The 281516-nt window shown below is 32.6% G+C and overlaps 8 protein-coding genes across 16 annotated transcripts; 4 read left to right on the forward strand and 4 right to left on the reverse strand.

Annotated features, from left to right (window-relative positions):
- Positions 1–4921: 4921 nt before the first annotated feature.
- LOC139527476 (thioredoxin-related transmembrane protein 2-B-like) lies at positions 4922–29327 on the reverse strand. The gene is made up of 8 exons (XM_071322955.1): positions 29056–29327; positions 23563–23623; positions 15477–15590; positions 11959–12035; positions 8321–8427; positions 7444–7509; positions 6506–6635; positions 4922–5326 (listed from the first exon to the last, which is right to left on the reverse strand). Exons 1-8 carry the CDS (start codon positions 29203–29205, stop codon positions 5228–5230), a joined length of 804 nt encoding a protein of 267 aa, XP_071179056.1. The 5' UTR covers positions 29206–29327; the 3' UTR covers positions 4922–5227.
- A 3763-nt stretch (positions 29328–33090) lies between these two features.
- On the reverse strand, positions 33091–76336 carry LOC139527462 (pre-mRNA-processing-splicing factor 8). Of its 2 annotated transcripts, XM_071322932.1 has the most exons (40): positions 76275–76336; positions 73991–74205; positions 73273–73441; positions 71797–71961; positions 71180–71395; positions 70165–70377; positions 68904–69029; positions 68572–68677; positions 67760–67950; positions 67137–67173; positions 66904–66986; positions 66216–66405; positions 65103–65222; positions 62200–62334; positions 59947–60156; positions 59336–59452; positions 57674–57790; positions 56812–57065; positions 55966–56285; positions 55222–55409; positions 54395–54559; positions 53039–53112; positions 52207–52353; positions 50861–51188; positions 49892–50226; positions 49337–49429; positions 48821–48956; positions 47202–47501; positions 46280–46426; positions 43539–43699; positions 42852–43281; positions 40604–40732; positions 40036–40224; positions 39262–39360; positions 38778–38971; positions 37976–38357; positions 36765–36905; positions 36241–36380; positions 35387–35589; positions 33091–34713 (listed from the first exon to the last, which is right to left on the reverse strand). In XM_071322932.1, exons 2-40 carry the CDS (start codon positions 74178–74180, stop codon positions 34559–34561), a joined length of 7095 nt encoding a protein of 2364 aa, XP_071179033.1. In that variant the 5' UTR covers positions 74181–74205; positions 76275–76336; the 3' UTR covers positions 33091–34558. The 2 variants fall into 2 exon arrangements, with proteins under 2 accessions (XP_071179033.1, XP_071179032.1); XM_071322931.1 differs by lacking the exon at positions 67137–67173 and having other exon boundaries at positions 66904–67023.
- A 223-nt stretch (positions 76337–76559) lies between these two features.
- Positions 76560–114523, forward strand: LOC139527477 (protein-tyrosine sulfotransferase 1-like). 4 transcript variants are annotated; one of them, XM_071322957.1, is made up of 5 exons: positions 76560–76724; positions 87292–87545; positions 104885–104952; positions 111401–112255; positions 113846–114523. In XM_071322957.1, exons 3-5 carry the CDS (start codon positions 104891–104893, stop codon positions 114135–114137), a joined length of 1209 nt encoding a protein of 402 aa, XP_071179058.1. In that variant the 5' UTR covers positions 76560–76724; positions 87292–87545; positions 104885–104890; the 3' UTR covers positions 114138–114523. The 4 variants fall into 4 exon arrangements, with proteins under 4 accessions (XP_071179058.1, XP_071179057.1, XP_071179059.1 ...); XM_071322956.1 differs by having other exon boundaries at positions 76562–76724; positions 111328–112255; XM_071322958.1 differs by lacking the exon at positions 87292–87545 and having other exon boundaries at positions 76562–76724.
- Positions 114524–125805: 11282 nt separating this feature from the next.
- Positions 125806–141273, forward strand: LOC139526052 (uncharacterized). The gene is made up of 5 exons (XM_071321215.1): positions 125806–125943; positions 126401–126479; positions 137177–137288; positions 140333–140457; positions 141101–141273. The coding sequence occupies exons 2-5, from the start codon at positions 126416–126418 to the stop codon at positions 141172–141174; spliced, it is 375 nt and encodes a 124-aa protein (XP_071177316.1). The 5' UTR covers positions 125806–125943; positions 126401–126415; the 3' UTR covers positions 141175–141273.
- Positions 141274–146689: 5416 nt separating this feature from the next.
- LOC139527480 (squamous cell carcinoma antigen recognized by T-cells 3-like) lies at positions 146690–179680 on the reverse strand. Of its 2 annotated transcripts, none has more exons than XM_071322961.1 (23): positions 179478–179680; positions 177560–177686; positions 171307–171414; positions 170172–170356; positions 169304–169409; positions 168414–168538; positions 167399–167551; positions 166268–166406; positions 165620–165727; positions 164818–164877; positions 158792–158850; positions 158121–158230; positions 156562–156674; positions 154492–154568; positions 153546–153830; positions 152819–153035; positions 151823–151947; positions 150862–150945; positions 150502–150606; positions 149965–150054; positions 149529–149612; positions 147434–147582; positions 146690–146926 (listed from the first exon to the last, which is right to left on the reverse strand). In XM_071322961.1, the coding sequence occupies exons 1-23, from the start codon at positions 179637–179639 to the stop codon at positions 146740–146742; spliced, it is 2958 nt and encodes a 985-aa protein (XP_071179062.1). In that variant the 5' UTR covers positions 179640–179680; the 3' UTR covers positions 146690–146739. The 2 variants fall into 2 exon arrangements, with proteins under 2 accessions (XP_071179062.1, XP_071179063.1); XM_071322962.1 differs by having other exon boundaries at positions 153570–153830; positions 179478–179668.
- Positions 179681–220644: 40964 nt separating this feature from the next.
- Positions 220645–242001, forward strand: LOC139527463 (peroxisomal acyl-coenzyme A oxidase 3-like). Its single transcript, XM_071322933.1, has 13 exons — positions 220645–220970; positions 225249–225554; positions 226153–226242; positions 227376–227608; positions 227940–228036; positions 228762–228944; positions 234544–234787; positions 235769–235891; positions 237388–237498; positions 238076–238230; positions 238483–238630; positions 240876–241030; positions 241730–242001. The coding sequence occupies exons 1-13, from the start codon at positions 220734–220736 to the stop codon at positions 241841–241843; spliced, it is 2196 nt and encodes a 731-aa protein (XP_071179034.1). The 5' UTR covers positions 220645–220733; the 3' UTR covers positions 241844–242001.
- Positions 242002–254383: 12382 nt separating this feature from the next.
- LOC139527464 (CUE domain-containing protein 1-like) lies at positions 254384–268686 on the reverse strand. Of its 4 annotated transcripts, none has more exons than XM_071322935.1 (9): positions 268510–268686; positions 265257–265709; positions 260732–261364; positions 259707–259911; positions 259141–259383; positions 257948–258070; positions 256974–257052; positions 256438–256552; positions 254384–254894 (listed from the first exon to the last, which is right to left on the reverse strand). In XM_071322935.1, the coding sequence occupies exons 2-9, from the start codon at positions 265653–265655 to the stop codon at positions 254787–254789; spliced, it is 1905 nt and encodes a 634-aa protein (XP_071179036.1). In that variant the 5' UTR covers positions 265656–265709; positions 268510–268686; the 3' UTR covers positions 254384–254786. The 4 variants fall into 4 exon arrangements, with proteins under 4 accessions (XP_071179036.1, XP_071179037.1, XP_071179039.1 ...); XM_071322936.1 differs by having other exon boundaries at positions 268522–268653; XM_071322938.1 differs by lacking the exon at positions 268510–268686 and adding an exon at positions 268275–268444.
- Positions 268654–277516, forward strand: LOC139527465 (small ribosomal subunit protein mS23-like). Its single transcript, XM_071322939.1, has 5 exons — positions 268654–268792; positions 272010–272174; positions 272750–272833; positions 275015–275153; positions 277345–277516. The coding sequence occupies exons 1-5, from the start codon at positions 268749–268751 to the stop codon at positions 277375–277377; spliced, it is 465 nt and encodes a 154-aa protein (XP_071179040.1). The 5' UTR covers positions 268654–268748; the 3' UTR covers positions 277378–277516.
- The last annotated feature ends 4000 nt before the right edge of the window (positions 277517–281516 follow it).

Genomic DNA, 281516 nt, shown 5'->3' on the forward strand with positions numbered 1-281516 from the left:
TATATGTGGTTGTTTGATTCTTGTCTAAAAGCAGTCAGATTAGTTTAGGAAACTTTTAGCATAAAAGTCTAAAGTTTTTGTTATTTCGTTTGATCTTCTTGTCCAGATATGTATGATTTCTAAATACTTTTCCAATATTTAATACCTTCGGAAAGCTTATAGTAAATTTACCAAACATTATGAAGTTGGATACCAAATTTCCCCGACACTAGATCACATCCAATATATTAGTAGTTACTATTCGCATTTCAAGAAATATTAAAAAGAACTAATCAAAGATACAAACTGTACGCATGTTTTTAAAATAAGACCATCAGTGGTGCTGAGGAAACATAGTTGGAAAGCCAAATAAATTTGAGGAGCATTGGAAAAAAATATCCGAAAATTCTGTACCAAATATGACTCTTCACATTTACACCACAAGATGGAATCATTAAATGATAGTATATATGTAGGACTCTAAAGTGCGATGGGGACGCTAAAGTACGATGGTCACGCTAAAGTGCGATGGTCTACGCTAAAGTCCGATGCCTCCATACGCTAAAGTGCGATGGTCCGCGAAAGTATAGACGTACAAACCAAAAATGAACATGCAGGAAGATGAAATGAATAATGGCAGCGAACAGATGCATACTAGTATTAATGTTTACGTTAAAGTATTGTCGATTTTATTGAAGAGTATACACGTTGGTTAAATAAAGGTACACGTTTTCAAGCGAAAATCATAAATTGTCCATTTAAACATCAGTGTGTACATTGTTGTAAAATATAACATGTATAAATACTTGCTACGAAAAAGGGGAAAGCTCGAACAACAACCCCTTTCTCTCGCATTTAAATTAAAGCTTGTACAATAAATTTTATTTATTCTGACAATTACCGAATTTAGTATTTGCAACTGACAACTTTTATGGGATGTTTTTTACATTAATAGGCTGTTATATCAATTATCCAATACGACCCTCGTCCTGAACATTCATGAAATATTTGCCACTGGATGTTAAGCAACCAACAATCAATCCAATACCCCCGAATTGTTAAAAATTCATTTAAAGGAAATGTAGTATTTTGTGACACCCTAATATCCTTTTTAGCAATTATTACTAGGTCAGTCACCTAAATTTAGAAACAGTCACATAAGACTACCGGTAAAGTAAAATCCTATCGCATAATTATATGGTATATCATAGCAAACTAGATTTTGCAAAAAGACTTGTTTTTTAACATTAGTGATCTTGAAACTTTCGCTTTTGCTCCATCGCACTTTAGCAAACAAACAACCATCGTACTTTAGCGTGAGACACCATCGTACTTTAGCGTAGACCATCGCACTTTAGCGTGACTATCGCACTTTAGAGTACCATTGTACTTTAGAGTCCTACATATATGCCTGAACGAAGTCAGGAATATAACAGTTGTTGTCCATTTGTTTGATGTGTTTTATTTATTTTGCCATTTGATGAGGGACTTTCCGTTTTGAAATTTACTTGTAGTTCAGTATTTTTATGATTTAACATTTCATCAAAACGTGTCGACTATTGGACTTCTTTAACCAGAGTTTGCTATGATCAAAGATACCAAACTGGTAATTGTATGTCAGACGCTCGTTTTGTCTATATAAGGTTTGTCAGATGTGGTGACTACAGTTTGTTTAGCCAGCGATGGCTACGATCAAATATAAAAAAACTTATAATTGTGTACGTCAGAGCCTCACTTTGACTATATAGGGCTTGGCAGATGAGTTTGAATCAAAATAGATGGAATGCAAAATCAGAAGCTAAGTTGAAGGGTATAGAAATGCATTTTGGCAATTCCGATTGAGGTCATATTTGCTGTTTGGGAGAAAGTAATTTAGTGTTCAAATAATTCAACATCTTGTAAGATGAATCAATCAAGCGTATTTTATGTCACCACAGAAGTGCAGAATCCTGTGATTGTGAAATCATCGGGTATGAAATGTATGTCTATAGCGACATACACCAGGGTTGGCAAAGTATTACCCGCCCGGGAAAACCCAGGCGGGAATTCCCGGGTTTTCCCGGGCTGGGCAATACTCCCAGAAATGGGTAATACTGGGTAATACTGGGCAATAAGACTTTTTAAGCTTATTTTAACACAAAATAGTAAAGTCTTGTTGTAGTTTCATAGTATTATAGCTAAATATATACATTTTATACAGATAACCATTGAGAGTCATGTTTCTAGAAGATTGAAAATTCAATTTCATTCTTTTCTCCACTACTTCTATGTAGGCAGAATACAAAATTTGAATATTTTAGGATTATTAATACCTTGTTAATTTCCATGTATTGTTTCAACTATCCAAACTTTTAAAAAAAATGCATTTTATAGCAGTGTTTATGTGAATTATAAATTTAAATGTCTATGCAATCATATTGCTAAATAAACACCCTACAGGGTCAAGTCATTAACCCTTATACATGTTATAGAAATGAAAAGGCTGAATATTGTTATATAAACATATCAATGTCCTAATCTGAATAATTACTTATTAATTAGTGATGTACATATAAATTATGCAAAAGTAATTTTTCTTACATTTTCTTGTTAATTCTTAATGTAAGATATATACATTTGAAAAATGAATTCTTTGAATTTATGTTAACAGTTTGACCAATCTAGACGAGAGGGCGATTTAATAGACTTTCAGAAGAGAATTATTGATAAAGGCCTTTTCCATTAATGTTTGTGTAATGTGTGCCTACATGTTTACTTGTCTCATAGTTGCAAGAATAGTACTTTTTCAAATGTATATAACTAAATAATTTATAAATCAAAATGTGTTTATAAATATCTTAAATGTATTGCAATTGAGTTTGATCACTGAATCCTTTTTAAAATTCAGGCCAGTATTTTATATTACCCAGTATTGCCCAGTATTACCCATTAAAACCCAGTAAAACCCGGGTTTTCCCAGTATTTTCCACTGGGCTGGGCAATACTCATAAAATCCGTGTTTTTGCCAACCCTGACATACACCCAGTGGTTGTAAACACTCATCAAATGTACTAGGTGTATGAGAGGTGCGTAATATAACATAGGCGGATTTTCAACTCATGTAAAAGTATGTACATGCCAATTATCAGAAATACTGTTTTGTAACCACAAATCAGGCAGATTTCTCAACATAATTTGATCGGTTTTTGTTTTTTTGTCATGGCATATTCAGTTATTTCTCGACTTTTCAGTTTACAGATCTTTTTGTATCTTCCATCCATCTTTTGTAGTCAATAACACAATTTCTGTCTAGCTTATCATGATTATTTCATATCCCAAACTTTTAATCGTCCTTAATGTGACGTAGTTAGGCTTTGTGTATTCTTAAGTTAGCAAACTCAAAATATATGAGGAGCCAGTGTTGTTTCACTGGCATTTATGGATATGTGAGATTTATTCATACTGCTGACATTACGAACATGTTCCAATTGTCGTAACCACAATCTTGTCATTTTTTTTTTCAGTGTTTTTCAAAATACTGAATTTGTTCTAACTAGGAGTAACACGACCGCACCACTTGTAATGCAGAACCCAGAAGACTTAAGATAATCCCTAGGTATTGTCGGGATTCGTGTGGCTCAGTCTTTATAGTACTGTATTGTGAATTTGTTTGTCTTGTTTTGTAATGTTTCGTCGATGTCAGTTTCTCTTCAATTAGTTTTTTATGTTTCCTTTGTATCATCGCCTCTTGTTGAGTTGTTTATCATCTTAAAAACCTTACTAGAAAATAATACAAACTATAAAACTAGAACTGGAAGAAAAATCGCTTAACAAATGAGCTGATAGTTGTATATAATGGACTAATTCACTATAAATAAATATGTTTAAATTATAATGGACAATAGTTGTTAACCGATGTTCGAATATTTTAAAGGCACTGGCTACGGTTACACTGAAATGTAACAATAATGAAAATATTATTTTTACATTGTAGAATAATTGCCGAAATGCAGGGTTGGGTAAAGAACTGATTTATCAAGAAGGTTGAGTGGTCCTGCGAGAGATCAAAACCTGTTAAATCCTGCACTTAAAAAACAAAGGAGAAGGTTCATGAAAGGGTTAAAATTGGCCCTAAATTTTGATGTTTTTTTAAATCAGGCAAAAAATTACAAATTTCACATAGAAATACTTGTGATAATACTATTATGACAAAAACATATTTTTCTATCACTTTCCTTTCCAATTTATGAAGCTTTGACCCCTTAAACATTATTTGTATTTTAAGGTCAATTTTGGTACTTTTGCCATAATTTTAATTGTTTTTTGCATCATTAACCTTGGCCGCCATCCACGATCCATACAGATTTTATATTGATAAATTCTATATAAAGATTGGAATGTTTTAGTTACAACACTTTTTGGATCTTAGGTGGCGGCCAAGGTGTTTCTAAAGCTTTAAGCTCTGAAAATTGCACAAAATCGTCATATTTTGACAAAAAGTTCAAAATGGGCTTACTTCGGAGAATATTATGTACTTTTATGAAAACAACTGATGTAATTAGCATTTAGGCCTAAAATAAAATATTGGTTGTTTCCCCAATCCCAATCAACCTTGCAAAAATGTTCCGACTCACAAAAATTTATTGTCAAAATTAAGTCAAATATTATTTTATTCATTTCTGATTTTCAGGCTTGAAGAATCGACTGATATTGATTCAGCTTTTTGGAAAAAATAAAATTATTTCCCTACCTACCTACCCACACCGGGCTTGGCTGGGTCAGGATTGGGAACAAACACTATATTAATTTAGGCCTTAGACTTTTGAAATAGACCCATTTACAAACCAAATTGTGACCTTTTTGGTGTTTTATGATAGAGTTGATATTTAAGGCCATTTTATACCATTAAGTGAACCTTGTCAAAATGTTGTCTCATAAATAAAGCAAACCAAACAAAATTCAATGATGTGCTTCAAAACTGTATATTCAGATTGACTGGTTTTAATGCATCAATTAAAAAAGTTCATATCTTATATCTAGGGCAAAAATATAAAAAATAATGTTAAATGTGTTTAAAGCCACATAGAAGGATATATCTGTAATGTATGGTTGTTCTCAAATTCTCCTGTGATGTTCAATGTTATGTATTCCTTATTTAAGCAAGTATCAACAGATATTTCAAATTCAGACAAATGGTATGTATATTGCAATCATCTCTTTTCTGAGATTCAATGTCATAAACAATTGTAATAATCAGATCTTCTTAAAATCAATTCTCTTTCTTCTCCTTAAGTTTTCTGGACCTCAGTGGATTATCTTTACATTTCTTGTAAACTGTGGGCAATTCAAAATCTCTGATGATGCTTTCCTGAAAAGATGAACATAAACATGAAGAATTTCTAGTATCTTATGGTATAAATTATTATAAAAATGTTGCCAATTTTGTCAATGATCTCTTGTTTTTTTTCTTCTTATAATCTTATAAAGCATTATTAATAATAAAAGCAAAGTACAACTTCTTTCAAATCTAGCAACAACAAACGAGCATAAATAAATTAAAAAATTTTATAAAAGTGATGAATGTATAGCAAGAGAGGCTTACGAATTGTTTACATATAAATGCATGCATTTCCCTCAATTTTCATTTCGTTTGTATTTTCAAACATACACAAAATTAATATGGCTTTCTGTTGGTATTTTTAAGACATTTGTGTATATTTATTTTCCTTGTTTAGCCACAGCACAGATAAATTAACAACAGATAACTGAAACAAATTAAAACAGCATTATTCATTAGTCTTAAGTTTTCTCTTGTTTGTATTTGTGTTTGATTTTTGATTTTTTAGCTATGGTGTTGTCTATTTTTGATTGATGAGTTTAAATCTGCCTTGATATCTTTTTTTCCTCTTTCATAAAAGCTCATTTTAAATTTTGACAGACAAAAAAGATTCAAGGTTCTCATCAGAATATAAAGCCCTAACAAATGTAAATAACTGTTGCTTGTCTTGTGAGGTTTCTCTTTCCTTTTGGTTGTCTGTTGTTCAAATAAGTCAGCAGATAAATGATTTGCTGTCTACTTAATAGGCACAAAATGCTTTTTCTTGATTATTTTTTTTTTCGAGAAGCAATACAATCTTGACATTAAAGATCAGTGATCCAATTTCAGTTGCAGGCAGGGTAGTTAGGGTTAGGTTTTTTGTTTGCCTCATAGGAAAAAATCTGCTTATATATGGGTATTTTATGTTTCTGAAAGATGTTTAAAAACTCTGATTATAAACTGCTTATTAAGGTAATTATACCATTCAAATCACTGACTCAATTGTTATCCTTGTCATGTATTATCTACCTTATGTGAATAATAAAAAAACATGACTCAACTGTACCTAACAACAGTTCCCTTCGGTGTGAATTAACAAAGATGGCTAACCTTAACAAAACTGTACCTAACAACAGTTCCCTTTGGTGTGAATTAACAAAGATGGCTTACCTTAACAAAACTGTACCTAACAACAGTTCCCTTTGGTGTGAATTAACAAAGATGGCTTACCTTAACAAAACTGTACCTTACAACAGTTCCCTTCGGTGAAATAAATGGCTTCCTCATTTCTTCTTTACCATCTCTGAACAATATGAGCGTTGGTAATTGTTTAGAGAATGATCCACTATCAATATTAAACCTAAAATATGCAAAACCATTGAAATACATAAAAAAAAAAAAGAAACATGCCCAACTCCAAAGAAAAGTCTTTACTCAAAATCTCAAACACATCAAATGAGTGGATAACAAATGTCAAATTCTTGACTTGGTACAAGCATTTTCTTATGTAGAAAACAGTCAGTCATTATTAGGGAAATAATCCGTTATTAATATTACAGATTGAATACACTATTGGTCAGAGATCCATTATCAGTTCTATGTTTGAAATACATGTAACTGTATAAACAGTCAGTAATTCTTTTGGAAACAATCCACTATCAATATCACACATTGAATAACTATTTAAGTATGTTCATACTGTCGGCAATATTTTTAAAGTTAGAATTCAATAATTCTTTGGTAAATTGCAAAAGATTTGAATGATTAATTTAATAATAACTGTGGTTTATAACATTAAAACACATATTTTTAATAAAAAGGGGCAAAGTTGATCTTAGATGAAATTGGTTATTTTTACACGTCCCTTTTGGTAGCAAACTTTTATCTATTTTATACATCCTGGCTTTTTTGATTGATAGGTTTGTGTGATCCTGACAAAGTTAAATCCAGAAAAACACTTCAGACACACATTTTTTATGAAGTGTTATTTTCTTTGACTAGCAGTAGGTATATACAACTCATGGTGGACTGTCGGTACCTGACGGTACTGTAATCTCAGGTACCAGTGCTTCCTACTGATTTGAATTACAAAAATCCTTTTTTTTAACCCTGAAAACCTCCATACAATCATTGAATGAAACCTTTAGTAGAAACCTATATAAACTTACCTTTGTCCAACATCTGGAAACTTTGCCACATCTATTTTACCAAATTTCAAATTTTCTAAACTGTAGCTGAAAAACAAATAATGCTTTTGTAACATACTTGGGAAACTAATTCTGAAAGCAATGGTGCACCTGTCCTAAGTCAGGAATCTTATGTAGTTTCCCTTTTTTTATATAGATTAGACTGTTGGTTTTCCCGTTTGAATGGTTTTACATTACTAATTTTTGGGGCCCTTTATAGCTTGCTGTTCGTTGTGTGCCAAGGCTCCCTGTTGAAGGCCGTACCTTGACCTATAATGGTTTACTTTTATAAATTGTTATTTGGATGGAGAGTTGTCTCATTCGCACTCATACCACATCTTCCTATATCTATTATCTGTTAAATTTCTTCCAATATTGCCACCAAACCCAATAGTACATGTGTACCTGTAAAATGTCTCAAAGTGCTGCCACTGAACAAAATATAGTAAATCATTCACAGTCCAGTGGATTCAGTTGGAAAATTATCACACAAAAAGATCAATGCAAAATTTAAGAAAAAAAACAATAAACTTTTATCTCCTATCAGTGTGATCACAATTATGGAAATAGGGAAAGTTTGTGTTGACACCATTTTTTACACAGAAACTGTTCATTAGTGTCTGTCTTTATGCTCTACAGTTGATCTTAATCATTTTTATATAATAAACAACAAAAGTAAGCATCAGGTGCAGATCTGGAATTTTTCATAAATGGGGGTCCACTGACTGCCTAAAAGGGCTAGCTCCAGTCATGTTTCAGTGATTTCCTATATAATCAAACATTTGTTTACAACAAAAGGCCCCCCTCTTAATCCGCACCATAGCATAATAACAGCCAAATTAGTCAGTTTTATACTTACTCATTTGATAATTCAGCAAAAACAGAAGAAAAAGATACACATGGAGGAGACCAGGCGGCAAAAAATGTTATAACCCAAGTAACTCTCTTGTCTCTCTCTAATTCTTCCTGAAACATTTTTATTTATCATATAATAACTATAGCATTTTTATTTTGTCAGATATAATTAAAGGTAATGGTGGTAAACCACTGTTCAATAGTCAAAATTCGTATAATCAGGTCTTATGGATGTCTTTCTGAAATTGTTTAACATCTCACCCCTTATTTTATTTATTTTGTAAGTGCATTGTGTCATAAATCAAATTTATCCGTTCAGTGCATGTTCACTTGTGTTATTATGTCTTTTGATTGAGTCTAGCCATTTCCATGCATATTTCATGTGTCAACCTATGTTGTGATGTTACACTATTAATTCAGATAAGGATGAAGGTTGGTACTTAAGTGTTTTTCGTTTCTTATATAGATTAGACCGTTGGTTTTCCCATTTAAATGGCTCAATGGACAAAATAAGCCAATAATGGCTAAAACTAACACGGCCCAATGTGGAAAGTAAGCCAATGATGGAAAAAACTAACACGGCCCTATGTGTAAAGTAAGCCAATGATGGCTAAAACTAACATGGTTCAATGTGTAAAGTAAGCCAATGATGGCTAAAACTAACATGGCCCTATGTGTAAAGTAAGCCAATGATGGCTAAAACTAACATGGTTCAATGTGTAAAGTAAGCCAATGATGGCTAAAACTAACATGGTTCAATGTGCAAAGTAAGCCAATGATGGCAAAAACTAACATGGTTCAATGTGCAAAGTAAGCCAATGATGGCAAAAACTAACATGGTTCAATGTGCAAAGTAAGCTAATGATGGCTAAAACTAACATGTCCAAAGTGCAAAGTTAGCCAATGATGGCTAAAACTAACATGGTTCAAAGTGCAAAGTAAGCTAATGATGGCTAAAACTAACATGTCCAAATGTGCAAAGTAAGCTAATGATGGCTAAAACTAACATGACCCAAAGTGCAAAGTAAGCTAATGATGGCTAAAACTAACATGTCCAAATGTGCAAAGTAAGCCAATGATGGCAAAAACTAACATGACCCAAAGTGCAAAGTAAGCCAATGATGGCAAAAACTAACATGACCCAAAGTGCAAAGTAAGCTAATGATGGCTAAAACTAACATGTCCAAATGTGCAAAGTAAGCCAATGATGGCAAAAACTAACATGACCCAATGTGCAAAATTAGCCAATTATGGTCATATCAGGCATATGTCATGGATAGATTAGGTAACCAGATGCTCCGCAGGGCACAGCTTTATACGACCACAGAGGTTGAACCCTGAACTGTTGGGGCAAGTATGGACACAACATTCAAGCTGGATTCAGCTTTAAATTTGGATTGTGATTAAACAGTTGACACAGCATAGGTTTCTGACACAGAATGAATGTGGTCTAATGACCTTAAAATTTTTGTTTTGCCTTTGAGCAATTCACTATGCTGTTGAATATTAATCCTCTCAAAAATATGTTTGAAGAAATTATCTTTTCATTAATGAAATCTGAAATGAGAAAAATTGACCCCCCCCCTCCCCACCCAATTTTTTTTTTCACATCCCCCTTTCCCTTATTCCAAAACTGATCTCAATTCGAATTCTAATGGAGTTTGCAACAATAACTACTAATTTAAATACATCATAAAATATTAAAATGTAAAAAAAGTGCTTGTTATCACTGAATGGTAAAGATTGTTTTAATTTATCAGTTGGTAGTAAAAGTGAATATACATTGTATATTGTATAAAACAATGATTTAAGTTGATTCAACTACTATTCTGGATAAAGAAAGTTAACTCAAAAAAAAATTGAAAATTTCTTGCTATTACACAATATTGTGCAATTATATACTGTAAATTCAGAAATTATTGCGAGGTTTTTATTATTGCGAATAATGCGACTGAGTTGTAAACGCAATAATTAAAACTCGCATTTTGTAATATTTGAACTGACTTAGGCATGACTTTTCTCAAAATCGTAAAAATTAAAATCGCATTCAAGTGTAAAATGACAAAATCGCAATAATAAATGCACGCAATAATTTCTGAATTTACAGTATTTCTTGCTATTGCGCAATACTGTGCAATTGAAAATACTTGCTATTGCACAATACTGTGCAATGGAAAATTTCTTGCTATTGCACAATACTGTGCACTTGAAGATTTCTTGCTATTGCTGAATACTGTGCAATTGAAAATTTCTAGCTATTGCACAATACTTAATATAATAATTTTGGATCCTGATTTGGACCAACTTGAAAACTGGGCCCATAATCAAAAATTTAAGTACATGTTTAGATTCAGCATATCAAAGAAGCCCAAGAATTCAATTTTTGTTAAAATCAAACTTAGTTTAATTTTGGACCCTTTGGACTTTAATGTAGACCAATTTGAAAACGGGACCAAAAATTAAGAATCTACATACACAGTTAGGTTTGGCATATCAAAGAACCCCAATTATTCAATTTTTGATGAAATCAAATAAAGTTTTATTTTGGACCCCGATTTGGACCAACTTGAAAACTTGGCCAATAATCAAAAATCTAAGTACATTTTTAGATTCAGCATATATCAAAGAACCCCAAGGATTCAATTTTTGTTAAAATCAAACTAAGTGTAATTTTGGACCCTTTGGACCTTAATGTAGACCAATTTGAAAACAGGACCAAAAATTAAGAATCTACATACACAGTTAGATTCGGCATATCAAAGAACCCCAATTATTCAATTTTTGATGAAATCAAACAAAGTTTTTGGACCCTTTGGGCACCTTATTCCTAAACTGTTAGGACCAAAACTTTCAAAATCAATACCAACCTTCCTTTTATGGTCATAAACCTTGTGTTTAAATTTCATAGATTTCTATTTACTTATACTAAAGTTATGGTGCGAAAACCAAGAAAAATGCTTATTTGGGCCCCTTTTTGGCCCCTAATTCCTAAACTGTTGGGACCTCAACTCCCAAAATCAATCCCAACTTCCTTTTGTGGTTATAAACCTTCTGTTTAAATTTCATTGATTTCTATTTACTTATACTAAAGTTATTGTGCGTAAAACCAAGAATAATGCTTATTTGGGCCCTTTTTTGGCCCCTAATTCCTAAACTGTTGAAACCAAAACTCCCAAAATCAATCCCGACCTTCCTTTTGTGGTCATTAACCTTGTGTCAAAATTTCATAGATTTCTATTTACTTAAACTAAAGTTATAGTGCAAAAACCAAGAAAATGATTATTTGGGCCCTTTTTGGCCCCTAATTCCTAAAATCTTGGGACCAAAACTCCCAAAATCAATCCCATTCCTTTAGTGGTCATAAACCTTGCTTTAAAATTTCATAGATTTCTATTCTCTTTTACTAAAGTTAGAGTGCAAAAACTAAAAGGAGGACGACGACGACAACGACGACGACGCCAACGTGATACCAATATACGACCAAAAAATTTTCAATTTTTGCGGTCGTATAAAAATTGCTTTCCATAATTTCAAACATTTTTTTTTTTTAAATAGAACCTGTTTTAATCTTCTTTAATAAATTTGCTTCTGTTTTTAAATTTACTTTTCATAAATCTAATGACTATGGTATCAAAACTTTACCTCTAGATGAGGTCCTCTAAAGTATGTAATCTGTTCAGGCCCTCTGTATACAGGTTCTGGGAAGAAAATCATCTGCACTGAAATGTCAAGAGAAATAATCATTGCACTTTAAGTGCTGTCAGTCAGCTAATCTGACTTGATCATAAAAAGTTGATTATCGATTCATGTATTCATTACTGAATGTACTATGCGTATTGCTGCGTGTTTCTTAATTCTACATTCTACATTGGCTAGACATAAAGGGGGAGGGTTTAGATCTCACAAAATAAGTTTAACCTAGACTCATTTTTGGGCCTGCCCCAAGTCAGGAGCCTCTGGCCTTTGTTAGTCTTGTATGTCTTCTAATTTTAGTTCATTTATATGTTTAAGAGTTTAGTATGACGTCCATTTTCACTGAACTAGTACACTATTTATTCAGGAGCCAGCTGAGGCCCATTTCCGGGTAAGTGATTTTATTACATCAATCATCATTTTACAAATGCACTACTGTAGATTCATTATTATTCGTTGGATACCAATTTTCATGGATTTTGTGTGTACATGTGAACCATGAAATTAAACGTTCAAGGAATGCCAAATTTTCTATAGGCTTGTATGCAGACATCGGCAAAACCACGAAATTAAATATCCAGGAACATACAATTTTTCCCTTATCCATGAAAATTGGAACCCACAAAAATAATAGAATCTACAGTATTCAAAGTGTAAAACGGATATATGCAACATGGTCAGACAGTCTCTTACTTTTGTTCATTCTTTTCTATAACAAATATGAAAATGTTTATTATTCTAAATGAAGCAAAATAGAAACAAGAGTGCACACGCTGAAATGTCTCGCCTTCTTTACTAATCATTGATATTATGTTGATAGACCTAAATATAAAGCTTTATTACAACTGTCATATAAACTCAACTTTAACCAAAGAAAACGAAACATTGATCAATGAACCATGAAATGAGGTCAAGGTCAGATGAACCATGCCAGGCAGACATGTACAGCTAACAATTCTTCAATACAACAAATATAGTTGACTTATTGCTTATAAATTAAGAAAAACAGACCAAAACACAAACACTTAACACTTAGCAATGGACCGTGAAAATGAGGTCAAGGTCAAATAAAACCTGCGTAACAGACATATAAATCATAAAATATTTCCATACACCAAATATAGTTGACTAATGCATAACGTATTAGAAAAATAGACCAAAACTTAAAAACTTAACTTTGACAACTGAACCATGAAAATGAGGTCAAGGTCAGATGACACCTGTCAGCTAGACATGAACACCTTACAATCATTCCTTACACCAAATATAGTAGACCTATTGCATATAGTATAAGAAAAACAGACCAAAACAAAAAAACTTAACTATAACCACTGAACCATGAAAATGAGGTCAAGATCAGATGACACCTGCCAGTTGGACATGTACACCTTACAGTCCTTCCATACACCCAATATACTAAACCTATTGCTTATAGTATCTGAGATATGGACTTGACCACCAAAACTTAACCTTGTTCACTGATCCATGAAATGAGGTCGAGGTCAAGTGAAAACTGTCTGACGGGCATGAGGACCTTGCAAGGTACGCACATACAAATATAGTTATCCAATTACTTATAATAAGAGAGAATTTAACATTACAAAAAATCTTAACTTTTTTTTCAAGTAGTCACTGAACCATGAAAATGAGGTCAAGGACATTGGACATGTGACTGACGGAAACTTCGTAACATGAGGCATCTATATACAAAGTATGAAGCATCCAGGTCTTCTACCTTCTAAAATATAAAGCTTTTAAGAAGTAAGCTAACGCCGCCGCCGCCAGATCACTATCCCTATGTCGAGCTTTCTGCAACAAAAGTTGCAGGCTCGACAAAAAAGTAAGGATATCAAGGGGATATCCATTGTTCATAAGTTGAAGAGGAACTAGTATGATGGCAAACAAACTTGTAAGTGACTTCTTGACATATTTGTACAAAAATAATTACTGAAATTAGTTTCTCTTTGTATTCTGTTTGAACTTAATTTTATTTATCAGTGTTGTTCGCTTGTTAGTAAAACTCAGCTGGTATAAAGAATCATGCCAATCTGGTAAAATAGTAGTTTATGGATTGTTTCAATACATTTAAATATATCCTATTTTGACTCCGGCTAAATGTTTAGCTCAGTTATTTATGTCGAAAATGAATAACCATCAATAAAATTACAACAGAAACTACTCAAGTGTTTTATGTACAGGGTGTCATAATATTGTTTATATAATAAAAGTTCCTAGACAATAATGTGAGAAATCAATGACTTTGCCTTATTTAATTAATAAAATTCAATGAAAACTGAAAATTTTTGTTATTCATGTCAGGCATGTGAATTGAGCAAAATTTTCATTAATTGTAACACAATGTGAAATGTCACAATTACGATGATGATTGTAACATAGGCTGATCCAGCCCCCCCCCTTTTTGTGGGAAAAATTTGGTTGATTATATAGGGAATCACTGAAGCATGACTGGTCAGTCAGCAGGCCCACCCTTAAGAAAAGTTCTGGATCCACCACTGTGTAATATAAGAAAATTGACAAAATATTTCATGACTAGATATTAGTATTTTGAGGCTAAAACTAAGATTTTGATCATAAAATCTGGGAAAACAGGAAACTAGAATATTTGTCAAATGTAATCTATTCAAAATATCACAAATAGGATTGTACAAGGAAATTGACAAAATCTCATGACTAGACATAAGTGTTTTGAGTTATTTATCATAAAGTCTCTGAAAAACAGGAAACCAGGATATATGTCAATTGTTATACAAATTAACTTTTAATATTTGTTTCTCAATATTATTAAAAATATATACTGAATAAGTCGAAATATTTTAAAATCATTATTACAAAATATTTTTAAAATTGAATTCAAAATTCCTTTTAAAATTATCCCAAACTTTGAACATAAAAAATTTATCTATTTGAAAATAATATTATGCATGATCTCTCTATCTATCATGTCTATGATTTATTTCTATTCAGCATAAATATAAGGCCAAAAAGATATACATGTATATGTTTATTCACGGTTAGGCCAAAAAAAATGAAACATGTGTTTCTGCTACCTACCCTAACACTTTTAATGCCATTTTGGATCAAGTACTGTTGAAGTCAGGCTAATTCCTTTTTACATTTGTAGTAGTGACCAGCTAAAAAATGTTTGTCAAATAAAAAGATATTGCTTACCTACCTACCCTATTTTTTTCAGCATGTTAGCAGAGAAAAACATGTATTATTTTTTCTGGCCTTATATTATCAAAAAAAAGGTTAGGCATGACCTTCAACAATGAGCAAAAAACAAATATATATTATTGCATTTAAAATTGTGTTAAAATCATATTTCCTCCAATCGCTTCTTGGAGATCATAACATCACCATACTGTTACACCTTGGGTTAATTAACTGCTCACTCCCCCCCCCCCCCCCCCCCCCTTTTCCCAAATAAATTTTTGAAGTTGTCTTACCTAAACAAAAAACTGCAAATATGATACCATAGGCCGAGTTGGTCTTGAAGAACATATAACCAGCTAATACTTTAGCAAATAAACACACAGTGCTGATGTACTGTCTTGCTGCCGCTGAAATAAATAATACAGTCAAATAGTTATTGTTCTCATGATTTTTAGCTACAAAGCCTTAAGGGACTTTGTGATTCACCAAATTTTGTAGCTAGTCTGACATTTTTTCTGACCATACTTTCAATAAATATTGTGTTGTCTTCATTTCCTTAATATTTCTATAAATTTCTATTCTATTGATAAAAGACGGAGAATTTTGCAATATTGATGCAAACTACATATATTTTGGTATATATCAATTGATGCAGTATGATTGCCAAAGAGACAACTATGTACAAGAGACCAAATGAAGTACATGTAAGAAAATATAGTTCATTGCATGGCCTTCAACAATGAGCAGAACCTAAACAGCATAGCCACCTATAAAAGGCCTTGACATGAAAAATGTTAGAAAATTCAAGGGAGAAAAATTACTACTTTATTGACGTACAAAACAAAGATGATATACATTCAAGCAAATCATGCCACATAATAACATAGAATAATCATTTAAGGGGGTAGACCTTGGTTCAGGGAGATAACTCTTTAAAATCAGTTAAGTGTTTGTAAAAGTCAAGTTCATCAATGTATTTTAAGCATTTACCTGAAACAGATTGAAAATAATCTATGTAACCTAGAAGCTTAGAATATATTCTTAAAAAATGGTTGACACAAACGTACTGATGATTTTAAGAGTTACTTCCCTTAACCTAGGTCTACCTCCTTAAAATGACGAGGTTTGCATGTACAAGGTATCATAGTATCAACAAATCAACCAATAAGCATAGTATTTCATTCAATTTTATTATCTAAGCTTCTTTAATTTGGCTTAAATTGTTTTTACCCCTACCTAACGTACATGTACATTGTAACTTTCTAAACACAAATTTTGAATCAAGAATGTGTCTCTTAAATTTACTCCCAAATTGACTGGAACTATTCATTGACACATCGAAAAGACCCTAGTTTACTGGTGTTGGGTCACTGACCATGTATTTACCTTGTTTTCTGTTCTTCATTACAATTATACAACCAAAGACAATTGTCTACTGATGTTGTTGGGTCACTTACTCCATGTATTTACCTTGTTTTCTGTTCTTCATTACAATTATACAACCAAGGACAATTGTCAACTGGTGTTGTTGGGTCACTTACTCCATGTATTTACCTTGTTTTCTGTTCTTCATTACAATTATACAACCAAAGACAATTGTCTACTGGTGTCGGGTCACTTACTCCATGTATTTACCTTGTTTTCTGTTCTTCATTACAATTATACAACCAAAGACAATTGTCTACTGGTGTCGGGTCACTTACTCCATGTATTTACCTTGTTTTCTGTTCTTCATTACAATTATACAACCAAAGACAATTGTCTACTGGTGTCGGGTCACTTACTCCATGTATTTACCTTGTTTTCTGTTCTTCATTACAATTATACAACCAAAGACAATTGTCTACTGATGTTGTTGGGTCACTTACTCCATGTATTTACCTTGTTTTCTGTTCTTCATTACAATTATACAACCAAAGACAATTGTCTACTGATGTTGTTGGGTCACTGACTCCATGTATTTACCTTGTTTTCTGTTCTTCATTACAATTATACAACCAAAGACAATTGTCTACTGATGTTGTTGGGTCACTGACTCCATGTATTTACCTTGTTTTCTGTTCTTCATTACAATTATACAACAAAAGACAATTGTCTACTGATGTTGTCGGGTCACTGACTCCATGTATTTACCTTGTTTTCTGTTCTTCATTACAATTATACAACCAAAGACAATTGTCTACTGGTGTTGTCGGGTCACTGACTCCATGTATTTACCTTGTTTTCTGTTCTTCATTACAATTATACAACCAAAGACAATTGTCTACTGATGTTGTTGGGTCACTTACTCCATGTATTTACCTTGTTTTCTGTTCTTCATTACGATTATACAACCAAAGACAATTGTCTACTGATGTTGTTGGGTCACTTACTCCATGTATTTACCTTGTTTTCTGTTCTTCATTACAATTATACAACCAAGGACAATTGTCTACTGATGTTGTTGGGTCACTTACTCCATGTATTTACCTTGTTTTCTGTTCTTCATTACAATTATACAACCAAAGACAATTGTCTACTGGTGTCGGGTCACTTACTCCATGTATTTACCTTGTTTTCTGTTCTTCATTACAATTATACAACCAAGGACAATTGTCTACTGATGTTGTTGGGTCACTTACTCCATGTATTTACCTTGTTTTCTGTTCTTCATTACAATTATACAACCAAAGACAATTGTCTACTGATGTTGTTGGGTCACTTACTCCATGTATTTACCTTGTTTTCTGTTCTTCATTACAATTATACAACCAAAGACAATTGTCTACTGATGTTGTTGGGTCACTTACTCCATGTAATTACCTTGTTTTCTGTTCTTCATTACAATTATACAACCAAGGACAATTGTCTACTGATGTTGTTGGGTCACTTACTCCATGTATTTACCTTGTTTTCTGTTCTTCATTACAATTATACAACCAAAGACAATTGTCTACTGATGTTGTTGGGTCACTTACTCCATGTATTTACCTTGTTTTCTGTTCTTCATTACAATTATACAACCAAAGACAATTGTCTACTGATGTTGTTGGGTCACTAACTCCATGTATTTACCTTGTTTTCTGTTCTTCATTACAATTATACAACCAAAGACAATTGTCTACTGATGATGTTGGGTCACTTACTCCATGTATTTACCTTGTTTTCTGTTCTTCATTACAATTATACAACCAAAGACAATTGTCTACTGATGTTGTTGGGTCACTTACTCCATGTATTTACCTTGTTTTCTGTTCTTCATTACAATTATACAACCTAAGACAATTGTCTACTGATGTTGTTGGGTCACTTACTCCATGTATTTACCTTGTTTTCTGTTCTTCATTACAATTATACAACCTAAGACAATTGTCTACTGGTGTTGTTGGGTCACTGACTCCATGTATTTACCTTGTTTTCTGTTCTTCATAACAATTATACAACCAAAGACAATTGTCTACTGATGTTGTTGGTTCACTGACTCCATGTATTTACCTTGTTTTCTGTTCTTCATTACAATTATACAACCAAAGACAATTGTCTACTGGTGTTGTCAGGTCACTGACTCCATGTATTTACCTTGTTTTCTGTTCTTCATTACAATTATACAACCAAAGACAATTGTCTACTGGTGTTGTCAGGTCACTGACTCCATGTATTTACCTTGTTTTCTGTTCTTCATTACAATTATACAACCAAAGACAATTGTCTACTGGTGTTGTCGGGTCACTGACTCCATGTATTTACCTTGTTTTCTGTTCTTCATTACAATTATACAACCAAAGACAATTGTCTACTGGTGTTGTCGGGTCACTGACTCCATGTATTTACCTTGTTTTCTGTTCTTCATTACAATTATACAACCAAAGACAATTGTCTACTGGTGTTGTCAGGTCACTGACTCCATGTATTTACCTTGTTTTCTGTTCTTCATTACAATTATACAACCAAAGACAATTGTCTACTGATGTTGTTGGGTCACTGACTCCATGTATTTACCTTGCTTTCTGTTCTTCATTACAATTATACAACCAAAGACAATTGTCTACTGATGTTGTTGGGTCACTTACTCCATGTATTTACCTTGTTTTCTGTTCTTCATTACAATTATACAACCAAAGACAATTGTCTACCATGTCTACTGATGTTGTTGGGTCACTTACTCCATGTATTTACCTTGTTTTCTGTTCTTCATTACAATTATACAACCAAAGACAATTGTCTACTGATGTTGTTGGGTCACTTACTCCATGTATTTACCTTGTTTTCTGTTCTTCATTACAATTATACAACCAAAGACAATTGTCTACTGGTGTTGTTGGGTCACTGACTCCATGTATTTACCTTGTTTTCTGTTCTTCATTACAATTATACAACCAAAGACAATTGTCTACCATGTCTTCTGATGTTGTTGGGTCACTTACTCCATGTATTTACCTTGTTTTCTGTTCTTCATTACAATTATACAACCAAAGACAATTGTCTACCATGTCTTCTGATGTTGTTGGGTCACTTACTCCATGTATTTACCTTGTTTTCTGTTCTTCATAACAATTATACAACCAAAGACAATTGTCTACTGATGTTGTTGGGTCACTGACTCCATGTATTTACCTTGTTTTCTGTTCTTCATTACAATTATACAACCAAAGACAATTGTCTACTGGTGTTGTCGGGTCACTGACTCCATGTATTTACCTTGTTTTCTGTTCTTCATTACAATTATACAACCAAAGACAATTGTCTACCATGTCTTCTGATGTTGTCAGGTCACTGACTCGATGTATTTACCTTGTTTTCTGTTCTTCATTACAATTATACAACCAAAGACAATTGTCTACTGATGTTGTTGGGTCACTTACTCCATGTATTTACCTTGTTTTCTGTTCTTCATAACAATTATACAACCAAAGACAATTGTCTACTGGTGTTGTCGGGTCACTGACTCCATGTATTTACCTTGTTTTTTGTTCTTCATTACAATTATACAACCAAAGACAATTGTCTACTGATGTTGTTGGGTCACTGACTCCATGTATTTACCTTGTTTTCTGTTCTTCATTACAATTATACAACCAAAGACAATTGTCTACTGATGTTGTTGGGTCACTGACTCCATGTATTTACCTTGTTTTCTGTTCTTCATAACAATTATACAACCAAAGACAATTGTCTACTGGTGTTGTCGGGTCACTGACTCCATGTATTTACCTTGTTTTCTGTTCTTCATTACAATTATACAACCAAAGACAATTGTCTACTGATGTTGTTGGGTCACTGACTCCATGTATTTACCTTGCTTTCTGTTCTTCATTACAATTATACAACCAAAGACAATTGTCTACCATGTCTTCTGATGTTGTTGGGTCACTTACTCCATGTATTTACCTTGTTTTCTGTTCTTCATTACAATTATACAACCAAAGACAATTGTCTACTGATGTTGTTGGGTCACTTATTCCATGTATTTACCTTGTTTTCTGTTCTTCATTACAATTATACAACCAAAGACAGTTGTCTACTGATGTTGTTGGGTCACTGACTCCATGTATTTACCTTGTTTTCTGTTCTTCATTACAATTATACAACCAAAGACAATTGTCTACTGATGTTGTTGGGTCACTTACTCCATGCATTTACCTTGTTTTCTGTTCTTCATTACAATTATACAACCAAGGACAATTGTCTACTGATGTTGTTGGGTCACTTACTCCATGTATTTACCTTGTTTTCTGTTCTTCATTACAATTATACAACCAAAGACAATTGTCTACTGATGTTGTTGGGTCACTTACTCCATGTATTTACCTTGTTTTCTGTTCTTCATTACAATTATACAACCAAAGACAATTGTCTACTGGTGTTGTTGGGTCACTGACTCCATGTATTTACCTTGTTTTCTGTTCTTCATTACAATTATACAACCAAAGACAATTGTCTACTGGTGTCGGGTCACTTACTCCATGTATTTACCTTGTTTTCTGTTCTTCATTACAATTATACAACCAAAGACAATTGTCTACTGGTGTCGGGTCACTTACTCCATGTATTTACCTTATTTTCTGTTCTTCATTACAATTATACAACCAAAGACAATTGTCTACTGATGTTGTTGGGTCACTTACTCCATGTATTTACCTTGTTTTCTGTTCTTCATTACAATTATACAACCAAAGACAATTGTCTTCTGATGTTGTTGGGTCACTTACTCCATGTATTTACCTTGTTTTCTGTTCTTCATTACGATTATACAACCAAAGACAATTGTCTACTGATGTTGTTGGGTCACTTACTCCATGTATTTACCTTGTTTTCTGTTCTTCATTACAATTATACAACCAAGGACAATTGTCTACTGATGTTGTTGGGTCACTTACTCCATGTATTTACCTTGTTTTCTGTTCTTCATTACAATTATACAACCAAAGACAATTGTCTACTGGTGTCGGGTCACTTACTCCATGTATTTACCTTGTTTTCTGTTCTTCATTACAATTATACAACCAAAGACAATTGTCTACTGATGTTGTTGGGTCACTTACTCCATGTATTTACCTTGTTTTCTGTTCTTCATTACAATTATACAACCTAAGACAATTGTCTACTGGTGTTGTTGGGTCACTTACTCCATGTATTTACCTTGTTTTCTGTTCTTCATTACAATTATACAACCAAAGACAATTGTCTACTGATGTTGTTGGGTCACTTACTCCATGTATTTACCTTGTTTTCTGTTCTTCATTACAATTATACAACCAAAGACAATTGTCTACTGGTGTCGGGTCACTTACTCCATGTATTTACCTTGTTTTCTGTTCTTCATTACAATTATACAACCTAAGACAATTGTCTACTGATGTTGTTGGGTCACTTACTCCATGTATTTACCTTGTTTTCTGTTCTTCATTACAATTATACAACCAAAGACAATTGTCTACTGGTGTCGGGTCACTTACTCCATGTATTTACCTTGTTTTCTGTTCTTCATTACAATTATACAACCTAAGACAATTGTCTACTGATGTTGTTGGGTCACTTACTCCATGTATTTACCTTGTTTTCTGTTCTTCATTACAATTATACAACCAAAGACAATTGTCTTCTGATGTTGTTGGGTCACTTACTCCATGTATTTACCTTGTTTTCTGTTCTTCATTACGATTATACAACCAAAGACAATTGTCTACTGATGTTGTTGGGTCACTTACTCCATGTATTTACCTTGTTTTCTGTTCTTCATTACAATTATACACCCAAAGACAATTGTCTACTGATGTTGTTGGGTCACTAACTCCATGTATTTACCTTGTTTTCTGTTCTTCATTACGATTATACAACCAAAGACAATTGTCTACTGATGTTGTTGGGTCACTTACTCCATGTATTTACCTTGTTTTCTGTTCTTCATTACAATTATACAACCAAGGACAAGTGTCTACTGATGTTGTTGGGTCACTTACTCCATGTATTTACCTTGTTTTCTGTTCTTCATTACAATTATACAACCAAAGACAATTGTCTACTGATGTTGTTGGGTCACTAACTCCATGTATTTACCTTGTTTTCTGTTCTTCATTACAATTATACAACCAAAGACAATTGTCTACTGATGTTGTTTGGTCACTAACTCCATGTATTTACCTTGTTTTCTGTTCTTCATTACAATTATACAACCAAAGACAATTGTCTACTGATGATGTTGGGTCACTTACTCCATGTATTTACCTTGTTTTCTGTTCTTCATTACAATTATACAACCAAAGACAATTGTCTACTGATGTTGTTGGGTCACTTACTCCATGTATTTACCTTGTTTTCTGTTCTTCATTACAATTATACAACCAAAGACAATTGTCTACTGATGTTGTTGGGTCACTTACTCCATGTATTTACCTTGTTTTCTGTTCTTCATTACAATTATACAACCAAAGACAATTGTCTACTGGTGTCGGGTCACTTACTCCATGTATTTACCTTGTTTTCTGTTCTTCATTACAATTATACAACCAAAGACAATTGTCTACTGATGTTGTTGGGTCACTTACTCCATGTATTTACCTTGTTTTCTGTTCTTCATTACAATTATACAACCAAAGACAATTGTCTACTGGTGTCGGGTCACTTACTCCATGTATTTACCTTGTTTTCTGTTCTTCATTACAATTATACAACCTAAGACAATTGTCTACTGATGTTGTTGGGTCACTTACTCCATGTATTTACCTTGTTTTCTGTTCTTCATTACAATTATACAACCAAAGACAATTGTCTACCATGTCTACTGATGTTGTTGGGTCACTTACTCCATGTATTTACCTTGTTTTCTGTTCTTCATTACAATTATACAACCAAAGACAATTGTCTACTGATGTTGTTGGGTCACTTACTCTATGTATTTACCTTGTTTTCTGTTCTTCATTACAATTATACACCCAAGGAATGTTAACATTTCCCATTCTTTCTGAAAAACACAAACTTGTTTCAATAGAAATACAGTAAGAAAATACATGAGTTATGAGTGTCAATGAGACAACTCTCCTTCCAAGTCGTAGAAAGTAAATAATTATAAGTCAAAGTGCTGCCTTTAAAATGGAGCCTTTGAACAAGAGAAGTTTATTATATACTGTAAACTCAGATATTATTGTGAGGCTTTTATTATTGTGAAAAATGCAACAGGGTTATAATCGCAATAATTTAAACTTGCATTTAAAAAAAAAAATCATGCATTAAACAGGATTTTTCTTGATATCGCAAAGGTAAAATTTGCATTTTTGTCTAAAATGAAAAAATTGCAATAATAAAATGCACGTATTAATTTCTGAATTTACAGTCATGACAGTATATAAAAATGACTGACCATAAAAGAGGCAGAAGATATCAACTGACGGGCTGAGTTGGTTTCTTTTCTTGAGATCACCCCAAGGTTTTAGTTGGGTTTGTGTTGCTTAGTTTTTGTTTTCCTACGTTGTGTTTTGTGTACAATGGTTTGTCTGTTGTGCCTTTTCTTTTTTAGCCATGGCGTGGTCAGTTTATTTTAGGACTATGAGTATGTCTGGTATCTTTCGCATTAGTGGATGGCGATACATTACTGTAGGTGGATGGCGATACATTACTGTAGGTGGAATAGACCAATCTCAAGTTGTTTTTTATGAATGAGTTACACAGGTTTACCCCAGGTCGATCGGCATAAGTGACGTCATTGAACAATCAGTTCTTACATTGACGTAATAACATAAGCAATATGACATAGGAAATGTACGAAGATGCACAAATTAGAAAATTGTCCATGCAATCTCCCAAGCTTTTTTCAAATTCTCTAGTTAATTTAGGCTGCCTTGTAGATTATTGAGATACCTGGGGGATCCAATGGAGAAGAGACATCAGCCATAAGTTTTAATGCAGACTACATTGTATTTTGAGTCTTTTTTGACTGAGGCTTATGGGGATATATATGTAGGCCTCGGTGGTGAAATAAGAACTTTTAAGTGTGATAGTCCTTTCCCTGATGTGCAATGGTCTGTACAACTCATGATGGGTAGTTTAACAAATGTTTAAAATCTTTAGATGTGAAATTATTATGAGAATAATTTTCTAATAGTGTATAAATTTGAAACCATTATTATTCTTAAAATATTTATGGCGTTTAGAAAGCGATAATTAATAAATGTATATGGTTGAAATTTATATAAGAACTAGAACACACCCGTATATCGCGGGTCCAAGACTGAATTAAAGTATATAACTTTGCGCAAGCCTTATTTTAGTATTAGTATTGTCATCTGATAAAGTCATGCTGATTATAAGATACACAGTTTTCTCTGCTTTCAAATTTTTCTGTTTGAACCTGTCGAACTGGAACTTATCAATTATTGATAATATTAATTATTTGGAAAACAAAAGGTCCTGGAATGGAGTATATTTTAATCAACAGCATTGTCCTATATTAGTTATAAATATTGAATTCTTTGATTCGCTGTTTTACGTCATGCCCGCTAACAAATTAAAAACTGTACCTATACGCCTTATTTTAGTCCAGATTTTTAGTATTCGTATTGTTATCTTAGAAAGTTTAACTGATTAAAATACTACAATAGGTAACAATTTGACAATTAAGTAGTGTCAACCCTGTGATTATGACCCGTGTAATACTATATAGCATATTAATCCTGAATACACCGTTTGGTGGTGCGCCTGTCAGATGCGGAACGTACAGATAAGGTAATCGGTAACAGGTGAATATACTATTGGTATCGGTATCGGACTCGACCCGGAACTTCTTAATTATTGGCAATATTAATTACGTGGAAAACAACAGGGCCTGGAGTGGTGTAATTTTTAATCTACACCTTTGTATTATATTAGTTATATATAAAGTTGAATTCTTTGATTCGTCGTTTTTACGTGATGACGGCTGACAAATTGGACCTCGTAATTTTAGTATTATAGATTGTTATAGGAATATCATCCTGCAATAAGCCTGTTTACAATGATTACATGTATGTGATGATATTATATTGCTTAAAGTAAGTACCGGCTCATATTACAGTTACATCTATTATAATTTATACAATTTAAGTATGATGTCGATACAGGGATATACATGTACTTCTTAAATTAATCCTGTACTGACATGACTGACCTCAAACATAGACTATAATTATAAGTTATATTAATAATTTAATATTTGTATCAGAATTGTCGTGAGATATATAGTCTCCTTTTTAGATCATTTTATTTTGTTTAAATTTTACCATATTGTCTCCTTGACAGAATCCGGGTCCGTTCGCACCCATTCACGTTCGCACCCACTCATGTTCGCCCCCTTTCACTTTCGCACCCTACATGTTCGCACCCAAAGTCTGTTCGCACCCTACATGTTCGCGCCCAATTTTAATTGGTTTTGTGTTTGATAACTTTGTAATCAAATTTTTGGCAAGTGTATTCTAATAAGTATAATTGTTGTCATCGTCTCAAAATAAAGTGAGACAGCATTTTTTTTGTGTTAAACAAGTCTTAATCATGTTTTGGATAGTGTATTGTTAAAAAAATTATTAATCCTTTCTAAATAAAGTGGGATTCTGTCAACGTTTAATTTTGTGCTGAATAACTCTTAATCATGTTTTGGTTAGTGTATTGCTATAACTTTTGTTTCATTGACTTGTTTTAAAATGAAAGGAGATTCTGACTACGTTTTTTTCTTCTGTGTTGAATAAATGTTATCATGTTTTGGTTATAATAGTGTATTGCTATATATTTAATTGTGTTATTGTTTCAGATCAAAGGGACCAAGCTGTTAAAAACAATTATCTTTTGTGTTTTTCATTTAAAATCTTCAAAGTTTTACTCATATTAAGCTATAAATATACACATGGAAAAAAGTATTGCAACACCTTGATTTTTTAAAATTTGAAAAATCAGCCTCTTTTTTTGGATGAAATATAATAAAATATGTGTATAATATTATTGAAATATAGTTTATGATAACATTGGCATTGAAACGAACAAAAAATGTTTGAAAAAAAATAATTTATATAACCACAATTTTAATACCAAAATGGAGTGTTTTTTGTACAAAAAAATGCATTTTACAACTTTTACTGTAGTCGAACTTTACAATGTCAGACATTTCAAAATTAATCCTTAGATGACTGTTCATATCATGGTTGATCGTTATACGCCAAAGAATTAGTACTTTGTGCGCAGCCTCCATTCAAACGGATAACCGCATCTAAACGTCTTCTGATTCCTGCCATAAATTGACTAATTTGTTGCTAAGGTAGCAGCAACCATTTCTGATGAAGAGCATTGTTTATTTCATGATGTGTTTGAACTGGGGTGTCCTTTCGCGCACTTTCCGCCCAATAGTGTCCCAAATATGCTCGATATGGTTGAAATCCGGGGTACGATCGTGCCAAAGAAGATGAACCGAATTCCATTTGAACATTGAATCTTCCTCCACGATGCTAATTTCCAACTTTGGCGAGCTCTGCACTACATTGGATACGGAAAACTGTGTGTCTGTTCGTTAGCAAAGGTCTTTGAAATGGTCTTATCGCACGATCACCAGTAGCGATGAGTCGATCTCGAACAGTTATTGTTAAAAAGCTCCTGTATGGCCACCACTCTCTTTTTAGGATTGTCTTGTATGCAATGGGTTTCCTTCTGACCAACCTTCATTATGCTTGATTTTCCTTAGCAAATGGTATAGGGGGTCTTCATTATCTCGGAATGTCATTAACAGCGTTTATTGCCTGATTTATTCTCAAAACGACTTATAGTGAAATGGTGATGACCAACAATACGTGCAGTTTTTACATCGACATCCCTGCTTCCCTTATGCTGATAATCTGCCATCCGGCTGCAGTTTAGAGTTGTCAAGGACCCATTATAAGGTGTCAATCACATAACTTTAAAAATTTTGTTATTTAAAGGGTTGAAAACAAAGAGGATAAAAACAACTGTTTTGCTGTTACGGGTACAGTAGCTGCATGTGCAGATAAAAAATTATCAAGTCGATATTTATTGATTAAACTCAGGTGATACTTAAATAATGTTTAACTAGTTCTATTTTACCAAATTATATCCCAAAAAAATTAAAAGTGTTTTTTTAATTTCAATTTCAATTTGGTGTTGCAATACTTTTTTCCATGTGTATACATTCAGTATTTACAACAAAGCAACTTTAAACAACAATCATAATTTTCCAATTATTCAACTGGAATGAGAATTAAAATTGGGCGCGAATGTGTAGAGTGCGAACAGACCTTGGGTGCGAACGTGCGAGGTGCGAACGTGTAGGATGCGAAAGTGTTTTGGGCGCGAACGGACCTGATACCTCCTTGACAATAACAACCTTTTAGTTATTATTAATTATTTCATTAATCTTTATATGTACTTTAATACTAAATGACAGATCATCTTATCATTTATTTTTTCTGCATACTCTTGATGATTAACATGATTAACTTGAATACATAAAAAACTGATTCATTTGATGAACATACATTTGTACATGTAAAAAAAACATTTAATACAGTTTATATAATATGTTGCACTTCAGACAAACAACTTTGGTATAGAAACAAGTGCTTGCAATGATCAAAAGGACTTAATTAAAAACAGGTAGTCATAAGCAAGCATACTATAGTTTAACAATGGATTTTACAGAAAAGAAAAAGGGTGTGGCCCAAGACTGCACCCTGTAGAACACAGGCACTTGCATACATGTTAGTGGATCCAGGTGGCCCAGCCCCCTCCCCCCTTTTAGCGGGGAGAATTAGGTCCATTATATAGGGACGCACCGAAGAATGACTGGAGTGCCCCCTCCCCTTAGGTCAGTCAGTGGGCCATCCCCTTATAAAAAGCTCTGGATCCGCCACTGACTTGTTTCTATCCATGGGCAGGGTGACTATCCATAAATATATATTATCAATAATCAACCTTCCCAGTCCAAAATGCAGTCATAGACAGATAGAAGTCAGTGCCTGTGACTGTGCTGTAGAACTCCTAATACAGCTGCTGACCCTGAATTCCCGGACCCGTATCCTGAAAGGATCAACCCAAAACTCCAGAGCTTAAAAACACCCAATCTCGGAGTCCCAATAAAGGTCCTTACCCCTCCCCTCCTCAAGAAGAAAATACGTCGAGGAAAACACACCAGAGAGGAAAACCGCACATTGGGACAATTCGTGCCAACAGGCCTTAAGATTGAAGACTGAAGAACTCCTGAAATTGCATCTGCTTTGTCAAATGTTTTTTTCCTTGGGCTTGACTGATCATGTTGTTTCCTAAAGCTTTTACTCATTTTAAAAACAGTAAAGAAGCAGGCATTGAAGTATTATTATTCGTTCTTTAAATTGAAACAAATCCATATTGAATCGATTATTCACTTACCAAATCTAAACTGCAATCTTCAAAAAGCAATTCGCATACAGGAGGAAGAGTCTTTAGTAATATGTAAGAAATGCTTAATATAATGTTCGTGATATAATGTGGCACTAAAATTGGTTTCGCTGATAAATATGCAGAGTGTAACGAGTCCATCTTGCACGGTTTGTGGTTAGCGTCCGCTGTGATGTGTCTTTATTTATGTTTTATTAGCCACCGGCAAGGTCAAAGATAGCATAAAGGTTGGGGAATGAAACGACTTGTCCTTGACTAAGTTTTTTAACTGTATCTATTCTGGTGGACACGTATAAATCTCCGTAAATAATAATAATAATAATAATAATAATAATAATAATAATAATAATAATAATAATAATAATAATAATAATAATAATAATAATAATAATAATAATATAATCATAATAATCATAATAAAAATAATCATAATCATAACCTTAATAATAATGATGGTCATGATGATTGATGAATGGTTAAAATATTTTGATAATGGAGAAATAGTTTGTACTGTGTTTGTTTTAAGCTCGTTTTAAGATTTCAATAAGGCTTTTGACCTTATTAACTGTTTACTATGCCATACTTTTAGAAAAGTTAAAAACTTATACTATCGGAGAACATATATGATAGATTGGATAAAATCATATTTGTCTGAAAGACATGAAGAATTTCAATACGCTAACATTAAATCTGATATATCGTTTGTAAAATATTGAGTGCCTAAAGGTTCTATTTTAGGTCCTCTGTAATTTTTAATTTATAAAAATGATTTACCACTTCAATCATGTTAAACAAAAAAAGTTACATCCTGATGATTCAACATTGCATTTTCATAATAAAATTATTGAAAAAATAACCAGCATATTGTGAAGATAACATCAAAAACATAATATTCGTAGCTTGAAAATATGCTTCTTTGAAAAAAAAATCATCTGAAAAGTTAGAAGTCAAAGGGGGACACATATTCGCCGTTTTTACACATCTATTTAAATAACTGCAGATTTTATCACATCAATTTCATTATAGATGAATAGTACACATTTCAAAGGTGTAAAGAACTGAAATTAAGGGCAATCACTCAAAGAATTACTAAGAAATACTTCTTTAAAATCGTCATTTTTTCATTCAGAAAATTGGCTGAAAATCGTTGTCTGTTTTTCAGTCCTTTGCGGTAAGTGCCGAAATTTTGTCTAAGTTTAAAAAATAATAATTTTTGTTATAATGATATAATTTACCTACCGGCATATCTCTTCCATTTCACCCATCCTTTGAAGTTTTTACACCTCAAAACACAGTCACTTGTCTCAGATTTCCCCCCTGTATACCTTAATTAAGGTATATATATCACTATATACCTTAAATTAATTAAGGTATATAGGAAAAATAAATTCTGAGACAAGTGCCTGTGCCTCAAAATCATAAAACGGCGAAATTGTGTTCCCGGCGAATATGAGCGCTCCACTCTACAAACTTGGTGTAACCATAACAGTATGAAAATTAACGCACCAAAAAAAATGTATGAAATTAGGTTCAAAACAAAACTTACAGAACTATATATCAGAATTATGTTTCACTATCAACGAATGTCCATTCTTTCAAATTACTTGGAATTGACATAGATGAAACTTTAAGCTGGAGAGATCATGTTGATCGTATATTTATGATTATCTCATCTAAAATATCACTTTTATATAAATTTAAAGTATATTTGTCAATATACACAAGACAACTTTTCTATAATGCATATATTCTACCATATAAGACTATTGTAGTTCATATAAAAAAGAAGATGTGGTATGATTGCCAATGAGACAACTATCCACAAGAGAAAGCAAATAGGGAGACGGATTTATATAAGTTTTTCCAAACTTGTTTCCAGATCCCATATTTGAACTTTATGTAACATTGTAATATTTTATCTTGTAATTTTTCATTAATAAATGCTGTTGACGACGACGACGACGACGACGACGACGACGACGATGAGACGATGACGATGACGATGATGATGACGATGATGATGATTTGGCATTATTTGTACTTGTAACTGTTTAAATACAGTACGGGTATGCATGGTCAAATAAGAAACATTTGATGCAAGCTATTCTTTATTGTAGTTTTAACATGGGTAGGCATTTTATTCCTGATTATTTTTGCCTGAGCGACTGTGAGGGCTAAAATAAAACAAATTTAATTCCTACCCATGTTAATCCCTATTTCTTGATGTTTTATAACATTATTTACTTATTGTCAGTTTTTTGTCAAGTCTGCGACTTCTGTCACAGAAATTTTAACATATTGATAGTTATCTGGCGGTGGCGGCGACGCTAACAAACTTCTTAAAAGTTTAATATTTCAGAAGGTGGAATACCTGGATGCTTCATACTTTGTATATAGATGCATTATGATATGATTTCCGTCTGTCATATGTCCATATTGTCATTGACTTCATTTTCATGGTTCAGTGACTACTTGAAAAAAAAGATTATCGGTTATGTTAATATCGCTCTCATTGTGAGTAATAGGATAACTATACTTGGTATGTGCGTACCTTGCATGGTCCTCATGCCTGTTAGACAGTTTTCACTTAACCTCAACCTCATTTTATGGATCAGTGAAGAAGATTAAGTTTTCGTGATCAAGTCCATCCATATCTCAGCTACTATAAGTAATAGGTTTACTATATAAGGTGTAATGATTGTAAGGTGTACATGTCCAACTGACTGGTGTCATCTGACCTTGACCTCATTTTCATGTTTCAGTGATAAAAGTTTTTGTCTGTTTTACTTATATTGTATGTTACCTTTATTTGGTGTATTGAAATATTTTACAATGTATATGTCTTCTGGCAGCTTTTATTTGACCTAGAACTCATTTTCATGATTCATTTCTCAATGTTAAGTTTGTGTGCTTTGGTCTGTTTTTCTAATACTATATGCAATAGGTCAACTATATTTGATACATGGAAAGATTTTAAGGTGTACATGTTTGTAAAGTAGGGTTCATCTGATCCCAATAAGGATTAATGGTGACTTTTCACTAACTTACATACAATTTATATACATTTTTGTTTATTTAGCCCAATTTACACAACATCAAGGAAGTGTTATTATGGTGAAGGAAGCGGAAGTAATAGGAGAGGACCACTGAGCTCTTCCATGAGAATAGACAAGCGGAAGAGAGATAAATGTATTAATCTCCAAGTCAAAGTTATGGGCTACTGTGACTATCCTAGGTCCCAATAGTATACACAACACACTATGATTTCCCACAAATTAGTGTCAAACAAAATAATAACAAATACCCAGAAGTTGTTGACCTCTAAATATCTGACTATTTTTGTGTTTGTTTGCCGTCTCACTGATGCATACTCCCCGTCATCTTTTATATATAATAATGCAATGTAACTCATTTGTTTACTACCTAACTAGACCATTATATAGACCATTGTAATAGATTACAGATATCTTCTGACTATTTTTGTGTTAGTTTGCTGTCTCACTGATGCATACTCCCCGTCATCTTTTATATATAATAATGCAATGTAACTCCTTTGTTTACTACCGAACTAGACCATTATATAGACCATTGTAATAGTTTACATTACGATTACTTGTAAGCAGAAAATGCACAATTACTGAGTGATTACATTGAAAATTGTAATCAATTACAGCTGATTCAGATAACCCCATGACTGGCAGCACAATAGCCCCTTTGTCTACTATATACACCCTTGGTCATTTGGTTTCTACTACCATTCTGACCATGCTGACTTCATAGCTATAAAATCCATTCACCTCAACCATGAATTCCAATCAACTTAGTTCAACTCATCAGAGGTTAAATTCATTGATAAAACATTAGTTTTGGCAGGATCAAACAATTACTTTTGGCGGGACCAAACAATTACTTTTGGCGAGACCACACAATTACTTTTGGCGGGACCAAACAATTAATTTAGACTGTCTCTTTCTCATTGATGTATATCCCTCTTTTCATTTTTATTTATATATAAAACTTAACCAATAAGTGAAACAGAATTTTATTCTATATACATTGAACATACAGAAAATATCCATTTCAAAAACATGATACGATAAGGACTTATTAATCCAAATATGACAATCTATATGAATGACAAATGTTAATGAATTATAATAAAAGATTCATGTAGACCAGTGTTCAATATCAAACATGATAGCACTGTACTGATCTCATTACTACACATTAATCCTTTCAAAAGTATAAATATATGTTCTTCATGAAATTCATAAATTTACAATCATTTTTGAAAAATGCCTTCACTTCAACAGATTGAGTGACTTATGAAAAAAATTAGTGATGTTTTAATCAAAACCACACTTATTAACATAGTTAATGATTGTTTCTGTTATATCTTTAAAAGGTTACGGGTGAAAAGACAGTAGTTTTAAATGATTTAAATCAGGAAATGTAATGTCATCACAAAGTCTAGAAAACTTTGATAGATTTATGTCAATGCCAACATTTAAATGAAATTATGCAAATAGTTATGGAGATAAAAATTCCCCCTTATATTTCATATTAAGGTAAAAAAAAAAAGAAAAAAGAAAGAAGTTTTTTTTACACAGGACATTTTGTCATATAAAACTTAATAACTTTTAAACCTTTTCCGCAGACAACAAATCAAGCTATTTTATTTACACTTCATGTATTTAATACAAAAATTGTTTAACAAAATACTTTCAAATAATCTTTATACGTTTTCATACATTTCCAATCAAAAATAGAGGCAAGGTTTTCCTGCCAATTCTTTTCATTCAAATTTCCCATAAAATCAAGCTCACATACCTATTTTTTTAACCATTATTTTGATTTATATAAAATATTTAAAAAGAATACATATTTTGACACAGTTGTTATTTTACAGTAGCAAACAGCTTTAATATAGAGATATCATATTTAGGCAACAGCGCAACATTCAAAGACTTTTTTTTTCTTTAAATAAAGTTAAAAAAAAAATCATTGAACCAGAAAATCTGACCTGGAAAACTGATAGACTATAGATGTTCAAGTTTTCATTGCAAAAATAGAATTCAGTTTTAGAAAATATTCTGTAAAAAAAAAAAAAAAAAAATATAAAAAATCACCAGAAGGTCTTCTTGTACATTTTAAAGTTTACAGTTCAACACAGTTAACACATTTAAATTAAATATTTACATTGTGTATTTCTATCAATATTCATCATCAAATATCATTAAATACATTTAAAAATAAATCATTACTATTCGTACTTGTTTCTTCTTTATCATACTTTACAACTGATATCTTATTTTTTCAAAAGCACTAAAAATTATCAAGTTATTTTTTTTCACATTACTTTCTACATTCCGCAGTCCAGATTTCCTACTAAAATAAGTCAGCAAGTCTATTTAGACTCATGTTTTTTAAGATCATGAATGTCTGCCTGCACCAATCTATTTAATATGATGGTCCTTGTTAAACAAATGAACATCTAATTAAACATGTCTTCTCTATCAGCCCCGATCAATTCTGACTCCTCCATTGAACTAAAGTTAAGGAAATGAGATGGACGATGTATTTCATGGTAGAATTCCTTGGGGTTTGCCAGCTGTAATTCATACTTCATGTTAGCATCATGACGAACACCTGAATAAAATAAAATTATATGTGTAAAATGTCAGTAATAAGTTTTTCTATTTTTCAGGATGATGACATAAAATGTGTGTAAAAATATAATTACATTTTGTATAACAAATAAATTGATATGAAAGGCAAAGTATACTCAAATAAATTACTTCAGCATATCACAACCTATTATGAACACTGATAAAAGGCAATTTCAGCACTGCATTATGTGTTTTGGTATTTCTACACTCACGTTAAATTTTATAATTTAAAGTCTAAGAATTGCTGAGCTTTGAATATTTAAAATTTAACTTTTGAAAGTGGAGAAATAATACACCAGTTACAGAAATCTGTTTGTCTTATGCTTTTAAGATGATTTGGAAACAAAATTTATCATTCCTCAACAAAGATTTACAGAAAGTTATGTTCTTTAAATGTGATGTCATCGGGCGTCGTAGCATTTTTTTATGACATCACAATAGGAAAGTCAGCAGAAATCAGGAAAATGTGTCGTCCTATTTTAATTTTGACCAATCATTTCCTGCGAACAAAATTTTTTTAAGAGATAAAAATATTTTTCTCACATTTTCTCACACAGATCGAGAAATGTGAAAATAGAATGAAAAGTAATTAATACCGATTCTCCTCATTATTATCATAACCTGTGATCAACTGTGTTATCAGTAATACATACCCATAAAGTTGTAATTCCACGACCACTGAGCAGGAGTCATGAAAAATCCAAGGAAACGATCTGACAATAACATCTGTACACGTTCATAATGTGATGGGAGATAACCCTTAGGATTGTTACCAGTGTCCGTGTTCTGTCTGCCCCACTCATATCCTGTGGGGGTCAACTTGTAGGCTGTCAGTGAACAAGATCCTGGTGTGAAGCTGGAATACAGATAAGAAAATCACATCAATATATACTTTTGTTGCAACTCTCCAGTGGTTAAAACTGTTAAAGGGACATAAGCTGCCAAATTAATGTTTATAACAATAAAAGTAGAATGTGCTTGCATATAATGTTATAAAAGGACATAACTCAAAAACAGTAAAGCGACGCTTCACATATTCCTACCTGATTTGAGTTTTGTGGTAATAAACAGTGTATGTGTATATTGTTCATAACATTTAGTTCAGGCAAACATAATAGAACAGAAAGAAAAAATTGTCGCCACCAAAATTCAAACTTGATCTGTGGTTTGTAGCAATTAGCATTGTGTATAAGATTCATAACATTTAGTTGAGGCAAACTACAGTTATAGAAAAGAAACGAAAAATTCAGCAATTTTTCCATTTGGAAAGGTGCACAACTCTAGAAAGGTAAAATTCAAAGCTGATCTGTTTTGTGGTAATAAGCATTGTGTATCAGTTTCAAAACATCCAGTTCAGGCAAACAGAGAGCAGAAAACAATTTTGAGACTTGCAGATATAAACAGAAATGGGCTTTGCTTGGTTCTGGTTGATCTCAAAAACATATAGATTGTTTGGGCATTGAAAGTCTGGAGAGACATAAACACTCTGTCAGGACGTATATCTTACCTGCATGTAATTACGACAGTCTTCTCTCCATCCCAGGACGGATTGTCAGCCATGACTTTAGCGTGAGTGGTGATGTCCTGTGGAGACAGCTGTGGTAATTCATTAGGTTGTGTATGAATCCATCCTAATGGCTCCATCTCCTACAAAAAATCCATCACAAATTACATTAATATACTATTCGAGCAGATTTAAATTTGTTTAACTTAAGGCTTGTGCTACTTTTGAAACAATTCTTTTTGCGTTCATGTTTTGAGAAGTTTTTATATTGCTCTAATTCAAAAAGGGCACACATCTAAACTAATGTAAAAGTGTGTTTTCTAAACCAAATATTCCATAAAAAAGTTTTTGTTCTCTACAAAACAAGAGGATTTACCATCTGAAAGTTTTATCAATGGAAATAACTCCATACATCATTTTAGTAGAATTTTCATGCTCCAGTTGAATTTTTTATTTTTGTTTATAGCACTGACGTCTGACTCTCCCATACATTCAATTCTTTTCTGTGGATTATTATCCATACTTACTTTAAGACATTCATGTTCAGGAAGAATGTTTGGTAGATGAACGGTCTGATGAGTTCCCCATTGTGGTGGTAACACTATACACCTGATCTCCTTCACTTGTGGATTATCAGGGGGACTAACTCCATATAAAAATCCAGCAATCTAAAAAGCAGAAGAGACATTCTTTTTAAACTCAGATATAATTCAAATTTTAATATATACAGAATTTAATATTTTAAAGATGATTTAACTCATTAAATATCAAACCAGAAGGCCAAAAAAAAAATGTAATAAAGAAATCCTCATTTAAAACTCCAGACCTTGTGGTCATTAACTTTGGAGTACAATTATCGTACTCAGTCTCAGAGTTCAACCAATCAAAATGCTGGATTTGGTGTATTGATTTCAAATTTTGTTCTCTTGAGTACTGAGTAAAGTTTCACAGATGAGAGTCCATTTTAACAATAGTGGTAAATGTGTGAATGCTGAATAGAATCCCCAAAGTATTATTTATAGCTGATTTATTTTTGCTGTTTTGGCATAAACAGCGTATTATACCAAGATATTAAAAAGATAGTACAAAACCAGAACCCATGGATTCATATGAATGCTATAATAGGTGAATGTACAAAATGTACCAATTATACATATCATATGAAGGAACATACAAGACAAAACAGGTAAAAATTCTAAAATCTGGCAAATTCCTAAAACATTCATTCAAGTAATTTATTAAGCTCAATCAATGAGTAGAAGAAATTTTACCCCTTTTGAATATACATAGATATAACAAGAATGTGTCCTCAGTCCACGAATGCCCCACTCGCACTATCATTTTCTATGTTCAGTGGACCGTGAAATTGGGGTAAAATCTCTAATTTGGCATTAAAATTAGAAAGATCATATCATAGGGAACATGTGTACCAAGTTTGAAGTCGATTGGACTTCAACTTCATCAAAAACTACCTCGACCAAAAACTTTAACCTGAAGCGGGACAGACGGACGAACGGACGAACGAACGAACGAACGGACGCACAGACCAGAAAACATAATGCCCCTCTACTATCGTAGGTGGGGCATAAAAATATGTGGTATGAGTGCAAATGAGACAACTCTGCAGCCATGTCACAATTTGTAAAAGTAAATCATTATAAGTCAAAATGCTGCCTTCAACACAGAGACTTAGCTCCCACCAATGCACTGATCATAAATTTTAAGTTTGATGTCTCACCTGTGCTCTTAGATCAGAGATAATAATAAACTTCTTTAGAACATTCTTTGGTAAAATATAAGTATATCCCGTCTCTTTGATATCGTCAGAGGAGACATAAATATGATTAGTTCTCAGATGGAGGTTGGTGGCAGAGATTGCTCTAACACGCCATTCAGTTTTAGACGAGAATGTTGATGTCTCGTAGTTACTGGTTGTAGACGTAATAATTTCATCTCCATGTTTGTTAACAGTTCGTGTTGTTGTTGCCGTAAGTTGTGATTGTTCTTTCGTCTGTTTTTCAATTTCAGCAATTTGTACACGCTGAGCTGAGGGCGCTGAAATCTCCATACCAAGGATTATGTCCCTTATTTCTGATTGGGTCAAAGAAACTACGTTCACACTGAAAAAAGAATGAATTTATGTCAATTCTCCAATTTAGAATCTAAATGACTATATGTTATATTAACAAAAAAATTAATGTTTCGAAGAATGGTAACCAATCGATTGTTTTCTTTCATAAAAAAACTCTTAAATTCTTCTGATTCTGAAATAGAATTTTTTTTTACAACCTGTTAATATTTGAATATATGCAGAAACTGTATATTGGAAAGTTTTCATGTAAACTTTTGTTTGCATTTTGCTCAATAAAAGGTAAAGATAAATTTCCACTTGGTCTAATGTTTGCTGTTTAAAAGTATTTCCATGACTGTTATTATAATAGGCATATTTTAGCAGTGAGAAACTGTATTCAGAAAAGTTTCTGCTGGACCCAATAAACTAATAAAGTGTAATTTTCATATCTTAATTGCACAGTCCTTACTTGTTTTTCTTTCCGTAATCAGCAAGAATGAGATCTTTAAGCTGCATTTCAATCTTCATCCATTCCTCGTCAGACAGAGTAGGCCAGATGTGATGTTGTTCAGTAATGGTCGTCTTGTCTGGCTTCAATACGATCTTAGTACGGTCATTGTTGACGTGTAAGGCTCGCAGAATCAAAATTAATCGGGAGAATGCCTACAAAAAGAGTAAATTTATTAGGTCAGATTAAGGAAATAGCCAATGGATTCTTAGTCTAGAGTGTGATGCTTAGTAGTTGAGAAAAAAAATAATTATATCAGAAATTACAAAATATTAAACAGCTTAGTTCTAATTTTATTATCTTTAGTAAGTATTGAAATTTTCATTCAAAGTAGATCATGGTTGATTTTGATTTAGTTTACCTATCAATTTTAAGTCAAAACTTTGGACTTGGAGCTGTGACTGTTTATTTTTACAAATCATGCTATAAATTAACTAGTACTTACTGTATAAGATGAAATAGTTTTCAACCAATCATCATACAGATTAAATAGTACCATCTGTGGTTCTTTAGCTTCAAGAATCAGATCACCAAACTTTTCTACCTGTAAAAACATAAAAATACAAACATTAAAATCTAGAAAGTTTTTTTTTCCTTTCCTGTCATTCTGGCTATATTTTGTTAGCCCATTCAAATACTCATTATCGGTTCTGGAGTGTAATGTAAAAAAAAATATGTTTTTTTGTTATTTTAATGTTAATAATATCTCTCTTTATTTATTGTTTTGTTTTTTCTTCACAATTTTAACCTCAGAGCAATTTGGAGATAGGCACAATGTAAACACTTGTCTATTCCTTCAAACAGCATGTCTTCTCCTTGATGTGCTAAGGCCTCGGTGGCAAAGTGGTCTACGTAGTTTTACTACTGTAATCACTAGCCAGTCAACACTGAGGTTGTGAGTTTTAACCCCGCTCGTGAGGGAGCACTTGACTCCAATCTTAATCTTAATGAAGAGGAGTCCCCTGAGAAAACCACTGGGCTTCAGTAGTTTTCCTACCGAAGGTCAGAGGTTTTCTCTTGGGCCTCAGATTCATCAACCAATTATCCCCCACGAAATAGCCCATAATAGGTCCTTAAAAGTGGCGTTAAAACACCTATCAATAAATCTAGAGGTGCTTTTGTAACAATAATGTATACCCTATATCTACTTTTACTCATATATTATTGACTGCATAGTTATCATTAGGTCTTAAACATTCATGCAAACAATATAACATACCTTGAGACAGGCCTGGAAAGGAAGCTGGAGTTCACTCCCTTTGATGACAATATTAGGGAAATCTAACAAATGTACTTCTAATGGATCCAACATGCCTTTCCTGGTGACAATGATCTGTTTAGGTTGTTCCTCCACAGGGAGAGATCTAATCAAGGCAGCTACTTCTTCTGCAGTCTTCCATTTGGCCAACTACAATAGGAAAATGTCAGAGATATCAATCAGTGTAGATAGTGTTGGACAGTAATATAGATCTTTTTAATGCTAGTAATTTTTGCAAGCATGGTTGAACAAAGGATATAAATGTCAGATTTATTATGGAATTTCATAAAATGTAACATACAAATAATACTATTAAAATTTCAGCTGTGAATTCTTATTTTTTGCAAAACCTACGTTGCCAAAATATTTGCTTTAAAAAAATTCGACTAAAATTTCTAAATATACAGCACATTCACATTGTCGACATATAATTCTATGTATGAGCCATTTTTCTAGACTGAGGACTACTTATAGAACTGTGAAGTTAGTATGTGGACCTCTTAATGTTATTTTTTTTTTATCCAATTACCTGTCCAAGACGTTTCTGTCCAGCCCATACAGATGTATGAATGATCTTTAAGAACAACTGTCCAGTTCGTGGATTGAATATAAAAATAGCTCCATTAATTGGCTTGGTTGTCAAATTGCCTTCAAATGTCTGAAAAGGAAACAAAAATATGAACATAAAAAGAGGATGCAATATTGCTTTAATTGCAATAAATTCTTAAAGTAAATATTTTCTATAAGCCAGATTTTTCAACAACATTACTTGAAACTTTAAAACTTTCTTTGCTGATACAGACATGTGACAGAGTTGTCAAGCCACAACTGGAGATTTTGAAATTTTCAGCTGGAGTTTGGGCCTCATAACTGGAGATTTTTTATCGACCTTTTTATTGACATACGCAAGATTTTTTGTGTGTGTTTAAACTGCATATATATCTCCCTTTTTTTTTTTGTTAATGAACAATGATTCCATTCCTTTGAACACCTGCATAGCCATTTTTTACTCAGTTAAATAGAAGATAAGGGAGGGTTCAAATATTTATTTATCATATATAGTTCCAAGATAAAGTGATCAGCCCTCATACATGGCAAAAAGTACCTCTTATTTAGCTAAATTGTCAACTTTAGTACCACTACTGAACATGTTTGTAACAGAAGGTGTTGAATTGATAGAGTTGTGGTCCTTGTGGGTCTTCTGATGGGTAGCTGTCTCCATATTTTAAGTCAAGTAATTAGGGCCACCATAGTCAGCTTTGCATGAAGTGTAGTAAGCATGGTCTTGATCCTTGGCACTTGACTTGCACCATTTTTAAATTTGGTTAGATACTTTGTCTTCTTTAATTTGATGCTGGGGTATTTGGTGATAACATTTAAGTTTGCATTTGACAATTATAAGACTAATTACACCTTATATAAGAATGCCAGCTGTGGATTGGCTGATAGCCAGTGTATTTTTTGCATATTCTAACATTTTTTCCTCATTTCAAACGAATTTGCCTGTTTTTCACCACTGCCGGTGAATATGCCTCAAATACCATGGTATTTGCCATTTTGGATATTCCTTTTTTACCCTCGCGAGCATCTTCCCACCATTTTGTCGGATACGACGTTACATTAAGACAGCGCGAACGCGTATACGTACCTGTATAGTTCCCGCGGTATATTTTATGACAGTACTAGTCCTCAAACAAATATTTCCTTTTCCTAGTACAGAGAGTTTAAATCAAAATGTATTCGGTGTAATTAAACAGATATATCATGTTATTGAGGGGTATTTGCAAAAAATACAAGTCTTGGGACAAAATTTCCCTTGCCTAGCGGCTCGGGAAATTTAAGTCCCTCGACTTGTATTTTTCGCAAATACCCCTCCATAACATGATATATCTGTTCAAAACACACTTTAATATGTAAAGGTATTCCATTGGCTTTGATAGAAAACAAGCCATACATATCATATTTGAGTTGATTTTATTGTCTTTAAGGTTCAGTATAAACTGTGAGTCTGTTCGATGTTTTCAACAGCATCAAAATCGATGTTTATACAACTGTTCCATTGTCAGTATTTCAATTTTAATCATTCAGAGTGTATATTTAACTAGCTAGTTGATTAATAGGTAAATGCCAATCATCTTTTATTGTTGTATATACAGTCTAATCCTTAACACCTTCATTGATTACTCGAGGCTATTTTCCTTTTTGACACAAATTTCATTACAGGAAACTTCCGTTTTTCTCGGACTTTTCCCATATCAATTTTGAGTTTCTCTGACTTTTTCCCTGTCCGTATCTATTTTGTAAAAAGAAATGTCTACTGAAATTTTTTCGAGATTGACATTTTCAAAAAGCGGAAGATTTTATTTTTTAACGGGAGGGACGGAAGAGGGTCTGAAAAGCGGGAGATTTTAACTCCCGCCGGAAGAATCACATGTATGCTGATACTCAAAATAACAATATTTTTTTTATAAGCCACTTTTTCAATATCAATAGAAAATGAACAATTCATCTAACTTGTAACAATACCAACTATAAATTTAAGATGTATAGCAATCTGAACTTAAGCTCATCTCAAATGACCCCAATTAGAATGTTTTTCAGAATGAGACTCAGTTAATCTTTAATAACTTAAAAAAGAAACATGTATTATATATAGAATGAGACTTGGCAGAACGCAATCTTGAAAATCTGTAAATAAATATCTCACTATTCAGTATGAGACTTAGCAAGCTGGAATAATACAAAGCCAAGGGCTTACAGTCATATACATGACATACCTTGTGTATTGTAACTCTGTATACATTAGTATCATCCACAAACCAGATGATCTGGTTGGAGAACAGTTCTCCATAATTCTGTGATGACAGGTAAGGTTCAGTCGGCTCAGAGGAGTACAATTGTAGACCTTTACGTATTCTCTCCCTCAGTACATACAGAGCTGGATTAGCCTTCATGATCTTAGCCATAGCCTGCTGGATCAGTGGTTTGGCCCCTGGGAACCAGTTACCGTAGGCACTGTGTAGATTGTAGGCTAAGTCAATGGCAACCAGAGCTCCCGTAGGTGAAGGATAAATACTCATATTGTCTGTGGTATAGTCGAGGAACTTGGCACGTGCGTAACGTTCCACATCATGAGAATCGTAATCACCCCATCTTAGCTGTATATCAATCCAGTATTTCTGGGTAGTTGTGTTATCCATTACATCTCTATAAAAGACAAAATATATCAAGTTAGTTTAAAAAGAAGTTATGTTCCTATATTTACAGCCCTCCCCTATAAAAATGATGGTGAAAACAGATACTCATATTACACTAAATTTCAAATAATATTAACACTACATCTAATTTTTCTCATCCATTCCCCTCTAGCCCGTTTGGAAACCCCATTTATGTATTTACATTTTAACTTAAACTTAAAATCTGCTAACAGTGATGGTCTTGAGCTGTTCCCCTTTTACACTTACTTAGAATCTGCCAACAGTGATGGTTTTGAGACGTTCCACTTATAAGCAGCAAACAGGAGTATATCAGCACATGAACTGTTCATTTTGTATGACTTCCTGGGATGGATTGTTTCTTTCTGAACAGTTTCTATCTCTAAAGCATCCAATTCTTGATCAAAAACCTGTAATAAAGAGAGTTCTAGTGAAACAAAAATAGTCATTCATAAAAATCTGTCATAAAGAGATCTAATGAAACAAAAATAGTCATTTATAAAAACAAAATTAAATACCTGTCATAAAGAGTTCTTATAAAACAAAAATAGTCATTCATAAAAACAACCACCTCAATAGACAACCACGTGCTCCGCAGGGCGCAGCTTTATACGACCGCAGAGGTCGAACCCTGAACAGTTGGGGCAAGTATGGACAAAACATTCAAGCGTGATACAGCTCTGAATTTGGATTGTGATCAAATTTTTGACATTACATGGTGTTTTTTTTTACACAAAACAAATGTCAAGATTTTACAAATCAATTAAAGATTTCTTCTTCAAACTTTTTAAATCTAAAATTAAATAGTTGACACAGCATAGGTTTCTGACACAGAATGAATGTAGTCTAATGAACTTAAAAGTTTTTTTTTGCCTTTGAGCAATTCACTATGCTGTTGAATATTAATCCTCTCAAAAAAATGTTTGAAGAAATTTTCTTTTTATTTATGAAATCTGAAATGAAAAAAATTTAAACCCCCCCCCCCTTTTTTTTTCACATCCCCGTTTCCCTTTTTCCAAAACTGATATCAATTCAAATTTCTAATGGAGTTTGCAACAATAACTACTCTTTTAAATACATCATAAAATATTAAAATGTAAAATAAAGTGCTTGTTATCACTGAATGGTAAAGATTGGTTGGTAGTAAAAGTGAATATACATTGTTTATTGTATAAAACAATAAAAAAAACTTCATCAGCAACATTTTATATTGGCAAATTTCCAATGAAGTTACTTACATAAAGTTATTGGCAAATAAAAATAGAAAATGACATCATAGTCATGTCTGGCAAATGTCCAACATACATTATCTAAAAACATTTTAGATAAGATAAGGAAAAAAAGCTTCATCAGCAACATTTTTAATTGGCAAATTTCCAATGAAGTTACTTACATAAAGTTATTGGCAAATAAAAAAAGAAAATGACATCATAGTCATGTCTGGCAAATTTCCAACATGTATTATCAACTACTATTCTATACAAAGAAAGATAACTCCAATTGAAAATTAATTGCTATTGCACAATATTGTGCAATTAGATATTTCTTGCTATTGTGCAATACTGTACAATTGAAAATTTCTTGCTATTGCACAATACTTGATATGGAATCCTTATTTGGACCAACTTGAAAACTGGGCCCATAATCAAAAATCAAAGTACATATTTAGATAAAGCATATCAAATAAGCCCAAGAATTTAATTTTTGTTAAAATCAAACTTAGTTTAATTTTGGACCCTTTGGACCTTAATGTAGACCAATTTGAAAACTGGACCAAAAATTAAGAATCTACATACACAGTTTAGATTTGGCATATCAAAGAACCCATTTATTCAATTTTTGATGAAATCAAACAAAGTTTAATTTTGGACCCCCATTTGGACCAACTTGAAAACTAGGCCAATAATTAAAAATCTAAGTACATTTTTAAATTCAGCATATCAAAGAACCCAAAGGATTCAATTTTTGTTAAAATCAAACTAAGTTTAATTTTGGACCCTTTGGACCTTAATGTAGACCAATTTGAAAACAGGACCAAAAATTAAGAATCTACATACATAGTTAGATTCGGCATATCAAAGAACCCCAATTATTCAAACTCCCAAAATCAATCCCAACCTTCCTTTTGTGGTCATAAACCTTGTGTCAAAATTTCATAGATTTCTATTCACTTAAACTAAAGTTATAGTGCGAAAACCAAGAAAATGCTTATTTGGGCCCTTTTTGGCCCCTACTTCCAAAAATGTTGGGACCAAAACTCCCAAAATCAATCCCAACCTTCCTTTTGTGGTCATAAACCTTGTGTTAAAATTTCATTGATTTCTATTCACTTTTACTAAAGTTAGAGTGCGAAAACTAAAAGTATTCGGACGACGACGACGACGACGCCAACGTGATAGCAATATACGACCAAAAAATTAAAATTTTTGCGGTCGTATAAAAATATAAAGCAACAAGCCAGGACTGGAATAAGTTCATGATGTTAATATTTGATTCTAAACTTAATTCAGCTAAATGTCTGAACTGTGAAGTTGTTTATTTTTGTGGAGCTCTAATATAAGAGAATTCTTGGGCCAAACTCATTCACTAGGTTGTTTATTTTGTGTAACTTGATATTAAACAAACAACAATCAATCTAATCTTACGTTTGCGGTTGTGGTTGATTTAAAATCTACCTTTAGTTCATACAGAGGGCATTACATACAAATATTTACAGCTAATTTCCTACTGCATGTCAAACAAAACTTTGGTTAGCTTGCTTGCTTTGTTTGTATATTGTACAATCATTAGGCTAACACCCAATTAAATTCAAATATGATATATACAGGTTACACTATTCCTATATAAATTGTTTAAAAGATGTCAATCTAATTTACAAAGCTTGAATAAACAGTTATACAAACAAAGCAAGCAAGCCAACCAAAGTTTTGTTCTACATGCATTAGGAAATCAGCTGTAAATAATTAAAATGTTGTAAAACAGTAACAAACCTGACACAAATCCATGACAACACTTTCATGAATTTTCTGCCACAAATGAGCTCTGAATATCTGGATCAGTGAAATCTTCAGTGTAGGGATTTTACCGTGCATAAAAATACCAGTCAAGTCCAGCTGCACCTGGAAACCTACGTATACCTGAAATCATAATGTCATACATGTTAGTGAAATCTTTAGTGTAGGGATTTTACTGTGCATAAAAATACCAGTCAAGTCCAGCTGCACCTGGAAACCTATGTATACCTGAAATTATAATGTTATACATCTGTCAATTATCTCTAATACGATGCCGACAAGAAACATGCCTTTTCGTTTAGATATATATTTCTCAGACTATACAGAGAGCAATCCTAGAGAACATCATTATTTATTGCCTCACTATTTGAAAACAGAGTTTGTCTTTAGTGCTGTGTGGAGACAGTAGAGTGCCTCCATGTGATTCAGGTTTATGTTCTTATAATATACTAGATTATAGAGTGTGTGTCTGAGCCAGAAATTATCGATGTTCATTACTTAAGTAATATTTTTTCAAAAACTCATATTTTCTGCTCTTTGGTTGGGTTGTTGTCTTTTTTACACATTCCCCATTTCCATTCTGAATTTTATTTGAATTTGACCAATATTTTGATGAATACAAATAACAAACCACCCTTGTATTAGATAATTATGGGTTGGTTGTCATATTTTTTTTTTTTTTTTAGAATCTTCCTACTCAGTAGAAGAAGTAAAAGAGTGAAGTCACCTATAGTTTGTCCATTTATATATACATATACACACATTTTGTAGTGGTTTGAAATTTAATGAGTTATGTAGCTCATTTTTGGCATCATAATTGACAATAAAAACACTTATTTTAATTCCCCCCCCCCCCAAAAAAAAACCAAGAGCAGTTGTACTTTGTGTAAAATCTTACATTAGCTCTGTTTATGGTTGGTGACCACCACAAAGTAAATCGTCTGTTAGGAATTTGATTCAGACCAGATCTCTGTGCATTTGTCAATTTTTTGTATTTCATAGACTCCTCAAATCCACTGGCTTTCTCCCAGAACAGACCTTCCCATGTAGGAAAGTATGTGCCTTTAAACAGTGTGTGTTCTAGGATTCCCTCGACACCTCCTAATGCTTGTATCATATCAGTCCTATAGTTGTTTAAGTTCCATAATTTCCCGTCGTGTCGCTGATGTGTCCACCAGAATGGATTCTGTTTCAATACCTGCATCATAAAAAAATGTCCATTTTAATATAACATACGATGAGAGCAAGCCGTATAAAACATTAAAAGGTTATTATTTGAATCAGATATTTTTTTCATAAATTTTTGAAAATGTATTTCTACTGGGCAAGGCTGGTTAATAACATCTTTTGCACTCGCTGTGTAATCATGGTTAACAAAGAACTTTAGAAATTTTGAATTGTTTCCAAATAAAAGGAAGTTCAATATTGTGTACTCAAATTCTGGAAATCACCAATCAAAAATGATCCACAAAAGCCTTATTTTGAAAAAAATTAAAATTCTGTTTATCGTTCAGAGGTCCTTGATAAAGGTGTTACCTAACACTACAGATAGATAACTCTGTAAAATCAGCTAAACGTTTTAATTACGTTGTGATGTTAAGGGAATATTAAAGTCATAAGAAACGAGTGACCGGTGAAAAATAATGGTCTTCCAATTCTTGAACCAATGCATACAAACATCATTAACTTAGTCTTCTGTGCACTTATCATTTTTTTACTGTAAATTTCCTATAATCGTCAATTTTTTATTCAATCGGTCAGTGTTGTTGTGAAAATATGGCAGGTAATTAAAGTTCGTGTTTTGAAGCCGAAGTTTAACAACTGTCACCTGTTTGTCAACAATCGACAAATAATCAACAAAAAAAACATGGAAATTGAGCAAGTGTTTAACATGTAAATTCAGATAATAGTTTATTTTAAGGACAGCCATGCGTATTGTGGTCACCGAATTTTTACGAGATGGGTCACACTGAGGTCACTTTGCATAGGAAAATATGTCGGGGGAATTGCTTCCTTCCATGGAAGCAATGAAAATAAAGTAAACTTCTTCTAAATACGAATAAATTAAAGAATTTTCTTCAGAAAAAAGTATATGTACAGAAGTTTTATAATGAAAGCTATCCATTGAGTTATAAAAAAACATATGCATTATTTTTTTTGATTTGAGGTTTCTTATGACTTTAAGCTTCTCATTGATTAAAATAAGTGTGTGTCAAAAACTGCTATCTAACCAGTGTAATTTTCCTGATAAAACTGTTGGTTCAAATTTTTTGAAATTTTTATATTTTTGTCAAAGTGTCAAAGTAAATACTTTGTCAAAACTTTATGAAAATTAAACGAGTCAAATTAATTTTAGTGAAGGTGTTGGGTACCACCTTAAAATGAAACTCTGAGGTGTTTCCCATTAATGTTTTCAAATAAATACTTTAATGCTCCTAGAAAGACCAGCTTCTGAAAATAACCATACCAAACACAGTACACTATTCTCACACAAATTTACACCTTATATTAAAGTACCTGGAATGCTTTAAATTCTGTTCGAACTCTCCATCCTTTATCATAGGCCAGTGTATGTCTGTCTTTCTGGAACAGTGTGTTGATTCTCGGAATACCTCTGTCCCAGCTGTCCTCTAAATCTTCTAAAGTCAGACGTCTACAAAATTAATTGAAAATATTGTTCACACTTTAAATATATATATATTGCCCCCCTTTTCTGGGAAAAACTTGGTTGCTTATATAGGGAATCACTGAAGTATGACCGGAGTGGGCCCCCTCTTAGGCAGTCAACAGGCCCCCACTTAAGAAAATTTCTGGATCCGCCACTGATAAACTTAAATTCTTTTGTTTTTAGTAGCTATATTCAGTGTTCTCTATTTTCTTTTCGAATGGCTTAGTGGGATTATAAATAACACTCTTTCCATTAAATTATAGCACTGATATTATATTTGTTGCACAGGGCATTTTAATACTATGTCTATTCATTTATTCCCACAAATTAATTTGAACAGTACTGGAATGTAGTAAGCCACTAACCTGTTCTGTGCATTAGCTTCCTGTCTTTTCAATGCATACTCAGCCCAAACTCTCTGCGAGTCAATAAATTCACTTTCCCATGGCATTATGTATCTACAATATATATATATAAAGATGAAACTTTAATACCTCTCAATAAATACAAGTAAGTTTGCTATATTCATTTTTTGAAACTTAAAAAAGGTTGAAATAAACTAATCAATAAATACAAACGTTAGAAAAATTCTCTTCTAATTACAGGTTAGATCTATACAGGCTGTTGTGCCTTCTAATTTTTGAGTATCTCACATTCTGATTATAAGAATTAACCTTTTCCATTTATGCTCTAAACTGCCAAAAAAATGAAAGATCAATGCAAGCACTTTGGACATTTTCTGCTAAAACTAAGGGCCAAGCCTTTAAATAAGTAGAGTTGGTTTCACAAAAATACTTCCGACTTAGATTGAACGTTAGTCATACACAATTCATTATACTTACAATCAATCTTAATTGTTTTTTTTTTTTTTTTTGTGAAACTGACTCCTGAGCTTTTGCTTGTGTTTTTCCAATCCATACCTGTATAAATTTGGAATCAGCTGATCTTCGTCATGACTCATCCCTGATCTGAAATGTGTGATCCCCACATCAGTCTGTTTAGACCATCGTAAATCTGACTGTGGTATCAATACATGGCCCATAGACAACATTCCTAACCCTCCCAACTCTTTAGGTGTGTAAAACACAACAGGAGGAAATCTGCTAGGCATTTTGGAATTTAGTCCAATTTTAATACGAGTTTGGATTTTGTTTTCACATTTGACTAGCAAGTCCAATAACTCTTGTGTATTGACAACAGCTTCACGAAAATATGTCATTAATCCTATCAATGCTGTGTTCCATTTGTTAACAATCTATAATGATAAAAGTAATAATGATTAGTAGTCATTACCAGATGCAGTCATAAAAGTTTCAACAAGATTATTGTACTCAAGATTCAGAAATCCAGAAATCAAAATACTGGCTTTAGTGTTTTGAGAACAAATTTAGTACTTCTAGTACTGAGTAAAGTTTTATGACGGAAAGCCAAGACAACTGAAAATACTAAATGACAGAAATGTAAACAAGTCATAAATGTGACAGCAAAATCATATCATATCTATAGAGGTTTATTTATCTGTGTCATGTATAAATAAAAGATGTGGCATGCAATTTCATCTCTTGTTTTTGGTGACAATTCCTTTCAGAGTCCGCTAATTGTTGGAATTTGTGTGTTTCAAATTGAATTTAATATGAAGTTTCGATGTGCATTTTATTTCAAGAATACAAATTTTTGTGGATTACTACTTCTTGATTTTGTGATCTTGACAAATTTTCCATGTAAGCCTCTTTGAAATTTCAATATCTCTAATGTTAAATATTCAATTTCATCATTCACCTATAGATAGCCTTCTCCACAAAATCTGGTTCTGGAATCATGTTTTTTACTCTTTAAGTATTTTCTACACACTCTGTAATTTGTTGCCAACTAATGAATAATTGTCTTACCTTGGTAAACGTAGTGGACCCTGACGCCATGAGAATCTGTCTGACTCGGTTATGGAATCGTGACATGGACTCGTCGTCCACTCGTAGGAAACACTGAGCTGTTCTCTCTTTCGTGACCTCATTCTGGAGATTCCAGATGCCGTCTTTTTGTTTATTTTCACCAGCTGTTGTACGACATTTAGGTAAGATACGACATTCAAACCCACTCATGTTAAATAATAAATTAGGATTGTCTTTACTGTAAACAGACACAAAGCTGCCATCCCATTGGATGGTTGTCACTGATCTTGGTAACCTATTCTTAATGTCCCAAAACACAGCACGACCCCTGAAACAAAAAACAGTTGATATGAAGACACAAACAGTTACTTTTCTAATAGCAAAGTTGACAGACTATTTTCAATCTCCAAAAAAACAGACTGTTCCTTGCAATGTGCTGATCACATTACCAGGTAATAAAATTAAAACATAAGTGTACTCAAAGTACATGTGTCGCTTGTTGTCTTGAAATAAGATGAGCAAGCGTACGTTCAAGTGTATATTAATTTGTGTAACTATGTCTTTTGATTGAGTTAAGCCATTCCAATTGATATTTTATAGTGTGTCTTTCTATGTTGTGATGTTACACTATTGTTTCAGATAAGGGTGAAGGTTTGGTACCATTAATGCATTTTTGTTTGCACCTGTCCTAAGTCAAGAATCATATGTTCAGTAACTGTCGTTTGTTGATGTGGTTCATTAGTGTTTCTCGTTTTTTTTTATATAGATTAGAACGTTGGTTTTCCCATTTGAATGGTTTTACACTAGTAATTTTTATAGGCCCTTTATAGCTTTCTGTTTGGTTGGAGGCAAGGCTCTGGGTTGAAGACCGTACCTTGACCTAAAATGGTTTTCTTTTATAAATTGTGATTTTGATGGAGAGTTGTCTTATTGGCACCCATACCACATCTTCCTATATCTATATATGAATCTGTGTTTTGTAACTGTGGATTATTTATTTTTCATTTATACCAAATCCCATACAAGTCTTTAGAATTTTGTCTCAGCAATTACCTATACTCATGGATTGAACCAAAATTGGTATTATAAGAATAATCATAAATTGAAACAGCAGATGTTATGATGCAGAATCTGCTTATCTGTTTGCAGGAGCAAGGAGGACAGATGATGCTCTTAGGCAACACAAATATCAGATGGTGAAATAGTTCAAGTGGAGCATTTAAACATTTCACTTAGTGACTTTAGAGTTATATTGTCACAATGAAAACAGGAGGAAAAATGTTTGACACAAAACATCAGAAATTAATACATTAAACAATATGCCACATCACTGAGTGTATACTTACAGATTGACATCATGTTTCATCAGCCTCATTCTGGAATCTCTAGGCCAACATTTCTTGTTGTTATAGCCCACAATGTTCTCATTGTTAGGATCAGGATGTTCTGTTAGATATCTCTGTATCAAGTCTCTAGCGTCATCAGCTGAAAATCTGAAATGAGAAGGACGTTTCAATATGAATCATTATTGAGAACCTTTTTTTTTTCATTGAGAATCTTGTAAATATAGTCAATATCAATTAAAGGTCATTTTGTTATATGTCAATAAGACAGCAACTGAACAACAAACAAGAAGGTGTCCAGAGTACACAGAAGCCCCACTATCGCTATCCTTTTCTTATTCAGTGGACCGTGAAATTCGGGTCAAGATTCTAATTTGGCATTTAAATAAGAAAGATCATGTGTTCTAATTTCAAGTTGATTGGACTTCAACTTAATCAAAAACTACCTTGACCAAAAACTTTAACCTGAAGTTGGACAGATAGATGGACAAACGAATGAAGGGATGAACTGATTGTGACAAGTATTGAAAGATTTAGATATCAAGTCAGTCCCATAAGGTTTTGATTGCATTTCATGCAATCTTTACCTAAAAAATACTGTACTACTCTCCCACTTCTTTTAACATCAAATATTCACCTGCAGAAAAGACTCTTCTTTAATAAGATCTCCCCCTTTTCTTTTTTACTTTGAATATTCACCTGTAGAAAAGGTTCTTCTTTAATAAGACCCCCCTTTTCTTTTTACATTCAATATGCACATGAAGATCAGTCACTTTTTATAAGACTAATTCACAGATCATAGATTACTGCCCCCCCTTATCATTTTAATTTATACCTGAAGAAGAGATGAATCTTATCAACATATCTTGAATATAATCTAATTGGATGGCTGCTTTCTGTACCAACGTCCTAGAATTAGAAAATTAAATATATCTACATAAATAATTTAATTTCTTAATTTTGTAATAATATTTTCCCACGCCCCTGAGTTGTTCAGTGTTCATAAAAATCTTCCAATTTCAGATCATTCTTTTGTTGAGAAAAAAATCACTGATCAGATTAGATTAGATTTCTCATTCCATGTTGCATTTGTTTAAATTACACATTATTAGTTCAATATATTTATATTTGTATTTATACTGCAATCAATCAGCTATTTTACTATACAGATAAAGCTATACGTATATATAAACGTTAGCTTTATACGTCAATGACCTTTCGGCACGAAACGGGAAAATGCTCGGTACAACCTCGCATTTCCCCTGTTTCTAAGCCTCATACAAATAAATTTCATATTTCAAGACACTATACATATATTGTCTAAGTATAGAGCAAAGAAGAGCATAAATGTATATTAATTCCTTAAGGTGTGGGATTTTCTCACTGTGTTGAGGCTTGCTGTTTTCTGCTCTTTGGTAGGATTGTAACATTCCCCATTTCCATTCTAAATTTGACTTTCTCAGAGTTGATTTTACAAAAGAGGAATGGTTGTACTATATGCCAAATATTGTGTATCGTAAGAAATCATAATGAGCATTATTGTCATCAGATTAACAACAGGAGAATGTGTTATAAATCTATAATGATCTCTGATTTCAATTGATTCAGGTTACAATATATCTAGAATATTCGTAAAATTTGTTGGAGTAATTGAAATCCTGGTTTTCTTTGTTTATCTACATCACATCAAGAAAGAACTCATTTTTTTCTACTTTTAAAATATATACTGTTTCCGTCAAGGTGTCAGGAAAGAGACCATAAACACCAGATTTTTTTCTCATTTTCTTAGATGTTGAAATACAGTCATAGAAAATCAATATGGAGATAAAATATCTGTAACTCAAATGTTATCCAGAAATTATATTTTACAGCAAAATGCATTGAGTGTGTAGGTAAAGATAGAATCTTTGGTTAGCTTGCTTGTTAGCTGAACCGTGGAGTCATCATTACGTTAGGTACCCTCCTTTCGAGTAGTCTAGTCCTACAGACAGATAGATTTTTTTTGTCGGACTAGTCTACTGTTATAGGATGGTAGTATACCTAACCTTATAATGACATCTAAGTTCAGCCAGCAAACAAACTAGAGATATTACCTTTACTTACACTTAATGCATTCTGCTGTAATCCAAAATTATCTAGGTCACAATGATTGACCACAAACTTCTTAACTTGTATAAACGTGTAATTTTACCTGAAATGTTAGAAAGTCATTGGGCATCTGAGGTGGACCAGCCATCTCACTGGCCCTGTGGAGACCAAGGACCAACAGATCTAACACCAGTCCATAATACTGGACTATGAAGGAAGCAAACTGTAGACCTCGGATGATACCATAGGAATTGGTGTGGTTCATATCCTGTAAAACAATTCATAAATGGTTCATGTTGTTTACCTAGAAACAATTGGCTTAGCAATATAACTTGTTTAGCTAGATAATTTATTAAGATAGATAATTTGTTTTATAGCCAGATAATTTATTATGATAGATAATTTTGAAGCCAGATAATTTTATTCAGAAAGACAATCTGTCAATAGATCAATAGACACAATAGTCTATTTGCCCCTTCACTATAATGGAATATTCCATATCACTAAACTTTTCCAAGGATTAAAGCTCCCCAAAATATGTATGCCCTGATTTTTAGAAGATTTTGCTGATGTATATGTCTGACATACTATTAATTCAGAAATTATTACATGGTTTTAATCAATGTGATAACGCAACTTGGTGAGTATTGCAATAATCATAACCAACATTCAGGTATGTGATGGATATATACATGCAACTTTTCCTTAAATCGCAATAATTTCACAGTAATTTAACTCTAATGAGAAATGTTGACAATATAGCACTAACAAAGAAAAGTTTCCAGTAATTAACATTCTAAGGGCCAAAAGTTCTGAAGCATAAATTACCGTGGCTTACTCTACAATATTGCTGAAGTAAGCTTTCCTTTGTGGTGATGGAAATTAAAGAAATAAAGGGATTGATCAATTTCAACCATAAACAATATTTACCTTATAATTAATGACGACGTTGTTCTTAGCTGTCATATAATCAGCGATGTTATGATCCACAATTAAACGTAACAATCTGTTGAGTAAAGTCAAATCTATCTTTTCGTACATCTTTTCAAACGATGATTCCATCATAACGTTACACTCCCCTTCACCTGTGTCCCACACATCTTGTAGATTGTTAATACCTGTTAAATATACAAACAATCTTCATTTCTCGTCATTACATACTAATACTGTAGTTTATATTTTCCTTAAATGCAATATGAAGATTATTGATACTTGTAAAACAGATGGATGGATCTACAGACAGTTAACCCAAAATTCTCCCTGCTTTGGAGAGGTTATCATTAATGTCTTAAAGGTTATTAATTTGGGATAAATGTTAATTAATTATTAATACTCAGTGATATTGTTTGCCTCAAATTACAGCCGAAATTCGCCCTTTTCCCCTAGAGAAAATTCCAAATTACTAAAAAAAATGGCTTAAAATTCCTCCCAAAAAGTTTTACATTTTCCCCAAACAGAGATGGCATTGGTAGTAATGTTTGTAAATATCGTATTCATGTTATTATTTTGATATAAGAAAGCACTTTTGAGATCCGGTTTTCTATTCAGAATCATCATGGTGTTTGTAATTTGATAACATTGTCTTGAAATATGGGGATGTCAACAACTTCTATTCTATCCTCTGCATCCCCTTGTAAGACATAAGTAAACAACTATAGCTGTTTAATCACTTACCTTGACACCATTTGTATACAAGTAATGGTGGAGGTTCTGAATCAGCTGGTTTTATCCACGGTGGGAACAAACGTCTTTTGTCAGCCTCGTACCACAGATACTGATCGAGATATGCGTCAGTGATTTTCTCCAGTGGTTCCACATCGTAAACAGGGATCAAATGACTATACAAGTCCATAAACTCTATACCCACTTCCTTGAAGGCTCTCTGTGTGAGAAGATGACGTTTGATACGTGACAGAGCTTCGTGAGGATTGTCATAGGCCTGTTCTATAAGTCCTAATTCTTCTCTCTGGGACTGATTCAGTCGACTTTTAACACTGAAATATAATATATTGGACAAAAGAATCAGTAATGTTGCTTCTTTGTAAAAGATATTTGTTCACATGTTCACAATACAGTACAAATAATGTGTATTTATAAAAATAGTTCCTCTGTTCAAAATCAATGGGATGGGATAAAAATGCAATGAATATGCACAGGGGCGATTCCAGTCATTTAAAAAAAAAAAGGGGGGGGGGTCCACAAACCCAGGACAAAGGGGGGATTCAAACTATATGTCCCCATTCAAATGCATTGACCATCCCATAAAAAGGGGGGGGTGGTTCCCCCACATTAATGCTACTGTGAATATTCTGGATGCATACTGTGGATTCAAATATTTTCATGGGTACCAATTCTGAGGATTGAGGAAAACCTGATAGTAAATTTACTGTAAGCCTCTATAAGTCTCTCCAAAGCCAGAATGAGCAGTTTAGTGTCATGTTTGTAGGACAATGGAGGTAATGGAATGGGTGAGAATCTACTGGACTCCAGCAAATGGACTACCGGGTATATAAACCTTACCTGTAAGCCTCCTTTAATCTCTCCAAAGCCAGAATGAGCAGTTTAGTGTCATGTTTGTAGGACAAAGGAGGGAATGGAATGGGTGAGAATCTTCTGGACTCCAGCCAATGGACAGTGGTAGTGTAGATAGCCACAGCTTCCTCGGCTGTAATGTAGGGTCCATCCTTTAGATAGTTATGTTGTCTCTCTTGCTCAGCCTTTAGATACAGACGTGTCAGTCGACCAAGATTCTTCTTACAAACAGTCTTATCAACCTAAAATAACAAATATTGTTGACAATAGGGGAAATGGTATTGATGTTAATCTGACAAACTGTCTTATTAACCTAAAATAACAAATATTTTGTAATTAGTGGAAATTGGATTTATGTTAATGAGACAGCTACCAGACATTACACTATTGGCAATTGTTAATTCTATCCTTTTTAACAACTTGTTATTGACTGTACTGTTTAAAATTAAGCTTGTTTTTCTTGTCTGCAATATGGCTTAAACACTTTGTTTTTCTTGTCTGCAATATAGCTTAAACACTTTGTTTTTCTTGTCTGGAATATGGTTTAAACACTTTGTTTTTCTTGTCTGCAATATGGCTTAAACACTTTGTTTTTCATGTCTAGAATATGGCTTAAACACTATGTTTTTCTTGTCTGCAATATGGCTTAAACACTATGTTTTCTTGCCTGCAATATGGCTTAAACACTATGTTTTTAAGTTGGTTTACATAATTTGTTCATAACTATGAATTCTATAGATTTCTGACCTGTTCTTAATGATTAATACACACTGATTTGATCCTTATACATTGTAAATATTATATCACTACTAAAGAAACGTTAAAGGAAGTTTGTGTTTATATAACATACGGTGGCTCCTCTTCTAATTCTCTCTCTGTTATAATGAGCTGTGTTTGTCCACCAGTCAGCTTTGGCTTTGACATATCTCAATATCATGTTCTCTATAGGAATAGGTAAACCAGGAACCTAAAATAATATGTATAATTATAAAGATTAGTCCACCAGTCAGCTTTGGCTTTGACATATCTCAATATCATGTTCTCTATAGGAATAGGTAAACCAGGAACCTAAAATAATATGTATAATTATAAAGATTAGTCCACCAGTCAGCTTTGGCTTTGACATATCTCAATATCATGTTCTCTATAGGAATAGGTAAACCAGGAACCTAAAATAATATGTATAATTATAAAGATTAGTCCACCAGTCAGCTTTGGCTTTGACATATCTCAATATCATGTTCTCTATAGGGATAGGTAAACCAGGAACCTTAAAATAATATGTATAATTATAAAGATTAGTCCACCAGTCAGCTTTGGCTTTGACATATCTCAATATCATGTTCTCTATAGGAATAGGTAAACCAGGAACCTAAAATAATATGTATAATTATAAAGATTAGTCCACAAGTCAGCCTTGGCTTTGACATATCTCAATATCATGTTCTCTATAGGAATAGGTAAACCAGGAACCTAAAATAATATGTATAATTATAAAGATTAGTCCACCAGTCAGCTTTGGCTTTGACATATCTCAATATCATGTTCTCTATAGGAATAGGTAAACCAGGAACCTAAAATAATATGTATAATTATAAAGATTAGTCCACCAGTCAGCTTTGGCTTTGACATATCTCAATATCATGTTCTCTATAGGAATAGGTAAACCAGGAACCTAAAATAATATGTATAATTATAAAGATTAGTCCACAAGTCAGCCTTGGCTTTGACATATCTCAATATCATGTTCTCTATAGGAATAGGTAAACCAGGAACCTAAAATAATATGTATAATTATAAAGATTAGTCCACCAGTCAGCTTTGGCTTTGACATATCTCAATATCATGTTCTCTATAGGAATAGGTAAACCAGGAACCTTAAAATAATACATAACCCATAAAGATAACTACAAACAAGGCATAAAGACTTCACAAAGTTTTAACATTATAATCTACGACTTTTTATAGAATAGTTATCAGATGGTTTTCTACCATTGAATGCCACTATCAACATCTATATCTAATCAGGCCACAATTAAAAATATTTTGGTTTGCCCAAACCCTACCCAAAGGTTGAGACAGTGGGTAGGTAGGTAGGCATTTTCTTTCTTTTTTTTTCAAAAAGAGAAATTGAAGTATCGGGTGTTTATTAGTCTTCATGCCTTTCTGATTAAAAAAAACTTCTTCAAATCAGGACAATAAAAGAATTTGAGTAGGCAGCTTTTTTCTGGGTAGGTAGCGTTTGGGCAAACAAACCTATTCTTTTTTATGGCCTCACCAGATAGTCTTTTTTCATTTATTCATATTTGAAATAATTATTAGCATAAAAATGGCCAGGTTGCATAGAGCGTTTCATAAACAATTGACCATAGTCTATAATTTACATTTGTGAATAGTTTGGGTAATATAAAATTAAAATTTGTTAAAATCTTTAAATCCATAATGAAAAGTACACAAGGTAATGCAACATACTTGGTCCAACTCAGCTAAAAATTGTTACATGTTAACCTACCTTCCATGGGATATTAGCTTTCCAACATCTCCAAGCCTCACTCAAATGTTGTAAGATAGTTCTTGCCTTGTTCTGTTTAATACCTTCTGGCATCATGTCTAGGATGTCATGCATTACCTAAAATATAGACATTAACTTTACAATATTCTGCAATTTAATATACAGGTAAAGGCTATACATTGCATTTACAATACAGCTACAATAAAGATAAGAAGATGTGGTATAAGAGCCAATGAGACAACTCTCCATCCAAGTCATAATTTGTAAAAGTAGGACAAAGTTATATAGGATAGCAATTCTGTTTAATTTTATGAGTTTTAAAGAAAGATAATATTAACAATTATAGGAATTAATCAGTTTAATTTTTAAGCATGGTAGGGTGAAATATTCCAGTGTCAAGATTGCATTGCAGAATAAAAAAAATGTCGTTCTCGGGTAATATACAATTTATTTGTTCTTGCTACCAAAAAGGAGAGAAGCATGGCAACCCCCTTCCTCTTTATATAAAAGCTCATACAATTTATATGTCTGTCAAGCTACATTAAACTGTTTATCGTAAATTGTATTCAATTTTATGACATCTTCTATAGATATCCTTAAATCATACTCACAGCTGCTCGTAACTCCAGATCAAAGTGACTCTCAACTCTCTGTTTTGTAACGGTCTTGGCAACACCCTTGGAGTGACGTCCCTCAAACTGTCTGGATAACAAGTTTCCTAACCATCTCTCTAGGAGAGGGGTAATCCCTCTCATAAAGAACAGCCAAACCCTCCAACCAGCGGCCCAGAACCCACAACCTGGTCCTTTACCAACAGCACCCTGAAATATAATATCAGATTACTGACTAAGCCATTATACAAGGGGAGACATTAAGTTAATCAATATTGTCTGGCCTATATTTATTCACTTAACTTTAATACAAGAAGAATGTGTCCATAGTACACGAATGCCCCATCCACACAATCATTTTCTATTTTCAGTGGACCGTGAAAATGGGTCAAAAAATCTAATATGGCATTAAAATTAGAAAGATCATATCATAAGGAACATGTGTACCAAGTTTTAAGTTGATTGGACTTCAACTTCATCAAAAACTTTAACCTGAAGCGGGACAGACTAACAGACAAACGAACGAGCAGACCAGAAAACATAATGCCCATACATGGGACATAATAAATGGGACATAATAATGATACATGTGATGATAAATCTAGGTTGGTCAGAAATGTACAGTAAAACAACCTGACAACAGCTAGCTTTAAAACATTTTTTTCTTTGTTAAATTGTTACAAATCCATATTCTGAGTATTCATTTTCACAAAATTCAATGTTGGACGAAGCACAATCTTTTTTATAGGGTTGTTTGCAGAATTTGGTCAAACCATGATTGGCATGAAGTACTATATCCTAGAAATACAATATTTTTTTATTCCACAACAAGAATGTGTCATAAGTACATTTTCTATGTTCAATGGACATGATGGACCATAAAAATGGGGAAAAATCTCTAATTTGGCATTAAAATTAGAACGATCATATCATAGGGAACAAGTTTACTAAGTTTCAAGTTGATTGGACTTCAACTTCATAAAAAACTACCTTGACCAAAAACTTTAACCTGAACTTTGCACTATCATTTTCTATGTTCAGTGGACCATGAAAATGGGATAAAATCTCTAATTTGGCATTAAAATTAGAAAGATCATATCATAGGGAACATGTTTACTAAGTTTTAAGTTGATTGGACTTCAACTTCATCAAACCAGGTGCTCCGCCAACGTGATAGCAATATACGACCAACAAGTGAAACTGTGAGCTACTGCTCACTGATGATACCCCCGCTGCAAGTGGATAATATTAATACTGTAAAAATATGGAAGTGTTTGGTAAACAGGAAGTTGTCGAATGATGAATCTGAAAACGCATCACACGGTATAGCTGACTTATAAAAATCCTGAAACCAAATTTCAGAAATCCTTGTATTGTAGTTCCTGAGAAAAATGTGACGAAAATTTTTAACTTGGTTATCATGTGTAAAATCATACAAGTGTTTGGTAAACAGGAAGTTGTCGAGTGATGAATTTGAAAACGCATCACACGGTATACCTGACTTATATAAATCCTGAAACCAAATTTCAGAAATCCTTGTATTGTAGTTCCTGAGAAAAATGTGACGAAAATTTTTAACTTGGTTATCATGTGTAAAATCATACAAGTGTTCGGTAAACAGGAAGTTGTCGAGTGATGAATTTGAAAACGCATCACACGGTATACCTGACTTATATAAATCCTGAAACCAAATTTCAGAAATCCTTGTATTGTAGTTCCTGAGAAAAATGTGACGAAAATTTTCAACTTGGCTATCATGTGTAAAATCAGACAAGTGTTCGGTAAACAGGAAGTTGTCAAGTGATGAATCTGAAAACGCATCACACGGTATGGCTGACATATATAAATGTTGATACCAAATTACAGAAAGGGTGGATGTGTAGTTCCTGAGAAAAATGTGACGAAAGTTTCATGGGACGGACTGACTGACGGACGGACGGACTGATGGACGGACTGACGGACGGACGGACTGACAGACAGAGGTAAAACAGTATACCCCCCTTTTTTAAAGCGGGGGTATAAAAAATTAAAATTTTTGCGGTCGTATAAAAACTACCTTGACCAAAAACTTTAACCTGAAACAGGACGAACGGACAGACACACAGACCAGAAAACATAATGTCCATAATTTGGGCATAATAAATGGGGCATAAAAATTGGTACCCATGAAAATAAATAAATGGCCAGTAGTTAATAATACATATTGTGTTAAATCTGTAGTAAATCAAATGTTTGATAGTTAATGATACATACTGTGTTAAATCTGTAGTAGATTAAATGTTTGATGTCTTTACACATCCTGATCTGTCTCATCAACTTATACTTATATCTGTACATTCCTGTTAACTGTCCTACGTGGGCAAAGATATACTGTATACCATCAGATAACTGTAAAACATTAAGTAAACACAAACTGTAAAGTAAAAATCAGATAAATGTAAAACAGATTAAAAACCAGATGCTCTGCAGGGCGCAGCTTCATACGACCGCAGAGTATGGACACAACATTTAAGCTTGATACAGCTCTGAATTTGGATTGTGATTAAATAGTTGACACAACATAGGTTTCTGACCCATAATGAATGTGGTCTAAGAACTTAAATTTAAAAACTTAAGATTTTTAAATTGGACATTTACCTATTATGGTCCAATATCCAAAATCTAAATACATGGTTAGATTCAGCATATCATAGAACCCCAAGAATTCAATTTTTGATGAAATCAAATAATGTTCAATTATAGACGCTTTAGACCTCAATGTCGACCAATTTGATAACCAGGCCCAAATATTAACCAGATGCTCTGCAGGGCACAGCTTTATACGACCGCAGAGGTCAAACCCTGAACGCTTGGGGCAAGAATGGACACAACATTCAAGCTGGATTCAGCTCTGAATTTGGATTGTGATTAAATAGTTGACACAGCATAGGTTTCTGACACAGAATGAATGTGGCCTAATGAACTTAAAAAATATTTTTTTTGCTTTTGAGCAATTCAAGATGCTGTTGAATATTAATCCTCTAAAAAAAAATTATTTGAAGAAATTTTCTTTTTAATTTCTGAAATCTGAAATGAGAAAAATTAACCGCCTCCACCCCGAATATTTTTTTCACCTCCCCCTTTCCCTGATTCCAAAAATGATCTCAATTCAAATTTCTAATGGAGTTTGTAATAATAAATACTCATTTAAATATATCATAAAATTTTAAAATATAAAATGCCACACAGTCATGGTTAAAATTAATATTAATAGTAACCTCTAAAAAAATAATGGGGGACACAGATGATGCCCCTGCTAACATATAGGTTGTACTTTGTAAATACAGCGGTTTTTCAAACCACGCCTTTTTTGGGGAGATCTTGAATATTCATAGAAAATTAATTTTATTTACATACTGGTTCCCAGTTATACTCTCTGTGTTCCATCTCAGAGACATAACTTGGGAATGGTACCAGTTAATATACATGAACATATTGTTTATATTGAAATCTATCATTCAATTCGGTTCATTCCAGGTAGGGGTAGTTAAGAAAATTAGTCTTAGGTTAAAATCTGAGAAGTTCGGGGCATATAAACGAAAAAAATTGTAGTGCATATGAACTTTCAATTCTAGGATATATTTTTTTGCAAAACTTCATAGTAAAAGTCGTACAGTTTTAGCCGTAAAAGGAATTCCTATGGGAAATTGCATTGTCAATATTTACAGAAATGCAACCTATAACCTTATAAAGGGACATAACTCAAAGTCTGTAAAAGTGAAGCTGACAAAAATTGAACTTAAACTGAGTTTAAAGGTAATAAGCATTATATATTTATTTCATTAAATTTAATTGAGACAAACTTCAATTTTTCCATTTGTAAAGGGGCATAACCCTAGAATGGTAATCAAAGTGCTTGTAATCACTAAATGGTAAAGACTGCTTAAATTTATCAATTAATAGTAAAGTGAATATTGCATTGTATATTGTATATAGCATTGATTTAAGTTGATTCAACTACTATTATGGACAAAGAAAGATAACTCCAATTTTCAAAGAAGATTTCATAAAGCATAGGTTTTAGGTGATTCAACAACCACTCTGGACAAAGAAAGACTCCAATTCAGTGTCTTGAAACTACAAATATCCTTGTTTTTGGCCCCTTTATGGCCCTTTATTCCTAGACTGTTTGCCCCATAACCCACAAAATATATCCCAACATTCTACTAATATTATTAAACATTGTGGTACAATTTTAGAACAATTGAAATACTTAGACACAACTTTTTGTACTGACACTAGATAAATGCTTGTTTTGGGCCCGTTTGGCCCCTAATTCCTACACCTTAGGGACCATAACCCCCAAAATCAATCCCAAGCTTCCTTTTGTGGTTATAAACATTGTGTTAATTTTTTTTTTTATTTCTATTTACTTATACTAAAGTAATTATCTGGAAACCATCCGTCTTCGGACGACGCTGACGTGATACCAATATCTGACCACAAAAAGAGTAAAAATCAGATAAATGTAAAACAAATTGAAGAGAAAATACCAGCTAAGTATAAAACAAAATGTAGAGGAAAAGTGAATTGAAAAATTAAACACTGATTGTTTATTGTTAATAATAATATATATTGTCCTAAGACCACCAGTTCAAAATGAAAACTTTCATATCCTAACAACTGTATGCTTACATTGATCTATACCTTCTTTTAACATGTTCTGAAACCTCATATTAATTAAAAAATGTTCTTTTGTATTGAATGAACGGACAGTCAATGTTGAGAAACACATAACCTATCAGTATCTTTTCATAGCACACAATTTTGTTAAGCATAGGTCTCATTTAGACCAGATTACACTACCCCCTCTTAAAATAACTTTGACCTTAATTTCTTTGACACCATGCTAAATATTTTTATACAAACCATGGAAAGTATCAAAATTTCTTACACAGAACATTTAACATAAAAAAGTTATTTTCCCTTCTTTAAATATGGTTTGTACCCAATTTCCTTGACATTTCTCTCTTGTTACATATTTGTATCAATCTTGGAAGTCATGAGCACATTCCTGTCTATAATGTACATGTCCTATTTAAATGAGGGTTACATTCTCCCATCTCCCAAATGTTTTGTCCTCAATCACTTGGTCTATCTTTAGATTTTAAACAAACCTGAAAAGCATCGACATTTCCCAGTCTATACTGTACATGACTGTCTATCACTAACTTGGATAATCTCAAGATTTCACGACACAAATGGAAAGCATTACCAAATCTGGATTTTTTTCTTTCCTGAAAAAATCAAATCAATAGAGATGAATAAATACAAAATCATGAAATTTACATGGATAATTTTGTTTGTTCAATATAGAAATATATTGGTGTGTTTCTTTATTCTACATTAGCTATGAGGTATAGGGGGAGGGTTGAGATCTCACAAAATATTTTTAACCCAGCCGCATTTTAGCACCTGTCATAACTCAGGAGCCTCTGGCCTTTGTTAGTCTTGTATGTTTTTTAATTTCTTGTTCATTTATGTTTTGGAGTTTAGTATGATGTCCATTTTCACTGAACTAGTACACATTTTATTTAGGGGCCAGCTTAGGCCCGTCTCGGGGTGCCAGACTTTATCGTGACCCAGGGTGGCTGTTTTCTGCTCTTTGGTCAGGTTGTTATCTCTGATATATTTCCAATTTTATCTACAATTTTTCAATTAAGGGGGCTCGGGCCTATTCGAAGTTTCTATCAGAAGTGCCGTATTTTTTGTTATTTTATTCTTTACAGGAAGTGAATCAAATTGGGCGAAAAAAAATAGGCGGTCACCGACCATTTAAGCACAAAATTTTACTTTTAAACAGGTATGTAAAAGGGACCATTTTCCAATGAAATGATAGGGAAAATAGGTGTTGACATATTTTTATCAGAATATCAAAAAAAGGTTCTTTAACAATTGGTCCAAAACTGTAATATAAAAAGCTGTAATATAGCTTCAAAGAATGAGCCAACAAAAAACATAGGCCACTGATAAAGAAAAAAAATTATTTTGCCTTAAAACCCAAATTTTGGCGGGAAAATGGTGAAAATGGGTGAAATGTCAATTTGACCCTTTAACAAATACGGATAATAACGAAAATATTCTATTACTCACTTAACTACAATGATTTAACATTTCTAATCAATCAAAATATTTAAAAAAAATATATCCAATTTACGACAAATACTTTTGTAATTCATGCGTGAAATTATGCGCAGTCGAATAGTCCTGAGCTACCTTAAACAAATTACCTTTGTTGTTAGTGTTTTGACTGGTTTCAAGTTAAAGTTGTAATCCAAATGAAGGTAGTTCAAGTTCTTTCTGTGAATCAACAGATTTAACATGTTGTAACCTTGACGACAGACTTGTAATCCAACCTCAACCCAATCTAACTGTGTCAACTGGAAAAACTTGGTTGCTTTAAAAGATCTAAACAGGTATCTGGAAAATAATAATGAATAAACAACTTGAAAATTCAACAGCTGATAGGCTCTCATTCAACATTTGGTTTGATTTATACAGCATCTCATAACAAAGCAGAAATGTTTTGAATTACAATTATTTTCTGGCTATAGGAAGATTTGTCTGTAATTCTGATGCTTTCTGTATTCTGAATTCATTAATATTAGTTGGATACCGTTTTAGTGGATTCTTTGGGTACAGCGGAACCACTAAATCAAATGTTCAACGAATTAAAAATATTCTAAAATTTGTATGCTGTCTTTGCCAAAACAATGAAAATATCCACGGAACTGCAACTTTTCTTCAAACCACTAAAATTGGTACCCACGAAATCAAATGAATCCACAGTTACTAAAGAAATTTTTTAAATGTCCTATTTTTCATTATGTAGTTTTGCCATAAACATATCAAACTTTATATCCTGTCTACATACATAAGACTTTAATCTCCAGAAACATTTTTAGACTTAGGACCTACCTTTTCTTCTGAGCCTTTGGTGGTCTACTTTTGAGGGCATTCAGTACATAATACTTGAGAAGCTTCTGATAGGACACTCTAACCTTGACCGGCATGTTAGCTGGACAGTGCTCTCTGTACCTGTATTACAATTGGAAAAAAAACTTTAAAATTGTGACCTTGACTGGCATGTTGGCTGGACAGTGCTCTCTGTACCTGTATTACAATTGGGAAAAAAAAATTAATATTGTGACCTTGACTGGCATGTTGGCTGGACAGTGCTCTCTGTACCTGTATCACAATTGGAAAAAAACCTTTAATATTGTGACCTTGACTGGCATGTTGGCTTGACAGTGCTCTCTGTACCGGTATTACAATTGGAACAAAAAACTTTCATATTGTTGTTTTTGCATAGGGTTTGTTTTGTATTTGGAAATCTTTTGGCAAGTTTATGATTTGCGAAATTATGATCTTGTAAAATTCTTAAAAAATGGACAGCAAAGTCATGAACAAAGAGAAAATTAACCACATGCAAGACTTCTCAATACACGGTACATTATTGAACTGGCAGAAATTTGGACTGATCTAAAAGAATATGTCCTGTTTCTGTTCCAGATATATACAAACTTCAACAATAGCTTATGATCCTGCCGCTGCTGAACACAGTATGCTCAATTTGAACTTCTTGTTCTTATACTCCCTATTGATTCAGACTGTACAAAGTTTTTCATCACATGGTAATATCAAATTTAACTTCTATCTTAATCTAACCAATACAACATACAATATTCAATAATAAGAAGCATTGTCAAACTTAAAACACTTTTTTTTAATTATTCTCCCCATCTTGACCAGAAGATTTTTTTTTAAAACTGACCATGTTTTGACTAGTGGAATATCTATTGCTCTGCGAGTGCGTCCTGATCTCATGTTGAATGGACGAGGGGCCCACAGCAGTGCTATACCGTTAGCTGTATTATCTGTATAAAGAGGTGTGTCCTTCATAAATGGCTGAACAAATTCTGGTAGCTCAAATTCCTCATCATCTTCTGGTAATATCTCTCCTCCCTGTATAGATAAAACAGATGTTTAAGTTAATGTGACATTCTGATAGCATTATTTTTTTTTCCAATAAAAAATAATAGAGTACTGAAAACATCATTTTTAGAAATGCGTAAGCATCATCCATACTGATTGTCAGGTTTTTTACCTGGATAAAACTGTATCTTTCCTTTTTTGTGATAATGAGACTATAAAATTGTATGTAAACATTGAATATGGGGTATCTATTCATGACACAAAATAAGTACATGCACAACAACAAAAAAACACACAAAAAGCAAAAGAACAGCGCTTTTATTGCTGTTCTTCATCTTAAAGTCACAGTGAGGCCTTTAACACGGGGCAAAAAAAACAAACTCTCACCTCAATGCAAGTTTACAACAGCCCATAGCACTGTCTTGAGCAGATTTCTTTGCAAAAATAATTTGGAGACTTTGTAAGATGTAACACCACCTAATGTGTTTGTATGTCTATAAGCATGTCAGTGAGTTTATGGATCAGGTATCTTTGTCTGTAAAATTGATTTAAATTCATCAGTTTTGATGTCTTGTTTGAGCATCACTATTGACCTCTCCTTGTTTGTGTGTCTGTATTTTGTTTGAATGATCAGGTGTGTTACTGTCTTACCTTGTTTGTGTGTCTGTGTGAGATTGGATTAATCAAAGGATCAAAGTAGAAGGCCGGTAGATCAGGATCTTCTGTCTTAATGTAAACCACGTTTGGTGTGTGATACCTAGAAGTTAAAAAAAACAATATAAATATAAGATGTGGTATGATTGTCATTTAAACATTTATACACCAGAGAGAGGAAAATGTTACCATTACCGCCTATGGGAAATAAAATATGCATCTTGACCCAGTTTCAGATCGTACACTCAAGTTGAGCATGCTACTACAAGACAACAGAAATGTATCATATAAGTGTTCAGTGTCAAAAGACTAACAAAAAGTATACATACCATGATAACTGAACTTTGAAAGGCATACTGTTATACAAGTACGGGAAGGCAATCCTATACTCTGTTCTGATTGGCTGACGTATTATGATCTTATTGATGTCATTAAACTCGTTCCAGTCTTCATCCCTGGCAAATAGAAATGGCTCCTGTTACATACTTATAAAACCAAAATAGTTAGCAAGGATTTTGTACAGAAGTTGAATACACAATAAAAGTGAATAAGATCTACATGTACTGCACCTAGAAGTGTGTATAGCATGTATAGTTCATCTGGCTTTTGTGCATTACAAAAAAGTCACATGTAGAAAAGTTTCACACAAAAAATCAGATGGTTGTCATAGTCTTACAACACACATTGATTGTATAAAGGATGGAAATTCTTCAAGTCAAGGTTATTTACGTATGTTGTGCAACTTTGTATAAAGTTTAGGGCTGTTTTCTGCTCTTTGGTCAGGTTGTTTTCTCTTTGACACATTCCCCTTTTCATTCTCAATTTTAAGAAAATAGGTGAAGATTAATACCCCACAAATTATTCTGTGACATATGTTACAATTTAATTCATACTGTAGCTCTGTATTTTGCAACCTTAATTACTGTAAATTCAGAAATTATTGCGAGGTTTTTATTATTGCGAAAAATGCGACAGAGTTGTAAACGAAATAATTTAAACTCGCATTTTAAAATGTTTTATATGAATTAAACAGGATTTTTCTCAAAATTGTAATAATGAAAATCGCATTTAAGTCTAAATTGACAAAATCGCAATAATAAATGCACGCAATAATTTCTGAATTTACAGTAGTATGATAGCAAAGAAAATAGCATCACACATTCATCATTGCAAGTTGTAGTTGATCTATTTGGATTTTTGCCATTTACATTTTTACTCTTCAACAATCAGTAGTGTTGCTTCTATCTGAAATTTTTTTGAAAAAACTAAGACCAATATTTTTTTTGGAAATTTATGACAAAAAGTAAATTGTAAGTTTGTATTGTAAAAACAATTATTCATGAGGTAGAAATTCATATTTGTTCATGCATAGATAAATACCCCATAAAACTAAATTTTTCTGTGATATACTGTGGATTCATTATTATTCCTTGGATACCAATTTTTCTGGATTTCGCAAGTACAGACAGTACAGTCAGAAAAACCACAAAATTAATAAATATCCACGAACATGTAAGTTTTCCTTTATTCATGAAAACTGGTACCCACGAAAATAAATGTCTCCACAGTATGTAATAATTTAATTCCTACTGTGATTCTTTATCTTTGACAAGTGGTTCAAACTTGGGTCCTCCTGGTATTGCCATGTTCAGAGCTTTGGCTGTGAAGAACGACTTCAAATCAAACAGATAAAAATAGTTCTCATCTACTAAATCTGTAATCAGCTGATTAGCCATTCGGTACAGGACTGACATCATCGGCAGGGAGAGGTTCCACTTTCTGTATGTTTGACCATTAACATATCTGCAATGATAAAACATCTTTAATTTAATCTGTGCATCATCAGCAAGGACAGTAATTAAAAGAAATACAATTGGCAAAGTTTAATTTTATTCTCTTATCCCTGAAAGGTAATTTGTAATCCTATACCAATTTTATTTTTGCTGAGGAAATGACAAATTCAAAAAGCTAGCTATTTGTAGAAATTGTTGCAATGAAATATTTAGATGATCAATATATATAATCTGCTTATAAACATCAAATAAAATAAAATCATCCATGCAAACAGTTGTATGATTATCAGTTTTTCAATTGTTATATTACATTTGGTGCTAACCTAAGATTAACTTCTTTATTTCAATCAGTCAGTAGTTTGTGAGAATCAACCTCTTTCTCTATTTCAATCAGTCAGTAGTTTGTGAGAATTAACCTCTTTCTCTATATACTTTGTGTCAGCCAGTTTTAATTTTTCACTGGCTCTTCCCCCTTTTTTCTTCCCCCTTTTTTCTACTAATTTTGTGTCAACCGATGTTAATTTTTCATTGGCTCCTTCCCTTTTCTATTTACTTTGTGTCAGCAAGTGTTAATTTTTCATTGGCTCCTCCCCTTTTCTACTTATTTTGTGTCAGCAAGTGTTAATTTGTCATTGGTTCCTCCCCTTTTTTCTACTTATTTTGTGTCAATCAATGTTAATTTTTCATTGGCTCCTCCCCTTTTCTACTTACTTTGTGTCAGCAAGTGTTAATTTTTCATTGGCTCCTCCCCTTTTCTACTTTGTGTCAGCAAGTGTTAGTTTGTCATTGGCTCCTCCCCCTTTTCTACTTACTTTGTGTCAGCCAATGGTTTATGATCATACAGCCATCCATAAACAGCTTTGTCTTCTTCCATGTCAACTTCCATCTGTATGGGTTCCAGGGGTTCAACATCTAGGATATTGTCAGCATAATCAAGTGGAGGCTCCTCATCATCAAAGGGAGGGAATCTCATTCTTTTGAAGTGACGTCGATCTCTCTTTTCTCTTCTCATCATGATCCACATGGTTCTTAAAAATTGAAGGGGAACATATCAAAAATGATATTGATAATCTTTTGCTTGATTAAAACCTAACACTTTTACTTGTTTTATATATATATTCTATTTTAGGCATATTTTGTATATTTATAAATGTAACCAGAAAACGAAAGAAAAAGCTGAATGATAATTAAGTGAAATAAAATTTCAAACTTGAAACAAAGTGAAAGTGATTGATAAACTACATACCCCCACTGTGCTACATATATGGGTTCTACATCACAGGGGATTTCATTGATAAAATACATACCCCCTATGTGCTACATAGATGGGTTCTACAACCAAGGGTATTTCATTGATAAACTACATACCCCCATTGTGCTACATATATGGGTTCTACAACCCAGGGTATTTCATTGATAAACTACATACCCCCATTGTGCTACATATATGGGTTCTACAACCCATGGTATTTCATTGATAAATGTAATGGCTCCTGTGATGTGATACAGGACTTTGACATCTCTGATCTGCTCCCATGGCATGGGCATGTTCTCCAGTAGTTTAAGAACAGCATGAGGCATGTACTTCAAAGCTCTGAAAAATACAAATTTTACATTTATAATTGAAAGGCATCAATAAACAATCTCTGTCGCAGAGATCATATCCGTTCTGTTAAATACTTCGCAACACTACACTCATATTAAGTGCAGTATTGCGGAGCATGTATGGAACGGATATGAACTCTGCGCTGGAGATTATCAATAAATTTCAAGCCGGATTAGACTTCTGCAATGCAATACATCATAGCTACAAGTACATGTACTGTAGTAAACTAGAAATATTTCATTAAATTTGACACTTATTGTCACAACTTGTCATAATATAAAAAACTGGATATAAATCGTTAAACAAGATACTTTAAATTAACAAGAATGTGTCCATTGTATTCAACCTGGAGCCGGACAGACAGACGGACAAACAAAGAGTCCTTTGGTAAAGACAGGATTTTAGCAATATTACCAAAGATTAACCCCTTAGCCAATGAGTACTGGTTTACCAGGATTCACGCCTCAGACAGCTGACGATGAGTCCCGTTTTACAGGGATCGGAAAACCTCTTTTCTATTTCCCGTTCAAAACAGTGCAAACACAAGTTATCTTTCTTTGTTGAATACCCGGATGAAAGTGTAAACATTGCGCTTCTGTTTGTTGAAAACCGTGTCAAAATCAGAAAAAAATTACGGAATTTACAAGAATTTGAAATGGAAGAAATTTTTTTTTAAAGAATATTGAAAATTTGAAGCCACACTAGTATTCTTTTTTGACATAAAATGTCGTTTTATGTACAAAACACTTGGAATGGACATTGTTCAGTGTAAGGAATTTGTACAGCCTCATTAAATTTTTCAAAATTTTGCCGTTTTGAGTAAAAAAATTACGATTTTGGGTCAAAGAGAAGAATTTTGAAAATTTTACCTAGATAATGCAGAAAATTTGAATATTTTATGAAGAAAAAATTATCAAAACATAAACAAAACTGTGAACATGGTGTTAGTTAATGAACATGATGAAATAAAGACCCAAATAACTACAGACAAGTTTTTATTGACATTTATTATGAAGATCTCCCACTTGAGTAATAGTAGCCAGTGAAGCCATCGTCTCGGAGTAGCTTCTGTCTGGGCAGCTATAGATGAAAGGGTAAATAAGTTGATCTCATGCTTCTAAGACTTTTAGATAGAGACTGGGTTTCATTTACATTGCTCAAAATTGAAAGATATGATGTCAGATTCAAGTCACTTCACAAATAGTTTTTCTTAACAGATCTATGAAGTAAATATTTCAGAAGAATCTACTGGTTTTATTAGACGTTCTATCTTTTAGACATCTTTTTCATTAAACCTACCCCAGATAAACTCTCTTGTCATGTCTAAACTTTCTATTTGTCATGTCTCCATGGTCACGCACAATTTTCCGTACATGACTTGCGGGTGTTTCTTCTTTCTGTGCATCAATGAATCCAAACTTTCTCTTCTCACTATATCTTTTTGACTGTAATTGCTGCCATTTTCTTGCTAAATGAATATAAACAGATGTATAAATTAGAAAAAAAACTCCTGCCATGCTACTGCCACGAAGGAAGAATTCCCATACAAATGTGTAAATAAAATGTAGATTGTAAATAATTGCCAGCTTGGCAAATTGTCACAAAATCTTATTTCTGTCCCAACATGTGTGTTTGAAAACAAAGGCAACAGTAGTATACCCCTGTTCATTTCTATGTGTATTTAATATTTCCTGCAACTGTTTTTTATACATATTTTGATTTTACTTAGGCCAAATAAAAATATATTTGTGGTTCCAGTAACCCTACTGTCCCTACTTTATCGGCTTAAAAATAGCCTACCCTAAAGATTTTATTGTCATTTTCCATTAAGCACTGTTAAAGTCAGAATGTTGCTCCCATAGACTCAATGTAAAAAAAAAACCATAAAATAAAAAAAAATCCCTACCTACCTACCCTAACTTTTTTTCAGATGTAACTGGAACCACACATACTTTTTTATTTGGCCTTATGATGTATTGATGTAGCATTAACAGTGTGTATGTTTTAATATAGTTACCCTTATCCTGTAATCTTTCTTCAGACATATAATCAGGTAGCTTCTGAAGTTGTGGCACTGGAGGCTGTTGTTGCTGCTGTTGCTGCTGTTGTTGTATGGGGACTTGCTGTATCAATGGTTGTGGCATCAACGGAACTTGTTGTATTATAAATGGCTGCCCACCAGGCCCTATCATATAGGGGAAAGCCATCTTGCCAAACGTTTATTTACAGCACCTGAAATAATTGTAATAAATATAACATTTTCATGGTATAACATGTGGGATTGTAAATATATTTCCTAAAATTACCAGAACCAACATCTGTGTTGATAGGATGACCAGGTCATTTCAGGTGATCACCTTGTACTGAATCTAGGATAATGACATAAAAATCACTTGTTTAAGTATCATACATCAATTTCCTTCCCAAAAATCACTTCTTTGAAGTATTATTATTTTAATAACCCCCACTAATTTCAACACCCCCGAACAGTGGAATTTTTATCGCTAACAGTAGAATTTTATTACATAATCTGAAAGATGAAACCTTGAACTTTACAGGAAAAATACTCCCACTGCTGGGATATGTAGAGCCATTATTATAGCATTTTTTCAACTAAAATCCAATTTGCAGCTAAATGATAGCATTAAAGGCATAAACCTTGCTACATGCAAAAAGTTCATTTTTTCTATTTTACTAATGAAAAGATATTATTTAGACCTATGTGTTTAAAATTTTGGTAAAACTACAAAATCACAATTTGTGACAAAATTTTGAATTTGCTACTCAAATAAGTGATTTCAAAATGCCAAAGCCAACAGAGAAGTTACCGAATTAGTAAATGGTTCAGTTAATGAAATCCGTAACTGCCATCGAATTCGTTAACCTTAGAGTTCGGAGATTTCCAGAACTGAGTGCTGTAATACTAGTATCACTATGGATTTTTTTTAATAAAAAACACAATTCATTTTGTCTTTTCATATTCACTTCCATGTCCCATATCTAACAATAAAAACACTTTAGAATACGACCTTTTCTTTAAACTGTCAGTGTAATCAAAGCGAAGCGGATTATGTAATGTGAAGAGTCAAAAATTAATTTTATGGTTCAATAAATTCAAAATAAATTTGTATCAAAAATAAGGCTCAGGGATATATATTAATAGGAATAACAACGTACACAGATGTTTGCGTATGAATACACAACGTTAGAGTGGGCGTGTCGCTATAAAAATTGATAACATTGAAAATAAAGCTAATTCTTTTAACCAATCAGAAGAGAGTAAATACATCAAATTTATTTATATTTTTATAAAGTAAAACAAAAATCTATATCAACTACATGTATAAATCTACGTCATGTGCTAGTCCAAATAATTATGACGTCTTGAAAGGCTATTATAATTTTTTTCTTTGACGCCTTACATCGACGTCATAACGCCAAACTCATATATTCAGTTGGACTTTGAGAAGGAATTTACTGCTTTATTAAAACGTTTAGCTGATTTCTCCTAAAGATGCTTCATTTTAGGTGTATAAAATATATTTTTTAACCAAACTCGGTACATTTTCACCGACCTGAATTTCCGGATAATGTAAAACAATGGTTCCGGAAATTCGGGTTTTACCGAGTTTGGTGTGAAAATTATTTTATAATCTTCTTACAGGAAATCAGACAAACGTTTTAAAAAATGCAGTCGACATGTTCCCGCCTCGGATGGAATTGTTCCTTATATTATTATTTCTGTCGGGATTAATTGGAAATATTTTGCACAAACAAACACATAAAAGGTAAGAATTTTTGTTTATGCATTGTGTTTTAGCCTTCAATGAAAATTTGATGGCTAAATTGGGTCTCAAAGTTGAGAGCAAAATATGCTCTCAAAGTCCAACCGAAAATGGCGGCTTCAGCATTATGACGTCGATGTAAGGCGTCAAAGAAAAAAATATAATAGCCTTTCAAGACGTCATAATTATTTGGACTACGTCATGTGCATGAAATATATGTCTATGTACTGTATGTTTTAACATTAGTATTGTATATGTTTATTGTGTAAATTCATGTATTTGTCGGTTATAAAAGCTCAAAGAGCTTATGTTATTGTTCTGGGACATGCCGACTTAAAATAAAGCTTGGAATTGAATTGAACTTATTTTCAAAGTTTGTCGCAGTTCGTTCTCAAAACACTGACGCAGACAACATGATAAAAGTACTTAATAAGAGTACATAGAGTATTTGTTATATGAATGCAACGTTAACACTAAATGCACACATTTAAACTCGAAGCTTGTAATGAAAAGTACCTCAACGTGCTGTGTTCGGCAAATGGCGGATTTCGTAAATACTGCGTCGGTCACGTGTTTTTACATAAAGGTAAAGAAAATGCTTGAGATGTTCCAAATGGAAAAAGTTCATTCCTTTTAATTTTAAGCAGTATATAAGCATTTTTTTTACATGAAAATAAAGATTAAAGCCATTGATTTAAAAATTATTATTTTTTAGGGTTGAAAGATAAGGCAAAAACTGTATTTCAGAAAGAAAAAAAAATGAAGTTCGGGTCATACTTTACCTATTTTAGACTTTAAAATTTTTAGTGGGGAGTTGTGTACCTTTGTATGTAATTGGCCACAAAAGGCATTAATTAATCATATGTTGAAATCAGAGCTCACACACATCTCAAGACATGTCATTATTGAAAATGGTTTACATGTGGTGGTCATACAGTAACATTCTCTAGGGCATATATTGAACAGGTAAATAATGTTAGGGGGATTAAAACAGGATGGCAAAATACACTTGTCAGACTCATGTCATGACAGGGCATACATATTCTTACACATAATTATTCCTGTTGTTCTTTCATGTCTTGTGATATGCTTAGACATAGGGCAAGTAGAAAATGATCTTTGATAATGTGAAAGTCAGGATTATACAGTGCAAACACAAGGTTGGACAGTAGTGGATATTTGGAATGGATTTTTATTCCACTATTTGAAAACCATCGTCTCTAGTAAATGCGACTGATATTTAAAAAAAAATCGACAAAAATCATGATGCCAATATTTGGACGGTGACTATATATTAATAGAATGTAGGAAGGCAAAACGTTTTTGAATCATGGGTAAGATTATGGGAAACAATCAAACAACCAGTCCTTGTCGAATACTGAATGTTTCATTTAGTCTGTATAAATTTGAATATTAGTTTCAGTAAGTCTTCAAATATACATGTCAATAAGTTTTCTTTGATTGAATGTGTCACTAAGTGTACCTTTGATTGAATGTGTCAGTAAACCTGTCTTTGATTGAATGTGTCACTAAGTGTATCTTTGATTGACTGTGTCACTAAGTGTACTTTTGATTGAATGTGTCACCAAGTGTACCTTTGATTGAATGTGCCAGTAAATCTGTCTGTGATTGAATGTGTCAGTAAACCTGAATTTGATTGAGTGTGTCAGTAAATCTGTCTATGATCAAATGTGTCAGTAAATCTGTCTTTGATTGAATGTGTCAGTTATTATGTCCTTGATTGCATGTGTCAGTAAATCTGTCTTTGATTGCTTGTGTCAGTAAGTCCGTCTTTGATTGAATTTGTCAGTCAGTCTGCCTGTGATTGAATGTCAGGAAGTCTGTCTTTGATTGAATGTGTCAGTCAGTCTGCCTGTGATTGAATGTCAGGAAGTCTGTCTTTGATTGAAAGTGCCAGTAAACCTGTCTTTGATTGAATGTGTTAGTAAACCTGTCTTTGATTGGATATGTGTGTAAATCTGTTTTACTGATGTGTCAGTAAACCTGTCTTTGATTGAATATGTCAGTAAACCTGTTTGATTGATGTGTCAGTAAATCTGTCTTTGATTGGATGTGCCAGTAAACCTGTTTGATTGATGTGTCAGTAAACCTGTCTTTGATTGAATATGTCAGTAAACCTGTTTGATTAATGTGTCAGTAAACCTATCTTTGATTAGATATTCAGTAAATCTGTCTTTGATTGGATGTGCCATTAAACCTATCCTTGATTGAATGTGTCAGTAAACCTGTCTTTGATTGAATATGTCAGGAAGTCTGTCTTTGATTGAATGTGTCAGTCAGTCTGCCTGTGATTGAATGTCAGGAAGTCTGTCTTTGATTGAATGTGCCAGTAAACCTGTCTTTGATTGAATGTGTCAGTAAACCTGTCTTTGTTTTAATATGCCAGTAAACCTGTCTTTGATTGAATGTGTCAGTAAACCTGTCTTTGATTGAATATGCCAGTAAACCTGTCTTTGATTGAATGTGTTAGTAAACCTGTCTTTGATTGAATGTGCCAGTAAACCTGTCTTTGATTGAATATGCCAGTAAACCTATCCTTGATTAGATGTGTCAATAAATCTGTCTTTGATTGGATGTGTCAGAAAACCTTTCCTTGATTGAATGTGTCAGTAAAACTGTCTTTCATTGGATGGGTCAGTTAAACTGGCTTTGATTGATGGCACAGTGTATCTGTTTTGAGTGGATCTGTCAGTAAGTCTGTTTTTGAGTTAATGTCTCAGTGTATATATGTTTTTAGTGGATCTGTCAGTAAGTCTGTTTTTGAGTGACTGTCTTAGTGTATCTGTTTTGAGTGGATCTGTCAGTAAGTCTGTTTTTGAGTGAATATTTCAGTGTACTGTAAACCAACTTAATTTCGCGAGCGATTAATTTTCGCGACTTTCGCGAGTAGAAAAATAACGCGAAATTAAATCGTCGCGAATATGTATAACTTGGATCTTACCTTATTAAACTACATCAAGTTAATTAGAAAATCACGAAATTAAATCGCCGTGAAGTAGACTAGCTGGAGATAAACGCGAAATAAAGTATCCGCGAAAATAAGTTGGTTTACAGTATCTGTTTTGAGTAGATCTGTAAGTAACTCTGTTTTTAATTTAATGTCTTAGTGTATATATGTTTTGAGTGGATCTGTCAGTAAGTCTGTTTTTGAGTGAATGTCTTAGTGTATATGTTTTGAGTGGATCTGTCAGTAAGTCTGTTTTTGAGTAAATGTCTTAGTGTATCTGTTTTGAGTGGATCTGTAAGTAACTCTGTTTTTGAGTAAATGTCTCAGTGTATCTGTTTTGAGTAGATCTGTCTGTAACTCTGTTTTTGATTTAATGTCTTAGTGTATCTGTTTTGAGTGGATCTGTCAGTAAGTCTGTTTTTGAGTGAATGTCTTAGTGTATATGATTTGAGTAGGTCTGTCAGTAAGTCTGTTTTTGAGTGAATGTCTAAGTGTATATGATTTGAGTGGATCTGTCAGTAAGTCTGTTTTTGAGTGAATGTCTTAGTGACATAAGTGTATATGTTTTGAGTGGATCTGTCAGTAAGTTTGTTTTTGAGTGAATGTCTGAGTGTATCTGTTTTGAATCAACACAATTAAAGATGTCAATCCATTGTGATAGTGGTAAAGGTGTGAAGTACCTCTAAAATTAAGATAGAAAAGATACCACTTAGTGTCTACTTCAAAAATGCCGCCCTGATATTTTTATGCCCCATTTATGGGCATTATGTTTTTTGGTCTGTGCATCTGTTCGTCCATCTGTTCATCTGTTTGTCCATTTGTCTGTCCCGCTTCAGGTTAAAGTTTTTGGTCGAGGTAGTTTTTAATGAATTTGAAGTCCAATCAACTTGAAACTTAGTACACATGTTCCCTATGATATGATCTTTCTAATTTTAATGCCAAATTAGAAATTTTATCCCAGTTTCACAGTCCGCTGAACATAGAAAATGATAGTGCGGATGGGGCATTCATGTACTTGGGACACATTCTTGTTATTGACATTTTTGGTAAGGAATCATGACAAAATAGCAGGTCTTCACATATGATCATGCGGAAACAGGATTATAATTTTGAAAAAATACCAACCATCCTACCCTTTTTCTTAAGGAGGTACATGAGGAAACCTTTAACAGTTTTAATTCAAATAGTATACTTGTTTTCTGTGGTCCTATCATTGGTCTTATTAGGGCAAATAAAAAAAATATGTGTGTTTCCTATTTCCCCACCTAGTACCTACCCTATATTTGAAGCTTAGAAATAGCCTATCTCAAGTTTTTTTTGTTATTTTTCAATAAGTACTGTTAGAGTCAGAATTTCTCTCCCATAGACTCAATGTAAAAAAAATAGTAAAATAAAAAAATCCCTACCTACCCTGTTTTTTATACGACCGCAAAAATATGTTTCTGTCGTATAAGGGTATGATGTCGTTGTCTGCATGTCCAAAGACACATTTGGTGTCCGGACAATAGCTTTCGTTTACGTAAATGGATCTCTTTGAAATTTAATAAAGAGGTTCAATACCTCAAAAGGAAGGTTGGGATTGATTTTTGGGGTGATGGTTCAAACCGTTTTGGAATTAGGGGCCCAAAAGGGGCCCAAAACAAGCATTTTTCTAGCCGTCAATCCCCAATGGGGTTGACCAGAGTGACATTCCCTCACATCATTCATTTTGTTTTTATAGTGTGGAAAACCCCCCAACAAATCTTACTAAGAATGATGAGATGGGGAGACACAAATGAATAAATTGACTTTAAACACTTTTTTACACATTTCCCTTCTGTTTCTCTCGAAATTATCGTATATCGAGCTCTCCTTTACACTATTTACGTTTCTTTTACAATCCAGAAAAATCAGTATGACGAGATATTCTAAATATATCCAACCTACATTGTATTTTATAGTGACGTCATTATTGGAATGCCACACTACACATAAGCAGGGATATCCTTCACTGGTTATTTAAATCATTCTCAGAGATCGTGCACTAATTAAAAAATAGTATTTGTTGAATTTAAACATAATGATGTTTGCTGTAGATGATTTAAACATCAACATGCAATACTTTAATTTGTAGGTCAACAACTTTCAAAGTAAACAGGAAGTCCGATGGGCTACATGAGATAGGGGAGAGAAACGATCTTTTCCATTTTTTTCTGTAAAACTCTGTTTTGAGAATCTTCCTCCAATTCAGGAGCACCTCAATTTATGAGCTAATTATCCACTAAAATAAACACTTAAAATGTGACATTTAGTATATGATAAGTAGTCTTTCATTAAAACTAAATTTTGTGTACCAACATAATCATTGTAATAGTTACAAAAAAATTACAAATGTTGCATTTTGTAGTTTAAACCTATTTATTCATGAAATTTTACAAATATTTCAAAATGTAGGATTTGGAAACAAGCTTCACACAGTTTACATCAATCATATTGTTATTTTTATTAGTACCTGTATCCCTGTGATGAGAGATATAACTGGGAACTTTATCAATGGAAATTTAAAACTGAATAGATTTTTCAGTCCTAACTTTCTTAAGAAAAAAATTAAAAATTTTAAGAGTACTGTCACAAAAAGTGGAAAATGGCCCTAGCCTACAGTTCAGTCGTACACTATTAAGATTTCAAAAATAATTGTAGTTGTTGTTAAATGACAGAATTCAACTTTAATTGAATGTTTAGATTTAGAAGATGCAGATCTCTTCCATTGGTCTAAATTGAATCCTAAACTAAAGAAACGAAATTACATTATACAACAATTGATTCCAATAGTGTCAACCTTCCACATGTTCTAGCTGTTCTTTTTTTCATTCTTTATATGAAGACTATCAAAAGAAAACACCCCCCAACCCCCACCCCAAAAAAATGAAATAGAAACAAGGGCCGTCTTTCCCCTCAGAGCTATTCAGCTCTTTGATTTATAGTTTATGTACAATTACATTTGTACTTATGTGTTAGTGTATGGATCTCTCTGACATTGTACCACAAAGTTCCATATCACAAAAAGAAGGCTATGAATGAGTTTTGGGGTTATTGTCCCATTCATGCAGGAATTAGGGGCCACAAAAGGGCCAAAAACAAGCATTTTTCTAATTTCCAGACAATAACTTGTTGTAATTTACAGTCAATGACTTGTGTCAAGTGTATAAATCTCTCTGAAATTATACCACAAGCTTCCATACTACAAAGGGATGGTTTTGAGGGGTTAATTTAATGGTTTAAATCCTTTAGCAATTAGGGGCAATAGAGGTGGAAAAACAAGTTTTTTTCTGGTTAAAGGACAATTTAGACAAGTTAAAAGCAGTGTAAGGGAGGTAATCCAATACAATTTTTCCCATTTCAGATTTCATGAATTAAAATAATTTTTTAGGGGATTAATATTCAACAGCAGTGTATAGCTTAAAAGAAAATTTGACAACATTCATTCTGTGTCAGAAACCTATGCTGTGTCAAATATTTAATCACAATCCAAATTCAGAGCTGTATCAAGCTTGAATGTTGTGTCCATACTTGCCCCAACTGTTCAGGGTTTGACATCTGCGGTCGTATAAAGCTGTGCCCAGCGGAGCATCTGGTTCAAAGATGAAAAAGGAAACGCACATATTATTTTATTTGGCCTTAGAAAAGTGACATTCAGTTTTCAAACACATGAAACAACATCTATAGGCTTTTTATTAGCAAACAATTGATTTTTCTTTTTTGAAAGCAAACATCAAAGACCTACATTTCAAAAACAAATGATACTTCATAACTTGTAGAATATTTAACTGTGGAACATTATCTTAAAAATCTAAAAACAAAAATATGTTGCAGCTGTGAAAATTTATTTCTGATTAAATCAAAAGATACATAAATAAATTACAATGTTTTTGTGTTAAATATGTTAAACATAAATTTACATGTTTGAGATCTTGATTTTTTAAAATGATGCAATACATATATAAATATATATAGTGAGATTCTTGAAACAGATGCATTGAACAGAAGATTGTTTATGACCAAACGATGGTATCTAGGGAAAAATTTTAAAATGTTTTTAATTTCATTTTTTTTCGTATTATTAGTCTGCGAGGTGGCCACTAGTCCGATGCCCCAGACTAGTGAAATTATATTCGGACTAGTAAATTATTGAAAAACTTTGTTTGGACCAATAAGAAAAATTTTGAAATATTGGTCTTCGAACTAGTCGTTAGAAAGTAAATGGTGCAGACTGTATTTTACTAAAAAATGTACCAGGTTTTTTCACCATTTTAAAGCAATTTTTAAAGGAGAAAAAAATATTATCCCTATGTTTCAACTTACAATATGTCCCCAAAACAACCTTTTTAGATATGTGTCAATTTACAAAATGTCCCCAAAACAAGCTTTGAAAATTAATTTTTGGAGACAATAAAGATCTAACGTTTCTGTTGATCCTATGTCCTACAAGGATAAATGATACTTTTATTTGAAGAATCTTTATTTGGTGAGTTTTGTTTCTAAATATAATTATGTGAAAGGTGAAGAATGTTATGTACAGGGAACATTATTTCATGTATTTAGTTAAGATTTAGTTGCAATTTAAACAAATTGTTGACCCACTCTCATTAATTAATATTTAACTCAACTGATAAAGTGCTTTTCAAATTCCTGCTAAAGACCTGTAGTATTTGTAATTGTCTTCTATACTAATGTTCTTTTTCGTCCACACTATACTCAAATAATATGAAATTATTGAAACTACTATTCCATTTTTTCCAAGAGTGATTTCCATCACTTTGATTTTCAGTACTTGCTTACCCATACCACAAGTATACCTCACTATGTCTACCTTTTAGTTTTATTGGCCCTATTCATATTGAAAGGAGTAGGTCCGGTAAGGACCGATTTTGGCCTCAAATTTCAAGTTTATCTTACGAAAGATTTTGACCACTTTTTAAACACTTAAGTGTCTATTTCATTTGAATCAATTAATTTATGTGAAAGATTTTAACTGATATAGTCATTAAAAACAACCCGATTCAAGCTCAAATATGAAAAATCTACCAAATATGCCGAAAAATGTCACTTTTCAGATGATTTTTGTCAAAAATGAAAGTGGCCACATCCGTGTTCATCCTCAACCTTTATTTATATTATGTATTATCATAAAATACAACTTACATTTCAATATTAAGGATGAACACGAATGCGGCCACTTTCGTTTCACACGAAAACTGTCTAAAATTTAACTAAAATGCTAGAATTGTGAAGATTTCAGTAATTTAGCATGACTTAATGGTGCTAGTACCCGATGTATGTGCATTGTATAGTCAAAAACAGCCCATATTTATGTAGCAGAAGCATTCTACTGTCCAATAAATGACCAAAAGTTTACATTTTAACAATTTTGTAAAATTGCTATATTTTGGGGCCAAAAAGGGGTCTTACTGAACCTACTCCTTTAACAAAATTTCAGGTCTCCTTACAGACTAAAGGTTGGAAAAAAGCAACCCAAAAATCTTCCTTTTTTAAGGAGGAAACCCTTAATTATGAATACCTTTTTAATTGTCATTTTAGAAAATTATATTTCGTTAACAGCAGTGGATTTTCTATTTACTTGACATATAAGCAAACAATTGATTTTTCCATTTTAAAAGCAAACATTAAAGATTCAGATTACAAAAAATAACATACATTTAATGATTACCAAACAGTGAAAGCTTCTTTTTGAACTATTGGAATATAACAATTTGTTGCAGCTGTGAAAACATACTTTGATTAAATCTAAAGATGAAAAAATACAATTTCTATGTGTTATTTAGTTACATCTTGGAGATTTGATTTTAGAAATCCTGAAATTTTAAGTGGAAATTTATGCAATGGATTGATTAAATATTAAACCATATTCAGAAATAAAACATGTTCTAAATATGAAATGAAACCTGAACTTTAGAAGGAGTTATTGCCCTTCAAGATGATTTTTACCCATTTTTACAGAACCCATAATAGATGGAAAGAAATTGTAAATATAAAAAATGTTTTCGGCACAAGAGACAATCTTTTGAGAGAATCTTCGAATAAATCAGCTATGCTGAAATTTTCCTTTTACCCCTTATAGGAGTTATTGCCCTTGAAAAGTGTTTTATTTTTGGCAGAACCATAATGAATAGAGAGAACATTTAGATAACAAAGATATTCAGCACAATAATAAATACAAATAGGTCAACATTGGGAAAATTGTCAACTGATTCCTTATAGGAGTTATTGCCCCTGAATAACTAGTCAATGTATTTTTTGTAGAAACTGAAAAAGATTATAAAGAACAACTTCATTTTCATGGTTCATCGACTTTTTATGTGTTTTATCTCTTCCTCAGATACTGTTAGTTCTAGGACCTCTTTTATTTGGTGTATGAAATTATTGTAAGGTGTACATGCCTTTGGTTCAACTGTTGTTTGTAAAAATAAGAAGATGTGATTTATTATTGTTCGTGGGATACCAATTTTCGTGGGTATAGGTGAACCACAAAATTAAATGTTAAACGAATAACAGATTTTTCATAGGATTGTATGCAGACTTCTGCTAAACCACAAAATTAAAGCTCCATGAACATGTAATAAAATTGAGAAAGGAAATGGGGAATGCGTCAAAGCGACAACAACCCGACCATAGAGAAGACAACAGCCGAAGGCCACCAATGAGTATTCAATGTAGCGATAAACTCCCGCACCCGGAGGCGTCCTTCAGCTGGCCCCTTAAAAAATATGTATACTAGTTCAGTGATAATGGACGTCATACTAAACTCTGAATTATACACAAGAAACTTCTATAATCAACAAAAATTGGTACCCACGAAAATAAATGAATCCACAGTGCTAAGTTTTCATAGAACGTTGATTATGTTAAATGTATGACTATTTGGAGGCTCTGCCCCGATGTCATGGTTCAGCAACTTAGAAGTAATTAGCAATTTTGAATGTGAAGTTTTAGTTTAATAGAAACTTCTTGTGAAAGATCAATGATATTCTCTATAGGTTCATAGCTTAGTCAGCTATAAGTACATAGATAGATATACAAAGATGAGGTATGAGTGGGTTCATAGCTATCAGTACATAAATAGATATAAGAAGATGTGGTTTGAGTGGGTTCATAGCTATTAGTACATAGATAGATATAAGAAGATGTGGTTTGAATGGGTTTATAGCTATTAGTACATAGATAGATATAAGAAGATGTGGTTTGAGTGGGTTCATAGCTATTAGTACATAGATAGATATAAGAAGATGTGGTTTGAGTGGGATCATAGCTATTAGTACATAGATAGATATAAGAAGATGTGGTTTGAGTGCCAATGAGACAACTCTCCATTCAAGTCACAATTTGTAAAAGTAAACCATAATAGGTAAAAGTACGGTCCTCAACACTGTTTGACAACTATTTTGAGGCCCTGTCCCTAAGGTCATTGTACTTTCATTCTAACCTCTATTCTGTATTCCAAAACAAATCTGACCCCTATATATTATGTATATTACATGTACATAAAATATTATATGTTAAACATATTATAATTAATTGCAATTAATCTGTGTCTAATTAATGTGGCCTGAAATTAAGTTTGTCTTCTTTCCCTATTGAATAATTCAATAGCAGTTAATATATGTAAAAAAGTTGTAAACTTCAGGCGATATTAATTACAGGATAACATGACTTATTGCCATTGATACAAGTTTACATACTTTAAAGTACATGTAATATATGAGCATGATGAAGGTCAAATGAATAGAAAGGTTGGTGTTTTATGTTTATCCAAACGTTCGTAAAGATAGAAATGGATTCAGTTTGAATAGTCATTTCAGGGGCGGATACAGCCATTTTAAAAAAGGGGGTTCCCAACCCAGGACAAGTGGAGGTTCCAACTATATGTCCCCATTCCAATGCATTGATCGGCCAAAATAAAGGGGGGGTTCCAACCCCCAGAACCCCCTGGATCCGCCAATGCATTTGGAATTTTTGATAGCTCTTTATCATGTTTATTAACACCACTTTCCTATTCTGTATTAAAACTTAATGAATTAAAAAAAGAAAAAAGAAAAAAAAAGAATAGAGAATTATAGGCAAAAAATTGAATATAGGGGTACCTAAATTTAAAGACTAGAGAATAGTGGGGTACATAAATATAAATAATCAGAGATTAGTGTTGATAAACTATACCAATATCAAACATTCCTAATGATTCTATGTAACTTTCAAAATAGGATTTTATGACTCAAAATTTAGTGTAAATGATAACAAGTTGATCTCTCAATGTCCCATCATTTATATATATATAAAACTAAGGCTTTTCTACCTCAGGCATAGATTACCTTAGCTGTATTTGGCATAACTTTTAGGAATTTTGGTCCTTAATGCTCTTCAACTTCATACTTTATTTGGCCTTTTTAATTTTTTGGATTCGAGCGTCACTGATGAGTCTTTTGTAGACAAAACGTACGTCTGGCATATATATACAAAATTTCGTCCTGGTATCTATGATACGTTTATTTATAAGATTATATAAATTTTCAGGTAAAAAGTACAGTAAAGACAGCACCTGGACTATGAAGTAACAGTGTGACATTTTGTTTACAGATATTGATTTGTTTGACAGTGTCAAATTTGATAACTCTGTGTGAAACAGTTGTATTGATTGGCTGCAGATGATACACAATACATACACAATGTAATAATCTGTGCTAATGATAGATCTATAATCCAAATGGTTTCCGATGGGATAAACTTCTGTTTAAACAAAAATGGATATTTATTTGTTTATTTTTCTTGTAAGTATATATTATGCTCATTAATTGCCTGCTGTTTTTCTGATTTCTTTTTTCAAGAGTTATGCCCCTTGCATGTTGATCTTTAGAATTATAAGATTATTTTGGTTTCCAGATGAAATCTTAAAGTCATATCATATGAAACGATTGACTGGTGAAAAATAATGTTTATTCAATTCTTGAACCAATGCATGTATATATCATAAACTTAGTCCTCTGTGCACGATTTTATCATTTTTTACGCAAATATATCGTATAATTGTCAATTTTTTGTCTGTTATGAATTAACAAATATGGCTGCTCATTAAATGCTGTGTTTTGAAGCCGAAGTTTACTGATTGTCACCTTATAGTAAACAATCAACAAAAAGCATGGGTATTGAGCACATGTTTAACATGTACAATCAGATAGTTATTTAGTTTAATGACAGATTTCATACGGAAAATATGTCGGCAAATTGCTTCCTGGAAGCAAGCAATTAAAAATGGTAAATTTCTAAATGTGGACAAATTAAAGAATTTTCCTCAGAAAAAAGTATATGTAAATAAGTTGTATAAATCAAACTATCCATTTAGTTATAAAAACATATGCATATTTTTTTTTTAATTTGAGGTTTCATATGACTTTAAGAATTACTTGTCAGAAACCCTTTCAGATTTAAGCACATTTTTTTGATGGATAAAATACAAATCAAGTTCAATTTTGAATGTGTGATATTTTTAATTATTCAAGAGTTATGTTCCTTAACTATCTCAAACATAGGTTTATTTGGTGTCTTCCCGATTGTCCCACTTTTTGAAACTGCAGGTAAACAAGTAATGAAATTTTGTGGGACAATCGGGAATATGTTTGTGGGACAATTGGGAAGTTTAAATGTGGGACAATTGGGAATTGTATTGGTTGTGATAAATTTGTTTTTATAGTACGTTGAAGTTAATTAAAGGTTACAACTCATCAATGTAACTTATAAAAATATATGATGGAAACAATTGAACAAATGATAACATTTACATATTCTATTTTGCGCATAGTAAATTAGGAAATTATTGTGTATTGATTTTCTCGTTTTAGACTAAAATGGGATTTTAATTTTTGCAATATTGCGAAAAATCCTGTTTGCTTCATATAAAAACTTTCAAAAAACGAGTTTACATTTTTTGCTATTTTAACCCTGTTGCATTTTCTCAAAACTTTCTGACTTTTCCAGTATGTACTATTGAAGTAACATCAAACGTACTAGAATATAATATAGTCATGCTGAAATTTAGACTTCGGTGTATATTTTTTAACTAGCTGTCAGTAACTGAAAGTACGCTCAGAACTGTCTTTGTTGTGGTGAAGTATAAGTCCACTCTGTGTCAAGTTTTGTAAGATGTATTTCTGTATCCATCTGAGGAGATAAAAGCCTTTTTCTACTCATTTTTATAGTTAATTCTGAAGTAAAATTTAAAATTGAGAATGGAAATGGAAATTGAGAATGGAAATTCTGAAGTGTACTTTTTCAACACTGTCCCATGTTAATGGGAGGGTTGGCGACTTCAAATAAGTTTAACCTAGCCACATTCTGTATGTGCCTGTCCCAAGTCAGGAGCCTGTAATTCAGTGGTTGTCTTAGTTGCTGAGTGACATATTTGTTTTTGTTCATTATTTTGTACATAAAATATGCCGTTAGTTTTCTCGTTTGAGATGTTTTATATTTGTCACGTTGGGCCTTTTATAGCTATGTGGAATGGGTTTTGCTCATTGTTGAATGTCGTATGGTGACCTATAGACTTTAGTGGTAAATGTTTTGGTCATTTGATCTCTTTGGGAGACTTGTCTCATTGGCAATCATACCATATCTTATTTTTGAAGGAAGTCTAGGGCTTCTTTATAGTTGATGAAGAGTCCTGTTGGCGGCAATATTGGAGAAAACAACCTTTAATAGTGATTCTTATAAGGGTGATCTGGCAAAATTCTAGACAGCAGCTTCGTTATCAAAAAAGTTGTTGGGTTCAGGTAAATCTGAAGTTGGGTGTTAGCAGTATTCAATCGTGCAGAGAATAAATATATATATAGTAAAAATGTACTCGGACTTCCCTTATAAAATTGCAAAGAAACACCTTTCCATCAACCAGTTCGAGTGTAGAATGCAAATGAATTAATACTTTTTTTTAAAAATTGTACGCATTATTTCTATATCTATTTAAAAACTTGACAAAAAAAGTAATTAGAATTTCGGTATTTAGTGCTTTTTTCATTTGTTTTATAAATAACATTGTAGATATATTTCATAAATCAGAAATATTATAATTTTTTTTAATCAAATACTTTATTATTTAAAAAACATTTATATATATTCTTTTATAAAATTAATATTAAATGTGCCAAAATTAATTCTTGTTTATTTAGCAAAACAAACAACAGTAACCTTGTTTATCTAAGAACATTTGACATCATAAAATAATGTGGGACAATCCGAACTTTTCATGTGGGACAATCAGAACTCTAAAATTTTAAAAAGTGGGACAATCGGGAATAAACCGTTTATTTTTATGTTTCTGGATAATAATTGACAGATGCATGATGTCATGGACCACAAATTACTAACTTTGAGGGAGTTCTGATTTTGACAGATTTGACAATTCTTGATTCAGTGTCATCATGGTTATGCCCCTAAAATATCATTAAAAAAGAATAGTTGTCGTTTACTGTTTTTGTTGGTTTCTGGATAAAAGTAATAAACTTGATTTGTTTTACAGTTTCTGTTCAAAAATTATGCTGCCATAGTGTTGGTAGCTGCCTAGTTGACAAATGTTCTACACTTTTTAGACCTTGACACATTGTAATATAGACACCTATTTATTGTTAAAGACTATATGTTGACCTCTTGATGTCTTTTTTTTTCTGTCTGGTTGCTGTCATTTACCCCACCTCTATTATTATTCATATTAAGTTTGAATAATTGTGACATATTATATATACATGTAGTTGTAAATAAACACTACAACAAAGTTATAGATATCAAGGTATAAACAAGATCATGTAGTATATCATATTTTTTTTAACACGTCTTAGAAATATGAGTTTAAAGGTTCTAATAGAAAATTATAAATCAGAATGTCAAATGAGAATGGTTATGTTACATACGTAGAAAATTCATAGGCAAAACAAAAATCAGAAGGTTGTCCTAGAACAAAGATAATTATATTACATACGTAGAACATTCTGAGGCCAAACAAAAATCAGAATGTAGACCTAGAACAAAGATAATTATATTACATACGTTGAAAATTCTTAGGCCAAACAAAAATCAGAATGTTGTCCTAGAACAAAGGTAATTATATTATATACGTAGAAAATTCTTAGGCCAAACAAAAATCAGAATGTTGTCCTAGAACAAAGATAATTATATTATATACGTAGAAAATTCTGAGGCCAAACAAAAATCAGAATGTTTACCTAGAACAAAAAAAAATATGTTACATACGTAGAACATTCTGAGGCCAAACAAAAATCAGAATGTAGACCTAGAACAAAGATAATTATATTACATACGTAGAACATTCTGAGGCAAAACAAAAATCAGAATGTTGACCTAGAACAAAGATAATTATATTACATACGTAGAACATTCTGAGGCAAAACAAAAATCAGAATGTTGACCTAGAACAAAGATAATTATATTACATACGTAGAACATTCTGAGGCAAAACAAATATCAGAATGTTGACCTAGAACAAAGATAATTATATAACATACGTAGAAGATTCTGAGGCAAAACAAAAATCAGAATGTTGACCTAGAAGAAAGATAATTATATTACATACGTAGAACATTCTGAGGCCAAACAAAAATCAGAATGTTGTCCTAGAACAAAGATAATTATATTACATACGTAGAACATTCTGAGGACAAACAAAAATCAGAATGTTTACCTAGAACAAAGAGAATTATATTACATACGTAGAACATTCTGAGGCCAAACAAAAATCAGAATGTAGACCTAGAACAAAGATAATTAAAAACCAATTGTTCAGAGAACAATTGAAGGTCTTTCCACTAGTAAAGGTCTATTTTGATATTGAAATATGAAAAATCAGTTTAAAATGTTAGTTCCTATGGCTTTATAATGTATTTATATGAATTTAAACCAAAGGTCAAAATCTAGAACGTCCTTTGAACCTATGACCTTGACCTCAATTTCAAGGTCACCAACCAAGGACCTCAAATAAAAAGACCCTAGGTCTGTAATATGTATGGTTAATGAGTTATATCACTTTAGGCATGATTTTAAATATAAGATAGGCGAAAACTCTCATTTATTGTTTACGCACCCTTCCAACCAAAATTTATAAGTTACAACATGTCGCAACTTACAATTTAGTAAAAATAATTTGTCAATGTCTTTCACGGTTGTTGAAAATAAGAGAAAATAAGCCAAAATCAAAATTTAGAATATGACCTTGACCTTTGACCTTGATCTTATTTTCATTTTTTTGGACCAAGGAACTAAAATCTAAAGACACTAGGCCTATATAACTGATGGTTTACCATTTAGAAATGCATATCACTTTATTCAATGGAAAAGGGGGAATAACTCTCATATGGAGTCTCCGTAAAGCTTCGGTCCAAATGAATTGCCTAATGCTGAAGATGTAACGAGCAATTTGGTAAAATAAATTTGTCGTAATCTTTAACGTTTGTGAAGGAGTAGTGGCCACAAGAAAAACAGTGTTTGGGAAGATAACTCTTACAACGTATAATATTTTGTTACACAGTTGTAAATTTTTAAAGCGCATAAACCATACGATATCATATTCCAAATATCTAAGCGACATCTTTTGAAACATCAATACTACGCAAGAAAAAAAATTAGGCGGAAGAAAAAAAAAAAAAAAAAAATAATAATAATTAAAAACCAATTGTTCAGAGAACAATTGTAGGTCTTTCCACTAGTAAAGATCTATTTTGATATTGAAATATGAAAAATCAGTTTCAAATGTTAGTTCCTATGGCTTTATGATGTATTTATATGAATTTAAAGCAAAGGTCAAAATCTAGAACGTTGTATTAACATATGACCTTGACCTCAATTTCAATGTCACAAACCAAGGACCTTAAATCAAAAGACCCTAGGTCTTTAATATGTTTGGTTAATGAGTAATACCACTTTACGCGTAATTCTAAATGTAAGATGGACAAAAACTCCCATTTCTTGTGTGCGCACCCTTTCAACCAAAATATACAAGTAAGGACATGTCGCAACTAACAATTTTGGAAAAAATATTTGTCGATATGTCATACGGTATTTAAAAATAAGTAAAAATAAGCCAAAATCAAATTTTAGAATATGACCTTGACCTTTGACCTTGACCTTATTTTCATTTTTTTGGACTAAGGATCTCAAATCAAGAGACCCTAGGTCTCTATCACTTATGGTTTACCAGTTAGAAACGCATATCACCTATATCAAATACATAAGGGGGAATAACTCTCATATGGAGTCTCTGGATAGCCTCGGTCAAAATTAAAATCCTAATCCTGAAGATGTAACGAGCAATTTGGTAAAATAATTTTGTCGTAATCTTTTACGGTTGCGAAGGAGTAGTGGCCACAAGAAAAACAGTGTTTGGGGAGATAACTCTTACAATGTGAAGTATTTGGTTACGCCATTGTCAGTATTTAAAGCGTATAAACTATATGATATCATATTCCAAATATCTAAGCGACATCTTTTGAAACATCAATATTACGCAAGAAAAGAATTAGGCGGAAGAAAAAAAATAATAATAATTAAAAACCAATTGTTCAGAGAACAATTGTAGGTCTTTCCACTAGTAAAGATCTATTTTGATATTGAAATATTAAAAATCAGTTTAAAATGTTAGTTCCTATGGCTTTATGATGTATTTATATGAATTTAAAGCAAAGGTCAAAACCTAGAACGTCATATCAACCTATGACCTTGACCTCAATTTCAAGTTCACAAACCAAGGACCTTAAATCAAAAGACCCAAGGTCTTTAATATGTTTGGTTTATTAGTAATATCACTTTACGCGTAATTCTAAATGTAAGATGGGCAAAAACTCCCATTTATTGTCTGCGCACCCTTTCAATCAAAATATACAAGTAAGGACATGTCGCAACTAACAATTTATGAAAAATTATTTGTCGATATGTCATAAGGTATTTGAAAATAAATGAAAATAAGCCAAAATCAAATTAGAATATGACCTTGACCTTTGACCTTGACCTCATTTTTATTATTTTCGACCAAGGACCCGAAATCTAAAGACCCTATGTCTTTATCACTTATGGTTTACCATTTAGAAATGCATATCACTTAAATAAATGGAAAAGGGGGAATAACTCTCATATGGAGTCTCCGTAAAGCTTCGGTCCAAATGAATATCCTAATCCTGAAGATGTAACGAGCAATTTGGTAAAATAAATTTGTCGTAATCTTTAACGGTTGCGAAGGAGTAGTGGCCACAAGAAAAACAGTGTTTGGGGAGATAACTCTTACAACGTAAAGTATTTTGTTACACAGTTGTAAAGTTTTAAAGCGTATAAACTATACGATACCATATTCCAAATATCTAAGCGACATCTTTTGAAACATCAATAATACGCAAGAAAAAAAATTAGGCGGACTCTCATATGGAGTCTCCGTAAAGCTTCGGTCCAAATGAATATCCTAATCCTGAAGATGTAACGAGCAATTTGGTAAAATAAATTTGTCGTAATCTTTAACGGTTGCGAAGGAGTAGTGGCCACAAGAAAAACAGTGTTTGGGGAGATAACTCTTACAACGTAAAGTATTTTGTTACACAGTTGTAAAGTTTTAAAGCGTATAAATCAAATTTTAGAATATGACCTTGACCTTTGACCTTGACCTTATTTTCATTTTTTTGGACTAAGGATCTCAAATCAAGAGACCCTAGGTCTCTATCACTTATGGTTTACCAGTTAGAAACGCATATCACCTATATCAAATACATAAGGGGGAATAACTCTCATATGGAGTCTCTGGATAGCCTCGGTCAAAATTAAAATCCTAATCCTGAAGATGTAACGAGCAATTTGGTAAAATAATTTTGTCGTAATCTTTTACGGTTGCGAAGGAGTAGTGGCCACAAGAAAAACAGTGTTTGGGGAGATAACTCTTACAATGTGAAGTATTTGGTTACGCCATTGTCAGTATTTAAAGCGTATAAACTATATGATATCATATTCCAAATATCTAAGCGACATCTTTTGAAACATCAATATTACGCAAGAAAAGAATTAGGCGGAAGAAAAAAAATAATAATAATTAAAAACCAATTGTTCAGAGAACAATTGTAGGTCTTTCCACTAGTAAAGATCTATTTTGATATTGAAATATTAAAAATCAGTTTAAAATGTTAGTTCCTATGGCTTTATGATGTATTTATATGAATTTAAAGCAAAGGTCAAAATCTAGAACGTCATATCAACCTATGACCTTGACCTCAATTTCAAGTTCACAAACCAAGGACCTTAAATCAAAAGACCCAAGGTCTTTAATATGTTTGGTTTATTAGTAATATCACTTTACGCGTAATTCTAAATGTAAGATGGGCAAAAACTCCCATTTATTGTCTGCGCACCCTTTCAATCAAAATATACAAGTAAGGACATGTCGCAACTAACAATTTATGAAAAATTATTTGTCGATATGTCATAAGGTATTTGAAAATAAATGAAAATAAGCCAAAATCAAATTAGAATATGACCTTGACCTTTGACCTTGACCTCATTTTTATTATTTTCGACCAAGGACCCGAAATCTAAAGACCCTATGTCTTTATCACTTATGGTTTACCATTTAGAAATGCATATCACTTAATTAAATGGAAAAGGGGGAATAACTCTCATATGGAGTCTCCGTAAAGCTTCGGTCCAAATGAATATCCTAATCCTGAAGATGTAACGAGCAATTTGGTAAAATAAATTTGTCGTAATCTTTAACGGTTGCGAAGGAGTAGTGGCCACAAGAAAAACAGTGTTTGGGGAGATAACTCTTACAACGTAAAGTATTTTGTTACACAGTTGTAAAGTTTTAAAGCGTATAAACTATACGATACCATATTCCAAATATCTAAGCGACATCTTTTGAAACATCAATAATACGCAATAAAAAAAATAATAATAATAATAATTAAAAACCAATTGTTCAGAGAACAATTGTAGGTCTTTCCACTAGTAAAGATCTATTTTGATATTGAAATATTAAAAATCAGTTTAAAATGTTAGTTCCTATGGCTTTATGATGTATTTATATGAATTTAAAGCAAAGGTCAAAATCTAGAACGTCATATCAACCTATGACCTTGACCTCAATTTCAAGTTCACAAACCAAGGACCTTAAATCAAAAGACCCAAGGTCTTTAATATGTTTGGTTTATTAGTAATATCACTTTACGCGTAATTCTAAATGTAAGATGGGCAAAAACTCCCATTTATTGTCTGCGCACCCTTTCAATCAAAATATACAAGTAAGGACATGTCTCAACTAACAATTTATGAAAAATTATTTGTCGATATGTCATAAGGTATTTGAAAATAAATGAAAATAAGCCAAAATCAAAATTTAGAATATGACCTTGACCTTTGACCTTGACCTCATTTTTATTATTTTCGACAAAGGACCCCAAATCTAAAGACCCTATGTCTTAATCACTTATGGTTTACCATTTAGAAATGCATATCACTTAATTAAATGGAAAAGGGGGAATAACTCTCATATGGAGTCTCCGTAAAGCTTCGGTCCAAATGAATATCCTAATCCTGAAGATGTAACGAGCAATTTGGTAAAATAAATTTGTCGTAATCTTTAACGGTTGCGAAGGAGTAGTGGCCACAAGAAAAACAGTGTTTGGGGAGATAACTCTTACAACGTAAAGTATTTTGTTACACAGTTGTAAAGTTTTAAAGCGTATAAACTATACGATACCATATTCCAAATATCTAAGCGACATCTTTTGAAACATCAATAATACGCAAGAAAAAAAATTAGGCGGAAGAAAAAAAAAAAAAATTAAAAACCAATTGTTCAGAGAACAATTGTAGGTCTTTCCACTAGAAAAGATCTTTTTTGATATTGAAATATTAAAAATCAGTTTAAAATGTTAGTTCCTATGGCTGTATGATGTATTTATATGAATTTAAAGCAAAGGTCAAAATCTAGAACGTCATATTAACCTATGACCTTGACCTCAATTTCAAGTTCACAAACCAAGGACCTTAAATCAAAAGACCCAAGGTCTTTAATATGTTTGGTTTATTAGTAATATCACTTTATGCGTAATTCTAAATGTAAGATGGGCAAAAACTCCTATTTATTGTCTGCGCACCCTTTCAATCAAAATATACAAGTAGGACATGTCGCAACTAACAATTTATGAAAAATTATTTGTCGATATGTCATAAGGTATTTGAAAATAAATGAAAATAAGCCAAAATCAAAATTTAGAATATGACCTTGACCTTTGACCTTGACCTCATTTTTATTATTTTCGACCAAGGACCCCAAATCTAAAGACCCTATGTCTTTATCATTTATGGTTTACCATTTAGAAATGCATATCACTTAATTTAAGGGAAAAGGGGGAATAACTCTCATATGGAGTCTCCGTAAAGCTTCGGTCCAAATGAATATCCTAATCCTGAAGATGTAACGAGCAATTTGGTAAAATAAATTTGTCGTAATCTTTAACGGTTGCGAAGGAGTAGTGGCCACAAAAAAAACAGTGTTTGGGGAGATAACTCTTACAACGTAAAGTATTTTGTTACACAGTTGTAAATTTTTAAAGCGTATAAACTATACGATACCATATTCCAAATATCTAAGCGACATCTTTTGAAACATCAATAATACGCAAGAAAAAAAATTAGGCGGAAGAAAAAAAAAAAAAAAAAAAATAATAATAATTAAAAACCAATTGTTCAGAGAACAATTGTAGGTCTTTCCACTAGAAAAGATCTTTTTTGATATTGAAATATTAAAAATCAGTTTAAAATGTTAGTTCCTATGGCTGTATGATGTATTTATATGAATTTAAAGCAAAGGTCAAAATCTAGAACGTCATATTAACCTATGACCTTGACCTCAATTTCAAGTTCACAAACCAAGGACCTTAAATCAAAAGACCCAAGGTCTTTAATATGTTTGGTTTATTAGTAATATCACTTTACGCGTAATTCTAAATGTAAGATGGGCAAAAACTCCTATTTATTGTCTGCGCACCCTTTCAATCAAAATATACAAGTAAGGACATGTCGCAACTAACAATTTATGAAAAATTATTTGTCGATATGTCATAAGGTATTTGAAAATAAATGAAAATAAGCCAAAATCAAAATTTAGAATATGACCTTGACCTTTGACCTTGACCTCATTTTTATTATTTTCGACCAAGGACCCCAAATCTAAAGACCCTATGTCTTTATCACTTATGGTTTACCATTTAGAAATGCATATCACTTAATTTAAGGGAAAAGGGGGAATAACTCTCATATGGAGTCTCCGTAAAGCTTCGGTCCAAATGAATATCCTAATCCTGAAGATGTAACGAGCAATTTGGTAAAATAAATTTGTCGTAATCTTTAACGGTTGCGAAGGAGTAGTGGCCACAAGAAAAACAGTGTTTGGGGAGATAACTCTTACAACGTAAAGTATTTTGTTACACAGTTGTAAAGTTTTAAAGCGTATAAACTATACGATACCATATTCCAAATATCTAAGCGACATCTTTTGAAACATCAATAATACGCAATAAAAAAAATAATAATAATAATAATTAAAAACCAATTGTTCAGAGAACAATTGTAGGTCTTTCCACTAGTAAAGATCTATTTTGATATTGAAATATTAAAAATCAGTTTAAAATGTTAGTTCCTATGGCTTTATGATGTATTTATATGAATTTAAAGCAAAGGTCAAAATCTAGAACGTCATATCAACCTATGACCTTGACCTCAATTTCAAGTTCACAAACCAAGGACCTTAAATCAAAAGACCCAAGGTCTTTAATATGTTTGGTTTATTAGTAATATCACTTTACGCGTAATTCTAAATGTAAGATGGGCAAAAACTCCCATTTATTGTCTGCGCACCCTTTCAATCAAAATATACAAGTAAGGACATGTCTCAACTAACAATTTATGAAAAATTATTTGTCGATATGTCATAAGGTATTTGAAAATAAATGAAAATAAGCCAAAATCAAAATTTAGAATATGACCTTGACCTTTGACCTTGACCTCATTTTTATTATTTTCGACAAAGGACCCCAAATCTAAAGACCCTATGTCTTAATCACTTATGGTTTACCATTTAGAAATGCATATCACTTAATTAAATGGAAAAGGGGGAATAACTCTCATATGGAGTCTCCGTAAAGCTTCGGTCCAAATGAATATCCTAATCCTGAAGATGTAACGAGCAATTTGGTAAAATAAATTTGTCGTAATCTTTAACGGTTGCGAAGGAGTAGTGGCCACAAGAAAAACAGTGTTTGGGGAGATAACTCTTACAACGTAAAGTATTTTGTTACACAGTTGTAAATTTTTAAAGCGTATAAACTATACGATACCATATTCCAAATATCTAAGCGACATCTTTTGAAACATCAATAATACGCAAGAAAAAAATTAGGCGGAAGAAAAAAAAAAAAAAAATAATAATAATAATAATAATAATCAGAACAAATTCAATAGGTCTTTCCACGGAAAGGTGGAAAGACCTAATAATCAGAACAAATTCAATAGGTCTTTCCACGGAAAGGTGGAAAGACCTAATTAAAAACCAATTGTTCAAAGAACAATTGAAGGTCTTTCCACAAATAAAGATCTATTTTATTATCAAAATATTAAAAATCAATCTAAAATGTCAGTTCCTATGACTTTATAATGTATAAATATGAATTTAAAGCAAAGGTCAAAATCTAGAACGTCCTATTAACCTTTGACCTTGACCTCAATTTCAAGGTCACCATCCAAGAACCTCAAATAAAAAGACCCTAGGTCTGTAATATGTATGGTAAATGAGTTATATCATTTTAGGCATGATTTTAAATATAAGATGGGCGAAAACTCTCATTTATTGTTTACGCACCCTTCCAACCAAAATTTATAAGTAACAACATGTCGCAACTCACAATTTAGTAAAAATAATTTGTCAATATCTTTCACGGTTGTTGAAAATAAGTGAAAATAAGCCAAAATCAAATTTTAGAATATGACCTTGACCTTTGACCTTGACCTTATTTTCATTTTTTTAGACCAAGGAACTTAAATCCAAAGACCCTAGGCCTATATCACTGATGGTTTACCAGTTAGAAACGCATAATACTTATTTCAAATGCATAAGGGGAATAACTCTCATATGGAGTCCCCGTATAACTTCAGTCCAAATGAATATCCTAATCCTAAAGATGTAACGAGCAATTTGGTAAAATATATTTGTCGTAATCTTTTACGGTTGCGAAGGAGTAGTGGCCACAAGAAAAACAGTGTTTGGGGAGATAACTCTTACAACATAAAGTATTTTGTTACACAGTTGTAAATTTTTAAAGCGTATAAACTATATGACATAATATTCCAAACATCTAAGCGACATCTTTTGAAACAGCAATACTACGCAAGAAAAAATTTAGGCGGAAGAAAAAAAAAAAAAAAAATAATAATAATTAAAAACCAATTGTTCAGAGAACAATTGAAGGTCTTTCCACAAGTAAAGGTCTATTTTGATATTGAAATATGAAAAATCAGTTTTAAATGTTAGTTCCTATGGCTTTATGATGTATTTATATGAATTTAAAGCAAAGGTCAAAATCTAGAACGTCCTTTTAACCTATGACCTTGACCTAAATTTCAAGGTCACAAATCAAGGACCTTAAATCATAAGACCCTAGGTCTTTAATATGTTTGGTTAATGAGTAATACCACTTTACGCGTAATTCTAAATGTAAGATAGACAAAAACTCCAATTAATTGTATGCGCACCCTTTCAACCAAAATATACAAGTAAGGACATGTCGCAACTAACAATTTAGGAAAAAATATTTGTCAATATGTCATACAGTATTTGAAAATAAGTGAAAATAAGCCAAAATCAAATTTTAGAATATGACCTTGACCTTTGACCTTGACCTTATTTTCATTTTTTTGGACCAAGGATCTCAAATCAAGAGACCCTAGGTCTCTATCACTTATGGTTTACCAGTTAGAAACGCATATCACTTATATCAAATGCATAAGGGGAAATAACTCTCATATGGAGTCTCCAGATAGCTTCGGTTCAAATGAATTGCCTAATCCTGAAGAAGTAACGAGCAATTTGGTAAAATAAATTTGTCGTAATCTTTTACGGTTGCGAAGGAGTAGTGGCCACAAGAAAAACAGTGTTTGGGGAGATAACTCTTACAACGTAAAGTATGTTGTTACGCAGTTGTAAATTTTAAAAGTGTATAAACTATACGACATCATATTCCAAATATTTAAGCGACATCTTTTGAAACATCAATACTACGCAAGAAAAAAATTTAGGCGGAAGAAAAAAAAAAAAAAAATAATTAAAAACCAATTGTTCAGAGAACAATTGAAGGTCTTTCCACTAGTAAAGATCTATTTTGATATTGAAATATGAAAAATCAGTTTAAAATGTTAATTCCTATGGCTTTATGATGTATTAATGTGAATTTAAAGCAAAGGTCAAAATTTAGAACGTCCTATTAACCTATGACCTTGACCTCAATTTCAAGGTCACAAACCAAGGACCTTAAATCAAAAGACCCAAGGTCTTTAATATGTTTGGTTTATTAGTAATATCACTTTATGCGTAATTCTATATGTAAGATGGGCAAAAACTCCCATTTATTGTCTGTGCACCCTTTCAATCAAAATATATAAGTAAGGACATGTCGCAACTAACAATTTATGAAAAATTATTTGTCGATATGTCATAAGGTATTTGGAAATAAATGAAAATAAGCCAAAATCAAAATTTAGAATATGACCTTGACCTTTGACCTTGACCTCATTTTTATTATTTTCGACCAAGAACCCCAAATCTAAAGACCCTATGTCTTTATCACTTATGGTTTACCATTTAGAAATGCATATCACTTAATTAAATGGAAAAGGGGGAATAACTCTCATATGGAGTCTCCGTAAAGCTTCGGTCCAAATGAATATCCTAATCCTGAAGATGTAACGAGCAATTTGGTAAAATAAATTTGTCGTAATCTTTAACGGTTGCGAAGGAGTAGTGGCCACAAGAAAAACAGTGTTTGGGGAGATAACTCTTACAACGTAAAGTATTTTGTTACACAGTTGTAAATTTTTAAAGCGTATAAACTATACGATACCATATTCCAAATATCTAAGCGACATCTTTTGAAACATCAATAATACGCAAGAAAAAAAATTAGGCGGAAGAAAAAAAAAAAAAAAAATAATAATAATAATAATAATTAAAAACCAATTGTTCAAAGAACAATTGAAGGTCTTTCAACCAATAAGGATCTATTTTGATATGAAAATATTAAGATTCAGTTGAAAATGTCAGTTCCTATGGCTTTATGATGTATAAATATGAATTTCGACCAAAGGTCAAAATCTAGAACGTCCAATTAACCTATGACCTTGACCTCAATTTCAAGGTCATAAACATAGGATCCCAAATCAAAAGACCCTAGGTCTGTATTATGTATGGTTCATGAGTAATATCACTTTACGCATAATTCTAAATATAAAAAGGGGCGAAAACTCCAATTTATTGTCTACGCACCCTTGTAACCAAAATATATAAGTAATGACATGTCGCAACTAACAATTTAGTAAAAATAATTTGTCGAAATCTTATTAAGTAATTGAAAATAAGTGAAAATAAGCAAAAATCAAAATTTAGAATTTGACCTTGACCTTTGACCTTGACCTAATTTTCAATTTTTTGGACGAAGGATCTTAATTCAAAAGACCCTAGGTCTCTATCACTTATGGTTTACCATTTAGAAATGCATATCACTTAGCTTAAATGAAAAAGGGGAATAACTCTCATATGGAGTCTCCGTAAAGCTTCGGTCCAAATGAATATCCTAATCCTTAAGATGTAACGAGCAATTTGGTAAAATAAATTTGTCGTAATCTTTTACGGTTGCGAAGGAGTAGTGGCCACAAGAAAAACAGTGTTTGGGGAGATAACTCTTACAACGTAAAGTATTTTGTTACGCAGTTGTAAATTTTTAAAGCGTATAAACTATACGACATCAGAATCCAAATATGTAAGCGACATCTTTTGAAACATCAATACTACGCAAGAAAAAAATTTAGGCGGAAGAAAAAAAAAAAAAAAAATAATAATAATAATAATAATAATAATAATCAGAACAAATACAATAGGTCTTTCACCTGAAAGGTTGAAAGACCTAATAATCAGAACAAATTCAATAGGTCTTTCCACGGAAAGGTGGAAAGACCTAATAATAATCAGAACAAATACAATAGGTCTTTCCACGGAAAAGTGGAAAGACCTAATAATAATCAGAACAAATTCAATAGGTCTTTCCACGGAAAGGTGGAAAGACCTAATAATCAGAACAAATTCAATAGGTCTTTCCACTGAGGCCAAACAAAAATCAGAATGTTGACCTAGAACAAAGATAATTATATTACATACATAGAACATTCTGAGGCCAAACAAAAATCAGAATGTTGTCCTAGAACAATGATAATTATATTACAAACGTAGAACATTCTGAGGCCAAACAAAATTCAGAATATAGACCTAGAACAAAGATAATTATATTACATACATAGAACATTCTGAGGCCAAACAAAAATCAGAATGATGACCTAGAACAAAGATAATTAATTATATTACATACATAGAACATTCTGAGGCCAAACAAAAATCAGAATGTTGACCTAGAACAAAGATAATTATGTTACATACGTAGAAAATAATTAGGCCAAACAAAAATCAGAATGTAGACCTAGAACAAAGATAATTATATTACATACGTAGAACATTCTGAGGCCAAACAAAAATCAGAATGTAGACCTAGAACAAAGATAATTAATTATATTACATATGTAGAACATTCTGAGGCCAAACAAAAATCAGAATGTTGTCCTAGAACAAGGATAATTACATGAATTATAGGAGGAAGGTTGAGATATCAAAAAACACCAATGCATTTTTGCGCTTGTCCCAATTCAGGAGCCTCTGGCCTTTGTTAGTCTTGAATGATTTTTAAATTTAGTTTCTTGTGTATAATTCAGAGTTTAATATGATGTCCATAATCACTGAACTAGTATATATACAATGTATTTGTTTAGGGGCCATCTGAAGGACGCCTCCGGGTGCGGGAATTTCTCGCTGCATTGAAGACCCATAGGTGGCCTTCGGCTTTTGTCTGCTCTATGGTCGTGTTGTTGTCTCTTTGACACATTCCCCATCTCTATTCTCAATTTTATAGGAAATTCTTAGGCCAAACAAAAATTAGAATGTCGACATAGAACAAGGATAATTTTAACGGTCAATGATTTCATTTTATTTTGATTTTTTTACATAGGATACTTAGCATGCTTCAGGAGATAAGCAGTGATAGAATAGGTTCCTTTTTCATGCGTATAATATAGTTTTTATAGATAAGAAGAGGTTTTTTTTCAAATCTGTTTTGTGTTGGGTTTTTATTCATATTTTTAGCAAGCCTTTAACTGCCAATGTTTTTCCTATCATGCTTACAGAGGATTCATTTATTTTCAAAAAGGTTAAATTTACCAAAAAAAAAAATTTCATAGATATTTAATTTCATGGTTTTACAAAAGTCTGCATACAGACCTAAATAAATATTTTCATTTCTATGAAAATTTAAATTTGCAGTTCACCTGTACCCACAAAACTTCACAATATGATAATAAATCCACGGTATATTTTTCACAAGGAAATTTTTACGTATCATGCAACTATAACAATACTGTACAGAATAAAGATGTGTCTATACAATTACATAAAAGATTTGGTCAATTAACATGCATGATATAGATCGGAAGAAAAAAAATTGTAATTGTTAATTTTTTTTGCTCCAAATATTTGAGAAACATGAATAAATTTACATATGACAGATGTAAAATACAGATTAATTTAAGCCTTAGGTAAAATCAGAAAGTTTAATTAAAATATGAAATCAAGTATATAAGCACATCTGAAATTAATGATCAGTATGAACAGGGACACCTCTTGTCATAAAGGTAAATACATCCTTTTTATCATACATGCTTCAACTATACAAAATAAATGACCATTTTAACAATGTTTAATTCATTTTAGAATTGAATGAAAACCAAAAGTGGAATACAGTGGGGAACTGATGGCACACTCCATCGATATAAATTCAGGTAAGATTCAGTAGTAATTTTAAATCAGATGGACACAGCTTGTGATTGGAACATAGAAAACTAACTTGAATCAAATTCAGATATAAGGTTATTATCATTAGGATATATCTTAGAACACATGGAAAACTGCATCCTTGTATATTGTTGGACACATTTAAAACTTCTGGATACAATAACTTGTAAATCAGGGAGAATTTTGAATAAAACAGCCAAGCTTCTTGTCCATGAAACTATGATTTTATGATTAGTAAAGATAACTATTTAAGAGAAACATTTCAAGACCCTTTATGGCCAATCCAGGCAATAAACACTCTATTATAGCAATCCAGGGAACAGAAAAATTTGAAGAGGGAGTAGATATGACTTTTTTACTTCTATTTATGGAAGAAGAAAAATAAATCTAAATGTCCAAGGGATATAACTCTACCTCCAAAATGACATAACTATAAGTACGTAAAAAACACTTTTACAAGTATACCCTATTATCGCTATTTTGTGCATTTTTCCTTTGATCTTTATTTGTGATAATTTTCATATCATGCTTCTCGCTTGAGATGCAAAAATTATCGCTAGAAACTAAGGAGGCCACGTGGCGTTGCTAACGAAATTGACATGAAATTGACAACGTCGTCATAGGTAAAATAGCGATAAACAGATTATCATTGGTCATCTCAACTCGATTGCTTTTCTCACTTTCGCTGTACCAGCTCAAGCGAGAAAATCAATCTCGTTGAGATGATCAACGATAATCTATAATTATTAGTTAAATGTAAAAAATATACTAAGAAAACAGTTCAGCTACATATGTTTTAATTTTAAAACTTTCAATTATAAATTTTTGAATTGTTTTATGGATTAAAATGTGTACCTCTTACTTTATTATCTTTTTATTAAAATAATTAATGTATTGCCTATGTTAAGAAGTCAAGTATAGTTTTTTAGGGGGATCGTATAATGGTATGATGTCGTCTGCGTCGTCGTCCGAAGACACATTTGGTTTCTGGGCAATAACTTTAGAAAACATGAATGGATCTCTTTGAAACTTCATAAGGTTCGATACTACAAAAGAAAAGTTGGTATTGATTATGAAGATGATGGTCCCAACCGTTTGGGAGTTATAGGCCAAAAAGGGGCCCAAAACAAGCTTTTTTCTACTTTTAGGATAATAACTTGTGTATAAGTATTTCAATTGCCCTGAAATTGTACAACAATGTTTAATTCCACAAGTAGAAGATTGCATTCATTTTGGAAGTTAATACTGTTTATGGTGCCAACATTTTAGGAATTACACGGCCAAAAAGGGGCCAAAAACAAGCATTTTGTAGTTTCTGAACTATAACTTATGTGCAAGTGTATGGATCTCTCTGACATTGTACCACAAGGTTCCATATCACAAAAGGAAGATTAGGTTTGGGGTTATTGGCCCATTCATGCCGGAATTAGGGGCCAAAAACAAGCATTTTTATATGACCTAAAAATTTCTTATTTGTATGACGTTGGCGTCATCATAGTTGTTGTTTTCATCATTCAAAGACACATTTGTTTTCGCACTATAACTTTAGTTTAAGTAAATAGATATGTATGAAATTTAAATGCATGGTTTATGACCACAAAAGGAAGGTTGGGATTGATTTTGGGAGTTTTGGTCCTAACAGTATAGGGATCAGGGGCCAAAAAAGGGCCCAAATAAGCATTTTTCTTGGTTTTCACACAATAACTTTAGTATAAGTAAATAGAAATCTATGAAATTTAAACACAAGTTTTATGAACACAAAAGGAAAGTTAGGATTGATTTTGGTAGTTTTGGTCCCATCAGTTTAGCAATTAGGGGCCAAAAAAGAGCCCAAACAAGCATTGTTCTTGGTTTTCGCACCATAACTTTAGTATAAGTAAATATGAAATTTAAACACAAGGTTTATGACCGTAAAAGGAAGGTTGGGATTGATTTTGGAAGTTTTAGTCCAAACAGTTTAGAAATTAGGGGTCCAAAAGGTCCAAAATTAAATTTTGTTTGATTTCATAAAAAAACTGAATAATTGGGGTTCTTTGATATGCCAAATCTAACTGTGTATATAGATTCTTGATTTTTGGTCCCATTTTCAAATTGGTCTAAAGGGTCCAAAATTTAAATTAGCTTGATTTTAACAAAAAATGAATTCTGGGGGTTCTTTGATATGCTGTTAAATCTAAACATGTATTTAGATTTTTGATTATAAGCCCAGTTTTCAAGTTGGTCCGAAATTGAACTTTGTTTGCTTTCAACAAAAATTGAATATATAGGGTTCTTTGATATATGCTGAATATAACCATGTATTTAGATTTTTGATATTTGGGCCTGGTTATCAAATTGGTCCACATTGAGGTCTAAAGGGTCCAAAGTTGAACTTTATTTGATTTCATCAAAAATTGAATTCTTGGGGTTCTTTGATATGCTGAATCTAACCATGTATTTAGATTTTGGATATTGGACCATAATAGGTAAATGTCCAATTTAAAATTCTGTGTCAGAAACCTATGTTGTGTCAACTATTTAATCACAATCCAAATTCAGAGCTGTATCAAGCTTAATGTTGTGTCCATACTTGCCCCAACTGTTCAGGGTTGGAACTCTACCGTCGTATAAAGCTGCGCCCTGCGGAGTAACTGGTTCTAGTTTCTGACAATAACTTGTGTAAGTGTGTGGATCTTTCTGAAACTGTACTACAAGGTTCCATAATTCAAAGGAAAGACTGGGATTGAGTGTTGGGGTGATTGCTCCCAGGGGGGGGATTCACAAAGTTTGGGGGTTCCAATATTTTTAAGGGGTTTAAATTTGTTTAAATTTTTTTTAAATTTAAAATTTTTTAAAAGTTTCAAGAAGAAATTTTTAATTGCACAGTATTGCACAATAGATTTGTAAGATCTTGACATTTTTTTGTGTCAGAAACCTATATTATGTCATAAATTAGATCACAATCCAAATTCAGACAGTATCAAGCTTGAATATTGTGTCAATATTTACCCCAACTGTTCCGGGTTCAACCTCTGCGGTCGTATCAGGCTGCGCATTGAAGCATTTTATTTAACTTCAACTTAATAACATTTGTTGCTTTATTTTTTTGCTCAGTTAACAAAATATTTTTTGTATGAAAACAGGTACAATTCTGGTTATATATTAACTTTTTTTTTGTATGTTAGAATGTAAATGGATTTCAAACATGTTAACCTATTTTAAAAAGAAGTCAAATATTCATCCTGCCCTTTGAAACCTCATTGTTATTTATATACCTAACTAATAAAACTTTTTTTTTTAATACTTAAAGGTTGATATTCATCAACTTATTAAAGTAAAAAAAACACTCAAAAGGAAATGTTAAGTAAAGTAAATAAAATCACATTATTAATTGTATAATTTGTTTATGCAGACATTTATGACAGGGCAGTACACATTTTAACATTTGTTGTGACATAGTTCATGTAATTAATATTTGTAAAAAAATATGTATATATATTCTAAAAGTAGCACTAGGTAATAACAAATTCTTTATACAATGACACCCATTTTATACATTGGAACCTTGTGTCACGTTAGTTTACATGACTATGATAATAAAAGAAAAAGTGCGGATAAAACAAAATGCAGGGATTTCTCTTTTTTCTTGAAAATCATGATAGGTACAGAAAACTTGACTGTAGAAAGCCTTTAATAGGGAACTAATAAACAATGTATTAATTAATCATGTTAATTTTCATTTAAGTCTGTTGTAAAATAAACTGATACATTGTTTTCTCCATCAAATCTTTTTTTAAATGTTTTTATACGACCGCAAAAATTTTAAATTTTCGTCGTATATTGCTATCACGTTGGCGTCGTCGTCCGAATACTTTTAGTTTTTGCACTCTAACTTTAGTAAAAGTGAATAGAAATCGATGAAATTTTGACACAAGGTTTATGACTACAAAAGGAAGGTTGTGATTGATTTTGGGAGTTTTGGTTCCAACAGTTTAGGAATAAGGGGCCAAAAAAGGGCCCAAATAAGCATTATTCTTGTTTTTAAATGTTTTTTTTAAATGTTTTTTTTAAATTTCAAATATAGATATAAGAAGATGTGGTATGAGTGTCAATGAGACAACTCCCCATTTAAGTCACAATTTGTAAAAGTAAACCATTATAGGTCAAAGTACGATCTTCAACAATATTAATAATCTATTTAAAGTCATAAACATTTGTCAAAACTGGTCCAACCTCACAGAAAAAAGTAATTAAAGAATTTGAAATAAATGAATGAAATAAAAAAAAGAAACATTCATGGCATATACTTGACGTAAGGAATGTGCATAAATAACGAAAAAAAAACCAAAAATTGAAAACCATCTACAGTTGTAAATAAAATGAATCCCCGGTTTCTACTACATAGATTGGTTTGAAAGTGCAGATTAAACACAACCAAATACAGTAATAATAAACTAGAGGCTCTAAAGAGCCTGTGTCGCTCACCTTGGTCTATGTGAATATTAAACAATGGACACAGATGGATTCATGACAAAATTGTGCTTTGGTGATGGTGATGTGTTTGTAGATCTTACTTTACTAAACATTCTTGCTGCTTACAATTATCTCTATCTATAACAGTACTTTCTGTGGAAAATGTTATTGAAAATCTTCAAATTTTAAGAAAATTGTTAAAAATTGACTATGAAGGGCAATAACTCCTTAGGGGGTCAATTGACTATTTTGGTCATACTGACTTATTTTTAGTTCTTACTTTGCTTACATTATTGCTGTTAACAGTTTATCTCTATATATAATAATATTCAAAATAATAACAAAAAAAACAGCAAAATTTCCTCAAAATTACCAATTCAGGGGCAGCAACCTAACAACCGATTATCCGATTCATCTGAAAATTCCAGGGCAGATAGATCGTGACCTGATCAACAATTTTACTTCCTGTCAGATTTGCTCTTAATGCTTTGGTTTTTGAGTTATAAGCCAAAAACTGCATTTTACCCTCATGTTCTATTTTTAGCCATGGTGGCCATCTTGGTTTGTTGGCCGAGTTACCGGACACATTTTTTTAACTAGATACCCCAATGATAATTATGGCTAAGTTTGGTTAAATTTGGCCCAGTAGTTTCAGAGGAGAAGATTTTTCTAAAAGATTACTAAGATTTACGAAAAATGGTTAAAAATTGACTATAAAGGGCAATAACTCCTAAAGGGGTCAACTGACCATTTCGGTCATGTAGACTTATTTGTTAATCTTACTTTGCTCAACATTATTGCTGTTTACAGTTTATCTCTATCTATAATAATGTTCAAGATAATAACCAAGAACAGCAAAATTTCCTTAAAATTACCAATTCAGGTGCAGCAACCCAACATCAGGTTGTCCGATTCATCTGAAAATTTCAGGGCAGATAGATCTTGACCCTATAAACAATTTTACCCCCATGTCAGATTTGCTCTAAATGCTTTAGTTTTTGAGTTATAAGCCAAAAACTGCATTTTACCCCTATGTTCTATTTTTAGCCGTGGTGGCCATCTTGGTTAGTTGGCCGGGTCACCGGACACATTTTTTAAACTAGATACCCCAATGATGATTGTGGCCAAGTTTGGTTTAATTTGGCCCAGTAGTTTCAGAGGAGAAGATTTTTCTAAAAGATAACTAAGATTTACGAAAAATGGTTAAAAATTGACTATAAAGGGCAATAACTCCTAAAGGGGTCAACTGACCATTTGGGTCAGGTTGACTTATTTGTAAATCTTACTTTGCTGAACATTATTGCTGTTTACAGTTTATCTCTATCTATAATAATATTCAAGATAATAACCAAAAACAGTAAAATTTCCTTAAAATTACCAATTCAGGGGCAGCAACCCAACAACGGGTTGTCCGATTCATCTGAAAATTTCAGGGCAGATAGATCTTGACCTGATGAACAATTTTACCCCATGTCAGATTTGCTCTAAATGCTTTGGTTTTTGAGTTATAAGCCAAAAACTGCATTTTACCCCTATGTTCTATTTTTAGCCATGGCGGCCATCTTGGTTGGTTGACCGGGTCACCGGACACATTTTTTAAACTAGATACCCCAATGATGATTGTGGCCAAGTTTGGTTAAATTTGGCCAAGTAGTTTCAGAGGAGAAGATTTTTGTAAAAGTTAACGACGCCAGACGACGGACGACAGACGACGGACGACGGACGCCGGACGCCAAGTCCTGAGAAAAGCTCACTTGGCCCTTTGGGCCAGGTGAGCTAAAAAGGAGGATTTTTTTAGTAAAAAAATAGATAATCTTGTATCCTGTTTGTAAGAATTTATTATTGCCTAATTTGTTGTTATTTTAATGTTAAAGTAAGATGGTATTTGTATGTGTCCACACTCATTGTAGGTACAATACAGACAGAGATGAACAAACATGTTGTGACTGAAGGTATTACTATGTGTCCACACTTATTTTGTAGGTACAATACAGACAGAGATGAACAAACATGTTGTGACTGTATGATGGGGATGAAGTTGAAGAAATCCATGTGTTATGTTGTTGTTTGTTTTATCAGTGTTCTTCTGATTTGTTATAATTTTCTACAATGTGATAAAAAGCCAAATATGATCATGGTCCCGTCAGAACACGAGAAATTTGTCTATACCCAACAAGGAAAGGCAATCGAATATGGCAGGGAAAGTCCTTTAATATTTATTGGTGGGATGCCTAGAAGTGGAACAACTCTAATGAGAGCCATGATAGATGCACATCCAGACGTACGCTGTGGAGAGGAAACACGCATTGTTCCAAGGATATTGGGAATGCGAGCTCAATGGTATAAATCAGAAACTGAAAAAAGACGGTTACAAGAAGCAGGAATTTCAGATTTTGTAATTGACTCTGCTATTTCAGCTTTTGTGTTAGAAGTGATAGCGAAGCATGGTGAAGCAGCTCCAAGGCTGTGTAATAAAGATCCATTTACTCTGAAATCCAGTGTCTACTTAAAAAAAATATTCCCAAATTCAAAGTTCTTGTTTATGATACGTGATGGGCGGGCAACAGTACATTCTATCATCTCACGTAGGATAACCATTACAGGGTTTGATTTAACAAGTTATAGAAATTGTCTGTCAAAGTGGAATCGTGCCATGGAGTCTATGTATGCTCAATGTTTACATGTAGGTGCTAGACACTGTTTACCTGTGTATTATGAACAGTTGACATTGCACCCTGAATTGTGGATGAAAAGAATTCTTAAATTTTTAGAAATTCCATGGAATGATACAGTTCTTCATCATGAAGATTATATTGGAAAAGAGATCTCACTGTCTAAGTATGTATAATTATATTGGAAATAGACATCTCCCTGTTTTAGTATGCATATTATATCTTAAAAGGGGGTTCTAGGTTTGCGCTCGTTTCCTTTTGTCCATCTGTCTGCCCATCTTTCCATCTGCCAGTCATGCAAATCAGTTTTACACAATTTTTTCCTTCATGCTTACATAAATAGATTTGATATTGTTATATCATGACAAGTTACACATGTTACAGATCAGTTACAGATCAAGGTAGAATTTTGTTTCAATCTGACGATTTGGTCCAGAGTTATGGTACGATGGAAATTCACTCAAATTAGCAGTTTTACACATTTTTTTTCTTCATTGAAGATATTGATTTGATATTTGGTATGTACATGATGTAGTTTTATCATGATAACTTATAGATCAAGTTTGAATTTTGTTCCAGTCTGATGATATTGGACAGAGTTATGGTCCCTTGACTCCGACAATGAACTTAAATAATCAGTTTTTCGCTATTTTTTCGTCATGCTTATAGATCATATAAATACAAAAAATGTATTAACATAATTAATTAAGCCACTTATCATGCTTATAAATGATACAATTAACCAATCTCGGTCAGCAAGACTGTTGATAGATTTTTTTTTTATATAAGAGTTATGCACTGTGGAAATAGTAAAAGCGCTCTGAAACTTATATTTCTTTAATATATTTGTAAATAGTTTACAGTGACTTGACTGTTAGTGTTACTATTCACCAATTGCAACTCATTCAAAATTTTGACCCAATTGCAATTTGTTTTATTAAATCAAATTGTTCAACTGGTCAAAAATTTGAACAAACTGTTCAGCCAAAATGTGAAAGTGCAAAGTGATAAAATAAATCATACTTACAATCCTATAAGTCTGTAACTCCACTGTATTGATGTAATTCCTAAATCAGTCTATCAATCTGTATAGTTATATTACAGCCATTACCATACTAAAGGTGAACTGTTTTATTTTGAATTGCTATAAAAATGTCAAAACTAAGCTTTTATAGAGTTTTTCTTTCGAAAAGTATTCTATATTTATAAGTATCAAACATTATGTGAATAAAAACATTTCATATTCAGTAAAATATGTATGAAATAACAATATGCTTCCTTGGGGAGATAACCTAAAATACTATTCTTTTGAATAAAGACTTTTTGAAACCAAAAAGCGATTATCTCCCCTTCCTACAAACATATTGCAATTTCAAATATTTTACTGAATATGAAATGTTTTTATTCACATAGTGTGTGATTCTTATAAATATAGAATACTTATAGGATTGTAAGTATGATTTATTTTATCACTTTGCACTTTCACATTTTGGCTGAACAGTTTGTTCAAATTTTTGACCAGTTGAACAATTTGATTTAATAAAACAAATTGCAATTGGGTCAAAATTTTGAATGAGTTGCAATTGGTGAATAGCAACACTAACAGTCAAGTCACTGTAATAAAAAAATATATTTTGCTATTGTAAAGATAAAATATATGCAACACAGTAGATATTAAAACTATGTTCTTTTATACTGTTTATTTATTGTAGCTTTATTAATGGTAGAATTATTTGCAAAATCGTTTTAATTTCAGGACAGAAAAGTCATCTGACCAGGTTATACGTCCAGTAAATATTGATGCGATGGCCAAGTGGGTTGGACATTTACCAGCAGACGTTATCAAGGACATGGCTACCATTGCTCCAATGTTGAGAATTCTTGGTTATGATCCGGAGTCCAATCCACCAAACTATGGAGCCCCAGACCCTAGAGTGGCAGACAATACAATGCACATGCATCAAAATGAGGGGTTCTGGAGAAAAAAAGAAGAAGAATTATTAAAATCTGAACAAAAACAAAGAAAAAGACATACAGAAAAAAGTTGATGAAAATTAGTACAATTTTAAGTTAATCATATCTGTAACCTATATTGTGTTTCTGATTGTAAGATATTGTAAGTGATTTGGGGAGAAAATAGCCTTGGCATTAATGTTTTGGTAACATGAGGGGGATGTGGTCTTTTAGGGTATTTTTTTTGTTGAAATTATGTATCAACAAAAATAATGTTATTTTTTACAATCAAATGAGACATGCAATACTTTGTCATCAAAACCCACAAATGGAAGTGTATCTGAGACATTTAGTTAATGTCAGAACAAATGTTATTACAAGGCTAAGGAAAATTTTACAAATAACTCCTAAGAAATTGGGGAACGTTCCTTTTGGAATCTGGATCACACTACAAAAAGAATACTTGGAACTTTAAATCTATAAAATTCTACGATAGTAGAGGGGCATTATGTTTTCTGGTCTGTGCGTCCGTTCGTTCGTCCGTCCGTCTGTCCCGCTTCAGGTTAAAGTTTTTGGTCGAGGTAGTTTTTGATGAAGTTGAAGTCCAATCGACTTCAAACTTGGTACACATGTTCCCTATGATATGATCTTTCTAATTTTAATGCCAAATTAGAGATTTTACCCCAATTTCACGGTCCACTGAACATAGAAAATGATAGTGCGAGTGGGGCATTCGTGTACTGAGGACACATTCTTGTTTCATAAGATCTACAGCCGATCACATTGAGTGTGTAGGTAAAAGTAATATTTTTGGTTAGCTTGTTTGCTAGCTGAACTGTGAAGTCATTACTAGGTAAGGTATACTACAGATATGTCGGTTAGCTGTCGGACTTCTCGGTTCAGCTAGCAAACAAGCTAACAAAAGATATTACCTTTACCTACACACTCAATGCAATCGAATGTTAATATACATGATATATTCAAAAACAAGGCTTTTTCATAGGTTGAGTTCAAGAACAAACTTTTGGTATCAGTGATAAATAAATATTTGGCTTTTTTCTATGAAGGATGAGCTGAAGAACAAAATATTTTTTTTGTATCACTATTAGATAAATATTGTTTGTATTTGTAAAATTTATTAACTTATATTATGATATGTGAGGGTAATTTACATGTGGCTTATACGCTTAATATCTTCAACTTGTTTAAATCTAGTGGGTGTTATAAAGTCTGTCAATCAGTCATTCCATCTGTCCACCTAACTCCAACAGCTGCCAGAATTTTAAATTTTTAATGATATTAAGCTAAATTTTGATTGATATCTAATTAGGATAAATTATTGTCCTTTGAATTGAACAAAATGTGGGGTTATCTGTTTTGTCCGTAAAACATATACATGTAGTTTCAAAAATTAAATAAAAATTTGGTTTTAAACTGTCAGAAAACAAATTGATTAATAGCTTCTGCAAAAGTTATTTATTTTAAGATTTAAAAAAAAGAAAGAAAATAAACGTTTTTATTTGAATTGTAGTAAATTTTAAAATGCATTAATGTTGTTGTGTTCAGCTGTATAAATTGTGGAAAATTCTACAATTTTAGTAAATATTTCAGGAAAACAAGAAAAAACAATTAAAATATTGGAATAAATTAATTCAATGGTGGGATTTTTATGCCCCACCTACGATAGTAGAGGGGCATTATGTTTTCTGGTCTGTGCGTCCGTTCGTCCGTTCGTTCGTCCGTTCGTTCGTCCGTTCGTTCGTCCGTTCGTCCGTCTGTCCCGCTTCAGGTTAAAGTTTTTGGTCGAGGTAGTTTTTGATGAAGTTGAAGTCCAATCGACTTCAAACTTGGTACACATGTTCCCTATGATATGATCTTTCTAATTTTAATGCCAAATTAGAGATTTTACCCCAATTTTACGGTTCACTGATAGAAAATGATAGTGCAAATTTCAGGTTAAAGTTTTTGGCTTCAGGTTAAAGTTTTTGGTCAAGGTAGTTTTTGATGAAGTTGAAGACCAATCAACTTGAAACTTAGTATACATGTGCCCTATGATATGATCTTTCTAATTTAAATGCCAAATTAGAGTTTTGACCCCAATTTTACGGTTCACTGAACATAGAAAATGATAGTGCAAATTTCAGGTTAAAGTTTTTGGCTTCAGGTTAAAGTTTTTGGTCAAGGTAGTTTTTGATGAAGTTGAAGTCCAATCAACTTGAAACTTAGTATACATGTGCCCTATGATATGATCTTTCTAATTTAAATGCCAAATTAGAGTTTTGACCCCAATTTTACGGTTCACTGAACATAGAAAATGATAGTGCAAATTTCAGGTTAAAGTTTTTGGTCAAGGTAGTTTTTGATAAAGTAGAAGTCCAATCAACTTGAAACTTAGTATACATGTTCCCTTTGATAAGATCATTCTAATTTTAATGCCAAATTAGAGAATTTATTCCAATTTCACAGTCCTTTAAACATAGAAAATGATAGTGTGAGTGGGGCATCCGTGTACTGTGGACACATTCTTGTTTTCCATGAAGCTATAGCACCACATTTATAATTATTATACGACCGCAAAAATTTTAATTTTTCGTCGTATATTGCTATCACGTTGGCGTCGTCTGCGTCGTCGTCGTCGTCGCACTCTAACTTTAGTAAAAGTGAATAGAAATCAATGAAATTTTAACACAAGGTTTATGACCACAAAAGGAAGGTTGGGATTGATTTTGGGAGTTTTGGTCCTAACATTTTAGGAATTAGGGGCCAAAAAGGGCCCAAATAAGCATTTTATTGGTTTTCGCACTATAACTTTAGTTTAAGTGAAAAGAACTCTATGAAATTTTGACACAAGGTTTATGACGACAAAAGGAAGGTTGGGATTGATTTTGGGAGTTTTGGTTCCTACAGTTTAGGAATTAGGGGCCAAAAAAGCATTATTCTTGGTTTTCGCACAATAACTTTAGTATAAGTAAATAGAAATCTATGAAATTTAAACACAAGGTTTATGATCATAAAGGGAAGGTTGGGTTTGATTTTGGGAGTTTTGGTCCCAACAGTTTAGGAATAAGGGGCCCAAAGGGTCCAAAATTGAACTTTGTTTGATTTCATCAAAAATTGAATAATTGGGGTTCTATGATATGCCGAATCTAACCGTGTATGTAGATTCTTAATTTTTGGTCCCGTTTTAAAATTGGTCTACATTAAGGTCCAAAGGGACCAAAATTAAACTTAGTTTGATTTTAACAAAAATTGAATCCATGGGGTTCTTTGATATGCTGAATCTAAAAATGTACTCAGATTTTTTAATATTGGCCCAGTTTTCAAGTTGGTCCAAATCGGGGTCCAAAATTAAACTTTGTTTGATTTCATCAAAAATTAATAATTGGGGTTCTTTGATATGCCAAATCTAACTGTGTATGTAGATTCTTAATTTTTGGTCCCGTTATCAAATTGGTCTACATTAAAGTCCAAAGGGTCCAAAATTAAACTAAGTTTGATTTTCACAAAAATTGAATTCTTGGGCTTTTTTGATATGCTGAATCTAAACATGTACTTAGATTTTTGATTATGGGCCCAGTTTTCAAGTTGGTTCAAATCAGGATCCAAAATTATTATATTAAGTTTTGTGCAATAGCAAGAAATTTTCAATTGCACAGTATTCACCAATAGCAAGAAATCTTCAATTGCACAGTATTGTGCAATAGCAAGAAATCTTCAATTGCACAGTATTGTGCAATAGCAAATATTTTCAATTACTCAGTATTGCGCAATAGCAAGAAATATCTAATTGCAATTTCAATTGGTTTTATCTTTCTTTGTCCAGAATAGTAGTTGAATCAACTTAAATCTTTGTTTTTATACAATACAGATATATAATTAATATTTCAATTGGAGTAATCTGTCTTTGTCCAGAATAGTAGTTGAATCAACTTAAATCATTGTTTTATACAATATACAATGTATATTCACTTTTTCTACCAACTGATGAATTAAAACAATCTTTACCATTCAGTGATAACAAGCACTTTATTTTACATTTTAATATTTTATGATGTATTTAAATGAGTAGTTATTGTTGCAAACTCCATTAGAAATTTGAATTGAGATCAGTTTTGGAAAAAGGGAAAGGGGGATGTGAAAACAAATGGGGGTGGGGGTTAAATTTTTCTCATTTCAGTTTTCATAAATAAAAAGAAAATTTCTTCACACATTTTTTTGAGAGGATTAATATTCAACAGCATAGTGAATTGCTCAAAGGCAAAAAAAATATTTTAAGTTCATTAGACCACATTCATTCTGTGTGTCAGAAACCTATGCTGTGTCAACTATTTAATCACAATCCAAATTTAGAGCTGAATCCAGCTTGAATGTTGTATCCATACTTGCCCCAACCGTTCAGGGTTCAACCTCTGCGGTCGTATAAAGCTGCGCCCTGTGGAGCATCTGGTTTTAATATAAAATCTATTCAGATAGCATCACAGTTTAAAAATATCAGCATTATACCAAGGTGCAATAAGGCCCCAAGGAAGCTCGTAATACATGTTGTGCGATTGTTAAAATTGATGAATTACTTAGTTATGTTCAATTATTTACTTTAATCATTAGATCATCGTTAAACTCTGGGACATGTGGTCAATGACAAATAATATAAGTTGTATTGGATAGAAATTGACCTTATGCTAATGAATATCAATCAGTTATTAACCTATTTTAGGTTTAAAATCTCTAAAGAAAGTCTAACTGTTTGAAAATTTAGTTCGTATGAGAACCTTATAAAATTTAAAAGGACAAAATCAATCAAAGTCTTAAACATGTACATGTGTACATGCACTAATATAAGGTTAATTTCTATTGGATGGTGCTTATATGTCTTCACATCCATTGTTATGCCCCACCTACGATAGTAGAGGGGCATTATGTTTTCTGGTCTGCGTCCGTTCGTCCGTCCGTTCGTCCGTCCGTTCATCCGTTTGTTCGTCCGTTCGTTCGTCCGTCCGTCTGTCCCGCTCCAGGTTAAAGTTTTTGGTCAAGGTAGTTTTTGATGAAGTTGAAGTCCAATCGACTTCAAACTTAGTACACATGTTCCCTATGATATGATCTTTCTAATTTTAATGCCAATTAGAGTTTTTATGCCAATTTCACGGTCCACTGAACATGGAAAATGATAGTGCGAGTGGGGCATTCGTGTACTGAGGACACATTCTTGTTTTAATGTTCATGGTTTTGTTAAATTTAAATTATCAGTTGTATTGAAAATATCTATTGTTTTGTTGTACTCAGTCCTGCCATTGTTATTGTTTGTTTGTGTATACTATTACTTACCTTACTATACTTACTGCAATTCTTACTTATCATTTTTTTATGTCCTTCTTAGAGGAATTATGTTTTTTGGTCTGTGAGTCTGTCCATTCGTTCTTTCAACTATCTGTCCTGTTTCAGGTTAAAGTTTTTGGTCAAGGTAGTTTTTGAGGGAGTTGAAGTCCAATCAATTTGAAACTTAGTGCACATGTTTTCTATGATATGATCTTTCTAATTTTCTAGTTTTAATCCCAAATTAGAGCTATGACCGGGCATCTGTCTACTATGGACACATTCTTGTTTAAATTGTTCACCAAAACTTCTCAAACGTCTTTGATGATTTGCATCATGTATCAATGTTTTCTATAAGACATGGATGAGGTTAAAGAGTTATGCATGTTCCAAGATAAAATTGAATGAAATTTTCATTGGTGAGGGTAGTATGTTTACAAATTGAAGAAACTAGATGTAATTTATCTTGATCATCATCATTTTTCATCATCTGTCTTTTGTTAAAGTTTTTTAAAGTTTTTTTATGTATTATTGGTAGCTACGGTCATTTCATTTGTTGGTCAATTTTCATGCATAAATTATATCCCCTCCATTTAATTTTTGTTTAATTGCATTCAACAAACACAAATGTGAATTTGGGAATTATTTCTTCTCTCAGGTTATAATTAATTTTTTTTTAAGACCAAAACAATTTTTTGAATATACAAATATCATAACATAAATTTGTTTTGCAATTCAATGTGAATATTATTTTTTTTATAACATCAAATGTCAACATTTCAAAGATTCATCGTTTCATTTTCTTATAGAACAAGATCTGGTGAAGTAATGGTTGTACTACACTTTAATAGAAATGGATGACATGTTATACATGTTATAATTTCCTTCATTCATCTTTTCATTTTCTTATAAAACAAGATCTGATATAGTCATGGTTGTATTTGACTTTATGAGAAATGGATGACAGCTTAGGTTTGCTCAAGACAAATTTTCTTATTTTTGTATAATTTGTAGTGTAATAGGATGAAAGTATACTGAGTATTCATATATTTAGTACCAACCAATGGATTGAGTTAGAATTCTATTTTGTTAGATACATGTTTTTGACAAATTATATGTACTCTATAGAAAATTTATATTTCATGGAATGGCAAGGTTAGTGGTATATAACCCACTAAATCCATGAAAATTACTACTCATGAATATAAAATTTTGTTCTCTCGTTTCTTGGACCACAAAGGGGGTGCGCACTGAACACAAATGTGCACTATACATACCAAAAGATGGTAGTAAAAATACTTATTATGAATCCAGAGTAGTGTAGAAATTGCTTTAAGGGGTAGACCTTGGTTCAGGGAGATAACTCTTTAAATCAGTTATGCGTTTGTAAAAGTCAATTTCGTCAATGAATTTTAAGCATTTACCTGAAACAGATTGGAAATAATCTATGTATCCAAGAAGCTTAGAACATATTTATGAAAATGGTTGACACAAACGTACTGAGAATTTTAAGAGTTATTTCCCTTAATCTAGGTCTACCTCCTTGAGATATTTCAAGCTTTGTGCCAAAAAGAGATCTAGTCAGAAATTTTGTCTCATGTGGAATCAAAGTTAAGGATTATGTATCCTTGTGTTGATTCAATGCTAAACATATGGAAATTTTATAGAAAACAGCCTTTCCCCTTGTACTCTCAAATTTGGCAATTTGAGGACTGATAGATATAGGATTATTGCATGCAGTGCTAGCATTAATTTCCTTAAAACAAGTTTATTAATGTCGTTATTGGTTAAAGCAAATATAAATATGGACCAAATCAAGTACATCTTTTAGGGTGTGCTCGACTTACGTGACTCATCACAAGTTGTTTCGAAATTACAGGTTGCTTAGAACTTTTTGTAAAAAATAAACGCTAGCACATCATAGAAAAGCAAGTGAGTAATCTATGATTCAAATTTTATAACAAAAATCTCTGTATTAAAGGCTGTGGATTTTCTATAAAAATATTGGTTTATTTGCAACAGTCTTTTTCAATTTTAAAAATGCAATGATATTGCTTTGCATCAAGTTTTCCCTTGGTATATGTACAAAATGGCCTATCTTTATTATTCATTATATCTGTAGTTTTGATACTATTGAAGTTTAAAAGTTCGTATAAAAATGGCTACAGAAGGGGTCATAAATCTTAAATAAAGAGAGAGTTTTAAGGTCCTGTAAACTTGGAAATGATTCTGATGAATATTTATTATTGTGAAAAATGCGACAGGGTTATAATCACAAAAGTTAAATCTCACATTTTTTTACATGAATCAAAATAGATTTTTCTGAATATCGCAAAAATTAAAATTGCATTATAGTCTAAAATGACAAAACCGCAATAATTTTTGAACTTACAGAAATAAGATGTGGTGTGATTGACAATAAGACAACTCTTCACTAGATATTTAGTATGCTAAGGACTTATACATTGAAATGCATGCAGTACATGAGATTAAAATCATCCCTATAACTTCAGTCATGCTCTATTTACTTTTTAATTACAGTATTGTGTTCATTAGATTGTTTAAATTAAGTATCAAAATGGAAGTCCAATATTGTTGTAATGTTCCTGAGAGTGACAGTCCTTAAAATTATTATCGAGATTGTAGTCATAAGCTTTGCATGACATAAGATGTGTAGTAATAAACTGATATACAAGTACAGTGTAATCTGCCTCATCCAACACCTGAGTATTCCAACATCCTGATTTAACCAACACATTTTCATGATCCTAAAATATGGCTATCCTTGGGGAAAAAATTCCTGAGTATTCTGACACCGTGCTTAATGAAAACTGGTCCCCCAGTGTGTCGGATAACACAGGTTACACTGTACCTAGGAACATTTTTATTTAGTTTAGTATTTTGTACAAGCTTTAAGTCTGTTAAGAATTTAAGTCAGCTGGTATCTGAGTAATTTTTTCCATGACATGAAATCTATAGGGAATAAAAATTATTGAATATTTGTTTATATATGTGTTATTGTATATTGAGAAATTTATGAACACATGTGAATGCATGTTAATCGTTAAATAGTTGTAAACACCTGTGTTACGATATGTGTGGATGCACTCAGAAAAATTCTGAATATAACCAAGAATACTTTGAAAATGGAAACGACTTATCTGATGGACACATGGGCATAAGTAAGGTTTGCATGGAGTGGAAACAGTCTGTCATACTACAAAGTTGTCTCCCTTTGATAAAAATTCTAAATTAGAAATATTATACTATTTTATCAACATTTGCATTGATTATTTTCTGATATTATATCTTATGAAAGATAAACAAGCCTATAGTATGTATTTTTATTTATTCCACTTAAAAAGAAATTTCCTTTCCTTTTTACTAGATGTCTTGGATTTTTTAAAATTATATCTCATATTTTTATATATATATCTACTGAAAAAAGCAGGAGTCGGTTTCACAAAAAAAAACTTGCGATTAAGATTGATCGTAAGTCATGAACAAATCAGAAAATTTACGATAAATCTAAATCATAAGTATTTTTGTGAAAACGACTTCAGATGTCTGATAAACCTTGCTTTAAAACATAAAAAGACTATGGTGTGCCATGAAAGCCACTTTGTTCTACCGTATGAATCTTTGTTATCTCCTCTTGACCACCATGTTTTATTTAGATACTTTTCATACTTAAGTGTGTTGTGGGGCCAATTGTTTTGTAAAAGCTATAAGGGGAATAACTCTTAAAATTATTAGTAGTGGATTTTCCATTCCTAACTAATCTCTTAATCTTAGCATTCTTATGAACAAATCAATTACTCAGTTACTTAGAAGCTTATATTATATTTAAGTAAAGGATTTATACAAACACATCAGTGATTTTATGTTTTACCCCTTTGCTTAGATTTACCTTCTTATGTGAAATATATACATTCATTATCATTTTATAGTTTTTGTCAGCAAATCATTAACCATAGTTATCTCCCTTCAATATCAGGGTTAATAACACCTCTGTCCTTTTCTTTCTAAGTTTACATGCATGTTATTTGTTTATTACAAGGAGAAAGGTCTGTATAATCCTTGTACTCTGATATATATTGTTATATACAATTTAATTGTGATCAAAAAAATAAATTATATATTTCTTGATGTTGAAATTTTACTGCACCGATATTTATATAGAAAATGATGATGCATAACAAAGAAAATTGGATAATAGTTATCAAAGGTACCTGGAATATAATTTAAAAAGCGAGATGCACGTTTCGTCTACATAAACCTCATCAGTGATGCTCAGATCAAAATAGTTATAAAGCCAAACAAGTACAAAGTTGAAGAGCATTGAGGACCCAAAATTCAAAAAAGTTGTGCCTAAGTTGATAACCCACAATATCGAACAGTGGAACATACCTTATATCACTATAACAACAACAACAAACTACTCCCGAAACCTACATACAAACAAGAAATGAAAATAACAAAAACTCATGGTCCATATAAGCTTTGAACATACACAACATGTGGTGAGCTGAAATGTGAGGCAACAGTAGCTTACCAATGTGTGAATACTGTGGATTCATTATTTGTTGGATACCAATTTTCGTAGATTTTGTCGGTATAGTTGAACCATGAAATTAAATGTACAGTGAAAAACACATTTATATAGGGTTGTATGAAGACTTTTGGCCAGACCATGAAATTAAATATCCATGAACATGTAAAAGAGGGTTGAAAGATACCAGAACGACAGTTAAACTCATATATCAAAAATAAACTTACAACACCCTGGCTGAAAGAAAAAAAAAAGACAAACAGACAAATAATAGAAAATAATACACAACATAGAAAACTAAAGACTAAGCAATACGAACCTCACCAAAAACTGGAGGTGATCATGACTCAGGTGCTCCTGAAGGGTAAGCAGGTCCTGCTCCACATGTTGCAACTTGCACCCATCGTTTTGCCCATGTTATTACAAACCCGGTAAATAGACTAATTCGGTATCTCATATTTGTGAAAAAGAAAGGGGATTGTAGTTACAACATAAGGAACATATCCAATATCATCTGTGAAACGGTTATTCAAAAACGGTCAACCAAGTCATAATGGCGTAATAGCTTCCTTGTGAGCAGCAACCCTCTTTCAAGGAAATTATGATAGAACATACAAGCCAAGGAATATCGTATTAATTCGGAGATATATGAGGCCGACATAACTGTATCTGTTTTATTCTTCATCTCTATTTCGATGGGATAGATGCGTTCAACAGTCACCAAATTTTGAATTATTTAGTGAGAGAACATCATCTATATAGCAGAAAATAAAGTAAAAGAATATCGGTAACTTCTTATCTTTCTTCCTAAGAAGTTCCTGTATGAAGTCAGCCTAATAATGATAAAAAAGCAATACCAACTCTTTCAATTCGTCTTTGAGTTTGGTATGGGGAATACTTGTTTGAAGTGAAGAAAAGTCAAATATTTCAATACTATTGCAGGATATAAGAGTCTTAATCCCTCTGGAATCTGATGTTCAGTGGTTGTCGTCTGTATATGTGGTTTATAAGATTTTTTCTTGTTTCTCGTTTTTATATAGATTAGACCGTTGGTTTTCCCGTTTGAATGGTTTTACACTAGTATTTTTTTGGGGGCCCTTGATAGCTTGCTATTCGGTGAGAGCCAATGCTCCGTGTTGAAGGCCGTACCTTGACCTATAATGGTTTACTTTTATAAATTGTTACTTGGATGGAGAGTTGTCTCATTGGCACTCATACCAAATCTTCCTATATCTATTAGATTGTATGTCTGATTCACGCCACCTCTAAAAAAGGCAGTTTCACAATAACTTTGAAGCCCGGCTTTGCCTGCTGATAAAATAGATGTTTTAAAATAGAAAGAGTGTTGTGTCGGCAGTGAATTAGTTTTTGGTGAACACAAATCTGCTATTTTATCCACCTAAACTATATGCCATAATTCATCATTTTCAAAGACTAACAAACTAGAGGCTCTAAGGGGCTTGTATTGCCTAACTCTAGTATTGTACAATTTTCTTTTAAATACAATGCAACAACATAACTTCAATATAAGGAGATGTAGTTATTATTATCAGTGAGACAAATTTATATCCATCAAAGTTCAATTGAAGTGGATGTAGGCAATTAAGGGCAACCATACGTTCTTCAAACATAAGAATATTTGTGTCCAGTAAAAACACTGATAATTTTTGCTGCACATTATTGACTGCTTTTGGTAGAAAACAAACCAACCACCTTGCAACGAACAAAGCACATCATATTAGTATAATGTTTGATAACAAAGCACGTCATATTGGTACACATTTATTAATGTTTGATAACGATCAAGTCACCAAGATATTAACATGATTAACGATAAAACAAAAAAAAGACCACGAAACGACCCCTGTTATCCATATTTATCAATAAGCATGTAATGAATGCTTATTTGTACAAAGGTTACCTGTTAATAACGAACTAGACACATACACAATTAAAGAAATACGAAAGATTGAAACGTCCTCGAAACTTTAGTGTTACCGACATCATCATCAGTATATCAACTTCTTCGTCTCGAACAGGTAATTCTTTTTACGATATACTGGAAACTAAATGAGCCTATCTAGTAGGTGTCATTCATATTTTTTCATTTTCATTAATGCATGTATTTTATATGAACGTCATTTATACTAGTTTTCTTTTGAATAAAATAAACTTTAACAAACGTAGTAATCTTCTATTTTCGAATAGGAAGATTATTTTTGAAAATAATGATATTTATTAAAACAAGAACCAATTAACATTTGTAACAGTTTTTATTTTTTACTTCTCAATTCATCTTGTTCTGGTTTATTTTTTTCAAAGACTTTGTATTTGTTTCCTGTACATGTAAACTTTAATAATGTCATTGTTGTTTTTATCAATTTTATTGAAGCTATTACAATATTTGATGTTTTTTTCAATTATTTATCATCATAATTTTAATCTTGAATTAATTTATATACAGTATTATTTGTAAATGTGCTTTTCATTTTATAGAGGGAAAACATAAAAATGGTGTGCCTGTCTGCCGTAACTTTAATTGCCTGTTTTGTATCTATTAGTATAGTCATGCAAGGTAGGATATGATCTTATTCGAATTCATTGCACGAGTCATGTTTTCGTTGACTGTCCATGGCCATGCCAAGAAATCCTCGCTAAAAATTCCGGTTGACCTCCTTCGGCACCTATTAGTAGTTAAAGATTGGATTTCATTCAACAAATTAATTTATGACCTGCATGTATGTGTCGCTTAGAACACGGCCATATACCAAATGGTTAATAATAATCATCCATGTAATTTGCTCTATGGGATGTTTGCAAAATTTCAACGGAGGCAATTTCTTGGCATGACGACACAGCCTTCTAGCGATAAAATAATATGTTTGAAAGAACTATGCACTCGGCTACCTTGTTTTCGTCAAATCGTTTTTAAAACGTCTTGGTTTCTTCAATTTGAATAATAGAGAACAAAACTATATATCAAACGAAAACTGGATAAAGTGAGAAACAAGTTTCTTTCGTTAGTAAAAATTACTACTTCACTGCTTATTTCAGAGTTCGAACCCTACACGTGGTAGCTTGGTTCGACTCCAATCTTAAGTGACTAGGATTGACAGTTTCCCTGCCGAAAGTTAGTGGTTCTCTCCGGGCGTCTCAGCTTTCTACACTCAAAACCAGCTGGGCGCCATGAAATAGCAAATAATGATAAAAGTGGCATTAAAGACCAACAACGAATACACCAATCATTGTACATCAGATCATAGTTTTGTTCAAACACGAATCTATTTATTTGAAATTGAACTTGAATGTCCTACAGTATGTTTTGTACTTGTTGAATGTCCTAATGGTATAGTAGGTTCTTGTTGAATGTCCTACAGTATGACAGGTACTTGTTGGATATCCTATTGGTATAGTAGGTTCTTGTTGAATGTCCTACAGTATAGCAGGTACTTGTTGAATGTCCTAATGGTATAGTAGGTCCTTGTTGAATGTCTTACAGTATGATAAGTACTTGCTGGATATCCTACAGTATGTTAGGTACTTGTTGGATATCATATTGGTATAGTAGGTTCTTGTTGAATGTCCTTAAGTATGATAGGTACTTATTGAATGTCCTACAGTATGACAGGTACTTGTTGAATGTCATATTGGTATAGTAGGTTCTTGTTGAATGTCCTACAGTATGATAGGTACTTGTTGAATATCCTATTGGTAAAGTAGGTTCTTGTTGAATGTCCTATTGGTAAAGTAGGTTCTTGTTGAATGTCCTATTGGTATAGTAGGTTCTTGTTGAATGTCCTACAGTATGTTAGGTACTTGTTGAATGTCCTATTGGTATAGTAGGTTCTTGTTGAATGTCCTCTTGGTATAGAAGGTTCTTGTTGAATGTCCTAATGGTATAGTAGGTTCTTGTTGAATGTCTTACAGTATGACAGGTACTTGTTGAATATCCTACAGTATGATAGGTACTTGTTGAATGTCCTACAGTATGTTAGGTACTTGTTGGATATCCTATTGGTATAGAAGGTTCTTGTTGAATGTCCTACAGTATGATAGATACTTGTTGAATGTCCTACAGTATGACAGGTACTTGTTGGATATCCTATTGGTATAGTAGGTTCTTGTTGAATGTCCTACAGTATGACTGGTACTTGTTGAATGTCCTATTGGTATAGTAGGTTCTTGTTGAATATGCTACAGTATGGCAGGTACTTGTTGAATGTCCTAATGGTATAGTTGGTCCATGTTGAATATCCTACAGTATGATAGGTACTTGTTGAATGTCCTACAGTATGTTAGGTACTTGTTGGATATCCTATTGGTATAGAAGGTTCGTGTTGAATGTCCTACAGTATGATAGGTACTTGTTGAATGTCCTACAGTATGACAGGTACTTGTTGGATATCCTATTGGTATAGTAGGTTCTTGTTGAATGTCCTGCAGTATGACTGGTACTTGTTGAATGTCCTATTGGTATAGTAGGTTTTTGTTGAATGTCCTATTGGTATAGTAGGTTCTTGTTGAATCTCCTACAGTATGACAGGTACTTGTTGAATGTCTTAATGGTATAGTAGGTTCTTGTTGAATGTCCTACAGTATGATATGTACTTGTTAAATGTCCTACAGTATGACAGGTACTTGTTGAATATCCTATTGGTATAGTAGGTTCTTGTTGAATGTCCTACAGTATGACAGGTACTTGTTGAATGTCTTATTGGTATAGTAGGTTCTTGTTGAATATCCTACAGTATGACAGGTACTTGTTGAATGTCCTAATGGTATAGTAGGTCCTTGTTGAATGTCCTAGAGTATGACAGGTACTTGTTGGATATCCTATAGGTATAGTAGTTCTTGTTGAATGTCCTACAGTATGATAGGTACTTGTTGAATGTCCTACAGTATGACATGTTCTTGTTGAATGTCCTATTGGTATTACATATCTAAACTTCGATGCTCGAATTCGAAGTTACCTATTGAGACGGGTAGATGGGCGGGGATCGCGAGGGAAAATAGAATATATACATTTTGTAATGAGGGAATAGGGGATGAGTTTCATATATTGTTTACCTGTAAAAATGCTGATGTTTCTGCTCTTAGATCAAAGTTTATACCAAATTACTATGTAATGAATCCAAGCAAGAACAAATTTAATGGCTTGCTGTCTATATGTAACGTACAAGTTCAAAGGAAATTATCAATTTTCGTGAAGAAAATGATAAAATACTTAATCTAATTATACCAATTGTCTTTTATAATATACTATGTATTTGTGTTTCGTTTGTCCTGTCTCGCTATGTATTATCTTAATATGTTTGTATATATTGTCCTCTTGTACACAAGTACGTATGTGTCTGAGGTTATGAATAAAATCTTGAAAATCTTGAAAATCTTAAATGGAATATAGCATTTTAAACCCTACAACTGTACGAGTTTATCAGCAAAGTTTAATAACCAAACAAAGAGATTTGTTACGTGTGCCTTGGAAATAGAGAGGGGGGTTGGCATTTCCCAAAGTAATTAAAGCAATTAAAGCTTAGACCCATACGTATATGTCAGCAAAAAATGGCAGTTTGGGTGTCTTGGTATGGCAAATATGCCAACTTTCCTATTATCCACTAAGATATTTTCCATGTTGACCAGAAGTAGAGGTAGGCATGGTCTCTAATATTACCCATAGTACCAGACTTGTAAAAGTTTTGAATATAAACAAGAAGATGTGGTATGATTGCTAATGAGACAACTCTCCACAAGAGACCAAAATGACACAGAAATTAACAACTATAGGTCACTGTATGGCCTTCAACAATGAGCCAATCCCATACCGCATAGCCAGCCAATAAAGGCCCCGAAATGACAATGTAAAACAATTCAAACGAGAAAACTAACGGTCTTGTTTATATAAAAAATGAACGAAAAACAAATATGTAACACATAAACAAACGACAAACACTGACTTACAGGCTCCTGACTTGGGACAGGCACAAACATACATAATGTGGCGGGGTTAAACGTGTTAGCGGGATCCCAACCCTCCCCTAACCCGGGACAGTGGTATAACAGTACAACATAAGAACGAACTATAAAAATTAGTTGAAAAAGGCTTAACTCATCAGATGGACAAAAATACAAGTGGATAGGGTATGAGGTGTCTGGTTTGTCGCAAAGACCACCTGAACTTTTACCTGCTGACCAAAGTAAGTGATTCGCACTATGGTCCATGGATATGGAGGTAGAGTTATACATGACCTCTAAAATGGACCAAATCATTTATACATTTAAAAATTATAAACCAAATTTCATTAAAAGAAATGGTTTTCCCGTTTTAATGGTTTACACTTGTAATTGTGGGGCCCTTTATTATGCTTAATAGCTTGTTGTTCGGTGTGAGCCAAGGCTCCGTGTTGAAGGCCGTACCTTGACCTATAATTGTTTACTTTTATAAATTGTTATTTGGATGGAGAGGTGTCTCATTGGCACCCATACCACATCTTCCTATACCTATTAACCCCATGTCCTAAATCAGGAGCCTCTGGCTTTTGTTACTGAGTCGTGTATGGTTTTTTTTTTAAATTTTAGTTCATTTATATGTTTTGGAGTTTAGTATGAAGTCCATTTTCACTGAACTTTCTTTTCTAAGTGTTCTTCGACTAGTTTTGAAGAGCTATTAATTATTGTAGAAAGATTATTTCCTATGACCTTTTATTGTTTACCATTTATGTCTATTAAATGGGCAGCTTTTATTAATATGTTCATGTTTGGTAATATTTTTAACAGTAATTTCATTAAATATAATAAACAAAATGTTTTATAGATTTCCGTATAAAAAAATGAGTGTCTAAAAAGATGACTGTAGGAAAAAAAGTCACAGGAAAAAAAGTCACGGAAAAAAAGTCACAGAGGAAAAAAAGTCACAATATATATTTTTTGCATGAAATAGTCATAGGGTCTGCACATACATGTATTAACAGGAAAAACATTCCCAATTTGTATTTTTTTTTATGGAAATGGTCATAAGGCCGCACATATATATGAATATATTGGGAAACATTCCCAATAGATATTTTGTTTGGAAATAGACATTTTTTATTCATTTTATACGACTAGCTTTGGAAATTTAGATATAAATCGCAAAACATTGAAATGGAACATGTACACGCTGGTGTACTAGATTGATACATGTTTTCAAGGATTTGTTGTAACTATTTTTGTTTTATATCTCTTAGAGATGTGAGTTTAACAGCAACAATTTAGAACAAGTTAGAAGTTAAGTATATAACTGGACCACATGTTTTTTTTTTAATTTTTATAAAGATAAGTTTTGTGTAATTTAGTGTTAAACAAACAAATCAATGCCATCAATAATAGCTTAGTATTTGTAAACATATATATCTAGGGACTGTTGATATTGATGTGTGGCTTCTTGTGGCACCTCCCCCTTTGTAGACCATGATTTCCCGTCTTCGTAGGAAGCCATATCAATAAAATACAACTTAGCTCAATATTAAATAAAAGGACACAACTTCAGTTTTCCCTGTTTGTTAAAAAGTCAATTTTGAATAAAAAAAAAAGAACATTATTTATTCCAATACACTTTCATTAGTATATATATAATTCCTTTATAGGTTTTTAAAATTAACCACTAACATAACTTTAATAAGTAATCCGATACAAATATATTATGACTTTTTTTCAATGCATTCAAAAACTCCATTTTAGTTATTTATTGCATACATGTACATAGTGACCTTTCCACATGCATTCCAACATATTTCTGACAAATATGTTTACTTAAACAAATTGTGACTTTTTTTCCTGTGACTTTTTTTCTTGTGACTTTTTTTCCTGTGACTTTTTTTCCTAGGTATATTGTGACTTTTTATCCTGTGACTTTTTTTCCGTTTAGAATATAAATCTTTCAAAATTTCTTTTTCGTGCATGAATTAATTTATAATTGTTTTGAACAGTCATGAAAATAACTTTTATTGCCTTTTTCCTGTTATCATGGTTATGTCAACATTTATTGGGGGCAGTTGTTATAGCAATTAAACGTCAGTCATATATCACAAATAAAGCTTTGATAATCTGGTCACCTGTAATTACATAATCATTTAGTTGTTAAAATCACTCATTTTTGTTCCGGGAAGATTTAGAAACAGAACGAAAAGCTACTCTTGCCGAGGTTTTCTCTTCTTTCTCAGCGAGTACACATACATTTAGTATTTCCGACAATGTACATCTATTGTTTATATTCTACAATTTACAACTGGGGCTCTAAAGTTTATTTTTTAAATCCAAGTCTCTGATTCTTATTTTTCAAAGAAATCTATATAGTTTAAACGCAGACCGCGAAGTGGTCACGGCAGAAACAGAAATATTCTCATTACCGTTTGCTGATCTTTGCTCAATATGGAGTTGGAGTAACAAGAGACTTTATTTGTACAAGTGAAAAAAACAAACTTTATTTTTCAACTTGTTATTTTTACAATAATTGGCTGATTGCCGGATAAAAGCAGGTGTTTCGTAGATGTTTTTGTTATTCATATTTTCCACTGATCTAGTTCAGCTACATGCTTGCAGTAAGGTATGATCATCGTAAATAAAAGCGCTCAAACAACTCTTACATATAGGTGGCGTATTTATTAATATTAGAAAATGATTTTTTAATATTAAAAAATCAACCTGAATATTTAATATTAAATATTCATTTTTTAATATTAAAAAATAAGACCATTTATTGATATTAGAAAATGATTTTTTAATATTAAAAAATGATTTATTAATATTAAAAAATGATTTTTTAATATTAATAAATAGGATCTATTTTTTAATATTAAATATTATTTTTTAATATTAATAAATCGAATATTTAATATTAAAAAATGATTTTTTAATATTAAAAAATAAAACCTATTTATTAATATTAAAAAATGACGATTTTTTAATATTAAAAAAATATTTATTAATATTAAAAATTCGATTTATTAATATTAAAAATTCGATTTATTAATATTAAAAAATAATATTTAATATTAATAAATGATTTATTAATATTAATAAATAGGGAATAAATTTCACAACGGCTTGCCATATTTTCCCGCATCGTATAACGATGAATTCGGATAACACTGTAATATGTGCCGCTAGACATGAAAAAGCTTAACCTTCAATAATTTTAAATAATAGAAAAATTACTAGATGAATTTTAAAGCAGAACTATTTAAAATTAATGTCAGATGTTTAAGGGGAAACCAATAATTAATAAGAAGATATTTAAGATTTTTAAGATTTCCAAGGATAAGGGCACATAATTTTAAGGGTACTGTCATTAAAGGTTGGTGTGTCCATCATATTACATATGTGGCAACCTTTTGTTTAAGTTTTGTAACAAATTAAACTTTTCAAAGTTATTCAAGTTCCATTACTAACTTAAAGTCGACACCTTATAATGTAGAATATCTATTTTAAATAGAAAAGGGTGTTTTCTATGTCAAAAGATTGCAAAATTTTGGAGAATGAATAGAGCTGTCCCTATTCGAATGCAGCATTCGTTAACTTAATAGACATGTCTTTGATGAGCAATACTTTGAACCACTGACAGGGTCTTTAACGATCCAATGCGCAAAAATGACAAAATTAAAGACAGAGTATTGTCCCTGCTAACCTGAAGAGTGTAGGTTTCAGCTCGAGAGTTCCCAGTGAAGACATTTTTTTTTTTGTTTCAGTTAAAAAAATTTGAGGTACAGAAAATCAGATCATTTCGTCTTTTTCTATTTAGTTCTTTGAGTCGCCTATTGCTTTTCTTTACTTTAGTATGCATGACATGAAACTTTAAATCCATGTTCTAAAACAATATTTACGTGTGCATTGTGCTTCAATATGAAAATATGGGATAAACGTCAATGATACAGCCACCTAGTGACAGAAACAACCAAAAAGACATGCATGCGCTCGGTTTGACGGTAAACCAGATATATGCGAGATAGCCCCACGGGAGAAAGGAAGAAAGAACCTTCACAATTTGCCTTACAATTGTTTTTCCCTTTCTTTTTTTTTTTAAATAAATAATTAAAAAAAACTTTCTAATGTAGAGTTCCTAAGATAAAAATATTCCCTGTGGAAGAACCCGCCCCCCCCCTTTTTTTTCGTCCTCTCCGATTTTAACTCTCAAATTAAGCTTTCCAATCTAATTAAAATTAAAACCTTGCTTTCTAACCGATCTATCCTTGTACTGGACCGGCAACTTTCTTCATTTAATAAGAAAATATACAGTTGCGTTATAAAACATGCATGTTGTCTGCTTGGAGTCCCCGCCCGAAAAGAAAGATATAGCCTAATTCCAAGATACAATATTCCTGCATCACGTGATTTTTGCCACGTGGAGCTTACATTAGAATGAATACCGAATATGGAAAGTGAAACTACAATTCAAAACATAAAGTCCAAAGGCACATGGATGAAAAAGATTTTTTTTTTGGCAAAGGGTGCCGGGGTAATCTTCTCTGTGTTCATAATATACATGAAATATTTGCCACTGCCCCTTGTCTGCTCTATAAATTCTTACCCTGAGTTTTCTATCTGTTACATGCCAAGAAATCCTCGCTAAAAATTCCGGTTGACCTCCTGCGGCACTTATTAGTAGTTAAAGTTTGGATTTGATTCAACAAATTAATTTATGACCTGCATGTACGTGTCGCTTAGAACACGGCCACATACCAAATGGTTAATAATAATCATCCATGTAATTTGCTCTATGGGATGTTTGCAAAATTTCAACGGAGGCAATTTCTTGGCTGGTCAAAATACTAAATCCATCCGGGATGTGTTTTAATTGATTTTAGTCTCTGGTGCGTGATTTTTTTTATGGTGAATTGTATTTGGCTCTTTCTTACTAGCTTTCAGTAACTGCGAGTATTCTTAAATCGTACTTTCGTGTTATGGTGACACAATTGGAGATGCATGTTTATATATTTACTCGTTTTGTGTTATATTTCGTCTCACTATTTTTTTTATATGTACCACCTTTGATAAGTATGACGATTACTTCCACTTCTACATTTGTACTTGTACTCTGAACAAAAAAGTCATTAATTTTGTGAATGTTTACTTGTGTCATAAATCAAACTTGTTCTTTCAGTGTATGTTCACTTGTTTTTGTTTAAATGTCTTTTTGATCGAGTTAAATAGAAATATAAGAAGGCGTGGTATGAATGCCAATGAGACAGTTCCACTCTCCATCCAAGTCACAATTTGTAAAAGATAAACCATTATAGGTCAAAGTACGGTCTTCGACACAGAACCTTGACTCACACCGAACAGCAAGTTTTAAAGGGCAAACAAAATTACTGTAGTGTAAAACCATTCAAACGGAAAAACCAACGGTCTAATAAAATTGAGAATGGAAATGGGGAATGTGCCAAAGAGACAACAACCCGACCATAGAAAAAAACAACAGCAGAAGGTCACCAACAGGTCTTCAATGTAGCGAGAAATTCCCGCACCCGAAGGCGTCCTTCAGCTGGCCCCTAAACAAATATATACTAGTTCAGTGATAATGAACGCCATACTAATTTCCAAATTGTACACAAGAAACTAAAATTAAAATAATACAAGACTAACAAAGGCCAGAGGCTCCTGACTTGGGACACGCGCAAAAATGCGGCTAGGTTAAACATGTTTGTGAGATCTCAACCCTCCCCCTATACCTCTAGCTAATGTAGAAAAGTAAACGCATAACAATACGCACATTAAAATTCAGTTCAAGAGAAGTCCGAGTCTGATGTCAGACGATGTAACCAAAGAAAATAAACAAAATGACAATAATACATAAATAACAACAGACTTCTAGCAGTTAACTGACATGCCAGCTCCAGACTTTAATTAAACTGACTGAAAGATTATGATTTCATCATATGAACATCAGGCACAATCCTTCCCGTTAGGGGTTTAGTATCCTACCATCATAACATATATGAGAAGAACATAACCCGTGTCATGCCAACAACTGGTTTTTGAATAAATGTGTTAGTTCCGATGCAAAGACCCTATAAGTGAATCAATATTAACGCCAAAACTATGCAATCTTTAATGACCTGACAACAGTATCGTAACTATATCCCTTCTTAATAAGTCTGTTCGAAGGTTTTGTTATTTTTTTATAGGTGAATACTGAAACCTTTGTGCTTTGTGAATATTTCCATAAAAAATTGGATGTGAAATACCTGAACGTATAAGAAGTCTGTATGTTGAGCTATATTTACGAATGATGTCCTTATACCGAGGATAAAATTTAGTAAATGTTTTGACTAGTTTGTGATATCGAAAACCCTGGTGTAATAATTTTTCAGTAATACATACATTTCTCTCGTTAAAATCTAAAACATTGTTACATACACGAGCGAATCGATATAAAAGAAAACCACATTCAATTGATATTTTAAAATGTGTCTTTTTATTTTGTAGTGACATTACTTCTCATATTCGGGTGAAGGTTGACAACCGTTCAAAATTTAAAACCCGCTGTATTTAAATGCACCTTTTAAGTAATCAATTTACATCATTATATAAAAAAGAAGATGTGATGTGATTGACAACTATTCACAATGACACAGAAATTACCAATAGGTCATCGTTCGACTTTCAACAATGAGCAAAGCCCACACCGCAAAGTCAGTTATATAACAGGCCCCGCAATGACAAATGTAAAACAGTTCAGACGAGAAAATTAACGGCATAATTTATGAAAGAAAGAAAGAACGAAAATTTTTACAGATATGTAACATAACAAACGACAACTGCTGAAGCAGACTCCTGACTTGGGACCGGCTCATACACACAGAATGTGGCGGAGTTGAACATGTTAGCGGAATCCCGACCCTATCCTTAACCTGGGATAGTGGTGTAACAGTACAACATAAAAACGAACTATAAACATCAGTTTAAAAGGATTTACTTATCAGATGGATACAAATAGAAATACATCTAACAAAACACACAATGAACGTGCATGGCTGGGTACGTGTACATCACAACAAGAAGAAGACACTATAATAAGTAGACATCTGAGAGTACTCGAAATTACTAACAGCTAGTTCAAAGTACTAAGAACTATGACCAATGGACTAGTTTAACGTTGGATGATTGTTTCTCTTCGTTTGTTTTCCTAAATGAAGGAGTTTAACAGACATGAATATATCGCGTCAATGTTGTGGGACCATAAACTCGTTTATATTCAACATATAAATCTAAACATGTACTAATGATTCCTTAATTTAGGAGTTTACGCCCAGGATGATCCACCGTGTGCTGATACAGGAATAAATAATTGCCAAATGAGTTACGACGGTGCGGTAGGAATAGCAGAAGGAAACAAGAAGATGATATGCAGGTCAGACTGTTTTTATGTATATATTTTTTTTTTTTTTTTTTTTTATTAATTCATTTAAGTTTAACTTATTTTATATTGCTGCAAAATACTTTCATTGTCCTTTTTCTGTATCATTCTTAAGTATTGCCTACGTCCAATAAACTGCATTCCTCTGTATAGCATCCAACCAAATAGATTAAGGAATATCTTAATATATGATGATATATATGTATTCAGATATAAAATTGGGAATGGAAATGGGGAATGTGTCAAAGAGACAACATTGTCGATTGCATGCTCCCAAATATTTTTTATTATATATATTCTGATGCTTAGCAAGCTTACAAATGAAAATAAAGTTATAATAGATGTATTCCACTTTCATTCGAATGAAATAGTCACTGGCTAAGATTACGTTGAATTAAGTGATCTAAAATGTAACAATAAAACAAATATTGTTGGACACTATATATAATTGCTTGATGATTTGTTGGGTAAGGTTTGTGTCTACGGTTACGTTGCGTTATTGTTACGTTAGATTTATTTAAACTTCTTCGATTATATATATTTATCATAATATGTTTAGTAGTAAATACAGTAGTTTTGCATATGTGATAAATAGCCTGCTGTTTAATCCATATCGCGCAACTTTGATGCGCACCCTTTATCGCATACCCTTTATCACACCCCTACCCTTTATCACACCCCTACTTTTTTTTTTTTTTTACATAAAGTCAGTTTTGTTTTTTGTTTTTATTAAGAAAAATTTTCCTCAAAATAGGTAAATTTTTTGAATGACGTCATTGTTTGGTATGTGACGTCACGAACGTCGAGTTTTCATATTGTATATTTTATTTTTAATATGTACACGACGTCACGAACGTCAAGTTTTCATATTTTTTGGCACACTAAATGCAACTATGAAAAATACAAAACACACAAATTAATACAATAATAAACAAAATATTTTTAAAACAACAGCACGCAAATTGTAAGGTAACCTAGGTGCTTCGGATAAGTAATTGAGCAGTTATTTTAAGGCCTTTGAAACAAGACAAAAGTAGAACTGAAGGTAACCCAGTGCTATGGATCAGAAAACAGTTCATATAATATAATACTCTTCTGTTGAAATATATGATAAAGTGTATAATACATGGCAAAATCTGTATCACATGCCGTATCACCCTCGACCAATATCATCCCTCGGGCTGATATTGATGTCTCGGGATGATAGACATATGATACGGATTTTGCCATGTATTATTCTCTATATTATTTCCAGATTTGATTTGGGTGAAAAATTTGAATGTCAAATTTCTTACAGTAATTACAAACGCTTTTTGCGATAATAAATAGCAAAATTTGACAGCAATGAACTAAAATTCTGCGAATTACTGTATGGTTGATTCCAATGGGAGAGAGATGAAATAGTATTAAAATACAACATAGAATAACCTCACATGTCAAGTTCCAACATATATTTTTGACGAAAATATAAACATTTTTAGAATGACAAAAATAATTTTCACCAGTAGCATGCATGGCACACATTTAAAGTTGCTATATCTTCAAAAAGAGATATTGCAAAGTGGAACTGCTTATCAAAATAAGAGGATGTGGTTTACTTTTATAAATTCCTATTTGGATGGAGACTAAGTTGTCTCGTTGGCACTCATACCACATCTTCCTATATCTATGTATGGTATGCTTGCCAATGAGGCAACTATCAACACGAGACCAAATGAATACAAAAAACAGACGTACACGTTGCTGCTTCACTCGTTTGTAATAGCTATCTAGGGTGGTCTCATCAAACATGCGTCGGACTCGTATACTCTTCTCAAAAGCACATGCTGGAAATGTAGAAGATGCAATATAAAACAAAATTAAAAACAGATGACCTTAGACACAAATATCATTGTGATGTTCGTAATTAATCTGTTCCTTATACAAACTACCATTCCAGCAAGTATATCCAATGTAACAATTGTTACATTTTATCGTAATCGTAGCCAGTGCCTAATTGGTAAAAGAAAATTAATGGGAAATAATAACAATAGTCCAAATGTTTCGCCCTCTTTACTAACCATTGACTTTAGGTTGATTATCCTAAATATAAGGCTTTACTTCAAATATCACTTAAACTCAACATAATCCAAGAAAAAGAGTTCATGGTCAGATAAACCAAATGAGAAATACATGTTTACCCTACAATCATGCAGTACACCAAATATAGATGACCCATTGCTTATAGTTCATAAGAAGAAGATACTTCCGAGAAGAAAAAAAAAACATTGTTCAATGACCAATGAAATGAGGTCAAGGTCAGATAAACCATGTCAGATAGATATGTATATATACACCTTAAAATCAATATATGCATTAACTATGGTGACCTTTTGCTTATCGAATTAAAGAACAGCCGGATCAAAACACAAAATACTTAACACTGAACAATTATCCATGATCCAAGAAAAGAAACCGATGTCAAATGAAAACTGTCTGGTGGGTATGAGGGCCTTGCAAGGTACGCACAAACTATAGAAAGTGGCCGTTACCTTATTACTCATAATTAGGAAACAATTAACATTACAAAAAAACTTTCAAGTAGTAACTGAACCATGAAAATGAGGTCAAGGTCAAAGGACATATAACAGACAAAAATTTCATAACACAGGGCATCTAAAGTATGAAGCACCCAGATATTTCGCCTTCTTAAATGTAAAGCTTTTAAGAAGTTAGATCACCATCACTATGTCGAGCTTTCTGTGACAGAAGTCGAAGGCTCGACAAGGAACATCAATGCTATATCCAGAATACCTATAATATGTTAAAAAAAACCATAAAGTAAATACATGTATATCAGTGGTGGATCCAGAATTTTTCACAAGTGGGGGCCCACTGACTGCCTAAGAGGAGGCCCGCTCCAGTCACGCTTCAGTGATTCCCTATATAAGTAACCATTTTTTCCCAAAAAGGGGGGGGGGCGGGCCCACTATACCCCCCCTAAATCCGCCTCTGTATGTTGATAAGTTGTTTATTACATGATTTAATTTGAAACAAAGTGCAGCGAAAACCTATCTGGATTGTTTGAATCAGGTTGTTACTGACTGCAAATTGAAGCCTTCTGATGTAAGCCAAACAATTGCTCCTGGCAAACAGGCCCTTTCTGATAATAAATGTGGAAGCGGTATGTATGCTAAACCTTAAAAATCTTGTATATTACTGATATCCAATTATCAGTCTATAATCGGTTATATACAATAAATATTAAATGAAAATGTTCAAGGAGATGTGGTATGGTATGATTTGCCATGGACAATTATTCACTAGAGTCAAAACGATATCACTGAAGAATTTTTTTTTTTCTTGCAAATTTCCGAAACTTTTGATTTATCTACCACAAGGGTCCATATAATTCCAAAAACCACAATCATATTGAGAAAAGTGACCCAACTTTACATGATATGCAATACTACTACCACAGTCTTGGTACCATGCGCGTCGCGCAAATTTCGTACACCGTCTATACTCGATATCATACTTCCAGTATCAAGTGTTTCTGTATTGCGATACTTTAATAATGAATTTAGATTTTAGATATCAGTTTATAATTTATTTTATAGATCAACATGATGGGAAACATATAAGAATCTTACACTTTTTAGAGCATGGTGTTCTTCTGTCGCCTTTTTATGACAAAAGTTGTCATTCAATAAGCCAACAAATACCATTTTTAATAACATCTGAAACTACTATAACACTATGATAAAATGTTAGATGTTTCAAGATTGAAAACTTTGAATTTATAACAAAAATATTTTTCTTTGCAGGAAATAGTGCTGGAAGTCTTGTTTTCAACTTGGTTGCAATGGTTTCGGGACTAATATTTTATAAACTGTTTTAGACAAGATACTCAAAATCTATTTGTACATGTAAAAATATTTATAAATCATAACGAACGAAACCCTATTTGGACACTACAGATATTTGTTTATTGTCAACATTAACTTCTAAAATAAATAGATTGTATATTTTTTTGATAGTTCTCTTTTTTCCTTTTCAAATGATTCTGTTTTCTCTTTGAAAATATCTATTCACGTTTCGGCAGTTAAGTTTATTGACAGGTTTTATGCATTCTTATGGGTAACAATTGCGCACCTTTTATAGCAGACTTGTTCCTGCATTGTTATGAATCACAGTCTATTTTGCATTACCTTGATGATATATTTGCTTTAGATAATCCTGATTTTTTATTATGTACTGTGGAAATTAACGTTCTTTGCATTTGAGCAGCATTTTTTGTCTTTTTCTATGTTTTGATATTTTAGCTTCACATTGGAAACCATATAAAAAAAATTTACGTCCAAAAAGATAATTTTTCGTTCCCTAAATATGGTCGGTGATATTCCTTTCTTACAGTACCAAAGGCACGAGAGCCTGTGAACGGTACGTATATTTCAGAACGTGTATGCAATTCACGTATCTGTAAATACGTTTTTTTTACGTACAACCGGCGAATTATAAGGTCAATGATTTCGTTACTCAAATTAATCAAATTGGTACTAAATTCTATCATGAATAAAAGACTGCTATGAGCATTTGGCTGAACCTAACGTAGACGAGAGACCAAGGAAACCGAAAGGACATTCAAACTTATAAGTCGAAAATATTCTGACAATGTAATGGCCAAAAAAAAAAGAAAACAAGTCGATAAGCCAAACAACGATATAGAAACTCAAAACCTTGAACCTTACATAGTCGTCGTCAACATCAGAAAATTTTGATTGATCAGTTGCATTGGCCCAGGGAAATTCTTTTGTGTTCTTTATATTGGTTCATGTCCTTGTTTTGGTGATTCTCTCATTCATGTGCAAGTACATCCGAGTTTTTGAGTCTTTACATAGTTTTACATCCCTCCGTGTCATCTGAAAATGTTCAGTTACACCAGGTAGGGCAAAATATATTGTGTTTATAATAAACAAGATTGTTCACTCTGAAATGTCTTGCTTTTACTATTAATATTATTTTGATCTTAAATATAAAGCTTGACTGCAAAAATTACATCAATTTAACATGATCCAAGAAAATGAGGTCAAGGTCAGATAAACCAAACGGTAAATAGATGTACACCCTAAAAAACTTCCATACACCAAATATGCTTTAAATATAGTCGACCTATTGCACATCAAAGAAACAAACTAAATCAGGAAAGCTTAACATTGAATAATGAACCATAAAAATTAGGTCATGGTCAGATGACAATTTCCAGACAGATATATACACATTCCATTTACCAAATATAGTTGACCAATTGCTAATAGTATAAGAAAGACAGACCAAAATACTAACATAATAGTTCTTGAAAAAAAAGGTGTATCACGATAATGACCAGTTCTTCAAAAACTATTATTTTTATTTCATTGAGGAACCATGTTTTTAAAAATTCTCATAAATTCAAAATGTCCAAAGCAAACTTGAGTAGTTGTGCGATTTCTATGGCAAAGATTGAAGACTAGTCGTAGTAATACTGCCATTCATTTTAATGCAAATTTTTAGTATATGAATACTGAATCAAGGTCTCTATAATTTTAAAATTTACGAAAACATATGGTAAGCAATTCAACAACTTAAATATTATTTTGAAAACAGGAAAATGTTTTATTAAAGAGACATCTCTCTAAACAGAGAAACCACGCCCCATCGGTCATTAACAGAGAAGCCACGCCCCAACGGCCATGAACAGACGGAAACCATGCCCCAACGGTCATTAACAGACGGAAACCACGCCACACCGGTCATTATCGTGTAAAAATCCGTTAACGACCGGTTTTATAGTCCATCTTGTTCTGTTAATGACCGATGGAATTTATTACTGAAGAATAATGAATGTCATGTGGTCCCTTTTTATCCAATAAGAGAAGCTTATTCTTAACCAATATGAAATAAAAATCAATAACACTGAGCAATGAATCATTAAAATGAGGTCAAGGTCAAATAATACATTCCAGACTGGCATGATTATCTAAAATATTTTCATACACCAAATATAGTTGACCTATTGCATGACCTATTGCATACAGTATAAGAGAAACCGATCAAAACACAAAAAACTTAACTTAACCATTTAACCATGAAAATGAGGTCTAGGTCAGATGACTCCAACCAAATAAACATTTACACCTTACAATCCTTCCATACACCAAATATACTAGAATTATTGCAAACAGAATTAGAATAAACAGCTGCGCCATGAACGCATGATACGCCCATCATCTTGTGAAAAAACATAATTAATGTTTTTGGAATAACACATGGCCCATGATGGGCTGTACAGGAAGTCATGCTAAGTATATCCCGACTAATTCCTTATTCCTCTTCAATATGAAGAGACAGAAAATAAATTGCTCACAACAGGTTTTATATGTTTTTTTACAAAAAGGCTCAATAAAAAGTTCAATAACTCAAAAATAAAATAAAGAATCATCACGAAAAAGTATACCCATCTTCAGATTAATATAACTAACAAGGGTATGAAATTTTATAAAATAATCATAAATAGCTTCTGAGATACGGCAAGACATGTCAAAACTCCTCCCCCCCTTTTTTTTTTTTTAAATAATTAATAACTCTTAAAAAAAATCCAATCATCACCAAAAAGTATACAGATATAAATAAGAAGTGTGTACAGTTTTAAGCAAGAATCATAATTCGTTTTTGTGATACAGCAGGACATGTGAAAACCCCCCTATTTTTTTTTACACTCTAAAATGAAATTTTAAATTACGGTATCACCAAAAAGTATACAGATTTTCAGATTAGTGTGTGAAGTTTTATGCAATAACCAAAATAGTTTCTGAGATTGGGTGCGACTTGTGAACCCCCCCTTTTTTTAACAGAAAACTCAAACCCCTCCATATCTTAGTTACAAAGTCCCATAACTCAAAAAGTTGTCATCTTATTTTCACCAAAAAGTATAGAGATTGTTTGACAATCATAGGAAACAATTTTGACACTTTAAAACAGACCAAAACTCAAAAACTTAACTATAACCACTCAAGAATGAAAATGAGGTCAAGGTCAGATGACAGCTTCCAATTGGACATGTACACCTTACAATCATTCCGTACACCAAATATACTAGAACTATTGCTTATAGTATCTGAGATACATGGACTTCACCACGAAAACTCAACATTGCTCACTGACCCATGAAATGAGGTTGAGGTCAAGTGAAAACTGTCAAATATAGTTATCCTATTACTCATAATAAGAGAGAAATTAAGGAAACTTATAATCTCAACTTCTTTTTTTTAAGTAGTCACTGAACCACAAAAATGAGGTCAAGGACGATGGGCATATGACAGACAGAAACTTAGTAACATAAGGCATCTATATACAAAGTATGAAGGATCAAGGACTTCTACCTTCTAAAATATTAAACTGGTTAGCTGACGCTGCTGCCATGGGATCACTATCCCTATGCCCAGCTTTATGCGACAGAAGTCACAAGAAAGACAAAAACCAGAGAGTGTGCAAAAGAGTTGTAGGATTGCACAAGCCCTGATTCCCAGTTACATTAAATGGGTTAATATAGATGGAACCCCTTTATTGTGGGTGGGGAACTGTCACGGAATAGAAGTTCCTTCATAATATACCAGTAAGTTTCAAAAGGAAAATATATTCTGGAACATTATTTCCACAGGAATAAATATTACAGCATATATTCCTAAAGGAATAAATGGTATAGAATATTTGTTTCAACAGGAAAAGATATTATGACAATGTTTATAACAAAGTTTCCATTGGAACTTCTGTTAGGTGGAACAGATAGATGTTGTCAGAACCACCACTGTTGAAAATGGCTGGATTTGTCCCTGGTTTTGGTGAACATATTAGTTTTATTTAGATATGTATTTATGGTTGAGTTCCTGAAATTATTGAATATTTCACAGGGGTATACTACTGTCTTTATTTATTTCCCACTTTTTTTATTGATTTTGTATTTACATTGTGTCATAGATCAAGTTTATTCGTTCAGTGTATGTTTACTTGTGTTAATATGTGTTTTGATTGAGTTAAGCCATTTTAATTGATATTTCATAGTGTGTCTTTCTATGTTGTGATGTTACACTATTGTTTCAGGTAAGGCTGAAGGTTGGTACATATTTCAACATTTACACGTGCTGCTGTTCGATGTGAGCCATGGCTTTGTGTTGAAGACCATTCTTTGACCTATAATTGTTTACTTTTACAAATTGTGACTTAGATGGGGCGTTGTCTCACTGGCACTCATACCAAATCTTCCAATACAGTCGACTCTCGTTATCTAGAAGTCAGCCAGACCAGAGAAATATTTTGAGATACATGTAGTTCGACTCAAATGAAAACCGGAAGTTTGACAGACCAAGGGACACAACTGTTGCCTAGCTTGGTAAAGCTAAAATAAGTCCAGATGAAAATGGGAAGGGGATCGCTATTCTGGTATCAGACCGATGTATTTGTAAGTTCCTGGTCTTTCATTATTATAATTACGTTATTTTTACTTATTCAATTGTTTCAGTTACAATTTTTTCCTATGGCTTTTATCTAAGAGAGTAATTTCCAATGGATCTTAGCATTATTTAGGTCATTTAAAGTTGACAAAATTGTTTATTCTAGGATACAAAAGATTTTAAAAAGTTTAGAATTCTCTTCATTTTCTTTCATCTTACACTTTCTTTTCAAAAGAAAATACAACAAGATTAAAGACGCTGAAATAGCATGTCAAAAATCAATACAATGGTCAGTGACCAATAATTTAATTACTCTTCAATCCATTTTAATCCCCAAGGTCATGTTTTGACATATGTGTATTAGTTCAAGATAGATAATGAATTTTGAATGCTTTTGTTAACCTTCGGACCGTAAATTTAGTTCGACTCAACCAAAATTTCGAGTCATCCAATTTCGACTAATCAGGAATCGAAATACATACATTTATATGGAACATAGTTTGAGACCACGTGAAAACTTCGACTCATCTGAAATTTCGGGTCAACCAAGTTCGAGACATCAAGAGTTAACTGTATCTATCTGTACTAGGTTATTGTATTATTGGAGGTACTTGAGGTGGTGCTGACACATTTACAGGAGTTTGACGTGGCGTTTTATCAACTTCATTCAAATCTGTAAAACATATACAAGAGTTTATCAAGAATAGATGATTAGGAGTCATATTCTTATGTGCGTGTGACTACTAACAGGCCCAGAATTTATGTCAAACTGGTATCTGTACTTCAGTTATAAATTTACCACCTTCTAGCTGAATTTCCAATAATCAAATAAAAAAAAATAGACAAAAGACTTCACCAGGGCAAAGTTGTCTTTAACAACTATTGTTTTTTTTTCACAAAATATTGGAAAAAATCACATCATGAATACAATTCAATATTTTTTTATCTTTTTTTTAAATATTTATTTTTCCTAAAATTTATTTATTCCCCAATAACATTTTTCTAAAGTCATCATTTGATTTGCCAGATTGTTCTTTAGATCCTGGCTTTTCATTGGTTGCTGCTGCTGATGATTTGGATAAAGATTTTTCATTGGATGAAGTTGCACCTGCTGTCTTTAGTGCCCTTGGTAACAATGAAACCTGTGTTCTAGCTTTTCCTCTTCTGAAAAATATATATGAGAGAGAAATAATAATGGCTGCAAACAAAAATGATTAATGCTGTACAAAAGTTACAGTGCCTTTCAAGCATTAAAGATCAATTTAGAGCAAAATATCAATACTGAGGATTTAAACAAGACAGATTAATGTCAGGAATAGATTGATCGGTGTTGACACATCTGAAATGTGCTTACATCCTACAACTCATCACTATTGAGCTCTCCACTCACACTATCATTTTCTATGTTCAGTGGACCCTAAAATTGGGATCAAAACATGTGTACTAAAATCCTTGTTGATTGGACTTCAACTTCATCAAAAACTACCTTGACCTAAAACTTTAACCTGAAGTGGGACAGACGGAACACAAAGACAGAAAAATATAATACTCCTAGATGGGGTATACAAATACTTAATGAACAGACGGACAAGGTGATTGCATTCTTGTTTCACTCTTAAAGTGCTGGTATATTTAAAATTGACATATGATAAAAAGGTATTGATGACTTACACTTCAGTTTCTTTCTTGCCACTTCCCAGACTTGGTACAAACTGATCCTTTTGTGGCCTCCTATCTGGTGGGCAACTTATAGCCACAGATATTGTGTGTTCCCCAATCGCCAGGCCATCAGTTTTCATCACAGCTTGTGTGGCTTCATTCTGCACAAAAAAAGAAAAGCTAGTAATTTCAATAACTGTGGATTTATTATTTTTCATTGGATACCAATTTTCGTGGGTTTCATAGGTACAGATGAATCTCGAATTTAAATGTTTAACGAGTTAAAGTTTCTATAAAGTTGTATCCAGAATTTGTCAGAAATCACATATCTACGAAAATTGGTACCCACAAATATAAATGAATCCACTCATCATGTCAAAATCATAAGAAACTTAAAACCTTATTTTTCTTGTTTGAATTGTTTTACATTTTGTTTTGTCAGTACCTTTTATTGCTTACTTTTGGACTTAAAGCTTTTGCTTATTGTTCAAGGTCGTATGGTGACCTATATATAGTTGTAACAAGAGTGCACACGCTGAAATGTCTCGCCTTCTATACTAATCATTGATATTATGTAGATAGTCCTAAGTATAAAGCTTTATTACAACTGTCTCATAAACTTAACATTAACCAAGATAACTAAACAAAGACCAATAAACCATGAAAATGAGGTCAAGGTCAGATGAACCATGCCAGGCAGACATGTACAGCTAACAATGCTTCTATACAACATATATAGTTGACCTATTACTTACAGTTTAAGAAAAATAGACCAAAACACAAAAAAAACTTAACACTGTGCAATGAACCATGAAAATGATGTCAGGGTCAAAAGAAACCTGCGCTACTGACATAAAGATCATAAAATATTTCCATACACCAAATATAGTTGACCTATGGCATATAGTATTAGATAAAAAGACCAAAACTCAAAAACTTAACTTTGACCACTGAACCATGAAAATGAGGTCAAGGTCACATGACATCTGCCCGCTAGACATGTACACCTTACAATCATTCCATACAACAAATATAGTAGACCTATTGCATATAGTATGAAAAAAAACAGACCAAAACACAAAAATTTAACTATAACCACTGAACCATGAAAATGAGGTCAAGGTCACATGACATCTGCCCGCTAGACATGTACACCTTACAATCATTCCATATAACAAATATAGTAGACCTATTGCATATAGTACGAAAAAAACAGACCAAAACACAAAAATTTATCTATAACCACTGAACCATGAAAATGAGGTCAAGGTCAGATGACACCTGCCAGTTGGACATGTACACCTTACAGTCCTTCCATACACCGAATATACTAGCCCTATTGCTTATAGTATCTGAGATATGCACTTGACCACCAAAACTTAACCTTGTTCACTGATCCATGAAATGAGGTCGAGGTCAAGCGAAAACTGTCTGACAGACATGAGGACCTTGCAAGGTACGCAAGGTACGCAAGTATGAAGCATCCAGGTCTTCCACCTTCTAAAATATAAAGCTTTTAAGAAGTTAGCTAACACCGCCGCCGCCGGATCACTATCCCTATGTCGAGCTTTCTGCAACAAAAGTTGCAGGCTCGACAAAAACTAATCCTGAAAAAAATGCCATGAAAACTTCATAAAATGCAATTAGCCTTAGATAAACATGGGATTGATGAGGAAACTGTTAACAAGGTAAAACATGCTCACAGTAAGCTTTCTTCCAAATTTCAGGGTTGTTATTCCTAGTATAATTTTGATTGAAACATCATGGGACAGACCAGTATACGAACTATGCTATGAAAGTGTATTACTAATGAAACGTTATTTTGAGTGAAATTGAGTTACTTGCAAGATTTTGTATTGTGCAATGGCTTCTTTACATTAAACCATGAATTTACAAAAAGTTTTGATGCACTTTACTCTACATACAAACCTCATTCTCATATTCTACATAAGCTAACCCTTTTTAAGCCCACTTCTGTAATAATAAGTTTTGATACACTCTATATACAAACCCCATTCTCATATTCTACATAAGCTAACCCTTTTGGAGCCTTACTTCTGTATGTTATGAATAATAAGTTTTGATACACTTTACTCTATATACAAACCTCATTTTCGTATTCTACATAAGCTAACCCTTTCGGAGCCCCACTTCTGTATGTTACCAATCTGACATCCTTTAATTTTCCATGCTGAAAGACAAATAAATAAAATCAAAATAAACAAACCTCACTCTGACAGTATATGAACTGTGGTTAATTAACATCTATACTACTAAAGGAGGAGACAGATTGCATTTAGCCACAACTACTGAAACCACTCAAAGTCGGAAATATTTGTAATATGAAGTATAAATGCAGTGTTTTGTACATGAAACAATTATAAAAAAAATGGCCTCATTTGTTAAGGTAAACCACATACCTTTAACTTATCTAATAGTTGGGGCATCCTATATGCAAGTAAATGACTCTCTTTGTACAGACAAAAACACTTACCTGTGAGTATATATAAGTCATGGCATTTTTGTACAGGTTAATAACTTACTTGTGAAAATATATTAGACAGGGCTTCCTTTGTGCAGGTAAATGGTAGGCCTTTTATAAATAGTTTGTTCTTTTCTAACTCTGTAGCAAACTGTAAACAAAAAGAAATCTGCATCATGTATGTGAAATATCTTATCAACATCAGGCTTAGGATAGATAGGATGTCTATCTTATATTGCCACACTCTAGTAAACATTGGTTTGGTCATCAAAATGAGCAATTATGAACTAGAAAAAATGTCTGGTAAAAGGGGCTTCAACAATAGGAAAACATGTCTACTCCCTATATGTCAAGGTCAAATAAACCTGAATCTAGTTCTCTTTATTTTATATTTTTGAACTTTTGAGTAAAATGAATTTTGAAATACAGGTTGCTGAAGTTTATTTTCAGAAATTGGTTGTAGGTAAATTTTTTACCTCTTAAAGTATGCAATGTATTTTAATATGGTATGTCAGTGGTGAATAATTTTCACAATCCAAACATTTATTTTATTGGTATATTTCTTACAAGCATCTTCTAATACAAATGTATTTCTTACTTTAAACTGTGGTTTTCTGACTGATTTGTCTTCACATCTAGACACGTATACTGGTCGTCCATCTAATGGAGTACGGTCAAACTTCAATGCTTCTATTACACACAACTATAACAAATATAAAATTACTCAATATTGACATCATTTTTAACAACAAAAATAGTAGAAAAATATTTTAAATTATTAGGCATACAAACCCGCTTAAATCACGGCAAAAGATCAAGCTTATCAAAAGGTTAATTTCTTTGTGGCATAGAATATCAGCATGACTAAAATTGCCCATGATTTCTAAGAACTTTTTTTTTTACATTAAATAATTTTTTGGAAGCACTGATCTAAATAAGATTGAATAACTGTCCTTACCTCATCTGGGAATTCTATGTATGCGTAGCCTTTCGATCGTCCTTTGAAATTCTTTATCAATCTGATTTCCTTTATTTCTCCAAACTAAAATTATAAAAATGTAAAAATCACACATGAGAAAATAAAATCATCTATTTATTTCAGGCCTAAAGCCGATACTGAATTTCAGATTTAAGATGTGAAGTCTGGTGCTGGCTGTTCAGTCAATTGGTCCCATTAGTCCATTCTATTGACATTATAACATCTTGGCACTGATTAATTGACACTCATTTTTTAATGTATGAATATTATCCAATATAATTTCTGAGAGGAGAAGCTGAATTTCTGATTTTGTTAAATTGGTTCTTACTTATATATAATCAATAAAAGAGTGGAGTTCCAATGTCCCCTACTTTGCACTTATTTAATATTTCCAAGAGGCATAACTCTTGAAAAAAAAAGTTGATCATCCACCATCATAATACATGTGCGATATATTACTGATATTAACCTATAGTATAACTTTTATAAAAATCTGGCAAGAATTGTACCAGTGAGAGCGCTAACAAGGCCATTTTCCATAAATTGAATATTTCCAAGGGGCATAACTATGAAAAAAAAAGACAATCATGCACCATTTTAAAACTTGTCTGAGATATAGCTGATAATACCCTACAGTATAACTTTTATAAAAATCTGGCAAGAATTTTACCTATTAGAAGGCAAACAAGACTTGTAAGGACTGACACCCGGTATTTCCATGTCAACCGCAACGTGTTATACAGGAGACAAAAAAGGAGTTGTATGATTGCAGATGAGACAATTGGCAATTGAATAATATAAGCATCTATAGGCTTCTTAAGAAAACTTCATAGAACAGAAATATTGAATTTTAATTGGCACAAATTTAAGTTTTAATCATTATAATTTTTTTATCTATTACATATTTATTTTGTCAAGTAAAAAATAAGATAAAAAGTACCTGTGAAAACGTGTCTTTAATGTGATCCTCATCTACATCATACGCCAAATTGCTAACAAATGCTGTACATGAACTCTTGTCTGGTCCCATGTCACCTTGACCTTCATGTAATCTATCATCTTCATCTGAAAATAATCACAAAAACCAGATTACTAACAAATGTTGTACATGAACTCTTGTCTGGTCCCACGTCAGCTTGACCTTCATGTAATCTATCATCCCCATCTGTAAATTATCACTTAACTTAGCACCAAATCTGAATAGACCATTTTCATGTTACCAACTTTTGACTCCAGAATTTTTTTCTTTTTTTTTCTGGAAAGGTTACCCTCTCTGTGGTTGGACATCTTGGTAATCAGTCAGGCAAGAGCAAAGTAAACAAGTTAATTCAAGATTTTAATTTGTAAAATTTTGAGGGAAAGTTTACTGTTAAATGCTTTCTATACATGACTAAATCATCCAAAAGCAGTAAACTTTCCTCACAAATTGCACCCTTCATATATTTGATTTTATTTTTTTTTTGGTTGCTCCTAATTGACTGAGTAACAGGATGTCTTACCACAGAGTAGGTAACCTATCAAAAAAATATAGAACCAAATATCAAAAGTCAGTAATATGAAAATAGACTATTGCTTTTACATTTTTAGAACAACTCTGTTTAGACTTTCTGATCGATCCTAACATTGCCAATGAATTCAAAAGCTTAATTTCTAGCTTGATCATTCAAAGTAATGACCTATTTTTTGTAACTCTAATGGAAGCACTGTAACGATTTTGTGTCATTTATTCATGTACATCATTTTCCTTTTTCTAACTATATATTTGAACACAATAATTTGTATCTGTATAAATTAATAGGAACTAGTCAACAATGATTGTAAAGAAAGAGAAATGAGTTGAAAATTTTAGAAAACCGTTTTTTATAGACGGCTATATTATCAGTAAAAACACTTTTTTATTGCCATCAAAAGTGAAACTTCTTAAAAATATTCATACCAGTTTTTTGTACTTTAGCTGGTGGTTCTTCACCCTCAGAACTTTTCCCTTTAAATCCTGGAGGTGGTTCCGTAACCCCAGCCTTGTGACCTTTGAAACCTGGTGGAGGCTCTGACTTCTTTCCTTTATACCCTGGTGGTGGTCCTGACTTTTGACCTTTGAACCCGGGAGGAGGTGGTACTTTGAAAACTGATTCTGAAGATTGATCGTCTTCTGCCTGTTAGAAATATTTAAATATATATTGTTTGATTGTTTGTTTGAAGTCACTTTCAGCACTGTTTCCACAGAGAATCCTGACTCTCAAAAAAGAAAACTAACAATCCTAGTCAATTAAAATTAGAGTCAAACAAACTACCATGTGCAGGGTTTCAAACTTCCAACCTCAGTGTACAGTACATTAACCACTTGACCACCAAGGCCCTACATTATTGTTTGTTTATACCCTTATATACAAAAAAAACCATTTTCTATTGAGTATGTTTCAAAATGAAAGGGGTAACAATCCATCATTTATTTATTCTAATATGCCTTGCTCATAAAAAAAGTTTTAAATAAAACATTTTAAACATAATGGAAATATTAAGCATGATTCATGTCAATGGCCTCACCAATCAGCCTACAGTGAACATGATCTATTAGAGCTGATAATTCTAATATTTAATAGATTAAAAAAAATAAACATGAGATATAATATTTTTATACATAGAATTTACGACAACTTTCTCACCTTCCTTTTCAACCCATTGCTTGCCTTTTGATCTTCATCCAATGAAATTCTTTCACTTGTATCATCATGCTTCGTCTCTTTCTTTTGATATGGTTTGACAAACACTTTTTCACTACTTTCATTTTGTCTTTTATCAAATTTTGTATTTTTGTCTTTTTTATTAAACTGTTGTTTCTTGTCAGAATGATGACCTTTGTCAGTATGGTGACCTTTGTCAAATGTTTTCTGTTGTTTCTTCCCTCCTTTTTGAAATTTGGATTTCTCTCCTTCTTCTTTCTCTGCTGCCTAATTAATGAAAATAGGACAAGGTATTTTTTAAAGTTGAAATACATCAAAATATTATGATTGTTGAAATAGGTCAAGGTATTATTAATGTTGGCTCAAGATTGTCAGACAGACTTGTATATCTTACGATAATTCTTGGCAACATATAGATAACTTACTACCTATTATAAAGGAGAATATAGATTATGTCCCCACTTGTAGTCTTATTGCTAAAAGCCAAACTCTGGCATCTGACATTAAAGGTTAAGTGTCACTAGGACATACAATGGCAAAATGTGCACACATTTATGATGTGTTTTATATGCCAAAACTGAGAAATAATATAATCATCAGAAACTAAAAATTTAGATCAAAGGAAGTTGCAAACCAGAACTAAGATCAAACTAAAGTCTGTTATCACTAATCTGATCTATGAATCAAAAAGTTAAAGGTATAACCTGAGACTTTCATACAAGTGAGATGTTTAACTAGCTGTAGACCAGGTTTAATCCACCATTTTTCATGAGAAAATGCCTGTACCAAGTTAGGAACATGACAGTTGTTATCCATTCGTTTGATGTGTTTGAGCTTTTGACTTTACCATTTGATCAGGGACTTTCCTTTGAATTTTTGTCAGAGTTCAGTATTTTTGTAATTTTACTTATTAAATTAAAGTCCTTACCTGTTTTCTTCTTTCTTTGATTCTATCCATCTGAGCATTACACTTAGCTAAAGCTGATTCGTACTGCTCCAAATCACCTTCAATTCAAGAAATAAACTATTGACACATAGATATGTCTCGCCTAGATGTTATTTTGATAGAAATATGCAAATGTTGAAATGAAAAATACAAAACTTATAATGATTAAACAATACAAAACTTTTAAAGTCAATTGACCATGTCTGAGGGGGCGGGGACAAATAATATACATTAAAATAACTCGCATAATTTCACTGGGTTGATTTTATGAATTAGAATGAAATAATTTTCTTCTGAATTGTCTGCCCATAGATGGCAATTTAGGTTACATGATTTGTGTGATTTGGCGGTTAAGGTAGCACAATACAAAGATTTTATAACTCCAACTCCCAAGTTTTAAAATGCTGTAACTTTCGTAATAATGCTTGAAAATTTATAAAAGTGGTAGTTTTAGATAGCTAACAGATTACTCTTTCAAATTAATGCAATGTTAGTATTATGCAACAATTATGTAACCAATTATAATGTTAACTGTGTCTAAAATATTTTTCACCAAATTTCCACTTTCAAATGAAATTAGCTTCTGCATAGGTATCCCTAGAGGATTGGTTTTATTATATGTTGTTCCTATGGCCATTATCTACAAAAGGGTGTCTCAGATTTCAGATAGAATGTATAGAACAAATTTTACACCTAATTAAACATTATCTTCTTTTATGTGGTTAGGATGTTTACAATAATTAGAGATTTATGAGAGAATGGAATATCATAAGGACAATTTGAGACACCCTTTTGAAGCCCATGTTCTGTTGATTAAGATTTCGTTAAAAATTTCTGTATAATTATAGAGATGATAGAGCTAAATTCATTCAAGTGAACTTACACAGATTTTTGCCACTAATTACATAATAACTGATTACATAATGATTGCATAATAAAAATATTGCATTCATTTAAAAGATTAATCTTTTATCTATCTATATATACCTCTTTTATTATTTTCTATGCATTCATAAGAAAGTTACAGCATTTCAAAGGTTAGTGATTGGAAGTAAAAAAATCTTTGTATTGTGCTACCTTAAATCATTCAGCACAACAGGGTCTACTCGATAAGTCACATTAATTTTTATATCCATGCTATTTGATATTTTGTATCATGCATTTAGAGATTGATTGATTTACAAAAGATTGTGTTTATTGAAATATATATGATGACATTTCCAGCTGATTCATAATTTGTATATGATAACTATTATTAAATGGTTGTTATTAAACCATGCAGCCCTAAGCAAAGTTATGTGGTATTGCACTTTACTGTTTTTTGTTATTTATTATGATGAGTATTATCTGTGTTGTGATATATGGTTGTTAACGGAAGAAGAATATAAATGGTATAGTGAGTGGTCCATATTCGCCATGGACAATTTTCACCAATTTTGCTATTTTTTCTGCAAAATTTGTGTGCCTTTACCCAGAACTTGCCTAAATAGATGGTAAATGCTGTTTGTAATTTTCGAACAGTTGATATTCCTCTTTATCTTATTTCCAAGGTTATTTGCACATATAAAGAAATACCCAGGTGTTTTTAAACAATTTTTGGCTATTATGTAAGATTTATATGGCAATCTTATGCAGTCTTAATGTAAATATTTGTGAGAAAAATCGTACAGTAATGATCTTTCAAGCTTTTCCATGTAATAACAAACATCTGTTTTTATAATATACCAGCCTGGGATAATAAGGATGGGCATATCATACATTGCGACGAAAATGTGTCCCCCATGGTACACGAACAACTTGATTTTCTCTTGAGTGCGTGTTCATTTTTAGAACAATTAACCAATGTTCTGAAGATAATACCTTTATCAAGATTTTTTTTCATATAGTAAAATTTCTGAAACCTACATTAAAAGGTTGCAAATATTCTAATGTAGGTCAGATATTAGTGGAAATGAACAAAATATACCTTGAATATGGATCACTCACTCTATTGATGATTGGAAAATTATAACTGTTTTTATATATCTTTATCAAAAGTCTTTCTGTTCATACCTTCCTCTCTTTCAAAATTAATAAAGGCATCCACAATACTCTCAGGCCAATCTGATACAGAGTTAAGTGCCCTTTGTAACAATTTTCTGCAATGTTTATTATCCCCATAGCACCTACAAAACAAATAAAGAGTTAAGTGCCCTTTGTAACAATTTTCTGCAATGTTTATTATCACCATAGCACCTTCAAAACAAATAAAGAGTTAAGTGCCCTTTGTAACAATTTTCTGCAATGTTTATTATCACCATAGCACCTACAAAAAAAAAAAAGAGTTAAGTGCCCTTTGTAACAATTTTCTGCAATGTTTATTATCACCATAGCACCTACAAAACAAATAAAGAGTTAAGTGCCCTTTATAACAATTTTCTGCAATGTCTATTATCCCCATAGCACCTACAAAACAAATAAAGATTTAAGTGCTCTTTGTAACAATTTTCTGCAATGTTTATTATCACCATAGCACCTACAAAACAAATAAAGAGTTAAGTGCCCTTTGTAACAATTTTCTGCAATGTCTATTATCCCCATAGCACCTACAAAACAAATAAAGATTTAAGTGCTCTTTGTAACAATTTTCTGCAATGTTTATTATCACCATAGCACCTTCAAAACAAATAAAGAGTTAAGTGCCCTTTGTAACAATTTCCTGCAAAGTTTATTATCACCATAGCACCTACAAAACAAATAAAGAGTTAAGTGCCCTTTGTAACAATATTCTGCAATGTTTATTATCACCATAGCACCTACAAAACAAATAAAGAGTTAAGTGCCCTTTGTAACAATTTTCTGCAATGTTTATTATCACCATAGCACCTACAAAACAAATAAAGAATTTAGTGCCTTTTGTAACAGTTTTATGTAATGTTTATTATCACCATAGCAACTACAAAACAAATACAGAGTTAGGAACCTTTGTAACAATTTTCTGCAATGCTTATTATCACCATAGCACCTGCAAAACAAATACAGAGTTGAGTGCCCTTTGTAACAATTTTCTGCAATGTTTATTATCACCATAACTTCTACAAAACAAATAGTCAAGTGCCCTTTGTAACAATTTTCTGCAATGTTTATTATCAACATAGCAACTACAAAACAAATACAGAGTTAAGAACCTTTGTAACAATTTTCTGTAATGTTTAAAATCCCCATAGCTTCTACACAACAAATACAGAGTTAAGTCCCTTTGTTACAACTTTCTGCAATGTTAATAATTTCCATTCAATATATTACTGCAGATTCAGAGGAATTGTGGAAACATTATATGTTCATGGTTTTGATTAAGTTTGCATACAATAAGCCTTTCATTTTATATATATCATCTTATTTTTGGTTTATCTTTACCTTTGAAATCCAAGCAAATTGGTTTCCCACAACAATAATGAACCTACAGTATATTTTCTATAGACAACACTTTTGAGCCATAACTCTTTATAATTAAAATTAAACAGAAAGCAATGACAATTGTGGATCTCTGGAGAACATTAGGGGTCATCATGATTTTTTGCTTTTTAATAGACAATGATACATCTTTCCATAACTTTAAAACAATCACTAACCTCTCAAAATGATAAAAGTTGAGCCACATGGCGGCTTCATTTCCATGGCCCTCTGTCATGATTTCATTCCATAATTCTCTACCTTTGGTCACATTCTTACAATATTTAGCCTATAAAAAATAAGACAATATCCAGTTTAATAGTCAAAATAGCTTTAATTGCAAAACAAAAGATGAGGAGTTTACAATATATATCATAAAATTAAGTTTTGTTCATTTCCAAATCCACTTCTCAAGTGATACAAAAGAACTCTTTTGATATTTTTTTGTCATATATGGCAAACAAGACTACTTTTGGGCTCTACACGACTTCCAAATTCTCCTTGCTAATACCAATTCCCTTTTCCAACACTAATACTTTTCCTCTTCTGAAAAACATGGTGTATGTCAGTGATAATTTTATATACTATATATCTTTCCTTTATTTGCTGATTTACTTAAATTCTGTAGACATCATGAGAATTTATGAGATTTTTTTAAAATATTTTATTGAATATAATTATTACACTGAAAATAAAAAGAAACATTTTGATGTTAAGACAGATTTCCCTTTTGAAAATAAATAATGAATTTAAATAAGATATTTTTTTCAGATATTTTGCTAAACCTACATATACAAGCTTGTGTCAAGAAAATAAAAAAAAATAAAAGAGTTATAGTGTATTTACTGACTTCAATACTGGCCCAGAATTGTCTCAGACTTCCAGTGGGATCCCCATCAGGTATGGTATCTGAAAACATACAAGTAGTCATGATAATTCAGATTATACTGTACCTAAAGCTTAATATTGCTTGTTTGTAGACAACAACCTAATTTATGAGTTATCTTGCAATAGATGTCCATGCTTTTTATAGTCTGTCTCTCGTTTCTAGTTTTTTTAAATAGATTAGATCGTTGGTTTTCCGATTTGAATGGTTTTACACTTGACATTTGGGCCCTTAACAGCATGCTGTTTGGTGTGACCCAAGGCATTGTGTTGAATACTGTACTTTGACCTATAATAGATTACTTTTAAAAATTGTGACTTGTCTCATTGGCACTCATACCACATCTTCTTATATCATCTTGCATTGACCCATGTTATTCTTGGCCTTTTAAAGTCGTCTAGTTCTGACCTTTGGAATTTATGGCTATTATAAGTTGTCTTGTTTTGACATATGGATGCGATTTATGATGGTTTCAGATTTCATCTATAAATGGCCTAGAAGAAGCAGTAACTGAATACTGCTCAAAAAATAAATATGAGTGGGAAAATATGAGTGGTTGCCATGGTAACGGACATTCTATTTTTTGGTTGTGAAGCATAGTAAAATCTTTCAAAAATCAGCTAAATCACTACAATTCAGAGCCTGATTAGGAATAAAATCAAGCATTTTTCATTAATTTTCATATGTAACATTGATACAACTTGGTTTTAGCATCATTTTAGTCAAGATTGCATGTAAACCAAATTTGTAATTTTTTTGAAAATTTTTGCCAAAAAATGTATATTTTCAACTTTTCTGAATTTGTGATTTTTACGAAATTATCAAATTTTCTATGGTGTTTTTCAGAAAAGAACAACTGTGTATAGTATAGTTAGCACTTTAGTTATGAAGTTTGGATACTACTTTACCAAATTAAATAGAAAAAAGCTTGGGATTTTCTTTAGTTTTATCACCATAGCAACCGATTTTTTCCTTAGAAACGGAGTTATTATTTGCAAAATATTGTAGTTTTAGAGCTTAAATGTACTGAATTGATTCATAACTGATAAAAAAAAATCATCTAAGTATAAGCTTACTCCTAACTACCATCGTTAATAGTTGCTGACTTCAATAGTTACCATGGAAATACATATTACCAATAGCAACATCTATTTTAAAATGTATCAATAGAAATTCATGTAAAAAAAGCCATGTATTATATATACGGTGTTTATATTCAAATTTGAATATGACTGCATGCTTTGCTTCACTCACAGTCTTGTCTGTTCTTTTCAGAAGGTTCAACAAATGTAATATATAATGAAATATTGGGGTTACAACCGAAGGTTGGGAAAAAAAGGGGGGGGGGTGTATTTAAAAAAAATCATACATGTAGATTCTTGAAAAGATAACGTTTGGTCGGAGAGCCTGATTATGAATAGAATAATGATTATGAATAGAATCAATTTTATTTTCAGAAATTACATATACATGTATAACATCGATATAACTTGGTTTTAGCTTCAGAGCTTAGTTAATATTGCAGTTCAACCCTGACTTTTAGATCATTTGTTAAAAAATACTAAAAAACATTCATTTTTATTCAGAATCCTGAAGTATTGTGATATAATCAAATTTTCTCGTGTGTTTTTCCAAAAATTGAAAATATGTTAATCATAACTAGCATGGTTGTAACAAAGTTTGAATACTACCTGACCAAAATAAATAAAACATTGCGTGGGGCTTTCTTGAATTTTATCACCATGTTAACGTATTTTCTCCTTGGAAACAGAGTTATTATTGCTGAATTCTGCAGTATAGGGAATTCAATGTTTTCAATTGTTTCCAAACATTTATCAAAAGACATGCATTGAAGCATATATAAGCTCTACACTACAATCGTTAAGGATTGTTGCAACTGTTGCCATGGTAACAAATATCACCCATACCAGTCAATCAAATGATATATAATATAGTTTATATAAAAAATTACATATAATTATGTTAATAATGTTCATTTTTCTAATAGGAATATAACTGCATGCTGTGCTTTGTTTCACTCTCAGTTCTGTCATGACTGTATTTGCTCATTGAAAAGACTCAACAAATTTAAATATATACACTGTTGCATTTTGGGAGAGGAGCGGAGGTTGGGTAGTTTTTGTTTGAATCGTTCAAAGATCAGGAGCATGCACAGCTAAGGTGTACATAATAACCATTAACTACCTCAGATATACTTCAAAGTTCAAATGTACTCTTAACAGATCCTAGGAGTGTAATTCCATAAAATAAAAAACAGCCAAGAGCGCATGTTACACACGTCGCTTTTTCTAGGAATAATAAAAGTTTAATAACTTCTCAGTGTCATCTATACTACTAAACGAGAAGACCTCATTTTGTGTGCTGCTTCTCCTCCTTCCACAATAAATTAATCATCATGCCTCTGTGTCCTATAGATAACATTTATAGTCGCATTTGTCATCCATACTTATGATCCTTTAGTGTGGGTATTTTGGATAAAAAAGAAAAAGAAATCGTCCGAATACTTCCCCGTCATTGGACAAAATCTTAAGCCAGATTAGACTTCCAGTTTGTGTTTTTCTGTACTTTGACATTCAAAGACTATGAATAAAGTATATAAATTTGCTTTCTGTTATCATTTTGAGTTCTAGCATGTATCATCCTTGCTTCCTTTGTTTAATTCACATATGCCAAGGTGAGCGACACAGGCTCTTTAGAGCCTCTAGTTTATTATGGGCCCTGTTAGTTTTCAAGTTGGTCCAAATCGGGGTCCAAAATTAAACTTTGTTTGAATTCAACAGAAATTGAATCCTTGGGGTTCTCTGATATGCTGAATCTAAACATGTTCTTAGATTGTTTTTTATTATGGACCCAGAGTTTTCAAGTTAGTCCAAATCGTGGTCCAGAAAGTTTTTTCTTAAAGATCAAATGGTCACTTTTAGAAATTTCTTCACTGAACCAAGTCATTTCAGGTAAACTATACAGTTCTAAACTCAGTGGCGGATCCATAACTTTTTATAAGGGGAAGGGCCGCTCCAGTCACACTTCAGTTATTCCCTAAATAATCAACCAAATTTTCTCACAAAGGGGGGTGGGGGGCAGGATCCGCCTATGAAACAGCTCTGGTTCTTAATTTTTACAATTTTTAAAGTATCAAACAAAGAAAAGTAACGCATAATGGGCATAACTCGGGAACAGTTAAAGTGTCGCCAACTAAATTCATACTTTATCTCTGTTTTGTGGTAATAAGCATTGTGTATATCTTTCATAACATTTGGTTGAGGCAAACTAAAATTAGGAAGTGAAAACCAACTTCGTGACAACTAAAGTACTGATGGACATGCTTGAAACTTATGATATGAGACAAATCTTCACAAGAATAGAATTGAAACAGAAGTAAATAATCATAAGTCACCCTACTACCTTCAACAGTAAGTAAAGCAAATGCCACAGAGTACCATATGAAGGCTTTGTAAACAGATATCAAACTAGTTGAAAATAAAATAACTTTAAATAAAAAGATCATGACTGTTTAATCATTAACTGTTGTTATGCTATTTGGCACGTGTCATATTTATACATCATAAAGCCATAGGAACTGACATTTTCAACTGAATTTTAATATTTTCATATCAAAATAGATCCTAATTGGTTGAAAGACCTTCAATTGTTCTCTGAACAATTGGTTTTTAATTATAAATTGTTTTTATAACAATCACGGTTAATTTAAAATTCACCTAAGATTAACCTGTATTTTTAAAAAGAAAATATAGTTGATACACTGTTCAGTGGCGGATCCAAGGGGAGGGGGACTATCAATGCATTTGAATAGAGCATATAGTTGGAACCCCCTCCCCCTTTTCTCTGGGTTGCCCCCCCCCCCCTTTTTTTTAAATGGCTGGATCTGCCACTGCTGTTGAAGTAAATTACTTTAATAAAAAATTTGATACACTGTTTATTTGCAATTGGTTTTTTTTGCTCTTCAAAGCATACCTTTAAATAAAAAATAAGTCAGATAAACAGAAGTACATGTATATGTAATATATGATTTAAAAATCATTGAATTTGTTAATCTAAAATTAGAAATGCAGCATATAATAATTTATCAACACAAACCACTGATGTTTTCAGTACACACAAAGTATCTGGAGAAAAGCACAAGAAACAGGGATTTAGGTTTAATACTGCTATATGTCACTGTACCGCCTTCAACAACTAGCAAAGCCCATACTGCATAGTCAGTTTCAAAGGGACCCGAAATCACAAATGAACCAAAAAAACAATGTGACAATTTTTTTTTTAAATGTAACACAACAGCAAATGACAACCACTGTATAACAGGCTCCTGGTTTGAAAATGCACACATATACAGAATGTGGCAAGGTGAAACATGTAAGTTGGATTCCAATCCTCCCCGTAAAACATAAACACAAAATGGACATGGCCGGCTACTTGTACATACCAACAACAAAAAGACACTAAGTACATATCTGAGAGTACATGCAGTTTCTGCAAGTTAATTGAAACCGTCTAAATAATATTGAATATCATTTTATTTATGATTATTTTCTATAAAATTTGATTTTTTTTTGCATTAGATATCTATCTCTACCATAATATGTAAAAACAAATATATATAACAGCACCCCTTCTAGTCCTTAGTGGCATTGTATAGGTCTTAAGTGCATTAAGGAGTCATTAGCAGTATTTAGACGTACTGTTTACTTTTACGATTCTAGACCAAAATATAATTTGAATTTTGAGATATTGAGAAAAATCCAGGAATACAAATTTTTGAGGAAACCATGCACCAAATTCAGCAGTCCTACATTATTAACTCTGTCTCTTCATCTTAAATTACTTTGTTATTACAATAACCAAATGACCCTTCCATGAAATCAAATGTAAATATAGAGAAATATAATTGCTTGTTGATTATGGTTGAAAAAAGTCCATTTACAGGGCTGCAAAACAGATATTATAAGGTACATAAAGGTTTGTATCAAATCTGAACATGTGAACTTTTTTGTTCCCATGGTAACCAAAAGCAGATCAAGTGTTAATTAACTATCTAACTGTTGAGTAAATAATTCAAACTCTATTATTTATATTTATCCAATACCTCAAAAACCATGTATTTGATGCTGATTCTGAATTAATTCTGCAATTTCAGACCATTTGCTAGGGATTTTTTTGGTTGCTATGGTCTGTCAGCCACTTAAATTAAAGCTTATATAATTTTTTATCATTTTAAAACAAATCATCAGTTATATTGTCTGTTAAATTACATTAATATAAAAAAATATCAAAATTTTTGATAATGAACAAGTATTGTGTTTTGTCATTTTTATGAATTTTACCAATTTTTGTTGCCATGGTAACAAAAAATTTCAAAAAAACCCAGATGTTTTTTTCCTGTTTTTAATTACTCAATGTATGAACTTTAAGATGCAGTCATAGTTTATAATGACCTTGTCTGCTCAATGTCATTTTTTCTTGATTTGAAATATGATATTTAAGCTATTTTCAGAAAATGTCAAAATACAGATTTTTGCACCTTTTTAAATACCATTTTAGCCTTATATCAAATATTTTTTTCAAAACCTCAACATCAAAATATAAACTTCAAATAATGCCTAATTATATGTTGAAATTTTTTTCTTTCTTGAAATTGTCATTATCATAAAATTGATGCTACCAAAATGTCAACATTTTCCAATTTTCATGCCTGATTTCATCAGAAATTCCTTAAAAAAATGGCTGCATGTTTCTATAGCAACCGTTCAATAAAATTGAAAAAAAAGCTTGCAAACTTTATTTCAATCTTAGCTGCCTATCATATAAAAGAATAAAGCAGTTCTGAGACATACATGAATCACCCCCTGCCTGGCTCTTACAAATAGCTGTTCTTAATGCATTACTCTTCAATTTTCCCATATCACAGTAAATTTTTGTGACTTCTAGCTTTATCATATCTGACCTATACTTACATAAATGTTCCACTGCCTTTTCAATATTTGCTCTAAATAGGGTTAATTGTTCCTCATGATCTGAAATGAAGTAAACAGAAAATCAAAGTTACATTATTGTTGTCTTTGGTAAGCATATCTGTATTTATCTTCATCTAGATCCACTAAAATTAAAATAACTATATAAAATGTAGAGGTTAAACAATAAAGCAGGAATAATTTCAGTACAAATTGTGCCATTTCATGAAAAATTCCATCCATACAATTATACATATTATTTAACATTTTCATCACTTCTTCTCATTTTCGTAATTAGAATCACTTCTAAGAGCCAAAACATCACTAAAATGTTTGATTCTGCTTCCAGGGACTATTCCATTAAAATGGATATTGGGTAGGAATGGAGTTTCTGATTTTTCGCAAACATCAAAAAGAAAAACACCCGTAAATAATAAAACCTCCCTTTCATCGTACACCATTCATTAATATATGCCAATTGACTAATTATTCAGTCTCTAAATTTTTTAGCTATTTTTACATTTCTTGAGCAGTGGAAGAAAAATATTTTTAATCACTAATCATGCTAATGTTATATCTGTCCTCAGCAAATGATTGGTCCAAATTTATTTTGACGTTAAATTTTCATGATTTCTTTTGAATTTCCTTTTGTAACAAAAAAAAAGAAAAAAGGCGACCATGCCTGATGACGTCACATAAAACACAACTTTCTACAAATCGTCAATACTGAAGGATAAAAATCGTTAGAGAAACAGGTTCCACCAATTAAACTGTCTCGAGCAATTGGGAATCTATATTTAATTACCTTCATCCCACCGTATCCATCTTCTTAAGTAATCACAGTAGGTTGTCCATATCTGTAAATAACTGCCTCCTTCTGCAAACCCACAGGACAAAGCTCGATCTACTGTACCTAATAAAATTTTATTAAATATTATTCCAGCACCGGTTCAGGTAAACGTCTAACCAATTAAATATGTTATTAGACAAAATACCTTTGGGGAGTTACATTTGAGAGCATTCTTTATAAAGAAAAAATGTGTTTAAGACATTGGATTATCTATCATTTATACCTTTATATTACCACAATGTACATTAAGAGATGACACTACTGTATTAGTTAACTTTCCCAGAGTTTAAGTCTTATCAGTTCTAGGGCTGACCTTCTCTTCAAGGTTTTCAGGATTTTATGTATTAAGTGAAAAAAATACAGTAAATTCAGAAATTTTAGTGATGCTTCTTTGTTTTTGGGAAAAATACAACTGGATAAATTTAAAAAAATAAAATAAATCTAATCTAGCATTACCAGAAATAGAAATAGAAATAATTCTTCTTACATTTATGGCCATTGTTCACAATTGACAATAATTAATGCAGTTGTTGTACTCACAGAGTAATTGGAAACCCACTAACCGTTACTATGTGCCTACGTGACAAAAGTGGAGACAATTACCTTTTACTGTTTGATGAGATTTTTTGGCCCTTTCTAATGTTAACAAGTAGTCGCTCCACAACTGGGAACACCATGGACAGTTCCTCACTGATCTTTCAAATACAGGAATTGATAATGTTTCATCCCTTAACTTTGAGTCCTTAAATCATAAAACATATTATTCAATTACATGAATAGATAAGCTATCACGTTATTTAAATACATGATCATCAATAGATGTGTAATCAGATTGATCAAATACATGAAAAAATAAGTCATCAAATTATTCAAATATATGAATAGATGTGTCATCAGATTATTCTAATACATGAATAGATGTGTCATCATATTATTCAAATACATGAATAGATGTGTCATCAGATTATTTAAATACATGAATAGATGTGTCATCAGATTGTTCAAATAAATGAATAGATGTGTCATCAGATGATACAAATAAATGAATAGATGTGTGTCATCAGATTATTTAAATACATGAATAGATGTGTGTCATCAGATGATGCAAATACATGAATAAATGTGTCATCAGATGATGCAAATACATGAATAGATGTGTCATCAGATGATGCAAATACATGAATAGAAGTGTCATCAGATGATACAAATACATGAACAGATGTGTCATCAGATGATACAAATAAATGAATAGAAGTGTCATCAGATGATACAAATACATGAATAAATGTGTCATCAGATGATGCAAATACATGAATAGATGTGTCATCAGATGATGCAAATAAATGAATAGAAGTGTCATCAGATGATACAAATACATGAATAGATGTGTCATCAGATGATACAAATACATAGACATATGTGGCAACATAATATTCAAATACAAAAATACATGTGTCATCAAATTATTCAAATGTACAAATAAATTATTCAACTGCACAAATAAATGTTTCATCCAATTAAACAATTACACACTTAGTTCTCATTAGGACAAGTCAAACATAATAACAGATAATGGACCATTCTTTATTACGTGCAGTTTTGGTAGGAATCTGTAAAGTCATTTAAAGAAATTGTATATATACAAATGACAATAGAAGTGATCCCTATGTGTAGCAACAGCTGGACAATACCAGACAATACAAATCATGTGTCTATAAGAAGTATTATACTCACCAAGTACTGAGTATAATTAATCCAGACCTCTGGTTCTAGACAGTTTTCTTGGACAGATCTTTCATAAAGACATATAACTCTAGCTGCTGTACCATGTGATATTTCATAATCTATATACGATGTGTACACCTCTTTCTTATCTTCTTTGGTTAACTAAAACACAAATACATTAATTAATCAAAAGGACAAAAGATAGCCACTCCACGAACCAATTTAGAATGATTCAAATATATTCAATGTTGTTATGATAACTGTTAATTCTGAATGAACCAAAGCACAAGGAAGTTAACAATTCACCATTTTTAATGCATTTTGGGTAGGGGTTATAGAAGCATACTATTACATCAAAACATGAATGGATTAAAACATCATATTCAATGCAAATTCAACCAATAATGACACCTTATTTTTATTTATGGGTATGAACCAGGAAATCACTCACAGACCCAAACAGCAAAATATATTTTAGCTGTGTATTCATTATTTTAACCAAATATAAGATCAAATTTGCAGTATGTAACAAATTTAAAAAACTAATGGCAAACCATAAACACCACTGTATTCTTTTCTGAACTTTGTTACAGAAACAGAAAAAAAATTCCTGCTTTATCTTGCTGCCTACCAAATCTTTTTTTCAAAAGGTTCTTTTTTCATAGTTTAACCATGCCTCCTACCAATCTTTTTTTCAAAAGGTTCTTTTTTCATAGTTTTACCATGCCACTTACCAAATCTTTTTTCAAAAGGTTCTATTTTCATAGTTTAACCATGCCACCTACCAAATCTTTTTTCAAAGGGTTCTATTTTCATAGTCTAACCATGCCACCTACCAAATCTTTTTTCAAAAGGTTCTATTTTCATAGTTTAACCATGCCACCTACCAAATCTTTTTTCAAAAGGTTCTATTTTCATAGTTTTATCATGCCACCTACCAAATCTTTTTTCATAGTTTTACCATGCCACCTACCAAATCTTTTTTCAAAAGGTTCTATTTTCATAGTTTTACCATGCCACCTACCAAATCTTTTTCATAGGGTTGTATTTTCTTGTAGTATTCTAGAGCTTTATGGAACTGTTGTTTAATCTGACTATCTATTTCACCCTGCAGCCACTCCTTATACTCTGTAAAACTCTCCTCCATATCTAAAACAAACAATTGTGACATAGAGTAGAGTAAGAATTTGAATGTCAAGGTCAATTTACAAATTTTCAAAACCAAGCAAACTGATATCAAAGAGGTAGGGTTGAGACCTCAAAATAAAGAAAAGTAACCCAAATATATATTTATGTGTGTGACTAGCCAAGAACCTTGTCAGTAATACCAGTCATTTGATAGTCTTTATATTTTATTAACTTTTTTTCCTCCTCGCCTCTGGTGATTTTGACCTTGACATATTGTAAAGTCACCTGTCTTGTTGAAGATTATGCGTTGTTATATAAATGTCTTTTGGTTGTCATGTGTCGTCGTTGAGGTGCTGTCTCATTTATATGTTTCTTACATTTATCATAAATTAGAAGATGCCTGCTAATTTGCGGTACAATGGACAAGCGTTGAAACAAAGAGTTTTTAAATTTTGCAGGTAGTTCTTTGACTGAGCATGCACAAAAGCGTATAAGACAGGGAACGATAACAGACTCCAAATTTGGTTATTTTCTGTGGAAAAAAAGATTGTTTCAAAGACAAATTTAGGAAGTACAAAACACTATATTTATACGTCTTATCTCAAATATTTCTGACTTTGTATGGTTTCAGAGATGATGTAGCTCAATGAAATCAATCTCTTCCTTTCATATAGATACATCTTCTTTACTCAGCAAATTGATAAAGCTTGTGGTATACTTAAATTGTTAGGTAGCTTCCTCATTAATGTATTTTCTTTAATGTTGTACATCAACAGATATACATACCATTTAATGGAACGGACAATTGCCTTTTAAACAAAGCCATTATTCTTTTATGCTGTACATCAAAATCATCTTCCTGCTGTTTAGTAGCTACTTGTCCTGGGGCAGGCTGAAAGTAAAAAGTGTTATTCATTAAAATCGACTTCCTACTTGTCCTGGGGCAGGCTGAAAGTAAAAAATGTTATTCATTAAAATCGACTTCCTACTTTTCCCTTTATATGTAAATTTGAATTAAAATTGTATTTATATTAGATATCTTAACTGACTTTATACTGTTTTTGTTCTAAGGCAGACTTAAATTTGTATCTATGTTGAGTATTAAAACAAATTTTGTTAAGTGCAGTGAGGGGGGCGGGGGGTTGCTTAACCCTTTACTCCATGGAAATTATTTTTTAACATACTTGATTCGCATAGGATTTTTTCAATAAAAACAAATCATCAGGTTTAAAGTAGTAAAATGCATTGTTAAAACGAATATTTCATCAATGAAATTCCAGTCAAATATTCTCATGAATAACCTGCTTATATTAGATACAACTTTTATTAAGTCTGATTCTCATATGTCTTCTGCAAGACGTTTTAACTGAGACACTACACAGGCGTCAAAAGGCATCATTATGGAGTGAAGGGGGTGGCGTCAAAAAGCGTCATTATGGAGGAAAGGGTTAATAACATGAAATCCAGAGGTCCCAGATATTTTTTTAATCAAGTTGTTCCAAAAGAAGAAACTATGTGGCGAGTCATTGTTTCCTTAATACAATATGCTTCAGACAGATCAGTTTTACCTCTTATAACATATGCATTTACACTAGCAATAAAAAATTGAAATTGTTTGAGACAAATGCTTTTAAGAGGAGATATCTTTAAATACCATAACGCCCATCAAGATGGCATTTTCAAACTCTCTGTAAGCCTCCCATAAACTGGATCCCTGTGCAACATGTAAACTAGCAGATGACAAAGCTTTTTCAAACACTTCCCTGATCTTGATCACACCATCCTGTGATGCCATTCCACCAATGGAGAACTGTACATACTCCAGCCATATTTTAACAGCTATAAAAAAACATACATCAGCCTTAGTTATTTAATACATTTATCATGTTTATTTGGTCTTTATTTTTAGATAAGAGAATTATCTTTAAGTTATGCCATAATAATTGAGGGTTTAATTGGTTGGAATGGGCATTTAACTGACCTTGCAGTCATAAAGATTTAGAGCAAGATTATCGTAATCAGACCTCAACCATTCAAAATACTGGATTTGGTGAACTTGCTCAATGTTTTTGATGTAATGAGAGCTTTGTTTTTAATTTCACACATCTTGTCATTTTCAATGAAAATATCACTTTAAACAAGAATGTGTCCCCAGTACACGGATGCCCCACTCACACTATCATTTTCTATGTTCAGTGGACCGTGAAATTGAGGTCAGAACTCTAATTTGACATTAAAATTAGAAAGATCATATCATAAGGAACATATATACTAAGTTTCAGGTTGATTGGACTTCAACTTCATCAAAAACTACCTCGACCCCAAAAATTTAACCTGAAACTGGACAGACAAACGAACGAACGGACACACAGACCAGAAAACATAATGCCCCTCTACTATCGTAGGTGGGGCATAAAAATTCTGTATTTACTTTCATTAGGTACACTCATATCGAAAGCTTTTGACAGACTGGGACAATTGGATGCATAAATATTTTTTAAATATAGGAGTCTAATGACAAAAAGGGATATAAAAAAATACATTGAGGGAAGCTCTGCAGATTTCTCTGGTTTTATCCTTATAGATACATGTGTTCACAACACAGACTTCTCTGGTTTTATCCTCTCATATACATGTGTTCAGCAGTCTTTTTTTTTTAATAACAACCCTTATACTTACTTATTAAGTGCATCAAATCAGATTTGCTATCTGTTGCTACCACTATGTCAATGCAATAGCTATATGTCAAAAATTCTTTTAAAAAATGCACAAAAACAGTAAAAACCTACATAAATAATCTTTGACAGCTCTTTCAAATAAGTCTTCTACTTTCTTCCTTTCTTTCTGATCATCACCAGCTAATGAAATCTCATCTTTAAGCCATTCTAACCACAAACCTGTGGAAATAAATTGACACAATATATATATAACATGTACCTTTTTAAATCATGAACAGCTCATGTAATCTCATGATCTTTAAGCCATTTTAATCATAGACCTGTATAATGTGTAGATTTTCTAAATTGGTTTATTAATGCATAACACTAACCCGCTTTCCACAATTAGTCAGAAAATAAAAGGTAATGTAAATTCAGAAAGTATTTTGACGTAAATGTGATTTAAATTTTTCGAATTCACATAAAAAATTTCAAAATGCATCTTTAAATTATTGCATGTAACCTTTTTTCGTAACAATAAAACAATGCAATACATTGTAATTTCTGAATTTTCAGAACCTTGAAAGTACCACACAAAAATTATCTGAAAAAGGTAAATTTTTACTAGATATGACTTGCATGAATAGCAAGACCCCATTTACACTAGCAAAAAAGATTGATTCTTTACTGAGATCGATCCTTTTAAGATCGATCTATGGACTAATGTAAACGGGAAAGATTGATCTTCAATCGGACTTAAAGTCTACTTCCAGAGGTGGTTTTAAAATGATCGATCTTATTTGCATCGATCTTTCTTCTAGTGTAAACGCTTGGATCGACTGTGATTGATCTTTTTTTTTAGGTGAATGATATATTAAGATATGAAAATAAATCTGAACATTTTCAGCGGCAAAAAACATGTGTCTCAAAACGATACATGGAATAAGAAAAGTAAACATAGATCCCACTGTTTTGGGATTATCTCCTAAATGGATATAAATAAAGTTCTATAGCTTTGTTGCAAATCCTCATCCTCAAACGCATTGATCTACACACATGTCTTTTTTTAAAGACTTGTGATGTATGAATCAAAATAATAATTAATAAATCCATACGAAATCCCAATGAGCAAACTATTTTCTACATCATTTTGCAGTATGTGTGAGATGCAGAATTTCCTTTAATATTCATTTTTAGGATTATTTGTTTACAAAATATAAGGTCATAATGTCAGGCCAGTTCTTATTATGTTGTAGTGTAAACGCATTGGATTGAATAAGATCGATCTTGATTGATCTTGCATGTGCAATGTAAACGTGAACTGGTCTTTTTTAAAGATTGATTCAATTTCATACAAGTGTAAACAGGATCTTATATCTCATCTGTTACAACATGAATGGACTATAGCACACAAACCGTGTTAAGTGAATAACAGTAAAACAATGATTATGATTTAAAATACTCTCACTCTAATTGCTTTTAAATTTTAAATATATAAAATATTAACTCAGCATGGTACATATTTCACCCTCAATCAATGTTATTCACAATAAGTTATCTGGTTATCAATGACTTAAAACAAAATAAACCTTACCAGTATTGTATTTACAGTTCTGGAAGAGTAGTGGTCTGAAAGGGTTTGACCACCTTAATTTTGTAAAGGCCTTAGGGCAGACACAATTTCATATTTTGCAATTAGAAATAAAAAAGTCAGGACCAGCAAATATTCTTCAAGTACAAGCAGGGCAAATCAAAGAGCTGAAAGCTCTGAAGAAAAATGACGCCACTGTCTCTAATATTGGGATAGTTTTTATGCAAGTCTTGATTTTCACATACCGTAATTAGTTTAACAATGCAACATGTCTCGTAAGCATATCATTGATATTCGTATATATGTGTGTGTGAAGTGAAGGTGACAACTGGCTGTTTTTTAAGACAAATGAATAGGTAAGACTACCTGAATTGTACAAATAAATACCGTAGAAAGGCTTGTATATTTCTCACTGGTACATATTCTGAATCCGGGTCCGTTCGCGCCCACTCGTGTTCGCCCCCTTTCACTTTCACACCCTAAATGTTCGCACCGAATCTTAATTGGTTTTGTGTTTAATAACTCTGTAAGCAAGTGTTTTCTTATAAGTATAATTGTCATTGTCTCAAAATAAAGTGAGACAGCATTTTTATTTGTGTTGAATAAATCTTAATCATGTTTTGGATAGCGTATTGTTAAAAATAATAATAATCCTTTCTAATTAAAGTGGTATTTTGTCAACGTTTTATTTTGTGTTGAATAACTCTTAATCATGTTTTGGTTAGTGTATTGCTATAACTTTGTTTCATTGACTTCTTTCAAAATGAAGTGAGATTCTGACTATGTTTTTTTTCTGTGTGTTGAATAGATTTTATCATGTTTTGGTTATAATAGTGGATTGCTATATTTTGGTTCCTATATTTTATTGTTTCGTTGTTTCAGATCAAAGGGACCAAGCTGTTAAAAACAATTATCTTTTGTGTTTTTCCTTTAAAATCTTCAATGTTTTTCTCATACCAAGCTATAAATACATTCAGTATTTACACCAAAGCAATTTAAAACAACAATCATGATTTTCCAATTATTCAACTTGAATTTGAATTAAAATTGAGCGCGAATGAGTAGAGTGCGAACGGACCTTGGGTGCGAACATGCGAGGTGCGTACCTGCAAGGTGCGAAAGTGTATTGGGCGCGAACAGACCTGATACCACAAAATATTAAGTAAATAATCTTTTTGTTACTGTTATCAAAGGTCTAATGAAACTCAGGTAATTTCAAACATTTGTCAAAGAATTCTAGTCAAACCAGCACCTGGTTAAATTGGCACCTGGACAAATCAGCACCTGGTTAAATCGACACCTGATATAGTCAATTCGTCACCCATGTTAAATATATATTTTAACAGTATTTTAAGCAAAAAGAGTAAAAATAAGTAAGGGGTTGCCAGAATTTTTTTCAGTATTTAAGCAAAAAGAGTTAAATACTAACTTTCACATTTTTGGGTATTCATTGTACATTTTGTATATATTTATTTTTCTCAACTAAATGACATTTTTGGTGTATTTTTAATGATATATATATGAGTAGTCAAAATAATTATTACGTCTGGCAAGGCTTTTTTAATTTTATTCTGGGACACCTTTCTATGACCGCAAGGCTATGTTAATTTTTTTCTGGGACGCCTTCCTACGAACTTCGTAGGAAGACGTCACAGAAAAAAAATAAAATAGCCTTGCCAGACGTCATAATTATTTGGACTAATACATGAGATATTGGATATTTTTATGCATTATTTAAACCAGTTGAGCATTTTACAGGATTGTTTGTTTAAACTTTAATGCTTTTTAAACTTTACTGAAAAAAAACACCTTAAATTTGCTTATTATTTGGCATGAAAGTTTGATTTATTGAAAGGGACTCATAGTTTTCCATTTTTTTTTAATAATTGTCTAATTGTTAAAACAACAGCTTGGGTAAGGGCTTCGTTGTTTACCTTTATACACAACAACATAATTTCACTTTGGTTTCGTTGTTTACCTAAATACACAACAACATATTCACTATGTACTTGGTAACAGTTATTAATTAATTGAATAGAAAATATTATAACAAATATTATTGGATGCCGAATTGACGTCAAATACGTGCCGATTTGATCAGATGCCAATTTAACCAGGTGCCGACTTGACTTGTACGTTTCAATTCCTCTGCGATCGTTTGCGGTATTTTCTTGAGAAAAACCTATTTTCCATCATCAAAGAGAAGAAGAAACTGCTTGAAAATGATTCTAGAACGCTTCATGATTGTTAAAATAAGTTAAATTCACTCAAAAAACAATTTTAAAACTTGCTATGTTTAAACAGGAAGTTTCAAAAGCACGTGTAAAAAAAGAAATTAACCGGTGAGAGTGGAAATCCGTACATAACAGATATCACTATAGTACGACTTTGAAAGCAAAACAGTTCCATCCTTTTGTAAAACAGTCTTTAATATACCTATCACATTAATGTTTGAAGGGTCTTAAGCTTATTCAAACCATAAAAGTCGGTATGAAACACCAAAACGGAATGAACAATAACCGATTACGTTTTGTAGTTTACAAATTCTAAACTGGTTCCCGTCAAACTACAACACTTTGTCCGAGTGTAGTGGAATACAAGCAGAAACCAGTTAGTTTGTAAACTGGTTCCTGGCTGATTACTACACAATGACCTCTCATGCATAATTAATGATAACACAAGCAGATTCCAGTTTGTATAGAAAATAGTAAATACGAAACCAAGCGCGGTAGGCAGAGAAATGTAATGAAGTTCAGGTCGCCAGTAATGGAACAATGACTGCGTCATTTTCCAAAACAAGAGGCTCTCAAGAGCCTGAATCGCTCACCTGAATTTTTTTGGTTTAATCTCTCATCAATGATTATTTTGGCTTTTCAATTTATTTAAATGTTCTTTGAATCGTCCTATTTTCTTCAAAAGCAAAAAAAAAAATCATTTTCTCCTATGTTCTATTTTAGCCATAGGAGCTATGTTTCTTGACATACAAGGAAATGAAATATAAAATTTATACTAGATACTCTGAAACTCTGAAACTCATTTAGCCTAAGTTTGGCTGAAATTGATACAGCAGTTTCATAAGAGAAGATTTTTTAAAGTAAGTCAACATGATGAACAAATTGTGAAAAAAGTCTTTAAAGGGCAATAACTCCTAAAGAGGTCAATTGACAATTTTGGTCAAATTGACTTATTTGTAGATCTTACTTTGCTGATCATATTTGCTGTTTACAGTTTATCTTTATCTATAATAATATTCAAGATAATGACCAAAAACTGCAAAATTTCCTTAAAATTACCAATTAAGTGGCAGCAACCCAACAATTTGATGTTTGATTCATCTGAAAATTTCAGGGCTGATAGATCTTGACCTAATGAACATTTTTACTCCATGTCAGATTTGCTCTTAATGCTTTCGTTTTTGAGATATAAGCCAAAAACTGCATTTGACCCCTATGTTCTATTTTAAGTAACGGTGGCCATGTTTTTTGACGGATCAAAAATCAAAGCACACACTTTGTGCAGGATAATCTAAGGAACAACCATGCTAAGTTTTAACCAAATCCATTCAGCAGTTTCAGAGGAGAAGATTTTTTAAAGTTAGCAAATATGATGAACAAATTGTGAAAAATTGTCATTAAAGGACAATAACCCCTTAAGGGGTCAATTGACAATTTTGGTCATATTAACTTATTTGTAGATCTTACTTTGCTGATCTTTTTTGCTGTTTACAGTTTATCTTTATCTATAATAATATTCAAGATAATGACCAAAAACTGCAAAATTTCCTTAAAATTACCAATTAAGTGGCAGCAACCCAACAATTGGATGTTTGATTCATCTGAAAATTTCAGGGCTGATAGATCTTGACCTAATGAACATTTTTACTCCATGTCAGATTTGCTCTTAATGCTTTCGTTTTTGAGATATAAGCCAAAAACTGCATTTGACCCCTATGTTCTATTTTAAGTAACGGCGGCCATGTTTTTTGACGGATCAAAAATCAAAGCACACACTTTGTGCAGGATAATCTAAGGAACAACCATGCTAAGTTTTAACCAAATCCATTCAGTAGTTTCAGAGGAGAAGATTTTTTAAAGTTAGCAAATATGATGAACAAATTGTGAAAAATTGTCATTAAAGGACAATAACCCCTTAAGGGGTCAATTGACAATTTTGGTCATATTAACTTATTTGTAGATCTTACTTTGCTGATCTTTTTTGCTGTTTACAGTTTATCTTTATCTATAATAATATTCAAGATAATGACCAAAAACTGCAAAATTTCCTTAAAATTACCAATTAAGTGGCAGCAACCCAACAATGGTTTGTTTGATTCATCTGAAAATTTCAGGGCTGATAGATCTTGACCTAATGAACATTTTTACCCCATGTCAGATTTGCTCTAAATGCTTTCGTTTTTGAGATATAAGCCAAAAACTGCATTTGACCCCTATGTTCTATTTTAAGTAACGGCGGCCATGTTTTTTGACGGATCAAAAATCGAAGCGCACATTTTGTGCAGGATATACTAAGGAACAATCATGTTAAGTTTCATTCAAATCCATTCAGTAGTTTCAGAGGAGAAGATGTTTGAAAAATTGTTAACGACGACAGACGACGACGACGACGACGACGACGACGACGTCGACGACGACGGACGCCAAGTGATGAGAAAAGCTCACATGGCCTTTTAGGCCAGGTGAGCTAAAAATGATTGAGAGAACTCTGTATTTATCCATCAATGAAAATCATTTTCATTTGTCAATAAAATGTGAACAACTTAGACTCCTCGCATACCTTCTGCCAAGGGAAATAATTCACTCATTCGTTGTCTGGCATCTCTAAGCTGTTCTAACTCTCCAAGTTGTTTTAATAACTTAATTAAATCTATGTGAACATCATACAGGTATGGGTTCTTTGATATCTGAAAAATAGACTACACATTTAATTACAGAACAGGGCAAAAAAGTTTTGGATGAAAATATAAATATTTCAAGAATGAAAAACTTCAAAAAGGAATATTGCACAGTGGAACTGTTTATTCGATGCAACACCATCGTGCATTTCCGATTAATAATCTTTACTAATTTTGCAAGATTTGGTGACATATATATATATTTGATTACAGGTTAATGGAATTAGTAAAAAGTTTCGATGCTTACTGACTAGTGAGCGAAGTATGCCTAATATTGCAGTTATATTCAGAAGAATTGTTTTAAGTCGATACAAAAATTGGTGTAATTGGTAAAGTACTGTTTTTAATTTAATTCAATATAATCATTATCCTGATTATAATGACTAGTTTTAAATCAAATCATTAGATTATTTATATTTGGTTTGATTATTCAACATTTTCCTGATGATTATGCTAAAGTATCATTAATAATAATTAACTTTTGAGTTTGTCTGTCACCAGAAAAAAATTGTCAATTATGTGCTCCTTTATGACGTCATTTACCAGATAGTGTGCAATTTAGCTTTATAGTTTTCCAAACATTCTCTAAACATTGAAACAGAAGTGACGACGCCCCTAAATGCAGACATGATGTTTATTAAAAACAAAGTTTTTGATGGAAATGCATTGAACTCAAAAGTTGTCTATTTAATCAAAATCATGAGTGACAAGATCTTTATAGTTTGATCTTTAGTAATTTAATTTATTGTAATGGTGGTCACTTTGTTTACTTATCTATTTGGGGAAATTGGTTAACTTTATAATTACTTATAGTTCCGTAACTCTTTCTTCCGAGACCGGCCATGAAATTATCCTTGTCGGGACTTCCTGTTCTAGCACGTGCCCGGCCGGGCTCGTTGTCCATAGGAACTATACGCATATGACGTCACTCACCGGGTTCGGGACAGTCTACACTAAGGATTTGAAATGAGCAGACGCTCATATCGTTTGGCTTTCAAATATGGAACCTTTATTTATACAAGTAGACTAGCCACCACCGTATATTTATTCATTGTAAACTGTGCTTAATCTATTTGGCTGAGATTAAATCTATATTATGAGTAACGTATTCTGTTTTCTAATATTCCCTGAACTCGGGAAACTTCCACTCCCGTTACATTATAATCAAAAAAATGTCTTATCTATTCATAATCATGATAATGAAAATATTCCTCAAGAGATAGCTTTTTCGACTGTCAAGCTTTCATTTTATTACAAAATTCAAAAACATAAACAGCTTTATTTTTTAATGCTTAATACAAATATTTTTTGTTTTAGGAGGGATTGACTTTAGATGGATCATCTTGAGACGGAACAACTTGGGACAGATTGACTTTGGCTGGATCGACTTGGGGATAGAATGATATGAAAACAAAATATCTGACGCTGCAATGGAGAAGTGCTCGTTGTATGATGTCAATACACCATATCGCTAATCCTGGCTGACCCGGCCGCTTGAACTTTTGACGCATACAACAATCACTTTTTCATTGTGGCGTCAGACATTTTGTTTTATGACGTCAAAATTTTACGGGAACCTGTGTGATATCCAGCAATGGCTGACAAATGGCGATAAGGTGTATAGTTCCACCACACAGATTCTTAATATTCGACCGGTGCAGATTTCGAAATAGCGATATAATGTATTTGTTATGGGGTTTATTATGTGAGTTTGGACCTCTTTCAATACCAATAGTAAAGTCTACTAAAGATCAGTAGAGTAAGGCTTTGGCTTCAGTTTTTGCTATAAAAGTAAATGACCTGTTTCTGAAGTTCTGCAACCTGTCTCTCCGATTCCTCATTTTCGCTGTCAGAGTCATTGGAATCTGAATCTTTCTCGCATTCCATTTCTACATCTGCCTTTTCATCGTCGTCACTATCTTGCATTTCTTTATTATTTTCGTTTGAAGTAGAGACCTCCATTGCGTTTAAAATACGAACTAAGGGAGGTAATTGTGAAAAATGCTATAACCAAGGAAGCAGATACGGTATCGGGTCCTTTGTTCGTTTGTTATCTTTCACGTTTACGTTATTAGTATGCAAAGATTATTTAACGAAAAGAAAAAGAAAAAGTTGTACATGAATGCATAAAAAGGAAGATTCGTGACAAAAATATGTTTGATTAATATTTTTTTGGCAGGGATATTGGAAATCTTAGTCTAACTTGAATTAACTAAATTTAACTATTTTCGTGGGTATCTATTTTAGTGGATGGAGGAAAACTTGCATTTTCGTGGGTATCTATTTTAGTAGATGGAAGAAAACTTGCATTTTCGTGGGTATCTATTTTATTGGATGGAGGAAAACTAGCATTTTCGTGGGTATCTATTTTAGTAGATGGAGGAAAACTAACATTTTTGTGGGTATCTATTTTAGTAGATGGAGGAAAACTAGTATTTTCGTGGGTATCTATTTTAGTAGATGGAGGAAAACTTGCATTTCCGGAGTGAGTATTTGATTTCATGGTTTTGCCAATCTCTACATACAAAGCATATAGAACATTTGTTATTCGTTGAACATTTTAATTCGTGGTTCACACACATGTACTATCGAAACAAACACAAAAATTGGTATCCAACGAATAATAATGACTCCACAGTACCAGTAATTTATTGGCTTGCCGGTATCATGGGCAAAACAAAGGAATCTTGTGGGGAGGTATTTTTTAAAACTTTATTATCCAAACTGTGGAAGAGCTGGATAGCTCCATATCTGTATGCAGAAGTCTTGTGGTTTTTCGTCTGATATTTTGTCCTAATTTTGAGGGTCAATAACCAGGGTGTTTATATAGTAGTTTTTATATGTTATATTTTTGGTATTTTAATTAATTGCAAGGTATATATGTCCTTCATACAATGATAACATCAGTGGTCTAGCTTTTGTTAGCGTGTTCACTCAAGTTGGAACCCTGGCATGTCAAAACTGGTGTTTGCTGCTGCTCTTCTTGTGGATTGAAAAAAGCAGGGTTCATATATTCATATAGCCAATACTCTTGGAATATGAAAATGCTTCAAGCTGAATGCAATGCTCTTAAAATATGCCAATGCTTCAAGCTGAAACCACAATTCTTCAAGCTGAAACCAATGCTTCAAGCTGAAACCACAATGCTTCAAGCTGAAACCACAATGCTTCAAGCTGAAACCACAATGATTCAAGCTGAAACCACAATGCTTTAAGCTGAAACCAATGCTTCTAGATGATGCCACAATGCTTCAAGCTGAAACCAATGCTTCTAGATGATGCCACAATGATTCTAGCTGAAGCCAATGCTCCTAAAGTTTGCTAGTGTATCAACTACAGTCAAAGCTTTTAAAATATGCCAATTAATACAAATACAAAACGACTATTTTATTGGCGCAAACTCATTAACAAATAATGGTTAAGACCTATTGTATACATATAATTATATTAATTGACATGGTAGAGTGAAAAGTTACATGATAACATATCATGATAGAATGAAAAGTTACATATTGATTTATCATATCAGTACACTATTTCTTATATTTAGATATTCTGATATGAAAGAGAAAGACAGTCTAATAATGCTGAGCTTATTATTGATATCAGTGGTAATGTAAGTGGGTCTCATTGGGGTCTAAGCGTGACGCGGGATTGCCGATTTTTTGTAAGCGTGACACGTGAAAGTCAAATTATTGTGGCGTGAAAACGGGAAATTAGGTCTTGCGGGACCCGGGAAATGAAAAAAAAATGAGAATTGCTTATGTACATAGTGTAAGCGGGATACGGGAATCTGACAAAACAGTAAGCGGGATCCGGGATCGGAACCCCCCAATGAGACCCCCATGTAACGCTGTATTTAGATAACTTTTATTTTATTTTCTAATATTTCTCGTTTTGAGGTAAATCTATGACATTGTCAATAAACTTAAATTGATGCTCTGAAGGTAACACGATACCGAATGGCATATCTCCCGATTTCCAAACTTTTTGGCACATGTGTTCTTTGAATTGAGTTATATCGGAATATGTAATAAAAAATGGGGGTCACCATTTTTGTTTTCTTGGTATTTTCATAGGAAAACGTCAATTTTGGCGACAAATTTACCTAGGTATATAGGGGAAATGCCTTTTTTTCGGCTTAACTTTTTAGATTTTCCAATGGATGGCTATGTTCTTATATACGGAGAAAAACAAAAAACTAACATAATATCCAGAATTGCATACTGAATCCATACACGTATAGAAACTCATATGTCACCATCCTTGTTTTTGAGATAAATGGCTTCAAAGTTGATTGATATCATTAGAATTGGACCGAAAACGTGTGACGTTATTGAATACAGAATGTAACGTTACGGTATTACTACTCAGAGATATTGAAAACAAAATATGTGTCGGGATCTGAATGGTGTTTATTTTATTTTTTATTTCCGCTGTCGGGTTTCGTTAATTTCCTAGTAATGAAATACACAATTCTGCTGATATAATTTATTTCGTTCTGCACCTGGAAATTTCACTCACATGAATTACCCATTAATCTCGTCTGATTTTCATAACGAGCATATACTTGAAACTTGCTTGAACTGGTTGGTTCCACGTGAATCATGCATAAATCAGGTACACGTTGAATTCACGTAAATTTTCAAAATAAGATTGTTAAAAAATTTAATTAAAATCATGAAAAATACCTTCATATTTTTGTAAAGTTCACGTGAAAATAACATGAAAAATTTCACGTGGGATTCATTTGAATTACTGAGTTTTTAACTCCATCATTTAAGACAATGGTGGTGTCGTTGCTTCATCCATGCAGAAATAGAGTACTTTAAAAAATTTGATTCAGTTAACAGTTTTATAATTGATCGGTTTTTATAGTTTTATAATTGGTCTAAATAATTTCCCCCAATATAGCATTTCTTTATATTTTTTTTCATAAAGGAGCCTGTAATTCAGGTGGTTGTCGTTTGTTTATGTGTTACATATTTGTTTTTCGTTCATTTATTTTTTACATAAATAAGGCCGTTAGTTTTCTCGTTTGAATTGATTTACATTGTCTTATCGGGGCCTTTTATAGCTGACTATGCGGTATCAGTGTATATAAAGTGTGAATCCAGCTAGTTCATTTTCACTGTCATATGCGGGTATGTCTATTGTAGAATAAAGGATCATGGGAAAACTGTATTTGTTTACGTTTTGAAAATACCAAATTAATTGATTTGAAGGAAAGTTTTTACATATTTTCATTGTGATATGTCTTTATTATGTACAAACATAGCATTAAAGTTCAAATAAGTGTTATAAAAGCAACATAAGCGATCCATGCCAAGAAATTGCCTCTGTTGAAATTTTGCAAACATCCCATAGAGCAAATTACATGGATGATTATTATTAACCATTTGGTATGTGGCCGTGTTCTAAGCGACACGTACATGCAGGTCATAAATTAATTTGTTGAATGAAATCCAATCTTTAAACTACTAATAGGTGCCGCAGGAGGTCAACCAGAATTTTTAGCGAGGATTTCTTGGCATGTAACAGATGAGGGCCCTCATGGGGTTTTTGATTATGTGATTACTTGGCCGTTTTTTTAATGATTATTTGATTATTAAGCCAAATATTTCATGATTATTTGATTACCTAGGACTGTATTTTTAGTTTATGATTATTTGATTACTAAAGATAAGCAAATATTTAATGATTATGTGATTATATTGGCAAAAAAATGGTGATTATGTGATTACTAGGACCCCCCCATGAGGGGCCTCACAGATAGAAAACTCAGGGTAAGAATTTATAGAGCAGACAAGGTGCAGTGGCAAATATTTCATGTATATTATGAACACAGAGAAGATAACCCCGGCACCCTTTGCCAAAAAAAAAAAATCTTTTTCATCCATGTGCCTTTAGACTTTATGTTTTGAATTGTAGTTTCACTTTCCATATTCGGTATTCATTCTAATGTAAGCTCCACGTGGCAAAAATCACGTGATGCAGGAATATTGTATCTTGGAGTTAGGCTATTTCTTTCTTTTCGGGCGGGGACTCCAAGCAGACAACATGCATGTTTTATAACGCAACTGTATATTTTTCTTATTAAATGAAGAAAGTTGCCGGTCCAGTACAAGGATAGATCGGTTAGAAAGCAAGGTTTTAATTTTAATTAGAGTGGAAAGCTTAATTTGAGAGTTAAAATCGGAGAGGACGAAAAAAAAGGGGGGCGGGTTCTTCCACAGGGAATATTTTTATCTTAGGAACTCTACATTAGAAAGTTTTTTTTAATTATTTATTTAAAAAAAAAAGAAAGGGAAAAACAATTGTATGGCAAATTGTGAAGGTTCTTTCTTCCTTTCTCCCGTGCGGCTATCTCGCATATATCTGGTTTACCGTCAAACCGAGCGCATGCATGTCTTTTTGGTTGTTTCTGTCACTAGGTGGCTGTATCATTGACGTTTATCCCATATTTTCATATTGAAGCACAATGCACACGTAAATATTGTTTTAGAACATGAATTTAAAGTTTCATGTCATGCATACTAAAGTAAAGAAAAGCAAAAAAGCGACTCAAAGAACTAAATAGAAAAAGACGAAATGATCTGATTTTCTGTACCTCAATTTTTTTTAACTGAAACAAAAAAAAAATGTCTTCACTGGGAACTCTCGAGCTGAAACCTACACTCTTCAGGTTAGCAGGGACAATACTCTGTCTTTAATTTTGTCATTTTTGCGCATTGGATCGTTAAAGACCCTGTCAGTGGTTCAAAGTATTGCTTATCAAAGACATGTCTATTAAGTTAACGAATGCTGCATTCGAATAGGGACAGCTCTATTCATTCTCCAAAATTTTGCAATCTTTTGACATAGAAAACACCCTTTTCTATTTAAAATAGATATTCTACATTATAAGGTGTCGACTTTAAGTTAGTAATGGAACTTGAATAACTTTGAAAAGTTTAATTTGTTATAAAACTTAAACAAAAGGTTGCCACATATGTAATATGATGGACACACCAACCTTTAATGACAGTACCCTTAAAATTATGTGCCCTTATCTTGGAAATCTTAAAAATCTTAAATATCTTCTTATTAATTATTGGTTTCCCCTTAAACATCTGACATTAATTTTAAATAGTTCTGCTTTAAAATTCATCTCGTAATCTTTCTATTATTTAAAATTATTAAAGGTTAAGCTTTTTCATGTCCAGCGGCACATATTACAGTGTTATCCGAATTCATCGTTATACGATGCGGGAAAAATTGCTATTGTCAAGTTCAATTTCAAATAAATAGATTCGTGTTTGAACAAAACTATGATCTGATGTGCAATGATTGGTGTATTCATTGTTGGTCTTTAATGCCACTTTTATCATTATTTGCTCTTTCATGGCGCCCAGCTGTTTTTGAGTGTAGAAAGCTGAGACGCCCGGAGAGAACCACTGACTTTCGGCAGGGAAACTGTCAATCCTAGTCACTTAAGATTGGAGTCGAACCAAGCTACCACGTGTAGGGTTCGAACTCTGAAATAAGCAGTGAAGTAGTAATTTTTACTAACGAAAGAAACTTGCTTCTCACTTTATCCAGTTTTCGTTTGATATATAGTTTTGTTTTCTATAATTCAAATTGAAGAAACCAAGGCGTTTTAAAAACGATTTGAAGAAAACAAGGTAGCCGAGTGCATAGTTCTTTCAAACATATTATTTTATCGCTAGAAGGCTGTGTCGTCATGCCAAGAAATTGCCTCCGTTGAAATTTTGCAAACATCCCATAGAGCAAATTACATGGATGATTATTATTAACCATTTGGTATGTGGCCGTGTTCTAAGCGACACGTACATGCAGGTCATAAATTAATTTGTTGAATGAAATCCAATCTTTAAACTACTAATAGGTGCCGCAGGAGGTCAACCGGAATTTTTAGCGAGGATTTCTTGGCATGTAACAGATAGAAAACTCAGGGTAAGAATTTATAGAGCAGACAAGGTGCAGTGGCAAATATTTCATGTATATTATGAACACAGAGAAGATAACCCCGGCACCCTTTGCCAAAAAAAAAAAAATCTTTTTCATCCATGTGCCTTTAGACTTTATGTTTTGAATTGTAGTTTCACTTTCCATATTCGGTATTCATTCTAATGTAAGCTCCACGTGGCAAAAATCACGTGATGCAGGACATGATATTGTATCTTGGAGTTAGGCTATTTCTTTCTTTTCGGGCGGGGACTCCAAGCAGACAACATGCATGTTTTATAACGCAACTGTATATTTTTCTTATTAAATGAAGAAAGTTGCCGGTCCAGTACAAGGATAGATCGGTTAGAAAGCAAGGTTTTAATTTTAATTAGAGTGGAAAGCTTAATTTGAGAGTTAAAATCGGAGAGGACGAAAAAAAAGGGGGGCGGGTTCTTCCACAGGGAATATTTTTATCTTAGGAACTCTACATTAGAAAGTTTTTTTTAATTATTTATTTAAAAAAAAAGAAAGGGAAAAACAATTGTATGGCAAATTGTGAAGGTTCTTTCTTCCATTCTCCCGTGCGGCTATCTCGCATATATCTGGTTTACCGTCAAACCGAGCGCATGCATGTCTTTTTGGTTGTTTCTGTCACTAGGTGGCTGTATCATTGACGTTTATCCCATATTTTCATATTGAAGCACAATGCACACGTAAATATTGTTTTAGAACATGAATTTAAAGTTTCATGTCATGCATACTAAAGTAAAGAAAAGCAAAAAAGCGACTCAAAGAACTAAATAGAAAAAGACGAAATGATCTGATTTTCTGTACCTCAATTTTTTTTAACTGAAACAAAAAAAAAATGTCTTCACTGGGAACTCTCGAGCTGAAACCTACACTCTTCAGGTTAGCAGGGACAATACTCTGTCTTTAATTTTGTCATTTTTGCGCATTGGATCGTTAAAGACCCTGTCAGTGGTTCAAAGTATTGCTTATCAAAGACATGTCTATTAAGTTAACGAATGCTGCATTCGAATAGGGACAGCTCTATTCATTCTCCAAAATTTTGCAATCTTTTGACATAGAAAACACCCTTTTCTATTTAAAATAGATATTCTACATTATAAGGTGTCGACTTTAAGTTAGTAATGGAACTTGAATAACTTTGAAAAGTTTAATTTGTTATAAAACTTAAACAAAAGGTTGCCACATATGTAATATGATGGACACACCAACCTTTAATGACAGTACCCTTAAAATTATGTGCCCTTATCTTGGAAATCTTAAAAATCTTAAATATCTTCTTATTAATTATTGGTTTCCCCTTAAACATCTGACATTAATTTTAAATAGTTCTGCTTTAAAATTCATCTCGTAATCTTTCTATTATTTAAAATTATTAAAGGTTAAGCTTTTTCATGTCCAGCGGCACATATTACAGTGTTATCCGAATTCATCGTTATACGATGCGGGAAAAATTGCTATTGTCAAGTTCAATTTCAAATAAATAGATTCGTGTTTGAACAAAACTATGATCTGATGTGCAATGATTGGTGTATTCATTGTTGGTCTTTAATGCCACTTTTATCATTATTTGCTCTTTCATGGCGCCCAGCTGTTTTTGAGTGTAGAAAGCTGAGACGCCCGGAGAGAACCACTGACTTTCGGCAGGGAAACTGTCAATCCTAGTCACTTAAGATTGGAGTCGAACCAAGCTACCACGTGTAGGGTTCGAACTCTGAAATAAGCAGTGAAGTAGTAATTTTTACTAACGAAAGAAACTTGCTTCTCACTTTATCCAGTTTTCGTTTGATATATAGTTTTGTTTTCTATAATTCAAATTGAAGAAACCAAGGCGTTTTAAAAACGATTTGAAGAAAACAAGGTAGCCGAGTGCATAGTTCTTTCAAACATATTATTTTATCGCTAGAAGGCTGTGTCGTCATGCCAAGAAATTGCCTCCGTTGAAATTTTGCAAACATCCCATAGAGCAAATTACATGGATGATTATTATTAACCATTTGGTATGTGGCCGTGTTCTAAGCGACACGTACATGCAGGTCATAAATTAATTTGTTGAATGAAATCCAATCTTTAAACTACTAATAGGTGCCGCAGGAGGTCAACCGGAATTTTTAGCGAGGATTTCTTGGCATGTAACAGATAGAAAACTCAGGGTAAGAATTTATAGAGCAGACAAGGTGCAGTGGCAAATATTTCATGTATATTATGAACACAGAGAAGATAACCCCGGCACCCTTTGCCAAAAAAAAAAAAATCTTTTTCATCCATGTGCCTTTAGACTTTATGTTTTGAATTGTAGTTTCACTTTCCATATTCGGTATTCATTCTAATGTAAGCTCCACGTGGCAAAAATCACGTGATGCAGGAATATTGTATCTTGGAGTTAGGCTATTTCTTTCTTTTCGGGCGGGGACTCCAAGCAGACAACATGCATGTTTTATAACGCAACTGTATATTTTTCTTATTAAATGAAGAAAGTTGCCGGTCCAGTACAAGGATAGATCGGTTAGAAAGCAAGGTTTTAATTTTAATTAGAGTGGAAAGCTTAATTTGAGAGTTAAAATCGGAGAGGACGAAAAAAAAGGGGGGCGGGTTCTTCCACAGGGAATATTTTTATCTTAGGAACTCTACATTAGAAAGTTTTTTTTAATTATTTATTTAAAAAAAAAGAAAGGGAAAAACAATTGTATGGCAAATTGTGAAGGTTCTTTCTTCCATTCTCCCGTGCGGCTATCTCGCATATATCTGGTTTACCGTCAAACCGAGCGCATGCATGTCTTTTTGGTTGTTTCTGTCACTAGGTGGCTGTATCATTGACGTTTATCCCATATTTTCATATTGAAGCACAATGCACACGTAAATATTGTTTTAGAACATGAATTTAAAGTTTCATGTCATGCATACTAAAGTAAAGAAAAGCAAAAAAGCGACTCAAAGAACTAAATAGAAAAAGACGAAATGATCTGATTTTCTGTACCTCAATTTTTTTTAACTGAAACAAAAAAAAAATGTCTTCACTGGGAACTCTCGAGCTGAAACCTACACTCTTCAGGTTAGCAGGGACAATACTCTGTCTTTAATTTTGTCATTTTTGCGCATTGGATCGTTAAAGACCCTGTCAGTGGTTCAAAGTATTGCTTATCAAAGACATGTCTATTAAGTTAACGAATGCTGCATTCGAATAGGGACAGCTCTATTCATTCTCCAAAATTTTGCAATCTTTTGACATAGAAAACACCCTTTTCTATTTAAAATAGATATTCTACATTATAAGGTGTCGACTTTAAGTTAGTAATGGAACTTGAATAACTTTGAAAAGTTTAATTTGTTATAAAACTTAAACAAAAGGTTGCCACATATGTAATATGATGGACACACCAACCTTTAATGACAGTACCCTTAAAATTATGTGCCCTTATCTTGGAAATCTTAAAAATCTTAAATATCTTCTTATTAATTATTGGTTTCCCCTTAAACATCTGACATTAATTTTAAATAGTTCTGCTTTAAAATTCATCTCGTAATCTTTCTATTATTTAAAATTATTAAAGGTTAAGCTTTTTCATGTCCAGCGGCACATATTACAGTGTTATCCGAATTCATCGTTATACGATGCGGGAAAAATTGCTATTGTCAAGTTCAATTTCAAATAAATAGATTCGTGTTTGAACAAAACTATGATCTGATGTGCAATGATTGGTGTATTCATTGTTGGTCTTTAATGCCACTTTTATCATTATTTGCTCTTTCATGGCGCCCAGCTGTTTTTGAGTGTAGAAAGCAGAGACGCCCGGAGAGAACCACTGACTTTCGGCAGGGAAACTGTCAATCCTAGTCACTTAAGATTGGAGTCGAACCAAGCTACCACGTGTAGGGTTCGAACTCTGAAATAAGCAGTGAAGTAGTAATTTTTACTAACGAAAGAAACTTGTTTCTCACTTTATCCAGTTTTCGTTTGATATATAGTTTTGTTTTCTATAATTCAAATTGAAGAAACCAAGGCGTTTTAAAAACGATTTGAAGAAAACAAGGTAGCCGAGTGCATAGTTCTTTCAAACATATTATTTTATCGCTAGAAGGCTGTGTCGTCATGCCAAGAAATTGCCTCCGTTGAAATTTTGCAAACATCCCATAGAGCAAATTACATGGATGATTATTATTAACCATTTGGTATGTGGCCGTGTTCTAAGCGACACGTACATGCAGGTCATAAATTAATTTGTTGAATGAAATCCAATCTTTAAACTACTAATAGGTGCCGCAGGAGGTCAACCGGAATTTTTAGCGAGGATTTCTTGGCATGTAACAGATAGAAAACTCAGGGTAAGAATTTATAGAGCAGACAAGGTGCAGTGGCAAATATTTCATGTATATTATGAACACAGAGAAGATTACCCCGGCACCCTTTGCCAAAAAAAAAATCTTTTTCATCCATGTGCCTTTGGACTTTATGTTTTGAATTGTAGTTTCACTTTCCATATTCGGTATTCATTCTAATGTAAGCTCCACGTGGCAAAAATCACGTGATGCAGGAATATTGTATCTTGGAGTTAGGCTATTTCTTTCTTTTCGGGCGGGGACTCCAAGCAGACAACATGCATGTTTTATAACGCAACTGTATATTTTTCTTATTAAATGAAGAAAGTTGCCGGTCCAGTACAAGGATAGATCGGTTAGAAAGCAAGGTTTTAATTTTAATTAGAGTGGAAAGCTTAATTTGAGAGTTAAAATCGGAGAGGACGAAAAAAAAGGGGGGCGGGTTCTTCCACAGGGAATATTTTTATCTTAGGAACTCTACATTAGAAAGTTTTTTTTAATTATTTATTTAAAAAAAAAAAAGAAAGGGAAAAACAATTGTAAGGCAAATTGTGAAGGTTCTTTCTTCCTTTCTCCCGTGCGGCTATCTCGCATATATCTGGTTTACCGTCAAACCGAGCGCATGCATGTCTTTTTGGTTGTTTCTGTCACTAGGTGGCTGTATCATTGACGTTTATCCCATATTTTCATATTGAAGCACAATGCACACGTAAATATTGTTTTAGAACATGAATTTAAAGTTTCATGTCATGCATACTAAAGTAAAGAAAAGCAAAAAAGCGACTCAAAGAACTAAATAGAAAAAGACGAAATGATCTGATTTTCTGTACCTCAATTTTTTTTAACTGAAACAAAAAAAAATGTCTTCACTGGGAACTCTCGAGCTGAAACCTACACTCTTCAGGTTAGCAGGGACAATACTCTGTCTTTAATTTTGTCATTTTTGCGCATTGGATCGTTAAAGACCCTGTCAGTGGTTCAAAGTATTGCTTATCAAAGACATGTCTATTAAGTTAACGAATGCTGCATTCGAATAGGGACAGCTCTATTCATTCTCCAAAATTTTGCAATCTTTTGACATAGAAAACACCCTTTTCTATTTAAAATAGATATTCTACATTATAAGGTGTCGACTTTAAGTTAGTAATGGAACTTGAATAACTTTGAAAAGTTTAATTTGTTATAAAACTTAAACAAAAGGTTGCCACATATGTAATATGATGGACACACCAACCTTTAATGACAGTACCCTTAAAATTATGTGCCCTTATCTTGGAAATCTTAAAAATCTTAAATATCTTCTTATTAATTATTGGTTTCCCCTTAAACATCTGACATTAATTTTAAATAGTTCTGCTTTAAAATTCATCTCGTAATCTTTCTATTATTTAAAATTATTAAAGGTTAAGCTTTTTCATGTCCAGCGGCACATATTACAGTGTTATCCGAATTCATCGTTATACGATGCGGGAAAAATTGCTATTGTCAAGTTCAATTTCAAATAAATAGATTCGTGTTTGAACAAAACTATGATCTGATGTGCAATGATTGGTGTATTCATTGTTGGTCTTTAATGCCACTTTTATCATTATTTGCTCTTTCATGGCGCCCAGCTGTTTTTGAGTGTAGAAAGCAGAGACGCCCGGAGAGAACCACTGACTTTCGGCAGGGAAACTGTCAATCCTAGTCACTTAAGATTGGAGTCGAACCAAGCTACCACGTGTAGGGTTCGAACTCTGAAATAAGCAGTGAAGTAGTAATTTTTACTAACGAAAGAAACTTGTTTCTCACTTTATCCAGTTTTCGTTTGATATATAGTTTTGTTTTCTATAATTCAAATTGAAGAAACCAAGGCGTTTTAAAAACGATTTGAAGAAAACAAGGTAGCCGAGTGCATAGTTCTTTCAAACATATTATTTTATCGCTAGAAGGCTGTGTCGTCATGCCAAGAAATTGCCTCCGTTGAAATTTTGCAAACATCCCATAGAGCAAATTACATGGATGATTATTATTAACCATTTGGTATGTGGCCGTGTTCTAAGCGACACGTACATGCAGGTCATAAATTAATTTGTTGAATGAAATCCAATCTTTAAACTACTAATAGGTGCCGCAGGAGGTCAACCGGAATTTTTAGCGAGGATTTCTTGGCATGTAACAGATAGAAAACTCAGGGTAAGAATTTATAGAGCAGACAAGGTGCAGTGGCAAATATTTCATGTATATTATGAACACAGAGAAGATTACCCCGGCACCCTTTGCCAAAAAAAAAATCTTTTTCATCCATGTGCCTTTGGACTTTATGTTTTGAATTGTAGTTTCACTTTCCATATTCGGTATTCATTCTAATGTAAGCTCCACGTGGCAAAAATCACGTGATGCAGGAATATTGTATCTTGGAGTTAGGCTATTTCTTTCTTTTCGGGCGGGGACTCCAAGCAGACAACATGCATGTTTTATAACGCAACTGTATATTTTTCTTATTAAATGAAGAAAGTTGCCGGTCCAGTACAAGGATAGATCGGTTAGAAAGCAAGGTTTTAATTTTAATTAGAGTGGAAAGCTTAATTTGAGAGTTAAAATCGGAGAGGACGAAAAAAAAGGGGGGCGGGTTCTTCCACAGGGAATATTTTTATCTTAGGAACTCTACATTAGAAAGTTTTTTTTAATTATTTATTTAAAAAAAAAAAAGAAAGGGAAAAACAATTGTAAGGCAAATTGTGAAGGTTCTTTCTTCCTTTCTCCCGTGCGGCTATCTCGCATATATCTGGTTTACCGTCAAACCGAGCGCATGCATGTCTTTTTGGTTGTTTCTGTCACTAGGTGGCTGTATCATTGACGTTTATCCCATATTTTCATATTGAAGCACAATGCACACGTAAATATTGTTTTAGAACATGACTTTAAAGTTTCATGTCATGCATACTAAAGTAAAGAAAAGCAAAAAAGCGACTCAAAGAACTAAATAGAAAAAGACGAAATGATCTGATTTTCTGTACCTCAATTTTTTTTAACTGAAACAAAAAAAAATGTCTTCACTGGGAACTCTCGAGCTGAAACCTACACTCTTCAGGTTAGCAGGGACAATACTCTGTCTTTAATTTTGTCATTTTTGCGCATTGGATCGTTAAAGACCCTGTCAGTGGTTCAAAGTATTGCTTATCAAAGACATGTCTATTAAGTTAACGAATGCTGCATTCGAATAGGGACAGCTCTATTCATTCTCCAAAATTTTGCAATCTTTTGACATAGAAAACACCCTTTTCTATTTAAAATAGATATTCTACATTATAAGGTGTCGACTTTAAGTTAGTAATGGAACTTGAATAACTTTGAAAAGTTTAATTTGTTATAAAACTTAAACAAAAGGTTGCCACATATGTAATATGATGGACACACCAACCTTTAATGACAGTACCCTTAAAATTATGTGCCCTTATTTTGGAAATCTTAAAAATCTTAAATATCTTCTTATTAATTATTGGTTTCCCCTTAAACATCTGACATTAATTTTAAATAGTTCTGCTTTAAAATTCATCTCGTAATCTTTCTATTATTTAAAATTATTAAAGGTTAAGCCTTTTCATGTCCAGCGGCACATGTTACAGTGTTATCCGAATTCATCGTTATACGATGCGGGAAAAATTGCTATTGTCAAGTTCAATTTCAAATAAATAGATTCGTATTTGAACAAAACTATGATCTGATGTGCAATGATTGGTGTATTCATTGTTGGTCTTTAATGCCACTTTTATCATTATTTGCTCTTTCATGGCGCCCAGCTGTTTTTGAGTGTAGAAAGCTGAGACGCCCGGAGAGAACCACTGACTTTCGGCAGAGAAACTGTCAATCCTAGTCACTTAAGATTGGAGTCGAACCAAGCTACCACGTGTAGGGTTCGAACTCTGAAATAAGCAGTGAAGTAGTAATTTTTACTAACGAAAGAAACTTGTTTCTCACTTTATCCAGTTTTCGTTTGATATATAGTTTTGTTTTCTATAATTCAAATTGAAGAAACCAAGACGTTTTAAGAACGATTTGAAGAAAACAAGGTAGCCGAGTGCATAGTTCTTTCAAACATATTATTTTATCGCTAGAAGGCTGTGTCGTCATGCCAAGAAATTGCCTCCGTTGAAATTTTCCAAACATCCCATAGAGCAAATTACATGGATGATTATTATTAACCATTTGGTATGTGGCCGTGTTCTAAGCGACACGTACATGCAGGTCATAAATTAATTTGTTGAATGAAATCCAATCTTTAAACTACTAATAGGTGCCGCAGGAGGTCAACCGGAATTTTTAGCGAGGATTTCTTGGCATGTAACAGATAGAAAACTCAGGATAAGAATTTATAGAGCAGACAAGGTGCAGTGGCAAATATTTCATGTATATTATGAACACAGAGAAGATTACCCCGGCACCCTTTGCCAAAAAAAAAATCTTTTTCATCCATGTGCCTTTGGACTTTATGTTTTGAATTGTAGTTTCACTTTCCATATTCGGTATTCATTCTAATGTAAGCTCCACGTGGCAAAAATCACGTGATGCAGGAATATTGTATCTTGGAGTTAGGCTATTTCTTTCTTTTCGGGCGGGGACTCCAAGCAGACAACATGCATGTTTTATAACGCAACTGTATATTTTTCTTATTAAATGAAGAAAGTTGCCGGTCCAGTACAAGGATAGATCGGTTAGAAAGCAAGGTTTTAATTTTAATTAGAGTGGAAAGCTTAATTTGAGAGTTAAAATCGGAGAGGACGAAAAAAAAAGGGGGGCGGGTTCTTCCACAGGGAATATTTTTATCTTAGGAACTCTACATTAGAAAGTTTTTTTTAATTATTTATTTAAAAAAAAAAAAGAAAGGGAAAAACAATTGTAAGGCAAATTGTGAAGGTTCTTTCTTCCTTTCTCCCGTGCGGCTATCTCGCATATATCTGGTTTACCGTCAAACCGAGCGCATGCATGTCTTTTTGGTTGTTTCTGTCACTAGGTGGCTGTATCATTGACGTTTATCCCATATTTTCATATTGAAGCACAATGCACACGTAAATATTGTTTTAGAACATGAATTTAAAGTTTCATGTCATGCATACTAAAGTAAAGAAAAGCAAAAAAGCGACTCAAAGAACTAAATAGAAAAAGACGAAATGATCTGATTTTCTGTACCTCAATTTTTTTTAACTGAAACAAAAAAAAATGTCTTCACTGGGAACTCTCGAGCTGAAACCTACACTCTTCAGGTTAGCAGGGACAATACTCTGTCTTTAATTTTGTCATTTTTGCGCATTGGATCGTTAAAGACCCTGTCAGTGGTTCAAAGTATTGCTTATCAAAGACATGTCTATTAAGTTAACGAATGCTGCATTCGAATAGGGACAGCTCTATTCATTCTCCAAAATTTTGCAATCTTTTGACATAGAAAACACCCTTTTCTATTTAAAATAGATATTCTACATTATAAGGTGTCAACTTTAAGTTAGTAATGGAACTTGAATAACTTTGAAAAGTTTAATTTGTTATAAAACTTAAACAAAAGGTTGCCACATATGTAATATGATGGACACACCAACCTTTAATGACAGTACCCTTAAAATTATGTGCCCTTATCTTGGAAATCTTAAAAATCTTAAATATCTTCTTATTAATTATTGGTTTCCCCTTAAACATCTGACATTAATTTTAAATAGTTCTGCTTTAAAATTCATCTCGTAATCTTTCTATTATTTAAAATTATTAAAGGTTAAGCCTTTTCATGTCCAGCGGCACATATTACAGTGTTATCCGAATTCATCGTTATACGATGCGGGAAAAATTGCTATTGTCAAGTTCAATTTCAAATAAATAGATTCGTGTTTGAACAAAACTATGATCTGATGTGCAATGATTGGTGTATTCATTGTTGGTCTTTAATGCCACTTTTATCATTATTTGCTCTTTCATGGCGCCCAGCTGTTTTTGAGTGTAGAAAGCTGAGACGCCCGGAGAGAACCACTGACTTTCGGCAGGGAAACTGTCAATCCTAGTCACTTAAGATTGGAGTCGAACCAAGCTACCACGTGTAGGGTTCGAACTCTGAAATAAGCAGTGAAGTAGTAATTTTTACTAACGAAAGAAACTTGTTTCTCACTTTATCCAGTTTTCGTTTGATATATAGTTTTGTTTTCTATAATTCAAATTGAAGAAACCAAGACGTTTTAAAAACGATTTGAAGAAAACAAGGTAGCCGAGTGCATAGTTCTTTCAAACATATTATTTTATCGCTAGAAGGCTGTGTCGTCATGCCAAGAAATTGCCTCCGTTGAAATTTTCCAAACATCCCATAGAGCAAATTACATGGATGATTATTATTAACCATTTGGTATGTGGCCGTGTTCTAAGCGACACGTACATGCAGGTCATAAATTAATTTGTTGAATGAAATCCAATCTTTAAACTACTAATAGGTGCCGCAGGAGGTCAACCGGAATTTTTAGCGAGGATTTCTTGGCATGTAACAGATAGAAAACTCAGGGTAAGAATTTATAGAGCAGACAAGGTGCAGTGGCAAATATTTCAGGTATATTATGAACACAGAGAAGATTACCCCGGCACCCTTTGCCAAAAAAAAAATCTTTTTCATCCATGTGCCTTTGGACTTTATGTTTTGAATTGTAGTTTCACTTTCCATATTCGGTATTCATTCTAATGTAAGCTCCACGTGGCAAAAATCACGTGATGCAGGAATATTGTATCTTGGAGTTAGGCTATTTCTTTCTTTTCGGGCGGGGACTCTAAGCAGACAACATGCATGTTTTATAACGCAACTGTATATTTTTCTTATTAAATGAAGAAAGTTGCCGGTCCAGTACAAGGATAGATCGGTTAGAAAGCAAGGTTTTAATTTTAATTAGAGTGGAAAGCTTAATTTGAGAGTTAAAATCGGAGAGGACGAAAAAAAAGGGGGGCGGGTTCTTCCACATGGAATATTTTTATCTTAGGAACTCTACATTAGAAAGTTTTTTTTAATTATTTATTTAAAAAAAAAAAAGAAAGGGAAAAACAATTGTAAGGCAAATTGTGAAGGTTCTTTCTTCCTTTCTCCCGTGCGGCTATCTCGCATATATCTGGTTTACCGTCAAACCGAGCGCATGCATGTCTTTTTGGTTGTTTCTGTCACTAGGTGGCTGTATCATTGACGTTTATCCCATATTTTCATATTGAAGCACAATGCACACGTAAATATTGTTTTAGAACATGACTTTAAAGTTTCATGTCATGCATACTAAAGTAAAGAAAAGCAAAAAAGCGACTCAAAGAACTAAATAGAAAAAGACGAAATGATCTGATTTTCTGTACCTCAATTTTTTTTAACTGAAACAAAAAAAAATGTCTTCACTGGGAACTCTCGAGCTGAAACCTACACTCTTCAGGTTAGCAGGGACAATACTCTGTCTTTAATTTTGTCATTTTTGCGCATTGGATCGTTAAAGACCCTGTCAGTGGTTCAAAGTATTGCTTATCAAAGACATGTCTATTAAGTTAACGAATGCTGCATTCGAATAGGGACAGCTCTATTCATTCTCCAAAATTTTGCAATCTTTTGACATAGAAAACACCCTTTTCTATTTAAAATAGATATTCTACATTATAAGGTGTCGACTTTAAGTTAGTAATGGAACTTGAATAACTTTGAAAAGTTTAATTTGTTATAAAACTTAAACAAAAGGTTGCCACATATGTAATATGATGGACACACCAACCTTTAATGACAGTACCCTTAAAATTATGTGCCCTTATTTTGGAAATCTTAAAAATCTTAAATATCTTCTTATTAATTATTGGTTTCCCCTTAAACATCTGACATTAATTTTAAATAGTTCTGCTTTAAAATTCATCTCGTAATCTTTCTATTATTTAAAATTATTAAAGGTTAAGCCTTTTCATGTCCAGCGGCACATGTTACAGTGTTATCCGAATTCATCGTTATACGATGCGGGAAAAATTGCTATTGTCAAGTTCAATTTCAAATAAATAGATTCGTATTTGAACAAAACTATGATCTGATGTGCAATGATTGGTGTATTCATTGTTGGTCTTTAATGCCACTTTTATCATTATTTGCTCTTTCATGGCGCCCAGCTGTTTTTGAGTGTAGAAAGCTGAGACGCCCGGAGAGAACCACTGACTTTCGGCAGAGAAACTGTCAATCCTAGTCACTTAAGATTGGAGTCGAACCAAGCTACCACGTGTAGGGTTCGAACTCTGAAATAAGCAGTGAAGTAGTAATTTTTACTAACGAAAGAAACTTGTTTCTCACTTTATCCAGTTTTCGTTTGATATATAGTTTTGTTTTCTATAATTCAAATTGAAGAAACCAAGACGTTTTAAGAACGATTTGAAGAAAACAAGGTAGCCGAGTGCATAGTTCTTTCAAACATATTATTTTATCGCTAGAAGGCTGTGTCGTCATGCCAAGAAATTGCCTCCGTTGAAATTTTCCAAACATCCCATAGAGCAAATTACATGGATGATTATTATTAACCATTTGGTATGTGGCCGTGTTCTAAGCGACACGTACATGCAGGTCATAAATTAATTTGTTGAATGAAATCCAATCTTTAAACTACTAATAGGTGCCGCAGGAGGTCAACCGGAATTTTTAGCGAGGATTTCTTGGCATGTAACAGATAGAAAACTCAGGATAAGAATTTATAGAGCAGACAAGGTGCAGTGGCAAATATTTCATGTATATTATGAACACAGAGAAGATTACCCCGGCACCCTTTGCCAAAAAAAAATCTTTTTCATCCATGTGCCTTTGGACTTTATGTTTTGAATTGTAGTTTCACTTTCCATATTCGGTATTCATTCTAATGTAAGCTCCACGTGGCAAAAATCACGTGATGCAGGAATATTGTATCTTGGAGTTAGGCTATTTCTTTCTTTTCGGGCGGGGACTCCAAGCAGACAACATGCATGTTTTATAACGCAACTGTATATTTTTCTTATTAAATGAAGAAAGTTGCCGGTCCAGTACAAGGATAGATCGGTTAGAAAGCAAGGTTTTAATTTTAATTAGAGTGGAAAGCTTAATTTGAGAGTTAAAATCGGAGAGGACGAAAAAAAAAGGGGGCGGGTTCTTCCACAGGGAATATTTTTATCTTAGGACTCTACATTAGAAAGTTTTTTTTTAATTATTTATTTAAAAAAAAAAGAAAGGGAAAAACAATTGTAAGGCAAATTGTGAAGGTTCTTTCTTCCTTTCTCCCGTGCGGCTATCTCGCATATATCTGGTTTACCGTCAAACCGAGCGCATGCATGTCTTTTTGGTTGTTTCTGTCACTAGGTGGCTGTATCATTGACGTTTATCCCATATTTTCATATTGAAGCACAATGCACACATAAATATTGTTTTAGAACATGAATTTAAAGTTTCATGTCATGCATACTAAAGTAAAGAAAAGCAAAAAAGCGACTCAAAGAACTAAATAGAAAAAGACGAAATGATCTGATTTTCTGTACCTCAATTTTTTTTAACTGAAACAAAAAAAAAATGTCTTCACTGGGAACTCTCGAGCTGAAACCTACACTCTTCAGGTTAGCAGGGACAATACTCTGTCTTTAATTTTGTCATTTTTGCGCATTGGATCGTTAAAGACCCTGTCAGTGGTTCAAAGTATTGCTTATCAAAGACATGTCTATTAAGTTAACGAATGCTGCATTCGAATAGGGACAGCTCTATTCATTCTCCAAAATTTTGCAATCTTTTGACATAGAAAACACCCTTTTCTATTTAAAATAGATATTCTACATTATAAGGTGTCGACTTTAAGTTAGTAATGGAACTTGAATAACTTTGAAAAGTTTAATTTGTTATAAAACATAAACAAAAGGTTGCCACATATGTAATATGATGGACACACCAACCTTTAATGACAGTACCCTTAAAATTATGTGCCCTTATCTTGGAAATCTTAAATATCTTCTTATTAATTATTGGTTTCCCCTTAAACATCTGACATTAATTTTAAATAGTTCTGCTTTAAAATTCATCTCGTAATCTTTCTATTATTTAAAATTATTAAAGGTTAAGCCTTTTCATGTCCAGCGGCACATATTACAGTGTTATCCGAATTCATCGTTATACGATGCGGGAAAAATTGCTATTGTCAAGTTCAATTTCAAATAAATAGATTCGTGTTTGAACAAAACTATGATCTGATGTGCAATGATTGGTGTATTCATTGTTGGTCTTTAATGCCACTTTTATCATTATTTGCTCTTTCATGGCGCCCAGCTGTTTTTGAGTGTAGAAAGCTGAGACGCCCGGAGAGAACCACTGACTTTCGGCAGGGAAACTGTCAATCCTAGTCACTTAAGATTGGAGTCGAACCAAGCTACCACGTGTAGGGTTCGAACTCTGAAATAAGCAGTGAAGTAGTAATTTTTACTAACGAAAGAAACTTGTTTCTCACTTTATCCAGTTTTCGTTTGATATATAGTTTTGTTTTCTATAATTCAAATTGAAGAAACCAAGACGTTTTAAAAACGATTTGAAGAAAACAAGGTAGCCGAGTGCATAGTTCTTTCAAACATATTATTTTATCGCTAGAAGGCTGTGTCGTCATGCCAAGAAATTGCCTCCGTTGAAATTTTGCAAACATCCCATAGAGCAAATTACATGGATGATTATTATTAACCATTTGGTATGTGGCCGTGTTCTAAGCGACACGTACATGCAGGTCATAAATTAATTTGTTGAATGAAATCCAATCTTTAAACTACTAATAGGTGCCGCAGGAGGTCAACCGGAATTTTTAGCGAGGATTTCTTGGCATGTAACAGATAGAAAACTCAGGGTAAGAATTTATAGAGCAGACAAGGTGCAGTGGCAAATATTTCATGTATATTATGAACACAGAGAAGATTACCCCGGCACCCTTTGCCAAAAAAAAAATCTTTTTCATCCATGTGCCTTTGGACTTTATGTTTTGAATTGTAGTTTCACTTTCCATATTCGGTATTCATTCTAATGTAAGCTCCACGTGGCAAAAATCACGTGATGCAGGAATATTGTATCTTGGAGTTAGGCTATTTCTTTCTTTTCGGGCGGGGACTCTAAGCAGACAACATGCATGTTTTATAACGCAACTGTATATTTTTCTTATTAAATGAAGAAAGTTGCCGGTCCAGTACAAGGATAGATCGGTTAGAAAGCAAGGTTTTAATTTTAATTAGAGTGGAAAGCTTAATTTGAGAGTTAAAATCGGAGAGGACGAAAAAAAAGGGGGGCGGGTTCTTCCACAGGGAATATTTTTATCTTAGGAACTCTACATTAGAAAGTTTTTTTAAATTATTTATTTAAAAAAAAAAAAGAAAGGGAAAAACAATTGTCAGGCAAATTGTGAAGGTTCTTTCTTCCTTTCTCCCGTGCGGCTATCTCGCATATATCTGGTTTACCGTCAAACCGAGCGCATGCATGTCTTTTTGGTTGTTTCTGTCACTAGGTGGCTGTATCATTGACGTTTATCCCATATTTTCATATTGAAGCACAATGCACACGTAAATATTGTTTTAGAACATGAATTTAAAGTTTCATGTCATGCATACTAAAGTAAAGAAAAGCAAAAAAGCGACTCAAAGAACTAAATAGAAAAAGACGAAATGATCTGATTTTCTGTACCTCAATTTTTTTTAACTGAAACAAAAAAAAATGTCTTCACTGGGAACTCTCGAGCTGAAACCTACACTCTTCAGGTTAGCAGGGACAATACTCTGTCTTTAATTTTGTCATTTTTGCGCATTGGATCGTTAAAGACCCTGTCAGTGGTTCAAAGTATTGCTTATCAAAGACATGTCTATTAAGTTAACGAATGCTGCATTCGAATAGGGACAGCTCTATTCATTCTCCAAAATTTTGCAATCTTTTGACATAGAAAACACCCTTTTCTATTTAAAATAGATATTCTACATTATAAGGTGTCGACTTTAAGTTAGTAATGGAACTTGAATAACTTTGAAAAGTTTAATTTGTTATAAAACTTAAACAAAAGGTTGCCACATATGTAATATGATGGACACACCAACCTTTAATGACAGTACCCTTAAAATTATGTGCCCTTATTTTGGAAATCTTAAAAATCTTTAATATCTTCTTATTAATTATTGGTTTCCCCTTAAACATCTGACATTAATTTTAAATAGTTCTGCTTTAAAATTCATCTCGTAATCTTTCTATTATTTAAAATTATTAAAGGTTAAGCCTTTTCATGTCCAGCGGCACATATTACAGTGTTATCCGAATTCATCGTTATACGATGCGGGAAAAATTGCTATTGTCAAGTTCAATTTCAAATAAATAGATTCGTGTTTGAACAAAACTATGATCTGATGTGCAATGATTGGTGTATTCATTGTTGGTCTTTAATGCCACTTTTATCATTATTTGCTCTTTCATGGCGCCCAGCTGTTTTTGAGTGTAGAAAGCTGAGACGCCCGGAGAGAACCACTGACTTTCGGCAGGGAAACTGTCAATCCTAGTCACTTAAGATTGGAGTCGAACCAAGCTACCACGTGTAGGGTTCGAACTCTGAAATAAGCAGTGAAGTAGTAATTTTTACTAACGAAAGAAACTTGTTTCTCACTTTATCCAGTTTTCGTTTGATATATAGTTTTGTTTTCTATAATTCAAATTGAAGAAACCAAGACGTTTTAAAAACGATTTGAAGAAAACAAGGTAGCCGAGTGCATAGTTCTTTCAAACATATTATTTTATCGCTAGAAGGCTGTGTCGTCATGCCAAGAAATTGCCTCCGTTGAAATTTTGCAAACATCCCATAGAGCAAATTACATGGATGATTATTATTAACCATTTGGTATGTGGCCGTGTTCTAAGCGACACGTACATGCAGGTCATAAATTAATTTGTTGAATGAAATCCAATCTTTAAACTACTAATAGGTGCCGCAGGAGGTCAACCGGAATTTTTAGCGAGGATTTCTTGGCATGTAACAGATAGAAAACTCAGGGTAAGAATTTATAGAGCAGACAAGGTGCAGTGGCAAATATTTCATGTATATTATGAACACAGAGAAGATTACCCCGGCACCCTTTGCCAAAAAAAAAATCTTTTTCATCCATGTGCCTTTGGACTTTATGTTTTGAATTGTAGTTTCACTTTCCATATTCGGTATTCATTCTAATGTAAGCTCCACGTGGCAAAAATCACGTGATGCAGGAATATTGTATCTTGGAGTTAGACTATTTCTTTCTTTTCGGGCGGGGACTCTAAGCAGACAACATGCATGTTTTATAACGCAACTGTATATTTTTCTTATTAAATGAAGAAAGTTGCCGGTCCAGTACAAGGATAGATCGGTTAGAAAGCAAGGTTTTAATTTTAATTAGAGTGGAAAGCTTAATTTGAGAGTTAAAATCGGAGAGGACGAAAAAAAAGGGGGGCGGGTTCTTCCACAGGGAATATTTTTATCTTAGGAACTCTACATTAGAAAGTTTTTTTAAATTATTTATTTAAAAAAAAAAAAGAAAGGGAAAAACAATTGTCAGGCAAATTGTGAAGGTTCTTTCTTCCTTTCTCCCGTGCGGCTATCTCGCATATATCTGGTTTACCGTCAAACCGAGCGCATGCATGTCTTTTTGGTTGTTTCTGTCACTAGGTGGCTGTATCATTGACGTTTATCCCATATTTTCATATTGAAGCACAATGCACACGTAAATATTGTTTTAGAACATGAATTTAAAGTTTCATGTCATGCATACTAAAGTAAAGAAAAGCAAAAAAGCGACTCAAAGAACTAAATAGAAAAAGACGAAATGATCTGATTTTCTGTACCTCAATTTTTTTTAACTGAAACAAAAAAAAATGTCTTCACTGGGAACTCTCGAGCTGAAACCTACACTCTTCAGGTTAGCAGGGACAATACTCTGTCTTTAATTTTGTCATTTTTGCGCATTGGATCGTTAAAGACCCTGTCAGTGGTTCAAAGTATTGCTTATCAAAGACATGTCTATTAAGTTAACGAATGCTGCATTCGAATAGGGACAGCTCTATTCATTCTCCAAAATTTTGCAATCTTTTGACATAGAAAACACCCTTTTCTATTTAAAATAGATATTCTACATTATAAGGTGTCGACTTTAAGTTAGTAATGGAACTTGAATAACTTTGAAAAGTTTAATTTGTTATAAAACTTAAACAAAAGGTTGCCACATATGTAATATGATGGACACACCAACCTTTAATGACAGTACCCTTAAAATTATGTGCCCTTATTTTGGAAATCTTAAAAATCTTTAATATCTTCTTATTAATTATTGGTTTCCCCTTAAACATCTGACATTAATTTTAAATAGTTCTGCTTTAAAATTCATCTCGTAATCTTTCTATTATTTAAAATTATTAAAGGTTAAGCCTTTTCATGTCCAGCGGCACATATTACAGTGTTATCCGAATTCATCGTTATACGATGCGGGAAAAATTGCTATTGTCAAGTTCAATTTCAAATAAATAGATTCGTGTTTGAACAAAACTATGATCTGATGTGCAATGATTGGTGTATTCATTGTTGGTCTTTAATGCCACTTTTATCATTATTTGCTCTTTCATGGCGCCCAGCTGTTTTTGAGTGTAGAAAGCTGAGACGCCCGGAGAGAACCACTGACTTTCGGCAGGGAAACTGTCAATCCTAGTCACTTAAGATTGGAGTCGAACCAAGCTACCACGTGTAGGGTTCGAACTCTGAAATAAGCAGTGAAGTAGTAATTTTTACTAACGAAAGAAACTTGTTTCTCACTTTATCCAGTTTTCGTTTGATATATAGTTTTGTTTTCTATAATTCAAATTGAAGAAACCAAGACGTTTTAAGAACGATTTGAAGAAAACAAGGTAGCCGAGTGCATAGTTCTTTCAAACATATTATTTTATCGCTAGAAGGCTGTGTCGTCATGCCAAGAAATTGCCTCCGTTGAAATTTTGCAAACATCCCATAGAGCAAATTACATGGATGATTATTATTAACCATTTGGTATGTGGCCGTGTTCTAAGCGACACGTACATGCAGGTCATAAATTAATTTGTTGAATGAAATCCAATATTTTAACTACTAATAGGTGCCGCAGGAGGTCAACCGGAATTTTTAGCGAGGATTTCTTGGCATGTAACAGATAGAAAACTCAGGGTAAGAATTTATAGAGCAGACAAGGTGCAGTGGCAAATATTTCATGTATATTATGAACACAGAGAAGATTACCCCGGCACCCTTTGCCAAAAAAAAAAATCTTTTTCATCCATGTGCCTTTGGACTTTATGTTTTGAATTGTAGTTTCACTTTCCATATTCGGTATTCATTCTAATGTAAGCTCCACGTGGCAAAAATCACGTGATGCAGGAATATTGTATCTTGGAGTTAGGCTATTTCTTTCTTTTCGGGCGGGGACTCCAAGCAGACAACATGCATGTTTTATAACGCAACTGTATATTTTTCTTATTAAATGAAGAAAGTTGCCGGTCCAGTACAAGGATAGATCGGTTAGAAAGCAAGGTTTTAATTTTAATTAGAGTGGAAAGCTTAATTTGAGAGTTAAAATCGGAGAGGACGAAAAAAAAAGGGGGGTGGGTTCTTCCACAGGGAATATTTTTATCTTAGGACTCTACATTAGAAAGTTTTTTTTAATTATTTATTTAAAAAAAAAAGAAAGGGAAAAACAATTGTAAGGCAAATTGTGAAGGTTCTTTCTTCCTTTCTCCCGTGCGGCTATCTCGCATATATCTGGTTTACCGTCAAACCGAGCGCATGCATGTCTTTTTTGTTGTTTCTGTCACTAGGTGGCTGTATCATTGACGTTTATCCCATATTTTCATATTGAAGCACAATGCACACGTAAATATTGTTTTAGAACATGAATTTAAAGTTTCATGTCATGCATACTAAAGTAAAGAAAAGCAAAAAAGCGACTCAAAGAACTAAATAGAAAAAGACGAAATGATTTGATTTTCTGTACCTCAATTTTTTTTAACTGAAACAAAAAAAAAATGTCTTCACTGGGAACTCTCGAGCTGAAACCTACACTCTTCAGGTTAGCAGGGACAATACTCTGTCTTTAATTTTGTCATTTTTGCGCATTGGATCGTTAAAGACCCTGTCAGTGGTTCAAAGTATTGCTTATCAAAGACATGTCTATTAAGTTAACGAATGCTGCATTCGAATAGGGACAGCTCTATTCATTCTCCAAAATTTTGCAATCTTTTGACATAGAAAACACCCTTTTCTATTTAAAATAGATATTCTACATTATAAGGTGTCGACTTTAAGTTAGTAATGGAACTTGAATAACTTTGAAAAGTTTAATTTGTTATAAAACTTAAACAAAAGGTTGCCACATATGTAATATGATGGACACACCAACCTTTAATGACAGTACCCTTAAAATTATGTGCCCTTATCTTGGAAATCTTAAATATCTTCTTATTAATTATTGGTTTCCCCTTAAACATCTGACATTAATTTTAAATAGTTCTGCTTTAAAATTCATCTCGTAATCTTTCTATTATTTAAAATTATTAAAGGTTAAGCCTTTTCATGTCCAGCGGCACATATTACAGTGTTATCCGAATTCATCGTTATACGATGCGGGAAAAATTGCTATTGTCAAGTTCAATTTCAAATAAATAGATTCGTGTTTGAACAAAACTATGATCTGATGTGCAATGATTGGTGTATTCATTGTTGGTCTTTAATGCCACTTTTATTATATTTGCTCTTTCATGGCGCCCAGCTGTTTTTGAGTGTAGAAAGCTGAGACGCCCGGAGAGAACCACTGACTTTCGGCAGGGAAACTGTCAATCCTAGTCACTTAAGATTGGAGTCGAACCAAGCTACCACGTGTAGGGTTCGAACTCTGAAATAAGCAGTGAAGTAGTAATTTTTACTAACGAAAGAAACTTGTTTCTCACTTTATCCAGTTTTCGTTTGATATATAGTTTTGTTTTCTATAATTCAAATTGAAGAAACCAAGACGTTTTAAAAACGATTTGAAGAAAACAAGGCAGCCGAGTGCATAGTTCTTTCAAACATATTATTTTATCGCTAGAAGGCTGTGTCGTCATGCCAAGAAATTGCCTCCGTTGAAATTTTGCAAACATCCCATAGAGCAAATTACATGGATGATTATTATTAACCATTTGGTATGTGGCCGTGTTCTAAGCGACACGTACATGCATGTCATAAATTAATTTGTTGAATGAAATCCAATCTTTAAACTACTAATAGGTGCCGCAGGAGGTCAACCGGAATTTTTAGCGAGGATTTCTTGGCATGTAACAGATAGAAAACTCAGGGTAAGAATTTATAGAGCAGACAAGGTGCAGTGGCAAATATTTCATGTATATTATGAACACAGAGAAGATTACCCCGGCACCCTTTGCCAAAAAAAAAATCTTTTTCATCCATGTGCCTTTGGACTTTATGTTTTGAATTGTAGTTTCACTTTCCATATTCGGTATTCATTCTAATGTAAGCTCCACGTGGCAAAAATCACGTGATGCAGGAATATTGTATCTTGGAGTTAGGCTATTTCTTTCTTTTCGGGCGGGGACTCTAAGCAGACAACATGCATGTTTTATAACGCAACTGTATATTTTTCTTATTAAATGAAGAAAGTTGCCGGTCCAGTACAAGGATAGATCGGTTAGAAAGCAAGGTTTTAATTTTAATTAGAGTGGAAAGCTTAATTTGAGAGTTAAAATCGGAGAGGACGAAAAAAAAAGGGGGGCGGGTTCTTCCACAGGGAATATTTTTATCTTAGGAACTCTACATTAGAAAGTTTTTTTTAATTATTTATTTAAAAAAAAAAAGAAAGGGAAAAACAATTGTAAGGCAAATTGTGAAGGTTCTTTCTTCCTTTCTCCCGTGCGGCTATCTCGCATATATCTGGTTTACCGTCAAACCGAGCGCATGCATGTCTTTTTGGTTGTTTCTGTCACTAGGTGGCTGTATCATTGACGTTTATCCCATATTTTCATATTGAAGCACAATGCACACGTAAATATTGTTTTAGAACATGAATTTAAAGTTTCATGTCATGCATACTAAAGTAAAGAAAAGCAAAAAAGCGACTCAAAGAACTAAATAGAAAAAGACGAAATGATCTGATTTTCTGTACCTCAATTTTTTTTAACTGAAACAAAAAAAAAATGTCTTCACTGGGAACTCTCGAGCTGAAACCTACACTCTTCAGGTTAGCAGGGACAATACTCTGTCTTTAATTTTGTCATTTTTGCGCATTGGATCGTTAAAGACCCTGTCAGTGGTTCAAAGTATTGCTTATCAAAGACATGTCTATTAAGTTAACGAATGCTGCATTCGAATAGGGACAGCTCTATTCATTCTCCAAAATTTTGCAATCTTTTGACATAGAAAACACCCTTTTCTATTTAAAATAGATATTCTACATTATAAGGTGTCGACTTTAAGTTAGTAATGGAACTTGAATAACTTTGAAAAGTTTAATTTGTTATAAAACTTAAACAAAAGGTTGCCACATATGTAATATGATGGACACACCAACCTTTAATGACAGTACCCTTAAAATTATGTGCCCTTATTTTGGAAATCTTAAAAATCTTAAATATCTTCTTATTAATTATTGGTTTCCCCTTAAACATCTGACATTAATTTTAAATAGTTCTGCTTTAAAATTCATCTCGTAATCTTTCTATTATTTAAAATTATTAAAGGTTAAGCCTTTTCATGTCCAGCGGCACATATTACAGTGTTATCCGAATTCATCGTTATACGATGCGGGAAAAATTGCTATTGTCAAGTTCAATTTCAAATAAATAGATTCGTGTTTGAACAAAACTATGATCTGATGTGCAATGATTGGTGTATTCATTGTTGGTCTTTAATGCCACTTTTATCATTATTTGCTCTTTCATGGCGCCCAGCTGTTTTTGAGTGTAGAAAGCTGAGACGCCCGGAGAGAACCACTGACTTTCGGCAGGGAAACTGTCAATCCTAGTCACTTAAGATTGGAGTCGAACCAAGCTACCACGTGTAGGGTTCGAACTCTGAAATAAGCAGTGAAGTAGTAATTTTTACTAACGAAAGAAACTTGTTTCTCACTTTATCCAGTTTTCGTTTGATATATAGTTTTGTTTTCTATAATTCAAATTGAAGAAACCAAGACGTTTTAAGAACGATTTGAAGAAAACAAGGTAGCCGAGTGCATAGTTCTTTCAAACATATTATTTTATCGCTAGAAGGCTGTGTCGTCATGCCAAGAAATTGCCTCCGTTGAAATTTTGCAAACATCCCATAGAGCAAATTACATGGATGATTATTATTAACCATTTGGTATGTGGCCGTGTTCTAAGCGACACGTACATGCAGGTCATAAATTAATTTGTTGAATGAAATCCAATCTTTAAACTACTAATAGGTGCCGCAGGAGGTCAACCGGAATTTTTAGCGAGGATTTCTTGGCATGTAACAGATAGAAAACTCAGGGTAAGAATTTATAGAGCAGACAAGGTGCAGTGGCAAATATTTCATGTATATTATGAACACAGAGAAGATTACCCCGGCACCCTTTGCCAAAAAAAAAAATCTTTTTCATCCATGTGCCTTTGGACTTTATGTTTTGAATTGTAGTTTCACTTTCCATATTCGGTATTCATTCTAATGTAAGCTCCACGTGGCAAAAATCACGTGATGCAGGAATATTGTATCTTGGAGTTAGGCTATTTCTTTCTTTTCGGGCGGGGACTCCAAGCAAACAACATGCATGTTTTATAACGCAACTGTATATTTTTCTTATTAAATGAAGAAAGTTGCCGGTCCAGTACAAGGATAGATCGGTTAGAAAGCAAGGTTTTAATTTTAATTAGAGTGGAAAGCTTAATTTGAGAGTTAAAATCGGAGAGGACGAAAAAAAAAGGGGGGCGGGTTCTTCCACAGGGAATATTTTTATCTTAGGACTCTACATTAGAAAGTTTTTTTTAATTATTTATTTAAAAAAAAAAGAAAGGGAAAAACAATTGTAAGGCAAATTGTGAAGGTTCTTTCTTCCTTTCTCCCGTGCGGCTATCTCGCATATATCTGGTTTACCGTCAAACCGAGCGCATGCATGTCTTTTTGGTTGTTTCTGTCACTAGGTGGCTGTATCATTGACGTTTATCCCATATTTTCATATTGAAGCACAATGCACACGTAAATATTGTTTTAGAACATGAATTTAAAGTTTCATGTCATGCATACTAAAGTAAAGAAAAGCAAAAAAGCGACTCAAAGAACTAAATAGAAAAAGACGAAATGATTTGATTTTCTGTACCTCAATTTTTTTTAACTGAAACAAAAAAAAAATGTCTTCACTGGGAACTCTCGAGCTGAAACCTACACTCTTCAGGTTAGCAGGGACAATACTCTGTCTTTAATTTTGTCATTTTTGCGCATTGGATCGTTAAAGACCCTGTCAGTGGTTCAAAGTATTGCTTATCAAAGACATGTCTATTAAGTTAACGAATGCTGCATTCGAATAGGGACAGCTCTATTCATTCTCCAAAATTTTGCAATCTTTTGACATAGAAAACACCCTTTTCTATTTAAAATAGATATTCTACATTATAAGGTGTCGACTTTAAGTTAGTAATGGAACTTGAATAACTTTGAAAAGTTTAATTTGTTATAAAACTTAAACAAAAGGTTGCCACATATGTAATATGATGGACACACCAACCTTTAATGACAGTACCCTTAAAATTATGTGCCCTTATCTTGGAAATCTTAAATATCTTCTTATTAATTATTGGTTTCCCCTTAAACATCTGACATTAATTTTAAATAGTTCTGCTTTAAAATTCATCTCGTAATCTTTCTATTATTTAAAATTATTAAAGGTTAAGCCTTTTCATGTCCAGCGGCACATATTACAGTGTTATCCGAATTCATCGTTATACGATGCGGGAAAAATTGCTATTGTCAAGTTCAATTTCAAATAAATAGATTCGTGTTTGAACAAAACTATGATCTGATGTGCAATGATTGGTGTATTCATTGTTGGTCTTTAATGCCACTTTTATCATTATTTGCTCTTTCATGGCGCCCAGCTGTTTTTGAGTGTAGAAAGCTGAGACGCCCGGAGAGAACCACTGACTTTCGGCAGGGAAACTGTCAATCCTAGTCACTTAAGATTGGAGTCGAACCAAGCTATCACGTGTAGGGTTCGAACTCTGAAATAAGCAGTGAAGTAGTAATTTTTACTAACGAAAGAAACTTGTTTCTCACTTTATCCAGTTTTCGTTTGATATATAGTTTTGTTTTCTATAATTCAAATTGAAGAAACCAAGACGTTTTAAAAACGATTTGAAGAAAACAAGGTAGCCGAGTGCATAGTTCTTTCAAACATATTATTTTATCGCTAGAAGGCTGTGTCGTCATGCCAAGAAATTGCCTCCGTTGAAATTTTGCAAACATCCCATAGAGCAAATTACATGGATGATTATTATTAACCATTTGGTATGTGGCCGTGTTCTAAGCGACACGTACATGCATGTCATAAATTAATTTGTTGAATGAAATCCAATCTTTAAACTACTAATAGGTGCCGCATGAGGTCAACCGGAATTTTTAGCGAGGATTTCTTGGCATGTAACAGATAGAAAACTCAGGGTAAGAATTTATAGAGCAGACAAGGTGCAGTGGCAAATATTTCATGTATATTATGAACACAGAGAAGATTACCCCGGCACCCTTTGCCAAAAAAAAAATCTTTTTCATCCATGTGCCTTTGGACTTTATGTTTTGAATTGTAGTTTCACTTTCCATATTCGGTATTCATTCTAATGTAAGCTCCACGTGGCAAAAATCACGTGATGCAGGAATATTGTATCTTGGAGTTAGGCTATTTCTTTCTTTTCGGGCGGGGACTCTAAGCAGACAACATGCATGTTTTATAACGCAACTGTATATTTTTCTTATTAAATGAAGAAAGTTGCCGGTCCAGTACAAGGATAGATCGGTTAGAAAGCAAGGTTTTAATTTAAATTAGAGTGGAAAGCTTAATTTGAGTGTTAAAATCGGAGAGGACGAAAAAAAAGGGGGGCGGGTTCTTCCACAGGGAATATTTTTATCTTAGGAACTCTACATTAGAAAGTTTTTTTTAATTATTTATTTTAAAAAAAAAAAGAAAGGGAAAAACAATTGTAAGGCAAATTGTGAAGGTTCTTTCTTCCTTTCTCCCGTGCGGCTATCTCGCATATATCTGGTTTACCGTCAAACCGAGCGCATGCATGTCTTTTTGGTTGTTTCTGTCACTAGGTGGCTGTATCATTGACGTTTATCCCATATTTTCATATTGAAGCACAATGCACACGTAAATATTGTTTTAGAACATGAATTTAAAGTTTCATGTCATGCATACTAAAGTAAAGAAAAGCAAAAAAGCGACTCAAAGAACTAAATAGAAAAAGACGAAATGATCTGATTTTCTGTACCTCAATTTTTTTTAACTGAAACAAAAAAAAATGTCTTCACTGGGAACTCTCGAGCTGAAACCTACACTCTTCAGGTTAGCAGGGACAATACTCTGTCTTTAATTTTGTCATTTTTGCGCATTGGATCGTTAAAGACCCTGTCAGTGGTTCAAAGTATTGCTTATCAAAGACATGTCTATTAAGTTAACGAATGCTGCATTCGAATAGGGACAGCTCTATTCATTCTCCAAAATTTTGCAATCTTTTGACATAGAAAACACCCTTTTCTATTTAAAATAGATATTCTACATTATAAGGTGTCGACTTTAAGTTAGTAATGGAACTTGAATAACTTTGAAAAGTTTAATTTGTTATAAAACTTAAACAAAAGGTTGCCACATATGTAATATGATGGACACACCAACCTTTAATGACAGTACCCTTAAAATTATGTGGCCTTATTTTGGAAATCTTAAAAATCTTAAATATCTTCTTATTAATTATTGGTTTCCCCTTAAACATCTGACATTAATTTTAAATAGTTCTGCTTTAAAATTCATCTCGTAATCTTTCTATTATTTAAAATTATTAAAGGTTAAGCCTTTTCATGTCCAGCGGCACATATTACAGTGTTATCCGAATTCATCGTTATACGATGCGGGAAAAATTGCTATTGTCAAGTTCAATTTCAAATAAATAGATTCGTGTTTGAACAAAACTATGATCTGATGTGCAATGATTGGTGTATTCATTGTTGGTCTTTAATGCCACTTTTATCATTATTTGCTCTTTCATGGCGCCCAGCTGTTTTTGAGTGTAGAAAGCTGAGACGCCCGGAGAGAACCACTGACTTTCGGCAGGGAAACTGTCAATCCTAGTCACTTAAGATTGGAGTCGAACCAAGCTACCACGTGTAGGGTTCGAACTCTGAAATAAGCAGTGAAGTAGTAATTTTTACTAACGAAAGAAACTTGTTTCTCACTTTATCCAGTTTTCGTTTGATATATAGTTTTGTTTTCTATAATTCAAATTGAAGAAACCAAGACATTTTAAGAACGATTTGAAGAAAACAAGGTAGCCGAGTGCATAGTTCTTTCAAACATATTATTTTATCGCTAGAAGGCTGTGTCGTCATGCCAAGAAATTGCCTCCGTTGAAATTTTGCAAACATCCCATAGAGCAAATTACATGGATGATTATTATTAACCATTTGGTATGTGGCCGTGTTCTAAGCGACACGTACATGCAGGTCATAAATTAATTTGTTGAATGAAATCCAATCTTTAAACTACTAATAGGTGCCGCAGGAGGTCAACCGGAATTTTTAGCGAGGATTTCTTGGCATGTAACAGATAGAAAACTCAGGGTAAGAATTTATAGAGCAGACAAGGTGCAGTGGCAAATATTTCATGTATATTATGAACACAGAGAAGATTACCCCGGCACCCTTTGCCAAAAAAAAAAATCTTTTTCATCCATGTGCCTTTGGACTTTATGTTTTGAATTGTAGTTTCACTTTCCATATTCGGTATTCATTCTAATGTAAGCTCCACGTGGCAAAAATCACGTGATGCAGGAATATTGTATCTTGGAGTTAGGCTATTTCTTTCTTTTCGGGCGGGGACTCCAAGCAAACAACATGCATGTTTTATAACGCAACTGTATATTTTTCTTATTAAATGAAGAAAGTTGCCGGTCCAGTACAAGGATAGATCGGTTAGAAAGCAAGGTTTTAATTTTAATTAGAGTGGAAAGCTTAATTTGAGAGTTAAAATCGGAGAGGACGAAAAAAAAAGGGGGGCGGGTTCTTCCACAGGGAATATTTTTATCTTAGGACTCTACATTAGAAAGTTTTTTTTAATTATTTATTTAAAAAAAAAAAGAAAGGGAAAAACAATTGTAAGGCAAATTGTGAAGGTTCTTTCTTCCTTTCTCCCGTGCGGCTATCTCGCATATATCTGGTTTACCGTCAAACCGAGCGCATGCATGTCTTTTTGGTTGTTTCTGTCACTAGGTGGCTGTATCATTGACGTTTATCCCATATTTTCATATTGAAGCACAATGCACACGTAAATATTGTTTTAGAACATGAATTTAAAGTTTCATGTCATGCATACTAAAGTAAAGAAAAGCAAAAAAGCGACTCAAAGAACTAAATAGAAAAAGACGAAATGATCTGATTCTCTGTACCTCAATTTTTTTTAACTGAAACAAAAAAAAAATGTCTTCACTGGGAACTCTCGAGCTGAAACCTACACTCTTCAGGTTAGCAGGGACAATACTCTGTCTTTAATTTTGTCATTTTTGCGCATTGGATCGTTAAAGACCCTGTCAGTGGTTCAAAGTATTGCTTATCAAAGACATGTCTATTAAGTTAACGAATGCTGCATTCGAATAGGGACAGCTCTATTCATTCTCCAAAATTTTGCAATCTTTTGACATAGAAAACACCCTTTTCTATTTAAAATAGATATTCTACATTATAAGGTGTCGACTTTAAGTTAGTAATGGAACTTGAATAACTTTGAAAAGTTTAATTTGTTATAAAACTTAAACAAAAGGTTGCCACATATGTAATATGATGGACACACCAACCTTTAATGACAGTACCCTTAAAATTATGTGCCCTTATTTTGGAAATCTTAAAAATCTTAAATATCTTCTTATTAATTATTGGTTTCCCCTTAAACATCTGACATTAATTTTAAATAGTTCTGCTTTAAAATTCATCTCGTAATCTTTCTATTATTTAAAATTATTAAAGGTTAAGCCTTTTCATGTCCAGCGGCACATATTACAGTGTTATCCGAATTCATCGTTATACGATGCGGGAAAAATTGCTATTGTCAAGTTCAATTTCAAATAAATAGATTCGTGTTTGAACAAAACTATGATCTGATGTGCAATGATTGGTGTATTCATTGTTGGTCTTTAATGCCACTTTTATCATTATTTGCTCTTTCATGGCGCCCAGCTGTTTTTGAGTGTAGAAAGCTGAGACGCCCGGAGAGAACCACTGACTTTCGGCAGGGAAACTGTCAATCCTAGTCACTTAAGATTGGAGTCGAACCAAGCTACCACGTGTAGGGTTCGAACTCTGAAATAAGCAGTGAAGTAGTAATTTTTACTAACGAAAGAAACTTGTTTCTCACTTTATCCAGTTTTCGTTTGATATATAGTTTTGTTTTCTATAATTCAAATTGAAGAAACCAAGACGTTTTAAAAACGATTTGAAGAAAACAAGGTAGCCGAGTGCATAGTTCTTTCAAACATATTATTTTATCGCTAGAAGGCTGTGTCGTCATGCCAAGAAATTGCCTCCGTTGAAATTTTGCAAACATCCCATAGAGCAAATTACATGGATGATTATTATTAACCATTTGGTATGTGGCCGTGTTCTAAGCGACACGTACATGCAGGTCATAAATTAATTTGTTGAATGAAATCCAATCTTTAAACTACTAATAGGTGCCGCAGGAGGTCAACCGGAATTTTTAGCGAGGATTTCTTGGCATGTAACAGATAGAAAACTCAGGGTAAGAATTTATAGAGCAGACAAGGTGCAGTGGCAAATATTTCATGTATATTATGAACACAGAGAAGATTACCCCGGCACCCTTTGCCAAAAAAAAAATCTTTTTCATCCATGTGCCTTTGGACTTTATGTTTTGAATTGTAGTTTCACTTTCCATATTCGGTATTCATTCTAATGTAAGCTCCACGTGGCAAAAATCACGTGATGCAGGAATATTGTATCTTGGAGTTAGGCTATTTCTTTCTTTTCGGGCGGGGACTCCAAGCAGACAACATGCATGTTTTATAACGCAACTGTATATTTTTCTTATGAAATGAAGAAAGTTGCCGGTCCAGTACAAGGATAGATCGGTTAGAAAGCAAGGTTTTAATTTTAATTAGAGTGGAAAGCTTAATTTGAGAGTTAAAATCGGAGAGGACGAAAAAAAAAGGGGGCGGGTTCTTCCACAGGGAATATTTTTATCTTAGGAACTCTACATTAGAAAGTTTTTTTTTAATTATTTATTTAAAAAAAAAAGAAAGGGAAAAACAATTGTAAGGCAAATTGTGAAGGTTCTTTCTTCCTTTCTCCCGTGCGGCTATCTCGCATATATCTGGTTTACCGTCAAACCGAGCGCATGCATGTCTTTTTGGTTGTTTCTGTCACTAGGTGGCTGTATCATTGACGTTTATCCCATATTTTCATATTGAAGCACAATGCACACGTAAATATTGTTTTAGAACATGAATTTAAAGTTTCATGTCATGCATACTAAAGTAAAGAAAAGCAAAAAAGCGACTCAAAGAACTAAATAGAAAAAGACGAAATGATCTGATTTTCTGTAACTCAATTTTTTTTAACTGAAACAAAAAAAAAATGTCTTCACTGGGAACTCTCGAGCTGAAACCTACACTCTTCAGGTTAGCAGGGACAATACTCTGTCTTTAATTTTGTCATTTTTGCGCATTGGATCGTTAAAGACCCTGTCAGTGGTTCAAAGTATTGCTTATCAAAGACATGTCTATTAAGCTTATACTGTGCATGCTTTATCAGATTCCCGTATCCCACTTCTACTATGCAGTTCTCATTTTTTTTTTAATTTTCCGTGTCACGCAATTCTTTATTTCTCGTTTTCACGACACAATTATTTGACTATCACGTGTCACGCTTACAAAAAAATCGGCAATTCTGCGTCACGGTTATATTAAAAAAGTGCGTTTTTTTTATCCCTTTTTATCCCGTCTCGTTTCGGGTTGAGCCACAGATAGATAAGATGTCATATGTGACAATGAGACAACTCTCAAAACGAGTCACAATTTATAAAAGTCTACCTTTATACGTCAAAATACGGTCTTCAACATTGAGTCTTGGCTCACACCGAACAGCAAGTTATAAAGGGCCCCAGTGTAAAACCTTTTAAACGGGAAAACCAACGATTCAATCTTTATCAAGATGTACGTAATTAGTGGTGAAGTGTCATGGAAATGGATAAAAAAACAACAAGGATATGGAAATGGATAAAAAAAACAAGGATAAAGATCCCTATACGATTCATAAGAAATTTTAAAAATGGAATACATTTGAAATAAATGTTATTTCTATTGAATTTATCAAGGATTTGTATAGTAACTATACAAATCCTTGAATTTATTTAGAGTGTTTAAAAACCAAACTTTCCTCCGTAAGTTAAATTTTATCAAATCCGTCTCTTACGTTATCTATTGTTTGAGCAAGTCGGCTAATGCATGTAAAGCAAAACTTTGGTTGACTTGATTGCTTAGTTTTTATAATTGTTTATACAAACTTTGTAAATAAGATTGACATCTTTAAACAATATGTATCGGCATAGTTTAACCTGTATTTATATAATTATTATATTTGAATTAAATTGGGTGTTATCATAATGATTGTACAAAAAAAAAACAAAGCAAGCACGCTAACTAAAGTCTTGCTTTACATGCTTAAAAAAATACGCTGTAATAGATAAAAAAATAAATATATCATACAGTGAAAATGCGCCGCATATACAATACTAATGAATCGCTCTACAGTGAAAATGAAAGAATAGTATCATTATTCGACAGTAAACATGACTCGCATAAAGAAAGCATCATAGTGGAATTCAGTTCAATATGAAGAAACTGAATGACAAAACCTATTCTATGTTATACAACTTTAATAATTGTGTTGAAATGAATATTTTTTCTGCAACAACATCTTACCTGTTAGTAATAAAACACCTGCACGATCTGTTGAAATGTCCTAAATATTCATCTATTTTGGTATATACTTCACAGCTATTTGGATTTAGGCGCGAAAAAACCCGTTCGCATCTCTTACTTTGTTTAATTAGTATTATGCGTTTCTTAACATATACTTTTTAACTAATTTTCTTCATTTTCTTCAAAAATTAAAAAAAAGTCGTCTGTTTATTTATCATTCTACATCAAAAATTTCTGGCATATACAGTGAAAATGATATTTTAGGATCCGCACTTTACATACACTGGGTATGGGCTTTGCTCATTGTTGAAGGCCGTACGGTGACCTATAGTTGTTAATGTCTGTGTCATTTTGGTCTTTTGTGGATAGTTGTCTCATTGGCAATCATACCACATCTTCTTTTTTTTTATATTTATCATATACTAAAATAGAAAAATGAAATAAAAATATGGGGTCATCGTTCATTTAAGCTCACAATCTGCCTCCAAGAAGCATACATTTTTGTCCATGTCCTTTTTTTCTGTTGATCTAATAGGAGAAATAAAGGAAACATCGAAATAAAAAAGAACTAAATTACAGAAATCGCTACAATTTTACAATTATTTAGTATATGTACAGGACCGTAACTAGCCTCTTTTAAAAGTGAGGCAAAAAATATTTGCCGAGCGTAGCGAGGCGAAATTTTTTTGGCAAGGGATCTGAAGCTCTGAGAAAAATAACGCAAAATCGTGCATTCTGAGCGTTTCCCGCACTTTTTTTTCATTGAAACGCAATTAATTTTTTGCTATTTTTTCGACAATATTCTGGTCTCAAAGCTCAAACATAGATTAATTGTAATTTAAGACTTTTAGGTTTTACAGGGACAACATTGAAAGTAGACCGATATGTAGGATAAAGCAAAAATCGTAAATCTCATAATCATTAAAACCGGATCTGTCTGTCGATCTGTTGTTGTCTTGTAATGTGCTTAGACTTTTTTTATTATTTTTTTTTACTAGATTTAAATATAGTGACAGTGCAGTATTGTAATTATACTAGTACTGAAAAGTTGTCACTAAGGACCATCTTGACCTTGTTTTACGGTATTAATAATTCTTTTATTGTTGAAGACCCGGCTCCAGTAACTATCAAGATGAAGAACAAGAATAACAGCCCTTCAATGTAAAATGTCATATTGCAATGCATTGATGTTTTTATATAGATGACTTGATACCGGGAAATTAGAGGTCTTACTTTAATTTAAACCATGTCAGCTATCTAGTTTTTTCTACAAAAAAGAGCCAGTTTTCTTTGATATCAAGTTCAATTCTCCATGCAGAAACGACAATTTTTTTGCTGTGTCCAGTATACTAGCATCGTATATTCTTAAAATATTTTCTCACACAATGTTTGGACATCAGTGGACATGCAACATTGCAAAACCAAACGCTTACAAATGAAAATCAACACTCAAACTATAGTCATAAAGTAGGACAATAAATGAACAAAAGACAAACCCGAGACACAGAAGTACAAACAAAAGAAAAACCCGGGACACAGAAGTACAAACAATAGACTATCTACTCTGAAAACTAAAAGTAAAATAGAAACATGGATCACGAAAACATGCAGGGGCGACAACAGATAGCAAAGAAAACGTGCTTCTTGCAAGATACTTTCAGTGAAAACAATTTGATATGAAGACAATATTCTGTTTCCGTTTTTTTAAGGCATTTGCCTCATTTGCCTCAATGTAGTTACGGCCCTGATGTAAAGCTGATTTAAAAACAACAATAAAGCAGATAGTTCACCGCTGAGTTAAAAAAAATATTTAAATTTTCATGCCCAAAAATATCATTTTTTGCACCAAAGGGAGATAATTTGAAGCTTTTTCAATGATAAAACATCATAAAAGTCATCTGGGGCCAAACCGAAACGATTTTTTTGGTTGGTTTTTGTACCATATCATAACGTAATAACTATTAGTGTAATAAATAAAATTTGTAATGAAAAAAGAAATGTTTAATTTTTTGACGAAATTTTTGTACCCACGAGCCTCCTTAAGCTCAAGCCAATGATCTTAAAATATTCACAATCTTCAAGCTATATCTAATGGTCCTCAGGGGAGGATCCATCCATTTTAAAAAGGGGTGGGTCCCAACCAAGGACCGTGAAAAAGGGGGGCTCCAACTATATATCCCCCCTGTATCCGCCAATGGTCCTTAATTCAATAATATCAAAATATGTCAGCATTTGAACTAACAGATTGATTGATTGATTGTTACTTACATTTTTCATTGGCAAATATTTCATACTGTATATTCAGCAGTACAATTGTAGTATAGATACCACTGTTATGCTTTTCTTATGCACATTCATCGTTTGACTATTACTTTGGTTCTTTAACAGAATTTTGTTTCGAGTTCAGAATTGTAATCTTCCTTTTAGCATTTTATCATTTTTCAATACGGAATGTCTCAGCATTTTTCCCAACCACAATCCAAATCTGAACTTTGTACAGTTTATGCAAGACGACGACTACATACTGCGGCTGTTCTAAGAATATTTTGTGCAATATGAGCAGGAAATCTGTATCCTTTAGGCAGACTTCGAACCAGCAAACAAACTCAGCCTTGGATCCTGCAGTCGTAGTCCCAGGGAATGAATCAGAAGCAATGGAACAAAATCTGTATGATTTAGAAATACTGAGACCAGCAAAACAAGGTCCATTAGATGATTACAGGAAAAAGTCATCATTTGACTGGAGGAACATGAAGATTTATATGGATGGAGAGGAGATTTTAAGATTTAAGGTGAATAATCCTGTTTAATCATGCTAATGTAGGTCTACCTTTTTTTTAATTACTATTAAATCAATAAAAGAGGGACAAAAGAGGACAAAAGATACCAAAGGGAAAGTCAAACTCATAAATCTAAAACAAACTGACAACGCCATGGCTAAAAATGAAAAAGACAAACAGAAAAACAATAGTACACATGACACAACATAGAAAACTAAAGAATAAACAACACGAACCCCACCAAAAACTAGGGGTGATCTCAGGTGCTCCGGAATGCTGATGATAGAATGTGCTTGGCATAATTTACCAAGTCCAAATAATTATGCCAATTTGTACGGCTGTAAAAAAAAAAATCCTTCCTTCAAAGAATGTGTCACATCAATAATAGCCTTTCTTTATGGTATAATTATTTGGACTTGACCTGTCTGAGTACCCGATATTTATTCTTTAACATAATGGCCTCGGGAACTACTAATCTTCCTGACATAAATTTATGTACAAAATATGTATGGTCTCAGGCTTGATGTAAGCATGCAATAGTAATACCATGTAAACTGTATGAATCAGGGATGATTCCAGGTGTTTCCAAATGGGTCCCTTGAACATCAATTTGGGAATTTTTTATGCATACAATCTAAGACGAAATAATATCATTATACCGTTAAAACAGAAAATGTATATTAAGTTTCACCTGTACGTACACTGATTGAAGAAGTTATTGGATTCAGACCAGGAAGTTGTAATACATTAATATCATTGCACATGATTCACTATCATCTTAACTTTGGTAAACAACGCCTATTACAAAAACATATATACAAGCTAACATAAACCTATGGCAAGCCGTTTAGCTATTTATTCGAATTTCAAATTATTTAATAATATATAAGGTATCTTATATGATATATAATATTTGTATAATATATAAGATATCTCATTTAATATATGAGATATCTTTTATAATTTCATTTTTAAAAGCTATCTTATATATCAGGCCTAAAATAAAATATTGTTTGTTTCCCCAATCCCGACCGACCCTGCAAAAATGGTGCTTCTCATAAAATTTTATTGTCAAAACCAAGTCAAATATTATTTTATTCATTTCTGGTTTCAGGCTTGCTGGATCGTCCGATAATGTTCAAGCTTTTTGAAAAAATAAAATTATTTCCCTACCTACCTACCCACACCTGGCTCGGCAGGGTCGGGATTGGGGAAACAAACAATATATTAATCTAGGCCTCATATGAGATATCTTATACTTATCTATACTGATGACATCCTATTTCGGGGGTCATTTCATGAATGGTCTATCATCAACATTATTTTCAACAAAAACATAACCGGCTCTATTGCGCAATCTGCTTTTACGAGATTGGCGCCTATAAAAATTTATTCATCAATGTTATACAAAAATTTTAATTTGCTTTTTGCCGAGGTCTGCTGTGACACCCATTTTGACAAAAAGCATGTTTTAATCAACCTGCTGAGTTATCTACATTTACGAGATCAAATACTCCCAAAACATTTTAATCAATTGAATTCGGCTGCTAAAATTGTTTACCTCATGTTGACATAATTAAATCATTGTTAATAAAATGCAATTGTAGCCAGCATTCTTATCCAGATTTTCTATGTTTTGACGACAAACTATGAAAAATCATATTTGCCGTAATCGATGACTGAAACTTTTCCGAAAATACTGATTTTTATTGTTGAGCCTGCAACTTTTGTTGCGAAAGCTCGACATAGGAATAGTAATCCAGCGGCGGCGGCGGCGTTAGCTCACTTTTTAAAAGCTTTATATTTTAGAAGGTGGAAGACCTGGATGCTTCATACTTTTTATATAGATGCTTCATGTTACGAAGTTTCCGTCAGTCACATGTCCAATGTCCTTGACCTCATTTTCATGGTTCAGTGACCACTTGAAAAAAAAGTTCAAATTTTTTGTAATGTTGAATTCTCTTTTATTATAAGTTATAGGATACATGTAACTATATTTGATATGTGCGTACCTTGCAAGGTCCTCATGTCTGTCACAGTTTTCAATTGACCTCAACCTCATTTCATGGATCAGTGATCAATGTTAAGTTTTGGTGGTCAAGTCCATATCTCAGTTACTATAAGCAATAGGGCTAGTATATTCGGTGTATGGAAGGACTGTAAGGTGTACATGTCCAACTGGCAGCTGTCATCTGACCTTGACCTCATTTTCATGGTTCAGTGGTCATTACATAGTTAAATTTTTGTGTTTTTGGTCTGTTTTTCTCATACTATATGCAATAGGTCTACTATATTTGTTGTATGGAATGATTGTAAGGTGTACATGTCTAGCTGGCAGATGTCATGTGACCTTGACCTCATTTTCATGGTTCAGTGGTCAAAGTTAAGTTTTTGAGTTTTAATCTTTTAATCTAATACTATATGCCATAGGTCAACTATATTTGGTGTATGGAAATATTTTATGATCTTTATGTCAGTTACGCAGGTTTTATTTGACCGTGACCTCATTTTCACGGTTCATTGCACAGTGTTAAGTTTTTGTATTTTGGTGTATTTTTCTTAAACTATAAGTAATGGGTCAACTATATATATTGTATAGAAGCATTGTTAGCTGTACATGTCTGCCTGGCATGGTTCATCTGACCTTGACCTCAAGGTTCATTGGTCTTTGTTTAGTGTCTTGGTTAATGTTAAGTTGATGTGACAGTTGTAATAAAGCTTAGCTATATACTTAGGACTATCAACATAATATCAATGATTAGTATAGAAGGCGAGACATTTCAGTGTGTGCACTCTTGTTTTATTTTCCTGAATTGGGAATTTATATTCACAAACATTTTTTTGGGCCGCTAAGCGGCCCTAAACTTTATAGTGGAATCTTCCCTGTGAATGCATTTTGAGGGCTGCTATTGTGAGCCAAAATTTGTTCCTGTGAAAAATTCCAATGGAACTAATAATTTTTCAGCTCTCCCTTGACACCATTTGCGAATATGGTTTTGAGGAAACGATGATAGTCCATCGAAAGGGGACGATAAATGGCTGACCCGTGTTAACTTAAGAGAGAGCCATATATCTCTTGCATGTTAAAGACACCCTTGTAGATTTCCAAAAAGAGCATCATTCCGAAAAAAAAGTAATATGAGGCAGGCATAACCTGTGAATGGGGAAGAAGTCTGTATGATTTTTTTTATAAATCAAACATGTTAAAAAGAGAAACGGAAATACTGTAACGTTTCCGATTTTGGTTCTGTTGTTAGGGATTTAGTTGTGAGGTTATGACGTCATATGAAATGTAAACAAAGAACGTAACGTTTTCGCATTTTGGTTCTGTTGTTAGGGATTTTTTGTTGTACTAATTTGAAAAGGACAAAGTGACTGATCAATTATATCAAAAGAACTTCTGGTAACATGTATTTACATTATCTCTCTTTCTAATTTTTCTTTAAAAGTTTTAAAGATGATAACCAAAAACTTTCAAATTGATTAAAGGCAGGAATACCAATATTTCAAGGACAGTAATTAAATATACCGCTAACAACAAGATTAATATCCAATGCTACTGATATATTTCCTGTTTGAATTAGATCAGTTGACAATTATTACATTTTAGTTCTGTCTAAGAGCTTAAATAGTTTTTCAGATAAAAGTCATAAAATGTAATTAACCATTCATATATATTAATTTGAGATGATATTTTCAAAAGCTGATTATGTCAAATAATGCAATAATGTCCAGAACAAAAAAGTGTGCGAAATCCTCAGTTAGCAGATTATAGGAGTTATTGCCCTTGCCCTGGAGAGATTGTTTTTACCTTCTTTTTTGCAAACACTGTTAAGAACAAAAATGTTCAGCAAAATAAAATCTACAAAAAAGTGATCATGGCATTTATGGTCAATTTACCTCTTTTGAAAATTTGCCAATGAACTTTTTTTGCACACAAAGTAAATATGGCCACTGACTCCTTAATTTTTATCCATTATTTATCATTTGTATATTGTGTTTTTGCAGAAACTATAATACAATGTACATGTTATAGAAAGATATGATAGAACAACATTCGAAGGCTAAAATGTTGTTGTTTTTTTTACATTCAATGTCTGAAGTCTGCCCAATAATAGTCCTGTATTAAATTAAACTTTTCATCTCACAACTAATTTATAAAAATACTTGACTGAAAAAAGTAGAATTTTTGTTTTCAGTTCAAATCTTGATACAAGAGCCTTCAGGTTCACCATTTTAAGTTCTAGTAAATGCAATATCAGGTACTTAAAATCTCATGTTTACTTTCAGAATAAAATATGGACTACTTTGGAAAAAGACCCGATATTTTCTCAGTCCATGATAACTGAATCATTAGAGGAACAGAGAAGAAAGACATTTTTACGAGTGAAAAGATTATTTGAATATGACTTACTCAATGATGATGAAATATTCAGTAACCCATTAAAACACAAGATTTTCACTGACTCCCTAGGGATGTATGACTGGTCAGTGATGGCTAAGTTTCAGTTAAATGTTGAGTTCACTGGAGGAAATATTGGAGCCTCAGGGACAGCTAGACATGCTGATATTGCTCAGAAATTTAAAACATTTGAGGTAAGTCAGTCAAAATTCTAGGGATTTAAGTATATATACATTAAAAGGATAAATTATGTTAGTTTTTGTTATTGTCTCCAACTTTGCTTTTTACTTCTGAAAAGTGAACACTCCCGTAACAGTTTGTTGACCATTGGTTTTCTCATATGAATGGTTTACACTAGTAATTTTTGGGGCCCTTTATAGCTTGCTGTACTTTGTGAGCCAAGGCTCCGTGTTGAAGACCATACTTTGACCTATAATGTTTTTGCATATCTACTCAATAGAAAATCTTGATTTGCTGATATGTTGACCTTTTTAATGACCTTTATACTTACAAATAAATGTATGTGATGCAGGAAGATGCTATTTTTGTGTCCTTAAAAGACATGACATGCAGAGAATGGTCCTTGAATAGAAACCTACTAGTAGGTGCTTTTAACTTAAAAAAAAAATATTTGCTTCAGTATAATCTATGGAAAACCATTTTAGTCAGAAGTCTTTAGAATCTTGTCTTCATAATATTGCCATTTTTAGTTTTGTAAGATGTGTACGCTCATCAAGAAAAGATGCTTATTTATATTTCTAATATATCTGATTACATGTACATGTTTTTCAGTATTTTGGTTGTTTCTCACTAACAGAGCTTAGTCATGGAAGTAATACAAAAGCTATGAGGACCACAGCTACATATGATCCAAAAACTCAGGTAAGAACAAATAGATTATACTCAAAAACTCAGGTAAAAACAAATAGACCATTACTTAAAACACTTAGGAAAGAGCACTAAGATTGCTTTATTGTTGTTTGCTTTATATCCAGTGGCAAATATTACATGCATATTCAGAATGATGAACCAGTAAACAATACTACAAACGCTGACAGTGATCACATTCAGGTGAAATGATTAGCCAAATGTCAGACATAAAATCAAGTTACAGTGAAACCTGTCCACAAAGAACTGTGACTAAATTGTCTTTATTAAACCTTAATGAAAAAGAATCTTGCAAAAGCAAACCCTGAGTCGACCATATATAAACATGTGTAAACAGAACAATGAATAAGTCAAAAAAGGCAAACCCTGAGTAAATCATCTATAGGCATGGACAATATATATATTAAAATTATAACCATCACTTTAACATGTATCTTACTTATTTTTCAATTGCTAGCTCCTTGGTTCTGTATTGAGTGTTATAATTGCTTAACTTCGTCACAAAAACCCAGAAGTAAAGTAGCAGCCAAGATTTTTGATGAATAAAATGTTTTTTGTGCATTATACCTCAAAGACTCATTATGAATAGAAAAAAAAACTAAAAGACTAAGTTTAGTTTATATGCATGCATTAGTTCAATGATTTGCTAAACATTATAATCCCCAGAAATTTATTTCATATAACTTTAAATTAATATAGTGTAGACCATATCACTATTCAGAATTTGTGACACTTGACATCATACAATAATCACTTTTAAAATTGAAAATGGAAATGAGGAATACATTTGTATGTCAATTGGACAGCATTCCAACCAAAGAGCAGATAACAGCTGAAGGCTACTTATGAGTCTTCAATGCCACAAGATAATCCCAAAGTCAGAGGTGGGCCTCAGCTGGCCCTAAAATATAAAATGTGTACTAGTTCGGTGAAAAATTAAATTATTATGTCAGACATTTTTCTGATTAAGTACACACTTGTACTGAGAACGTCTGTGATGTTTAGTAATGGCAGGCAAAATGTGATAAGGGATAAAAGTATATTCACAAGTTTATAAATTTGTTTAATAATAAATTAAGATGATAGCAGAAATCATGATTAATATATATGTGCTCTTCTATTTTCAGGAATTTAAATTAAACACTCCAGATTTTGAAGCAACAAAGATTTGGTCGGGTAACTTGGGTAAGAACGCTACACATGCTCTGACGTATGCCCAGTTATATACCCCTGACGGCAAGTGTCATGGCCTCCATTCCTTTGTTGTACCAGTCAGAGACCCAGAAACACTACGTAGTTACCCAGGAGTGGTTGTCGGGGACCAGGGTGAAAAATTAGGACTCAATGGTCTAGATAATGGGTAAGATTTACATGTAAATTTATACTACAGTATTAAAATATTTAGACAAAACTAATTTATTTATATCTGGCCAAATCATGTGTTTTCATACCTGATATAAATATGTTCTATGCATGCATTTTCAATAATAATTGTAACTTCGCAATGCATACTTAAAAGCAATAAAACCCATTAGAGGAGGATACATGTAATTCAGTGTTGAAGTATAGTTAAACAGCTCATTTATAATGTTTACATTTAAATGCTAATTCGTATCTATAGTAAAATGTTTTATTCTAACAATACACATATTTGAAATAGTTACATTAACAATGTAATTTTTTTCTTTCAGTTTTATGCATTTTAACAATTACCGAATTCCACGAGAATACTTATTGAACAGAACAGGTGATGTTTTAGAAAATGGGACCTATGTCACTCCATATAAGGTAAGAAATAAATAAGAATTTGTTGAAGTTAGGAGTATTACTTCCCTTGTTTTTAGACAGAATTTAACCTTTAGTCTTAGGATCAGATGTCAAGTATGAATACATCAGAAGGACATGTTTTGTCTAATTTAGGACTTTTTTGGTTTCTGGTGTTTTTGTTAAAATAAATCCCAACTTGTTTAGAATCTTGGTTTATATTCATTCAGAGGTTGTCATACTTTGCGATACAGTGAAAATGCTTCCATACAGGGATGATGTTTTGTGTTTATGGGTCACTGTCTTATTAACATTTATTTGGTATTCATTAGCAGTGTGACGAACACTAATTTTGATTATTGAGAAGCTTAATATTTCCTTAACAAAAAAATGTGATTAAAACATTAAGCTGATCTTTAAAGACTTATCTCCCTGTAGTGTTTCATACCACCTTAAATTTAGATTATTGGTATTTGTTTAAAAAATAAAAGATGATACAGTGATAATAAAGACCAGGGTATAAACAAAATTACCAAATTAATGTGAATTCTAAAAACAAATTTACTATTGAAAATCCTTGACCTCTGGCAAAAATGTGAAATTTAATTAATGAGATCGCAAATGATCTATGGAGGAAAATCGCTTCAGAAATTTTGAACCACATAATGCTTCATTTATATAATTACCACATTAGTAAAAACATTGCAATAAGTACTAAATTTACAGTTGCATGATACTATTTATTATAGGACCCAAACAAAAGATTTGGTGCCTCGCTGGGAGCTCTGTCTGGTGGTAGAGTAGGTATTACAGGAATGTGCACTTGTAATTTGAAGCTGTGTATGCCTATAGCTATACGGTACTCTGCTGCTAGGAGACAATTTGGACCTCCAGGCAAAGAAGAAATACCTGTCCTTGAATATCAACTTCAGGTAAGGTGTAGAGAAATAGGGGAGGGAGAGGTATGCAAATTATGTTCTAATTGACCCGACTTTATAAAGGAACAGAAATTATATGCACGCAAAAAGATAATATTCTATATACAATACAATCTCAAAATGTGAATAAGTAATTTCAAATTAAAAATATTTACGCTTGAAAATTAAAGTTTCTATGTATAGAAAATAATTACTGTCTCTGTATAGTGGTATTAAAATTTAACGCTTTAACACTTAAAAACGATTCACAGCTCATATAAAAGGGTAGTTAACTTTTTGCATATGTTCTTCATCATCTCGATTTGCTGGTAGGTTCATCTTGGACGGTATAATGACTTTGTTCACACACATCTTTTTTTTCTAACTCGGTGGTGAGGTATGTAATGTTTTGTTTTTCTGTTATATCCCTCGTCTTTAATTCTTCCAATGAAATTTCTTTGCTCTTTATTCTTTATGACATTGTCATAAGCTTTCACGATACTTGTTTCCTTTAACAGAACGGATAAAAGGTAACCTAGATTTGATTTTACTGCTGAAGGTCCATCTCCGCAGATGATTTGGTCTCCAACAAACTGCCAATAGTAATCTGCTACTATCAAAACATCAATTTTGAATATACTTTTTCTGTGATCGTATGAGCCAGATTTAATCCTTGTAGATACATGTACTTGTTTTCAGTCAAGTCTAATTTTAATTTGCGGATATGATTTTTAAACAGAACAGCTATTTTCGGTACTACAAGTCAATCAATTGCTATTTTCTGTTTTGTCTCTGTCTCGACCAGTAATGTACCTTTACCTAGGTGTTTTATAGTATTGCCAGGGTCTCTGAAGCATGATAGTTTTATAGTTTCTGTGTTGTCGACCATCAGTTTTAGTTTCATAGTAAGATGATCTGTTATAAACGAATGTTGTCCGCCTTCATCAAAAAGTATATTTGCGTCGATACCTTGATGATCAGACCAAAAGGGTGCAACTACTGTTTTTAATAATACGGTAGAATGTGCTTATGCGATGTGTGAAGAACTTTTGTGTCTTCTTCTGTTTTTAACTCTTTATCATTCACAATGTTAACATTTAAGGATTGTGATGATTCAGTGGAATGAATGTTCATGTTCCTTGTTTTTGATACCATTTGCGAATTGATTCATGTAAGTTCCACTTTAGACATAATTATTTCTGTTATCAACCGTTGATTCATATGCTCATATGATGTTTTCTCTTGCAATGACGGCATACATGTCTAGAGTTACATTCATTGACTCGGTGCTTACCGAAACAATTAAAGCAAAGATTTCTCCGTTTCACGAGTCATTTGTTCTTTTGTGTCTGTGATCTGTGTACAGTTCGCCAGTGCAGGGATTTCTTGACAGTATATACATGGTCTCCCTGTTAGAACACATTGGTTCCTGTTTACATAATCGACTTTTCTTAGCGTATATGATTCTTTTTCGTAAGATTCATGGGTTTCTACGAGAAACATATATAGGCGTTGTGGAATAGCTTTGTCGGATACCGTAATCCTGACCTGCTTCTATAATATTGATCTCATTCTGAATAGATTTGCATAAATCTGATTAAGTCCAAGTACTTGATCCATGTTCTCGTGCTAGATGTTGCCTTACTTCTCCGGGAAGCTTACTCACAATTATTGAGACTAGTAATGTGCCGTTATTGTCTTGTGATTGGCCTAACGCTTCTAACCCGCGTAAGGATGCCTCTAAACCGTCATAAAAGACGTGTTAACTAACTAAATCATTATTTGCAGGGGGGATGTCTAGCAATGCTTTCATGTGTGCTTGTGTAATCTTACTTGATTGTCCGTATCTTTCTTTTAATACGTTAACTGCCACCTTATAATAAGGGTTTGTCAATGCGAAACCATCAATAGTATGCGTTGCTTAACCTTCAAGTAGTGATTTTAAATAATCGAATTTCTGAATGTCTGGTAGACTTGTATTCATATGTACTTCCGAGTCCCAGAAAGATTGCCATTCAAGAATATTTCCACTGAAATTTGGCAAAGTTAAAATTCGAAGGTGGTGTGTTTGATTGCTGAACGTTGACAGTGCATCTATGATTCGATAAAACTCTGTTTCTGATTTTCAATACATGAAGTTTGAATGAAAGGTGGTGCTTCATAATTTAATGTTTGATATGATGAAGTAGACTGCTGATTTTAATGATTATTGGAATTGTCTAAACTCTGCATGAATATATGCAAGTGTTTTAGTTTAGTTTCTAAATCTAAATTATACTCATCTGTATTAAGAATTTTTTCTTCAATATCCTCTGTATAGATTGCACTTATAATTTTTTGATTTAAATCTTACAAAAATTTTTTCTTTTGTTCCACACTTTTGAATGTTGCTTAAATATCTACCCTCTCTACTCTGCTTTGTTTTTCAAATCGTCAATTTTCCGTAAATGTCTTGTAACTACACTTCTGTTCGCTTTCCTAATTGATTTCAGCTTATTCAAATCCTGGTCACGGCACCAAAATGTCGGGAATACATGAGTTAAGTGAGAAAACATTGCATTTTCTAATTTGTGTAATCTTTCTACAGCAGGGTTTAAGCTAGGATTTTGAGGGCTTTAGTCACTTTTGCGCGCTATTAAAATCAACCTTATTTTGTGTAAAAGCAATGGACCAATGATGTATATTACTAGCTTCATCTTTTGACTTGGTCAGATTTTAAGGGATTGAGGCACCAGTATGATTGGCAGTTATTGTATGATTTGACTGTATTGGCCATTATTATGAAAGATTCTGACATGGAATCCAGAAATTTAGTTCACATTTTCTCTTCAGTTTGTTCCAGGGGTCATTCCTGATCAACAAAAGTAGGATTCTATTTTTTTTTAAACAAGGAATCACAGCAGAAATTAATTTGCAATGATTATTTCACTGCATAATCATTATCCTTATAAAACGTCTAAGTCGATATTTGGAAATCATTTCTATCAAGTTGGAAATGTATAAAATCCTTTTTGGAACGACTATAATGACTGAAAGGAGGTTGTAAACAAATCAACAATAGACCACGTTTACTACTTTTGATTTTAACTTGAAACGAAAACGGGAAGTGACACGTTGATAATAAATTCAAAACGAGTCCGGATTCATCAGAAAGTTATCATTTTTCGATTTAAATAACTTTAGTAAGAGATGTATATTTTGTCTCTCTCGTTTAATTGATTCTAAATGATTTCGTATTTTACATTTTTAATGTCTATAAATAGTCAAAGGAATACTTTCACGCATGCGTAGAACACACCTGTTTAACATTTCTCTGGAACTTTTTGAATAAACACATTAAAGTTCTTTATTTTAAATGGAAATTGTCGAAAGTTTTTGATGAAAATTTAAATTAAATATGACGAAAATGCCTTCGAATGATGAATCTACGACAAACTAACTTCAGATTGTGATCGTTTGGAAAATATTGAAATTCAAATACGAAACTGTCCGGGTTGTTACATTTTTGATTAAATGATGAAATTATACTCCTGGTTGTTGAAATGCTGACTGACTGATTTTCCTGGGGAAATAATTATGATGGTCATTCAATTATGGGGTTAATTAATAAATTACGGATAAGTGACCCATCTGATGGCAATAAGCGGATTAGTTGTAATCACAACTTGTACCACCTGTTGAAAATGTTAATTACCTGGAGGTCATAAACTTGTCAAAAACATGAAGACCGGTAGATTTATAGTTTTTATTGCGAAATTTTTTTTACCCTTTCAAAATTAAAGTGACGAAATTGATTTGAAATACTTTCGTCAATGAGAAAACCCTTTCGTAAAATATGAAAGTGACGAGCGCTAGCAAAATCACTGATCTACAGAAGTCCAGGTATACAAGTGACACGTCACAAAGTCTTTATGTTACAATATAAGAAATAAGTGACGTTCTCGCTTTGTGTTTGCACATACATCAAATGAGCTCTCCATGTGAAGGTCTCGTACTTTAAATGAGCTCTCCATGTGATGGTAGCATACTTTAATTGAGCTCGCCATGTGAGGGTAAGATACTTTAAATGAGCTCTCCATGTGAGGGTAGCATACTTCAAATGAGCTCTCCATGTGAGGGTAGCATACTTTTTATTAACCAATGTATAACATGACATTATTCTCAGTCGTTACTTATTATGTATCAAACAGTCATACAGGCTCGATCACAGCAATCCTTTAAAACATACAGGCTTGATCACAGCAATCCTATAAAACATACAGACTCAATCACAGCAATCCATTAAAACATACAGGCTCGATCACAGCAATCCATTAAAACATACAGGCTCGATCACACCAATCCGTTAAAACATATAGGCTTGATCACAGCAATCCTATAAAACATACAGACTCGATCACAGCAATCCTTTAAAACATACAGGCTCCATCACAGCAATCAGTTAAAACATTCAGACTTGATCACAGCAATGCTTTAAAACATATAGGCTGGATTACAGCAATGGTTTAAAACATACAGGCTCTATCACAGCAATCGGTTAAAACATACAGGCTCTATCACAGCAATCGGTTAAAACATACAGGCTCGATCACAGCAATCTGTTAAAACATACAGACTCGATCACAGCAATGCGTTAAAACATATAGGCTTGATCACAGCAATCCTTTAAAACATACAGGCTCGATCACAGCAACCCTTTAAAACATACAGGCTCGATCACAGCAATCTGTTAAAACATACAGGCTCGATCACAGCAATCCTTTAAAACATACAGGCTCGATCAAAGCAATCTGTTAAAACATACAGGCTCAATCACTGTAATCTGTTAAAACATACAGGCTCGATTACAGCAATCCCTTAAAACCTACAGGCTCGATCACAGCAGTCTGTTAAAACCTACAGGCTGGATAACAGTAATCTGTAAAAACATACAGGCTGGATCACAGCAATCTGTTAAAACATACAGGCTTGATCACAGCAATCCGTTAAAACATACAGGCTCGATCACAGCAATCTGTTAAAACATACAAATATACGGTACACCAATCTACAAAACAAGAAATACAACTTTAATAAAGCATTATAAAAACCATTATAAATAAACCATTACTTTCCACATAAGACCATTAACTGTTTTGTTTATGGTGGGGGGCTTGATACAGGCAAGGCAGTTATTTAGTACAAAGTATGCTACTCAGTGTAAGGCAGAACTACCAATAATAATATTATAAATTACATTCAATTTATATGAAACAACAAGCACTAGAAAAAAGAGCCCAAATCATACTATACATAGAATTTGAAAAGAAGTTGCAGTATGATTGCTAATAAGACAACTCTCCACAAGAGACTAAATGACACAGAAATTAAAAACTATAGCTGCATTGAAGACCTGTTGGTGACCTTCTACTGTTGTCTTCTCTATGGTCGGGTTGTCGTCTCTTTGAAAGATTCCCCATTTCCATTCTCAATTTTATTATAGGTCAGCCTTCTACAATGAGCAGAGCCAATACCTGTTTTAATTCAGAGAATTTCACCTGCTATGTTATATTGTTTATTATTAAACAGAATAATTTTTTGCTGATACATACATTTATGTATTATATTATTTCAGCAATGGAGACTCTTGCCATTTCTTGCGGCTACCTATGTATTAGAACATTGGTCAGACTCTTTCTTTATGGATTTTGTGGGTGTGAGAATAGGCCTTATGTTGGGCAACAATTCAGAAGAACAGGCAGAGTTGGGCAAGGAAATCCATGCCTTGTCTTGTGCCAGTAAACCATTTGCCAGTTGGATTGCCAGAGATGCTGTACAAGAATGTAGGGAGGCATGTGGAGGTCATGGCTACTTTTATGGTAAGAGAGTTTTTATAACTAGTTTTATGGTAAGAGAGTTTTTATGAATATTTTTATTGTAAGAGAGTTTTAATGAATATCTTTATTGTAAGAGAGATTTTATGAATATTTTTATGGTAAGAGAGTTTTTAAGGATAATTTTATGGTAAGAGAGTTTAGATATTATTATGGTAAGAGAGTTTTAAGAATATTTTTATGGTAAGAGAGTTTTCAAGGATATTTTTATGGTAAGAGAGTTTTTCAGGATACTTTTTTATGGTAAGAGAGTTTTTATGAATATTTTTATGTTTTCTTAGTTTTATGAATATTTATATTTAAAGTTATATTCAATACATATTTTCATTGTAAGTTAGTTTTAAATGTATCTTATTTTTGGTAAGATATTTTTGATAATTATTTTTGTGATTAATATAAGTCAATGAGAAATAGACAACACAACTGTTAAAAGAAAAAAAGATGAAAAAAAGTGATATAGGAATCTGTTCAGTGGTTGTCCTCTGTTTATGTGGTTCCTAAGTGTTTCTAGTTTCTCATTTTTAGATAGATTAGACTGTTGGTTTTCCCGTTTGAATGGTTTTACACTTATTATTTTGGGGTCTTTTATAGCTTGCTCGGTGTGAGCCAAGGCTCCCTGTTGAAGGTCGTACCTTGACCTATAATGGTTTACTTTTATAAATTGTTACCTGGATGGAGATTTTTCTCATTGGCACTCATACCACATCTTCCTATATCTATATAAAAAACTGAAGATAGAGCCATACAAATCACACCAGAAACAGAGTTGACTAGACTTCACCACTGTCACTCACTATGTTACAAAGGAGGTGTCCTAATATATCAGATTGCTAAATGTCTCTTATCTAACTGTAAATCATAGTTTGAAAATGTAAATATAATAATTCTTAAACTTTACCAAACAGAATTCTCTTTAATAATATTCACTAAACTCCATATTTTCATTATTTTATTTACATTTTTCAGTGAACCGACTTGGTGCTATACGTAATGATAATGATACTAACTGTACGTATGAGGGTGATAACAACGTGATACTACAACAGACCAGTAATTACCTGTTAGCTAACCTGGAACAAGTCAGGAGTGGTAAGTTTTGCTCACCTGGTACTAAAGGTCAGGGGAGCTGTATTATAATAGGACGTTTCCTTCTTCTAATAAAGGTCAGGGGAACTGTTATTGGCATAATTGCATCAGAAATGTTCACCTTTAACCAAGTTTTGTCAATTTGCATCAAACAGTTATAGAATTTCTTAACATAGATTTGACCAGATGATTAAGTATGTGTACCATTTGACCAGGGCTCACACTACTTCAGAATTATAGGGAGAAGTGACTTCTCTTTTTGAAACTGATAGGGAGAAGTGGTGAGATTTGAAAGAGAAGTGCTTATTCGCGCGGTGCGATACAATGTTTGGATTTTACAATAGTATAAAGGGCCATATGTAAATAATGTTCTTTTTATATTGTTCAATTCTATCTGAGTAAAAAAATTACAGTTAAAGTAACATTTGAAATTAAAAGTTGTTTAAGCTTGTGAGAAACTACCAACTAAATATCTAGCACTAAAAAAAAAAAAAAAAATTTAAAAAATGTAAAGAAATTATAATATATATCAATTACAATTTAATTAAAAATTATCTTGTGTATGACATTCAGTGTTTCTCATAAAAAAAATATAAAAGTTATTAAACTGGGCCATAATATATTGATATTTATAGTATAATAGTCTCCGAGTTAAGCAACTTTAATCAATAGTTTGAAACAATCCATAAAAAATATAGGGAATTATATACACCAATCAATTAGATGTAACCAAAAGTCTCTTAATGCGTGTGGAATGCGTAATTTTTCCCTTTGGGATCAATATTCTTCTGTCAGCTGTTCCATCCGTGCGTCCGTAGTAATTATTGTAAAAGTACGGATTTCGGTCATAGCTGGTCCCGGTCAGATCCGGAGTTTAGAAATCGGTCAATGGCGGACGAATGCAAGAAAATTTACAAAAATAAACGATGTTTGACAAGTTATTTGGAAAGGAACATGACGTTTTTAATGCAATAAATGGATTAAAAATTTACTGGAGGCAACTTTTATCACGTTTAAATGAAGTAACAAACTTATTTTGCCGCCGAAATTGAGGTTGATGTACGTTTTCGAGTAACAAGCACCGGAACTCGGAAATGCACGAAGTGATAAAAAGTTGTATTTTTATCAAATAACCTGCTACACACTGCGAAGACAATGCTTCAACCTCTTTTCAAAAGATAATGAATCGTTTATGTCTGAATTTCTTTAATTATCAATAAAAAAATTATGTTTCATCAACTTGGCAAAAATTGAAAATGTCCGATGACGGAAGCGACTGAAAGCGACTATCGTCAAGAACAGGGCGACTTGTTTTCGCTTTTGGGGGTCGGGGAAAGCGAAGTGACGGTCGGGAAGGCGACTTCTTCGCCCAAGTCGCCTGGTAGCGTGAGCCCTGTTTGACTAGATGAAAACCTCAATATAAAGTTCAATTGATATATTAATTTTAAACATGAATTGTGATACACCATTATGTTAAGTGAAAATTACATATTTTTCAGGTAAAAAGGTGTCAAGTCCGTTGGGAAGTATTAACTTTTTGAATGATCTTGATAGTTTGCTGAAAACTAAATTCCAAGTGAGAAGTGTAGAAGACTGTCTTAGACCTGAAGGTTGGTAACTCACACACAAACACACACACACACAGTCCAAGTGAGAAGTGTGGAAGACTGTTAAACCTGTAGGAACATAACATGCACACACACACACACATACATTCAAAGTGTAGAAGACTGTATTAGACCTGAAGGCAAGTTACTCACACATACCCACACATACACATACATTCCAAGTGAGAAATGTGGAAGAATGTGTTAGACCTGTAGGAAAGTAACACACATACCCACACACATACATTCAAAGTGTTGAGGACTGTATTAAACCTGAAAGTAGCACACACACATGTACATGCATTTATTATTTATTTGCGACTGGATATTAAACAAACAACTTGGTTATTGTATTTGAACTAAAATCAGGTCATTAGTTTGGCAATCAAACAACATCTTCTTTATTTCATAGCAACTAACTAATCAATCTAGACAGAAAGTGAATGAATTTGATCGAGACAATAAGATACTTGAAGAAGAATAAACAAGGAATCAAGTTCTATTATACTGATCTGCATACCAATTAAAACTAGTAGAAGTAATGATGTAGTTGTAATGAATTATAACATGTGTTTTTCAGTTTCACTGGAAGCCTATAGATGGTTAGTTGTAAGATTATTAGTGGATAGTGATGCCAGACTTAAACAACAACTGGACAAAGGAAAAGATGGCTTCTCTGCCAGGAATGACAGCCAAGTGTATTACTGCAGGACTCTAGCCATTGCTTTTATTGAGGTAGGAATCATTTTCCAGTATTTGGTGGTATCAACAAAATTTGAAAGTCAAGCATATTTTGATTTCAACAGTTTATTAAGTAGAGCCCAAAATTTGATGGAAATGAAGTTATACAAAACACACACTTAAAAAAATAAAGGCATATTCCGCATCTCAAAATTATATTGATGCTATAGAATGCACCTTCTTAATTACACAGTTGTCATAATATTGTTCCAGAATATTTCTTCAATATTTTCTTTTAAATTTCAGATGACTGTTTTAGAGAGATTTTATAAAGTTTTACAGGAAGGGAAGAACGGAGAAGATGTCCCGTCAGAACTACGACCCGTACTAACTAGAATATGTTCTCTGTTTGGTTTGTGGAGATTGGAACAACATCTAACAACTTTATATCAAGGTATATAGCAACATAGAATTTAATTTTCTGGATTCTAAGTTAAATTTAATAGTGTTAATTCAGAAATTATTGCATGGTTTTTATTAATTCAAATATTGCAGCTGTATGAGTGTTGCAATAATAAGAACTTGCATTCTGATAACTGAAACATAGACCTGTATGCAAATTTTTTAAGAAATCGCAATATTTTAACTTGCATATTTTGTCCATTCTTGAAAAATCCAATTACAAATGCATGCAATAATTTCTGAATTTGCAGTAGCTCTGACAACTTTATACCAAGGTATATTGACAGAATGCTAAATATTTGTTAAAAACACACAAGGTCTTATGGACCTAGAATAAATCTGACAACTTTATAACAAGGTATATTGACAGAATGCTATATATATGTTAAAAACACACAAAGTCTTATGGACCTAGAATAAATCTGACAACTTTATACCAAGGTATATTGACAGAATGCTATATATATGTTAAAAACACAAAGTCTTATGGACCTAGAATAAATCTGACAACTTTATACCAAGGTATATTGACAGAATGCTATATATATGTTAAAAACACAAAGTCTTATGGACCTAGAATAAATCTGACAACTTTATACCAAGATATATTGACAGAATGCTATATATATGTTAAAAACACACAAAGTCTTATGGACCTAGAATAAATCTGACAACTTTATACCAAGGTATATTGACAGAATGCTATATATGAATGTTAAAAACACACAAAGTCTAATGGACCTAGAATAAATCTGACAACTTTATACCAAGGTATATTGACAGAATGCTATATATATGTTAAAAACACAAAGTCTTATGGACCTAGAATAAATCTGACAACTTTATACCAAGGTATATTGACTGAATGCTATATATATGTTAAAAACACACAAAGTCTTATGGACCTAGAATAAATCTGACAACTTTATACCAAGGTATATTGACAGAATGCTATATATATGTTAAAAACACACAAAGTCTTATGGACCTAGAATAAATCTGACAACTTTATACCAAGGTATATTGACAGAATGCTATATATATGTTAAAAACACACAAAGTCTTATGGACCTAGAATAAATCTGACAACTTTATACCAAGGTATATTGACAGAATGCTATATATATGTTAAAAACACAAAGTCTTATGGACCAAGAATAAATCTGACAACTTTATACCAAGGTATATTGACAGAATGCTAAATATATGTTAAAAACACACAAAGTCTTATGGACCAAGAATAAATCTGACAACTTTATACCAAGGTATATTGACAGAATGCTATATATGAATGTTAAAAACACATAAGGTCTTATGAACCTAGAATAAATCTGACAACTTTATTAAGGTATATTGACAGAATGCTATATATGTATGTTAAAAACACATAAGGTCTTATGAACCTAGAATAAATCTGACAACTTTATACCAAGGTATATTGACAGAATGCTATATATGTATGTTAAAAACACATAATGTCTTATGAACCTAGAATAAATCTGACAACTTTATGCCAAGGTATATCAACATTGAATTTATTTGCTGGATGATGAATTAAATTTAGTAGGTCTGTGGGATCTAACAGTCTGACAACTTTAGGTCATGGTATATTTATAATGAAACGTATCTGCCAACTTAAAAAAAAACATGGGTGATTTAAAGCACAAGAGAATGTAATAAATCTGTTCTGCATGTCATAAGTGTTAATTATTCAATTTTTAAAAGAACTATGAATAGATATAAAAACATTGGTATGAGTGACTATAAGACAACACTCCATCCAAGTTTGTAGAAGTAAACAATTATAGGTCAAAGTATGGCCTTCAACACAGAGCCTGGACCCACACCAAACAGCAAGATATAAAGATCCCCAAAAATTACTAGTGTAAAACCATTCAAACGGGAAAACCAATGGTCTAATCTATATGAAAAATAGAAATGAAAACACTTATGAACCACACCAACAAACAACAACTATACTGAACATAAGTTAATTGCCTGTTTTGAAGTGGTTTTTTTCCGGATGATTACAGGAATCAGGTCAACTTCTCCAGTGGGTTAATCCGCATAGAATGTTTAAGTAAGCAGGTCTGTTATCAGGGAGACCAAATTATGTTTGTGTATAAGCATATTTTGGGACCATGAAAATAGGTTGGTTAAAGCAGGATATCAGAATACTTAGATGTCGGATTAGGCAGGTTACACTGTAGGTTATTTTATATTTTTTTATTTCATAGGAGGTTACATCACTGGAAGTAATCCACCTCAAGTTATCAGGGAGGCTATTTTACGTTTGTGTACAGAGCTGAAAGATGATGCTGTGGCGCTGGCTGATGCTGTAGCTCCAACAGATTTCATACTGAATTCACCAATAGGACAATCGGATGGAGAGGTTAGAATCATTAGGCTCATCGGTCTAGGGTTCATTTTGATTTTTTTTATGACAGCCCATTGAATTAGAACTGCCAGGAACTTATATACATGAAAATGAGAGGTGAAAGGTACCAAAGGGACATTCAAACTCATTAGTCTAATACAAATTCATACCTGCCAACTTTTCAAAATGCCCATGGGGGTTTTACGTGAAAGATGGTTCTTATAGTTCTACAAAACCTTCAAGGGGCCTTCAAATATATTCTTATGTTGTTTTTTGGTTTCTTTATGCTTTTACAAGCTCATAGCCATTGTTTAAATTAATTGTTTTCTCTAAAATAGTGGACAAAATCGCTCTTACAAAATTTCCACTTGGGAGCCTCCATGGGGGAAATCCCTTGCAAATAGTGACAGTTGGCGGGTATGCAAATTGACAACACAAAGAAATAATAAAAGACCAAACAACAGCATATAGAGCACAACTGAGAAAAGCGAAGACTGAGCATGTCAAACTCACAAAAAACCATTGTCAATCTTGGGTGCTCCTTAAGGATAGGCAGATCCTGCTCCACATTTGGCACCTGTCATGTCGCCCATGAAAGTACAAACCCAGTGGTAAATCTAATGCAGTAGTCACAGTTGTTGCAGTATGATTAATTTGTAGGACATCAGCTTAAGAAATACTTAAATATAAGATTTATTCATTTGTGTATTTCAGATTTACAAAAACTTGTATAATGCCATGATTAACACACCAAACTGTTTTGAAAGACCTGATTGGTGGCAGGAATTTGTAAACAAACCTGTGATTGGCTGTAAAGCCAAGCTGTAAATTGTCTGATAGACTAATTGGTGGCAGAACTTTGTGAAGTAATCTGTGATTGGTTAAAATTCAGACCAGAGTCAAAACTGCCAGAAAAGATCCAAAGCAAATGTGATTTCAAGTTGATATAACAATGTACTAAATTTTACCGAAAATTTATTGGAAAAGGAATGAATAATCAATACACCTGTAGTTAACAAATTATTGGAAAATAAACAGGAATCAATCACCCTGTCCCTTTGTCAGATCATTTATTAATATATCTTGTAAGCACATATACCCCTTAAAAAAGATAGGACACTATTCAAAATTATGGTTTTCTAAGGGGAGATAATTGAATTATACAGCAGCATAAAGCAAAATAATGTTAATCTGACAATTTCAAGGGGAGATAATTGAATTAAACAGCAGCATAAAGCAAAATAATGTTAATCTGACAATTTCAAGGGGAGATAATTGGATTCTATACCATGAAGCAAAAAGAGGTAATTCAATTCATTTGTTTAAATCGTTATATCACATTGACGTTGGAAGCACAACTCATTCCAATCAATAAAAATTTGCTCAATTTTATTAAATTGTTGTAAAGAATGATTTTAAATAGTACATTGATATTTTACCTCGTTGATATATTATTGTATTGATTATTATATGTTTTTATATTGTAATGTATTCATATGTAAGTATGGACATGTTGTTTGTTTGAAAACATGCACAAGTTTTTGGACTAAGACTTTATACGCATATATATATTACTGTAACATGTCATGATATATTCTGTTGATGATGTTTTATATTTAAGTGTCTGATTTACAAATAATGAACAAAAAGAATTTCATATTTATATTATACCAATTAAACTGCACTTTTGGACAAAATTCTAGTATAAATTTTTGGTGTGTTTTTAGTAATTTTTTGTTGGGTTGCTATCAATTTGACATATACAATGTACCTCATAATTTCATTAATTTATATCATAACTTAAATTTTATATTTAATTGACTAAATTAAAATGATTAATGTTCAAATAATATTTATTTGATTATTTAATACTGTATTGTTTAACCTTTTTCATGTATAGGTTTTATTTACCAATGATTGTTATTTTGTTTATTCTTATGTATCAATATTTCACAGTAGGTAGAAATTTCTAATTGGGTTAATTTGGGACACTGTCAATAGATATAAGAAGATGTGAGACAAACACGAAAGTTAATTTTGTGAAAATTTCACTTGGCCAAAAAGTTTGTAGAATCATTACAACGTTTCGATGTGAAGTGCTTATTGTGAAAGCAAGAATTTAATCTCGAGGCAAAATATTTATGTATAGAAATTGCAAAATATACATGTCTACAGTAGTGTTAATCAGAATTTATCGATAACCATGAGATTCCAATATAAGTAACATGTAATACCTACAGCACATTCCAGCATCATGTAATTTTATTTTGTATGTTGTTTGTTTTATTGATTGTAGTCTGTGATGTAAGGTAAAAAACTTAAATCAAATAGTTTGGGGGGGGGTTAACATTGCTGCAAGTTTTGTTAATTTAAAATCGATTTTACATATATCCATATAGGTAAATCAATTTTTCCCAAATTAAGTTAAGAGGGGGGTGGAGGGGTCAGTGAAAAAACTATGTGAATTAAGTTTTTTATCCTTCATTGAACTTTTGATGTCGTCCCTAAGTTGACACTTGTCCCAAAATTGACAAAAGAGGGTTCTGATGTGTTCCACATACCTTGAAAAGAAAGGTTCCAGTCTGTTTTTGTAGAATTTTATGTGATTTTAAAGAAGAAGAAGAAAATCTGATGTTAGTGGAGTCTCAACCAGAGGCAGATTTAGGGATGTATTAATAGTCATGTTAATAGTACATTTGTATTCAGAACGAAAAGCATTACATTTAATGAGTTTTTATTAGAATGACAGAGTTCTTGAAATCTTCATTTTCCTATTTCACTATTATGTGTAGTGCAAATTCAAAACTTCTGTCACTCGTATGAAAATTTTGGTGCTCAAAAGATTTATACCAGCATTTTTCCAGAACGCCTGGAATGCATACCATGATTATTTAAGGAATAACTGTATATGTATGCTTACGCTTGCCAGTATCAGTCATTTTTTTTACCATTCAGAATTAATAACAATAAACAATCATGATAAAATGAAATTTGAAATATTTTTGTTTGTTATTTTATGTTCTTTCATGACAAAAGGAGGAAAACTAGCTGAAAAAAGTGAATGAATAATCACATCTTTTGTACACCTAATTAAAATTCAAGATCAACTAAAAACAAACCATTGATACCAATATAGAACAATAACTAATTGATTTTAATTCCTGTAATGGGTATGAAAATTGTGTCAAGGTCAGATGAACACTATCAGACGGACATGTACCCCTTACAATTATTCCATACACGAAATATACTGACACTTTTGCCTATAGTATCTGAGAAACTGACAACAACATGGAACTGAGGTCATTGAAAGATGAACCCTGCCAAACAAACATGTTCACCCTATCTTTATTCCATTCACCAATTTAGTACACATATACTGAAACTTTTACTTATGGTATCTGATAAAAGAACAACACAATGAAATTGAGTTCAAGGTTAGATGAGCACAGCCAGACAGAAATATTCACCTAATGATAATTTCATACACCATTTACATATCTGCCAACTGTTTCTATTTGCATGGGATTTTCCCCATAGAGGACCCCAATTGGAAATTTTGAAAGGTCAATTTTGTCCACAATTTAAATCAAGATAAATGGAGAATATGACCATGGGACACTGAAGATGTCTCCGCTTGCATATCACGTTAAACAGGGACATAACCTTGAGAAGGGTAAAAGTCAAACTTGATCTGTATTTTGTGGTAATAAGCATTGCTTATAAGTTTTATTGCATTTGGTTACGGCAAAATTAAGTTAGAGAACGTAAACTAAAAATTAAGCAATTTTTCCATTTGTAGAGGGGCATAACTAGAACAGTAAAAGCGACGCCACCAAAATTCTGTGTTTTGTAGTAACAAGCAATGTGTTTAAGTTTCATAACATTTGGTAGAGGCAAACAAAAGTAAGAAAATGGAAACAAAAAATTCAGCATTTTTTCATTTGTAGTTGGCATAACTCTCAAAAGGTAAAAGTCATTTAAGTGATGGCAAATTCAAACATGATCTGTGTTTTATGGTGATTAGCATTGTGTTATAGTTTAATAGCATTTGGTTGAGACAAACTAAACTTATTAAGAGAATGGTAAACAAAATTTTAGCAATTTTTCCATTTGTAAAGAAGCATAACTCTAGAACAGAACAAGTAAAGCAACATTACCAAAATTCAAACTTGATCTGTGTTTTGTGGTAATGAGCATTGTCTTTAAGTTTCATTACATTTGGTTGAGGCAAACTAAAGTTAGAGGACAGAATCCAATTTCAGGATGTATGGATGGAAAGACATATTACAGACAGACAAGGGTAAAACTTGATGGCACCTGTGCTACAGCAGGGGCATAAAAATGAATTTTTCCAGGATTTGGGATTATAAAATCAGGAATAATCAAATAAACAACATTGAAATGAATTTGAATTGTTTTACATTGTCATTTCAGGGCCTTTTATAGCTGACTATGCGATATGGGCTTTGCCCATTGTTAAAGGCCGTACAGTGACCTATAGTTGTTAATTTCTGTGTCATTTTGGTCTCTTGTGAAGAGTTGTCTCATTGGCAATCATACCACATCTTCTTTTTTTATATTGAATGCCCCTTTAAAATTTTTAAAGGACTAATTTTGAAGAGTTGGCAGATATGACAGAATATACTGGAACTTGTGCTTGTAGTATCTGAGAAACCGACAACAATGAAATTGAGGTCAGATAAACCCTGCCAGACAGACATGGACACCTTACAATTATTCCATACACCAAAAATACTGGAACTTTTGCTTGTAGTATCTGAAAAACAGACAACAATGAAATTGAGGTCAGATAAACCCTGCCAGACAGACATGGACACCTTACAATTATTACATACACCGAAAGTACTGGAACTTTTGCTTATTGTATCTGAGAAACAGACAAGTTTATTAATTTTTTATAGTGTGTCTTTCTATGTTCACTTTTGTTTCAGATAAGGGTGAAGGTTGGTACCTATTAAAATGTTTAAAGTAGCTGCATTTGTTTGGCCCTTATAGCTTGGAGTTTGGTGAAGACAGTACTTTGACCTATAATGGTTTACTTTTACAAATTGTGACTTGAATGGAAATTTGTCTCATTGGCACTGTTACCACATCAAAACATCATGAAATTGATGAACACTGCTAGACAGAAAAGTACTTCTTATCATCATTCCATATAAAATATACTAGAACTTTTGGTTATAGTACTGTATATTCATTATTATTAGTTAGATACCCATTTTTGTGGGTTTCAAATGTTCAAGAATAACATTTTTAAAAGGCTTTGTATATATGCAGAGATTGGCTAAACCATGAATATGCAAGTTTTCAGCAATCCATGTAAATTGATACCCACAAACATAAATGAATACCCAGTATATGATAAAGGCATAAAACAATGATAACTTAATATTGACCCATAAATAAAATTTAATTCTATTTTCAATCAGTCGATGAACCATGAAAACTCTTATAGAAATTGTCAAGTCAAATATAGCTTGATGTAGTCGAGTGTAGTATATGTTACCGACTATGGAGACATGGAAATACTGGGCATCTTTCCAGTCATGTGAGTGCTCTCATTATACAATTCATTATCCAATTTTTATAAAACTCATACTATAGGTTAGTATCAGTAATTTCTCTGACACGTTTTATAATGGTGGGTGATAAAAAAAATTTAAAAAGAGTTACTGTGGATTCATTTATTTTTGTGGGTATCAATTTTGTGGATTGCGGAGAAATTGCATATTCGTGGATACTTGATTTCATAGTTTTGCCGATCTCTGTATACAAAACCTATTGAAAAAATGTTATTTGTTGAACATTTGAATTCGCGGTTCACCTGTACACACAACACCCTCGAAAATTGGTATCCAACGAATAATAATGAATCCACAGTATGCCCTTGGAAATATAAAATATGTACAATGGGGCAACATTAAGGAAGCTGGCTTGTCATGTTTTAGATTTTTTGTCAGATTTTCTAAATCCTCTGGTTTTATCCATTTGAATGACTTGAAAAAATTTGCCTGGTGACTCCCATTTTTCTTTTGTATATCTTTTACGTGTATGATGATAAGCCATCTGTAAAGGTCTTATAAAAATTTTAATTACTTTTTTTAACAGTTTTTGAGAACTTCAACTTGTCAAAGATAAAGCTATGAAAAGTCCAGAGAGAATATTTTCCCGCCAAAATTTCAATGGCTAATATCTCGAAAAGAAGCATGGTGACCTATATATTTTTTTGGCTCTTTTGATTCCTTTATAAGTCCCCTATCTATATAAACTAGTGTGTTGAAAAGTTAATTTCTTTGAAACTGAGAAGCGAACTCCCTTAAGGGAGCTACCATTTGATTTTTATGGGGGGGGCTAGGATGAAAAATTTTGTCCTGCATTTTTTTTTAGCTGTAATCTCTGTCCTGCCTTTTTATTTTTCACTCTGTTCGGTCCTGCCTTTTTTTTTTAGTTTATCCTGACTTTTTTTTACCTAAATTGTCAGCCTGACTTTTTTTTTGCAAGCGCCTCATCCTGCCTTTTTTTTTTACTCAAAACTCCTGTCCTGCCTATTTTTTTCAAATTTCATCCTAGCCCCCCCATCAAAATCAAATGGTAGCTCCCTAACATTGGATTCTGTTCTTTTATTTAAATTGAAATATTTTAAACAAAAGTTTGTCACAAGTGATACATCGCAACAGAATCCAATCATCAATACACTGTTATATTAATTTGTCACAAAAAAAGAGACAAGAAAAACAATTAATGATTTAATTTATATTTAAATTATTTTTATTTTGTTACACAATAAACAAGTTTTACTGTAAACAAAAAAGTAAATGTCCACAATATCAACACATCATATTTAATTGTTTACTTTTTATAAGATATATTAACAAATATAATAACAGACATGGTTAACAAAGCTACTAGTAATTTAATGAATAAAACATTTCCAAAATCAAGTTTAAATTCAAAGAACTAGTATTTAACTGAATCAACTTTTAAAATTGGTTATTTAAAACAAAAAAAGTCAAAAATGGTTTTAATTGGTTACATTTAAAAAAGATACTAAAATTTTGTACATGTTTGATTATTTTTTACCTACTTAAATAATTTTTGTTAATTACTCATAGATTCCTTGTTATTCCTTCGAATTACATAATTGGGTAACTAAGGGCTGTTCCAGAAAATACTATGTCCCCCCCCCCAGGGACGGCACTTTTTTTTAACCCCCACCACCCACAGAAATAAAATTAAATTAGAACAGCACTCCCTTTGCATTTTGGTATTTCAAATACAACCACCTACATAATATTTAAAAAAATTGCCTTCCCTGGGGGGGACATAGTATTTTCTGGAACAGCCCTAAACACCAATGGAGGCCATATTTATACATTTGGTTACAAGTTGTTGTGTCTTATAAACCTAAGGTTAAAAAAACTGATTTCCTCAAGGTCTTACAAAGTAAAATAATTTATACAGAACATCAACTCTACCATATCTAAAAAATATATACAGAGGCCATACTGAGGTCAATATTAACTCTAACCAAGGACATATGTTAGTTATACGTCCTTGCTCTAACTAAATATAATTCAATACATATATGTAAATATATACAACAATTGTTTAAAAGTTTATACATCTGAAAAATGTATAAATAATAAAAAAAACCTTGAGTATTATCTACAACCTAAAAAAAGAACGTAACTTAGGGAGCTACCATTTGATTTTTATGGGGGGGCTAGGATGAAAAATTTTGTCCTGCATTTTTTTTTAGTTGTAATCTCTGTCCTGCCTTTTTATTTTTCACTCTATTGGGTCCTGCCTTTTTTTTATTAGTTTATCCTGACTTTTTTTACCTAAATTGTCATCCTGCCTTTTTTTTTTGCAAAGTGTCTCATCCTGCCTTTTTTTTAAACTCAAAACTCCTGTCCTGCCTATTTTTTTCAAATTTCATCCTAGCCCCCCCATAAAAATCAAATGGTAGCTCCCTTATCAAAGTTAACAATGAATATCAAAATAATACAAGCTTTGAGGTAAAAAATCAAATGTTATTTCCATTGCATCAAAGTTCATTTTGCAAGGCCATTGAAAATTGAATATTGGTTCCCCCTATTAGAAGGCAATATCAAATGCCTTAAGGTGGTACCCAACACCTTCACTAAAAACAATTTGGCTCGTTTAATTTTCATAAAATTTTGAAAAAGTATTTACCCATTGACAAAAATATAAAAAAATCAAAAAAGTTGAACCAACCATTTTATCAGAAAATTTACACTGGTTATATAGCAGTTTGAGAAGCACTAGTTTTGATCATTGAGAATCTTAATATTCCATTAACAACACAACGTAATTAAAACGTTAAGCTGATTTTACAGAGTTATCTCCCTGCAGTGTTAGGTACCACCTTAATGGTCAGCAGGCAGCCATTTAATGTTTTAACATATTTTATTTATTTTGTGATTGATTAAATGAGGCACTGGTTTTGCTCTACAGAGAATTTCTTTAAGCACAGACAGGAAATTCTCAGGGAAAAAAATGTGTTTTACATTATATATTTGTTAAATTGATATTTGGATATAAGCTGTTTTAAACTTTATAGATGACAAAATATTTTTTTTAAAAAGAAATTATAAAGACAAATAAAGCTACATTACCAGAGAAAAAAAATGAACCAGTGGTTAAAACAGACAAAGCAGGGTATGGGGAAACCAACAATCTTTTGTGCATGGCCCGAGTACAAAGGATGTTTAAGAAGACAAAATCAAAAAAAGGATAGATAGATACAAGTCCCTTTTAAGTAGCAGTAATTTTTCCAATGATGTCTTGAAGGGCTTTGTGTCAATTTCCAACCATGCACACATAGCAAAATTCACGGATCAGTAAAAATACATTTTACAAAGAAGTGAAACAAGAACAATGAACAAGGCAAATAGTTATCTGCCCCTTCTTAGAACTAATTGCGAACATTACAACAACATGATGTGAAAATAACCAGGAATATAAAAGAAAAATATTCATAATCACATTTAAAAGTATAAATAGTATATTGTTTTATTCAATGACAAGTTTGAGAATTAACAAAAAAAGAAAAACATCACTAACAACAATTGAAATAAATGTACATTATTTGGTATATTTACATATTTAATAACAAATATTGATATTATATTCAATATTTACACAAATAGTTGGCACTGATGCAGATAAAAAGCAGATGTCGGCACTACATTACATTAGTAATAATACTATAAATTCTGAAATTATTGTGTGCATTTATTATTGTCATTTTGTAAACTAAAATGTGATTTTAAATTTTGCTATTTAAAAAACATCCTGTTTTATTCATATAAAATATTTTCAAAATGTAAGTTTAAATTACTATGATTATAACCCTGTCACATATTTTGCAATAATTTCTTAATTTACAGTAATAAATTTCTTTGCCTTGGATAAAGATTTGTTATGATTATTGTTGACATACATTGTATAACATACATAAGGTATAAATGTCTGCTTTTAAATTAAAAAAAAATATATACACAGAACTCATCATAATCTGTTATAACAAATCTTTCCAAAAAAATATTAAGAGCTGATCATGCAAGATAAAAGACAAATATTGATCACATCATGAAATAATTACACAATGTGTGTAAAATGTTGAAATAATTATACAATGTGTGTAAAATGTTGAAATAATGACACAATGTGTGTATATTGTTCAAATAATGACACAATGTGTGTAAATTGTTGAAATAATGACACAATGTGTGTAAATTGTTGAAATAATGACACAATGTGTGTAAAATGTTGAAATAATGACACAATGTGTGTAAATTGTTGAATGTATTACATGATTTTAACAACCAAATGTAAATATATACTTCTAAAGTATAAAATAATATCTTTTTTAGGGATGAATTCTTTCAAATCAATTAGTATCTAATTAGTTATAAGTGTACATATAATTAGCCTTTACAATATAAATAATTCATTCTGAAGAACATTGGAAGACTTTTTACACTAAAAATGTCTGATTTTTATGCACTTTTTTTGATCACTTTTATTTGTTTCTACTTAAAAATCTTTTCAGGTCAATATAAGGTCAATAAAACAATTGCAATTCTTTGAGATAGCAAAATATGATTTCCTTTTAGAAAACAAAGCTTTCATATAATTATTGTGATGAAATTTTTGTTAAAAAAGCCAACTCTTTTTGAGATATCTTATTTTATAAAATTGAAATATAACAGTTCATAAAAATTTACATTATAATAACTTACTGAAAATTCATCATTGGTATCAACCTACCTCCATCAAAAACAATTTAAATCTGGAGACATTTTACATGATTAAGCACCAAGCAGATATATTATGAGGTTATTTATCTTTGGTAAAGTTTATAAGAAAACATATGAAAGCAGGAGTACTGTAAAGTTCAATAACTCTTCCCCAGAAACTCTATTCCAGGGAACTTTATCTCCCAAAACAATAAAGGGCTGCATACAGTCACTGATTACCCTTTCAAAAACTGAGTTGACATAAATATGTGAATATACAATTAAATGACATGATTAAGAGGGAAAATAACAATCATATTACTATAAGGTGACATGATTAAGGGAAATAAATATTTCTGAGTTCATATTCCTTTACATGACGGCAAATATCAGGTGCAAAGTTATAAGATAATGAAATAGATTATATTTAATGTACTGGCTCCTGTATTCTTGATATTAGATTGTCTAAATATGATACATTGACCTACAAACATCATTTGATTCTGCGCTTGTTTTATGCAATTAAAACAATAATCAAAAATATTTCAATCAAAAATTAAGTAAAAATTTTAAAGTTTAAAGAATCCTTCCACAAAATAAACCAAAACTTACCACGATTAGAATGATTACATTTCTTTAAAAAGAAAAATCAGAATACTTAAATAGTACGAATAAAATTGAGCCAAACTGTTGACCATCCCATTGCACCACAAATATTAACATCCATCCATAAAAGTACTGTACAATACAATAAAACCTAAATAAATTTGGGTCTAAACAGGGTTCACAAAATAGAGAATAAAAGGCCCAAAACATTAAACAAGAGGCTCTCAAGAGCCTGAATCGCTCACCTGAATTTTTTTGGTTTAATCTCTCATCAATGATTATTTTGGCTTTTCAATTTATTTAAATGTTCTTTGAATCATCCTATTTTCTTCAAAAGCAAAAAAAAATAATTTTCTCCTATGTTCTATTTTAGCCATAGGAGCTATGTTTCTTGACATACAAGGAAATGAAATATAAAATTTATACTAGATACTCTGAAACTCTGAAACTCATTGAGCCTAAGTTTGGCTGAAATTGATACAGCAGTTTCGAAAGAGAAGATTTTTTAAAGTAAGTCAACATGATGAACAAATTGTGAAAAAAATCTTTAAAGGGCAATAACTCCTAAAAAGGTCAATTGACAATTTTCGTCAAATTGACTTATTTGTAGATCTTACTTTGCTGATCATTTTTGCTGTTTACAGTTTATCTTTATCTATAATAATATTCAAGATAATGACCAAAAACTGCAAAATTTCCTAAAAAATTACCAATTAAGTGGCAGCAACCCAACAATTGGATGTTTGATTCATCTGGAAATTTCAGGGCTGATAGATATTGACCTAATGAACATTTTTACCCCATGTCAGATTTGCTCTTAATGCTTTCGTTTTTGAGATATAAGCCAAAAACTGCATTTGACCCCTATGTTCTATTTTAAGTAACGGCGGCCATGTTTTTTGACGGATCAAAAATCAAAGCACACACATTGTGCAGGATAATCTAAGGAACAATCATGCTAAGTTTTAACCAAATCCATTCAGTAGTTTCAGAGGAGAAGATTTTTTAAAGTTAGCAAATATGATGAACAAATTGTGAAAAATTGTCATTAAAGGACAATAACCCCTTAAGGGGTCAATTGACAATTTTGGTCATATTAACTTATTTGTAGATCTTACTTTGATGATCTTTTTTGCTGTTTACAGTTTATCTTTATCTATAATAATATTCAAGATAATGACCAAAAACTGCAAAATTTCCTTAAAATTACCAATTAAGTGGCAGCAACCCAACAATGGTTTGTTTGATTCATCTGAAAATTTCAGGGCTGATAGATCTTGACCTAATGAACATGTTTACCCCTTGTCAGATTTGCTCTAAATGCTTTCGTTTTTGAGATATAAGCCAAAAACTGCATTTGACCCCTATGTTCTATTTTAAGTAACGGCGGCCATGTTTTTTGACGGATCAAAAATCGAAGCGCACATTTTGTGCAGGATATACTAAGGAACAATCATGTTAAGTTTCATTCAAATCCATTCAGTAGTTTCAGAGGAGAAGATGTTTGAAAAATTGTTAACGACGACGACGACGACGACGGACGCCAAGTGATGAGAAAAGCTCACATGGCCTTTTAGGCCAGGTGAGCTAAAAATGAGAACATGGGCCACAATATATAAAGAGAAAAGTAGAGGCATAAAATATAAAAATATTGAGAAAGAAGAGAAAAGATTTTAAATAATTAAATAATAGATATTGAAAATATTACCCATCCAGAGCCTCATAAATTATGGAAATAATAAATAAATACAATGTTACTGGCCGTATGTTATATTATAGTGAATGTTGATTGATAATGACTGCAGTGAGAAAATTCATTTCAAACAATGTCAGAATAAAGAAAATTCATTTCAAACAATGTCAGAATAAAGAAAATTCATTTCAAACAATGTCAGAATAAAGAAAATTCATTTCAAACAATGTCAGAATAAAAAAAAATCATTTCAAACAATGTCAGAATAAAGAAAAGTGTTAAGTATAAACTCAACATAAAAAAGTTGTGGCATAATCATATTTAGACACCAACCAACAATGTAAGTAAATCAATACTTTTTGTACAATATGAATTAAAAAAAATAAAAAATCAACCAACTTGGGCATTTATATTTATAAATTGTAGCCAAAAGACAATAACTGATTAAAAAACTTAATTCTATATGCACACATTATACAGCTGTAACTTTTTCATTACAGTGAAAATAAGACAAATTATCTCCCCTTATTTGCACAAAGCATTGTGTAGTTGTTTTCCACAAATGTGAAAATAATTAAACAATTGTCATATTCTGTTTTTATAATATCAACCCTGCCTTATATTTGAATTGCACATATTGTTATCAACCATAATTCTCACTCAAAAAGTTTCTTGAAAGAAATAAAAGAGTGAAAAAATGTCAGTACTTGAACTTATATTATAATTAATAAGTTATTGCCTCTTGAAAATTGTATGTCTAAATAAATAATAGAGTTTTAATTTTTCTTCAAATTATAATGATTTTCTTTGTAAAAATAAAGCATAAAATCTGTGTACATCATTTTGTCACTAAATCAATAATAAATAAATGTATAGTACAACAAATTCTGAACTTCAATTAACAACATAAGACTGTTTCACTACCATATCACAATCTATGTTGCCATAGTCACTAGGATGATAAGTAATGTTGTCATAGTAACTAGGATGATAAGTAATGTTGCCATAGTAACTAGGATGATAAGTAATGTTGTCATAGTAACTAAATTTACTGATATCATTAATCAATCTGTTATCTATACTGTTATGGTAACTAGGCAGTGAAATGTGTTGTCATGGTAACATGAAATCAATCTCATTAGATTATTCCTGTCATTGTCATGGTAACTGGACATCCCTCCATTCAGACCATGTCTGACCCCATATTGTCATGGTAGGTTGTGATAGTGTCAGGGTGATAATGAGGTCGTTGTACATATTTATGACCTGGTACACTTATTAAAGATGTTGGCTGGAAAAAATCATGTAAATAAAATTATACATTTATAGAGCAATCTATTAATCTTCTTATTGGTGCAATTTTTTATGATACTTTTTAATATCTGTATATTTCCTTTCATTGTTTGTTTGTTTTTTTGGGTCTTTTTTTTCTGTTTATAACTACTGAACCCATAGATACCATAAATTGATTAAATAAAAATTAGTCACAATTTTGGGACCACCATACAAGGGTAAAAGAATGAAAAGCAATGTCTTAATCTATTTAGTCGTCTGACAAAATAAGGAACAAATGATAGTTTGTAATTTTTGGGAGTCTGTTGTTGATGGGGCTGGTGTTTGACTGTTTTTGGTAATTATGTCACCCGATCGACAATGTCGGGTGACATATTGCTTTTCCTCTGTTTCTTTTTCTGTATTATTATTATTATACTTCCACCTAATTTTGTCCGCCCGCTTTCTCAGAGCCAAAAGTACCAATCCGAATGATGGTGCACTATAACAAGGAACCCTGACTCCCCAGAGTCTGTGCAAAATTGGAACTAAAAAATGGCTGCCATCACCATGGAAACGGAAAAATGGTGAAAAAATAAAATTTTGGAGTTCCTTGAATTATTTGAGAATGCTTAAGCTTAAAATCTTTAGATTTTAATACAATGTAGGTGCCCACTATATACAGGTTTTGGATGATTTTGGTATATTTTGGAACTGCTATGTTGCCATGGAAACTACACCAAAAATTTCAAAAATATGGAAATGCTCCAATTTTTTTGAAACTTTAGCATAACGATGAGCAACTTTGGTAGATGTGGAATTTGGCGTTGGAATTTCCAAAATGTCTGCCGTTTCCATGGAAACAATGCAAAAAGGTCAAAATGCTCCAAAAACTTCCGGGTTTGGTGAATAACTTTGGTATGCTTGAACCTAAAATCATCAAATTTTTATGCAATATAGTTGTCCACTATATACAGGTTTTGAATGATTTTGATAATCATTGGAACTACTATGTTACCATAGATACAGGAGCAAAAATTTCAGAATGCTTCAAAATTGATGAAACTTGATATGATTGTTAACTGTCAAGTCTAGATATGACTTTTGAAGTTGGAATTTCCAAAATGGCCACGGTTGCCATGGAAACTGCAAAAATGTCAAAAATTCTCAAAATGGTTTTAACTTAATGAAATTTGATATTATTGGTAACTGACAAGTTAAGATGAGACTTTTGACTTTGAAATTTTAAAATGGCTGCCGTTGCCATGGAAACGGTATAAATGTGAAATACTTTAAAATGCTCTGAATATACTGAACATTTACAAAAAGATGAATAGCCATGCATATGTGTGCATTTACTGTTAAACAAGTTTGAAATGGCTGCCGCTTAGTGGCAATAGGGGGAAGGGTGACATCCGCTATTGCTTGCAATGGCAATTCTAGTTTCTATTATCCTTTCTATGCCTTACTAATACTTTACAATAAAATATCTACTATTTATCATTTTAATAACTGCTGCTTATTTCTATTTTCCAGCATATTTAAAATATACAAATAATTACCAAAGGTTCAATTTCTGGTTCTTGGTCGTAAGGTTTACTACTATCCTCCTCATTGAAATCTTCCTCATCACTGTTCAGTAGATTCATCATAGAGGGCGCCAGTTTCTCTTTCTGTCTGATTTTCTGGGTTAAGGTCAAATGATACTAGCAAACAATTTTGTATTACTTACGAACATAAGTTTTAATAGTTTTTACCTTTACAAGCATTTCAATAAAAAAAATATTTCTCAACTGAATATTTGTATTTTTTTCTATTTTACAACCTAATTACTTGATCAGATTGTCATGTTTCTTTATCATATGAGCTGCATCAAAAAATAATCGACCTTATGCAAGTGTATGCATACATGTACATGTATAAGATTTTAATAGATTTTGGAACATTCAAATATGAATTCTAAGATGAATTTTGGTCAGTTTTATTTGGAAGAGCACATGATCTAAAACGAAAACAATTGTCCATACATCATGTTCATAAATGTCTGTCAAGTATTGTGCAAATAACATCAATATATTTATAGATTGAAAAAGGATACATTTGTTTAAGTGTTCTTTTGTTCGTCTTTTTTCGCGAGAAGAATTTTCTTGCCAACGCCATAAATTGTTTTCTTGATGCTACAACACAAATAAAATTTATTACCTTCAATATATTTATTGCTTGAAGTTCAAAAACATTGTAAACAGTAAACCACAAATAAAACATGATTTACTACCCTCCTTTCGAAGTATCATAGTCCAACAGACAGATCGATGGCTTTTCTGTTGGACTAGTCTATTCTTAAAGTAGGGTAGTTTACCTGACCTAACAATGACTTCACGGTTCAGCTAACAAGCAAGCTATCCAAAGATATTACCTTTGGCTACACACTCAATGGAATCCACTGTAATATCAATGGTTTGTATTTCTTTTTATCCCTCTACTGATAAGTAAATAATATGACATGCAATTATGCACATTCTCATCTTTGGTTCTTCTGTTTTTTGTTTCTGTGAATATTGGACCATTAATCAATCACAATACATCTCCTTTTTTTTTTTATATATTGTAAAGAATTAATATAAACCATGCATTTCGATTTTTGAGTGGTATTTATTGCTTGAACAAACATAGCATTTAATTTTTTTAGTTGTGAAAAAAATCTAAGATTGTTCTATGCCATTTTTTTTCAAGACTGTTCAATTAAAATAGATGTGGTAGGGTAGGAAAAGATTGTTTAAATTCCTTCAAAGCAAACAAACTTTCTTAATAGTATTTAGCAACATTAACAAAACAAACAACCTCAAATGAATGACCTATGACCTAGGTCCCAGGATCAACAATATAACTTCCCACATCTATTTCAATGGGTCTCTACATAAAACAGCAAACTTTCATGTTTTTGTGGTAAAATTTAAAAAGAAACAATTTAACAACATTTATGACTAGGAAAATACATGTTTTACTCCTATTTGACTAAAATACAAAAATGCCATGAAATAATTTTTTTTTGAGGCACAAAGGGTTTCATACCTCCTCCCATATCTTTCAGTTTATGTCTTAATTCTGCATCATCATCTCCTTGTGGTATTGGCTGACTGAAAGGGAAGGCATCTAACTGCTGTTGTCTATCATCTCCATAACCTTCTATAGAAACTGAAAAATAAAAAAGTAACCATGTTAAGTGCATTTCTCAATCTTCTTTTGTTAGTCCTCTCCATTAACAAATAAATGCTGAAGTTTTAACAATGGTTAATAACCATAAAACTAGTTTCAGATGTCTGCCTTCACTAGAAATTAAATGCTGAAGTTTTAACAATGGTTAATAACCATAAAACTAGTTTCAGATGTCTGCCTTCACTAGAAATTAAATGCTGAAGTTTTAACAATGGTTAATAACCATAAAACTAGTTTCAGATGTCTGCCTTCACTAGAAATTAAATGCTGAAGTTTTAACAATGGTTAATAACCATAAAACTAGTTTCAGATGTCTGCCTTCACTAGAAATTAAATGCTGAAGTTTTAACAATGGTTAATAACCATAAAACTAGTTTCAGATGTCTGCCTTCACTAGAAATTAAATGCTGAAGTTTTAACAATGGTTAATAACCATAAAACTAGTTTCAGATGTCTGCCTTCACTAGAAATTAAATGCTGAAGTTTTAACAATGGTTAATAACCATAAAACTAGTTTCAGATGTCTGCCTTCACTAGAAATTAAATGCTGAAGTTTTAACAATGGTTAATAACCATAAAACTAGTTTCAGATGTCTGCCTTCACTAGAAATTAAATGCTGAAGTTTTAACAATGGTTAATAACCATAAAACTAGTTTCAGATGTCTGCCTTCACTAGAAATTAAATGCTGAAGTTTTAACAATGGTTAATAACCATAAAACTAGTTTCAGATGTCTGCCTTCACTAGAAATTAAATGCTGAAGTTTTAACAATGGTTAATAACCATAAAACTAGTTTCAGATGTCTGCCTTCACTAGAAATTAAATGCTGAAGTTTTAACAATGGTTAATAACCATAAAACTAGTTTCAGATGTCTGCCTTCACTAGAAATTGCTCCAATAGAAAAACACGTATATTGTTTATACAGTTTTCAGTTCAATTGATGATAGGAAGAACAAATATATGTTGACAGGGTATTAAGTGACTAAGTCTCTAGGTTACAGATTAGATGATTAAGGTATGGATCAATAATACACTCTTTATTTTTACCTCTATCATCATCATTAAAAGACAGTCTAACATCAGAGGCTGCAGCTAGTGGTACTTCAGCTGACCAGTCATGTCTGTCTTCCTGTTGGGGGATGGGAAGAAGTCGAGGTACCTCTGGTACTTCATGTGACTTTTTCCACACTTCTAACTGCTCTGTAAGAGGAGCATGCTTCCGACTTTCGGTAGATTCACGGCTTGGTGATTTCTTCTTCCGCTCTGATTTACTCTGATTCCTGATTCGTTCTGCAATAATGGATAATTGGATATAAAATTAAAATTGATAGTTATACCTTTATGTCTCACATACTACAACAAAAGTCCCCAGACGAGGCAAAAATCATCCAATCTAACAATTAGCAAGGAGAGAGGATATATGTTGATAATTAAACACAAAATTTGGTGATTGCATTCATGTATGTTTTGGTGAATCAGTTTAGTTGTACTGTAATACCCATATTTTGACATTATCCATATTCTGAAACATTTTGACATTAACCATATTCTGACATTATGAATTTACTATATAAAAGGACAACAAATTTATGTGGTGCGACTTTCTCTCATACCTTTTTCTAATGTCTGCATGAATTCCTCATTCCCTCTGAGTTCCTGTAGGAATTCACTGTTCTGTAACATAATGGCAAGTCTCTCATCCTCTAAATATTGTGACATTTCAGGGTCGGCATTCATTACAGCCGTACGACGTCGCCTCTCGTTCTCCTTCATTTTCTTATCTAGCATTCCTTGCGTAAACTCGTGTGAAGATATTATCTGAAAATATTTCAATTGAAGTTATACTTTACGGCATTTGACACTCAGTCTTATTTTGATTAGAACCTTTGTTTTCTTTCTTCAATTTATCAAATATACAGATAATATAAAGGCTCAAATTGAAACTTGAAATCATCAATCCTCTTTTCTGAAACTGTTTGGCAAATCTGAACTGAACTTGGAGGAATTTTACATATAGATTTCAACTAAAATTCTTCATTCTCTCATGTGAACGAGCAAGGATCTGCCCAGCTTAATAGGCATGTAGTTTTGTCAATGGAAATATAGAGCAATTAAACATTAGTTAACAATATACATATTAAAACAGATATTCATGGTAGATCCAGGATCAACATAATTAACTGTTGAGTTATTTGATTTTTTTATCTATAAACATGATCAAGTGTTATTGTGACCTTTATTTTAAACTTTTGACCCTCTGCCCTTGAATCCTACATGTAGCTACAACATTGTACACTCTTGGTGAACAAGTCAGATTCATGTCAAATTAAAGATTCTAGTGATACAGATCTAACATGTTCTACCGTGGATTCATGTCAAATTAAAGATCCTAGTGATACAGATCTAACATGTTCTACCGTGGATTCATTTATTTTCGAGGATACCAATTTTTTCGTTGATAAGGTTAAAGTTGCATTTTCGAGGATATTTGATTTCAAGGTTTTGCCAAAGTCTGTCTCAATGCCAATAGAAGATTTTTTTCTTCGTTGATCATTTAATTTCGTGGTTCACCTGTACCAATGAAATCCACGAAAACTAGAATCGAACGAATATTAATAAATCAACAGTATAAACTTACTAATGATTGACTTGTTAAAGGCATTCCTGTACCCCTAGTTCTAAGTAACGGTTCGATAGGCGACCTCTCACTCATGCTCCGAGACAGCTTTGTCTGTCTTGTACTTGTATCTTCTGTAAGAACACTTTGCGACAGTTTTTTCCTTTCACTACTTGATCTTGAACTAACATGTTTACTCCTTCTGTGGTGCACTCTAGGTTTTTCATTTAAGTCAATATTAGTGTCTAAAAATGACCTCGTTGTTTCCGAGGTAGGAATCAATCGTAAAAAGTCATCTGGCAAGTTACCAAGCATGGGTGGGTTCCAGTTACGGAAACCTGTTTTAACAGGTGTATTATGACCTGTTTTGACAGGTGTATTATGAGTCATCGTGGAAGACGGAGGTCGTTTAGGTTCTGTATTAGACAGAGACAGTTCATCAGTTTCTGGGTCAAACAAACTCTTACTACGTTGTGACCTGTGTGATTTTCTATGAGCTTTTGATGACATTGAATGAGACCGTGTCTTTGATGAGTTTTTACTCTCCTGACTAGATATAGGTGTTGTCCAGATGTTTGTTGACACAGCTTCAGTATAAGATGGTGGAGAATCTTCACTCCTATGCTCGTTATATAAAGGGCAATCATCTTCCACCTAAAAAATACAATTAAAAAAAATTATCATTCTAGCAAAGATGGTTATATACTACTGTAGCTAAATCTTCTAATATAATTAAATCAAGGCCTAAAATATTCAAAGGATATTACACAGTACATAGGTTGGTTCAGCTAGAATATTTGGTAGTACGGTAAATATTCTCGGTGAATGGTGATTGGTCATAGTAGGTAAATAACTCTGAAAAACTTCACAGCTGTACCAGCAGGGGTTAAAATATCCACTAGTCCGACGCCGGGGACTAGAACATTTACGCCTCGGGCAATCAAAACTCGTAACCTAATATGCCCGACGGACTAGTAACAAAAACTTATTGGTGTTTCCAAAATAGATAGCGGAAAATCCCTCCATTCCTATTCTATGATCTATCTTAGCCAATCAAATTCAATTACGTCATCTGGGATTCCAAACATTTTAGCTGGTTTGTACAGGTCCTGTTGTCCAGTTAAATGTACATGTTTAAACAAGAATGTGTCCTCAGTACACGAATGCCCCACTCGCACCTTCATTTTCTATGTTCAGTGGACCTTGACATTGGGATAAAAACTCTAATTTTGCATTAAAATTAGAAAGATCATATCATAGGGAACATGTGTACTAAGTTTGAAGTTGATTGGACTTCAACTTCATCAAAAACTACCTTGACCAAAAACTTAACCTGAAGCGTGACAGACGGACGAACAGACGGACAAACAGACGGACGCACAGACCAGAAAACATAATGCCCCTCTACTATCGTAGGTGGGGCATAAAAATAGAACAAATAACTCAGGGTGGCCCAGTATCATATATTGATCGCAATATTTCGTACTTTCAATATCGATTTCTCAGTACAGGGGGGTATTGTACATTGCTTCTGTCGAGATTTTTAATTAACTGTACCGGGGGTATTATTTATTGGTCTTGTTGGACAACTGTTGAACACAAAACAATACAACAAAATATTTCAAAATATTTTAGTACGGGCACCCCAGGAATTTTGTCAGTTTCAAAGCGAAAATCTGTAGATGAAAGGGGTACAGTACTAATGAGATTGAAAATTAATTCATCCCAAAATGCAAAATACAATTGGGAAAAGAGGAAAATAACATTTACAGTGACATGGCCAGAAAGATTTCCCTGGTCAAGGTCGGGTGTGGAACCGGGATGAAAAACCCGAGACCATGTTGTGCGAATATTGCGGGTGTTTTCCTGAGCATGCCAATAGAAGGTTTGCCTTGTATTTGGGGACAACAAATACAAGAATTAAACCACTTGTTTCACACAATAAAACCAATGAACATATTATCTGTGCCAGAAAATATTTAAGGACCCATGGTACTACAACGGATAAAAATTCGTAAGGGTTCCACGGAACCCGGTGTCTCGCCTACTTTTTCTGTTAATCGCAGACTCAACAAAAATGAGGAAAAACATCAATAAAAATTTCCCTCACAATACTGTCTTTTGATTGAAAGAAGCTTCCAAGTTTGGTAAAAAAATCCAGGATAGTTTATGAATCTAAAAATTGTTTTATAAACTTTAACTGCAGACTGTATGTAATGTTAACTGGAAGAAAAACTAAGTCCATTTATAAGTAAAATACGGAAAAAATGATTTTTTTTTTTACAAAATTTACTTCTGAATAATATCTTATGATCAGAAATAAGCTTTTGTCTAAGTTTGGTAGAAATCCAGGATAGTTTAAGAACATTATAAAATTTTAAAAACTTAAACCACAAAGTCCATTTATAAGTAAAATACGGAAAAGTGGAAATTTATTTTTACAAAATTTTCTTCTTGATACTATCTTATGATCATAAACAAGCTTCTGTCCAAGTTTGGTACAAATCAAGGATAGTTTATGAAAGTTATTAAAATTTTAAAAACTTTAACCACAGAGTGAATGTAATGTTTCCTCGCAGAAAAAACTAAGTTCATTTATAAGTAAAATACGGAAAAGTGGAAATTTATTTTCATACATTGTAACATTTTCTTCTTGATACTATCTTATGATCATAAACAAGCTTCTGTCCTAGTTTGGTACATATCAAGGATAGTTTATGAAAGTTATTAAAATTTTAAAAACTTTAACCACAGAGTGAATGTAATGTTTCCTCGCAGAAAAACTAAGTCCATTTATAAGTAAAATACGGAAAAAATGGAATTTTATTTTTACAAAATTTACTTCTGGATACTTTCTTATGATCATAAACAAGCTTCTGTCCAAGTTTGGTAGAAATTCAGTATAGTTTAAGAAAGTTATTAAAATTTCAAAAACTTTAACCACAGAGTGAATATTTGTGGACGCCGCCGCCGACGACAACGACGAAATGTAGGATCGCTTAGTCTCGCTTTTTCGACTAAAGTCGAAGGCTCGACAAAAATGAAGTAGTATAATGTCTCCTTTAAAACATGACACCCACCCTGTATTATGCAGCAAACTCTGATTTGTAAGGCATACTTGGGCTAGCAGTTCTTTAAACAGGGCTAGTAAAATCCTGCTGCCAATAAGTCCTGGGCTAGTTAGCTGTAACAACAAATTTTAACCCCTGACCAGTCAATACCTTATTCAAAGTTAGGTGTTTTTCGCTGATATGCGATATATGTTTATTTCTGTTTAAGTGTTGTTATTAGGTCATTCATCACTTTTTTTTATTCATGATTTATTTGTTTTGATGTTGATTTTTTTCCCAAGTGGTGTCCTCTATATTTGTAACATTTAATTTTATGATTTTCTCTTATATCTTGGAAAGATCTACAAGGACATTTTTCATTGTATGAAAAAAAAATCTGATTTGGCCATTTGCCATGTGGTTTTTCAGTACAGCTGTCATTTCAAATTTAAAAAAGAAAAGAAAAAAAAAGTAAGAGTAACAAAAGATGTAGAGTCCTTTTCACAAAAAAACTTACAGCTAAGATTAATCTTAAGTCATGAACAATTCAGTATTCTTACGACCGATCTTAGTCCTAAGTTATTTAGTGAAACCAATTCCTGATGAGATCTCTATTGGGGATTCCCCTCCTTCTGTATAGTGTATACATACTTACTGCAAATCAAAGACCAGGAAGGGTCTCTATTGGGGATTCCCCATCTTCTGTAACTAAACTTACTGCTGATATCAGATCAGGAGGAATATCTATTGGGGATTCCCTGCCTTCTATATCTATACTTACTGCTGATATAAGATCAGGAGGGATCTCAATTGGGGATTCCCGACCTTCTGTTACTATACTTACTGCTGATATAAGATCAGGAGGGATCTCAATTGGGGATTCCCTGCATTATGTATCTATACTTGCATGTACTGGTGATATAAGATCAGGAGGAATCTCAATTGGGGATTCCCTGCATTCTGTATCTATACTTACTGCTGGTATAAGATCAGGAGGGATATCTATTGGGGATTCCCTGCATTCTGTATCTATACTTACTGCTGATATAAGATCAGGAGGGATTTCAATTGGGGATTCCCTACCTTCTGTATTTATACTTACTGCTGATATAAGATCAGGAGGGATTTCAATTGGGGATTCCCTGCCTTCTGTATCTATATATAAATTGGTGATAAAAGATCTGATGGGATCTCAATTGGGGATTCCCTGCTTTCTGTACATTTGTACATATATATAAATTGGTGATATTAGATCTGATGGGATCTCAATTGGAGATTCCCTGCCTTATGTATCTATATATAAATTGGTGATATAAGATCTGATGGGATCTCAATTGGGGATTCCCTACTTTCTGTACCTATATATAAATTGGTGATATAAGATCTGATGGGATCTCAATTGGGGATTCCCTGCCTTCTGTTACTATACTTACTGTTGATATAAGATCAGGAGGAATCTCAATTGGGGATTCCCTGCCTTCTGTTACTATACTTACTGTTGATATAAGATCAGGAGGGATCTCTATTGGGGATTCCCTGCCTTCTGTATCTATACTCATTGTTAAAAGCTGATCGATTGTTGAATCTACAGCCCCATCATTTGCCCTAAGTACTGCCTCAATAATCTCACAATCCATTGTAGGGAACATTGTTTTGAAATCAGCCATTGCCTGATCAAAGTCCAACTGTTTGGTTGGTCGTGATTTGGTTTTACTTTTTTCTGCATTGCTATGGGTACGATGATGATGGTGATGGGGTCGATGGCCGTCCACGGTAGTAACTGCTGTCTCTGTCATGTTGTTTGGTATAAATTCATTATCTGGTGGAGATGGTTGATTTCTCCGACTGCTACGTCTACTACTCGGCTTGTGTTGCTGTGCGTCTGCTGTCGCCATCTGGTGTTAGTTTGTTCCTCTCTCTATCTTTATCATATCATTATCTTAAAACACCTATAAAAGAAATAGAAAGAATATAAAATTCTTAAGGAATACGTAAATCTAATTTTATAACTGTTAAATGCTATTTATTGTGACAAGCTAATATTACATGTACCTCAAGTTTTATCATTGCACAATATATTATAACTAATTTTATCTTAATTGTTTGATTTTAAATTATCTTGAAATTTTTGTTTTTGTTTCAGAAGTGGAGGGGAAACAAACTATATACATGTATAATGCAAATAAGTGAAATAAAATTAAATATTGATTAAAAATCTTATTCCTGTCTTTTTTTTTTTTTTAAAGTAAGTTTTATTACAGTTATGTTGTGCGAAAATTTATTATCCAGAGAGAAAAAAATCAAAATAAAAGGTTTCTGCCTTATTTCTTTTTCTTAGCCTTATTTCCACCTAAGCATGCTAAGCTTTGTCTCTCCCAAATAACTGAATGATAAAACTTACAATACTACATGTAATTCCATATTAATCCTACAAGTACTTATATTGACAATGAACCTAGAGCGTTGACCTTTACATCAAGGAAATGTTTCATTCAGTAGGTGAACTATGTACATTTGTACGAGGGTAGGACAAACATTTATTGTCTGGTATCACTTTCTCTAACTTTAGGATCAATTGAGACTTAAACTTTTTCATCATTGTCTCATCTTATTTTTTTATACTGTTTGTGTCTCATGGAGATATGCTTATTCATGTTATTGGTAATGTTATTTGAACAAAAATTTGATTGTGTAATTTAAATGTGGGGTACCCCATTTCTACCCTCAGAAATGTCAGATATATATATATGAATGGAAAGATTCATGAATCATAATATTTTCTTCCTGTCTAAATATTTAATCTAGGATGGAAGGGAAGAATTTTAAGTATCACAACTACTTTTTACCATTCATTACAATGAAGACTGCACTTGTTGTTTTTAAGTACATGTACTTCATTTTGGTCCACTTTCATTGGCATTTATTTTTGTATAATTCTAATGTTGTATAAAAAGTTTTTTCCATTCATGATTGGTGAATGTCAAGGAAACCAAAATTTTTGTAGCTGTTTTAACTGGTTTAGTTAAATTCCCAGACAGGCTTGATTGATCTTCAAGTGCTGATTGAGTTTTTGATCAAGACATACACGTACATTTATATATATTCAAATGCATTTTTAATTAAGAGAATTTTCAAAAATAAATTTTACTTTGGCAGAGGTAATTGCATAAACCTCAAATAAAAGAGGGAGAGTTATAGATCAATATATTCTGACTAGAAGTAGGAAAAGTTTTGGTGTAGACTGGCATGTCATACAGCACAAAAATAATCAGCCCAATTGAATTAAACATGTAAGTGTACATGTAGACCACCAAAAGGTCTTTTAATGCATGATATTCCATGTATTCTTTAGTAAAATAGAAGATTTAATTATAGTTTTTAAATTCATGCAAAAAGTAATCTACAAATGTATATTGTACATGTACAATGTTCAAATTCCAATTGATATTTGACACCTTTTTGATAAAGATTGATTTTTTTTTTACAACTACTACCTATTTAGTTATTTATTTATTTACAATTCCTGTTATCAATACCATGATTTGCTTTTATTGTAACCTTCTAGTTATCACTGGTTATAAATAATTTCTGTCATACATGTAATTACGATTTCACACTTAGATCATTCTTGTTTATCTTTTATTTTCTTGTTCATGTTGTTTATCTTTTGACCTGTGTATGAGATTATTAAGATGTGCTAGCGTGTAATAAGTTTACCTGTAAATCAACTGCTATCTTTTGTTGTCACAAAAAAAATCATTAAGAAATAAAAAATTTGACATTGGAAGTAAAAAAGAATTGCATGATAAATTATGCCAAAGCCTTGCCACTGAGGCTGAATTTCAATGTTGAATTGTTCTTTAAAGCTTAAGGTAGTCCGAGATTACTCGTCTAACGGCTGTATTGCTGTCCCACTCCCCAAGATTGTCTGGCAATACAGCTGTTGGACGTCAGACTCAGAGTAATCTTTTAAATGAGTTCAAATACAAAATAAAATGAGTTTCACTTTAAAAGCTTGCATGTCAAAAGATTAAGAGCCCTTACACTTTACACATGTTACACAATGATGTACATCATGTACATGTAAACATCAAAATCAGGTGGGGAACCAGAATTTTGAAAAAGGGGAGGGATATCAAGAAAAATCAACGTATGAAAATGGTGAAAAATAAAGTAAATTATCAAATGTTGCTAAATAATTGCACCAAAATCAGGCGTGGATCCAGCCATTTTAAAAAGGGGGTCCAACTATATGCTCCCATTCAAATGCATTGATCATCCAAAAAAAGGGGGGTTCCAACCTCCAGAACTCCCCTGGATCCGCCAATGAAAATTAAATTCAAGTGTATTTTTGATTTTACACCTCACTGACTGGGATAAACATGATAACTAGAAGAATGCTGGGGGTAAATTTAATTTGACCAGTATTTTATTGGAGACAATGTTATTTAAACAGAATTACATTGGAAAAATTAAATTTTGATACACATAAAAATAAAAGATAAATAACCTACCTCGTACATTCGTATCTGAATATATTTGTAAACAAAACTGACATTTACAAACGTTAAACAATTCAATCACTTTTACACTATTGATTTAAACAGTGATATAAAAACAGGAATTAACTATTATAGCGAAAATGTAACTCATAACAAACATCAAAGAAATATTTCGAAAGTGTGTCAAGATGAAGGATGGGCTTTTCCAATTATTCTTCTGTATAAAATTAACCTAAATTATCCTTACTATTTATCTTACTGTGATTTCACATCTTTTTCCCAAAATAATGATGAAATGGTCATTTTATAATCGTCTGTAGCAATAGTAAGCTTGTAAAGTATTTTTTCAACCACCTGCTGCGGTCAAGCAACCGGAAGTCCACTTGTAAACACAAGATTGTACTGGTTCACCCAAGTGTTTAATGCAGTGCAATTTTACTATAAATCACGTGTTGATAATACATACATTGATTCAATGTTTTCATCATGGCTGGATCAAGAATTGATAAATTTTCAAATATATTTGCAAGGTTATCTATTTATAATTATATATATTGCATTGACAGCCATCACAAGACTACACAGATGACAAAAAAAAAAACTTAAATGCGCATTTTTATGCAAATGATGAGGAGAATATCTTATCTTATACATCAAAGCTTATAAAAATATTTGTAGTTTTATAGAAATTACAGTACTTTTACTTCTAAAAGTATTTATAAAGAAAGAGTATAAAACACCTTTCCTTCTAACTGAATCATTACCGTGGTTGGCATTACACAGGCACTTATTTCTATCAATGACAAGGTCGACTATCATAACTATCCAGTATCAGGTGGATCAGGCACCAAGACATTTCGTCCCAAGTCTATTATATATATACGCCTTAATATAAGACAAATTACTTATTCACTTGCATTTATGAAAAATGTCAGCCGATCGCGAAATTCTGTTATATGCTGATTTCTCAGTTGTCAATCCCAGTAAAAGTTGCTTTTGTTGTCAGAAACCTCTGTAGCAATTCTACCCAAGTATGTCAATCCTGGTTATTGCGTCTACCTACCCCAAATTGATAGATAGATACTTGAATCAGCAAAAATGATCAGCAAGACAAGATCTACAATTATGACTATAAATATAGCAGAAATTGTCTAGACAACTCCTTATTGGAGTCATTGCTCTTTCATAACAATATTTTATACCATTGTTGAGGGGGATAGGACCTTTATCGGGACTCCAGGATCAGGTGTTTTTAAGCTCGGGATTGACACTTTCGGGATCCAGGAATTCTTTTTTCGAATTTAGGGACCTCAGGATTTCGTGTTTTTAAGCCCGGGAATTTTCGGGATCTTGTGTTTTTAAGCCCGGGATCAGGACCCCTGCTACACCGTCTCATTGTTTTTTTGCCTTTTGCCTTATATGATAAAATTTATGATACATAAATAGACAGTTTACAGGGCTTTCCATTGAAGCCGGTAGCCGGTGGAAATCCACCGCTTACGGTGGCTTCAAGTGCCGGCTACTTCACTGCCAAAAATATAAATTCAAAAAGAAAAAAATATCTTTTTCAAATGTTTACCGAGAGATGTATATTGTCGCAAAGTCACGGTCACGATAAACAAGGATGAAAAGTCAATGTTTACCTTGGGCTAAACATAGTTCACATGAATTCAGGTCACTGATTGGTTGTCTATTTAAAGTCAGAATGCATCGTTTCTTTTCAAAGATAACAAGAGAGACGTTCCGGTGGTCATTGAACGATAACAATAGAGACGTTCCGATGGTCATTAACTCGTTGGCTTTTTTTGGCTTTTAAAACGTGAAGACAATCAGATAGGATGACAATCTTATGTTATGGAATAATATTAGTCAAATTAAAGAAAGTGTAGTACATCATATTGTTCAGAATCTGGAAAACAGTATCTTTTCAAGTCCATTTTTCAAAGCACACATGGTGTTCAGAGAATCAAGGTCAAAAACAAAAGTAGAATATTGTAGGAATTTAATACACCAATAAAATTATTTGATTTGATTTGATTTGATTTATTGTCGACTCGACCTCAAATAAATAAAATTTCCAAATGATTTATGTATCTGACTTATTGAATAGTTTACAAAAAAAAAGAGAAAATCAGAGGATATATCAATTTTCTGTCAATGCTTGAGAAATAATTTTATGATTTAAATACGCGTAACAGTCTTTAGAGAGAAAAGGGGGGGGGGGGGGGGGGTCATTTGTTTACAAATGCACGTAGTTATGCAAAATAAATCGATCAAGATTTCTAACAAACCGGATGATTATTTAAATAAAACTCCTTTAAAAGTAAATGAATTTTAAGCATAAGGTAATGAAAATAAAAAACTCTTTTGTGTTTAGAGCAAAAACTAAAGAAGATAGAGCATGTAAAGAGAAACTAAACAAATTAAATGATTAGAAATACAAGATCAACAAAACAGAGACTTTTATCATGAATTCTATTCTTGTCAACAATGGTCAAGGGTGTACTTTGTTGAATATACACATAGACAAAAGTGACCAAAACATGCTCTTTGGAGCCTCTCTATACAGTTAGTAAACCCCAAACCTAAGGTACAAGGACAGCTAAAATAGAAAAAGGCTATACTATAGATAACACAGTTTATTGTCGAGCCTGCAACTTTTGTTGCAGAAAGCTCGACATAGGGATAGTGATCCGGCTGCGGCGGCGGCGTTAGCTAACTTTTTAAAAGCTTTATATTTTAGAAGGTGGAAGACCTGGATGCTTCATACTTTTTATATAGATGCCTCATGTTACGAAGTTTCTGTCAGTCACATGTCAAATGTCCTTGACCTCATTTTCATGGTTCAGTGACCACTTGAAAAAAAAGTTCAGATTTTTTGTGTTGTTGAATTCTCTCTTATTATAAGTAATAGGATAATTATATTTGGTATGTGCGTACCTTGCAAGGTCCCCATGCCCGTCAGACAGTTTTCACTTGACCTCGACCTCATTTTATGGATCAGTGAACAAGGTTAAGTTTTGGTGGTCAAGTCCATATCTCAGATACTATAAGCAATAGGTCTAGTATATTCGGTGTATGGAAGGACTGTAAGGTGTACATGTCCAACTGGCAGGTTTCATCTGACCTTGACCTCATTTTCATGGTTCAGTGGTTATAGTTAAGTTTTTGTGTTTTGGTCTATTTTTCTCATACTTTATGCAATAGATCTACTATATTTGTTGTATGAAATGATTGTAAGGTGTACATGTCTAGCGGGCAGATGTCGTCTGACCTTGACCTCATTTTCATGGTTGAGTGGTCAAAGTTAAGTTTTTGAGTTTTGGTCTTTTTATCTAAAACTATATGCCATAGGTCAACTATATTTGGTGTATGGAAATATTTTATCATCTATATGTCAGTCGCGCAGGTTTTATTTGACCTCGACCTCATTTTCACGGTTCATTGCTCAGTGTTAAGTTTTTGTGTTTTGGTCTAATTTTCTTATTTTTCTTATACTATAAGTAATAGGTCAACTATATTTGTTGTATGGAAGCATTGTTAGCTGTACATGTCTGCCTGGCATGGTTCATCTGACCTTGACCTCATTTTCATGGTTCATTGGTCTTTGTTTAGTTATCTTTGTTAATGTTAAGTTTATGTGACAGTTTTTAATAAAGCTTTATACTTAGAACTATCAACATAATATCAATGATTAGTAAAGAAGGCGAGACATTTCAGCGTGTGCACTCTTGTTATTATTTTCAGAGTGGAAGGAATGATACGTTCAGGAGCTATGAAATATGAAGACAAACCAATCTGGTTTAATGTATATAAAGCATTTCCTCCAAAAGTAAATCCAACTTTTACCAGGAAAGCCCCAGAAAATCAACAAGTTGTTAATATACTCTACCCAGAAGATCTAGTCAGAGCGTAAGTTACTTATACAGATGGTTATAATACGAATTTAAAGCATTAAAATATTAACAATACATGTTTTACCGCACATTTCAACACCTAATGTCTCTTCAGTGATGCCTTATATGATAAAAATCACAAAAATGATCAGCAAGGCAAGATCTTCTCACAAATAACACCAATAAACTACTGTTTGCGTCTAATTGGAGAGAAACTGTTACTTCTGAAGAAGATAAAAAACTTGTCTGTCACCCTATTTTACACATTATTATTAGTGGGTCTCATTGGGGTCTAAGCGTGACGCGGGATTGCCGAATTTTTTGTAAACGTGACATGTGAAAGTCAAATTATTGTGCCGTGAAAACGGGAAATGAAGTCTAGGGGGACACGGGAAAGTACAAAAAAATGAGAATTGCTTACGTAAATAGTGTAAGCGGGATACGGGAATCTGACAAAACAAGCGGTATCCGGGATCAGAACCCCCAACCCCTTATTACTGTTTTCAAATTTAGATTACTGGACTGGGAGTATCTTATATGAAGAATGGATCTTAAAATGCTTTTACAAGAATATCAACATTTCATTTTCAGGAAATATTATGCAGTATATGGCAGCAAAAAATCACAAGAAGTAGTAGACTTAACAGAAAAGGAAACACCCACCCAGTGTCAAAGGTCAGTTGATTGTAGAAGTAATACATTTTACAAAAGTACTCAAATCTGAAGAAGTAAATATGTCATCTTAAAAGTATTAATTTCTCATGAACGAATAAAATCTCAAGAAGTAATCAAATCTCAAGAAGTAGTCAATAAATCTCTGAAAGTAATCAAATCTCATGAAGTATTTATCTAATCTCATGAAGGAATCAAATCTCATGAAGAAATTTAATCTCACAAAGTAATCAAATCTTATGAAGAAACCAAATCACAGGAAGAAATTAAATCTCATGAAGTAATCAAAACTCACTAAGTAATCAAATCTTAAGAAGAAATCAAATCTCATGAAGAAATCTAACCTGAAGAAGTAATCAAATATTGTAAATTAAATTTCAATAAGTAATCAAATCTCACAAAGTTATCAAATCTCATGAAGAAATCAAGTCTCATGAAGAAATCAAATCTTATGAAGTAATCAAATCTTAAGAATTAAAATCTCATGAAATATTCAAATCTAAAAAGTAGAAGATAAATCTCTAAAACTAATCAAGTCTCATGAAGTACTCGCATCTCAAGAAGTAAATACATCTACAAAGTAATCAAATCTGTGAATTAATCAAATTTTTAGAAGAAATTAAATCTCATGAAGTTATCAAATCTCGTGAAGAAATTCAAACTCAAGAAGTAATCAAATCTCGTAAATTAATCAAATTTCAAGAAGAAATCAAATCTCATGAAGAAATCCAACCTCAAGAAGTAATCAAATCTTGTAAATTAATAAAATCTCAAGAAGTAATCAAATATCGAAAATTAATAAAATCTCAAGAAGTAATCAAATCTCGGAAATTAATCAAATCTCAGGAAAAAAATAATCTCTCATGAAGGAATAAAATCTCAAGGAGCAATCAAATCTCAAGGAGTAATCAAATCAATACCTTTGTGTAATTCATGCCATAAATTCATTAGGTAGTTACTGTAAATTCAGGATTTAGTGCAATGTTTTTATATACATAGGAATAAAGAGACTGGGTGAGGATCGCAATAATATGATCTCACATTCTGATATATGGTACATACATGACATATATCTGGATTAAGATTATGCGGAAATTGATATAATTTATCTTTCATTTCTGTCCATTCTTAATAAATCACAATAATAAATGCAAGCAACAGTTTCTAAATATACTGTTATATTTTAAACATCAGTGAAAAATATGGGTAAAATACAAAGAAGGAAATAAAAAAGCCATAAGTCAGCCAAAAATAACAGAAAATACCATGGATAATTGTAAACAGAAAGACATCATTCCATAAAAACTATGCATTTACTTTTCTACATTGGCTAGAGGTATAGGGGGAGTGTTGAGATCTCACAAACATGTTTAACCCCGCCGCATTTTTGCGCCTGTCCCAAGTCAGGAGCCTCTGGCCTTTGTTAGTCTTGTATTATTTTAATTTTAGTTTCTTGTGTACAATTTGGAAATTAGTATGGCGTTCATTATCACTAAACTAGTATATATTTGTTTAGGGGCCAGTTGAAGGACGCCTCCGGGTGCGGAATTTCTCGTTACATTGAAGACCTGTTGGTGACCTTCTGCTGTTGTTTTTTTCTATGGTCGGGTTGTTGTCTCTTTGGCACATTCTCCATTTCCATTCTCAATTTTATTACACTAAAGAGGGGGAGGACAGAGGGGTACCCTTCTCCCTTCTCCCACTCCTCTTCTCCTTTCTCCTACCCCCGTTCTCCTTTCTCCCATTAGAATAAAACATCTCCTTTTGAGATGTTTTTTCTTGAAATATTAGAAAAAATTTTACAAGGAGAGATATTTTATTTTTTCTCCTTTCTCTCATTTCTCCTACCCCCTTTCTCCTTTCTCCCACCCCCTTTCTCCTTTCTCCTACCCCCTTTCTCCCTGTCTCCCTTACCCCTGTCCTCCCCCTCACTAAAGATTGAACAAAATGAACCCAGCAAAAAATTGTAAACTTTCTGATTGATCAGTAGCCAGCAGCTCTTTAATTTTCTCCAAATCACAAAAACTTTTTTAACAAGTGGACAAAATGTTTACTGGTCAACATTCAACATGTTAAATGAGTTTGATATCTTTGTTAAAAAAATATAGAATAACAAAAATACTGAACTCTGAGGAAAATTCAAAACAGGAAGTCTGTATAAAAGAATTTACTTTTTTCTTTCAGATTTGTAGATAAGTATTTTGAATTAAAGAGATCTGGTAGAGTAAGTGATGAAGATTTATTTAGACAAGCAGCTAATTACATGAGAACACAAGGTTTTAAACTGGAGTCAGAGGTGGAGAAGAAAGAACAGAAAGAATTAGTAAGCATACTACACTCCACCCTAATACTTGTATAGGTGTGATACCACCATTGGTTTTCACTAGTAGTCTTTGTTAAATTGGTATTTTTATGCCCCACTTACGATAGTAGAGGGGCATTATGTTTTCTGGTCTGTGCCTCCGTTAGTCTGTCCGTCCGTCTGTGTCTCCGTTCGACCGTCCGGTTAAAGTTTTTGGTAGAGGTAGTTTTTGAGGAAGCTGAAGTCCAATCAACTTGAAACTTAATACACTTGCTCCCCATGATATGATCTTTCTAATTTTAATGCCAAATTATAGTTTTGACCCCAATTTCATGGTCCACTGAACATAGAAAATGATAGTGCAAAGTTCAGGTTAAAGTTTTTTGTCAAGGTAGTTTTTGATGAAGTTAAAGTTACATCAACTTGAAACTTAGTACACATGTTCCCTATGATATGATCTTTCTAATTTTAATTCCAAATTAAAGTTTTGACCCCAATTTCACGGTCCACTGAACATAGAAAATGATAGTGGGAGTGGGTCATCCGTGTACTATGGACACATTCTTGTTCATAATATTGTGAACAATTTATCTGTTTTAGAAATGAAGAAATGTGCAGGGATAAAGTTTTATCCTGTTCAATACCACTGTCAAATTTTTACATCACATTTCATTGCATGTTAGATAATAACTATCATTGCAGAAATGTTGTACAAAACATAGAGAGTTTAAGGTTAAATTTGTTGATTTCGGTCTTCAAGGTCATTTATGACGGGACATTTCCGTTTGAATTATCATTATGTTTATTCTAATGCAATTATTTTGTATCAATGGTTCTGATTGGATGACAGTTAGCGTAAAATTCTCTATCTCCTTGTCTGTAACTAAGGAAGCCGACATTTTGAATTGTATTGACATGTAATTTCTACAATAATAAGCCAAAAAAACTCACATGTTGCACCTAAAAATCTTCTTTTTATCAAATTTTAATTCATTCTGAAGCAGCACAGAAGCCAGAAAACGCAAATTTAGTTTACCTGGCGACGCGTAGCGGAGACGTCCTTAAAGCTTCAAATACAATACAGTTATCTCTTAATTGTACAACTAAAATGCACTAATGGGAGTTGTAAATTGTAAGTTATATTACTACCACTGGGTAGCTATAGCTTACCATAATGGGTGAGCTGCCAGTCCTTGAAACTACCATCCGTCCAGTGTTATGATCTGCCAAGATTGTGATGATACTTTTCATACCCTCCTTCAATAGAAGGGGACATTATGTTTTCTGATTTGTGTGTCCATCACTAATGTAAGTCTGTCTGTTCTTTGATTTCCTCTATGTTTGAGCTTGAACTGTTTCAATTTGCCCATTTTAGATACAAATCAGACAAATCTTTTTGAAATTGTGTCATATTTTCTGAAATCCTTTCTCCTGAAGCTTAAATTGATATCAAGCAATGTTTTATTTTTGGTGAATTTAAAGAGGCAAATATGCCCCATAATGTTCCTTGTTCTATATATAAATGTGTCCCACACAAGGATTTGAATGCTGCTTTTACGGTTCACTATGAACATATGATGTTGTGAGTGGGGTATGGTTTACATACACTTGTTAATTGTTAATTTTCAGTTGTCATTGAAATTAAAGGGAAATGGGGTATCGTATCCCTTTAATTCTAAGACAGTATTTACATGAACATAATTAGAGGCTCACATTTATCAATCTTGGGATGAGAAATAAACAAAAATGTGCCCCAAGTACACTGATGCCCCGTCTATACTATCATTTTCTATGTTCAGTGGATTGTGAAAATGGAATAAAATCTCTAATTTGGCATTAAAATAAGAAATATCATATCATAGAGAACATGTTTACTAAGTTTCAAATTGATTGGACTTCAACTTCATCAAAAACTACCTTGACCAAAAACTTTAACCTGAAGCAGGATGGATGAACGGAAGAATGAAAAAACAACCAAACTATCGAATGAACGAACGAAGGAACAAACGGACGAACACATGAACAGATGCACAGACTAGAAAACATAAACATAATGTCCATAAATGGGGCATAATAAAAATGTCCATTCTATTTTATTGACATCTTTGTCCAAATGTTAAATTATCAGCTTCACTTTATAACAAAATTCAAGCTTATTTATATATATATCACGTTTGCCTGATTACTCAAATTATGATTTTTTATTTTTCAGCATAATATGGCACAAGAGATGTTTCCTAGTTAATGGTGTGTGTGGGTGCGTTTGTGCTAAAACTTTAAAAGTGACCTCATATAAATCAGATATCGATTAAAGAATGGACAGATACTGTCAAAACTAAGATAGGAAGAGTGTGGAGACTGTCAATAAAATTTTGTTAAATATCTATATTTTCATATCTTTTGATTTTGATAAAAAAAAATAATATCTGTGTGAGAGTCCAAAGTCCCTTAAGATATAATTTTGTTACTGATAACAGGGACATTGGAATATGAACTTTAGGATAGAAAAAAATAAATGTTATAAAAAATTAATAGTAAAATACAATGTTTGCCCGTCATTTAAAATTTTTGCAATGGGGTTGTCAATTTTCTTCAACTTTATATATAAAAACGAAGATGTGGTATGATTGCCAATGAGACAACTATCCACAAAAGACCAAAATGACACAGACATTAACAACTATAGGTCAACGTACAGCCTTCAACAATGAGCAAAGCCCATACCACAAAGTCAGCTATAAAAGGTCCCAATAAGACAATGCAAAACAATTCAAACGAGAAAACTAACGGCCTTATTTATGTAAAAAAAAGAAATGAACGAAAAACAAATGTGTAACACATAAACAAACGACAACCACTGAATTACAGGCTCCTGACTTGGGATAGGCACATACATAAATAATGTGGCGGGGTTAAACATGTTAGCGGGATCCCAACCCTCCCCCTAACCTGGGACAGTGGTATAACAGTACAACATAAGAACGAACTATAACAAGAGGCTCTCAAGAGCCTGAATCGCTCACCTGGTAAACAATGCCTTATTGAACATATTGAACCATGCCAGGCAAACATGTACAGCTAACAATTCTTCAATATTACAAATATATATGACTTACTGTTTATAAATAAGATTTGCTCTAAATGCTTTCGTTTTTGAGATATAAGCCAAAAACTGCATTTGACCCCTATGTTCTATTTAAAGTAAGGGCGGCCATGTTTTTTGACGGATCAAAAATCGAAGCACACACTTTGTGCAGGATAATCTAAGGAACTATCATGCTAAGTTTCATCCAAATCCATTCAGTAGTTTCAGAGGAGAAGATTTTTTAAAGTTAGCAAATATGATGAACAAATTGTGAAAAATTGTCATTAAAGGACATTTACCCCTTAAGGGGTCAATTGACAATTTTGGTCATATTAACCTATTTGTAGATCTTACTTTGCTGATCATTTTTGCTGTTTACAGTTTATCTTCATCTATAATAATATTCAAGATAATGACCAAAAACTGCAAAATTTCCTTAAAATTACCAATTAAGTGGCAGCAACCCAACTGGTTTGTTTGATTCATCTGAAAATTTCTGGGCTGATAGATCTTGACCTAATGAACATTTTTACCCCATGTCAGATTTGCTCTAAATGCTTCCTGTTTTTGAGATATACGCCAAAAACTGCATTTTACCCCAATGTTCTATTTAAAGTAAGGGCGGCCATGTTTTTTGACGGATCAAAAATCGAAGCACACACTTTGTACAGGATAATCTAAGGAACAATCATTTTAAGTTTCATTCAAATCCATTCAGTAGTTTCAGAGGGGAAGATGTTTGAAAAATTGTTAACGACGACGACGACGGACGCCAAGTGATGAGAAAAGCTCACATGGCCTTTTAGGCCAGGTGAGCTAAAAATCAGTTGAAAAAGGCTTAACTCATCAGATGGACAAAAATACAAGTGGACGTGGCCCGGTACTTATACATTTTATATAAGCTTTGAATGTCCCATTGGGAATTCCACCTCTTTTTTGACACACAATATATGTTAATGAGAATTCATCAAAATAATGGCACAAAAGGAAAACGTCAAAAGATAAACAATAGTCAATAAACCACTCCATTGAAAACAAAAAACCTAGAATCAGAAACCCAACTAATTACTAATGTGTGTGGGGTTATAATCGGTTGCTCCTGAATTAGATTCTGTTTTATTTACTGCACCTGTTGTGTAGATTGTGATAAGAACTTGTCAAAGATTGGGTTGACAGCCTCTTTAAGGATGCACTTAGGTGAGGTTAGGTTAAAATTAATAAATCAAGAATTTAAAATTTATACTTTAAGCTGGTAGAGCATTCTTTAAGGATAAAAATTAGCTAAAAATATTGATAGGTTATGGACCTCCTTTTCGAAGTATTTGAGATTTAAAATATTGCAAGAAAAGGCTGACTCGGACTTTTACCTTATGTTTGCACTGGTATTATTGGGGTCTAAAAGCAAAAGAGAGAAAATTAAGAATCTTCTAAAATTTTAGTAAATGACCCCACTTGAGCTATTAAGTCTTATATGAAAAAATAAATGGGTGTTATGGGGCAAAATATTTTACCTTGTATTGTATGGCAAAACACCAAGGAGTCAGAAAATTTGACACGAATTCCAAAACCTCACCTTAGTACATCCTTAAGGATTTATATTTGGTCATAAGTCCTATTCTGTGATGTCACTATTGAGGAAATAGGATTGTGACATATCATTGGCGTGTATCTGTGGTTATCTGTCACGTAGATATTCTATTAGTCATCCAAGTTGTGATGGTTTCCGTTCAACTTTCGAAGAAATTACTTCAACTCTACCACTTGAAGCCCATGGTTTAAAAGCTTCCTTATAAGCAGCAATCATCTATGAAGGAAATCATGATAGGTATTGAAAGCTTGAGATGGACAGTTTAAGGATATGACACATGTAATCAAATTTAATTTTTAAAGCTTTAATACAAAAGACCTTAAAAGACATCTATGATTAAAATTGTGCTCTAATTGTTCTTAACTAATGTTTATGTTGATAGTCTTAATTATAAAGCTTTATAACAACTGTCACATAAACTTAACATTAAACAAGAAAACTAAACATTGACCAATGAACCATGAAAATGAGGTCAAGGTCATTTGAACCATGCCAGGCAGGCATGTACAACTAACAATTCTTCCATACAACAAATATAGTTGACCTATTGCTTATAATATAGTATAAGAAAAAAAGACCAAAACACAAAAACTTAACACTGAACCGTGAAAATGAGGTTGCGGTCAAATAAAACATGTGCGACTTACAAAGATCATAAAATATTTCCATACACAAAATAAAGTTCACCTAAAGCATATAGTATAAGAAAAACAGACAAAACTCAAAAACTAAACTTTGACCACTGAACCATGAAAATGAGGTCAAGGTCAGATGACACCTGCCAGCTGGAATTTACACCTTACAGTCCTTCCGTACACCAAATATGCTAGACCTATTGCTTATAGTATCTGAGATATGGACTTGACCACCAAAACTTAACCTTGTTCATTGATCCATGAAATGAGGTCAAGGTCAAGTGAAAGCTATCTGACAGGCATGAGAACCTTGCAAGGTACGCACATACCAAATATAGTTATCCTATTACTTATAATAAGAGAGAATTTAACATTACAAAAATCTTAACTTTTTTTTCAATTAGTCACTGAACCATGAAAATTAGGTCAAGGATATTGGACATGTGATTGACAGAAACTTCATAACATGAGGCATCCATGTCTTCCACTTTCTAAAATATAAAGCTTTTAAGTAGTTAGCTAACGCCGCCACTGAATCACTATCCCTATGTCGAGCTTTCTGCGACAAAAATTGCAGGCTCAACAAAAACTTTGAAAAATACTAAGGATTTTCTACCTCAGAAATATTTTAACCCAGGTTTATTTGGCAAAAAGAAATTTTGGTCTTTAATGCTCCATCTTCGTATTTTATTTGGCTGTTTTAACTTTTTTTGACTTGAGCGTCTCTGATGAATCTTTTTGTAAACGAAACATGCATCTGGCGTACAACATTTTAATTCTGGTTTGGCTGATCATGATGTGTTTATTTACAACCACTTGGTAGCGGCTACTGCTGGTGGAGGTTTATTTACAACCACTTTGTAGAGGCTACTGCTGGTGGAGGTTTATTTACAACCACTTGGTAGAGGCTACTGCTGGTGGAGGTTTATTTACAACCACTTGGTAGAGGCTACTGCTGGTGGAGGTTTATTTACAACCACTTGGTAGAGGCTACTGCTGGTGGCGGTTTACTTACAACCACTTGGTAGAGGCTACTGCTGGTGGAGGTGTATTTACAACCACTTGATAGAGGCTAC

The sequence above is a fragment of the Mytilus edulis genome, chromosome 6 (assembly GCF_963676685.1).
Source record: "Mytilus edulis chromosome 6, xbMytEdul2.2, whole genome shotgun sequence".
Lineage (NCBI taxonomy): Eukaryota > Metazoa > Mollusca > Bivalvia > Mytilida > Mytilidae > Mytilus > Mytilus edulis.

Bases quoted from the DNA above. Each gene is read 5' to 3' on its own strand.
- LOC139527476 (XM_071322955.1), bottom strand. From the start codon at position 29,205: ATGGACTCGTTACACTCTGCATATTTATCAGCGAAACCAATTTTAGTG. The intron at 23,624-29,055 runs GTAAGTGAATAA...TGTGTTTTTCAG, and splicing joins AAGATTGCAGTTTAGATTTG to AAAGAATGGGAAATGTTAAC. The intron at 5,327-6,505 runs GTAAGCCATCTT...TCATCTTTTCAG, and splicing joins TAAGGTACAGTTTTGTTAAG to GAAAGCATCATCAGAGATTT.
- LOC139527462 (XM_071322931.1), bottom strand. From the start codon at position 74,180: ATGGCTTTCCCCTATATGATAGGGCCTGGTGGGCAGCCATTTATAATA. The intron at 71,962-73,272 runs GTAGGTTTAATG...TGTATTTTTCAG, and splicing joins GACAAGAGAGTTTATCTGGG to AGCTTTGAAGTACATGCCTC. The intron at 53,113-54,394 runs GTAAAATTACAC...TTCTAATTCTAG, and splicing joins ATGACTTTCTAACATTTCAG to GACGTTGGTACAGAAAGCAG.
- LOC139527477 (XM_071322956.1), top strand. From the start codon at position 104,925: ATGGCACACTCCATCGATATAAATTCAG. The intron at 104,953-111,327 runs GTAAGATTCAGT...CACTCATTGTAG, and splicing joins CTCCATCGATATAAATTCAG to GTACAATACAGACAGAGATG. The intron at 112,256-113,845 runs GTATGTATAATT...TTTTAATTTCAG, and splicing joins AAAGAGATCTCACTGTCTAA to GACAGAAAAGTCATCTGACC.
- LOC139526052 (XM_071321215.1), top strand. From the start codon at position 126,416: ATGGTGTGCCTGTCTGCCGTAACTTTAATTGCCTGTTTTGTATCTATT. The intron at 137,289-140,332 runs GTCAGACTGTTT...TTTGAAACAAAG, and splicing joins AACAAGAAGATGATATGCAG to TGCAGCGAAAACCTATCTGG. The intron at 140,458-141,100 runs GTATGTATGCTA...TTTTCTTTGCAG, and splicing joins TGATAATAAATGTGGAAGCG to GAAATAGTGCTGGAAGTCTT.
- LOC139527480 (XM_071322961.1), bottom strand. From the start codon at position 179,639: ATGGAGGTCTCTACTTCAAACGAAAATAATAAAGAAATGCAAGATAGT. The intron at 171,415-177,559 runs GTATGCGAGGAG...TTATTTCCACAG, and splicing joins ATTATTTCCCTTGGCAGAAG to GTTTGTGGTTAGAATGGCTT. The intron at 168,539-169,303 runs GTATGTATATCT...TGTTTGTTTTAG, and splicing joins ATTGTCCGTTCCATTAAATG to ATATGGAGGAGAGTTTTACA.
- LOC139527463 (XM_071322933.1), top strand. From the start codon at position 220,734: ATGAGCAGGAAATCTGTATCCTTTAGGCAGACTTCGAACCAGCAAACA. The intron at 228,037-228,761 runs GTAAGAAATAAA...TATTTATTATAG, and splicing joins CCTATGTCACTCCATATAAG to GACCCAAACAAAAGATTTGG. The intron at 228,945-234,543 runs GTAAGGTGTAGA...ATATTATTTCAG, and splicing joins TCCTTGAATATCAACTTCAG to CAATGGAGACTCTTGCCATT.
- LOC139527464 (XM_071322935.1), bottom strand. From the start codon at position 265,655: ATGGCGACAGCAGACGCACAGCAACACAAGCCGAGTAGTAGACGTAGC. The intron at 259,912-260,731 runs GTAAGTTTATAC...AAATATTTTCAG, and splicing joins CTTTAACAAGTCAATCATTA to ATAATATCTTCACACGAGTT. The intron at 259,384-259,706 runs GTATGAGAGAAA...CCATTATTGCAG, and splicing joins CATGCAGACATTAGAAAAAG to AACGAATCAGGAATCAGAGT.
- LOC139527465 (XM_071322939.1), top strand. From the start codon at position 268,749: ATGGCTGGATCAAGAATTGATAAATTTTCAAATATATTTGCAAG. The intron at 272,834-275,014 runs GTCAGTTGATTG...TTTTTCTTTCAG, and splicing joins ACACCCACCCAGTGTCAAAG to ATTTGTAGATAAGTATTTTG. The intron at 275,154-277,344 runs GTAAGCATACTA...TTTATTTTTCAG, and splicing joins AGAAAGAACAGAAAGAATTA to CATAATATGGCACAAGAGAT.